Raw genomic sequence first — 286,748 nt, 5'->3', positions numbered from 1 at the left:
TGGAAATGTGGGAAAATGCAGCTCTTCTGAAAATGCTGCAACTGTGTTCTCGTAGAAACAGAAAAACAGCACAACTCTTCTGAAAACGCCATGGTTCTGTCTCCATGGAAACGGGTAGAAATCCAACTTTTGCAAACTACATAATTTTCAAAATGTTTGCAAGGTGAATGCAAAACCTGAGAGCTCGTCTGAACACTGATGCCCCGCCCCCAGCCAGGCTGCCTCGGGGTCGCCCGTCTGTCGTCTGCAGGTAGTTTTTCTACCTTTTCCCTCCAGTTTTTGGAGAAGACATGTCACCCATCCCTAATGGCTGCCCGGCAAATTGTGGTGAATGTGTTGAGCTAACGGACGCAGGAGGCCGCGGTCTGTCCTCTCTATTGGATTTGTCGGTCAGATAATGCGATTGGGCCTAATCAATACCGTCCACAAAGACCTTTAGGGGCAGGAGGAGAGCTCTCCTTTCAGCCGCCTTTCATCACTCTCTCCCCCCGATCGCCGTCTCGTCTGTCCGCCTCGGCTCAGCTGATGGGAAGTTGTGGCTGAAAGCCTCAGAAATGGTTTTGGAAGAGTCCGGTCTCAGCAGGTCCGCTCCCTCTGCTCCTCCGTCAGGCGGCGTGGGAGAAGCAGGTGCAGCAGGAAGGGACGCCGCTCAGCCGGTACTACGCCCAGTGGAAGAAGCTGAGGGAGAAGGAGATCCAGCTGGAGATCTCCGGCAAAGAACGGGTAAATCCATCCTCAGTCGGCACGAAGCACCTTTATTGTTCCCCCACTTGAACCGTGAGCCGGTCCCGGTGGAGGAGGTCAGAGTCCCGGTTCTCACTGCGGCCGCTGTGTCTTCTAAAGATGGAGGATCTGGACCTGCCTGAGATCAAACGCAAGAAGCTCCAGGAGAAGAAGGCCGAGGACAAGAAGGAGTTCAAGGACCTGTTCGAGTCCGACAGCGAGTCGGACGGGGACGACGCGGGACTCAAGGTCAAAGGTGAGACGGCGTTTACCCACAGGTCATCATCTCACTGACCTTTGACCTGGTTGTGCTTCTATAGTTTTGTGTTCTTCTCTTGTATTTTCTATTCTTTATATTTGTTTATATGACACTTTTCATGCTTATAGAGCCCAAAATAATATATCTGTGTGTGTGTGTGTGTGTGTGTGTGTGTGTGTGTGTGTGTGTGTGTGTGTGTGTCCTGGCCTCCTGGCCTCCTCCCATGCTCTGGATGAATCAGTGTAAAGATGGATGCGTGTTGTGCAACAGCCGCCGCCGCGTGCTGTTCCCCCGCTCGGCCTCTAGGGGGCTGTATTTTGTTTCCACAGCGAAGTTGAGAGTGGAGTTGGAGTGTGATTTCTCTGCTGGGATCCGTTTGAGCGCCGCTCACTTATCTTAAAGATTGCAGCCGCGTGACGAGCCGCCGAGCCGCCGGCGCGGCGAAGCGTCGTCAGAGCCCAGAATTAAATCTGGCCGGCGGACCGGCCCCGCTCATCCGTTAACCCCCGCACGTCTGGCCCCGCCGGGGTCGCCCACGGGTCACAGGCAGCTGCAGAAAAGCCTCCCTTTACAGCTTTCCACTCGGACACGCTCCAGGCGGGCCGGGGGGGGTGGGGGGTGGGGGGGACCGGGGCTAGGGGGGCGGCGGCGGCCCTCCGCAAGGTCACAGAGGAAAGGAGTAGGCGGCGGGGGATTTTTTTTTTTAATGCATCTGGACCTCATTGTAGGGAGAGTCCCCACAAACGGACCGGCAGCTGCTGCCGGCAAGCCCCCCCCTCCTCTCCCCCCTCTTCTCGTCACTCTCCCCTCCACCCCTCCCAAACCCTCGTGCGCACACACACGAACTGAAACCCCTCGACAGGAAGTACAGGCTTGGATCCCAGCGGGGGTTCCTAATTCAAACCAGCCCACTGGAACAGCCAGAGGTGGCCGCTCCCCCTCCTCTCCTCCGCTCTACCTCTCTCTCTCTCTCTCTCTCTCTCTCTCTCTCTCTCTCTCTCTCTCCGGCTTCTCCGTCTGTAACCAGCTGCCCCCGCATGTCCTCGCAACACGTGCACACACTCACACATTTATCTCACACACACACACACCGCCTCGTCGTCCAGTCTCGGAGAGCCAGAAGCTCTCGGGCAGCTCACCAAAGATCTCTGTGGTCTCGTACACTCCCGGAAAGAGGGGGAGTTTCAGACCGATGCCTTAGATAGGGAGCGGTGTGTGTGTGCGTGTGTGTGTGTGCGTGTGTGCGCAGGGGGAGGAAGGTCGTCGTCGTCGGTGTGCAATAAGTCATCCAAATCATTCGGGGAGGGGGGGGGGGGCAACCTTTGAGGTCCGACTGAAGCCTGCAGGCTCCATGTGAGCAAGTTTAAGATGAGAGTTATCTTTTTCTGTGTGTGTGTGTGTGTGTGTGTGTGTGTGTGTTGGCAGTGCAGCTCACAGAAGACATACTGTGTTGTGCTCCCCCCGCCGCCGCCGCCGCCTCTCATCACACCTCAACTTCAAAGCCCGTAGACCTCAGTTGTCCCTTTGGCTGCACAACACACACACGCACACGCACGCACACACACACACGCGCAGAGACGCCGCCATCACCGCCGTAGCCGTGGAACCTGCCTGCTATCTCCATTTGCTATATTTAGGCCATGAGCATAAGATGTCTGAAATTGCCGGTAGTAAACTGTCATGGGTGTTTGTGCGGCGGCGGCGGCGGCGCCTGTAATCGACTCTCAGCTCCATCTCAGGAGGAAATAGACACTTCCAGCTGCCTCTGATACCTGGCCCACATATCCACGTCTCCGCGGTCCTCAGACGTCAGCCGCGCACCGGCGCAAACTTAAAAACGTCTGAAGAAAGTTGAAAAAAAAAAAAAGAAAACTCCCTGCAGCTGAGTGTTGTTTTTTCACTCCTACTGTCTTCCCTCAGGTAAAAGCAGCGGCGGCGCGTCAGACGATGAAGACGATGAACTTGAGGATCTGTCTGACGTGAGCGATGACGGAGAGGGGGGAGAGTCAGGTTCGTCCAGGACTTAAAATTCTTCTTCCGCTTTGATTTATGGAGCTCAGCGGTGTCGAACGCATTTTAGCTCAGACTCCAAATCCTGTCAACAAATGGAGCCATAATGACCTTTAAAATGAGATTTTAGAAGTTTGTCTTTGTTGTTACATAGATTATCTATGATGAAGATATCTATATTTTCACAATTATGGCGGGAAATGGCTTCAATCTCAACAGAAATGACTGTTGATGAAGCTGACGACGTAGCAGGCCTCCGTGTTCGTGTCTCACATCCGCCGGTCTTAAGAAATCTGGTAGAAATCAGTGTTTTCTTTGTAGTTTTTTACAATTGGCTCGGTGGTTTTCCTGGATTGGACCTTCTTGTGATCCACGTTTGACACCTCCTGTGTCAACTCTCAAAAATCAACATTAAGTTACATGTTACATTTCACAAGTAACGCTGCTGTATTTACTTTCCTTAAAGCCATCGAGCTCATGGTGGATCTTCAACTAAGAGCTTGCTGATCACTCTAATGGTTTATTTTTTTATTTTTTTTTCTGTACAATTTCCTTGGTGGTTTGGTGGACCGGATCGGAGCCTCCTGGGGCCGGTTTTGGCCTACAGGCCTCATGTTTTACACCCTTCATTTGGTTTAGATGGTTCAGGAACCAATAAAAGACAAGATGCCTTGAAAGAAAAGTCTTTAAAGCAGTCCTATATAATTTATTTTCATGATTAAGTCGTTACAGGTTCAACTGGACTCATACAAATCAGGTTTTAATGTTTAATAAATATATTGAAACGGAAACAAGATTTTCAAGTGGAGAATAATTTAAAATGCTTGATTCTGTTAGAAAAAATTAATAAGAAATTTGAAATCAGAGCTGTTGTGATTTGAGTTGTGATCTGTTGTGGTCTTTGTTCCAGATGAGGACGGAGACGCCGCCGCCCCTCAGCCGCTGTCCTCCGCCGCTCTGATGAAGCTGGCGCAGGGAGACGAGGACGTGGTGGAAGACCTGCAGCTGTCCGACGACGACTGAGCGTTGCTACGTTTTGTTTCTGTTTGTTTTTTGTTTTTGTTTTTTTTGTATGGCTTCACTTCTTCATTTGTACAGAGCAGCAAAAGTTCACGACCTCATTTTAATAAAGAGCTTCAGAATCCAGTCTGAGAACTTCTGAGAGTCGAGCTCGTCGCTGAAAAGAGCCGCCGCCGCTGCCGCCGTGCATGTGCACACCTGTAGGCCGCCCCGGGCTCTGCGAGGGCGCCCGGCCGAGCCGGGCCCGGCCCGGCCAGGAGGGGGGAAGAGGAGGAGGGTGGAGGCGGCGGGAGGGAGGGAGGGAGGGGGGGAGGGGAGGCGGGTGTTGAGCCCCGAGGCTGCAGCGCCGTGCCAGGCTGGCAGGGCGGCGACTGATGCCGTGCCAGAACTCTCTGCCCAGGTGGCGGAGCAGCAACACAGGCTGGTCTGTTTCTGAGCCAAGCCCTCCCCACCCCCACCCGTCACCCCATCACACCCCCCCCCCCCCCCTCCCCCGCCTCCCCCCTCGCCTGCCCACACCCGGACCGCTGTCTGTGCATTCACATGCTCAGACACAACTCGTGTCAAACGGCAGGGTTTTTTTTAAACGCACACACACACACACACACCAACGGAGGAGCGGTCTGTCGTCTGCGGCGGCGGCGAGCCGTGGGGAGGGGAGGGGGGGGGGAGGAGGAGGAGGTGGGTTTGGGGGGGGTTGGGGTGGAGGGTGGTCCCACCAGAGCGAGCTTTGAAGCAGGAGTGCGAGCGGGACCAGGCTCAGGTTTCCCCCCCTGCAGGCAGGGAGCGCCCGGCCCGCGGCTGAACCTCACACCCCGACAGCTGGTGTTGACCTGAACCCAACACACACACACACACACACACACACACACTCCCGTCCTCCTTCACCTGACAGAAAGATGTCGAATGCAAGCACACAGAAGCAGAGAGCGAAGGAGTTTCTGTAGGATTTATTTCACCTGCGTTGGTGAATAGAAAAATAGGATGAAGACAAAACTTTTGAAGGGAAATCTAGAGACCATTTTTAATTCATTGCTTGCGAAGTTAAAAAAAAAAAAAAAAAAAAAACCTTTAACAAATTCAAAACCTTTGCATTACGATCTTTGTGCCTTTCTTTTCCCTGCAAACCAAGAGAAAACAAAGTAAATGTATCTTTGGAATCCATCGTAAGGGCTAATTTCAATACATATCATAATCTGCTTTATCTACTACATCAAAAGTCCTATAAATACTTTGTCCTCATATTTATATGCTGAAGTAGCATTCGAGATTGGAGCTTCTTTTTTTGTCTTCCATATTAGTTTAAAAAAAAAATGGCAACAGAAAAAAAAAATGAACAAAAGTACCACCAAAGTTCAGCAAGTCACATTTTTCAGTAAAGAAAACCTTATTCGTGCAACTACATTTAACGAAAAGAGTTAAAGTACCACGTATGTAACCTTCAGGATATTTTCATCTTAAGCGTGATTCTGTACAATTTTGCATGTTTTCCTACCTCCCACAGTAGTCAACACCAGCACACAATGACATGAAGCCGCGCACGCACGCACGCGCGCACGCACGTCTGAGTGACGGCTCCTACCGCGTGGCCTCGGGCTCGGTTTACACGACAAACATTTCCAAGTGAAGTCGCAGAAAAATAGAACGTTTGTTGCGGTTCTTGGGGGTCCGTCTACACGACAACGGCGCTCGGAGCCCGAGGTGGAATTTTTAGAAATTGCATCTTCGTCAGTCCGCCGCGCACCGCGGCCGGGGGCGAGCAGCTCTTCTGCACATGCTCAGTAGATGGACCGGAGTCCAGATTCTCCTGAACCTGGGAGTTTCAGAGTTAACAGTCGCCGTAACAACAATCCAACATGGCCGCCTGTCCGTACGAACGTCTGCTAGCTCCCTGCTAGCTTACAGCCTGGCATGCTAACCGCGCCGCTTCCGGCCGTTTCTGAAACGAAAACGCCGGAACGTCTGCGCTTTCACTTGAAGCGTGGTCGTGTAAACGGGGCCGGGGTCCGTCCCGCCGCCCCTCCCCCCGCCGGACCGCCTGATAGCAAACACGAAGCGCGGGTCCAATTCCACACATCCAGTCATCTTTGGTATCGGGACAGTGGAATGCATAGTTGCAGTGATAAGAAGAAGCTGCTCGGCATATGTTTCAGCTCCGGCCTGAAGGAGAGACAGCGCCACGCCGCCGTCTGGCCTCGGGGAAACGGGAGACGAGACGAAAGGAGGGAGCGAGGCGAGGGGAGAGGCCTCCTTTTGAATTCCTCTGCGGGCTTGTGGTGGGAGCGGGCGGCGAGATGGAGATGAGGGGAAGAAAAGTGAGCGAGCAGAGCTTCCTCCAGCCCAGGAAGGAAGGAAGAGTTTCCGTCAGCGTCTGACTGTCTGACTTTTGTGGCAGGGCTTTGCTCCTTCTCTTTTTTTTTTCCTTTTTTTGGCAGGCTGTCTGTGACCAGCTGTCTCCTTTTGCTCCTCTTTCTGTCCCTCCGTCGCTCCACGTTTCTTTGGATTCTGCTCAGCTACAGCCGCTGCACAGGAAGTCAGCTGATTGGCCGGCCGGACTCGGTCCGCATTGTCTCGTGTCCTCCAATAAAATTCAACTTAAAGGTCCCGAGGTGAGGGGCGTCCGGTACGCGGGGGCGGGCGGGGCGGGGGGTCGCCGGGGTCTCGTCCCCCTACGAGGGCGTCTTGGCCTCGTAGCGCGCCGCCGCCGTGGAGCCGTTCTCCTGCTTGGGGGAGGAGCAGCCCGGGGTGGGGCCGCTGTACGGCGAGGAGCTGCTGCTGGTGGAGGCGGGCCGGTGCTGCAGGGTCAGGGCCAGGGGCAGGGGGGCGTCGGACGGGGTCGCCAGGGGGTCCCGGTCCCTCTCGGCGGGGCGGAGGGCGGCGGCGGAAGGCGCGAACGGGAACGCCAGCGGGAATCCCGTCATGTAGAAGAGCCTGCCGACGCGGCGCGCCACCTGGGGAGAAGCAGAGCGGAGCGGAGCGGTGAGTGTGACGCCGGGCGGCCGACAGCCGGAGAAACACCGTTCAGAGAGAGAGAGAGAGGACGGGCTGCAGTCTGAGGGGCAGGCTACGCTAGGCTAAACTAGCAGCTGTTCCTTAATCCTACAGACGGAGACACACACAAGCTCACTCGGTCATACACAAAACGCACACACACACACACGCGCTGGTCTGGGGTGTGTGTACCTGCGAGCGGATCTTGAGCGCGGGCCCCAGCTTTAGTCCCATGGTGGTGAGCAGGTGCTCCTCAGTGAGCAGCGGCAGTGTCTCTCCATCAATGGCCTGCTCCCGAAACACCTGGCAGAGACACAGCCGCTTCAGCCACAGCCCCGACGCACACTCACACACACTCACACACACCTACGCCACCTCACACACACACCGCAGAACTGGGGCTCCGTCTCCAATATGGACAATCCTTTGTCTCTTAATGATGAGGTGTAATGTGGAGCAGCGTGAAGCCGTTTGGCCTCACAGTCTGACTGCATGTTCTCCCTGTGTGTTTTCCTCCAGTGACAGTCGGAGGTTGGTGGCTGTTTTCAGGTTCTCGCTCTGTCCACCCCCCCAAGTCAAATCGAGTCCTAACAACCTTTAAATTTTAACCTTACAGATTGTCTTTGCTGTGATGCAGAGCGCATGTCATGAAAATGTCTTTATTTTCACAAAGCCAAACAATTACTCTGGAAATTGACAATAATCTCTACATTAAACCCGTTTCGATAAAACTTTGAGGTGCAAAATACAGTGAAATATCAAAAACTATTGGGTTATGCATGTTTTTATAAACTCATGGCTCTGAGGCTAATGCTAGTTAGCTAGCTTTCATGTTAGCATCCCAGATATTTCAGCTCGGGGCTCAGCGTTCTGTTGATTCTGCTACTGTTAAGGAATTTGTTCTTTAAATTAATATTGTTGACATTTTCCCAATTTTCTTGGTGGTTTGGCGGGCCGGACTGAACCCTCCTGGGGGCCGGTTTTGGCCCACAAACCTTATGCTTGGCACTGCTGAATTAGATAAGTGATGCAGGAATATAAAGACAAGCTGGTATTAAATAGAAATCTTTTAAAAACATTCAAAAATTCTCATCTATATTATTATTTTTATGATTAAGTAATCTTCTATAGGTATCAATCCAACTCATAAAATCTGATTTTCACGTTTATTATGAGGATTAACTTTTTTCTTGGAATTTATTTTCAGGGAGAGAATAATCATAAGTGGAGAAAAGATTGATTATATGACAAAAAAACACTTTTTTTTCCCATTTGCTTGGTAGTTTGTTGTTGGGCCGGATTGAAGCCTCTTATGGGCCGATTGTGGCCCACGGGCCTCATGTTTGACCTCCCTGGTCGAGACAAACATTTGTGTCCGTCACAACTCGGTTGGTTTTCATGAAGAGCAGCCATGGAGACAGAGAGAGGAGCTCAATACATTTTTAAAAGGTGATTCGAAGGAGGTTGACTTCTCCTCAAACGCCGAATGACCACACACACACACACACACACACACACACACACACACACACACACACACAAATACACACACCGCTCACACAGGAAGACGCCTACACACTCCGCTCACACACACACAAAGCCCACGAAAGCAGCTGAAACACGTGAACACTGCCATTCATGCATCCGCACACGTTCGCTCAGACTGGAATATACACACGTTAAGAGCTTTCGCCTAATCATAATGAGACGCCCTTGGAAGTGCCCGGGCGCTTCTGGAGTACGCATTATGTTCTCAGCCTCTATTCTTCTTCTATGCTTGGTAGACAGCCTGCCCCCGGCCTCCATCTTCCCCCCTCCTGCTCTCACCTGTGTGTATTCAGCACATCCAGCCAGGCTGCTTATGAAGCCGCACACATCTTCCACACTCCACTTGCTGATGTCCTCCACAGGATTCGCCGTGGCCGAGTCCTCCCCATCCATGAAAAGACCTCCCAGAGAGCCTGGAAGAGCAGCGGCGGGTGAAAATGATGTGTCAATAACGCGCACGGGGCTCAGAGCCGCTGCGCGTCTGGCAGACGTTGGGAGGAGAAGGAGCCGACCGTCGTGACGACAGCCGTGGTTTGAATAACGGACGACCGGCTGCACTCATTGGACAAAACCAGTTCATCAAAGTCAAGGCCGATCAATTAAGAATCAATTCAATTAGTGAACGTTTGATGCGAAACATTGCTTCCGAGTTTGCATGTTCTCCCCGTGTGTGTGTTTCCTCCAGGTACTCCCGATTTCCTCCCCCAAAACACTAAAATACTGAATGTTCTGGTTGCACAGCTGGTGGTTCTGGAGACGACGGCGCTGATGTTTGTCCTGGTTAAACTCAAGTCTGGTTTTTTTAGGATGTTCAATCAAATCTGACATAAAAATAAACACCAGATTTTAGACGTCTGCCAAATAACGCTCTGAAAACATCCGCTGACTGGTAACCAGAGACACAACATGCAGATCCTCCTGCCGCTTCGAGGACTTTAGTCTCATCTCTGCAGCCCAGATTTCAATCTTCTCTCCTTCAGACACTTTTCCTCTCCAGCTGTGTTATTCCAGGTATGTGTGTGTGTGTGTGTGTGTGTGTGTGTGTGTGTGTGTGAGAGCGAACGGCGCCTCCCTCCCCCGCTCTGCCCACGTGGCCGTGCTGCTGCTGGTGTGCTGGTGGGGTCAGCCCGGGGTCACATCCAGGGCCCCTAACAGGGTGAGGTCTCCTCACTGGAGACACGCACACTGAGAGTGACGCTAATGGCTTTCATATGTCAGCTCTCAGCTCCGTGTGTGTGTGTGTGTGTGTGTGTGTGTGTGTGTGTGTGTGTGTGTGTGTGTGTCGTCTTTCTCACCCGTGTGAAAGTACGGGTTGGCGTAGGGGAAGCCGAAGGGCAGCGTCTGGGCGTGCAGAGCAGGCAGCGGCGGTATGAACCCCGGGGGCAGGTACTTGAGGTCAGTCTTGCCCAGTCCCGGGGTGAAGAGCTGCCGGCTGGGCGACTCGGCGTCGGCCGAGCTGCAGGGGGCGCTCAGCCGGCCCGAGCTCTCTGCCGCCTCCTTGGCACCGTCGCACGCTCGATTGTTGCCAGTGTCCTTGCCCCGCTCGGCGTGCCGGGGTTTACTGCCAGGCGTCGCGGCGACGCCGTCCCGCCGCTCCTCGCACGATTCCTCCTCGCTGTCCGAGTCCTTCATGTCGTCGTCGTGCGGCTCCAGGTCCGCCTCCCGCCCCCGGTCCTCTCTGGGCCCTCTGTGGTCGCCCGGGCGGAGCTGCATCTGCAGAGCCCTGCGGGCCGCCCTCCTGGAGTCGGCGTCCGCCGCCGCGCCGGAGCTCTGGGCCTGGCTCTCCTTGGGCGTGGACGCCGCCGCGGGCTGCTGCTGCTGCTGCTGGTGGTTGAGGGCGAGGAGGGGCGTGGCGGCCCCGTGGCGAAGCACCAGCATGGCGTTGGAGCGGCGGGCCAGCTCCTCCCGGAGAGGATGGCCCTCTGGGATGTCGTGGAGGCTGCGCAGCGCCGGGTGGTCGGGGGGCAGGCCGGGCGGCAGGGCGACCAGAGGGTCCGCACCCAGCAGCCGCTGCTGCTGCTGCTGCTGCTGCTGCTGCCGCTGGTGGAGGTTCTCCAACTCCTTCTGCCTGAGCAGCTCTGCTGACATCTCAAGTCTGAAGCAGCAAAACACAAGAGGCGGAGTTTAACATCCACGTCGGACGGATTCCACAACATCCTCAAAATGTGCCTTCAAGCTACTGCAAACCCCGTTTACTTCAAAACAGTTTCACATTTACATGGAAACGTTTTGAAAACGATGTCCGTTTACACAGAAATGCTGAAAACTGTAGTTTTCACGTTGGACCACTAGCGGGTGCTGTTTGCAGCAGCAGTATTTTCACCGTCCACGGGAGACGGAGCCCGAGCCTCTTCTAAAAGTTGCCTTTTCAGTGACTCTGAGCACCGCTGTCACGTCAAGGGACACCCAGAATGCAACTAAAATTTAACTTTCTTGAAAACGGGGCCCAAAAACGACATGAAAAGCTTCTATATCAGCATCACACACTGCGACACACACCTGGCCAGATTCTGCTTCCTCAGCAGCTCCTGTTGACGAGCAAAGATCTCCGCTTGAGCCGGCTGGAGGAAACTGTAACCTGAGACGGGCAGAAAGTACAGAGGAAAAACTTTGAGCTGATTATTGAAAAGGAGAATTAAATCTCTGTAAAATCAGAGAAATGACTCAGAACCGAGCAGAAGTCCGAGACTGACCGGGAGCCTGGCAGAGCGCGGAGGGCATGCCCAGGAACGGAGGTCGCAGGTGAGGTCCTAAGGCGATGTGTGGAGCGGTTGGAGGCGACAGCAGAGGCGGAGGATGGGACATCTCTCTGTGGAAACACACACAGACACACACACACACACACACAAAGATAACATGAGTTTCAAGCTGAGAAAGTTCAACCGACGACAGAGTGAAGCATGAAGCGACAAACAAAACACAGCGGCCTGCATCAATAGTTCACCGCCCGCTTCTGAAGTTTCTCTCTTCTCAGCACATCTCCGCTCTATCTGTGTGTGTGAGTGTGTGCATGTGTGTGTGTGTGTGTCCTGCCACACCAATGTATGCAGTGTATTTTTATCAGTGGCGCTCCAGAGGCCCCCATGTCGCCCCAGTGCCTCATCAGTCTTGTCACGCCGCAGCAAGCGCCGCTGGCCATCGCTGTACCTTGGACTGCAGCCCTTCCTTCCCCTGCCGCCTCTCTCTCTCTCTCTCTCTCTCTCTCACACACACACACACACACACACACACACACACACACACACACACACACACACACACACAGCTCGAGACCCGCACACATAATGAGGGCTGAATGCACAATGCCAGTGTGTCATGCTCCGACAGCTGGGGCGGCCCCTGCGTCTTGACCGGGACCACGGGCTGAAGGACCTTCTAATTAACACTCATCCCTCCTCTCCTCTCTCCCTTTTTTTTCCACGTCCTTCTCCCCCATTTCCCTCCCCCTCTCTCCCCCTCTCGCTCTCCCTCAGCTGCATTGAAGCCGTTGAAAAGATGGAGCGTCCTGCAACCTCTGCTTCTGAAAGGGCCTCTCCATTATTGGCTTCATCTTTTGTCCTCCTTGAGGGGGAAAGGTGCCTCTCACCTCTCTTGTTCGGCTCTACCCATCTTTTTTTTTTTTACTTATTCCCTTCTTTTCCTATCACCTCTGAAAATCTGATTTTTTTTTTTTCATCCTCTCATCCACTTCCGTTTCTGTATATTTTTCTCATTTGCCTTGTTTCCCTCCGGCCCGTGGGCTCCTCTCGCTCCGCCGGCTTCACATCTCTTAAAGGGGGAACACAGAAACCTGCGATGAGGCCGGGGTCACGTCCACCTTGACCCCCGGAGGTGTCAGAGCGCCTTGCAGCCCGGAGTGCAACTTGTCAAGCCGTTTCCAGGGCCTTCTCGCAAATCACACCTCTCTGCTGCTGCTGCTGCGGCCGCGTGAGGAAAACAACCGACACCGTGGGACGCAGCAGCCGCAAATATTGTTTTGCAGCCGTGTTGAAATTAGCCAGCGCCTGCATGTCTCCCGCCTCGCTAAATGGAAGAGAGAGGGAGGGAGAGAGAGAGAGAGAGAGAGAGCGGAGCTGCAAGATGAGATGGGGGGGTTGGAGCCAGTGAGGGGAGATGGTGCCGCCGCCGCGCGTGCACGTGTGTGAGTTCGGGTGTGGAGATGTGAGTGTGTGTGAGTGTGTGTGTGTGTGTGTGTGTGTGGGGGGGTGAATTCATCGATCGCCTCCGCCGCTGAAATGTTAATGCTAATCGTATAACCGCTCTCTCCGGCGGTGCCTCGCACTCCAGTGGCAGCTCCAATTAATCTTGGGTGAGGGCTGCGGCGCGTGACCCTGCAGCCCGCGAGCCGGGGCCCCGCGAGCCGCTGCTTATGTAATTACACCGCCCAGTGTGTAATCACCTGGCCTAATCCCTCCGGGCTGGCAATTAGCCCCGCGACGCGCACTTCCACCGGGCTGCGGGGGGAAGAAACCCGCCTTCCACCCCCGCCACGGCTCCCGCATGCCAAGCTCCCATCACCCCTCCCTCATCTCCACCCCTCCCTCCATCCCTCCGTCCTCCCCCCTCCATCCCTCCCCTCGCCGCGCAGCGCCTCCCTCTCCGCCTGGCGTTAGCCCGCAGATGAATAACGGTCAATTAAAGCTGCATGACTGGGGCTGCCAGGCGTCTGCGCCACCATAATTAGGCCTAATCACGGAGAGAGAGAGGGAGAGGGGGAGAGAGAGAGGGAGAGAGAGGGAGAGAGAGAGAGACACTCCTCCCTCCGCTCCCTGCCTCCATCTCTGCCTCTCTTCCTTCTTTTATAGGAGGCAATTTTCAGGGGAGGAGTGGCAGACATTAGTCGTTTTGCTCTGGGGTTTGTGTGTGTGTGTGTGTGTGTGTGTGTGTGTGTGTGTGTGTGTGTGTGTGTGTGTGTGTGTGCGTAATCTTGCGCACTGTGTGCGTTTTGTTGGCAAACCACAGAAACACTCACCTAGTTTTTTTTTTTTTTTTTTTCGTTTGGGGTGGGGTGGGGGGTGGGGGGTGGGGGGGTGGTAGGCAGATTCACAGGGTGGACTCATAATCCACCCCGCTAACCCCACCCCACCCCACCCCCCCTCCGGCCCGCCTGCAGTGAGGCCTGGGGTGGGGTGGGGTGGGGTGGGGTGGAGCGGAGGCCGGGGGGGGCTCCCGGGGAATTCACTGGTGTGTGGCGACCTGTCAGAGTGGCGACAGCAGCCCCGGTGTGGTCGTCTGTGTGTGTGTGTGTGTGTGTGTGTGTGTGTGTGTGTGTGTGTGTGTGTGTGTGTGTGTGTGTGTAGGTGCGTCTGTGTAAGTGTGTGTGACAGGGCTGCCCTTAATGACTGGAGCGTGGGGGGATTAGGAGCGCCGCGCGGCCGCCTTCGGCTCCTTCTCCGCAGGAACACATTTACACAGGAAGCTCATTAAAATGGATGAGGCTCGCTCTCTCTCTCTCTCCGTCTCCCTCGCCCTCTCTCTCTCTTTCTTTCTCTCTCCCTCCCTCGCTCTCCCTCTCTCCAGCTCTCTCTCTCTCTCTCTCTCTCCCTCCCTTGGTTCATCTCTCCATCCCGTCCTTCTCTTCCTCCTCCGTCCTCCCTCTCTCTCCTTTAAACCCCATGTCTCTCTCCCTTGGTCTGTCTCTCCTCCTCCTCTTCCCTCCATCCCTCTATTTGCCTTGCAGATGCTTGGTGAGCTTAGTGCCATTTAAGGCCAGACATATGGAGCGCCAGGCTCTAAGCCCATCGAGCGGCCCTAATGATTTGTTTTTAACAATGGGCCCTAATGGGCCCCAGATAATCAATGATGAGGGGTCGATGGAAAGGTGAGCCACGCAGAGAGTTACAGAGGGGGGGGGCTTCTCTCTCCAACTCACTTCCACAGCCTTGCTTTTCATTTTATAGCTGTTTTTTTTTTTATATATATTATTTATTTTCCAGACCAATTATCCTGATTTTAATTTGCCTCTCACTTTGTGTCTTAATCCTCTCCTGCTCTCACTTTCTTTGCCGTTCTGTGTATTATCGCTCAGGTCTCTCTGAACATACATCTAATCGTTAAACGTTTCATTGAGACTCATCTGAACGGGATTTTTTTGAAGGCTCCGTTTGTGACAACACATCTTTTCTGCATTTTCGCTTCAGAAAAGTTTCACATTTGGACCTGAACAGCATGGTAAACTGAAATGATGTAGTTGGTACGCCGGGCCACTAGTGGGTGCTGCTGTTTGATTTTGTAATAAAAGCACACAGAGAACAATTCATTGAAAACATGAATTATTCATTAACGGGGACATCTGTGTGGACAGATGATGGATTACTTTTACAATAAAACTGCCGCCCTGGAGTCAAACGTTCTCATTGTTCGTCTACTGAGCATGTGCAGAACTGTTTACCGCGGCCGCGGTGGGCCGTATACTCTCCGCCATCTCCATGGAGACAAAGCTCCAGTATTTTCAAACGGTGGCATTTTCATCTAGTTACACCACGACAGAGTTTGAGTGTTTCCAAAAAGTTTGTTGTTTCTTGGGAAGTTAGAGTGAACTCTATTTGTTGCTGTTTGTATTCAAATAAGCCGATACTTCAAACAAGAAGTTTGAAGAAATCACTGACGGAGTTTGCAGTAATTTCCATCGATGTCTGGTTTTAATGTGCCTAAAATGAGCAACATCCTGCCAAGCCAGCAGTTTCTCAACTGTTAAAGTTGGATAAACGGGCGGCAGGATGAGAGGCCTTCTTCTAACCGCCGGGACGTTTCTGTAACGACCAATATTATGAGTTTGAGTTTCCCTAAGCAGGGAAACACCAGACGATCCACGCACACAGGTGAAGCTGCAACGATGACTTACACCTTCTTCTCCTCTTATTTTTAATTCAGTCAAAGGCATGGGCTGTGAGGAAGCTAAAGAGGACATACAGGGAGGACGAAGTGAGGAGGATATAGAACGATGGATGGAGGGATGGAGGGATGGAGGGATGGAGGAGGGGAGGGTGAGACCTAGTTAACTCTCCCGGTCCTGTGTGGCTAATTACTGTGTGTGCTGTCGGAGAACAGCCGCGGCTCACTGAGTACATTCACACTGCACCACTGGCCTCTCTCAGACACACACACACACACACACACACACACACACACACAGATTAGCAGACATATTCACACAAACAAACCCAAATTCAGTCTGCCTAGATGAGCACGCACGCAGGCCGCCAGCTTGAAAAATGGAACAAACAAACACACACGAGCACACGGCTCCCCCTCGCCTCAACACACCAAATATATAAATATATATGTATATATAAATATATAAATATACATATATATATATATATATATATATATATATATATACACACACCCCCACAGTCTCCCAGAGCTGCATCACACAGCGCCTGGCCGCTCTGCTTCCTGCTTATTTCCCCTCCTACCCCCCCTCACCATCAGCAGCCCCGCTCTGCCTCACACACACACACACACACACACACACACACACACACACACACACACACACAGCACACAGCACACACACACACCCCCTGCTGCCGCACCGCCGGCCCATTATCGATCTCCCGCCTCTCCCCGCGCCACATAAATAATCGACAAGCAATTACCCGCCCACTCCCGCTGCCCCCGGCTTTGTTTGGGAGGCGCAGGGGCCAGCCGTGGGGGGAGAGGAGGGAGGGGGAGCGCGGGGGGGGGGGGGGGGGGGGGGGGGGGGGAAGAGCCGCCGTGCAGGCGTGCAGCTCCACAGTGGTAGCCAAGAGGTTATTGGATCCTTAGTTTAGCCATGTATGTGGAAATCCACACGCAGAGGTGCACTGCAGCACACTGAACCAGCCTAATATGAGCTGGGATCCTGCTGAAGAGGCTGAGAAGAAGAAAAAAAACAACAGGAGAGCGGCGGCGGACTGATGCAAACTGGCAGCTGATTAACTCCTTCAGCTCCTGTGCGCCGTGCGCCGAGCACGTGGGAGTTTTTAATGATGAATAATACTTTCATGGCGAGCGGCGGCGGGGCTGCGGCGGGGGTCTGGAGCGAGCCTGTTCTCTACCTGTCGGTGTAATGTGCGTCCCGGTGCTGTGGCAGGCCCTGCTTGCGTCTCTGGCTGGATGAAGAGGAGCTGCTGCCTGCTGACGGCAGGTGAGCCTCCAGAGCCTGTGGGTTCCTCACGGCGGCGGCCAGCGCCTCGTGGCGAGCACGAAGCAGATCTGAGGAGGGAGCAGACAGAGCGGATGCCATGAAGAATTAATAAGGCGGAGAACGGGGGAGGACAGAGGGGAGATGACGTTAAGCTTCACAGGCAAGAACTCATGTCTGGAGAGAAACCTGAGGAGAGTCAGAACACAATCGAAGTTCACAGCAGGAATGCTGCGATGCCAGTAACCAGAACCGGGACCGACACCGCACCAGGACTCGATAAAACATCCCCGACGGGACCAGGCCAGCTTTACGTCACGTCACGCGTCAGCGGCGTCGCCCGCAGGTGCACAAGAGCGCGCGAGCGACGTCCGCGGTTAAATAAAGGTTAGCGCTCATAATCCCGCTTTAAAGAAAGGGGCATCGCAGCGTCTCTAGTTCACAGCTTTACCGTTGCTGATTGCTGTAAATGTTACGATTTCAGCTGGATGGAAAACAGTAGATGCGAAACATACTTTTAAAAGTTATTTATGTCCCGCAGTGACGGATGTACGGGGGTAAGTATGCAGACAGCTCATAAAAACACCCAATAAATCATTTTAAAGTCCCAAGTCGCCCCACTTCCACATTAGCAGTGGAAATGATGGGTCATGTGTTCGCTGTAATCCCACATTCAGATACCCACATGTACCTCTACACACACCCCGAGATAAACAAAGCCGACGCTCTGGCAGAGGAGTGGGATATTAGGACGCAGCGCTCAACTCCATCTGTCACGCTTTAGGCCCGAGCTGACCAGAAAATTAACGGGGGGGGCGGTAGGGGGGGGATCTCCAACAAAGAACCAGGAGAAATGATGACTTTTTTTAAAGCAAATCACGTCCGGCGTTGTTTTCCTGAGGAATGAGTAACTTCACACGGCGGGCACACAGCTTGCTTTAACCCCTTCCTGCCCCCTCCCTCCATCTCTGCTGCCCTTGCCCTACACCTCCTGCCCTCACCCATCTTTTCTTCCCCCCCCCCCCCCCCCCCTCTCTCTTCCTCTCTCCCTCTTTTCCTCGCAGGAGAAGAAGACTCATCATTATCAGCCAGGCCAGGCCACACCAGGAGACATGGCTTCTAATGAGAGAAAAATCCATCCCGCTCTCTCTCTCTCTCTCTTCCTCTCTCTCTCTCTCTCCCTCCTCCTCGCTCTCCGCCTCAATCTATCCCTCCCCTCCACCCCCCACCCCCCACCCCCAACCCTCCACCACCCTTTTTTTAATTAGACAGATCCCTCGGGAGCTAGGGGCCATTTCCGCCGCCGGTACGGGTGTGATGTGTGTTTCTGTGTGTCTGCGTGATTTAGGTGCTTGCTGTGTGTGTGTGTGTGTGTGTGTGTGTGTGTGTGTGTGTGTGTGTGTGTGTGTGTGTGTGTGTCGGAGCAGTTGAGCGGGCGCCGGAGTGGGGGGGGTGAAGCGACAGATATTAATGCGGCCTAGCTCCGGTGTATCGATCTGTTTGCTGCGCCAGGCCGCAGGGGACTCGGCTGGCGGCAGACAAGGGTGTGTGTGTCTGTGTGTGTGTGTGTGTGTGTGTGTGTGTGTGTGTGTGTGTATGTGTGTGTGTGTGTTGGTGTGGGCGAGGCGGGTGAGGTGGGGGTTGTGAGAGATAAGGGAAGGATCAGAGGGAACTGAAGCCCCAGAGCGTGCATGAACACGAGCGTGCGCGCACACACACACACACACACACACACACACACACACACACACACACACACGGGTTGACCTCTATGAGTTTCCTGTGGTCACAATCCCACCTCACCAATTATTCTGTATGACTGGCTCAGTTAAAGGGCACTTCAGAAATTTTTGGGCATCACACTTCCATAAAGTCTGGGGGACTTTCAAGGAACAGATTTTAAAAGAGCGGTTAAAATCAATGCTGGAGGGGCAAAGACGTCCTGCAGCTGGAAATGAAAGACACCCTAACTTTGGGCATTCAAAGAGTAATCCGTGAGTCCTGAGAGCTCGACATAGAAAACAGGCACAGTGGGAAAACATCATTTCACAAAACGTGCACGGCATTGAGACGGGATCGAGATAAAAATGAACAGAACTGGCTTGATGACTCACGAGGTTAGAAAAGTCTCCAGCAATGCAGGAAAATGAACCACCGAAGGACCCCCGCATGTTTTCCACTTGGCTGGTCTTCTGCCATTAAAATCTGCATGCGCCTCCTTTCTAGTCAACATGTTAATTCTTGTTTAGTCAGGCTCAGGTCAGTTTTACGTTTTTCTTTCAGAAAAGTTTTGTGTTTATGTGGCAACGTTTCGTCCATTTCTACAGAAACGATGTAGTTAGCATGTTGGGCTACTAGCTGGAGAATGAAACCACACACACACATGCTGCAGAGAACAAAACGCTATAAACATTATAATTGGAGAGAACACAGAAAGGTGACTGTCGACTCTAAAACTACCAAATCCAGGAGATCATGGACTGGGGGCCATGACAGTCGGAGTTGGAGCATTTTTAAAAAGTTGCGTTTTCACCCGTTTCCACAATTACAGAGGGTGAGGTTTCCACCTCGCTCCGTTTTCCAAAAGTTGCGTTTTCAGTGGCTCCGAGCACCGTCGTCATAGAAACAGACCCCCACAACCCATCAGAAGTTTTCTGCTATCACTTGAAAATTCGACTCTGTTGAAACCTCGTGGCGTAAACCATGCCTTAAACTGAGCGTGTGGTCGTCTGAATCCGGACAAAGCCATATTTGCAAGTGTCTTCATTTGTCCTGATCGTGTATCTGATATTTCTTGAATCCCTCTTCGCTCTGAATCCCGTCCATCCTTCAAGCTGCAACAGCGGCTTCGTGTTTTGCTCTCTCCCTCCCTCTGCAATTCTCTTTCATGTGAACTGAGAGGAGCAAGGTCACCTGGGGCTCTACCCTTCCGTGTGTGTGTGTGTGTGTGTGTGTGTGTGTGTGTGTGGAGGAGGTATTTGGATTCAGAGTCCCCCCCCCAAAAAAACTCTTGTCTCGTGCTGCAGCTGCAGGAACACAAGGGGAGAGTCTGCCTGACTACAAATTAGAGTCCTAATTGAGGACACAAAAACAACGCCACGCACACACACACACACACACACGCGCGCGTGCACACACTCGTGCACGTGCGAACAGCTTTTTGCATGAGTTATTTTAGAAAGTCCCAGTTTGCCGCTCGGACCCGTTTCCCCCTGATCCGTCTTTTGTGCCATCCCATTTTTCTCCCCGCCATCGTTCCTGGAGTCGGGCCTAAATCCCCTCTGTTAAGCCGGGCTTTCCTCGGCGCGAGAATGCCGGGGAGCGCCGCGCTGATACGGCTTGGCCAGCCTCGTGATGGATTTGGCGGACTGGCAGGTACACAAAAGCGAACGTCCGTCCGCCGAAACACACCAGAAAATTAAGCATCTTTTCAGGAAGGAGCAGTTAGCCGCTATCGCCAGCTTACTTAGCGGGGAATATACGGCGAATCCGCCACACTGAACGTCTTTGTCCTTCAGCCAATCATGTGCTTGAGTTTTTTCTTTTTTTTGTGTGTGTGTTAAATAGGAGCTGTGTACAGCTCTGTGTTTGAATGCATACTGAACTACAGGAGACAAAACCGAAGAGCAAGCCCTCCATCCTACCCCTCCTCTCACTTTCATCTGGATTTCTACCCCCACCTCTCATTTTCTTTTCTTTCCCTCACTACTCCTTTCATCATAAGACGAGGGAGGGAAAGCCCTCCTGGCCATTTCCACACCCTCCACCTCCACCCCAGCCCCCTGCTCCTTTTCCCCAACTCTTCTTTTGCCCGTCAGGTCCGGAGAGAGCCTCTTAAACAACACCTTGCACCTACACATTCACTCACACACACACACACACACACGCACGCACGCCTGAACGCAGAGTTCCTCTTCACCCCCACCTCTTTCACGCGCACACACACACACACTTTCATTTTCTGTGCCCTGCACTTCAAACACATGAAAGGATGCTCTGCGGGGACCAAGGCTAAAGGGAGAGTTGGCGGTAAGGAAAAGGAGGAGGAAGCCGGGAAGGGGAATAAAAGCGAGATTGAGAGGGAGATGTATAGAAGAGTTGAGGGGCCCTATGAGGGGAGGGGAGGGGGGGGGCGGGGGTCACAGGGGCCCCATCAGAGACCAGGTCAATGTCAAGGGGCTCTCGCTGAAGTGCTTCAGCCTCTCAGGAGACAGAGGAGCCGTCCCTCCGTCCCGCCGGAGACTGAGGGCGTCTGAGTGTCAGTTTCTTAACGAGCTCCACCTGTTAATTGGAGGAAAGGAGGATATGGTGCTGCTGAACCCCCGTCCTGTAAATAAACTTGGAACCAGCTAGCTGATCGAGGAGGGAGGCTGGCAGGCGTCAGGGAGGAAACCCCGGCGGCGGCTCTGAGGCCCGGCTTACACCACGGTCCAAGTCAAAAAGCATCATTTTCTCACTTGCGTTTCAGGAAAGCTTTGCGTTTACACAGCGGTGTTTTGGCGCTGTTGTTTGTTTTAGAAACCACGCATATATCTGAGATGAGCATAGACGCTTAACTTTTCACCGTGGCTGTGGTGCACATGCGTACCAGCAACTTTTCAGAAAACTCTTCCCCCGTTTCCACATAAACGGAGTCAGAGCATCACGAAAAAATTCCATTCGGTGAGCCGTTTTCAAAAAGTTTTTGGTGACTCCGACCGCCGTTCTTGTGTAAACGGACACCCAAAAAGTAACAAAAGTTTGCATTTTCACTTGAAACAGAACCTCAGACCACCCACAGGATCTCACAGACCCCCTCATCTCTGTCCTCTCCCCTCTTTGACCGTTATCCGTCTCTACCGCCGCATCCTCCTTCTGCTCGTGTGCCGAATGAAGGACAGCACCGAAACAATCAAACCATCGGAAAGGTGGACGTGAAGAAACACCAACGGATCTTCTGAGAGCGGCAGCCAGTGATCAGACTGAGCCCCCGGCCATAAAACTCCCACAATGCACCAGCGTTTTGCCTCTAACGCCTTCAAGACACAAGTAAAAGGCAATTAAATGCATTTATAGGCTTCGCCCTCTAGATTTGCAGCCAGCAATTAAAAATCATTACTAATCAAATAAAAATAAAAGAAGCTCAAACTACAATTCAGCCTGAGCATCGATTGGATTTATGCTACTGTGAAAGAGCTCATAAAGATCGGCGGGACTTAATGTGGGATTCTTTAGAAAAATGTGAGAAAAAGGTTAACATTTAATGGCAGGAACAGCGAGCAGGCAACTTATAAAACCCCGACCAGGCAACTTTTCTCATTTTCTCTGTGTGCCGAAAAAGAGCGAGCGAGCGACACACAGCTGGTTTTCCCGGGCGTCGGGAGATTCAGAGGGCTGGCAGGCGGCCAATCACGGCTCCCGGATCAATCACAGCGTTGACGCATGAGACGGTTTGTGGGTGCAGTTAACAGCCAAGTGTCCGGGTGGTCAGGAATCACCCTGAGTGACGCGCCGACGCCGGCCGGGCCAAAACGCCGCAAATGGGAGTGTCAGCTCCCTCCACGGCTGGCGTTTCTACACAGGCAGCGGCGGGGGCACACCTTGAGCGGCGCCGCGCCGCACCTCAGGGTTACAAAGCAGCGCGGCGCCTCAGCGACGCCGAAGGAAGAACGTCTGCAAAGGAAGCTGCTTCAAGTTTGAAGTGAATCTCGAGTTACTTCAAGATAACTCTGAGGTTACTTGAGGAAGAGTGTGTGTAGATTTCTCTTCAGCTGGGAAAGTTAGAATGAAAAAAAAAACTGCAGTTTTTAAGTTGCGGGTGGAAATACCAGAGAGGACACGAAGCTCTGGACCGTTTTGTGCTTTGGTTTACGTGACAACGGTGCTCTGCTGGAATGGTAGCAACAAAATTGTAGAACTTCAACCAAGTGAGAGTGCCCAGGTGAGTGGGACTGCGTGGTCGGGTGGCGGTACTGACCGTGTCCTTGCAGCCCCATGCTGCTGGCCAGCTGGTAGAGGCGCTGCTGCTGCTCCTCGTAGGACCCCGGCTCGCTGAGCGCGGACATCATGCGGCGGTAATGCTCCTCGGGGCTCATGTGGCTGCCGCCCGCCTCCACCTCCGGGCTCTGGGAGTTTTCTGAAGGGACCAGGGTGACATTTATCAGTAACTGTCATCGTCAAGCTCCGCCAGCAATGAATATTTAATACCTCTAAGAACTTCCTATTACCTCAGTGTCGCTGCAATATTTTTAGCATATACTTAGGAAGCTAAAAGTCTGCATCGTGGATACTGGTGGTTAATGGACGTCCGCCGGACAACAAAGTAGATTATTTGGACCACTCTGCGTTCCCTGAGGGATGGCTGTGTTTGTGGCTTTCTGAAGGACGCTGATCCAGCTTTTCCCTCCAAACCATCAAACCCGTCAGCTCCACCTCCTCCTCGCCGCAGAGCAGAGCCCACCACCGTCTGTTCGTCCCCCATTTCCCTCTGCTAATAACACTCATCCCAGCCATGATATACTTTTTAGATGGACTCTTACATGAAGCTTCTAATCAAATTTGCAGTTTGCTGAATAGTCAGACAGGCATCTGAAGATATTAATTGGCAAAACATTAAAACCTTCCACAGCAGTCTATGAACCAAAGAGACACAAATAGAATCCAGTCCAGTATCGCAGTGACTCTGAGGGCCCGTTCAGAGGTCGGTTTCCTCCATGATGATTCCTCAGGTAGAACTTGTGCTGTTGTTGTTGTTGTTTTTTCATGATTATCACTCTTTCTGACATTTCCCTTTTCTTGGAACATCGGCCGGTTGACTGATGGACTGGAAGCATCTACACATACAGCCATGCATTGTTAATGCTGTGAGCCTGACCCCCTCCTGAACTCACCAGCTATCCGACACAAAGCTCAGCAGCATCCGCGCAAACGGCGCAAGGTCACGAGTGGAGATGTTTTCCAGTGTTTTATTTGGACTGTTTATAATGGAGGGTGTTAAATAAGAAAAACAACAACAACAAAAAACAGCTCATAAGTGGAAAAAAAAACTGAAAAACACAGCCTCTGTGTGTGTGTGTGTGTGTGTGTGTGTGTGTGTGTGTGTGTGTGTGTGTGTGTGTGTGTGTGTGCGCAGTCGCCCTCTGAAGACGATGCAGTGTGCGATATCTATCCGGCTGTCAGTCGCCATACTTAATCTCTCTCGCTGACCTCCCTCCTCCCCCTCTCTGTCAATAGTAACATGATCTAAGGTAAAGGTGGCGGGGGAGACGGGGAGGCGGGCCGGGAGTCAGAGGAGGGAGACAGAGGATGAAGAGGAGGAGGAGGAGGGGTGAAGCGGAGGAAAGCAGGGGTTATTTTTACCACCCTCCTCCTCCTCCTCCTCCTTATTGAAACCTGAGTCTGGCCCCGGGCAGGCGAGCAGGAGTGGCGCTGGGGAGCGGAGGTGGGGTGGAGGAGGTGGGGAGGGAGGAAGCCAACGCACAAGCATCTCTGTCTCCACAGCCAAGCTCCAGCTAATCCACCACAGGTCCTCGCGTCTGCGTGTGTGTGTGTGTGTGTGTGTCTGTGTGTGTGTGTGCAACCAGTCTGTGCCTGTCTAAAGTTTTCCTGCTCTCTAAACACAGCAGGGGGTGCCGACTTTGCAACCGAAAGAAAAACAGACATCATTTACACAGCGGCATCCAATCTCTCTGGCTCCATCCAAGCGCCAACCCCTCTCAGCCTCTCTCGCTTCCTCCGCTTCTCCACCTGCATTAGTCATTAAAGGATCGTGTGTGTCGCCAGACGCGGAGGCAAAGAAGATGTGACCCGCTCCGGCGAGCGCGCACACACACACACACACACACACACACACACACATGCAGGTGCCGAGTCAGGCTTTGGGTGTGGACAGAGCTCAAGGTTAAGACGGGGGATCAGCACTGTTTTGAAAAGGCTTAAATGCACTTCTGTGGACAGCGGGCTGTATACACACACACACACACTCACACGCACGGTTTTCTTTTTCTGACTTTCTTGTGTGGATGTACAGCTAGAAAAGAATATGTGTGACACATCGATGAGGTCTGTTTGATTTAAAAAGCTGGAAACCCGATCACACACACTCAGAGAAAACACAACGCCAAAATCAAGACACACAAGCCCCGTTTGCCTTAAAAGGAAGCCGAGCCAGAGTACACAAACACACACACACACACACACACACACACACACACACACACACACACACACACACACACACACACACACACACACACACACACGCTTCTCTCTCCACCAATAACAAACCCATGCATCTTTCAGGAGTGAGACGGTAATGGCTACGAATGAGTGCTTCTATACACACAGAAAGAGGAAGAGGCTCCAGGCAGGGCTGCTCCGGGTTAAAGGTCACAGAGTGGGCAGAGGTCACAAGACAGCTCCACCCAAATAAAGCCCAGCTTACACGACAACTCACAATCTCAACGTTTCAGGCTTTATTCGTCCAATTAACAGTGTGTGTGTGTGTGTGTGTGTGTGTGTGTGTGTGTGTGTGTGTGTGCAGAGCTGGGGCTTTGACGTGTGGTGAGCTGCCCTTGGTTTTCCTGCTGTATAATGCATCAGTCAGGAAGTTTTCCTCAGGAGTCCAGAGGGACAGACTCGCCGGCGGTGCCGGCTCCACGCCGGGCGCCCGGTTTCACACCACACCAGGGAGATATGAATAATAGAGGACAGCGACCGGAATGCAGCTCTTACAGAGGAGCACTGTCTTCCAAGGTGTGTCTGGTCAAGGTCTGTCATCTATACACTTCTAATTTTATTCACACAGCAAGAGGAAAGCTGGAATGATCACAGCATCATAGGCTCTCACACATACAAATATATGTATATATATATATATATATATATATATATATATGTTTGTGTGTGTGTGTGTGTGTGTGTGTGTGTGTGTGTGTGTGTGTGTGTGTGCGTACAGAAAATGGTAGTTTCAGAGTTAATTTACCGTAACAATAACCCTAATTGGTCATCCGTTCATATGAATGTCGGTGTACTCATCATTGTTAATGTTTATCGCGTACTGTTCTCTGCATTTGTGTGTGGTTTTACTACAAAAACCAACAGCGGCTCCCCCTAGTGGCCCAACATAAAAATCGTAACTCTGCCGTTTTCCTGTTTTCCATTGTTTTCAAAACGTTGTCGTGTAAACGTAAAACTTTAAACTTGAAAACAGTTGTGTGATATTCAGCACGGATGGTTTTATTTTGGTCTCGTTTGGCTACTGATTGAACGATTGAGTGTATAAAAATGACGGAACTGGACGTCGCTGTGAGGTGTCCACATCTTACTTCATGTTATTTGTGACTCCAGAGTCATGTGATCAAACTTCCTCGGAAAAAGTCAAGAGGTAAAGAAAACGGAGGCACCACGTCGAATGAAAACAGATCCTAAACTCATATCTATGATGGAGGAGCATAAAAATCCCCGATGTTTGTGTGTACCGCTGAGGGTGAGAGCTGGAATGAAAGTATCTCCTGCAGGATGTGATCCACTGAAACTGTCTCTGATGTGTTTCTGTCGCTCCTCTGCGCTTCCTTTCTGTTTCAAGCTGTTTTCCTTCCCCCATAGGAAGTGTGTGTTGCAGAGATTTGGGCCGTGTGCATCGGCTGCTCGGCGGGAGTCTGCAACCTGCAGTTACCCATAACGCCGCTCTCTGCGTGAGGCTGCACAGACTCCCGCGCACGTCGTTGGAAAATGCATAATTTGGCCGGCAAACCAGAAACAGCGCGGCCTCATTTGTCCTTCTTCTCTGCTCGCGAACTTAAAAAGTGCTTGGTTCTGTCCTCCCTGCGATCAAACGCGCAGATGCGCCGGGCAGTCTTACCTTTGGGGGAAACGCTGCGTGACTTCTTGCTGTCGGAGGGACACTCGCTGCTGCTGTTGGGAGAGAAGCTTCTCCTCTTGCCTAGAAGGTCATCTGTACACACACAGAGAGGGAAGAAGAAGTCAGGCAAGACACCAAAGAGAAGGCCTGGAACTGCTGCTCTGCTCTCCGCGGACGTGTCTACATGGCAGCTGCTTCAGAAAATGTGAGAGAAACAAAGCCAAAGAGGAAAAAAAGTGATAGGTGGGGGGAAAAAAAAAAACAGAGAGAAACAACGAGCAAAGCGAGCCACGGGCATCTGGAGATGTGCCTGTTCTGACGGATGAGAAGGGCCCACACTGCCGGAGATGACAGATCTGCCCAGATTATTCACGTGTGTGTTTGTGTCTTTGAGGCTGAGGAGGAGGGGGGACGTCTCCCACTGTCTTCACCGCTGTCTCCTTCCAGCACTCTGTCCTCAAGTGTTATCACCGCTCCTCCTTCTCCTTTTTCCAGATGTTCGGAGAGCCTCTCAGCTGCTGGAGGAACTCCTCTCATCCCCCATTATGTCTCTATCTCCTCTTTATTTTTAGTCTTTGTGGACCCGTCTTGTGCCGTCCTCCCCTCATAAACACTCATGTCTCATTTCTCCATCTGTTTCCTCCTCGTCCAGGTGTGCTTGGAGTAGGGATGCACCGATAGTGATACCAGTACCGGGTCGGAGACTCGTAAAAGCTCCCCGATACGACCCCGTGAGCATTACATGACGTCAAGCGTCGGTAACGACGCCTGCAGGTACGCAAGCGAGCATGAGTGATGACCGTTCATGGAGACCGTTTCATATTCATGAGAATGACAAAAGTAAGGCAGACTGTAAATTATGTTCTGCCAAAATATAATAAGAGGAGGAGAAAGATATTTGGTACAACACCAGAAACCTAATCACAAGAGACCTCTGGACCGCCAGAGTTAAGTCCTGTCCACATGAGCCAAAATGATCTTTTTTCTCCAACTTAGTATTTCCCGTCCGCATGGCAACAGTCAAAACGATGTTGTACATATGCCAGGCCTATAGGTGGCACTGCAACTCTGCCACAGAATTACAACAGAAATGGAGAAGAAGACAAGGTTGTAAACAAACACAAATATGAAAACAAATAACATCTGCAGCATGGAGTCGGCCATCGCTGTTGTTCAGTGACGTCACGGAGGGTCAGGATCCAGGAGGATCCGTGCTACAGGCCTCACACAGCAGCCATGCTACATGCTAAACACAACTCAAGGCTGACTCATTACCAGCGAGCTCGGTCCCTGGGTCTACAGTACACACAGATCAGTGTGTAAATAGACGCTAATCGTACTGTGGACACAGTTGTGTACTGGAGCCTTGGAGGCTGTTGGAGGCGACGTAGCGGCGATGCGGCGGCTGCGTGGAGGTGCTGCGTGGCAGCGCACCGCCTTTTCTCATTGTTTACATATCGAGTATGAATTAGGCTGTATGGCAGTGAACAGGAACCCCTATCGGTCCTCGGAATCAGGGAGAAGCTAAAGGTTAGAACTCGTACTCTTCCTTTGAAAAAAGTACTATCTGTGCATTGAACCCCATCAGGACACCTTCCTCCTCCTCCTCCTCCTCCTTCCTGTTTACCTCCAACCCCAGCACCAAAGAGGAGCATCCAGTATACGATTACAGCCCCCCCCCCCTCCATCCTCCACCCCCCCCCCCCTCCTCTTCCCCTCCCCTCTCATCTCTCTCTTCCTCTCCCCCCTCCGCCTCCCCCCAAACACACCTCAAATCAATACAGGCCTAATCAGCGAGGGAGGGGATGCAGAGCACATCGCACGCAGCGCCGGCAGGAAGGAAGGAGCCGTTTGTCACCGCTCGCTCGCTCTGTCTCTCTCTCTCTCTCTCTCTCTCTCTCTCTCTCTCTCTCTCTCTATTTCTATCTCATGCACCTCTGATTTTTCTCCGACTCTGTTCCTTCCTCCACATAGACAGCAAAGCCACAGTAGCAACCGCTTCCCTTCTTTTTTACTCACTTCCCCGTGCATATTTTTAGGGATGGAGGGGGGGAGTGTGCTGTTTTATTTTTTTCTCCCTCAAGGAGAAAGGTTCCCTTCTCTCTCTCTGCCTCTCTTTTTCAACCAAGCAATTTTTCATCATTTGCACAGAGCGTGCAAACATCACCAAGAAACAATGTGGAGAATTCTTTTTTTTTTTTTTTTTTTTTTTTTTTTTTTTTTAAGCAGCAACGTGATTTTGTTGCAATCCCCCCCGAGCAGACCGGTGCTTTCTGCCATGTGTCCACCTCTTCTGTTTCCTTCGTGATGATCAGTTATCAACACAGGAGTGCAGTCGAAGAGGAGTCTGACCTTTAACCTTTAACCTACTACCCCAAACTCCTGTCCCTCTCTCTCTCTCTCTCTCTCTCTCTCTCTCCCCGTAACAAGACGGAGAGACGACGACAGGTCTCTGAGGATTCTGCCGCGCTGCCGGAGAGGCCTCAGCGTTGATGAGAGGAGCCGGTACGGAGGGGAGCGAGGGGAGGAGGCTCGCTAATGATCGGCTGTTTGATGTTTCCTCTCAGGTCCTGAGGAGATCCACTCCTTATACCATCCCAAAGAAACAGCAGGGGGGAAGGGAGGAGCGCTAATGGACAAGTGCGTGCTCGCACACCCAAACGCCTTTGACAATTTCTACTTTCTCACTCATTCTGTTTTCCTTCTAATTTCCAAATCACGTTCACCGCATCTCTTTCAAAATAAAACCCGAAGGTCTCCATCTATCCTATTAGTGAAGTATTAACAAAGAGACCGAGAACCCCCATTAGTTAAACCCCCTCTTCTGCCAAACACACACACACACACAGCCTCTCATGATCAAACACACACACTTGAGTCATCTCTTGAGCCGACCTCACTCAAGACGCCGCGTCTCCTGAGCGAGTGCCCGAGGGCCAGAGATTTGAGGGCGGAAAGCTTTTAAAGCCAATTAAATGGGGCTTCTTAAAGCAGCGGCGCTCCCTTTTAATGCCGAACCCTGAGCTCTGCTAGCATCCACACTAACCCTTTTACTCCCACTAACACGGCTCGCAGCGCCGCCTGGAAACCTCGCCACCTGCTTGTTAATATTGCGAGGGAATTAGCGGTCGTGGAGTCTGGAGTTTTTATTTTTGGATAAGCAGCCTGTGATTTTAACTGTCAAAATTAGGTGCAAATAGATGGTACGATGCATGCTACCGGTTAGGATAACTTTTTTTTTTCGTTTTTTTTTTTTATTTTTTTTTTTTTCTGAGAGCCGGAACAAACCAGGCTCTAGTCTCTTCCTGTTTGCTGGTTAACCTCCTGCTTATCTGCCGCTTCTCCCACTGAGAGAAAAGATGGATGAGAACTGAGGGACGGCGAGAGAAAGAGGAAACAGCAGGACTTAAACCACTTCTCTTTCATGTGACACCGCCGGGGCGAAGCATCAGGGAGATGCTAACCACCACCGCCATCACCCCCCCCCCCCCCCCACCCCCCACCTCCTGCTTTCTGATTTCCTGCTCTCCCTCAAACTTCAGTCCTCCTCCTCTCCTCGCTCCATGCCATGGAGCGCGTTGACAGCTCAGACAGCCAGACTCCTTAATTCCTCTCTTACTCCGTTAATCTGTCATCTTTATCAGGCCGGGGAGGGGGTGGGTGGGGGCGCAGCGTGGAGAGCGCGGCCGGGGGGGGGGGAGGCGGTGCTGAGGGGGGAGGGTGGGGTGACAGGCGGGGACGTGGGGTGGGCCGCCAGCCGCAGCCCCCCGATCAATCTCCACATTACAGCTGACAGAATGGTGCTAATAACTTATTGATCCCCCTTCGTGCGCCGGGGCCTCCGCCGGCCCTGAAAGCCCCGCCATTGATTGGCTTACGGGCCGATGCAGCTGGGAGAGGCAGGCGGGGGGGGGAGGCGGCGGCGGCGGCGGCGGCAGCAGGGGGGGGAGTCGGGGCAAGAGGCGCCTCTGATCTCGCTGGGAGGAGGACGTACCGCCGCCGACATGTGCAAAGCTGCATCTGGTGCCACATAAACCACTCCTCTGCACTGCTCTTTTCCACCAGATGGGCCCAAACAGGAAGAACCGGAGAGACTCTGACGCCTCGCTCTAACTGGACGAGAACTGAGCCTCCGAGCAGCTGGCAGGCACGCCTCCTCTGGAGCACAGCCCCTTCTTCCGGTGAAATCACAAGCACAACAACTGACGTCTCCATTTATTTCCCATAAATCCTGGCCTGTGACAGGTAATCACTTTGTCTCGACAGTAATCAGATTACCATCTCTACCTTTAGGTGTCAGTATCTCTGAGCTTTCTGTGAAAACTGAAACCTAGCGGAGCTTTTCCGATCAGCCTGAGGCGCCGTTTTCACCACGTTTCTCATGAAAACAAGAAGCGATTCGCAGGTATTTTTAAAACGATGTTCGTTTATCTGAAACTGGCAGAACTGCTGCAAAACTGTAATTTTCATGTTTGGCCACTAGTGGGTGCTGTTTTTTGTTTTTGTAATGAATTTATAACACATATAAACACAAAACTTTTCTGAAACTTAGCTGGTGTGCGCTTCCTTTTTAATCTGCGGCAGAATTACTCTTTTTAATAATCAGGGTATTTTAAAATATTTATCACTCCCATTTTGCTGCTGCAATAAAAAAAACTAATATCAGCACAAATCCTGGGATGTTTACTTGAATGTTCATATATTATTATAATTCTAATCATGCAGCGACCAGCTGGCGATACTTCGACGGCGATCCTTGCACAAGCGAAGGTCTGGCAGTAACACGTTGGGCTGCACGTTCACACGCGAGCAAACATCTCAGAGCAGGCCCTGAAAACCACACACGGGAAGGTGCGCATGCACAAACACACACAAAAATGTGCTCCAGCCCCAAACCGCCGCTACAGCCCCCCCCCCCCCCCCCCCCCCCCCCCCCCCCCCCCCCCCCCCAGCCCCCCTCCACCCTCCTCCAACCGCACACACGCCGGCAGACTGAGACTGCCTCTGGGAGTCTGAGTGGAGGCAGCGGAGGAGCGGCGGCCCAAAAACACCTTATCTGCCTGTTTGAGTCTCCGGTCTGACCGCAGAGCCACGGTTTACAGTCTCCACAGGCAGCCAGACTCTCAGCGTCGGCGCCCCTGCCCCCCTCGCTCGGCTTCCCCCCCCCCCCCCCTCCTCCGCCTCTCACAGAGCCGCTGAATAGCCAGTGGCTGGGGACTGAGGGAGGGAGGAGGGATGGAGGGAGGGAGGGAGGAGGGAGGGAGGCAGCCCTCCTGTCTGTCCCTCAGATTTAATTAACGGCCCACTCCGGCGCAGAGACGACCAGGCAGGCCTGCTTCCCTTTCCTCCTGACCCACGCACACACATGCACGCCGAGCCGGCCGCCGCCATGGCTGCCGCTCGCCCTCCCCTGATAGCGCCGCCGCGCTCATTCATCTCTCTTCCTTCTGTCTCTGTGCTTTCCAAACGTCTCTCCCATCGCCGCCTCTCCGTTTCTTGTTGTTGCAGACTTTTCCTTCCTCTTTCGCTGAACCTCGCCCCCCCCCTCACCCCCTCCTCATTTCATTGGGGGATGTCAAACACTTTTGGAGGATAAGTCAAATAGAGGAGCTGCCTGACGGAACAGAGTAAACACAATATCATGGCTGCGTTTACCGTCTCATCCATGGCAAAGTCAAATAATCCACTGCTCCAAAACTTCACCCACCTCAGTATTTGGACGCAATTTTCAACCTGTGTTGATTTTGCGTAGGCACGCGGCTGCATAACGACGTGTTATTTGTGTGTAATTGTGTGTTTGTGTGTGTGTGTGTGTGTGTGTGTGTGTGTAATTTCACTGGCAGACAGAATTAAAGCCAGTGGCTGATCGGATTGGACTTGTTTACAGACGCGAAGCGAGCCGCTTAGGCAGCCTGTTAAATCTCCCTTTAATGCTCAAACGGACAGATTTTAGGGTCTCGGACCCCCTATTGCGTAGGCAACACTGCGCCCCCCCCACCCCCCTTCCTCCGTCCCCCTTTTGTCTCCCCCCCATTAGGAAGGCAGTGGAGGCCTCTGGTTTCTCCATTGAGTTTAGCAGCTGATTAGGCCGCTTTACGGGGGGATATCTGTCTCAAACTGGGGTCTAAGACACTGACAGAGCGGGCGGCCGCACAATCTAATACCCTCCACCTTCCGCCCACCCTACCTGATATCACCAGCACCGTATGGACAATTAATCTGGCAGACAGTGGAGATGAGCGCCCGGCAGCGGGGTGTGGAGGTGTCGGGTCTGAGGTGATTATGCCACTCGCTGTGCCTCTGGCTAGCGGGATAAGAAAGGAGAGGGTCGAACTCCGGGCAACAGAGAAGCACAGGTATGGTCTTTACTGATAAAAAGCCTCCTCGCTCTTTAATTAAGGCTAAATGGGTTTATCTATTTATTTATTTATTTACTACAGAGGGTTTGGACTGTCTAATAGATGTTAGGGTGATCAATTAAGAAAAGAAAAAAAAACCTTTATTAATAATCTCTAAGATGTAAAAAGAACTGTGGTTAAATCACGTCAAAACAAAGAGAACCGAAGCTCTCGTTTTCCAGCGAAAAGTTAGAATCAACGCTAGCGTGCCTTGCTGTTATCCAGCAATCTGATCAGTTCTAAGCGGCGGCCGTGTTCCAGCCATATGTCTTTGATGGCTGCGTAATATCCGAACACCGGCGACTTGACAAATGACTGTGATTAAATGCAGTCTGTGTTTTGTGTGTAAGCTGTAAGAAAAGCTCCGAGCTTAGCCACATGCACACCGTGGCTCCTCTGCTCACATGAAATTGGATTAATGGCAAACAAAGCTATTTATTCAGAGGTAATTTAAAACAGGGGGTTTAACAACAAAAAAAAAAAAATCCTGGAGAGCGGCAGAGAAGGTGGGAAGAACATTAAGTAATCATCTAGAGAGCGACCTTTAGGAATGAGTAATAGGCTTAAGGTAAACTCCCCCCAATCACACAAATTAGAGTAAATTAAATGGTTAATGGGACGTTTACGAATGTTGCGGGAGACGTAAAGACGGATACACGATGAGTGGAGAGGAGGGCAGGACGAAGCCTTCATCCAACACTTCCTACCTGAGTGTCCGGAGCCGGTGCTGAGGTCTGAGGCGGACTGGCCCTCGGGCATGCCGTGCTGTCTGGTGTGGTGCAGGTTGGAGATAATTGTAGAGAGGTCACTATCGCGACTGCAACACAAACAGGAAGAGAGAGGACGCTTAACGACAAGGCAGCCACAAACAAACTTAATGCCACCGTGTCAATCTGAACCGGGACGGGCTTCTTCATCCACGCAGGACTCACCGCAGAGATCCTCCGTCCAGACACACATGTCCTCCAGGAAACACACACACCTTCACACACACACACACAGCAGCTCCGAGTGTCCGTCCTGTGGACGGGCGTAATGCACTCTGACAGACTACCCGATCCAGCACTTTTGGGTCTCATCCCCGCTCATCTGCCACACTAAGATGTATTAATCAACATATTCACAACCTGTAAGTAGTTTAGCAGCTTAAAACCCGATTAAGGCTCTTTTTTAACTTTGGATGCGAACACAGGTGAATATGTGATAACACAGATGAAGAATGTCGACGATAGAATCGCTCTGACCTCCAAGACTGATCACTGTAAACAACTGCAGATGAAGATCTGTGGGGAATTTAAATGGGCGTCTATAATACTGTGAATAGGATGGTACACAGGAGCATGAGGGTGTGTGTGTGTGTGTATATATAGATTTTCTTTTGTATATATCTGTATTGTGCATTTTTGTGTTGACATGTCTGGAATTAATTAATAAAAAAATATAAAAAGGTTTTTTTTTAACGTAAGGTTCATATGAAAAAGAAAGGATCAGTTCTGGGCGGTGGAGGGTGAGAAAAGGTGAGCTTCAGGTCGTCTCTTTTCTACCAGGATGTCCTTAACCGAAAGAAAAAAGAAAAAAGAAAAAAACACACAGAAGTCTGTGAAGCAGCCTGTCCTGCCCTTCAGCGCCCAGAGGAGGAGGAGGAGGGCTGACAGATTAGGCCCAGATTTGGACGGAGCCGCTCTGTCCTTCCAAATTCCCGGCTCTGAACTCCCCTCGCGCCAGCGGACCCACACAACTGTGTCAGGGAGGAATTTCATTTGCAATCTGATTACCATCCTGATCGCATTAAATGGCATAATGATGGGAAATAGGTGCTTAGCGTTTGAGCGGAGTGCGGTCGCGGTACGAGCGCAGCCCATGTTCGGGCGTGTGCGTTCGGATTTTTTTTTTTTTTTTTTTTTTCACTTTACGGTCTAATTATCATTTACTGCTCCCGACACGTGACGCGCACGCCGCGCGGGGGTTCAGGAGGCTCCTCGCCTTGGTCCCACATGTCCGCCTCGCTGCGTCTGCATCCTCTCGTGTGAGCCGGGATCTCCTTTATAGGCCTCGCCGGCGTCTTTATTGAAAGCAGAATCATCGACGGCGGGGGTCTGGTGCGACACAGCGAGCGCGGTTTATGGGACGGGAGCGGCGAGCGGCTCTTAGCTGCCACCGCTATGACGAGGCCACACTGTTTGCGGCTGCTGGATTTGGGTTTTTTACAGTCCCATGATTACAGGCTCCCGCCGTAATGTCAGGCTGCCGGTCGCCAGGCTGTTTTCCACACGCTAACAGGAAAGATGAAGGGCAGCGCTGCTGGCCGTGCTGGCCTCGCCAGTCACCTCTCAGTCACAGAGAACCAATGACTCAGAAAACAGTCTCAGACAAAACAGTCGCCATCGGTTGCTAAGCGAGGAGACGCTTGATTGGACTGCGACTGCAAAACTTTTTAGACTAATGATAGACTTCTTTTTTGGAGTGTAACCTGCTAAAATTGGTAGCTATCTGCGTCTGAGAGAGCCGATGGTTTTCTTCAAAAGGAAAATGAGGCGCGTGGGAGGCATTGTTAAAAGTCATATAATAACGTGCTTGGCGTCATCCTGTGACGTAAACAAGACATATAAACTGCAGTTAAAACGCTCCGAGCTGTGAGAAACGGCGGCGGAATCCATCAATCGGCCCGCTGCGTTATACCACCACCCTCCGTCCATCATTTAAAGTGATCACCATAATTCCATCCTGAACTTCTCAGGGAGGTGATGGGGTTATTATCCCCTGGCCGAGCAGCCGCTCTAAGCCAAGAATGGCAAGGACATTGTTCGTTGGGTAATTAGCGCACTTCTCCTGAGCTGTCCCGCCTCGGCTCGGGCTAATGAGGACCTCGGCCTATCCCCACCTAACTCTGCCCCCCCCCCTCCACCCTCCTCCGCCCCTCTGTCTGCCGGAGGGGGGAGGCAAGGTCACATCGGAGCTGTGGGAGATGGAGGGGGGGTGGTGTGGACGCTGTTTAAAACCCAGTCACCTGAGTCAGCGCTCCCTAAGGAGCTCCTGAGGCCAGGGTTAGCCGCGAAGGACGGCGGGCTCGGAGGGGATGGAGGGGGTGGCTGTCGGACCTGACGGCTAAGAAGGACATGAGCCGCCGTCTTATCGCCCAGGTGCACACTGGAGACAATCATCTCGTCCTCAGCTCATCCCTGAACCGGTCAATACTGCCCCTTCATCAGCGGACACAGAACAGACACCCTGACCCAGACGCCGGGGCAACTAACACGGGTTATTACTCAAAATCTGCCACGGGGACGACTGGTGTCCAGCACTGCAGATGATATCAGACTGGAATAACTGCATTTTGACCAGGGCAGGGACCGTGACACATTTTAAACATAAGGTCTGTGGGCCAAAACTGGCCCCTCAAGAAGCTACAATCCGGTCCACCAAAGCACCAAGCAAATGGTAACAACTTCAACATAAAAACTGTGATTTTCTTTTTTCAAACAGAAAGCACCGAGATCCGAGCTGAGATATCGGAGATGGTGTAATGAAAGCTAGCTAACTAGCATGAGCCTCAAAGCCACGCAATCAGGGCGAGTTTGTAAAAACACCCACAATGCAACAGCTACCGATGTTTTTTGCACCAGAACTTTTCCTTAATATTAACTTTATGTTGAAGTCATTTTCAGTCGTAGTTGTTCGATTTTACAAAAATATGGAGATTTTCCAGCTGCATCCTCTGAACCGCAACAAAGAAAAACCGGAAATTTTAAATTTGATGGTTATTAAGGCACTATTCCAGATGAAACTGTGCTGCATGTTTCCCCTGAACTGAAATGGTTTTAACAGCCCTGATTTAAATGGTTCGTCCTGATCAAACATAATAAAAATGGCCTTCATACCTGCGTGAAAGCTGTGCTCCTTTCAGGCAGTCCAGTGGGCGTTACTGCTCAAACAACATGAAAAGACTCCTCTGACTCTGCCAGTCAACAGCGTCTAAATGCGCGGCGCTGCCCTGCTGTGGCGTTGGCACGTGGAGCCGAGGTGGCGGGGCGGGAGGTCACAGTGTGAGCCGGCAGAAGCTGGCAGCCCGGGCGCCCTGACGCCATGTCTCACACCACCGCTGGGAAAGTGCTGACAGACAGACAGCGGGGAAGCGAAGGCGGCGGAGGAGGACGGGAGCGAGACGGAGGCCGAGAGCGCCGCGTAACATCTGCTGCTGCTCGCAGGTTTACTGCCCTCATCTGCTCCAGACAGGAGCCCCAACGCAGCCTGCCCCGACCCGCACCGGCGGCCTTCCAGACGGAACTCTGAACAATGCCAGCGCTGTCAGGATGCACCTGCACTTTAGAGCCCATCGCAAATATAGATCTGCTCCTTTCACATTTTAGGATTCGTGTGATTCTGATGAGCAGCGGAAAGCCGATTGTCATGCTTCTCACAGCAGCCTCCAAGGGGGGAAACGCCGCCAGCGCTGGGGCTAATGAATAAATACAGAAACAGATACATAATAAATAAGAGTAGCCAAGCTTCACATCTCCTCACGGTTTCTCTGATGAACGGGCCGACGCGAGGTCGATAAAGCAGTCGACAGAGGAAAGAAAAGCACAATGGAAAGAGAATATACAGCCAGGCTGACACGATGCATGTAGCTTTTCCAAGAAACGCTGCTTAATTTCTCTTCCTAACAGCTTCACGAGCAGATATTGCTATATGTGATATTGGGATTCTCTAGAATTATGAAGAACATGTGATGTGACTTGGCTTATTGAAGCTCTTACTGTGTAGCGCGCAAAGCGGGAAGGTAGCGGGCCAAAGCGAGCCCGCCACAGGATCGGCAAAGAGGCCAAGCTAGACGTCAAATACTATTTTTGATCAAAGTAATGGCTGACTAGTTTGTTCTTGGTGGTTTGCACTGTTCACATGACAATGTCACAAGGGAAAACGCATCGAAACGCTGAAAATGATGCAGTTAGCATGTAGTTAGCATGCTGATGCTGATTGTTTTTGTAATGAAAGCACACACACACATGCATGTAGGTAACAACACGAATGTCAACAGAAAAACTACCAAATCCCAGGAGAATCATTTCCTCACCACTTCGAGAACCATTTGTCACGTGGAAATGACGACAATCAATCAATCAATCAATCAATCAGTGATGATACGTTTGTTGATATAATGTTTTGTCATGGAGTTAACAGACAAAACACGCGGATATGATGACCACCTCTCTCCGAGCCGGCGTCCGTTTAGCTCTTAAAAAGCTGTGACTCTACTGCCAGGGTAAATTTGCGTAAACAAGGCCGAAAAATTCTTGAAGCGGAAAGCTCTTCTAAAAAGCTATAAAATCTCCAAACTTGCTAATTAGTGCTGTAGGGGAGAGCCATTTTCAGTAATTTCACACTGTCCGTGACCCCTAACTGGCATAAGGCAATGACACAGTTGTTCAATAAAGCCAGAGGACAGAATGTCAAATGCAATAGACATACGGCGGCTAACCCAGCATCAGCGTCTTTCTGTCTCTGTGTGGCTTTCTGAGCAGAATGAGTGCAGCATGCCCTTTAACAAGAGCGGCGCGACGCTGCCGCTGCGGTGGAGAAGAAAAGTTCTCATGCAGAGATCGAGGCGGCGAAAGAGAAAATGAAAAAAAAGTGAAACGTTTGGAGATGTTCATGAATATGAGCATCTTCTCCTCTCTAATTTCAGTCAAGAGCCTTTGTAATCAGCGTGAACCAGCGAAAAACACGACGAGAGCACAGCGCAAGGTGTTTTTTTTTTTTTTTTCTAAATGACCGATCAATCTCACGCTGGCTTTATATTTCACTGGAGTTGGAAAAGAAGGAAACAAAAGCACCAAAGTTACACCTTCAACGACTTTGGGCGAGTTTACGGAGCTGAGAGTCACCGGAGAAGCAAAGCAGCTTGGTCGCCTGTCCATACGAGTATCTGTGTTCTCCTATTGGTCGTGTTTACAGCGTATTGCTGTCGGCGTGTTTCATTAGAAAAACAACCAATAGCGCCCACTAGTGGCCCGACATGCCAACCACATCACTATCAGCTACTAACTATTCACAACGGAGCCCAAGGAGAGTGTTTTCAAAATGTTTTAATAGCTTCCAGTAGCTTCGAAAACCCAAAACGCAACGGAAGTTGTGCGTTAGTTTTGGTGAAGGTTATTGATGGGTATGGTGGGTTTTGTTTATGTTTCCAAGAGGATGCAGGCTGGAAGGCAGCAGTCAGCAGGTATAACTTATAAAATCCGCGGCGGTTGCCAGGTAATTATCCAGACCCTCCGTCAGCACTTTTCAATCAAAGCCTTGTTATCTTCGGCCGACTGCAACAAACTCTTAGGTCGGCTTTGTTTTGCCCTTGAGTAAGACACTAAAATCTTGAAACTGCCCTCCCATTAAAAAACAACCCACAGGTACGTTTCATCGTGACAGTGGCCAAAGTAATTATGATGGAAGCAAAGCAGGAAGAGGGATGGTGTAATTATGAAGCCGCAGAGTCTGTGTGGGGTGGAGGTCGTGGAGGAGGAATGCTTCACCAGAATCATGGGCGGTTCAACAGAGGAGACCACCGGTCTCTTATCTGATTATCAAACCAACACGGGGACATTTCTTTTCACCAGGCCACATCAGGAGCTCATGAAATCCAAGTGACCAAGCAAGACCTCTGTATCCTGAGCACCACAGCAAACCCAAACCTGTTTTTATTTCTTCTGTTATAGATCCTGATACTACGAGAAGCTTGTATATTATTCATCTGATTGTTGTAATGTTCCTTCGTTATCTTATAATGGATATTAGAAATGTCTGAATGAGCGCCATCAGCCCACACACAGGGTCGTTTTAACGCCCACGGACTGTACGATACGTCTGAAAGGTTTACTACGTACACCGTGTGATGTGGATTTTTATAAACTTGGTTACTCGGGATGCACCAACACCATTTTTTAAACGTTGAGTACAAGTACTAAATTTGGCTTCTTGCTAATGCCGTGTACCAACATGAGTACTGAGGCCTTGCCTAGACGCTCTGGTACATACATGGCAGTAGGTAAAGTGCAGTGTGTTAATAATAAGGCAATAGTTTCAACATTTTATTTTCTACTCAAGGCACTGCAAAAGAAAAGATAAATATTTATAATAATTCAATCAAAATCATGAAAAATGCATCCTAACACCCCAATATTATACAAATGAGGTGAACCGAGAATCATGGGAGATTCATGACATCATTCAAAATGGCCGCCCCCGTGACTCTCCGATGAATCACTATTCACCTCAGTTATTTTTGGTTTAAACAGAGATTTAAACACTGCTCGTCCAGATATATTCTTTTGGGAGGAGTCATGGCAGCTTTTAGCTCATCCAGAGGTCATGTTACTCGTTAAAACAAACAAAGGAGACTGAATTTCCAGCGCTGAGATATTCGATACTAGTGTCCGTGCATCCCTATTGGGTCGAAGATAAGTTTGTCTGCATGATGTTTGAATCCACTGAATCAGAGGTGACAACCAATTTAATCCACAACAACAGAAAAGTTTTCATCATTTCGCCTCCTGCTGCACTTCTTCGGTTGTTAGCAGCCGTGGCTCGTGGTCGCGTTCGCGCTGTGCGGCGTAGCGAGGGATGTTGAGATTTCTGAAACTGTCAGAAGATTCTCCCAGGCTGTCTGTAGCTGCACAACCGTGACAACGGCCGCCTTTAAGCGCCCTCCAAGATGTCACCAAAGTCGTTCGTCACCGGCGTGGGACGGCCGAAACCGCACAGCGTGCAGCGGCTTTAAGCCAACTGAACTCTTCACCTCAATCACTGCCTTTCGGGATACGACCGTGTTTATTTATCCGCTTTATGCCGTGAGTTGTTGTTTTTTTTTCTCTCCATGAAGTAAGAAGAAAGAAAAAAAGTACAGTTACAGTATCCAGGCTGCACCGATGGGGCGGGTGTGACGGTGCGACTGCCATCCTCGATGATGTGAGGATGAGACAGCACAGACACACTCACACATGTGTACAGAAGGCCCGTATTTTTCACATCCATCGGCCAAATCCAATTTGTTAAGACCCTTCTACGACTCACTTACGAAGCTGCGGTCAATGGAAATCACATTTCCATGATTGGACATCCCATTACCCCGTTCGTCCAGGCCCACATTGGGGGATAAAGCAGGACTGAGACGGATGCCCACGACAGACCGGAGCTGCGGCTCCAGCGAGTCCGTCGCCTTTCAAAGGGTAAAAGCCTGACATATTACTCATAAGTGTTCTTTAAATTCATTATCATCTTAACACGCCAGCGGCACAAGTGTCAGGGGGAGGGGAAGCCCTCTTAAATGAGGTTAGTGGATCCATTTAAAGCTTCACAGTTGCCGTGCTGTCCGCCGTGTCACACGCGAGTCTCGAGACATGAAAAACATCCCCTCCTGTAATGAGGTTGAACAAGCTGCTTATAACGCAGCCGGGGACTTTCTGAGGTTAATCAATGAACAGATTCTGCGTTATATCTGTCTATACGCTCTCCCACTCCCAAATGATACAAATCAGTTTATGTACACACCAAGTAATCGCATAATCCATGTGATAATCATTCAGTTGACTTTACTGTCTCCACCAACGGCAATGACAGCAGAGGGAAAAAAAAAAAAAAATTATAATCTCATTTGGGCTTAGGTCGTATTCCCACAGCTTCAGAGAGAGACGGCGCTCCCCGGAGCCCGCTTGAGTGGACTTAATGAGATGACCTTACTGTAACCTGGCGCGTGAGCGAACGTGATTATTCACTTCTCACAGCGACGTCAACGAAGACGTCAGAATGTGTTGGCGTCTCCGCATCAGTGCTAACGACTTCCAGGCATTTATTGATTCAAACACAAGAAAACAAAGTTTGAATACTTGTGTAAACTGCATCATTTAGCTCGTATGAGGCCCTGTTTACACAGCAACGCTCCATGTGAAGGCGCCTCATTCTTGCGTTTTCGGTCATTCCTCAGAAATGTTATGAAAACAATGTCAGTTCAGACAGCGGTGGCAGAAATGCTGAAGAAGTAGCAGAAGCGGCGGTAGTCGTGGTGTTATTATTGTTGCATAAACATTAATAGAAAGAGGATGCAGACACTGATTGTTTCTGAATGCATGTCAGACGCTGCGTTTTCACTGTTCAAGTGTTTTTGAGGAAGCAAGTGCCACTTCCTCTTATTACTTTTACTTTTTTAATAGGCTGTTTTGTTTTCTTTTTTTTTCTAGTCTTAGTCGCAGCTCGATACTGCAGTTAATTGGGCATGAAAAATAGAGGCTCGTCGACATAAAAGGAGATTCTAAAGATTGTTGTTTCATGACTTCAATTGAGAAACTGCAATAATGCAACATAAAGACTCGGCCGTAAATGATAACAGTAAATGTTTTATATTCAACGCTGGATGATCAAACCGCCGCACTGGAGGGAACAATGCAGGCAGCGGTGACTCAGGTGACTCAGTCTTTCAATATCGAGCCGAGACGGATACGCCAAGACTTGGCACGAGAAACAAAACACAAACCAACAAACCAATTAACACTTCCAAAGCTCAACAGCTTCCTTCAGACAACCCAAAGCAAAAAGTCCCACGTATATTTTAGAAACAGGGCTTTTTTTTCCCCCGTCTGTTCGTCTAAAACTGAGCCTCTAACACTTCAAATTTATCTTGAAATCACTTCTGATGGAACACACGTCTGAGGTGATATTACTTTTTCAGGATGCAAAGAGAAGCAGAGTCGGTAAAAAGATACAGAAATTAATCAGTATGATCCAAAACTGACAATTTTTCACTACACTCATTATAATCCAGTATTTCAGAGTCAGAGCTCGACCAGGACACCCAAATGTTTCTCCACGGCTCTCGCAGGTGCCTCACCTCTTTCTCATGATACTGTAATGCAGCTCGTCCTCCTGTTTGATGTGGGCATGATCTCCACTGGCCCGCTCGCTGCCTTCGCTGTCGTCGCTGCTGAAGATGGAGGCCAGCTCCTTCTTGGGCACTCGGTTGGGTGGAAGAGGGATGGTGCGTTTCTCTGCCAAGCGCCCGCGGTTCTGCGAAAACATGTCACGCAGAAAAGAAGACACTTTAGCAACGGCGTTTACAGGTCCAAGAAATGGAGGTACGAGGCATTCACTGCCCACAGTTTTCTCAGAGATCTCTCAGGATGTACAGATGGTACGAAACTCAAGCTGAAGCTTACATTCTGACTGACGACCAGATTCATGGGACTTTACTTTTTGGGTGTTTTCACCACTTCTAGAAGTGTCAAAGCACTTTACATGTCACATTCACACATTCACACACACAAAACCAATAGTGAGCTGCCACTAACGATGGTTAAAGAACAGCACTGGAAATAAATTGTGTTCCTGCTCCTGTTCACCAGGAGCCGGGGACTGAACTCACAATCATGAGACTGGAGGACAAGTCAAACCATCCCCAAAATATTTAGTCGAGAAAAGATTTTTTAGAAAAGACCAAAACAAAGGTTCATGTGACAGATAGATTCTACATTTTTGTGCAGCTAAACACCTGCTTCAATAAAAATTCAGAAAATCATTGAGATTAAAGGAAGCAAACTAGTAACCACAGAGATTCCACTTTGTTCATTACAACAATGACTCTTCAGCTCAGACTGATGTTACACATGGAGTTCCACAGGGTTCTGTCCTAAGACCGTTACTTTTCATAATATACATGCTTCCTGGAGGGAATATCATCAGGAAACACTCAGTTAACTTCAATTTTTATACAGATGACACACAAATCTATTCAAATCTGATAAAATGTGTTTTTGCCCGCTCCCCTGCTTGCTAAAGTGGAATTGTTCATGTTGTTCTCTGTAAAAGTGCATTGAAATTGAAACGTGTATTTCACACTATATAAATAACACTGAATTAAATTCAAACATATGTGGCGATAAGCTTGAGCCGTACCTACAAACGATGAGTATTTGTTCAACTTCACAGAGAAATCCTTGAAGAAAAGAAACCATTTACACTTTGATGGGAGGAGCCATTGAAGGAGTACAGCCAAGATCCAACAAACACATTCAACTAATCCAGCAAACAAATATTTGGTTAAATGTGAACATCTCCAGCTTCCGAACAGCCTCCTACCAACGGCACCAAACCAGCAGTCACCGTTGTTATTATTATTATTATTATTATTATTATTATTATTATTATTATTATTATTATTTGCCTGTAAATCAGACTGATGGGGAAAACAAGTTGGTCGGTGCGCTGAGTGTTTATTTTGTCCCAAAGCTGCCAAGAGTTTCCAGAGAAAAGTAGAGATTAAGCGGAGAGTATGGCCTCAGGGACGTTCGGAAGTGAAGCTGGGCGACCTTTAATGTGACCTGAAGAGGTCACTGCAGATTAACACGGTCCTATCACAGAGAGACGGGAGGCAGGGAGGAAAGAGGAGCAGAGGAGGAACCTCGACGGGAGGGGTGAGAGACGGAGAGCGTGAAAGAGACTGAGTCAGGGAAGGAAATCGGAGAAGAGCAAGGAATGACGGGCCGAGAGAAAAGTTTGCAGGGGAGAGCGAGAGTGGGTTTGAAGAGGAGAAAAGGTGAGAGAACACGCAGGAATGAAAGAGAATGTGGTGAGTCAAAAGATGAAGGAGAGACCTACCTCCACGGAAGGAAAGGTATGTCCAGTGTGGGAGAGTGGACTCGGATTTAAAACTGTCTTCCCCCTTCCTCTCTCTCTCTCTCTCTCTCTCTCTCTCTCTCTCTCTCTCTCTCTCTGCCTACATCTCTGCTTTTACTCCTTCAAGCCCTCCAGCTATCCCTTCCACCACACGCAACCCCACACTCCACCACTCCTCCCCGTCCCCTCCTCCCCTCGCTCCATCCATCCCAGGAGGAGCAGGAGCATGAGTGGCAGGCGGGGGCAGGAGGAGGGATTTGGGGGCTCCTAGCCAAGAGGCAAACAGGTGCAGCCCCTCTGGAGTCTCTCAAATGGCAGACATTAAAAAGAGTTGGGAGGGGGGGAGGGGGGAGGGGGGGTGGAGGGGGGGGGCAGAAAAGATGAAAACATCCCCCAGGACGAGCAGGCCAGAGTTCTGCACATTTCTCTTTTTCTGTGCCTCGCTAGAAAAGAGATTTTCCTCCCCTTTTTTTTTTATTTTTTCGTTCCTCTTAAAGCTTTCTGAGCAAGTTCTGCAGCAGCATTTGAGGACAGTGGATCACTTCATGATTCTTCCACAGCATGTGTGGCAGTGGGTATGAAGAGCTCCCACATCAGCGGGGGGGTTGGGGTGGGGGGGGGGGGGGGGGGCAGAAACAGGAGCAGAACAATATGTCGGGACGACGGGACGACGCTCCTTTATGGACGCAGCCGCGGCTCCATCTGTCGCGCCGCACATCTGCTAAATACTAATTCTCCACCTCCGAGTCTATTTATTGCTGTCTTCACGTTGTCGGGGCAGGCGCACGCACGCACGCACGCACATGCGCACTACCGGCTCCATCCCCACACACACACACAAAAACACATGCATGCTCTCTCACACACACACATACACACACACACCTGTTCGTCTTCCTTAGAATTCCCCTCTAAAGCGAGCCAGCGTCGGAGTGTGTACAAGAATAGTTTGTCGGCGAGCAGTCGTGACCGTGGCAGGGTGTGTGTGTGTGTGTGTGTGTGTTTGTGTGTGTGTGTGTGCGCAGACAACCACCCACATGGCCGTGACATACCCAGGCTGACAGCAGCCCCCCAAACCCCCCCCCCCCCCCTCCCGGAAAGCCCCAGTCCTTTCTTTAGTGGCACTGACGCAGAACTGGGGGTGAGCTCCCACTGCTTCCGGCAACACTTCCGCAGCACGAGGGAGGGCTCTCTGAAACAAAACATGAAGCAAAACACACCCCTGGCGGCCCACGGAGGAGCGCCGAGAGGAAGGGCGCCTGGCGCTCCGGCTCGTACACCGCGTGTGTGTGTGTGAGTGTGTGTGTGTGGTGCTGAGGCAACCTTACTGTGTGTGGTCAACCTCCTTTCAGCCATGGAAAAAAGTCTCTCATAAAAGTCCCACTAAAAGCACCTCTATGAATATCACCTCCCACGCTTTCTGTCTGACAGTCAGGCAGCCAAGAAATATATCTGGGCTTCACATTTACAAGCAGAACGAGAGAAAAAAAATCAGTCACATATAGCGGCAGATGCATGTACGTCAGGACACGCTGACCAGCTGAGAACTGGAGATACTGTAACGACGCGTTATGTCAACTTCAAACACTCATTCAGATTCGTGGAGAGGCTTAAATTCGGACCGTGAGAAAAGGGGAAACTTTACTTCACAAATGAAAATCAAGTGTCGATAAAACTGTAGATAATCTAATGAAATCCAGAGATGTGCTCCACATTAAGCAGCCACGTCACACTTCCAGTTTCTATCAAGACCACTGTTTCGTTTGGGAGATAGTCCCACACGCACACACACACACACACACACACACACACACACACACGCTAATGAGTTACATGTTGCACCTTCTTTTGGACTGCGTTGCAGGAAGCCAGCCTGTTATTAGAAATGCCGCGCTGGTCGGCCGGCCTCGGCTTGGTCTGGGCTCTGCGTGGGCGAGCGGGGAACTCCTCACAGAGGATCCACAGCCAGGTGACCCGGATCTTCAGGCTGAAACTCTGATCTGCACTGTTGTAAAAAATTTAGGAGGCAGAATTTGTGTGGAGTTTTGCTTTTTTACAGATTGAAGGAACCACTGATTAAAAGAAATGAGTCCTGAAAAACAGCGAGACGCTGAAAAAGCTCTTGGTTTAGACCTACAGTGGAGAACAATTTGACAAAGCTACAGTTAAAATCAGATAATTTCATATTATTGTTCTTATTATTATGATGGTTTGAGCTTTCAACTCAGGCGGAAGGGATAAGACGTTAAATGCGTCGTTTTTGCATATTTATTTTGGAATAGTTTGGCGTTCACACGGCAACACTTTGAAAACGATGCAGGTTTATGTGAAAAAGGCAAATGTGGACTGGGAGTCTTGACACTCTGGAGGAAAACACTGTTCATTGTCCAGAACTAACCATTTTCCACTGTTTACATGGACTCGGACCTTTTTCCTCTGAGCGCCGCTGTTGTGTTGATGAACCCCCAAATGACAGTTTTCCATTTTCATCGAGTAAACAGAGGCCAGACGGTGTTCCCATGTTCTTCGTCCAGTTTGGGTCTGTTTTGCTGACCTACATTCGAGAAGCTCCAGAAGCCTTAAGTTAGCCGTCAATACAACAGAGAGGAAGGATCAGCTTTAAAAGATAAAGCATATATTGGAGCTTAATCTGATTTTCAGAGTACAGTTTACTGAAGCCTCATTCAAGCATCGCACATGTAACTGGAGGCAGGAACAGCTGTTTGGTTTTTTTTTTTAAGCAGTGGGCTGACACTTTTATATTCTCACTATAGAGTTCTGTTATGTTTCCTAAAACAAATGAAGACTATAAAACACTGAATATTCCACTCAACTGGAACGGTGAGGATAAACTACATTCAGAAGGAGGCAGGATCACATTAAACCACATTTCCACTCGCAAAGTGTCGTCAGGGTTACGAAGAACTGTAGTCATGTTCAGAGCTCACTAAATGAAATGAACATCTTCAGATACAGTATGTAGAAAACATCTCCGTGATTGTTCACGTTTGTTCGTTGGTTACACGGCGAGCTTCGAGCAGATTTGGATCCATCTGCTCTGCGACTTACGGACGCTGACTTCGATCAGAAATTCACAGGAAGTTTACGTTATCATTCGGAACTGGTGAAAAAGTGCATGGATTGAAGTCACTGCTACAGTAAGGCCAACGAGATGGCTGACCGGACGTTTAAATTGAAGCAGAATTCATGATGTTTTCTCCCTAAATTCATCTCAGACTTTTAAATGAGCTCCTGGTGGAAAAAGACGACTAATAAGTCTGTTTTTTTTTTCTTCTTCTTCTTTTTTCTCCTTGCGTTATTTCCTGAAAGGTGCAGTACCCTGCTGCTGGCTCCAACTAGTATTAGTACGCACACGCACACGCACACAAACACACACACACACACACACACACACACACACACACACACACACACACACACACACACACAGCAGTAGCTGCCCGTGACATTCCTGCAGCTGCAGTGCTCTCTCTCCCTCACACGCGCCCCCCCAGCGATCTCCCTGGGGGACGAATGCCTAATGAGTCACGCGCCTGTCTGCCGTTACCTCGCAGCGTGTGTGTGTGTGTGTGTGTGTGTGTGTGTGTGTGTCTGTGTGGAGGCGGGATGGCGGGCCGACTTGGCGCGAGCACTCGGGGCGGAGGGGGGAAGGGGAACGAGGAGACGACAGAGGAAGGAGGGAGAAGAAAAACGAGTGCGAGGCGGCGGCGGCGGCGGCGGCGGCAGCGGATGAGGGGGTGGAGGGGAGCAGGGGGAGGGGTGTGGGGGAGCAGGGGGAGGGGTGGGGCGGGGGGCACCACGGTCATTACCGTACTAACATAGGAGCTCTGAAACAAGGCCAAAACAAACGCTTGGTCTGCTGCGTGTTTACGGGAGCCTGAAATTCAGAGTGACTCAGACGCTCGTGGCGACGTCCTGACATGTTCACAGGTGCATCGATTAAAGGTGATTAGACACAAATTCAGCCAAACCGAGAGGATTCACTCATGACCCGGATAACCTGACTGCTGTGAATAATCAGATTAGGGCCATGGTTTGATTAAGGTGTTTACATGGTTCACAGTAATCAGATTTGCCCACTAACCCAGGTTTACATGATGTCTTTGATATTCTAGATTAAGGATTTGGAGTCATCTGCATAAAAAAAATGCTTTACTGGAGTCTTTTTCTCCATCGCAAGCCATGACACTGCCAATAGAAACTCCCATCTGCAATTACTGTACTGTTCAGAGACAAAACTGTGAAAGAAATCATACAAAGACACGACCAGACTGGACAGGGCCCAGAAAAAAAGGTAGATCTTATAATTGAGTCATCTGCATATAGTGGAATTATCAGTGTATAGACAAACACACTCACAGCAGTGTAAAAAAAAACAGAAGAAATTCAAAACTACAGCACAAAACCCATTTATCTACACAACAGAACAGGAATAAGTGCATTCCTCCACCAAACATGCAAACACAACCGTGGTAAATGTATTATTTTCCCGTCACTTGTGTTACTTTTTCTGCTCTTATCCTGACATTTGAGAGTGATAAGTTGCATTTTCTCTGTCACCCATATGCAGCATGTTCCTGGATGACAGGAAAACACCCAGCACATCAAGACTCGCTCACACACTGACAGACATCCACGTCTTCCCCAGGAAATAAACACAAATCCATATATTTCCCCACCAAAAAAAACTTTGAAAAACCATGTGACAACACGTGTGACGGGGAGATCCTCGTTTCCAGGTTGTGAGACGAACTTCAGCAGCTTCATTTGATGTTTTAACACTTCTTCCAACGGCGGGTTTTCGGGTTTTTCTCAGTAGTGAACTGTTGAGAATTTAACAAACGCAACTATAAATCAACCTGTAGTAACTTTTAATTCCATGTGTCTATGTGTGTGTGTGTGTGTGTGTGTGTGTGTGTGTGTGTGTGTGTGTGTGTGTGTGTGTGTGTGTGTGTGTGTATACATGCTTTTGGCAACACTTTGGTTGTCGAAGGCCATGTGAGAGAAAGAGAAAAAAAAAGTGAGAAAGCTCTGTAGGGCAGACAGGCATGCGACCAAGACCTACGCCTCACCAACGAACACAGACAGACACACACACACACACACACACACACACACACACACACACACACACACACACACACACACACGCGCATGCTCTCCTGCACTCGGCCCCCACGCGCTGAGCCGAGCGGGCAGTTTCAGCCCACTGGAGCGGCACAAGGCAAAAGGGGGGGGTGGAGAGGCGGGATGGAGGGGGGGTGGAGGAGGGGTGGAGCGCGGTGCACGGAGGGCGAGAGGCGGCGGAGGTAGAGGGGAGGCTGCCGGCTCGGCGCTGGGAGGTCAGCGCCGGTGCAGTCAGGCGTGCAAGCGCGCCTCCCGCTCTCCCCTTTGCCTCTTGTTTCTTGGCTCCCACCTCCCTGGTTCCCTCCCGCCCTCCGCCGCCGCCCCCCCTCCCCTCTCAGTGTTTGTACAGGCCCACTGAGGTCGCCACAGGGGAGCTTTACAGACAGGTAACGACTGTGCCTTTCTTCCTCTTGACAAACACAGGGGAAGTGGAGGCGCGAATGAAGCTGTGGTTGGTAAATTCAACTGTTATTTTCTGGTCGCTCTGGCCCTCACAAGAGTTTAATACAATCCGGGTAATGACCAGACTCTCATTTAAAGTTCAGCAAATTTCAAACAGGCCCATTAAAAGCAAGAGGAGGACAATTAACCAGATAGGTGGCTTAGTGAACTCTTAAAATTCATCAAAACTACGCTCCTTTGTCTAAATGATGAGGGAAGTCTTGGCGTAATTTCTTGATGTTTGAAGTGAAAACGTATCGTTTGACAAAAGTTCACACGGCAAACAATGTCTATTTAGAGGGAACAGGCAGGAATGATGAAAGCAATGTAGTTAGCCTGCCAGGCCACTAGTTGGTGCTGTTATTTATTTGTGTAATGAAACCATACACGTACGGACATACTATGGACAGAAGGCAATATTGGATTGTTATTGTCCATCAGCTGCTGTGCGTCGCAGCGTTTCTACATGGTGACGGAGCATTTTCCAAAAAGTCCCACCTTGGAAGCCGTTTTTAAAAAAAGCCGCATTCTCACTTTCAGAAGACAACCTAAATTCCCTCTTTTAGATATTTTAGTGTGTTTTTAACATTACAGAGGGACATGAACCTGGTTTGAGGACTATATGATCACCGGATTCATATAAATATAAATACAGCGGTATCTCTTGCTCACGTGTGAATTGTTGACCTTTGCATCAACAGAAGTATAGAAATCTGTCATACAGCTCCTGTCTCCAAAGGCCTGAAGTGGCAGAACGAGGCTGCTCCCATCACAGGAAATCACATGGACAAAAACACACACACACACACACACACACACACACACACACACACACACACACACACACACACACACGCACAGTCTCGTATTTCTATCCTTGTGGGGACCTTCCATTGATTCCCATTCATGTCTAGCCCCTAACCCTGACCCTTACCCTAACCCTAACCCACACCACAATAAAGCCTAACCCTAAAGAAATGTTTTTGCACTTTTACTTTTTTCAGTAACAACAACATGGTCAAGAAAACACTGTTTCTCCTACTTAGGACCGGAAAAGGTCCCCACAAGGCACGTCGTTTCACGTTTTGCTATCCTTGTGGGGACATTTGGCCCCAACAAGGATAGAAATACGAGAACGCACACACACACACACACACACATACAGATGTTTGGGAGGAGGAGGGCCTTCAAGAAGCATCGCCGCTGGCCTCGTCGTGATAAACCACACTCGGCTGATAGACAGATGTTCCTACTTATTTTCGCCCCATCTTCTCAGGATCCCCATACACACACACACACACACACACACACACACACACACACACACACACACTACAAAAGCAGATTGAAATGGGCACTAGCAGAAGCTAATAGCTAATTTTCTAACTTCAATAGGTTAATTTAACTGAATTATTGATAGGGAGACAATGAGAGGCAGCGGTCTGCTCACGTGCGCGGCTCACGCCGCGATTCGAATCGATCGCCCGCCGGAGAGACGCCGAGGGCTCGTCTGACTGGAGACTCGCCTAATATCTAACCTGTCTCGCTGACAGAGACGTGCACAAACACATCCGGCCACGGGCTCGGCTCCGCACTTCCGGGCCAGTGACCAATCCAGCCGTCGCCATGGCAACATGGCATCGGCAACATGTGTGTGAGCGTGTACACAAAACAGCCGCGCCGTGATCCGCCGCTCGGTGAAGCACGGCGGATCACGTCCTCCACTCCTCATCATGCTTTTAGTCTACGTTTGAATATCTTTCCCCATTAGCTCGACTGGATGTGGGATTATGAAAATCTAATGAGGTACACCATAAGTTATAAGAGAGACGGGTGCGTGTGTGCGTGCGTGCGTGTGTGTGTGTGTGTGTGTGTGTGTGTGCAGATACGTGATGGTGTGTGTTTAATTCCACATTGCGAGAGAAGCCCTTGATTGGAGGAGGTCTTTACGAGCCGGAGGAGGGGAGTGTAATTTCCTCCCGGCCTCCGCCAGTTCCGCTGAAATAACAGAGCAGAGGAAGCCCAGCTCTCCCGGGAGGAGACACACACACACAAGCAGGAACGAACACACACACACACACACACACACACACACACACACACACACACACACACACACACACACACACAGCCAGAATGGAGCAGACAAACAATCGCAGACATGCACGCACAAAGACACAAACTAACCCAAACATATGTGCAGACAAAAACACAAATACACAGAGCTAAGAATAAACTTCCACAGCACACACACACACACACACACACACACACACACACAAGCTTCTGGTATTGTATTGATCGCACGCAAAAAAGATCAGACGGCTCAGGAAGCGTCTAACAACTTCAAGCGGCAACCAAAAGTTAAAGGTGGCATCAAAGAGGCCTCATTTAAGCAGCTGATAATCACATAATTACAGGCCTGACGGAGACGTCATGCGTCCTGACAGCAGCGTCTCGGATCCCCCTCGCACCACCATTCAAGGCAAAACGCTTCGTTTGAGAAGAGCACGGCGTTGACAATGGAACGGCAGGAAGACTGACGACGGTGCAGTGAGCATGTCGGGCCACTAGTGGGAGCCGTTGGCTGTTTTTGTAATGAAACTACACACACAAGCAGCAGAGAACAAAACGCTGCGAACGAGAGCAGAAGAACGACTGACAGTTTTTTCTCAAGCCTTTTCCAGAAGTTACATTTTCAGCGTCTGCGAGCATCGTCGTCGTGTAAACGTACGAAGAAGGTTATCAGCACATCTGAACCCTCGGCTGCGCCGCGGCGACGCGCTGCGCCGAACAGCCACGGCAAATTAACCCGGGCGAGTCGAGTGCAGGCAGGTGGAACGTCTTCCCACCAGCTGCTGCTCTTTTTACGATCGCTCGCCTCACGCCGATAGCGAAGCAAGATCACTCAAAGTTCAGCCGTCAAACTTTGAAAATAAATGTCGGCATGAGGTAATTTGTGTCAGGAGGGAGATGGTGTGTGTGTGTGTGTGTGTGTGTGTATGTGAGAGAGAGAGAGAGAGAGAGAGAGAGAGAGAGAGCTCATCAGCGAGGGAGTGCTGGCTGCCATGCCCTGAGGGGAGTCAGTGGGGAGAACGGGAGACGCCAGTACAGGCCATACAAGTCCCGCCGCCTTCCCCGCTCCGCCGAACCGTCGCCGCCTCGCATGGAACTGCCAACACACTCAGCCTCTGTGTCAGTGTGTGTGTGTGTCACGGCCGTAGTCAGACATTAGGCTTTAGCGGCAGACGAGGAGGAGAGGCGAAGGCTACGACAGCGGCGGCCCTAAAGCCCTCGTATCGCCGCTGACGTCAGGCGCTAAGTTTTCTCCGTCACGGCTGTAATTGAAGCGGAGCCCGACGAGCCGCGGCGAGCCGCGAGCCAATCGCTCCCATATCTGCGAGCGGCCCACGCCAAAGCCGACGGGGCTCGCGTCTCCCAATCCCGAAATAAACAGCTGCCCCCGGTGATGTGCTGTGGCGGCGCCGGGGCTTCCTCCGTGGCTGAAGGAAATGTCACCAGTTTACCTGTATCACTCAGACACCTCCGGCTTATCAAACCCGCCCTCGCCTTGCGTGCCTCGCACACAATAATCAGCAGTAGCCACGCTCAGTAGCTCGCTAAGCCTCTTACACCCTTCCCTCAAGATTAGTGCTTGGGAGCGACGACAGATGCGCTCTGTGGTGATAAAAACACACACACACACACACACACACACACACACACACACACACACACACACGCGCACAGACACACACACTCTCACACTCCCAGCCCGCTGCACCTGTGTGAACAGATTTGGCGGCAGTGAGCCGGCAGCGTGCTTGCTCAAAGCTGACACACACACGCACACACACACACACACACACACACACACACATATACACACACTAAAACACAGAGCGGTGATGCCATAATCGTGACACACCTGCAAGGCCTGGAGGTTTTGGCACCGAGCCTCCGGCCGAGCCCCGGGAAGGGGGGGGGGGGGGGGGGGCAGCAGGGCAAACAAAAGTTCAACAGCCAGGTGAGACGTGGGGGGGGGGGGGTTGACCAACGGCGTCTCGGCGCCTCTGTTTGGCACGCCGCGCCCGCCACGGGCCCAGAGTGGATCGGATATGCAAGCCCAGGAAATCAGTGTCAACGCCGGCGCCGGGCGCCGCAGCCGGAGGGTCTTCACCGCCAAGGTCACAGAGACAGCGCCTCAATATGCACACGCTCACTCAGCAGCAGAGCAGGGGAGGCTTCTATCACGAAAACCGGCAGAACACACACACACAGGTGTGTTTCCACTGGATCTCAGTCTTCAGGAATGAACTTGATGAAGAGCACGACTTCTCACAAATCAACCGTCAGTCTGAGGCTTCTTGAAGTAACACCGCTCATTCTGCGTCCTATCAGTTAACCTCTCACCTCTCCCCCACTAATCACACTTGAATACTTTCACACGTCTATCAAATGAAACCCACAATGAGATCTCTCTCACACACACACACACACACACAGAAATGTGAGGAAAAGAATAAAAGCAGCGTGACAGAAAATGAAGTGTTCTCACCACTGGAGACGAGATACGACACCCGGGACAGTCGCAGATCGGAGGGTGCACCTGTAAGATTCCCTTGGACATAAGAGTCTTGAGACTTTTCCCTGCAAACAGAGAGACACTTTCAGTGAATGTGTAATATTCTGGAGACAGTAAACACGCCGAGAGGCGTCCGTCCGGCTCATCGTCCCACAAATCCTTTAGGAAATATTGTTAAAAAGCCATTTGATGGACGCAGTACGGGACTAAATGGATTTCTACCTGCAGCAGGACTTCCATCATTCACATGAAGTCTAATTAAAGCCAGAGTTCACCGCGGTGACCCAGAGAGACAGCGGCCGACTGTCATCTGTCCATAGGAATCGCTGTATTAAACTATCAGGCTATCATTTTTGACCTGGGGGCGACAGCCCTCCCCCACCCATCTGAACGCCTGTCAGTTCTGCCTCACTGACTCTGAGTGTGTGTGTGTGTGTGTGTGTGTGTGTGTGTGTGTGTGTGTGTGTGTGTGTGTGTGTGTGTGATGGGGCGAGCACGCACCATGCGTAATTACAGCATATAAATAGTTCGCCACAAATATCCGCATTAAAAAACACACACCGGAACCAAAGTCACTGCTGATTAAAAAAATAATAAAATAATAATAATCACATAAAGATCTCAGAGATAAATGTGTCTCAAACCGGACAGACACTTTGTAGGATGAAGGAAGAAATAAGAAATATTAGACACCATCACTTTATAAAGTGTCTCCAAGCTCAACATGCAATGCGTAAAAGTGATTCCACCCATGCACGAGCGCAGCTGCACTTAACGGAACGACTCACTCCATAAATACTGGAGGAAAATAACACACACGCGCGGAAAAAGAGGACCGGAGCAGCCACGCGTTTAACTTTTCACCTCGGTCATCCGGCTCCAGGTGGCTCCGGGCTCGGCGTGCGTGTGATCGCAGCCCAAACTCCGTGTCAGAGACTCGGAGGCTGCGTGCCACCGGATCTGCGCCTTTTTCCTCATCTGTCTCCTTTACGCACTGGCTGCTGTAACCCTTTCACTCCAAAACTCAGTACCGAGCCGGCACCCACACCCCGCTCCGTCCACGCCGGCTCCCGGTTCGCGGCGGAGCGGGGGAAACGAGACGCGGGGGCCGATCGCCGCTTACCTTTGTGTCTAATACTCCGTTTCCAGTCCTTGGCCGTCTCCCGTCCGCTGACGAACTGGAACTCGTTGGGGGTGAGCCACTCGCCCCGGTATTTAATGGAGGGTCCCTTACTGCCCTGGCACAGTTTATTGATATAAAGCAGAGCCTTGTTCTCCCCGCACTCCACCTCGATGCACGGCTCCCCGTTGTCGAAGAAGGGCTGGAAGTCCGGGATGGAGGAGAACCTCTCCAGCATCAAGTCGTCCGTGTGGTGGTGGAGGTGCTGGTGGTGCAGCGCCGCCGAGTCGTGGAGCCCCAAGTACGCGCGGTGATGGGCGAAAATGTGGTCGTAGGGCGGCGGATGCGGGGTCACCACGGGGATGGCGGTGGCATTTAAAGGGGCCAGGTATTCGGACTGGTTGAAGGCGGTCAGTGCCATGTCGTCCCCGTCCAGCCGCTCCTTCTTGATGGCAGGCATGTTCGCGGGAGAACAAGTGAAAAGCCGCTCGCGCGATCCAACTTGAGCGTCCCGCTCGTCTGATCCGCACTTGGAGACGCGCCGCTCGGTTTTACGCAGAGTCCCCGCGTCGCCCGGGAAGCTGAAGTTGCCGGATAGATTCCCATTCAGTAGTTTCCAGCTCGCAGCGGCGGCAGCAGCGCTCTCCGCCAGCCTCGCAGCTCCTACCTCCCACATTTAATCACACGCGCTCTGTTAATACCTGACATGCTGGGCAGCCCTGAGCCACTGACATTATGTTACCCACGGTGATCATCACCCGCACACACTCACACACACACACACACACACACACACACACAGACTCACACTCACGCGCGCGCGCGCACACACCGCCGGATATCTGATTTCTCTGCTCTTTTAATCCGTTTATTTTTAATATTAACAGAATGCTGCATAAAATCTTATAAACAACAATAACAAGAAACTCCTATACTGAGGCGAAGGAGTAGATGTGGCAAAAAAATCACAGCCAAAAAAATAAGATTTAAAAAAAAAAAGCCCTAATATTATAATTCTCTTGCTCATAACGTGACATGTGCCATTAATCAGAAACATGAGCCAAAAACTGGAGGCGCTCCTTCGTATTTGCGCAGCATTAATGAGGCACAGTGTAAAGTTTGGAAGGAGTTGTTAGTTTTTAAGCTGTGTGCACGTCGCTGAAGTCACGCTGAAGTTCACAGACACAGACCAAACAAGATTTGCACTCTCCGCCGCTTCTCAACTTGGCCCATTTAAACAGCGGAGGCGGGGCGCCGAGGGGGGCCCGCGAGGGACGGCGCCGAGGCGCGCGGAGCGCAGCGACCGGCATCTGCCAGCACGAGGAGAGTCAGCGGCACCCGGATCAGGACGGTTTTCAGCTCTTTCTTCAGTCTGAATAGGGATAAGTCTTCACTCGGAGTGCGGAGGGACTCGAGTTCGAATCCCAGTTAAAGGAATTCAGGCCAGGCATGCCACTGTGCGGCACTGGAGGCTGTCAGGCTCCGTTTCCAGTGGAAATATATCATTTCTGTCATTTTGACTCACAAACGATCACAGCATGAGTTGATACTGTTGGTTGTTTTGTAATGAAAGCACACAGAGAGAGAGAGAACACACTACACACACTGACAGTGTGAGCAAACTGATGAGTTGTAAGGTTATTATGTTAACTCTCAACTGTAAAACTATCTAGTCCAGGAGAAAATGAACAGTGAGTCATGGTTTGACTCCCAGAGTGTTTCTTGAGGGGCCACGTTTTTAACCACTATAACGAACCAACTAAAATAACCAGCCTTCATTAATCCCCTCGGGGAAATTCATGGTCCCAGCACTGACCCTTCCTATTTCCAGGATGCGGAGGTGAAGCCACATTACGGCGCTCCGGGGAGCCGATGGGGGTCAAGGGTCATGATGAGCAGCTGTGGGATTCAAACCTGCGAGATCCTGATCTCAAGTCTGCCTTTGTGACCTTGTGGCCTCCGCTGCCCGACGCCCCATCTCGCCCTGTAGCGTCAGAACACAAAATATAAAGGAATCACAACACAGAAATCCAGTGTTTTTTGGTCTGGATTCTTCAGTTCTTGACCAAAAAAGATGCATTCAGTGTGAATTAAGAGACTCCCGGATTGTGAGTGGTGTCTCTCTCTCTCTCTCCTCTGAGATCCTCTGCCCCCGGCCCTGACCCGGCCCCTGCCAACACTTCTGCTTAACGACCACATGAAGCCGCTCCACGGCTTCAGCTCTGACCTTCAGCCGCTCGGCAGACAGAGGGAGACGGTCAGACGTCACCGGCCGCCGGATCCGCCCGTGGCAGGTGGCCGCAGGTCCACACTCTGCTGGCGCTACGTCCTCTCCGTGTGTCTATATTCAGCCCTCTATTTGTTATAGCTGCTCCACCTGCGGTGACTCCGCCGTGACCTCTCACCCTGCCGCTCACCTGCTGCGGCGGCCCGGACTGGAAACACTCCAGGACGTCGGAGCTTCGGCGTTTTGAGGAGACGAGTAGAAAAACAGAAAACTTGTATTTAAACTAAATATTTATGCTGATGAGACTGTTGACTGTGAAGCAAACAGTGTAAACCTGAATTAGTCTTTTTGATGGCAGTGAAAGCTCTGAAGTTTGTCTTAATCACACTAGGATCCATAAAAACAACCGGGCACTAATGCATTTCTGTGGTTAAACAGTTTCACTGTGAATGTAATCCTTATTAAAGATAGTTTATTCACCAAAGCCAGTTTTTTTTTTAAATCAGCTAAAACCCGATATTCAGGTTTGTTAGTCGGTATTTGAGTGGAAACAGATGTAGAAATAAAACAAAAGATCATATGTGTGACTGCTGCTGCAAACTTGTTGCTTTAACTGGAGCGAGAGCTGAGAGCTCAGGACGAGAGCTTCCTCCCCGGCTGGCGGCGGCGGCGGCGGCGCAGGTTCCCCCGAGCTTCTGGGGCTTTGAGAGCGAGACCACATCTGACCCCCATCAGTGGAGAACCACCCAGGTGGATCCGCCGCCGACACATGGAATAGCCATTCCGGCAGCAGAGGCGGGTCCCGGGGCCGCCGTGTGCCGAGGGCTTATAAATCAGGCCAAACTGCTCCTGACACACACAGGAAGGAGGCTCGCCACGCCGCGCCTCGCCGCGCCGCGGGCGGAAGCGGTGCGGCGAGGAGGCCAGGAGCCCGAGCCAGGCCGCTGCTGGTAACGCGCCTCCGAGCAGGGACCCGGCCAACGCACAAACACACTGCAGACATGTGCAAAAACACACGCCAGCGGACTTCGCCAGAGACCGGGACGGACTGGAGGCTGACATTTTCCCTCCTGGACGAGGGGAGCCGTGACGGCCGAGCCCACGGTCGAGAAGCGGGACGGCCGGATCCTGAGAGTTTAAAGGAAAGAAGGTCTGGATGCAGATCTTCAAACCAGCGTTTCAGAAAAGATGAATTTTCACAAAATTTCCATGGAGATGGAGTCAGTCGGCTTTCTGCTCTACATGTAATGTGGACGGTTTACAGTCATGGTTCAACACATAAACATCTTATATTTAAGTTTATCATCTGCATATAATCTTATCTCTATATAAAATCTCAGATTCTTATCTTTTTTAAATTGTATGTCTCCTTTTCTTGGTGGCTGCCGGTCTGTATCGGCTGAGTGGAAGATAAAATAACCACACTGTGTTTTAAGGAACCTGAGCAAATGTCAGTAAACTGCTGCTTTCTCTCCTAACGCTCCTGAAGAGAAGCAACATTTTTCTACACAACAATATTGTCACTTCCCGCGTGCTCGCGAGCGCACGGAGCAGTAGCTCTGACATAAATCATGAACTGCTGACATTTACGGCGTCTGTTTACGAAGCCGTTTCCAGGAAGTGGAGGACCGCGTTTCAAAGGAGGAGGCTTTCTCTTCATCGCACCACATCGAAATGTCTCAGTGGAAACCTCGCCGACTGTGCGTCGGCGCCGGAGATCGCCCCAGCAGGAGATCCCTGCTGAAACTCGTCATAAAGGGGACACCCGTGCCCCCGCTCGCCACCCGCCCCGGCGTGACTCACCCAGGGCGCCTCGTGTCGAAGGGGTTCCCCAAAACCCCGGCAGTGACGGCACGCCCACTTTACCGTCCTCAGCCGCTCGACTGCAGATAAATGAGCTTTATTTTCCATCAGCAGGCTGCTTATCTGTCATGAGGGGGGAAACTCTTTAACCTTTCTACCTCATTTAACCTTTTCTTACTTTCTTTTCTGCAATGTGGAACAGCCTGAAAGAGAAAGAGAGTAAAAAAAAAACAAAAAAAAAAAACAACAAAGAGCAGAGAAAAACCCACACAAACTTACAACGAAATCCCAACGTCAACCCACGACTGTGTCACAGCGAGCAAGAATCGAGACCAGAGGTGTCAAACGTCTCAGTTCAGAGGTCACATTCATCCCAAATTCATCCACAGAGGGCCGGATCATTTTAATAGCCTGAACGTCAGCAGAGAGAAACTTAACTCGACATTCTCTGCTTTTTGTCAGTTCCTGTGTGACATGAAGATTCCCTGAATGTCAAAACACACAAGCTGAAGGAGAGTTCCTGTTTGCTACAGAAAGGTCGACCTGAAAGTTTTCAACAGGCTTTACATTGAGGAGATGTTGTTCTAACACTATTGGTTGATTGACTTTCCAGATGTGTGAATGACCACAGATTTTTCAGGAATACTGGATTCTGTGTCGTTTCTGAGCAGCCTGAAGAGGATCCTTCAGTCTGCTGTGGTTTTTCAAGAGAATTCAAAGATTTTAATTCATCTGCCCACAGAAGCGTTTTCCATTGAGGCTCGGATCATTAGAAACGAGTTCTGGCCTGCAGTGTCGCTGGATCCTGTTCACATTTGGCTGCTTCAACTTCCACTGACATACTTTCTATGAAGGGTGTCCACAGACATTGATTAATAGAAGTGCTCTTGAGCCCATGCAGTGGTTTTGAGGGCCTGAAGATCACCAACACACACCTCAGTCGTCCATGTGATCAGATCTTATCGAACGCCACACATGGCCACAGGCTGCTGAAGCTTTGATCATTTGATAATGTTTTTGGACCTTTGGTTGTACGTCAATGTTAAAGACAAAAAATTCAAACGCAGAACATCTGGTGAAGGATTAAAGTCCCAAAACCATCACAGCAACTTTGGGTGTTTCGACCCAGGGTCGAACCAAAAAGTATTTTCAGGTTTTTCTCAACAAACCTTTGAAATGTCTTCATTCTGGGGATGTTTTTCACCTCCGAAAAATATGCTTTTCAAATTTTTGGCAATATTGTCTGCAGTTTTTCACCTGGTATCTAAATAATAATAAAAGAAAAATAGTTTTTCTTCACAGAGCTTCAGTCAAATGAAGGATTTTGCCACTTCTGATCCCTCCAGCAGCTCTTTTTCCAATAAACATGCTCACAAAACAACAAAGAATCGCCTCCTTTGTTCGTCCGGTCAGAACAGATTTCCCCTTCTGTAGTTACCTTCTAAACACTATGCTCGATTAAATGCCATAGCTCAATCAAAAATATAATTTGAATCACATGGTTCAGAACTGATAGGGTTGTTTAAGACCACATTTTCCAGGTCTTGGTCTCAGACCCTTGAGTCCTTGTCCCTGACTTGGTCTGGACACTTTAAAGTGTTGATGATAGGATGCTCTTCCTGGAGCTTAACTTGTTCTGAGTCCGTTGAAGTCTTGGTCTAGTATTGTTCTGGTCTTGGCCTTGGTCTTGACCCGGTCTCGGGTTTAGTGGTCTTGACTACAACACTTTCCGAGGCTGTGACTGCTCTGTGGCCTCACAGTCGGAGCTGACTGCAGCGCCGGGTGGTCGTCTTCAGGGCTTCGAACGGAAGGAAGGAGGTGAGACTGCTCACAGAATCCAGTCTGAGCTCATCCGCAAGGCTGTTTACTGTAAATGTTACTTATGTAACGCAGCACCACTCGTTTCCCGGCCGTCCCCGGCCCCGGGCCTGCGGAGCCGGCCGGGCGGCCGTCCGGCGGGAGCCCCCCTGCCGCGGCCCCGCCGCCCCGCCGCCGCCGCCGCCGCCGCCGCCGCCCCGCCGCTGTTGGCAGCGGCCCCGCAGCCGCAGCGCTGCCGGCGGGGGAGAGAGGTAATAAATAACCCGGGGAGAGGAGCGGAGACCGCCGGGCGGTGCACAGTCTGACCTGACAAATACTCACTGGAAAACCATCAGAGAGCGAGAGCCCACCCCCAGCGCCTGGAGCCAGCCTTTCAGACATGAGCTGCACAATATATAGGCCTGGAAAAAAAAAAGAAAGAAAGAAAGAGAGAGAGAGAGGGAGAGGGAGAGAAAAGAAAAAAGAGAAAGAGCCAGAGAGACAGACAGAAGCGTCTCCGGCTCCCCATCACATCCGGACACACAGGCGAGAGTAATTAACTATTTAAAGCAGAGCGAAGCATGCCGGGTCCACTCCCACTACACAAACACAAGTCCAGAAACACTTCAAGAATCCAGCTCAAAGAACCGAGTGTTTTCCTCTCCTCCTCATCATTTACTGACAAATACTGAGAGCTCGCTTTGGAAATCTTATTCCTAAAAACTAACTTCTCCCAGTTCACACTTTCTCCTCTGTTACGAAGTGATTTGTAAATAATCTTAATCTCCAAAACTTGTTTTATTTTTTGTTTTTTTTCACCTTATTGAGGCAGAATCACACTTCAGACCTTCCACATCGATATGTTGAAGAAGTAGCGCCCACACCCAGATCCAGGACTTCCTGAAAGTCCCTCCCTGTTTATTCAAGCGGTCCGGGAGCGGGGCAAAAGAATGGCCATGACGCTGTGGAGGCCGCCGCTGTTACTGTCCATCTACTGAGCATGTGCAGGATGTGGAAGCAGCAGCGACTCCTCCACCTCCACCAAGACGCCCCAGAGTTTTCAGAAAGTTGTGTTTTCAGTGGCTCTGAGCACCGTTGCCATGTAAACCGGTGTATCTTCTGGTCAAACCAAGTTGCTGCTGTTGTGTTTCACTCTTCGTCCTCTCCTTCAGCACCAGTTCCTCCAAAATAATCTGATTTACATAAGTAACCAGGCTGAGGAAGATCTAATCTGATTCCTGCCACCACGCAGACACACTGACGACCCAGTGTAATCTCCGTTATGCTTCTGGCAGTGAAGAAAAGTTCCCCAACACGGTCGAATCTCTACAGTTCTCTTCCCATCAATCATCCCTTCGTGGAGAATCCAGCACAGATGAAAAGTCAAGCGTTTATTGGTAAGCTGCGGCGGGGTGTGCGTCATATTAAACCATGATGATCATTAAACCCTGTAGTGATCGCAGCTTTAAAAACTCACAGGAATCCAGGCAGCAGCAGCTGCAGCTGCAGAAAACGGGCCTGAATTTCCTGCATGACTCTACAATGGGAGGAAATATAAGGTATAAGAAGAGTTAATGTTAAATATGTTGGACACTTTAATTTAACTGATATTATCACTATCTTCATGAAGGTTGAAAAGCAAAAATAGATTATTGAGAGAAATCAGAATGTTAATGAGACATTGCCAGTATTCTTTGTTTTGGTTTTCAGTATACGGAGCAACTAAAACAACATTAAACCAACAAAGGAAATAATGTTGTGAAACTTCATCGTTTCATTAAGATAAAAAAAAAGTAATAGAAAATTGTGTTTCTGTTGAATCCAGCACTGTGTTAAGTGACGAGTCATTTAAATTTTTGTGATTTTGAGACACTTATTACGACCAGGATCCTCCGGTCTTTTATATTCTCGGAAATGCTTTCATTAAATGAAACTGCCAGAGAGCCGTTTATGCAAATTTCCACAAAGAACAAGAAAATATGGTGTTTTTCAGAAATTGAAAATTAAAAAAATGCTAACGCCAAACATGCAATCTGTGAATTAATGTAAATTCACATGTATGTATTCTTAGACATTTGAAACATTTAAAAAATACTGTATTGAAAATAATTAAAAATGCACATTTGTTTGAATTTTAAGTCAAAAAAAAAAAAAAAAAAAAAAAAAAAACCAGGACCATTCATGCGTAAAAGCTTGCTCCAGAAAAAAAAAAAAAAAAACATCATTATTCATGCTTCATCTCCTGCATATAATTTAATGTTCAGCAGGGTAAATGCTTGTTTGACAGCGATTTGGGAGTCAGGCTGGACGGAGACTTGTTGGATCGTGGAGACCCTGGAGGAGAAAGCGGCTCCTGGCTGAGCCGGACCGGCTGCTCTCCTCCTCCCTCGCCATGTTTGTTCCTTTTCATCGACGCTTCGTCACTTTGTCTCCGCATGAAACTCCTCAAAAGTCCACAAGCCTCCGGTGGAACTTTTGGAGAAAGCCTCTCGTCTCCATGGAAACGGGGGGGGAAACCTCAACAATGGCAGCCTCCAGAGTGTCCCGACTCCCAGCCAACAGCGCCAACTAGTGGCCTGGCAGGTTAAATACATCGCTTTCTGAAGAAATAATGTGACTGATGAAATAATAAGATCAACTCTTCAGCTTATGAACGAGATTCAACACCTGAAATACAGGTCGAAGTTTAAAGTTTGGCACAGATTGTTATCGTCATCGACAGCCTGTCAGAAGTGATTTCAGAGACTAGAGGAGAAGACAGAGTTCAGATTATCAACAGATTATGTTTAGAGTCCAACTGGAAGTGCCGAATTTCTGCTGTGAACCAGATTTTGATGGCATCCATCTGCCGGTAATGCGCAGCCGCTTTTTTTTTCCCCCTCTCCAAACGTGTTTCTAATTGCTCTCCAGGAAGTGTTTTTGCTCGACTCCGAACCGTCCTCTGAACGTGAGCAGCACACACATTTGTATATATTTTTTTTTATTTTCTTGAGGTTTACTTCAGGCCTTCAGCTAAATCTTCACCTGAATTCTCTCCCGAAATAAGTTTTCGGACTGGACTGGTGTGGCTCCGACACAGTCCTGCATCTCCAGAATTTCAGAGTTGGCAAGCAGGCAGAGTAACATTAAACCCGCGGGGAGGGGGAGGGGAGGGGAGGGAGGGGGTTGTTGAGGTGTGTGTGTGTGTGTGTGTGTGTGTGTGTGTGTGTGTGTGTGTGTGTGTGTGTGTGTGTGGTGGGAGGGAGGGGGGCTGTGCTGTCGTGCCGGCGCCCTTGGCCTCCCCCGGCGGATCTGGGGGGTCAGGCGGCTGTCTGTGATCCCACACAGCGGCTCTTCCACATGGGATTTATTTTCTTGCTGGATGGGCAGGCAGGCGGCCCAGGAGGATTCTCATTTTAGACCAGCGTCTGTAGCTGTCAACGCCAGCCGACAGAGGCGAGCGGACACCCGACCCCGAGTATCCTCCCTCAACACTCCCCTTTGGACTGCCTCCCCCTCCCCGCCTCCCCCCCCGCCGTCGATTCCCTGTCCACACACACACACACACACACACAGAAAAGTGATTTCACAGCCTCACATCGAGTTTAAATGAAACTTTAACTGCTATTCAGGCGCGGCCGGAAAATTTGAAATTAAAAATTCAACATGATTGTTTAGCGAGTTTTTCCATTTAAAGCCATTTTGGCGGTTTTTAGGGCTCCTTATCTTTGATTATAAACCTCTGTGGTGAACTCCGGGCTTCAACGAGCAACGGACCAGGTCTATCTAGCAAAAAAAAAAAAAAAAAAAAAAAAAAAAAAAAAAATGCAGCGCGTCTCCCCTTCCTCCCAAGCGCCGTTAATAATTTGTGCAGTAAAAGATAGCGTGCCTCTCTGAGTTTGTGGGAGTTATTGGCACAGTATTCCCCACCATATTTGTGCGAGGCAGTGATAGGAACATAAATTATTTCTTATCTCTTCCGCAATCCATTTTTCAAAGGGCTCACTCTGTGTTTGAAGGGTAGCAGCGCCGGCAGCCAAAGCCCAGATAGTCGGCTACATTAGCCTTCAAGAGATCCGACTTAGTGATTTCAAACAATGCAATAAGAACAGAACTCATTGATATGGGCAGTGCCATACACCACCATAATTTACTACCAAATTAGGCCGCTGGAATCCTGCGGGGGATCAAAACCACGTCCAGAATTACCGCCGCTACAGAGTCAGACATTGTTGTGAGATTACTGAGTTAAAAATGCACAATAATGACGATACAAAAACCTTGAGTGCTGGGAAATGACCAAGAGAGTCCAGAGGATTTATAGAAAGACGGACCGGACGCTGCAGATCTGGAGCTGAGAGAAAGCTTGTTCATATCTTAAAAAATAAATAAATAAATGAATGTGAAATAAGCCACACTCTGTTTAAAGAGGAAAAAAACAAGGACTGACGCAGGCTGGTGGCTTCAGGAAACATTCAGGCGTTTCCCAGAGAAAACAGAAAACTGTTGTTTACACGACGACGGTGCTCGAAGCAACTTTTTGAAAACGGCTCCCAAGATTAAACTTTAAGAAAACATCTCCCTGGAAACGGGGAAAAATTTTGCTTTTCTGATGTGTTGCCAGTGTTCATGGACACGACGGTGAAAATAATGTCTGTTTATACGACTGTCCATCATTAGTGCGTTCTTTTCTGCAGCGTGTGTGTCTGTGTGTGTGTGTGTGTGTGTGTGTGTGTGTGTGTGTACATCACAAAAAAACAACAGCTGCATGAAAACTACAATCTGCAGCGTTTCTGCCATTTCCATGTAAATGGACGCTGTTTTCAAAACGTTTCCATGTAAACACGAAACTTTCCTGAAACAGAAACGTAACCGTTGTTATCAGAGATCCATCCCTCCATCCTCGCATCTTTCCTTTCCCTCAGTTAGAACTCATGAAGATGGGAGCAGAGAAGGCTTTCGGTCAGAGTGAAGAGTGAAGTCTCCCGATCATCCTGAGAACCCTTCAGGATCCGGACGTTGTGTTTGTGGAGAACTCCTGACGAGCCGCGTCGACTATCAGTCTCAACAATTTAGACGTTCTCTACGGCTCGGGCCGATCTGCCGAGACAAAATGACAAATGATAAATATCAAGCCCTCCTCTGCAAAGCATTAATGTCTGCTCGCAAAGAATAAACCCTCGCTCTCCCAGCTACTATTGATTTTTTTTTTTCCTCCCTGTGTGATGTGAAACCAGCAATCAGCACTGCGGTTCGAAATAGCCCTGAAACTGGAGCCGAGACGTCAATGAGTCGCCAACACATTTCAATTAGCGAGCCGTCCCGGCCGATCTCTCCCCCGGGGGCGGCAGAGCGCGGCGCGGCGCGGCGGCCCGGGTCCAGCCGGCCCCCCCGGCCCCATGCGGTCCTCACACGGTCCAGTTCTGGCTCCGGCGGATCTGGTAAAGCACGCGGGGAGAGTCTCTACGCGCCGCGGCCGCCTGTCGTCTGCGCCTCCCTGCCTCCGTCACACACAAACATTTTGGAGGTCAGGCGGCATCTGAAGAGCGCGGCGGCTCTGACGGCAGCCGCGTCCTGTGGGACGAGACGACGCTGCGGCGGAACGGCGGCGCCGCCAGACGCACAGTCGGCGTCCGTCAACGCTTCAACTCCCATTTATATGAAGGACTCGGTGTGCAGCGTTCAGAGGAGGAGCTGCTTTCACAAAAACTGCGCTTTCGATTCTCCTCATCAGGGCCTCCAAGGACATCTCACATCTGCAGAACTGAATTTACCTTCACTGACGACCCGAGCGGGACCGAATCCCATCAGACGATTTAACTTTGGTCCGATGCAAGTCTGGAGAGAACCAGCTAGAAATCCTTAGATTAAAATTATAAAAAGAAAAACTGAAAACTAATAATTATGACATGATTTATATCTTAATTGGACACTATTTGCTGAACATGAAGTTATGGTACTGCAGGCCCCATTTACTAGGCTGTCTGGAGGTCCGTTTACATGACAACGGCTCTCGGAGCCTCTGAAAACTCAATGTTTTCAAAACACTCCGACTCCATCCCCATGTAAACAGCGGAAACCACAACTTTTTGATGATGCTGATACTGGCCTGATAACTACATGGTTTTCAGCATTTCTGCTGTTTCATGGAAACAACCATTGTTTTCAAAATGCCGACCCGAAAACGCAGCACCGTGAGAACACAGAACACACAAAAATGGTGCGTTTGCAAACGCTGTGGTGAGAACGGAGCAAGCTCGCCGGTCCAGGTTGAACCTGGAAACTGGACGAAGCGACAGAGGATGATCTGTAACAGAGCAGTCCGAGTCAACCTCATGGTAACACAGCCGGAGTCGAATCACATGCGCCCACCACGTCAAGGGTGTTTATATTAGCGCTCTGTAAAAGGCTATACATGTAGAATAGTGGAAGTTAAGCTATGATCAGCTCTCAGCGCTCGGGCTGAAGCAGGACCGCCGCTCTGTGAGCGTCGGCTGGCCTGCTTTCTCTCGCTCAGAGTCGGATTTGTTCCGTCCTCAGACAGCTCTCATCAACAACAGCAGTGTGTGTGTGTGTGTGTGTGTGTGTGTGTGTGTGTGTGTGCTGTACATTCTCCACCGAGGGGCCAGGGGGTTACGGTGGAGCCGCAGGGCCACCACGACAACTCCTGCTCCACCCCTCCCTGCAAGTACCCCTCTGGCCTTTTGCTCCTCGCCTGGCTGGCAGCCCCAGACACACACACACACACACACACACACACACACACACACACACACACACACACACACACACAGACACACACACACACACACACACACAAACACACACACACTGCCTCCCACCCGCCCCCCCAACCCGACCAGAACACACACCCCCTCCCCCTCCCCCTCCAGCCCCCCGCTCTGGGCCGATCGATACGGCTCTTTGCCTTTCATCTGACCAGAGCTTTGGAGGAGCTGCGCTTCCTGAAGAAAACCCAATACAGCCCTGGCTCTCCGGGTGTGTGTGTGTGTGTGTGTGTGTGTGTGTGTGTGTGTGTGTGTGTGTGTGTGTGTGTGTGTGCCTGTCTACATGTGTTTTTGAATGAGTGTGAAAGGTTCTGTGTGTGTACTGGTCCACAGTTTGATAAATTAACTAAAAGCGACGGACATATGATTGGTTATCGAATGTTTTTTTTTTCTTCTTCTTCTTCTTCTTCTTCTCTGGTGTTTAAAAGACATCTGACCAGTGACCAACATGAATGAACGGTTCCAGAGTGACTGAGGAAGTGTTGATCATGTGCTTGTTTTGCCCATTTGACCCGCATGTCCCGAATGAGAGAAAACCCTCTGCGATCCTGTTACGGGTCAATATCCCGGCTCACCTGAATGTTGTTGAGCTGTGAATACCTTAAGGCTGCAGCAGGTGGAATGAGTTCTGCCTGCGCCGACACTCAACTCTGGGAGAGAAAAGTTCAGACGTAGTTGAGAATCCTCATAAATACTTCAAAAAGAGGCGAAGCAGCACCGGCTCGTCTCCCCGCTCTGCTGCCGGAGAGCCGGGAGTCGGAGCGATCACTCTCTGCTCTCTGCTTATCCCACAGATTCCTGCATTGTTTGTAGACGGGGGGGAAACATGGCTTCCTGTGTGGCTGAGGGGAGCGGCTGCGCCTCCTCGCTCGGCGTCCAGGTGCTCGACAGGGGAGGCGGCCGAGGTCAAGCAGAGGTCCGCAGAAAACACCTCCTCTGGGGACGGGAGGCGCAGCACGTGTGGAGCGCCGAGGACGACAAGCACATCACAGCAGTACAGCTGCAGGGAGGTCAGGAAGTGAAGGGCGGCGGACAAGAGCTGAACTTTAATGACGGAATGCCGGAGCAGTCAGGGGAGGATTTCCACCGCTCTTAGTGTGTTGAGCCCTGTTTACAACGCAACGTTTTCGAATGAAAAGAATTGTGTTGTGTTTTCTGGCATCCATTTACACGACGATGACGCTCAGAGTCACTGAAGGTGGAACTTCTTAAAAATGTTTCGACTCCGTCTAAGTGGAAAATGCAACCGTTTCGAAAACACGGCTACTGCACACCTCAGTGGAAGTAAAGAGTTCTTCTACAGTTTTATAGTTGAGAATCATCTGTAATGATAATCCAACTCCAGTAGGGGAGTAACGAAACTGTCAACTCACAAAACGATCCGAAATACAAAACAGGACTTACGATACGAAATACTCACGATACGAAATAAAGATTAAGGAAAATCCCCAACGGTAGGAAGTTAAGCAAAAATCTCATATTATTTATTTTATTCTTTATGCAGACATTCAAAAAAATAATGCTGCATCAATACAAAATAAATTCTCTTTGAAAAAAATACAAAAACTGTGCAAACACAAACATAAAATCTCAAAAAGTGCTTTATTGCTATAACAAACAGGATAACTACAGCATAATTACATTATTGCTGCCTGTCTTCAGTTCAAAACAAAATGCTTTTTTAAAAAGGAAAAATTGTTTATCATGGCAGTTGTACTCCCCGCAGTATACGGCGAACTGTAGCGGCATATTTTGCACACGGTTCTTGTTTTATCCGCAATCTTCTCACCGTCCTCTCGTCGTTCACATGGGAAGCCAAAACAGGTCCACACGACCGATTTATTTGACGAAGGAGCGATAGCCTAGCAGCTAATTCAACTTCGTCTTCCTCCATATTGAAACGAGTGTTTTGCTAAGCGGAGGGTCAAAAATCATCATTCTCAGTGGTGCGCGGCACCCTTTCGCGTTTTTTTATTTCGTGCGTCTTTGAATTTTATTTAATCATTTTTCATTTCGCGGCACGAAACTTAAACTCCAGCGTTTGTCCATATGAACGTCTGTGTTCATGTTAACGAAACCTCACACACATCTCTGTGCGCAGCAACCAGCAGCTCCCACTAGTGGTCCATCATGAAAACTACATCACTTTCAGTGTTTCTGTGGTGTCTGTGTAAACACCGTTTTTCAAAACGTTGCCGTGTAAACGCGAACATTCTCTGAAAAAAACGATAGGTTTTCACAAGGAACGTTGTCGCATAAATATCACTGCATTGACTCCAATACTGTGTCTTGTTTATTATCTTATTGTCTTTCCAGTCATGTTTATGGTTAAAAACACAGCGAACTGGAATATAGCGCTTGTGTGTCCTGTTTCATATGAAGAGACGAGGAGTGTTTTACCGTATTCGGTCGCTTTATGAACTTTGCTGATTGTGACGGCCGTACAGCTTTATCCTCACTCCTTTCACAGGACCGCGATGCGACCGGGCTCCGCCACCGTGGAGATAAAGGCTCATTAAATCAAAACAATTAACTGTATTTGTCCATCTCCAGTTCATTAATCAGCAGCCACCATTTAATATTTTCTACCCTGAAATTAAGTTTGTGACGCAGCGTTTAAAGAGTGATTAAAATTGATATCTGGTTCAAAACTGATTAAAATCACCTTCCTCTTCCACCAATGTGTGAAATCGTCTTTTTTTTTCCTCTAATTTTTGCAAATTGGCCAGCAGACCGCCCATGGGCTGTCTAGATATGAGTGCTTGTTTTATTTTTCTATTTCTGGCTTTAATCAGAAGAGATTCTCCCATAAGAAGAAGCTCCGGAGCATCTGGGCAGACCATAATTTATTAAAAAGTATTAACATTCATAACATTGAGCTTGATGGACTGTCGTAAAGCAAGACAACCACACAAATATTAATTACTCAGAAAATGTCTTTTTTTATGAAGCCATCAAACACGAGGCTGATGAATGAGAGTTTGTCATTAATAAAAGGGGTTAGAGGTCAGAGATCCAAACAAATGAGGCGATCTGTGCCAACAGATGAAAGTCACACTGCAGCAGAAGGTTAAAAACTACCAGAAGAATCTTAGAATCGGTTCATTTTGCTGAAAAACCCCATCTTTTCCTATTCTGCTGGAAAAAAAAGGTGCATGGGAGAAGCTGGGGTCAGGATGTTGCGTGAACAGATGTTTAGTCTGAACAGAGCGGCTCACTGTCCTCTGTTTTTACTGGCTTTCCACCGGAGCGCCGCTGCCTCGGTCACTACCGCCACTTCCAACCTGACCCGCACAGACCGGCGCCAAGCCTTTGAGGTGCCGCGTCAAAGGGTGAGGGAGCGGAGAAGGAAACACCGGCTGCGGCGGCAGGCCGGCGAGCCGCTGCCAGGTCCACGGAGCTGCGGCCGGCGCAGTATAAACAAGCCCGAGCGCGGCCACCGGGGACCGGCGCATCGCCCCAGTGGAAAACGTCTGGCCCCGGATGAGTCAGCCTCCGACACGGCACAAAAGGACTGGAGGGAAACTGCTGTGCACCAAACAGTTTCCAGACGATCCAAAATAGGGCCTATTAATCCCAACATGATGGCAACCAAATGTTAAGCGAAGGCAGAGACTGTGTAGGTCGCAGTTTAAGCAGCCGGGACAGAAAACTTCCACATGTGCGCTCCCTCGGCCTACAGTAAAGAGGCCTGAAATGTGCCGCCAGCGCTCACTGCTATACACTGAAATATGTATTAATACCGTGAGGCACACAACTCTGGATTCCTCTGCAGCGCAGGAGTGTTGAAAATACGGTGAAACTCTCCATGACGGCCCGTTCAAAGTGAGAACGCAAAAGATTCACAGTGTTTTGGGCGTCTGTTTACATGACAACAGCAATCAGAGCTTCTGAAAACACAACCTTTTCCAAAGGTTCTGTCTCTGTCTCCATATAAATGGATAAAAACACGACTTTTTGAAAATGCTGTCTGCCTCCTGGGTGTCACGCTGACACAAAAACCGAGCGTTTTCGCCAGAAATGTTGTATCACGCCGTCTCTCAGGAACATCTGCACAGGAGACACGATTGATGACCGGCAATCAGAGCTCCCGGCTCCCGGCTAAGTGCCGCGCCGCCGCCTGGTCTGCGTCAGCCGCCGTTCCCCACAGTCAGAGGAAAGGAGGACGGGCCATCAAGAGCCGGGGAAGGATCCAGGAATGCGCGGCGAGGCGGCTGCCTTGGCAGGTAGATGAAGTGAGGATCGCATCGGCCGGCGAGGGAGTGATTAATGTGCGGGGGAACGCACGGGAAGGAAAACAAGGCCATAAATCAGCTGCCGGGCCTCCATGCTAATTGTAATTGAAATGAATTTGTCTGGCCGGAACCGTACGGAGGTGCTTTCCTGATTGACCAATCGGACTCCGACGGTCAGAGGGAAATGAAACACGGAGCTCGGCGCGTCTGCGCCAAGATCAATGCATGACCCGCTGCCGGTGTAAATAAAGCGGGTTTGGGGTTTGGGGCGGGGGGGGGGGGGGGACATGTAACAGGTGAGTTATTGTGTCGACTCCTGTGGTAACTTTGGTCTGTGTGGCCGTGCAGCCGTTACTCAGGGTGTAGGGTTCTCTGACTTTTTGGCCACAATTCACATGTGAGGTGGAGTTGTTCAAATATTAATACTGAATTCACAGAGGTGAGGCCTTTGATTTCTTTTTTCTTTCTTTTCTTTTTTTTTTTTGTTTTTTACCGCCTCAAGACAGAAAGTGTGCAACATTGCGCAGCGAGTGCAAGAAAAACTTTGTATTGGATGCTACATAGCCTGAATGAATGTAGCCTACTATATTCTTGGACCACAAAGCTGCAGAAACTCATGCATAAAAATGTGTCGGAGTCTGCCTCCGAGCCTGTTTTTTTAACCCCAACCCCCCCCCCCTCCAGTCCACTCCCACAGCAAGCAGGTAGTCCTCCATTTATTAACCCAGCTGCTCAGCAGCTAATTGGGACATGCACAGGCCTGTCAGCCGGCGTGCGTGTGTGTTTGTGTGTGTTTTAAATGAATGTGAGGATATAGAACGATCGCCCTGAAGAGAGGACACGAGGATCAGCGACGGCCGTGATTTAACTGATTTTGTGAATCAGTACGACGCCGTCCCATCAAGAGACTCTCGATGAGGCCGTCAGAGAAACTCCCTGATCCTGCTTTCAGCTCATTATGAAGCTCGGCCTCGTGGAATAGTCCACTGGTTTTTCACCGAATCTCGCTGAAACAGATTGAATAATTGTGATGCGATGAAACTCCAAATGAACAGCCCGGCTTGGAGCGAGAAGCAGGAGTCGCCGCGGACGGGAGGGACGGCGTGTTGTGCACCCAGCAGAGTTTTCCCCCGCTCCCGTCTCTCTGGGATTTGGTCTCCATGTTGTGATCCAATAACTTTCCCCCATGAGACTGCGGATAGCATCCTAGCCTCGCTACAGGAAAATAACATCCTCTCCCATACGCACACAGAGGAATACAGCGTTTCATAACATACCCTCATCAGGACCGGCTCTAACCGCGCCGCCGCCACGAGCACGAGGGGCAGCTTTAGCGCGGTTAGCGCCGCGCTACCTATGGGGCAATTGCCTGCAATATGTTTGAGATTACTTAGAGGATTTCACATGCTCTGCAACAAACACCACAACGAGCGTTCGCCCACGCAATCCCGAGCTCTTTGAACCCGGCGGCCGCATCGAACAATAGGAACAAAGCGTTGTCTTTCAATTGTGTGTGACAGCGAGGGCCGCTCGGCGCCGAGGCCTTCGCCCGAACTATCGGGGCTGCGTTTGCTAAATGAGCCGGAGCAGCGCGGCGGAGCCCACTAGGCTCCAGTCTCTGATACGACCAGGGGCTTTTCTCTGCCTGCGCTCCCTCCGCCGCCTCGCCGCCCCCCTCCCCCTCCCCCTCCCCCTCCCCCTCCTCCCCCTCCCCCCGCTCCCCCCATCCTTCCCCTCCGTCAGGAATCTATATTTCATAAGCGAGCTGTGGAGCTCCAGTGCCCAATTATCAGCAGATAAGGCACAGGAAGCCCTGGAGCGCCGGCACGGCTATTTAGACGGGGAGGGGGGAAGGAGCCGGAGAAGGGAAGGCAGGCAGGCAGGCAGGCAGGCAGGCAGGCAGGGACCCAACCCCCCAGGGGCAGTTCGCCCTCACTACGCTATTTTTTTCCTCCCTCTTTTTTCCTTTTCTCTCCCTCGCTGACAGCCTCCTCCTCCTCTCCCCCCCCCCCCCCCCCCCCCACCTCCCCCGCTCCCCCCCTTACCTTAGCGGCAGGGTTCAATTAGTGCCGACGGCGGCGAGCACCCGCAGCCCCGCTTCGCCCGGGAGCCCAGGCCTCTATCAGCACACGGCAACAACACGCAAGGCTGAGCCCAACTAGCAAGCCGGCGTGGAGGCGAGTCCCGCGCCGGCCTCGCACGTACGTGCGCACACACACACACACACACACACACACACACACACAATCTGAGAGGCTTTTAGTGTCTCAGCCAGGAGCACAACAGGGTCATCCATATGAAATTTTAAATAAAAACACCACTTTTTCTTTCAGTTTTTCTACCGTCTTCTTCAAACCAGCCCGTGGACGAAGGGAGGACGGTACTGAAGCCGCCAGCGGAGATTCAGATGACCAGAATCGGGTCTGGATGATTACCGCCAAATTATACCAGAGGCCTTATTTACACGACGGCGTTTTGAAATGTGAATGAACGAAAACACAAGACGTTCAACTGTGTTTGGGGTGTTCAATTATCACGACGATGGCGCCCGGAGTCTCTGAAAACGGCTCCAGAGGTGAAACTTAGAGAAATCACACAGACTCTGTGGAAACAGGCGAAAACGCAACTTTCTGAGAACGCAGGCGCTCCGTCTCCATATAGACGCTCACACGCCCGCATGCACAGCTGATGGAGAACAAGAACGACGTTGTCCTCCAGAGTGTCAGAGAGTCCAGACTCTCCTGGTCCCGGTCGTGTTTTAGTTGACAGTCACCACGATAACAGTCCAACCTCGTGCGTCTGTGTTTAAAGACCCATATCATGCTTTTCTGAGCCTGCTGAAAAACGAGCCTGACAAACACGGAAGTCCAAAACAACTGGATTTCACTAAACCAGCCTCTCCCCATATGAGCAGCTTGTTACCCCAGAACCTGCATAACAGCATGTTCATGATGCAAAACACAGAACCACGTTTCTGGATCTAGTTCATGAAGATCTATGCTACCATGCTGCTCACATGTTTTTAGGCTTCATGATTGGTGGCGCTAGACGGAGATCAGTGATAAGTCAGTGTTTAAAGGGAACTAGAACATTTACATAGATTACTCAAAAATGCATGAGTGAAAGAACGATTTCAGTGAAGACGTAATCACACAAATACATTATTAAAAGCTCATAAAAGTCAATTTTTTATTGACAGGGGTTCCTTCATGATTGTTCTCTGGATGCTTTTCTTACATTACAAAAACGAATAACAGCACCCACTAGTGGTCCAACATGAAAACTAAATCGCTTTCAGAACATCGTCGTGTAAACGCAAGATTTTTCTCAAATGAAAACTTGAAGCGCTTTCTCTTCCGGGCCGGACATATTCCTCTTTCTCCCATGATTCTCCCACACACGTGGTTGCTGCCTTCTCAGACACATTTATGTCGGGACTTTTGACACTTCTCTGCAGCCCCGGACCTTTATTAGCGACGGGGTAAAACTCAATGTGCCTCTCACGTTTTCAAACCCCGACAAAAAAAACCAACTCCAACTGCCAAAGCCGAGCAAGGTCGGCCAGGGGTCAGGCACAGCTCACGGATACGAGACGGATATCGATTCGCTGGGACAGGCCACGGGCGCGCGCGCGCGCACACACACACACACAGACACACACACACACAGACACACACACACACACACACACATACACACACACACTTTCCCCTCCTCTTTTCCTCTTTCTCTCTACAGTCACAGGGCAGGCATCAGCCAATAGATCAGCCAGGGGCAGGAAACGGCCGGGGTCAGAGGGGACACAGCGTGAGTGTGTGTGTGTGTGTGTGTGTGTGTGTGTGTGTGTGTGTGTGTGTGTGTGTGTGTGTGTGTGCGTGCGTGTGTGTTGATAAGACTAACAGCCTGCTGAAAGCTGCTCTCACCCAGAGCTGTGCGGGACCTTCAGGCTGTGCCGATTCACCTCCGAGCAGCAAAGCAAACAGCTCGGACCAAACAGTGATGGAGTGTTTATCTCGCCCTCACTGATGGACGTGCACGCACGCGCACGAGGGTCCGCCATCCGCCATCCGCCGCCGCTGTCGTCCCGTTTCAGGGCGCCACGCTTTGCCGTCTCCATCATTCGGAGGCCGGTCGCTCAGAACACTTGTCACCGCGGGTCGGCGTGCGGCTCGCTGTTTGTGCCGCTGTCGCCTCGTGGCGCCTTTTCAGGGGATCCACCAATGGCGAGCGCAGCGGGGTAAAACGGAGGCGAGGAGCCCCGGGTGGACCGAAGGCTCAGCTGGAGAGCACATACAGCGTCGGCGGAGGATGGGTCATCATGTGTGTGCACGTGCCATGTGTGATTGCTGTGCATGAGTGAATAAGTTAAGTGTATGTCTCAGAGTGTGTGTTCAAAAGCACGCGTGTGTGTTTGAGTGTGTGTGTGTGTGTGTGTGTGTGTGTGTGTGTGTACGCTACATGTGAGAGAAAGTCGGGGGGCAGTGAAGCGGAGGAGGGCAGGCGATGCTCCCAGGCACAGAAAGCAGGCCAGCTCCTCTCCCACCGAGGAGACGGCGCCGCGTAGCAAGACCTCGTCGAGCGAGTTGCATCAGTGAAGTTGAGCTAAATCTGCCGTCACCTCCAAATTAAAGCAACGGCTCCAGCATGCGGCGCGCCGGTTCACACCGCTCGAACCGTGCACGTCACAGGCTCGGCCATCTTTCTTGATTTTTTTTTTTTTCTGTATTTTTGTTTGGCTGTTGCTGTGGCTTTCAGCCGTCCGAACTATAAACTACTGAAGTATCAGACAGAAACAGAGGAGCAGAGCGGAGACAAAGGACTGGGAGGCACAGACAGACGGAACAGACAGAGAGACGGCCGAGGGGGAAGCGAACTTCCCCGCTGACGCTCTTGTTCCACAGTGAGAATCCCCGGTCGGTAGCCTCAGACATCTGGTTCCAGTTAGCTCTCAGCGCCTTGACGCGTTTCCTGTGCTGCTGCTGCTGCTGCTCCACGCAGCCGCGGCCACGACGCAGCCCTCCCAACGCCATGACAGCTCAGCCCTCGCTCAGGATGATGATATACTGCAACACACACACACACACACACACACACACACACACTCTCTCAAACGGACCAGGAAGAGGTGCGGGCTGGAGCGAGACGTTCGTTTGTGTTGCAGTTTGCTCCAGAAAGAGCTTTTGCAGATCCAAAATAAAACGACGACGACGCCGAGCTGCGACAGAAGAGTCAGGCTCACATAAATAACCTCACGCTTCCAAAGAATTTACTGTTCTGGTGCCGTCACACACTTTTTATAAGATATAAGTGACAGTCAGTCAATAAAACCTAAAAGTAGTGACAGTATATTTCAAATATGAAAAGAAAAAAAAGCTGAATATTTTCACAATAAGACATAAAAACTGTCAATGTGTGAAATTAATATGAGCAGCTTTCATTTCGCACTATAAAATTAAGTTTTATTTAATTTGTATGTTTAAAATGATTTGTGGATTTTGGCTGCCTTCCATCTGTACGTCCGTCTGTAGCAGGGGTGTCAAACATGAGGCCCGTGGGCCTGAAACGGCTCGCAAGAGGCTGCAATGCAGCCCACCAAACCGCCAAGGAAATAGGAAAAATTTGAAAGAAAAGACAGAGTTTTTCTTAACAAAGGTGGTGACACAGCACAACACCGGGACCGAGCTGAGATATCAGAGAAACGCCACTAAACTACCTCACTGCTATCAAACTAGCAGTAGCCTCAAAGTCATGCTGTCAGGGTGTAAAAATGCAAATTATGTGAACGTTTTGGGATATTTCACTGTATTTTACACCAGAAGGTTTCATTAAAATGGACTTTATGTTGAGATTCTGTTCATCGTCTATTGTAATTTTCGAGAACTCCGGAGCCTCATGTGTCTCCTGAGTCCTCGTGTGACGGCTGACTGAATCTATGAGATCCATACAGACTATATGCAAACCCTTATATGAGCCCTTATATATATCATATATGAGAACCCTTCAGTCTTCGGGCCAGGAACTCCCGAGTGTCCCAAAGATACGGTCTAAAACCCGGGGAGAACAATCCTTTCTGTCTGCGGCTCTCAGACTCTGGAACCACCTGGCCTTGTTGCTCCGTATGGCCGAGTCTGTGGAGTCGTCCAAACAGGACTTCAAGACATTTTTATATAGGGAAACGTTTGCTTGAATACTTCATGACTTGTTCAGATTTTTATCTGTGAAAAGCACTTTATGAATAAACTTTACTTACAATATGCTATAAACATTAACAAAGGGAGAACATGGACATATGTATGGACAGTTAGATTACAGTGACTGTCAACTGTTAAACTACTAACTCTAGGAGAACCTGGACTGGGACCAGGACCGGGACCAGGACCAGGACCAGGACCAGGACCAGGACCAGGACCAGGACCAGGGGGAGAATCTCATGTCATGACACACTCTTTGTTCGAGCATAGAGAGGAACTATTTGCTACAGCTGTGGTGTTTCAGAAAAGTTCCTTTTTCCTCGTTTCCTCAGAAACGGAGTCAAAACATTTTTCAAAAGTTTCCAAAAGTTCCACCTTGGGAGTTGTTTTTCAAAAAGTAGTGTGTTTAGTGACTCGGATCACGGCTGCAGTGTAAACGGATCCCCCACAACTGAACAAGAGTTTTGCGTCTTCACTTTAAAACACTGAGTAAGCGGGGCGTAATAATAAGATAACAGCAGCGGTTACAAGATTAAAATCACAATAAACACTTCTATCAGATTAGACTGTCATTGACTGAAACTGAAATGCTGTTGGAGGAGGCGATAACATCCTGTTTAACGATCACATCAGACGCAGACGCCTCGTCGGACGCTTCCTTCAGCCTGTTTCTGCAGCAAAGCTCAACCTGTGGATGAGGGAAGCAACACCTCCAGCTGGGAAAAGGCCTTCATGCTCGTCTTATTCTGGTCCAGATAAAAGCAAAAACACAAATCAAGGTTTATTTTTCTTTAAGAACACATAAACTTGTGTTTTTCATCCAAAAACACTCTCATTGATTGTCGCTGCTCTTTCAGCGGAGTCTGCAGACAATCTCCCGCCGGCCGCAGCGACGCTGCCGAACGTGAAGCGGTAACGGGGAAGCTCTGAGGCGAACGCCGCACTGTGGCCTGTCAGATTTGGGAAGTCGCGGCGCTACACGCTGCGCCGGCGTTCGGAGCAGCTGCCCACTAAATCAACCACAACGCCTCTCAGCCAGGTGATCCCCCGTGGGGAGGAGTGGAAACGTCCCGCCAGAGAACGGAGAAATTTCCTCCCCACCCAAGAAGCCCACACAACCCTCGCCGCCGCGCAGAGACAACCTCGCAGGCTCCCGCCGCGCCGGGGATTCTGGGTAGTGAAAGTGAGAACGAGGGGGTGAAAGAAGCCAAAGAAACTAAAGTGCAACGAGGAGGAGGCACAGAGACAGGAAGGAGCTTCTCAAAGGCTTTCCTGCGTTGGAGGGACTCCCTGCACCACGCAATTTCTCTCCAAACACAGAGCAGAGGTAATTCTCTGAAACGGCGGCGTTACTGGAAATTTACTGATCTCATAATCGGCTCCTCGAACACGAAAGGCCAGACGGGTTCCTCCAGAACGGAGAGGTTACACAACTCAAGCGCACACGTTGAGTTTTCACTCGAATTCCACACTTAGATACGAATTTATTTCACCTGAAAACAGCAGGATGTCCCACTGAGAGCAAAGCGCCCGGGCCAACCCGACAGAACAGGCCAACGTGGGTTTGATCACTTCAGCTTTGCGTCACCGTGTTTCTGTCTCCACGCTTATATAATACTTGATTACTGTTTCCAAATAGAAAATGTCATCTAGATCCACTGATCTACTTTAAAATAAAAAATACAAAAATACAGCAGAATAAAACAATGTCCCAATGACAGTGAAGTAAAATGGACAAAACCTGCATTTATTCAGTTCTAAGTTTCCTCTTCTAGTTGTCCTATACGAACCCTAACCGATAAGAGGCAACTGGTGTCTGCTGCTGTCTGTACTTTCGGAGCGAAGTACTTCTTACTTTACTCAGGAAGTATTTGTACTCTTGGGTGAGGAGTGTGTACTTTTGCCACCTCCGCTCTGGGTGTGCTGTAAAAACAAATTAAATCCATACAGCCCGATGTCCTCTGAGGGTTTTCAAGCACAAATGTTTATTTATTTTTTTTTTTTTTGTAAATTTACAGGCATATAGCGATTGCTATGCAGAGCTTCAGACGGGGGAGCAATAACGCATAAACAGCTCTCCATCCAAATTCTGCTCCAGCTAAACAGGGTTGCTTTTTTTTTTTTTTTTTCACACTCAAAAAGCCCCACTTTAATTGCTCCCAATTGGGGGTGAGTGTGAGCAAACGAGGACAAATGAAAGTTTAAGGAGGCAGTATTGATTTGTGTAGAGGTCAGGGGTAGGTCGTCCCTATCAGAGAATCAACAAACAGCCGCCAGCGCCCTCCTCGGCTCAGCCAATCGCCTCCTGACCTGCTCCGCGGTTACCATGGCGAATGACCCTGAACCGCTCAGACTGTACGCTCCGCTCCGCGCCCGGAGAGAGACGGCGGAGCTACATCCAACCCCTGACCTGCGGCCTCTCCGCTCCGTCCTCTGGAGCCTGATTCGGAACGATTCCTCCCATTATCCAATTGTCTTAATAATTCTCAAACATCCTAATTTTTTGCTTTCTTTCCTTCTCTTTGACCGGTGATCAAAATCCAGAGAGAGGCTCGTCTCCAGGATATTGATTCTTCCTCTCGCTGTTTTGCCAGCGGTGTGTTTGAACGCGGCGTCCCACCCATCACGTCTTTCCCATGATCCTCTTTTTCTCTCCATGTTGGAGGAACGAATCTGGGATTCTTGTCAGAACCCTCTCTTTCTAATTCCTCCCCCCCCACTGCTCCTCCTCCCTTCATCCCCCGCTCCTCCTCGCTCCCCTCCCTCCCTCCGAGGCAGGCAGGCGGTGGTGGTAACCGAGCCTCTGGCAGTGTGTTCCTATCCTGCAGGAGCCCTCAGGTTCCAACCTGTCAATATCCCAGGCAGCGTCTCGGCTCCGCTGCGGCTCAGTTAACCTCCTCACCCGCCGCCGCCGCCGCCGCCGCCGCCGCCGCACAGGGGCTCCTGTCCCTCTGCCAGCCCCCACCCCCACCCCCGACCCCCACCCCCTCCAACCAGTTCCCAAAACACACATCTGCAAAGGGCAACTCTCTGGCAACGGCGCCGCGCAATATGGCCGCCGAGGGTCGTTTTCTGCCCGCTGACGTCTCGGATGTTTGGGATGACGGTCACGGCGGAGGCCGGCGGAGGGAGGAGACGTCGGAGAAGACGGAGAGGTCCGGTGACTCAACGGCGAAGGCCTCGTCTCTTCGTCATGTGTCTCGGTTTCAGGGTGAGGAAGGGTCATCGGAGGAAAAAACACCCAAACAGGAAGGGCTCAGCTCGTCGTGGAGGCGGACCGAGCAGCGGATTTATCGGATTTACCAGAAAAGTTGGGAGGAAAACACAAAGTCAAAGGGCGGCCTGAGCGCCGCGGTGTGTCTGTAATCCACACATGCGCGGAGGCCTGATCCCCACTGCGGTAACAAGCGTGTGGCAGCATGTCACCCTTCGCATCTCCCAACACACACACACACACACACACACACACATACACACACACACACACACACACGCGCGCGCGCGCACACACGCACACACACGCACGGCGGGCCGTGCCTGGCTGCGAGGCACCGCGGCTGTCTGCGGGGAGCTCAGGTTACGGCCGACCAGACTTTATGGAAGCCTCGCTCCCACACCCACTCCCCCCTCCGCACGGCTCCGGAGGAGGTATCCAGTTGCCGGTTCAGCGCCGGCCAGCCTTGGCGCTGGCGGCAGCTTGTGATCTCGGCTGCCTCTGTGTGTGTGTGTGTGTGTGTGTGTGTGTGTTTTATCTACCGCTCTTTGAGGGTATCGACACACAGTGCAGCTGTCTCTCCAGGTATGTAGGTGTGATTTACAGTGAGGACCGCTCACGTGCACAAGCGCGCACAAACACACACACACACACACACACACACACACACAATAATCTGAACTTTTCCTGAGCCCCAAAGCGCCTCAGTGCTAAAAAAAAAAATCTGCATTTAATAAGCCCGAAGAAGGACTTTTAAAACTAAATCATGTAAAAATATCTTAACCTTAAAGTGTTTCCTTCCAGAACATTACTATTCTCTCAAGTCAGGACAAAGATGCGTTTTTATATTCTATAGATACAATCAAATATCTTGCAAAGTGGTGTAAAGCTCACCAAATACACGTTTAAATTCTTTGATAAGGCTTTGATTCAACTAAAGGTCCGTTTTCAAGTGAAACAGAAAACTTTCGTTGTGCTTTGAGGGTCTGTTTTCACGACAACGAAGCTCAGAGCCACTGAGAACACAACTGTTTGAAAAAGACTTCCAAGGTTTGACGTCTGGAATAATTGTATAAATGTGAAAATAAATAACACAGCTCCTGGTAGCACGTCGGAGACTCCAGCAGTTTTCTTCCAGTTCAGCTGGAGGCAGCAGATGTATGGGTTTCCTCAAAATCTGGACAAATAAAATGTAAAGAATCCGCACGGATTGTTGCCACAACAGCTGAGTGAAAATACAGAAATGTCCCGCCTCGGAAAAGTGTCAGAACCTGGACCGACTCTTTGCTTCCTGCCAGTCGACTGAGTGTCGCTGAGAGGAAAAGCAACACGAGGAGGCAGCGGAGAGGCTTCTCACACTGTGTGTAGTGAAGTCTTAAATATGAGTTCTGTATTCATCACAACACCAAAAAAAGCTTTATTGACCACGAGACACGTTTGAATGATCAAATAAATCACAGAGTGCTTAAAATGAGCCTCAGATTTATGAAAAAAGTGCCCTGACAAGACTGAACTGGCACAGAAAAGCTTCAGACTCTCTGAAAAATGGATTCGGACACCCAGTTCGCTACAGAGAGGCAATGATGTAGTTCTCATGTGGGACCACTAGTGGGTGCTGTTGAGTGTTTTCATAATGAAATCACATCGACACAGAGAACATTAGGCTGTAAACACTGAGAATGGGAGAACACGGACATACAGATGGACAAACAACCATGTTGAAAGACGGTCGACTCTAAATACCAAGTCCAGGAGGAGATGTTCTGGTTTTGCGTTTTCACTTGACGTTGCGTAAATGTAGCCTCAATTACACTTTCAAAAAACAAATTTGACCATCAAGGCAACATTGGGTTCTGTTTTGCGTCCCGTGGTCTTCCTGTCCTCCATCTGCAGAAGGCGGAGAGGCGGAGAGGCGCTCTCGCAGGTCAGCGTGGAACAGACCCTCGATATGCGAGGACCTTGTGACGGTTCTACCACGGGCTCGCTTACGAGCCCGGCATGGAACGGCACTCATGAATAATGCACGGGGACATCTGCCACCTCTGAATTATAGATCTGTGGAGGCCCAGCATATGGGAACAGCCCAGCAAGTGCTAATGGCTAACTCCCCATGACAAAATATGGGTTAGAGGCACGTGAATGATAGTTGGGTCATGCAACCCTTCAGTCATGTGAGTGTGAGGTGAATTGCAAATGTGATTATTTACATGTGTGCATATGTGTGTGCGTGCATGCTCGCTGGCCCGCGTGCGCCGAGGGGAGGCTCCGGCGGATATACATGTGGGATTTTCTTATTTGACCACAAACAAGCGTTCAAATTAGCAGACTTCCACCTTGCTCGTGTGCGTCTGAGCGAGCCGGTAAATCACAACACGTGTCGGAGACGTGGACGCACGGCGATCGCCGTCCCCACAGACGCAGAACGTGACGGGAAAATATGCATAATGAAATCAAAAGGGACGGCCCGGCGCTCCCGCATCCGTCTCCTCAGCCGAGCGCGGCTCAACCTGTGGATGTGGAAATAAAAAAAAAAAAAAAAACAGCAGAAGAAACCCTCAGCCTAACAAGCGACGGCTAATGTCTTTGAGCCTTTATGTAGGCTGGCTTCCTCCCGCTGAAGTGCTGCCTGCTTGAATATTCTATACTCCGGCTGCAAGGCCCGCTCTTTAAAGAAGCAGGGAGGGGGAGGACGGGGGGTTGGCAGGGATGGGGGGGTGTATTTTCTTCCGGCCCAGGCGAGCAGGAGGCCTGGTCTACCCGGGACCACTTCGATCTCCGCCTTTCTCTCCAGGATTATCCTCTTATCAGCGCCGCAAAAGCCAGCCTAAGAAGCGCCAGTAATTAGCCTATCTTTAATTAACGAGCACTCCGCTTCAAAACCACCCACGGTCCGCGTAGGCTCCCACTTGGAAGGCAGTCAGCGCGGCGTAAGGATGAGCAGACTTAATCTTGTTTTTGTCTGAGCAAGAGAGAGGCGAACGTGTAGGAAAGGGCAAAGTTCAGCTCCAAGTAGTCGAGGAGTCGCACCATGCAGAACGTCCCTCGTGCACGCTCCTTCGCAAACAAGCCTTTCTCCACCGCAGGTTTCAAAGGGAATCCTACCACCCACCACTGTTCCACTTTGTTATGCCTGTGTGTGTGTGTGTGTGTGTGTGCGTGCACGTGCCCACTTGAGTGTGTATGCTCATGCGTGGAAGGACTGCTGCACTCAAATTATGTTACCACTCACCATCATTCAGACTTAAATTTCCAGGTTTGCCGACGCCTCCTTCGACGCTCCGCTGGAAACGTACGTGGGAGAAGATGAAGGACAGAAGTCACTTCGAGCAGCTCCAGGTCGGCGCCGTCTCGCTGAAACAATAATGATCGTTTTTATTCTGCTCAACGCAGCTCAAATTGATCTACAGTGGAATGTTAAATGATAACAACGCGTGTGTTTCCTTTTCTGAGAGTTTTTTTTTTAAAGCTAACCTTCAATTAAATATTTTATTTAAGAAGAATAGGTGCAATTTCCATAATATACTATTTTAATTGAATTATTTGATAACATTTTCACCCTCTACAAGCTGGATGAGATCTTTCAGTGAACTAATTGTATATTAATAGTTCAACATATTTCAACCCCACTGGTTAACTGTGGTAATTCTGGGACTATTTTTTAGCTGTTCAGCTCTTTATGCCACTTATAAACCAAAATATAGAGGTACAAACCTTCTGTGACCACTAAATATCACCACGTAACAATGAAACTCTACTACTTTTTAGGAAGAAAAGCAGAGAAACTGTTACTGCAATGAAAAAGACGATTAATCGTGAGCTAACTACACAAGGAAGGGCCAGAGCTGAGGAACAATCTTAATGTGAAAATAAAGACTGATCCATGTGTTTTTAACCACTTTAAGATAGACTTTTTTGGTAGGAGCGAATATTCCAGAAAATACGGTGAGAGCTGCTGTCATCAGGAACAAACAGGATATTGTTGAAACTGCTTCAGTTTGATTCATGCAGCATGACCGTGAAGCCAGTCGTCACGTTGCTGCTGCTAATCAAATCACTGCGTTGCTTCTCTGAACGCGTCTTTACGGGCTCTCACATCTCACACTCCAGCTCTCATCACTGAACCTCACAGAGAAATCCAGTTTTGGTTCAGTGTTGAAGAGAATCAATGGATCAAAGAACAAAAACAAAAAAGTGGAGCATTTACTCTTTTACACTTTTCTTTCCTAAAATAAATATTTCACAGGCTGTAGAAGGTATTATGATCCACAGAGAGCAACTAAAACCTCATTTTTATCAGGTTTCAACTGAAAACCTTCACATTTATACAGAAAACTGTTGAAAACGATGTAGTTCTCAGGTTGGACCGCTAGAGGGTGGTGTTGTTTGTTTTTGAGTGACACAATACAGACATACTGCAGAGAACAAAACACTAGAACCATTAACATTATGGAGAGACCAGGACAATCTGGATCAGGACCAGGAGAATCTGGATCAGGTTCAGGACCAGGTCCAAGAGAATCTGGACCGGGAGTCCTGACACTCTGGATTAAAACACTGATCTCATTGTTCCTGTAATGAACACATTATTTGCTCCAGTCTTACATGCACAGTCACTGCCTTTCAGAAAAGTTGCGTTTTCCCTCGTTTACACGCAGATGGAGTGGGAGGCGGGGGGGGGTTTAAAAAAGTTGCATTTTCAGTGTCTGGCAGCACCGTTGTCATGTAAACAGAAAACCAAACCTTTTCCCTTGAAAACATATAAATGGTGCCTGAGAAAAAGAAGGAGGCTGCTTCTCGAGAACTAATCAGAACCGTGGCGTTCCAGCCGTGGGAGCAGGGGGGTCATGTGAAGGAGAGACGGCGACGGCTCCAGATGAGAAGAGTAACGAGGAGGCCGGCCGAGCGAGACGCCGGCGCGGCCCCGGCCGTGGCACCGCCAGGCAGGAGGGGCGGCGGCGGCCCCAGCATGCATACATTAGCGGTGCTTAGGCGCACTAATTGCTTCTCACTTAGACAAATCTCCTGCAAATCACGGCTGCGCCGCCAGCACTGCCCGAGCCCCCCGGGAAGGAGAGACGGCAGGCAGGCGGGCGGACGGAGCGAGAGGCGGGAGGGGGAGGGGGAGGGGGAGGGGGAGGCAAGTGGAGCGTGTGTACCAGAGGCGCCTTGGAGCAGGATGGAGGAGGATGGAGGAGGAGGAGGAGGAGGAGGGAGGAAGGGTGGGGGGGGCTGCTCCCAGGAGAATAGAGAGAAACGAAGAGAGAGAGAGAGAGAGAGAGAGAGAAAGAGAGAGAAAAGCATCAACACTTCAAGAGTGTCTCTCTCTCTCTCTCTCTCTCTCTGCTCATCCATAGTCCAGGCTGAGTGCCCCACAACCTCTTACACCCCGACGCTCAGAAGCCCCGCTGCCCCCCCCCCCCACACTACCCCCCCCCCCCAACAAGCTCTCAGATCTCCCGCTCGCCCCTCCTCCCTCGCTCGCACTCCCTCCCTCTCTCCATCGCTGTACAGAAAAGTGGAGGAAAGATGAAACTCTACAAAGAGGGAAAAAAATCAATAACACAGATGGATAGCTGGATAACAGGGTCCGGCATGCTCCGGCGGTGAGGCAATCCAGAGGGTGCCCACACAACTTCCACACAGGCGGAGAGAGACGGGCAGAAAACAAGACGCCGGGAAGAAGGTGGTGATCAGCCTCAGGAAGTCAACAACGCCTGCAACACACACACACACACACACACAACAGCGGAAGGCTGCCTCAACACACACACACAGTCGAAATGCACGCATGCAAAGTATAAATAACAACAATTAGGCCTGTATAGAGAAAGACCCGCAGCAGCACAGTGCTAATTGGAGAAAGACTACGGCGTAATGAGAGTTATCAGGTAACCTGAGGTGAGAGTGAATCGCTTTCTGGAACAATAACATAGATAGCATACAAAAGATCAATATTATTGCAGGTTGTATTGCTCTGCCGGGGTGATTTCAGATATTGGGTGGCTGCGGGCAACATTTCTCTTGTTAGCGTTGGGTTAAGGAAGCAGGCCTCCATCAGCGGGACCGGACCTGCAGTCCCGGATCACTCCTCTCACTTCCTCCTGAAGCTTCTCAGCTGCTCGGGACGGTCCGCTCATCTCCACCACCACGGCTTCACAGGAGGAACATGCAAACTCCACACTGAAAGGCCCAGCTGGGCTCTGAACACGGAGCTTCCTGGTGTGAGGCGACAGTGCTAAACACTGCTGCTGATTCGAACTGACAGGAGCCAGGAGCCAAATAACAAAACGTATCGTTGATGTAAAGGTGGTGAAAATATGCCGTGTTTTAACACCAGACTGATGTAAACTCTGCTGTGAGTTTTTTAACTCATGGATTACAGCGTCAGGGCGGCACAGGCCCCGTCCACACCATGACATTATGAAGTGAAATGCATTTTGGGAGTCCGTTTCCAAGACAACGGCGCTCTGATCCACTGAAAACACAACTTCTTGAAAATGAGTGAGCATGTCTTTTTTTAAACAATGATAAAAAAAACAAATAATGGAGGCTCACGACCTCTGACCCTGGCCTGTTTGGAAGTCATTAAAATATGTCAAATGGAGGCGAAACGCTCCTGATCCGGTCTGGTTATCTCATAATCTGGAGCGCAGACAGAGAACAGTGTATCAGAGTGTACCTGGCGGAGCGTCTCGGCGACGCCGGCGTGTTTCAGGCTCTTATTTCCTCCCAATAAAACCAGTGTGGCTCCGCGGCGATGCTCAGCCGCTGTGGGAGAGGTGAAAAGGTGAAGGCGTTGTTATAATGAGCGCCGCCGATGACCCCAATCCCCCATACACACATAAACACGCACGCACGCACGCACACACACACACACACATATATATATATATATATATATATATATATATATACACTTACATACGCACCACCCCACTCCTCCTCCTGCACTCTAATCTTTGTGGAAATTACTATAATCTGCATAGCGGTGAGATTTTAAAATTCAGGAAAAGGAAAACCTATACAACTCTTATTAGTCTCAACTAAACACACTGCTTTAGTAGCGGTCGAGTTTAAAAACCCTTCATTTGTAATAAAGGAGAATTAGAAGCTCCTAAAGAGTCTCAATGGAACCGAACGGCTGAAATTAATCTAATCTGAACTCCATCAGATTGAATTATCTTAGAGATAAACAGAAAAACTGACAGTAGAGCTCAATGTCACCACAGATGAGCAACTGCAACACATTACAAAGTGAAGTGAGAACAATGAGGATTATGAAAACAATCTAAAATACAAAATTAATCCTAAATGGGCTTGAAAATAAAAAAAAAAATCAGCACATTCCAGCTCAAACCTCCAGCTCCAGAAGGTTTCTGTGGAACAGGTCTCCAGCACCTCCTACTGCCTCCTGAACTTTCTCCTCATGATGGAGCATCAACAAGTCAACACAAAGCTAATGGTTATAGCACCACCCTGTGGCCGGAGCGGGGGTTACATCTCAGGAGACAAAACTAACAATAGATGAATGGCCTGAACAACAAGACAGGAGGGAGGCAGAAAATTAGAGAAAAACAGAAGAATACAGAGTAAAATAACGCAAAGAAGGCAAATAAATCAGAGGTGAGAAAGAAATCAAAACTATATAGAAATAAAAGTTTAATCTCCAGCCATCAATCCATCTGTTGTCTCCAGAACTGACACACACTAACAAAAACACACCAAATAGAAAACAAAAGGGCTATGATGTCCTGCTGCACTGGAGTGTGTGTGTGTGTGTGTGTGTGTGTGTGTGTGTGTGTGTGTGTGTGTGTGTGTGTGTGTGTGTACGAGAGAGAAACAGAGGGAGAGGAAGAGAGAAAGAAAGCAGACTTTATTCCCTCGGGGGAAATTCTTCAGCCCATCCTCTTTCCTCTCCGTCGTTAACCTGAACGATAGATGCTTGAAGCTGTTATGCCGTGGCGCCCAGGGAGCGGCTGGGGGTCAAAGGTCATGCTCAGGGTGACCTGTCGGCAATGAGACTCGAACTTCCGCCTCCCTAACCTGCAGACCACCAGGGCTCATAAACTCTCCGGCGGTGTTTTTCAGGGCCAGCTGTGGTTCATCTTCACTGCAAACGATCGCGCTTCCTGTTTTCTGCCTTTCTGACTGATTCACCTCCAAAATCAGCACCGCTGAAAACGCCTCACTCAATGAAAACAGGTTCCCCATCCACAAATTAGTCAGTTTGGGTTGTTTTTCTCACCTGGATCTTGCTCCAATAAGACGAGAGACGATCGATCGATCCCTCTTCACGTCACATCCGTATGTGATCCATCGGATCACAAACAGGAGTTCAAACAGCTGATCAGGTTCATGTCTCGACATCTCGTCAATATGCAGGAGGAAAAGGTTGCTTCACAAAACTGCCCTGAGTGGAAGCAAGGCGAACATTTTAAAAAAGAGTGGACTCTCCTGCACTTCAGTTGATTAAAATCAAACTGATTTTGAACTGAGATCCCTGTAAAAATCAATGACGGAATAATTTTGGCCTTTTCAAATGTGATGAAGCCCACAAGTGACATCAATCAGTATTAGTGTGAAAATATATCTTAATGAAGGGACCACAAATAGATCCATAATAACCTTTAAATTTAAAGTTTGTCTGCTGTGAAGCCAGATTGGAGCGTTTGTGGGCCAGTCCGACCTTGGACCTTATGTTGGACACCCTTGCTTTATTGACTTTATCATATTCTGAAGGGACAAAACTATAACAGAGCATGCAATCTAAGAAATATGAGCTGTTTTACTAAAAACAACCTAAAATTTCAACACACATTTTGAACAGTTGAACAGACCGAAGGGTTAAATGTGTGTTTTCCTCCTGCAGTCTCCCACTAACCCTAAATCTACAACGCTAATCCTAACCCTATAACCCCAACCCTAACCCTACAACCCAATAACCTTGACCCTAACCCTACAACACTAACTCTAACCCGACCTAACCTTAACCCAACCCTAACCCTGACCTCCACACTGGGTTCTGTGTCCATGAAGGAGGAACAGCAAACAGAAGTCTGTACTGTGGCGCCCTCTGGTGGCCAGTTTACACTGAGCGTTTCATAAACATACTGACATGATACTTTTTTAGCTTTTCGCAGCAACAAATCTGAGTTTCTGTGCAAGTTTTAATCATTCCTTTCTTTCACCTGTGGACATTTTCACTGTAATAAATCCCAGAGTGCAACAACTCACCAATAGTGTAAAAGCATGTTTGATCCAATACCATAATAACATTTTACCTCTAATGTAAAAAAAAAAAAAAAAAAAACTAATAAATGCAAAAAAATTTATAATTTCTTTAAAATGAAGTCTTCTTTCTTGCAGTTTGCTCGTGAAAAAAACATTTATATATGATGAGATGTTCATTCAATGAGGAAACTATTCTTTACTGGGGTACATTATTGGGCAGTTATTATCGTATTAAAGCATCGTATTATTTGTTACTTTAACATATGAAATTCAGACTATTGTTTAATTTGACTCATTTTATAAAGCAACAATAATTTAATAATTCAATCTCAGCATAAAGCCAGTTTTAATGAAGGTTTGTGGGGAAAACCCTTTTTGATTTTCTTCCTCCCCTCTTCTAAAACTGAAAACTGAAACGTTCAAACAGGTCAGGGTAGCAGCTACACAGTTTCCTTCACAAACATCAACAAACTTTCCAAAAGTTGTCAACAGAAAAACATTTGCATTAAATCTTACAAACCGTTCAGGAGAGAGCTGCTGTGGAGACAAGCGGCTCCGGGGGGCGCACGCTGATGATGTCATCAGCGGAAGACCACTTTGTGCCAAAGAAACATTAAACTTACTGACAACAGAATTCATTATTTATTTATTTATATTTGAATATTCACACTCTATAACTGTATTTACGGACAGGAAACAACTGAAAATTAATAAATGAAAATTGTAAATATTTTTTTCTTCTCTGTACTCAACAAACAACATGCAGCTTTTAAACTCAGAGGAAATTTACTTTGTCTTTGTCTTTCTTGCTGATGAACAGCTGAGGAAATTCTGTGAGCAGCGGCCATGAAAAGTTAACCAAACTTTAAAACCGTTTTTCTTTGCTCCTGACTGTTTTTGTCATTTGGTGAATTGAAAGAATATGATCCAGAAAAGAGCTGTCAAACACACTTTAGTTCAAGTCCAGGTTCGTCTTGGGTGGAGAAAAATAGAGCAATAATAATCTTAACGTTCAAACTGTAAGAGTTTTCTTTTTTTTCTTCTTCTTCTTTTTTTTTCTTTTGTGGCACAGAATATAAGACATGAAAATGTCAGTATTTTCACAAAAAAAATCCCATCAATACCAAAAATGATAACAATATCAGCATAAAGTCATTTTTAATGGAAGCCTTGATGCAAAATACAGTGGAATGTGTGGAAAAAAAACAATATTTTCTTTGAATCTTCACTACATTCTTGGTGGTTTGGCTGGCTGGATTGTGTGACACTCCTCATTTAGAGGGAGAAAAAAAACCACATGTTCTTCAAAACATGTTTAACCAGCGAGAGCATCAGAAATGTGTGGAAATGAAAACCATGCAGGGACGTTTCAGTGCTTCTGGTGGGAGGAGTTCATCTGGATAACTTATCTGTGTGTATTGAGAGGTGCTGATCACACTCCTGCATGTCGACATGTGGACGAACCAGAAGCTCCAAACACAGAGCCGACAGCAGGCGAGGTCTGGATGTGGTTTTCTCTGCAGATCATTCCATGAAGGCATGTGTCTCCCAGGAGAAGAAATCATCAGCCTTTCCAATGATCTCAGCTTGTTGAAACATTGCACAATGAAGAAATAATCCCACACAAGCTCTTTTTATGTGACCGTGAGGGCATTTTACCAACGTTTGACCAAATATTCAGTTTCTGTGGTGTTCCAGGTTTTTGAATAGGAAGATAATACATTTTGTTTGAGTTTAACTCATTAAATTGAGAAGGGTCCGTCTGATTGAGTGACCTCGGTGTTGTTTGGGTCTCCTGAAGTGATGGTGGGGTCACACTCACACCACAGCTCCAGACGGGGTCCGCCCTCTCGGCCTCCGTCACCCCTCACCCTGCCCTCCTGTGAGCCGCTCACCTCGTCACACAGTCAAGTGTTTGGTTTGGTTTGTTTGAACAGTGGAGGCTCCCTGCAGCGCCGCCGCAGCAAAGACATGTCTGCTTTAACGAGAGGGGGCAGGCAATGCAAGAGACTGCTTTTACTGTCTGCTTTTTCATGCACACACACACACACACACACACCAGCAGCAGTTACCTGAGTTAGATGCTTCATGTTGTAGATTGTTAGCAAACCTGCCACACTTCACTCCCACACAGTCACTGAGCTGTTTCTGTCAGCGGCGGCGTGTGGGAGAGCACGGCTGTTAGGAAACCCAGCAAAACACACACACACACAGTCATGTTTTTTTTATTAAAATGTTTTCAGCTCTGAAATGCACAAACATGTCTTGTTCAGAGTAAAATTCAACCCAACAAGTTAAATCTACCAAAACACAGGAAAACACCAAACACATGAAAATCAGGTCTTAATGAGGCAGTGCTGTCTGCCCCCCCATACACACACACACACACACACACACACACACACACACACACACAGAGCCGTATCACTGTTTACACATCTTGCAGCTCATGTATGCTCAGACTAACTGTGCAAACTGCAATAAAACCAGCATCAGTTGGTGTGTGTCCACAGCAGCTGGTGATTTTATGAGTATTCAGGCAGCGTGGAGATAGTGTGTGTGTGTGTGTGTGTGTGTGTGTGTGTGTGTGTGTGTGTGTGTGTGTGTGTGTATGTACCCACAACATAGGAAAACCAGGCACAATGTCATTTGTGGGGACATTTCTTGGGTCCCCATGAGGGGAAACAGTGTTTTCTTGGCCATGTTGTTGTTACTGAAAAAAGTGAAAGTGCAAAAACATTTCTTTAGGGCTACGCTTTGTTTTGTTGTGGGTTAGGGTAAGGGTCAGGGTTAGGAGTTAGACATGAATGGGAGTCAATGGAAGGTCCCCACAAGAGTGGGAAACCCAACAAGTGCGCATGCGTGCGTGCGTGCGTGTGTGTGTGTGTGTGTGTGTGTGTGTGTGCAAAGGATCACATGTTTGCCAGAGTTAATTAGTTTTGGGTTAATAATCTGATCATATTCGCAGGCAGCAGTCGAGCACTTTGCCAAATCAAATAAAAAACGCTCCCGGCAGAAAATTTCAAATTAGTTCACTTATCATTCGCCTGGGAGGGGAAAATGAAAATCTACACTTTTATTTCTCATTTTTATGTATATATGTATATATATGTGTGTGTGTATATATATATATATATATATATATATATATATATATATATATATATATATATATATATATATATATATATATATATATATTTAAGTGAATGGAACTTTTGTTGTTGTTAATTTTCTGCAGCTGCCTTGGAGTTTTCATTTATTTTTTATTTGATTTTTCAGGAGGCGTGATGCACGTGAGGCTCCAGCAGAGGGCGCTGTGCTCCACTGTGTGTCTGCAGCCAAACACACTGGCAGCAGATGTGGCGGGGCTGCAGAGCCCCCTGCAGAGGGCGGCCTTCTCAAGCACCTTCAGCAGAAAAAGCCTTTGTAATTCACCATTTTCTGAGTTCACAGCTCACACACAGAAATATCACTAACAACCAGCGTGACACACACACACACACACACACACACACACACACACACACACACACACACCAATAAGACAATCAAATATAAGAGTGAGAACAGACAGTGGAGGTTTAGAGCGGTGAAGCGGTTTGCTGCAGCCGGTCGGAGCTGCTCGCTGCTCTTTGTTCTAACCAGAGCATATGCCACAAGCCCTCACTGCTTTTCCTCAACAGCTGCTAAACCCATTAACTCTGCAGCCAGCCGCCGGAGTGGAGGGGGGGGGGGGGGGGGGGGGGGGGGGGGGGGATTAACTCTGCACAGTTCCTCCATAACCCTCCAGAGAAATGTTCAACACGAGCACAGATCATCGGGACGACACGTTTCTCCAAATCACTGCATGTTTGGATCACATGAGGGGAAACGACCCCCTCCACCACCACCGCCGCTACACTGTCACACACACACTGTACAGCTGATGTTGCTGTTGTCGTCGTAACAAAGTCTTTTAGTCGATGATCTCTTCCTGTGTTTTCTCTTTTACATTTTCTCATATTTAGATGTGTTTGTGTGTTTTGAACAAAAATCTAATCTGAAAACAACAAACAGCTCTTATTTATATTTTGACCTTTGACCTGTTGAAACGTTCAGCCAGGTTAAGTCGCTCGGCGTCACCTTGACAGACACAGATGACACACACCTGAGTGTGTGAGCAGCTTGAGGAGGAGGTATAATCTGGAAAACACCATTTTCCTCTCTCTGGGCTCAGATTATATTCTCGATATCAGCATGACGTTACGCAACACATCGGCCTTAGTTACGATTACGGAGGGGCAAACAATGTGGAAAATTCAGACCATAAGGGCTTCTCAGTAGATATTTATACAGTTATTAAAACTTTTAGCATGTTGCTGTCTTGTAGAACAAGTTTAGTGTTGGTCACTGGTGCCGGGTATGGCCTACCAGTATCAGGATGGGCTGAAGCCTGAAGCTTTATCAAGATATCAGGCAAAGCTTAACATGTAGGGCTGGATTTGTGTGAAGCACACAGCTGATTCCTGGCTAAATAATCCAAAACAATGGCCTAGTTTGGGATATCCAGATGTGTACCACTACCTCATCAAAACTCCTGGTAAGTACAAATGTTGCTATAAAAAGTGTCTATTTAAAAAAATCTCATTTGACCAATGCAGTTTGATTAAAATGAGGACGCTAACAAGCTAGCGTTAGCTCGCCTGCTAGCGCTTGCTTGTTACCGCTGGGGTCTAAGATTAGACTCCAGACCATCCAGACCTAGTACATTTTAAGAAATATGCTTGGATAGATCTATAAAGTTATAAACAGCTGATAAATTACAGTATAAACACAAAACTGTTGACAGACCTACAGACCCCAGAATAATCTGGGAATTGGATGTTATGAAACAAACTAGATTTCTTACCTGCTACAAAGTGTGCAGAACAAACCTGTGTAGTCCGATTTCGGTAGCCACAGTTTTCCCGGTGTTCTGCTGGTATTGTCGGCGGTTCTGTTTGTAGCCAGCAGCCATTGTCTCCTCCTCTCTGGTTCAGTAGCTTCGCTTGGTATCATATAAAAGGACAAGTGAAACTGCCGAGCTACAATGTTGGTGCAGTTGGACACACAACAATTCTTCGCCATCTTTTATATATCTATATCTCTCAATCTACAACAAATATTTAGCGAGAACAAACTCCACACAAAAAATACTTCGCGTCGCTAGCAGCAGTGTGTGTGATTGTTTGCCCCTTTGCACTGGTTGCTAAGGCCCGCGCATACCCGGATGTGTTTAGTGGCCTGGATGTCCGTGTTCGAGAATTCTCTGTTCTGGTTCATGTTTAATCTGAGAGCAGCCGGACTGTTTTCCTTCTCATATTGATGTTTTCAAACGTAGTGCAGAGGAAGCAGCTCAGATCAGTGTGTTTTGACCTCATGAACTGAGCTCCGGAGCGGCGGCGTGCATTTAAACGCCCTTTTTCCGCCGTCTCAGCAGGTTTTGTCCTCTGCCCGCGGCCAGCGACAAACCGGTCAACCGACTCGCCATCGGTCTCACTCCAGAGACGGCGGACAGGCCAGGAAACAGGTGAGGAGCCGTTTACTGCTGAGATTATTCAGTTCTGGTGCTGCTGCCACCGCCAGACCAGGAGGCTCTCGTGAAGCAGTCGGCGTGACGGGCCAGGTTGATATGGGTCGAACCGGGTTGATCTGGGTCAATCCGGGTCGATCCAGGCTTGATGGGGAGTTTGAGCCTTCAGGAGTTTTCCAGTGTCCCGCAGCCACTGAGACTCCAGCCATAATAAGAGACAATTTTCCTTCTGACATGTAAACCATTGGTCCTTTATCTCCCAGTAAACACAGCAAAGCCCTCCAGCACACAATCAACAACCCCCCAGAAACGCTGGACTGCTGGACATTCCCACAGTGTATCAGAGGTCCGTTATCATTCTGACATTTCCAATACAATGAGTCATTCATATAATCTCTTCGGTCTCACAGGAGTCCAGTAATATCTTTCTTTTATCTCATTTTGTGTAAATTTGCCTCTACATTCAATCATGCATTTTCCACATTGTGAAATCATTTTCGTCCATTCCTCATTCCCCAAAACATCCCCAAAGTCCATTTCCAATCAAACCTTCAGATTTTTTAGCACAGTACTGAGTGCAGAGTGCATTCTTCTGTAGAATATTCAGGCTCTGTGAAGGCGAGGTGGCAAAACCAAAACCAGCCAAATACTCCAGAATATGGTTCTATCCTGTTTTTCAGTCTGGTGATTAAACACAATTCCTTATCTGTAGATATTTCCTCAGAATTATTCCACTTTTCCAAATCAACAAGTTTTTTGTTAGAGTAAAGTTTCATTGTACCATCAAGTGAGTTTTTGAGTGATTTGGGTCTTTCAATAAAACCAGTATGTCGTCTGCATTAAAGCAGCGTATTGTCTGTCGATGATCCAGTCTTCCTAAACTCAACCTGATCTGTATGAATGAAGTCTGGAAAAAGTTTTTCTAAACCAGTTGCTGGAATTTTATGCTTCACCTGATTTTCTTTTTAGAATAATTTAATTAAAATAATAATCCTGGGAAACTATTGTAGGTTGCTGAATCACACTGCCCCCTACAGGAGACCAGAGGTATGCGGCCTGACGACCAGCAGAAAAGTTAGTAATTTCCTACCAAACAAAGTTTTTCTGGAGTCACAGAACTTCTTTGATACTTGTTTAAGCTGCAGTGGAGAAACTGGCCAAAGTATCCATCAGGTGTCTTAATCTGTTTGGATTAAATAAACATCCATATATCTGTGACTGAAACTGAAGACAGGAACTCATTTTTAAAAGGTTTGAATGGTACGAATATGGAAGCACTGGGAGAATAAAACACGTGTGTGAATCAGAGATCAATGTGAACGTGTGTGTGTGTGTGTGTGTGTGTGTGTGTGTGTGTGTGTGTGTGTGTGTGTGTTTTCTTTTCTTTCCGCCTCTGGAGCTGAAACATAAACTGTGACAGTGAGAGCAGAATAACATGCTGCTGACTCCCAGCTCAGCCGTCACTTCATGGAAAATGCATGAAGCTCCTGCACACCGACTCCAGCTCACATCTGAGACACACTGTCTGTTTACAGGCTGACAGGCTGTCACGACTCCCAGTCCAGATTCTCCTGGTCCAGGTCCAGGTCCGGGTCCAGATTCTCCTGGACTTGGTAGTTTTGGAGTTGACAGTCACAATAACAACATCTGTCCATGTTATTGTCTCCAACATGAAAACTACAGCTCTTTCAGTGTTTCCATGTAAACGGACATTGTTTTCAAAACGTGTCTGTGTAAAAGCAAAACTTTCCTGACATAAAAACACAGAAACAACAAGTTTTGACTTGAAACAGGGCTTTAATCTGCAGTCTGAGGAGCAGCCTGGACAGAATGCAGGAGTGTGTGTGAGAGTGTGTGTGACTCTGACAGAGCGCAGACACGTCGCAGGGCCCGAACCAGGACTCGGCGAGCGGCGAGCGGCGAGCAGCTCTGCCAGCTGCGTGCTTTATGACAACACATTAAAGAGGAGCCGGGAAGTCTGGCGTGCGAGCTTTGCATTGTCTCCTCTCTGCCAACACGGAACCCAACCTGGCACGCCGTCCTGAACAAAGCGTTCCCACCACGGCCACGGCGGGCTGGAAATCCAACCCCACACAATGGAGACGCAGCCAGACGCTGTGTGTGTGTGTGTGGGGTTTGTGGCGGGCGTCAGCAGAGGCCTCCTCAGGGCGTTTATGTGTGTGTGTGTGTGTGTGTGTGTGCAGGGAGAGGGTGAGGAATGCACAGACCGGGCCAGTGGCCGAGCTGCTGCTGCAGAAAGGGGAGAATCCAGATCGGCTATGACAGGAATGTGAGCAGGATATCATTAGAAGCATGGGAGCTGCAGACCGAGCCTCAAACACTCAGCAGGCCCAAACAGATAAACACACACACACACACACACACACAGATGGGGTTTAAAGTCAATGGCTGCAGCCTGCACAGAGGACAGCAGGTATGCGGCGCTGCAGGATTCCTCTCTAATCCCGAGAAAGCGAGAGCAGGAGTCACAGGACGGCTGCAGAAAGTGCACAAAGTAATCAGATTACAGCAGGGAGAGCTGCAGGGGCGGGCGGAGGGAAGCAGGCATGCTCCGCCTGAGGGTGCATGGGAAAAGTGTGAAGATCACAAATTATTCTCAATACAATAAATCAATAGGTGTGAGTGATGTAAGATCGTGGAATAATTTAGCATGAAGGTTATACAACATATTAAAAAAAAAAAAGAAAAGCAGATTGGAAGCTCCAGAAATCCTGCAGCCAACGGCGTGACAAGTTTCTGCCAACAACTTTCTGGAGAGAAAAACTGCAGCAGATCAGATTTCCAACCACATTTATACTTCTCTAAAAGTGAGCTAAAACTCAGGGAAAAATTTGGATTGTCGTCATTCAGAAGGTTTTTATTTGTTTCCTTAAATCCTCTGCAGGCGTTTTGAGCTCACACTGGATTAATGTGTTGACTGTTGCTCCATCGCTTCCCTCATCCAGCAGCACGCCTCATTCTTTTGTTTTTAACTTCTCTGGTTCTGTAAATACACAGTTATCTGCATAGAGGGGAGACCTGCAGCTGTGCAGCCAGATGTGAACAAAGGTCATGCAAATAAAATTAGTTTCAGTTTTCCTGCCATCAACCGATTTTCTTTTATTTTTACATTCTATGAGGAAAAAGGAGATAAAAAAAAAGGTAAAATAATAAAATTAAAGCTAAAAAGGCTAAAAAGCTAAATAGAGTGAGAGGCTGTAATACTTCAAAATAAATTTTCAAAAATTTTTGAAATCAACCAAAGCTTGAAAAAAAAAAAAAACAAACAAACAAAAACAAAATGAAGGTAAACCGAGATGGTAAAAAAATCCCAAAAAATTCTTCGACCGCATTTATATAATGGTATTTTCTGGTGGAAACAAAACTTAACACGTTGTGTGCCTGTTTCTATGACGACGGCGCTCGGAGGAACTGAAAACACTCCGTGTAAAACAGGGAAAACACAACTTTTCTGAAACTCTGCCGCTGCTCATGCTCACCGCAGCCTTAGTAGATGGAAATCATGTCGTTTTCAGTGTTTCTGCCGTTTCCGTGGAAACAGGCATCTCTTTCAGAACGTTTGTGGAAACATGAAAACTTAAAAATGCAGGTAAAAAGACGACACATGTAAGTTTGGTTTACTAAATACAGAAAATCTATGAACTATCATCATCGGCTGTTATTCTTTGTGGAGTTTGCATGTTCTTCCTCGCAGTTCTCAGCTGTGTGACTTGTTGTCCTTCCTGGTGTAGCAGGTGTGTTCGTTGCGTCGACTCCGACCTCGGGTGGAAATAAAAAAAGTCTCCCCGCCGCACAGGCAGCAGGACCTTGGTTTAACCTTTAACCTTTCCTGGGAACACGACGGCTGTCTCCCCGACATAAATATTCAGCGAGACGCCGACGTGAGGAGAGCTGGAAACAAACTGAACCGGGGAAATTCAGATCATCTGCATGTCGGCTTAATTGCCTTTTTATGAGATTGGTACAGCTGAGCTCCATTTAGGGTTTGAAAACTACAGTTTGTTCTGGAAACGAGAGGCTGCAGGTCCAGATGTGAGGAAGAGGAGGAGAGAGGAAAAGGAAGATGGAGGGAGAGGACCAGGAGAGAGAAAGAGGAGGAAGAAAAGGGACAAGGGAGGGAGGAGACGAAGAGGAGGTGGAAGAGGAGAGAGAGGATTAAAAAGAGGAAGAGGATGGAGAAAAGGAGGAGGAAGAGGAAAAGAGAGGAAGAGGAAGAGGAGGAGCGCCCTGCCTCCATGTCGGAGACCTGCTGAAACAAACGGAGCAGCTGAAGATGTTTTGCTGTAGAGAGAAAAACAGATTTGCGGATTCAGCCGGAGGGAAACACGGAGTGTGATGAGAAGGATTTGAGTTGACACGAGTCGCAGTCGCTCCGTCTCCTCCGCTGAGGAGGAGGAGGAGGAGGAGGAGGAAGAGGAGGAGATGAATTATTCAAGCGGCTCTGCCTCCGACGTCTGCCGGAGCTTTACGAGGAGGTGAAGGCGAGTCGGCAACAACAAGCTGCGCCTCCTCCCGAGGAGCCGTCACATGACAGCACCCACCGCCAGCCCGGAGCGGCGCCGGAATAATGGCTCCTCTCAAAATGACAGCCGCCGCCACCGCCACGGCGCAGCATCACACACACAGAGAGACACACACTCACACACACACTCAGCCTGAGGAGGTGTTTCCTTCTGCCTCAGCTCAGCTTTGATGTTATTATACCACAGCGGTGCAATATTCACTACCTGCTGCAGCGGCGTCTCTTCAAGCCGCCGGGCGGAGGAAATGAGAGGCTGGAGGGGGAAATAAGAAAGGCGTTCTTCAGGAGCGCCGCCGCCGCCGCCGAAGCAAAAACCAGAAACAGAGGCAGGTTACACGGACGAGGAGAGGAATGGAGACGGAGGCGCTGCTCTGTGGTGTAACTTAGTCATTTATTTTAATTCCACAAATTTTTCAAAAAAATTACAAAATACTCAAATGGAGAGAACACAGGACTCACAATTCTTCTTATTATTCTACTTTTTGTTTACATTGTGTCATCCCATGGCGACTACTCATATATACAATAAGCTTCGAGATACCAGTATATATATAAATCTTAGCAGTCAGAATGTACATTCTGCTATTGCCGCTTTGAAACAAGAAGCTAAACCATTGACAACACTTAACATCAAAGGTTCCGGAGACACGAAAAGAGGGGGTCAGAGGCGAGGGCGGGGGGGGGGGTCGTCAAGGGGGATGATGATGACGATGACGATGAAGGATGGGGGCGGCTGAGAGGAGGCGGGGCCTCGAGTGTGCCGAAGCGGTTTTGTTTATTCAAACGTGGGGGTGTCAGTGCTGCGGGGCGATATGGTCGCTTTCTCTCCCTCCAACGGTGGAAATTAAACTTAAACAGTTTTCCTGGGCGTCCACGACAGTCAAACAGTCTTGCGGGAGTCGTGTCATGGCTACGGGACGAGTGGCAGGGGGGGGGGGGGGCGAGGGGGCCGGCGTGCCTGGCGGCGCCCTCTCGAGCCTCACAGTGAACAGTATTACAGCCGGGGCGATGGAGGGGGGGTGGAGGGAGGAGGAGACTCACGAATATTCACAGAACGATCTGAAGGTTCTGCACGGGCGCGAACGTCCAGGTCCTGACGCTTCAAAACAACCTCCAGGCGCCCAGACGACTCAAAAAAATAAAAAAAAAAACAAAAAAACATAAGAAGTCCTTAAAAGCAGTATAAACAACAGAAAGTTGGCTTTGAAAACTCATTTCTAAAAGCTCGAGGATTCTCCTTCAGTGCAAAGTTGGTTCTTCTCGATACTCGGCACTCCACAGAAGTGTCAGCGACTACCGAGTCACTTCAAGTGTCTTCGGACTCAACGCGCGGAGTTTTACACATTCTGACGAACGGATGAGGCGGGCGTGACGTGACGCGACGCGACGTGTGTGTGTGTGTGAGGGACAGACTGGCGGACACCGGTAATGCCATGGCGGCTCCCCTCTGAAACAAGGGATAATGCTTCAAAACTATTGGAGGCTGAAACGACTTGAGTCCACACCGAGGAATAATAATAATAATTATAATAATAATTATATGTTTATATATACTATGTACAGACTGGAAAACGCCATGCGGTAGCTTCTCTTAAAATTATGAAAAACCTCCAACAATGTATTAAAATAAATGTTGAATTTAAGATAGCACTTGTTATTTCTGACCGGTCGGTTGGTTTTTTATTTTTCTCGTTTTTTTTCTCTGGGTAAGCACAGTGTCTCGTTCTAGCACCTACAAAAGAACGTCGGGAAGCGTTTCATGCGGGAGTCGAGTAACGACGTCGTCACTACCGGCTAGATACCAAAGGAAGTCCTGGAAAGTAAGAACAGTAATAATATATAAAAAAACAAAACAAAAATAAAAACAAAAAGCAAAAGAAGTCCTGGACAGGAACTAAAAGAACATCAGGAGGATTCTCAGACGATCCACTTGGCCTTTTCCTGTTCTTCGAAGCTGGGTGTGTTCGCAGGACAGCTCTGTATCCGCCGCCGCCGGGCGCCGCCTCCCTCACAGCTGCTTGTCGCTCTCCTTTTTCAGCCGGCTGGAGGACAGAGAGAAAATCTGGGGTTAGTGTGTGTGTGTGTGTGTGTGTGTGTGTGTGTGTGTGTGTGTGTGTGTGTGTGTGTGGGGGGGGGGGGCCCGGACCTGTAGTAGTCCTCCTGTCCGGGCAGCGGGCCGCCGTGCATGTGGTGGTGGCCGTGCAGCCACTGCTGCTCCATGGCGAGCCGCTGCAGCTCCGCCGACTGGGCGTGCATGGCCTGCAGCTGGTGGGCGGCCGACATGGGCGGGGGCAGGCCGCCGGGCAGCTCCCGCGGGTACGGGGTACCTGGAGGGGGGGGGGGGGACACGCAGAGGGTGAGAGCTCCGCCCGGCGAGCCGGGCCGGACGGGGGCGGGGCGGCGGGCCGAGGCTTACCGAACACCGGGTGGCGCAGCATCTCGTGCTCGTGCGGCGGCTGGCCCAGCAGCGGGTTGGGGATGGCGCCGGGCGGGTAGGGGAAGCGGGCGAGGTGCGGTCCGGCTGCCAGGGGGTCCACGGCCAGCGGGTGGGCCCCGGACCCTGGAGGACACACAAGACATTCACCACCACCTTCTGGGTGTCAGAGTCGTAGGGTCAAAGGGCACTCATAGCAACACTGTGTCACGGTCAGTGACACACACTCTGATGTTACTCCTCTCAGAGCTCACCGCAAGAGTGACTTTAACTTCCAATCTCGGCTCACGGCGCCGATTTAAATCAATTTAGAGTCTCTTTATTCACTCTTTACAGCAATGAGGGAAGTGAAACATTCAGCAGATTCAGTTCATCAAGACATTTCATCAAACATGCAGCGTTTCTGGTTACAGAAACAAAATCTCAATGACAAATAGCTCAAAGTTTAAATGACTAAAACAACTATACAGACAGTTTTTAAGGTTTTACTTAACAGTCAAAGCAGAATAGAATAATATTCACACAAAGAGATCTTACATTATTAAAAATATCAAACATTAAACATATTATTAACATGTTAAACATTCATATGATGTGTGTGTGACATTAAAAAACAAGTAAACTCAATGTGATAAACTGTAGTTTGGTTAAAGTGTGAAACCTAAAGTCACAGTTCGAATAAAAGACATTTTAGCTCCAAAAACAACATTTTGTCTCAGGAACCGTTAAAGCGACGTTTTTAGTGACAACGTATCGCTATTTTGGTTCAGTTTGAGAAAAATTTCATGCGTGGAGCTTGTCTGTTTCCATGGAAACAGAAAAAAAAAAATCGCTGAAAGCGACATTATGTTCATGCGGGGCCACTAGTGGACGCCGTTTGTTTTTGTAATGAAATCAAACAAAGAACAATATAAACATTAACAATGTGAGTACGGAGAGTTTTCATAAAGTTGCGTTTTCTCCCATTTACATGGAGACAGTCGGCATCTGCAATGATTTTTACAGGGAGGATGTCAGGGGTTTCAAAACATTGCTCCTTCCCCCGTTTCCATGGAGACAGAGTGTTTTCAATAAGTCCCACTTCGGGAACCATTAACCAAAATGTTGCCAAACGTTGGTCGTGTAAAGCGGGACTCGACGCGGCAGTACATTATTTGGGTCTTTTACGTTTTAGTGAGACGCAGCTGACAATGAGTCTGCTGTGTTCTAATGTAGCAACTAATTCTTAAAGTACCAATAAATTATAACAGTGTCTCTAACACACTTTAAATGTTTGGTTCTGTAGTGTGTGTGTGTGTGTGTGTGTGTGTGTGTGTGTGTGTGTGTGTGTGTGTGTGTGTGTGTGTGTGTGTGTGCAGGGCTTTCGTTCACCTTGGTGGAGCGGGTCTTGCTGGTGCAGGTGGAGGTGGGAGTGGATGTGCGAGTGCTGGTGGTGGTGCGGCGTCACGTTGAACATCTGCAGCCGGGCGATGGGGTCGTTGGCCACGGTGGCCATGCGCTCGGCGTGCAGCCGCTCGGCCGCCAGCCGCTCCGGGTAGCTCATCTCGGGCCGCAGCTGCGGCCCCGCCAGCGCCAGCCGCTCGCGCTCCAGCGGGTTGAGGCCCGGGTGGAAGGAGGCGAAGGGGTGGGGGCCGGCCATGGGGGGCAGCGTGATGGCGCCGTGCCGGGCGAAGTGCTCCATGGGGTTGGTGGAGGGGTGCAGCGCGTCCATCTCCGGCGGCTTCACCTCGAAGCCCGGCTTCATCCGCTCCCGCAGCTCGCGCTCCCGGATCTCCCGCTCGCGCATCTCGCGCTCCCGCAGCTCGCGCTCCCGCATGGCGGGGTCGGCGTTGTACAGGCTGGGCATGTGGTAGGCCAGCAGGGGGTCGGCGGGGTTCAGCGACATGAAGAAGGGGTGGTTCCGGTTGGTGGGCGACATGACGTGCGGCCGCGCGTACTCGCTGAGCGTGCGCAGCGCCGGCGTGTCGGGGCCGATGTACGGAGGCACGGCGGCTATCGTGGTGGGCGGGCCGTCGAACGGCGGCCGCATGTGGGCGGGGCCGGTCATCTGCGGCTCGCCCATCCGGCCCTCGTGGGAGGAGCTGGAAGCTTTCTGCGGGCGGAAGAGAAGACGTGTTGAGGAACAGAGAAAACCCTGAAGCAGAGAAAGAGAAGACAGACGGCCGCTCACCGCCGCTCGCTCCGCCTCCTTCTCCCGCTCACGCTCTCGTTCTCGCTCCTTCTCTCGCTCCCGCTCGCGCTCCTTCTCCTCCCGCGCCTTCTGCTCCGCTTCTCTCTTGGCTTTCTCCAGAGCTTCCTCCCGCTTCTTGGCCAGTTTGGACGAGGCGAGCGGCGTGAAGTAGAAGTCTGTGCGGGCGCAGGAGTTGTAGCCGCGGTCCAGGTGCTTGTAGAACCTGCAGGACGAAACACAAACAGTGAGTGAAGAGTGCGAGCGTTGAGTGGCGCTCAGCGGTTCACAGCTCAGGCGGCTCACACTCACCGTGCCGACTGGCTGGCGTGGCTGGGCGTGTTGACCACGGTGGGCTCGGGGGAGGGGCTCCTCTGCGGGGGAGGGGGGCTCTCCGGCTCCTCCGTCTCGTCCAGCGGCTCCTCTTTGATGTGCACGGGCGGCAGCGCCTGGCCCGGCCCGGCGCACGGCACCGAGGCGGGCAGCGGCATGGAGATGGACGAGGACGCGGCGGAGGACGGCGGCGGCGGCGGCTGCAGGCCGGGCATGGGGGCCGACGAGGAGGGAGGGGGGCCGGTCGGAGGTAGAACTGTGTTGAAGGGGTGCGAGGAGAACGGCGGCTGAGGCGGTCCGTTGGGGTGCGGCGCCGCCGCCGAGGGCGGCAGGGGAGGGGCCGGGGGAGGCTGGTGGCCGGCCGACGGCGGCAGCGTCTGCGACTGCGTGAGGACCGGCGGCTGCGCCGGCGGCGGCTGCAGCTGCTGCCCCTGGGGCATCAGCTGCAGGGGGGGCGGGTGCGCCGAGGGCGGGTGGTGATTGGATAAGGAGCTGAGGGGCTTGAGGGCCGGCGGCGGAGGCAGGTTTGAAGGCATCTGAGGAAATGGCGGCGCGGACACGTGGGCGGGGTGCTTGTGGGACTGGGGCGTGGGCATCTGAGGGATGGGCGTGGTGGGCGGGGGCTTGATGTGAGGCATGGACATGGGGGCGGGGGGTAACGGCTGCTCCCGGGGAGGCTGGCCTCCGCTCTGAGAGGACGACTGCGACTGGGGGGAAGGCGAGTGAGGCCTCTGCTGCGATTGGCCGGAGACCGGCGGGGGCGGGACCTGAGGCGGGCCCACGGGGAATCCCTGAGGGGTGATGGCGAGCGGGTGGGGCGTGTGCGAGGGGCCGGGCTGCAGGGGGTGTGGCATGGGAGGCATGGGTCCGTGGTGCGGGCTGGGTAAGGACTGAGGAGGGACCGGCGGGCCGGGGGGCGGAGCCTGAGTGAGGGGCGAGTGCGGCGAGGGAAGCCTCTGAGGGTGGAGCGACGCTCCGGACTGGATCAGAGACAGGGGGCTCGCCTGGGGCAGCGGCTGGGGAGGTAGAGAGGCGGAGGCCGCGGTCGGTGAGACCTGCGGGGGCAGCGAGGGGGCCGACGTCGTGGGCGGGGGCGGGGCCAAGGAGGCGGCGCCGCCGCCCGGCTGGCACTGGATGACGGGCGGGTGCTGGCTCTGCAGCAGCTGCTGCTGCTGCGCCGACGAGTCCGAGTCGCTCTCGTTGTCGCGCGGGCTGGGGATGCTGGGCGAGGAGCTGCGGTTGTCCTGGTCGATGTCCTTCGGGTCGCTGCTCAGCTCCTCGTTGATGCTGCGTCCGTCAGAGCTCTCGCCCTCGCCTTCGCCCTCGCACTCCGACGGCGAGTCCGGCCGGCTCAGCTCCTGCCGGACGGAGGAGAGATTCGGCTGAGCGGCGACGCGCCGGAACGCGGGTCAACGAGTCAGACGCCGAGCGTAAACTCACCTGTGTCTTGGTCTTCTTGGCGCCGGTTCTCTCCGGCTCCTCCGTGTCCGACGCCCCCTTCTCCCGCTGCCGCTTGGCGCTCTTCATCGGTGAAGGAGCTTCTTCTTTAATCTTCTGCGGGGCAGAAGCAGCAGAGGAGTCAGTCAGGCTCACGGCTCGGTGTCTGTGTGTCTCAGTGACGGCGTGACGTCTACCTTGCTCGGCTTCTTCATGGAGTCCGTCTTGCTGTCGGTGCTGTCCGTGCTGGCGGCGCTGGGCGACGTGCGCCCGCTGGAGCGCAGGTCCTCGTTGGTTGGCGAGGCTCGGCCATCCGGACTGGCTGTCTGCTTCTTACGACCACTACGTAGCGTCGACATCTGTGGCGAGAGTCCAGACGACTGGGTTAACGTCAGAGGAACTGCTTCTGGAGGGTCAGGGTTCCCTGTACAGAATTCCACTGGCTTCTTTTGGATATATTCAATCGATTAGTCAATTTGTTGCGACCTCGAGAGAGGCTGAAAAATGCTAGAAATCATGAACCTGATGTGAAGGTAGATTTTATCCTGTTTTTAACGCTTTGTTATCAAACTTGGTGAGAGTCATGCAAAACTGATGTTTGCGGTAAATGAAACATGAAATCGCTCCTTCAAGTTTCAATCTAAAACCTCTTTTACACAATTTCACATTTCAAGAGAAAGGGCGAGACAATGCCTTTAAATTTTAGAAAACTGAAGCTCAAAACTGAAGTGTTGCTTTCATTAAAAAGGTGCAAACGGGGCCTAAACTGCAAAACATCCCAAAGATTTCAGGGGTTTTTGAGGACATGTTCAAGGAGAAGAGTTTATTACTGAATCATCTTTTTTGTTTTTTTTTTTGACTATTTGTCCTGCTCTGTGTCGCTGCGAGGACGAGCCTCCTGAGGCTGAGGACAGATGAGGAGCTGTGGCTCACCGAGCCTCGGTTCCGTCGGGTCCTCATGCTATGCTTCCCGCTGAGTCCATCCTCTTCCTCTTTGACAGGTTTGAACATAAATGGCGGCGGGTCCACGGGCTTCTCGATGGGGGGCAGCTCGCCGTACTTCTTGAAGTGGATGCGGCAGTCGGTGCACAGCAAGATGTTCTCGCGGCCCCCGTGGTGCCAGTCCTTGGAGGCTGAGGAAAGCCATTTACAGTTGTGAAATAACACACCAGACGCACAAACAACACGTAGAAATGATGTGACGGCCGGACGGCTCAAAAAAGATTACATATCAAAAAAGGGAGGACGATATATCCCCCGTCTCGGGACTATAGTCTCTGCCGATGTGCTAATGAGGCCTACACGGGTTAACACCACCGGGCCGGGGTTTATTAGCCACCCTTGTTGTGACGGCAGCAGCCGAAGTGTGATCAGATGGGAACCAGCTGTGTGGAGAGACGGGGAGGATAACGAGGCGGAGGGACGATGTGGGCTCACGTCCGATTTGATCAAATTAGTCCCGACATCTTCTGATGCCCATCTGTCACGCCGAGCCGGCGCGCGCCGATCCCGGGACGGGCCGAGAATAGCCCGACGAGCCCGAACGGCGGCGGAGAGGGAGGCGCGTGCGAGGCTTACTGGTGGTGAAGCAGTGGCGGCAGGCGTAGCCCTTCAGCTCCTGTTCGCTGTCTTCGCTGTCAAAGTCATCTTCGCTGGCCGAGCTGAGGTCCACTGCGGGGAGCACACACAAGACACACACACACTTCACACACCGCTCGGCGCAGCGCGGCGCGGTTCTCTTCACGGGAGAGGTCAGGTACGCACAGAACTCGCTGGAGGGCGGTCGGGAGGGGGTGTTGACGGGCGTGGAGGCGGTCCGCGTCTTGATGCGGCGGAAGACGGGCTGGCGGCGGTGTCGGCGGTGGGCTCGGCAGCTGGCCGCCTCGGGGGTCTTCTTCCAGTAGTAGTAGAACGTAATGAGCTCTCCCTGGAAGACGACCACGACAGAGAGAGAGAGAGAGAGAGAAGCGTGACATTAACTCCGAGTTCCCAGGTTTGATTCCCTTTGACTCCCCATCAGCTATAAGGATATTTTATCAGATTTGGTGAAAAAAAAAAAAAAAAAAAAATCCTTATCAAATCTTGAGTGGAAGAATATTAAGCATTAACAATGCGAGACTCAACGTGACACACTGCAGGAAAACACTGATATTGATCTCCTCGACATGACCAGCAGCAGCGCTTCAGATCAGCTGGTTTCCCCCGACTGACATGGAGATGAAGCGTTTTCAAAAAGCTGTGCCTTCAGTGGCTCTGAGCACCGCTGTCAAGTAAACCGACACCTGAAATGTAACCAAAGTTCTGCATTTTCACTTTCAACCGTTATTGTGTAAACATGAAGGAACTGAACTGAGCTGCCTTGTTGCAGACTGGATTCTCTACCTTTACTGTAGTTTGTCGTAAAAACTGCATTAAATGTAAAACCAGGAGAAAATGTTTTCTCTCATTTCACTGATTCAGCTGAGCTGCGATGAATCGTGGCTGCGGACCAAGTCGAGCTGCTTCGGCTGCTACCTTCAGAACCAGAACACGTGTTTGCACTGGGAAGAAATCCTCGCGTCGGCTTGCAGAGAGAAAACTGAATTAAAAGGATTTGAGGTCAATCTGTTGAAGTTGTTGAAAAATCGAAAAGCTGCTTCTGTGAAATATCTGCAGTCTGGTGGGAATGAATACGTGGAAAGCCCCCCCCCCCCACCCCCCCCATTAGCAGGCGGCGCGGCGTCTGGCGGCGGAGCGGGTCGGTCCACGCCAGGATTTGCAGTTGACTGGGCATGTTTGTGCTGCGGCCTGTCTGTCCCGGGATTAGGCAGGAGGCTGGCTGAATGCAGGGATATTAGGATCAGTGCAGCGGTGGCTGCCTGGGTGGCAGGAGGTTGAATGGGAACAAAAGAACATGTCAGGCGGAGCTTTGGCGCTACAAATAGGGAGTGAAATGGCTCCTCGCCCCTTCGCTGGAAGAGTCAATTGAACTTTAATCAAACATTCGGAGGGGCGCGCTCGCCGGCGAGCCGGGCGGATAAATCCAGTGTACAAAAGGCCGCCAGGAAATCAATACCCAGCTGAAACATTAACACATGCAATCGTGGAGCAGAAAGCACTTTGCTGAGGCAGCCTGTGCATATTAACCGCTGCTTCCCGGCCGCGCTCCCAACATGCAACTGCTGCAGACCGGCGGCAGGAGTCGTGGACGATTACGGCGTTTCCTGTGGGGCTCGGCCTCTCTCTCCTCCGCCGTGAGGCGTGACTCACTCCCCTCCGCCGGCCCCGCAGAGCCGTAGAGGCGCGGCGCGATCGGCCGTAAGTCACCTGTAATCTTTAAAGCCCAGAGGGCGCCCGGCCACCGCGCGGGTCGGTTAAACCGCCGTTCGACAGCTCGCCGGGTTTAATGACTATCGATTGTTTTCCCTTCCTCGCTTCGGCTGAGAAAGTCGACGGAAATTATTCACTCCGCTGGTCCCTGAAACGCATTAACAGCTTTTCGCTAATGTCGTCTATCAAACGGCGGTGAAAGTAACAACAGGGATTGATCTGATGAGGGATCAGGAAAGTTGTCTACAGGCTGATATTATTGGAAACGGCGAGCTAACTGCAGACCAGCCGCCCATTATCCCGTTATCACTCACACAAGTCGAGCCGGTATCTGACATTAAGGAGAAGTTAAGTCTTTTTCAATCACTGCTTTGATTGGCAGAAAGTGTTTGACTCAGTGGGCTCAGGCCATTTTAATAAGATCTGCCTTCATGTGGCTCTTAGGGGAAATTCATATCTCCTCCAGCCTGCAGGACTCCATCTTATCAGCTCAAACAGCGCTGCCAACATTTACTGAGGAGCTCAATGAAACTTTCTCACATTACAGGCTGAATTAACGTGCAGCGCCGGCAAAGCCCGTCGCTCGGATGTGGAGCGGCGCTCCGGCTCGCGGCTTCTGCATGAGCAGGGTGGATTCTCTACGCGCCGGAGCTTTCAAAACGCCAGAAACCAAGGCCCACTGACAGGAGGCTTCCAGTGAAAACGAAGCATTGATGCCTTCTCTTTTCAGAAAAGTTTCACGTTTACATCACGTTTTAAAAAAGATGAAATACTGTATTGAAATAGTGATAATGTAGTGTGTGTGTGTGTGTGTGTGTGTGTGTGTGTATTTGGGTGATCATCAGAACTTTGTCTTGGTTCTGTGAACGCCGCTCGCTCCCAGACTAGCCGGGAAGCTGCAGGTGCTCACAGAGAGTCGGCCGGCCTCCTGATGTGCGATCTAATTGAAATGTGCAGATTTGAAGTGCGGAGTGGCGCCGAGCGCCGGCTCCACTCCACGCCTAATGACTGTTCTCAGCAGCGCCGCTCTGCCTCCCCGCCGCACGCCGACGACGGCTGCACGGCCTCGACAGCAGCTTGGCAGGCGCGAGGAAAGGTCACCCTGCCTCTCCATCACTTACACTGTGTCAAGTACTATTACATTACGCCCGGGGTAATGAAAACATTAACTCAGGCCTTTGGATGGGAATTAACAGGTGCAACGATGAGCTGCTGCAGCCGGCCGAGGATGAAGAGAGGGAGACAAAAGGAGGCAGATCCACACTCTGACTGTACATCTGGGGCGCTGCGAGTGTCGAAGGAGCCAAAAAAAACTAAATTAAAAGAACCTGATAGTCTTAGAGTTGACAGTCACAGTGATAACAGCCCAACTGGACCATCTGTTTTACGCATGTTGTATTGTCGTACTGTTTCTATTACAAAAACAAACAGCAGCACCCTCTAGTGGCCCAGCATGAAAACTACACTGCTTTCAGTGTTGGCCGTTTCCATGTGTATGGACATCATTTCCAAAACGCTGCTGTGTAAACGCAAAACTTTTCTGAAATGACGACTTTTCACTTGAAGCGTTTGTTTAAACCATGTCTTCCGTACGAGCTGGGAAAAAGCCAGACGGACGGCGGCCCTCCGCCCGCCTGCTCGTCACGTCGGCTCCATCTCTCACACCGACGGCGGACTCTTCTCCGTCATGCTGCCATATGCCCACAGCGACGCTTTAACTTTCATTACCTTCTGCTTCGTGTTTGAGCAAAAGCGGCCGCTTCCTCCTGGAACGGCGGCGACGGGAAAGACAAACAGTTCGGTGAACCTGCGTCGGAAACAGTCCCGACAGTATCTTGTAGAAAGAAATTTTATGGAAAGGCTTGAAATAGAAATCTCGACAGGGCCCTGGCTTCCCGCGCCATAATTTTCTCCCCAGTGCAGTAAATCAGCGGCGAGCGGCACAGAGTGTGCTGCAGCTCCACAGAACATGAGATAGTGACAACATAAGCTCAGCATTATAAGGCCTTTTAGACTGCTTCCATCTGCAGGAGCTTTCTGGCCCGTGGATTATCCGACAAGGAAAGGGCTTACCCTGCTATCGCCACACTCAGGGCTTCCATTCCTGCTTTTTCCACTTAAAATGGTCGCCTGCATACGTGCGAGGCAGATGAAGAGTTCAAGATTATGTGCAGCAACGCTTCCTTCAAGTTCAAGGCTGGAAAACATGTCGGGAGCGTCATCCGCCGGCTTCCACAACACCACAACTGGCGTTTGTCGCTTCTTTCACAATCCCAGGGAAAAAAAAAAATTACATTTATGCTCCATTTTTTCCACCTCTGACCTGAAGTTACACGTTTGAGCTTCGTGATGTGAAAATGTAACGTTGGTCCATCAAACCGAGGTGAGCGAGCAACAGAGGGAAACGCCCGCCGACGATGGTTAACCGTCAAAACCGCTGCGGGGTGACTGCGGGTGGGACCGCCGGTCCAGGATCCTCCGCTGGGCTCGGTGGTCCGGCGTGCGCGGGCAGGGCCGAGGGCGAGCGGCTAAACTCCTGTATTTACACCCTCGGCCCCTCTCAGGCCCGGGCCTGAACAGATGGTTTCTGTTTTTCCTGGCAGATTTGTGACAGAGCCACAAAAGGCCCCTGCTTTGACATGAAGCCAAACGGTTAAGGCCGTTACTGGCAGGAGCAGGGGAAGGAGGAGAGAGCAGGGGAGAGCAGGGGAGGAGGGCCGGGAGGGCCGGGAGGGGAGGAAGAGAGGGCCGGCAGCCCGGAACAATGGACAATCAGCACTCCATCCAACCACAACACACACAAATAATGAAAAACTAGAAATCCGAGGTGGTTCAGCAGCCGTGGAGAGCAGCGGGTGTGTGTTTACAGCGAGTGTGTGAACATCCGACAGAGCGGCGAGAAGCTGGAGGAGACATGGCTTCCTCATTCATTCCACTGAGGTGGAACCAGAAGCAGAACTAGAGGCGCTGGACTCCCGGACTCATCAGGACCGCCGGGGTCCGGGATGAGGAGTCCTGCTTCTTCTTATGAACGACCTGAGAAGAATGAACACTACTGACGACCCTGAAATCTCCGGATGAAAGTGTTACGCAACTTTCTGTAAACACTTGGACTTTGTCTTCAGGTGGACGGGGAACACGCTGCTGCTGCCCGTGAGCACTAAGGCTGGAGTAAATCACTCTTCTGCACATGCTCAGTAGACGGACAATCAGGACCATGTTTTCCTACAGAGTGTCAGGACTCCCAGTCCAGATTCTCCTGGTCCTGGTTCCAGTCCAGATTTTCCCGGTCCTGGTCCTGGTTCCAGTCCAGATTCTCCTGGACTTGGCCGTATTAGAGTTTGACAGCCACCATAATAACAATCCAACTTGTTCGTCTGTTAATGAGAATGTCGCTGGACTCTCTTTGTTGATGTTTAAATCGTTTTGTTTTCAATACAAAAACAACCAACAGCACCCACTAGTGGCCCAACATGAGAACTGCATTGTTTTCAGCGTTTCTGCCGTGAAAACTGACGTTTTCTGGACTGTTCCCAGCAGGTTTGATGTAAAAACAAAAACAATTTTGGGCAGTATGGCCAAATTAAACTGAAACATTCAGTGTTTTGCAGCATGTCTATTTTGTAAATGTTGATATCACCGTTTAGGACGTTATATATAAGAAACAGGATTAAACATGCTTGGTTTTCCCCTGCAGGACGTCCTCAGGTGTAGATGTAAAAACCACCTTCGTCCCGGCGAAGCCTCAGAGGCGATGCGGCGAACAGTGAGTGATGGCGGCTGGTGCAGCAGCGCATGTGAGAGGCGGTTAAATAGACAGCGCTGCTTTTCTGCTGGAGAATGACTGAATAAGCTCTGCTTTCACAGGTCGGGGATGCACACGCTGAAGAATCAGCACTCGCGTTTTCACCGCTGTAAGCGCTTTTGCCGGTGAAAGCAGATTGGATGGCAACGGAGCCGATTTTTTTCCCCTTCTTTTTCTCCGCTGGAGGGTCGATGTTGCTCGCGCTGCTGATAAGCTAGTCCCCCGAAAAACCACAACATGAAGCCGACTAAAGAACTCAATTACACAGGGAGCCGGCGCTCTCCGGGCGGCGCCTATTAAGCTGAAAAAAAGATTTTGCCTACACTCAGCTGTGCGAAATTGCCCGTGGTCGGCTAAAAGAACATCAATGCGCGCCGGTCGAGCCTCTCCGTCAGCCGGCGGCTGTTTCCCTGCCGAAACAAGTTCCATCATTTAGCGAGCGGGGAAGCTGTCCTGTCACTCCGCTGACAGCTGCTGCCAGCCGGACCAGGCCCCCTCGTTTGCAGCTGGTTTAATTAGCGTTTGAACCCGGGTATTTATAATCGCGCTCATCCCCAAGGTTCTGGCTGCGGCGCTGAGGACATGGCAATGAATTCAATTTGACGTCTGTACAGATTGTACCGGGGCAAACATCTGCTGTGAGAGCGCCGTTCTCCTGTCGGCCATGCTGTCGATGACTGGGGGGGGGGGGGGGGGGGCGGCAGAGCGCTCAGCACATCACCTCCATTTCTCTGTTATTTTTTTTAAATGAAGCAATCCAGACATGCAAGTGACACCGAAAGAAACCCTGAGAAAAACAACCACGAACGACAACGAGGCGCTGAACCCGGAGAGCGAACGCAAACAGTCCGGCTCCGGAGGCCGGCTGCGTCCCTGAAATCGCTCCGATGTCGGCGGGGAGGGAGGGGGCTGGGCTGTTTGCTGTCTGACAGCGCCTGTTTAATCTGTGACGTGAGCACGAGCCGCCGCACGCTGGTTTCTCACCTGTGTTAGCTCTTCTGCCGCAGCACCTTTCTGCCCAAACAAAGCACAGAAATGTCTCTGTGGATCACTTCATGGTTTATTCCTTCTGCACGGGGCTTCAGTCGGTGTTTTAAATCTCAATAGCTTTATTATTCCACCAAATCGATAGCAGTGTCTCCCTGAAATCCTCCTGGTGCTAATAGACTTCATTATTTGAATTAGTGAAGGGATGAAAACCTCACGGTCGTGTCGTACTGGAGGATGTTTTGCTGTATAAATAAGCAGTAGGAAGAACTTTTATGTGAGCAAGAAGTAAATAAATTACGTGTGTGTGTGTGTTTTGTGTGCAATTTGAACTCCCTCATCGGACAAACACACAAACAGAGCTGAATACAATTTCAGGCATGAGTTGCCTTTGCAGAAATGTTTTTTGCTCAGTGATGCATATTTTACTTTGTGACTGGAGCACAGTGAAAAGAAACCGGTGGCTGGAAATAGTCGGGGATGATAGAACGAGCTCTCGTTTGAGCACTAATAAGTCAAGCGGCTGTGTTTGTGCGGCCTGTGCTCGCTCCTGTGTGGAAACACAGCTTCGCTTTCCAAAGCCCGTGTGCTGATACCCTCTGGAACAACAGTTTTAAGGAGATCCCTGAGAGAATATCGCCGTTATCTGCGATCTGCCTTTTCAGCATGTTTGGTTGTCGGGCGGCCGGCTCATGTTCCATGACGTCGTCTCCGCGCCGAGGGAAATGGTGGCAGCGAGAGCCCAGTTGCAGACGGTCAGAGGACACGCCCACTTCCCCCCTCCGGGCCTTTATGTGACTTTATATAAGGCATTCCTGAGTGCTAGTCAGGCCTGGTGTGTTTACACAGCGCTGGGTGCTTAGCCCTGGCACCGGCGCTTCCAGGGCTAATAGAGCTAGCGAGGAGGGAGGGGTGAACCTCTGGAGCCGTGGATATCTGCCCCGGGTGGGGGTTGGGGGGGGGCTCAGGGAAGGAGCAGAGCGGTTCTGCAGCTCGAGCCGTATTCTGATCGCTTGGCATGCAAGTGGGATGACTGTGAAACACTTGTGTGTGTGTGTGTGTGTGTGTGTGTGACTGGAGATAATGGGAAAAATCTGAAATATCTGGAGGTATTGTTGCGCTCCTGTTCCACAGATAGGATTTGAGAATGAGCAGGTAGGAAATAAATGGAGCTTTCCTCGGGGTATTGACTGGCACTCGCTCAGCCTTACAGCAAGAAAGCAAGTTCAATCACAAGCAAAGATTTTTCCTTTCCCCCCCCCCCTCATGCTTTTCAGTGTCTATCTCCAGCTAACGCCCATTCCTACCCCTTCTCCTCAGGTTGCTGCTTCCCTCCCCTCGCCTATCCCAGTCATCTTTTCATATGTTTAAAGGGCAGTTTATTTTCCATTTGCAGGGGGAAAATTAATCTTCCCCTGCTCTGTGGCGGTGGCAGGCCCAGATCCTGGAGGAGGTCTATTACCTCTCCTGCCAAGTCGACTCCCCCTCCAGGTTGAATCGCATTAATACCTTCTTTATGGCCAATCAGCCGGACGGCTCGTATATCTCAAAAAACCAGTAAAAATAATTGAAGAAACCTCTGCGAGGAAACGGCATTCACACACTTTAATGTCTTATTCAAGAAGTTCAAATTGGTTCTGAGGAATAAAACATGCAGCACAAAGGAGGCGACACTGAAGACTTCTTGAGTAAAAACATTGTGTGGCGTTTCAGGATTTTTTTTTTTTTTTTTTTTAAAGAGAGAAAGAGAGAACTGGGCCGGCCCGCTCTCACCTCGCGGCAGACGGCGAACACGACAAACACCTTTGATTTCTCTTTGATGGCTGTGTCAGCGCTGGATCGGCACACTTCCAGCAGGAACAGCAAGGTCTGCACTCTTTTATGAATCGCAAATGTATATCTGAGAATAATTTAGCAGCGGAGTCCAAGGTGCAAAAAGGGCTTTGAAATCACACTTTACAGAAGATCACAGAAAAAAAAACCTGAAATAAAAACCCTTCGGTATGGGAACAGGAGCGCCAAAGCGCCGCTGCTGTGTTTTGGTGTCAGTGTGGAGGTCGCACCCAATAAGGTCGACGGTGGTTAATCATTGTTCGGCCTGGATTTGACCCAATTTGTAGAAGACACGGGTCACAGTCGTTCAGCGGTGATTTAGAGAGGAAGCCTCGCTCCCCGACTCCAACGCCGCTGCAGAGTGTGAATGGGATTAACCAACTTCAATCAAACTCCTGTTCTGCACTGTCAAAACCCCGCTCGTCTGCCAGGAAGCTGTCTGAGAGACAGACGCCGCCGTGTCAGCGCCAGAAGGTTTGTTTACATCAGAGCGCGCTCGTCCAGTCCTGATTTTTACGATCCGAAAAGCCGAAATTGCTCCTGTCATCACGGACAGTCGGCACTCCTGGTTTTGTCGGAGGCTTCGTGTTTGTTTTAACGTGAGTGATAGAAGCAGGCTCCGCTCTGAAAACCCTCAGACAAATCACAACAACTTGTTTACAGCTGGCTAATTAATGTTCCGCAAGTAACTCCACCGAAGTACAGTTCGTCTTTTGCCTCCTCTGAAACCTGAATGAAGATCTGAGGATCCTGGCAGCGCTCCTTATCAATGAGGCCTCTGGACAAAAACCAGAATACGGCGCTCCAAACATTTTCTAACAGTCACAAACACACTTCAGCAAAAACAAGCACAACATGCAGAAAGAAGTGGCGGCGTGCCATTTCAAAGGCTCTTACCGTTTCTTTGTTGGGCAGCAGCTCTTTCCGGATCCTGAAGAAGTTTTTGCCGAACTGTCTCAACCCTTTAATGAAGCGCTTCTGCAATTTTTCACCGAGGAGAAAGAGAGAGAGAGAGAAAGAGAGAGAGAGAAGAGAGCAGTTAGTTTGTGTGAAGTCGACTAAAACTGCAACAGCAGGGCGATACGGCTCAGCAACTCCACAAAAAAGACAAAACATTGCTTTCAATCGGCTCTGAAGGGTAATTTAAAGGAAGAAAGAAGAAATAAAAAGAAGCTCTGTAAGCTGTTTAAACTCCGGGGCAAACGCACCGTGTCAGGGCAAAAACCGGGGAGGAAATGACAAGTGAGGCAGACGGAGACGCCGAGATCAGAAAACACAGCGATCTATTAGGAAAAACAAAACAAAAACCAGCCACAGCAGCACCGCGGCTCAATGCGCCGTTCATCTCCAGTGAAAGTTCAAAGTTAAAACCTAAACTTGGGAGCCGAAAAGCAAGAAGATGCCTCGGTGCGATTGTCAGGCAGCTTTAAAGCTGCAGTCTGCGAATCCTGACCTTTCAGAAACTACAGAAAACAAGTCGAAATGTGGAATTCAGACGTTCACTTCCACAAACAGTGATGTGACCTGAATATCACAGAAATCGCTACTTCCTAACAGTGAATTTAATCCGACATGAAAACCGAGCGTGTCGTCTCACCTCGACGGGAGCACAAACAGCCAGTCAAAAGCAAAAAAAAAAAAAAAAAAAATCTCAACAATCCCAGTACAGAGCCGCGGACGGCGAGCCGTAAAAAGCGGCGGCTGAAAACACTCACGAGCCGCCGAGCAGCAGATTTACTTTCTTGCTCCAGAGGCGAGCCCGTTCCACAGTGGTCTCAGCCGAGCGTTTCCACCAAGTAACTCCAGCTAAAAGCAGGGAAAAGTCCGGCGGGAGCTCGGCCCCGAGGTCCACATCCAGCCACAGGTAAAGGCTAAATCAGGGGGCAAATCCACCGCGGCTCCGACCGTACGTCGTCCTGTTTCTTTTTTTTTTTTTTTTTTTTAACAAGAAAGAAATAGCTTGTCACTCTCTGCTCTTCCACTACAAAGGGGAAGGCTTTACATGTGATCTTTCTGCAAGAGAGCCTCTGGTTCTCAGCAGGCTGGAAAACCTGAAGTGGAGTCCCGCGCTGCATGCTGGAGCTCATTCCAGCCTGTTCCCGGCCGTCCAGCACTGAGCCGGCGAGCATCGCCGCTCCAAACATCACACACACACACATACACACACACACACACACACACACACACACACACACAGCGGTTTCTCAAATCTGCATCTGAGCTCTGCGTTTCCTGGCGGTGGGGGGAGGGAGGGAGGGAAACGGCGGCGGTCCTTTAAGCGCTGCCGGAGCGGGGAATAAGCATGCAGCCAGGCGGAGAGGGGAGGCGAGCTGACACAGTTTGTGTGGAGAAAAGGTCTCGGACATGGTGGCAGGAGACAAGCGGCAGGGAAAACCCGACACGGAGCCTCCCCGCGCCGGCTCCCTCTTCCAGGCCGGGTACAGTCGGTTATGTAACCGCAGATTGTTTACATGCTCGGCTTCGGCGGGGAACAAAAGCCAAATTTACAAAAGTCACACAGCCGGCTGCAAAAACAAAACCTTTTCTCAGAGGCTGGCGGGGGGATTACAGGGAGTACGGATCTACCAGAGAGCGGCTGGACTCATCCTCACCCTGCAAACAAACTGCGGCTTTCAACATGCAGAAGACGAAGCACGCGGAGTGCACATCTACGTTCACCCGCACTGAATAATCCAACAGGTGAGGCCCGATCCGACGCTGAACCCCGGCTCGCCTGCAGCGGCTGATTAGCCAGTAGATGGAGCCGTCTGGAGCGTGAACGCCGGGCCTCATGTGAAAGAAATCTCCCACCACTGCAGGGGTGAAGGCCAGATTACCATGTGGACTGTCACTCAAACAGAACATGGGGACTGCTGCCGCCACACACACACACACACACACACACACACACACTCAAACTCACAGAATCAACATTACAGGGCCCGTTTGACAGGCGATGACAAAACTCTGTAAATAAGCGTCTCAAATGTGAGCTTTGTGGGGGAAGAAAGTGCAGGTTTTCCCAGGACATGTATAAAGTTAAGACCAAACCTAAAATAAAGGTGTGTTTTTAGGAGCTGCCAGGTTGACATGGAGCGTTTTCTCTCCAGCTTTTAGACCTGCAGCCTCAAAAATTAATGCTATGTGCCGGTATAAGTCCACATCTGTCCTATTTATGTCATGTTAATTATGTTTCCTGAACTGTACTCTGAGCCGTGTGTTCTCCCCTCCCTCTCTCTCTCCCCCCTCCCCTCCGTTTTCTTTCTCTCGCTGGCTCGCTCGCTCGCCCTCCCCTCCTCCCTCTCTACATGTCGGCTCCAGTTTAAGGCTCCATTTCAGCTGCCTGGGCTCGCTGCTCTCCAGCCCAGCTAATAAATCATCCGCCAATCTGCTCCCTGAATCGCTCTGCCCCTGCTCCGGCTGCTCCAGCCCCGGGTTGCTAGGCAACACGGCGGTAGAGGAGGGGCCGAGAGAGCGGCGGGCTGGGGGTGGGGGTAGGGGGGGGGGGAAGGCGGCTGGGTGGAAGCGCTACCAAATGGCCATCCGCTGTGCAGAAACAACAGGCTTCTCTCTGCGAGTGTGTTCAGAGAGCCGCCCCGAGTTTCCCCTCGGAGCCCGACAGAGAAGTATTGTGAGGCTGGAGAGGAGCGGCGGCAGCGGCGGCACACCAGCCACTCAATAGGCCATTGTTGTGCGTGCGCACTTCCTGCTTGGGAGCTGATGGTGGGGAGTTGTAAAACTGGTTAAGATCATGCAGACGGCGCGGGCACAGAGATGGCATCGCGATGACACACACACACACACACACACACACACACACACACACACACACACACACACACACACACACACACACAGCTAAATGTCAGTCCGTGAAAATACTGACGCGAGGCCGTCCGGCAGCAAAACAAAGGCACTCTCACTCAATGCGGAGTCATTATAGTGGCGTTGTTGTTAAAAGCTGACCTTTCCGAGCCGGCTGTGTACAAACCCAGAGGGCCGGGGATAATCAGTCGGCTAACCCGGCGCGGAGGGGGAAACGCCGCTGTCTGTTACCAAACGGCGGCTCGTAATGAGGCTGCGTGCAGCGGAGAGGAAATCACACCGCAGCTCCAGAGGAAGAATCACAGACAGACACAAGACGGTCGACAGACACGGCCACGTAAACCCGCTGACAAACACCTGGTTCCCTGTTCGAACACGTCCAGATACGTGTTACAGCAACTCGACTACAAACTCTCAAAGCTCAGGGAATGGGCTCTCAGCAGCCGGGACGTTCATATTTACTTCATAAAGACGCGTGACGGCGGTCTGCTGGCAGGCAGTGGAACATGCACCGCTTCCTACGGACACAAAAGGTGACGGGAAATTCCAGCACACACCCATCCTGCCTGCTGTTTGGTTACCAAACACCCCTCCTGGAAACACTGCTGCCACTGTGGCATCGGGGTGATAAAACACACTGTTGACGCTCGGCGTTGTGCAGCCCGCGGGCCGAGACGTCGCGGTTTTGTCTGCCTGTGGTGTTTCTGCTCAGGCTGTGTGTCTCCGGTCTGCCGCCGCGGCGCTGCTCGCTCCCCCGCCTGCTCCAGTCATCCATCAGCTGAGGACGCAGCCGGAGATAAGCCGGGGAATAGACCTCCCGCCCTGCAGCAGTCATAGATCAGCCTCTCCGGCTCTGACACGGCGACACGCAGCAGCAGCAGCGCCGCCGCCGCCGCCACAGCAGCAGCAGCCTCTCCTTGCTTATATGGCACCTCCTGTTGGCCGATGTATTATTAGCAGCGCTTATTTACAAGTGAGCATGACAGCAGCGCCGGAGGTGAGCAGACCGAGTCCGGGAATACTCTGACGACCTTCGGGGTGCCGAGGAATTAAACACACCAGGAAAAAAACGATCAGTCACCGCGGCCAGACCGCGGGTTAACCTTTAAATATCGACTGGTCTGATCCACGCCGGCTCAAAACAAACACACGTCCGGCACTAAAACCGTGATGGAGAGGAGTGATGGACGCTGCGGTGACGTCTGTGGCTGACGCTGTTTTATTACTGCAGCAGAAGCAGCGTCTGCAGCTCTTCAGGCTGTGGCGGATGTTTACCTGCTTCACTGGATTTACTACTTTAAATCTTCACTTTTCAAAACCTCTTTCACATTTTATTTCATTTTGATTTTACTTTCTGAAAGATATTTTTTATTGCTGTCAATTGTTATATATTTAGAGGTAGAATACCATCAAACCAGAGGTGGAAAGGGGCGATATTTGTATTTATTTACAGTGACTAAAAGTAAATCTTTCCTCTGTCGTTAAGGCTTTTGCAACTTCAGAACATCGAGCCTGGACGGAGGTTATTATTACAGCAATCAACGCAGCAAGCGATACAGAAACTAATTTAACTTCACGTCGGTCCTCAAAATCATCAATGGTTTAAGGACTAAATAAATAAGTTGTTACGCTGACAGATACACGTGGCTTTGTGCAATCACTGACTTAAAAAATTAAAAAAACAAAAAACAAGTGCTGGATGTAACACTGGAGCTCATTTTTAAGAGTCAGCGGGGAAAAAAACATTGCAGTGAATCAACCTGAGAGTTTTTCACGTGCTGGGCTTCGTCTTGCCTGCTCCGGAGAGCTGTCTGCTGATCTGACGTGTGATGAAACGCTGAAGTGCTGCAGAGAGTGCGCCTCTGCTCTCTCTCCACGTTTCCAGGGTCTGAAAAAGGTTTTCCGCCAGCGCCGGAATAACAGATTACGCTTCCCCGCACGTCCTGGTGGGTAAATCAAGCGCTCCTCTCAGCTACGGGGGGAGGCAGGACTGAGCAGTGGGTGTCTCTGATGAATGATTCATCGCTTTAGATTTCATGGACTTCATAATGCATGAGCTCTTCCTGTGGTGTAATCTATAGTTATCACCTTGGCTCTGAGTGGCGTTCACTCCGAGCTGACGGATCCTCGCCGTCGCTGCGTTGTGCTCGAGAGATAATTCAGGGCTCGACTCTCGCAGATCCGTCTGGAGTGAAATAATGTTTTGTTTGTGTGGAAAATAAAAAAAAAAATGAAAAACAACACCGGAGATTTGAAAATGCCGGAATGAAATGATCTTGACGTGCGCGGGGAGGAATTAGGAATATTTTTTTGTGAGATTGCGAGGTTGGATGATGGCTGCAGGGGGGGGGGGGGTGACGAGTGACCCTGCAGACAGGCGGATTCTGTCATTTCAGCGGCTCCCGCTGTCACTTTTATTCACGTCTGGGAGAGAGCGGGCGGGGCGGAGGAAGAGGAGGCAGGAATAATGAAGGCGGTCCTGGAGGGGACGAGGCGGGGGAGGGGGAGGGGGGGGGGGGGATAAATAAATGAAGAGCAGCGGGGCTGCATCAAGGTTGGAGCTACATTTACACCTGTCGCTCAAGGCTGCCGCGCTGGAGAAAAGGCACAGGCGGGGATCGGGTCGCTGCGCCTGGCGTCCTTGGACCAGCCGGAGACGAGACGCCGCTTCCGGTGGCTGCAGGGCGGTAGGCGGACGGACGACGCCCGCAGACGCCCCGCCGTCAGCACGCCACTGACTGCCGTTACATAACGCCGATCAGACGTCTGATGGACGGTTTTAAATCCGGTGTGTAAACCTGAAACTCCTCACTTGAGGTGCTGTCATGTAAACGGCGCCTGAATCGTTTAAAACTCATCGTAAAGGAAGAATTTCAGGTTTATTAAATTAAGAACACTAATGACAAACTGTAATAACGGTGTGTTGAGCTCATGAGTCACTCAGAGGTGGAATCCAAAAGAATTGCTTCAAAACAAGAGAACTGAGTTTGGCAGGGCTCGTTTCTCTCAGCTGACATCCGGTTTAGTTTTAACATCCCAGAACCTTCACCTCCTCCTCCTCCCGCCTCTCAGCAGGTTCTAATACTTCACCTACAAAGTTAATGGCTCAGGTTTTACTGATCGTCACTCCAGCTGTGAGCGTCCCGACACTGACTTTCACAGCTGAATAAATACAGGTTAGATTTAATACTTTTTTTTTTAAAGTTTTTTTTGTCCGTTTATAAAAATCGCTCTCAAACTGACGGATAACAATATTTAGGAGTGTGTGACTCACTGTGATTTTTGAGCTGAGAAAGAGGAAAGATGATTATTAATGCTCAATCCCTAAAATATCACTTGATCAGTTGATATTTAATCATGAAAGATGCCTAGTATTGACATATTTATAGAACTACAGAGTGGTCAGAACAGCTACAATAATATGATATAAATCAGATATTGACAAATACACAATACAACTGAACTAAATGTACATCTTATACATATTTACGTTTTGGTCTAATTCTACAGCTTCAACATGTCGTATTTTTCTAGATTAATGTCATTAAATTCAATGGGATTATATTAAAACGACGGCACCAGGTATTCATTCTCTCCTGAGGTTCCTGACATGCTCAGTCCAAAGTTTCTCCGGTGATTTCCAGCCTTCAGCAGTGAGGAGATGCCGGGTGTCTCTGAGCGATCAGCGGCGGAGGTGTGGAGGTGAAGACTGGTGAAAGAGGCGTCCATCGCCTCAGTGCAGCTGCTCGGCCACAGGAAACCTCGAAGTGGTGCACACGCACACGCACACACAGCTGGCTCCGTGTTGTGATTCTGGAGCAGCTCGATCCGAACGTGGCCACGGCGCTCGATCACCAGACGGATCGAAAACAAACGGCTGCCAAGCTTCAGGATTATGAAATGAGATCGGAGGGAAAACCAACAGGCGGAGGAGTCGGGTGTTTTTCTAAGATCTGCGGCGTTATCTCTGAACGGGGGTGTCGTCAGGCGTCCGGGCCGGAGCCGCGGCGCTCGCTCCTCTTGACACGCTGTAATTCAGCGCTCTCACTCCCCTCCTGCCCACTCGCCGTTTGATCAGACGGAGCTGCCATTTTCTGATTCCAGCCCTTCCACACAGCTGCGCCGAAATTCACATCTAAATTCAAATGGAGGCCTGGATCCCTCTCCCTCTCCCAGACCCGGTCCCAGGCCGAAGATTTATACTGCGGCTGATAAACAGGATGCAGCTGCTCTCCAGCCTCGGAGGAGCTGGAAACTGACGAGTGTTTTTACTGATGTCTTGTGAGACGGGGCCAAGAGCGCCGTGTTAACTCTTTCTCAACAGCTCCCTCTAAAGACACACCGACGGCCGTGACACACACACACACACGCACAGCATCAGCACAAAGAGAGACATGGCTCTCGCTTCAGTCACGAGTGTCTGATCAGCTCTTACCACTTCGTCCTCCGACCAGCACTTCTCGATCAGCTTGGGGACGGGCTTCTTCACCAGGCGCTGCAGGGCCTTGCCTGCGTCGTAGCTGCTCTCGTGTAGCTGCGAACGACAACATTCGGTCATGAAACAAGGCCCTGATCGATTCACGTTTCCTCCGTGCAAAGTGACGTCTGGGCTGCAACAAGCAGCGTGGAAGCACAAAGGGCGGCTGGCGAGCGGCTCTGAGCTTTGTGTCATAGTCAATTGGGTGAAACGGGCAGCCGCCGCCGCCGCCGCGCTCCCTCAGAGAATAAACAAGCATCAACTCATTGGAATTGCAAATAGAGACGAAGGTCAAGAGACGGTGACCTGCTCGCCATGTTAATTTCTCGGTTTATAGAGTGGGAATATAAATGCCTGTTTATGATGATTGTAATCTCTTTCTTGTGCTCGATTCCCTCGGTATTCATTGTCAGTGTGATGGATAAATCTCTCATTATGCCTAATGTATTGTTAGCTTTTGAGGCTGGGCTTACTGAAGGGGGCTGGGCCACACACTTGGGGTGGGGGAGTGTGTGTATACGTGTGTGTGTGTTATCACTGCCCGGTGCCGCACAGCTAAACAAACAGTCAAATCCCTGCAATGCAGACGTTCCTCGGTGAAGCTCGGGCAGCAGGATCTCAGTGTTCAGAGCAGCGTTTCTGTTGAGCGGCGACTCTCTCCCAGGTACTCACAGTGTTAAGTGCGTTTAATGTAGTGTCGTCTCTCGAGGCTGCGAGACACCCGTCTTCTGTGGAGCCTCCGTCGCACATGCCTGCGAAGGCAGCCATGCTCCTGGAACACAGCGAGAAGCACGTCAACACGACGGCAAAAAATAGCCGGCGAATCCATCGTCACGATGAAGGAAGCGATTATCTCAGGCTTCCCAAACCAAAATAAAGACAGGATGGAGCATCTACAGTCCGGATGGTTTATTAATGTTAAATATTTCAGCCTTTTCAGCGAATGAATTAACGTTTCTGGCCGATGTAAGACAAGCCTGGGTGAGGATAAAAACAAATGTGATGAATGAAAACAGACTTGGGAGGAATCTGACAGCAGCGTGCCGCCGTGAAGGCAGATTGTGATTAATTATCCTGACGACAACAGAGAAATCTGTTCCTACATATCGCCTGGCGTGGAGCAACATGTGAGGGCGGCTCGTCGCGCCCAGACCCGACGGGGCGAAACATTAAACGGAGGCAGAAAAGCACGGACGGGGTTGGGTTGCTGCCGTCCCGGTGTCGGCGCTCACCTTGCGGCTCTGAGGTACATGAGAAGGTCACAGTCGTTGACCCCGGGCATCCAGACCAGCTCCTCGTTCTCGGTCACGGCCTGGCCGCCAGGGGAGGGGAAGGGCTGCAGCTCGGGGAGCTTGGCCTAATGAGGGAGAAGGAGAGGGACAGATGGAGTCACACTGCAAATAGCACCCAGCTCCAGGAAAATATCAGCTTTCAAGTCGCTGTCATCAACTTTTCACCGAGCGGCTGAGTGGCGGCGGCTGCGATAGGGGGACAAGTTCCACTGAGGATGACAGAATCTTCACACTGCACTGAGTGTGTGTGTGTGTGTGTGTGTGTGTGTGTGTGTGTGTGTGTGTGTGTGTGTGTGTGTGTGTGTGTGTGTGTGTGAGAGAGAGAATGAGAGGTGCAGAACTGTCTGCCGATAATCACATGTGTCAAAGCAACTTAAAGGTGAGTTTAGTTTAGTTGAAGCGTTTCCAAAAGTTGTTTTCGGTGACTCATCTTCGCGTTAACAGACTCCAGAAACGCTACAGAAGTTTTGTGTTTTTACTTGAAAAAATGTAAATGGAGCCCAAAACGTTCACATCTGATTGAAAGTGTTTAATTCTATAATATTTAACACATAAATGCAGCACGCCTCCATCACAGTTTGGGCAAACGATACCAAAAACCAACACCTACGTTTTTATTTAGAGTGTCCAAGCAGCATTTAGACACAACTGAAAAACATTAAAATCAACTAATGGAGGAACAAAAGTTGGACTGTTTGTGTTTGGCGGATTAATTTCTTTGTTGCAACAAGGTTTCTGAACATACACCCTATACTGAATATATAAAGCCAGTTTATTTCATGTTTGAAAGGTGCCACATTTGTATGCATTTGGAGGATGAGCAGCAAAGTGAACTGTTTATATTTAACATAGAAGCAAAAGGAATAAAACTAAATCTGCTGTGACAAATCTGAGTGTCAGCAGGATAAATTATTTCCATGTTAAGATGTTTTTTTTTTTAAGTGAAGGCTGAAAATTGTGGTTATTATTTTAAAAACTTGTTTTTATGGCTGGATTTGTTAAAATTTAGATTGAATAATTGAAATTATAAAATGAGCTTTAGCGTGACAAAAGCTGCAGACTGATTTCAGAATGAAAATCTCCAACCGGCAGAAAGGATTTAAACTTCTGCATTCAGAGCTGGGGTCTGGAAGGTGCAATGTGATTAACAATCTGTGACGTTCCCCAATGAGAACTCGCTCAGTACAATGTGAATGAACTAAAAGGAAAACCTGTTGCACTAAAAACTAACTTCTTGTTCTTGATAGAAGTTCATCTTCCTTCAAAATTATATTTAGCACGGTGACTTACTTGGTGACTGGGTCCCACTCGGATCTCCCCTTGTGTGCTGTTTAGTCGCCTGCGGGGAGACAAAGAGAGCCGTCTGAAAACTGAGATCCGCTGCTCAACATTTCATGGATGAGGTAAAGAATTCTGCGAGGACGGCTCGGCTGCAGCAGCCGCCTGTAAAGCTGCTACTGTCGTAATCACAAGCCCAACACGCCACTTTGGGTTCAGGGCACAATCACAGGTGATGGATGGAGATGTGATCAAGAGCTTTATAGAGGAATTCTTTCTGGAATATTCAGTGTTTTTTGTTTTTCAGGGGAATATATTCCAGGTGGAGCGCCCGTCGCAGCCAGCTGAGCAGAGCACATTCGCAGGCCTCATATTGTGGATGCAGCAATAGAATCCCCTAAAAGGAGGAGCGTGTGTGTGTGTGTGTGCGTGTGTGTGTGTGTGTGTGTGGCTGGCAGGGTGAGAGCCTCTGAAGCGGCTGCCGGTACAAATGTTGGTCGCCATAGCAACTGCAATTTAATAATAGTGTACCGAATCTCCAGCTGCAGTGGATTAAAGAAAATGACAAGATGTTCCTTTTGAAAAGCCTTTCCCTCTGTTGCCTAGGCAACAGTGCCGATTTTCATACAGGCGAGCGCGGGGCGGCCCAGAATCTGTCAGCGTGATTTGCACCCGGAGAAGCCTCGCACTCCATCACGGAGACCGTGGTGGAGGCGGAGTGGGGGTGGGGGTGGGGGGGGGGGGGGGGGGGGGGGGGGGTACTTGAGAGGCCGCGAGCCTCCGGTCCCTTTACAGTCTGCAAACCGCACAAACGCAGCGACGGCTGCAGGAGCCTCCTGCTGCTGCTCCTGCTGCTGCTCCCAGGGAGAACCACGGCTGCAGGAGCTTCCTCCTCCTCCCAGGGAGAACCCAGCGCGGTACCAACCCCTCCTCCACCACTAAAAGTGCATTTCAGCTCCAGAACACGTCGAAACACTTCATTTCCTCCCGCTGCAGACGCTCGGCCGGACCGAGCGTAAAACACTGGGAGAACTGGCAGGCTGCAGGCAGCCCCGAGTGATGAACGGCGCTGATAAAGAGGAAAAAAAGATGGTTTCCTGCGTCATCGGCGCTCCAGATTAGATTTCATAACCATTCCACAGCACTTGGCAGGCGACTTCAAGCAGCTTTTCACTCGCTGTGATTGACTGAAACTTTTTAGAAAGTTATTAGGACTGAATAATGTGGAAGCAGCTCGCCACAGCCTGAAAACAAACCCTGTCCTCGCAGTCTGCCGTCCGTACATGACAAACTAATGACACATGAGGTCTGAGTGTAAACGACAGTGTGCGTGCGTGTGTGTGCGTGTGTGTGTGTGTGTGTGTGTGTGTGTGTGTGTGTGTGTGTGTGTGTGTGTGTGTGTGTGAGAGAGAGAGTGGTTCTGGAAATCGTGTTCCTGACGGTGTGCAGTCGGCCGGGTCGGCGCTGCGTTTGGCAGCAGCCTGTAAGGATGACAAACGAGAACCTGAGCGCCAGAATAAGAGCCGACGGCCATGTTTGAACGCTGCACGGGTTCTGAGAGGAGACAGGATCCAAAGGAACCAGGATCCAGAGGATCCAGGATCCAGATGCTTCTCATCACCGGTGCTGTCGATGCTTTCTCTCAAACAATCCCTTTGTTTGTCGTTTGTGTTTGCAAATCCTAAAAGAACTCAGATTATATTTTATTTTTTGACTATTAATGCAGATTAAAAGAGGCATTATCTAGGCTGGTACGCTCAGAGTATTAGCTATTCCACTTTATCTGGCAATATTGTTGATTATTTCCTCTAATAATGAGGCCAGAGCTGCCGGAACAATAAACACTGAGAAACGAGGCGAGCTGGAACTCAGCATTAGCAGCAATCTTGTCAAGTAATTACAGGATTACTTATCAAACCCAAAGAACAACGTGACAGTCTGCTTCACTTTGTGTGTGTGTGTGTGTGTGTGTGTGTGTGTGTGTGTGTGTGTGTGTGTGTGTGTGTGTGTGTGTGTGCAATCAAGGCAAACCCCGCCCCCTCCATCAATTTCAGCCAATCGCAGCGCGCAGACGGTGGCACACTGACATAATTGCTGCACAGCAAAAACAAGACCCAACTTTCAGGTTCTGGGTACCGTGACGAGGCTCCGCGGCGGAACCGGGACCGGCGGCCCAGGCCGGTCCCGGTACCGGACCCGGGCTCGCTCCGGCCGCGGCCGGTAACGCGCTTTGTAAACAGGAGCGGCGGGACGGGAGCCGGGGAAGCCTCTCCGGGTCTCGGCACCGTCACGAGCCCACGCTGGGTGCACGGACCTCGGCCCCGTGCACACGCCGATGCGGGCTCGTGCTCCGCCGTGGTGGGAATGCACGAACAAAGGCGTGATGTTTCCATTGTGCCGGCGCAAAAGAAAGGAAAAAAAGGAAAAGGGAAAAACGCGCAGCGGTGCGAGAGCTGCAGTCTCCCCGCAAGCTCGGCTCGGCTCGGCTCTCCGGACACCGACACACACACACACACACACACACACGCAGCGTGCACGCTCGTTTGCATCCTCCGCGACACTAAAGCGAGCCGGTCCGCACAATGACAGCGACACCGGGGAGCGCGCGGCTCCGCCGGAGAAACAGCGCGACAGGCGGCGCGCGGCGCCCGGAGCGCGGCACCTACCTCCGGGGGCTGAACAGGTCGTCCATTTCTGACATCGAGCCGCGGGGTCGCGCGCTTGACACGGTGCGTGAGGCGGCTCGGCGCCGTTCAAACTCTCCCTCTCACACCTTTCTGGAGGTGCTCGGCTCAAAATGGAGAAGCACGCATCCGCTCCGGAGAGGTGCGCACTGAGCTTGTGCTGTGACCTCAGCAGGCACGTACAGCGTCGCGAGCGGGGCTCGCGCCTCCACAGACGAGACTGAGCATGTGCTGCGACCTCACACACACACACAGACACACACACACACACACACACGAGTACAGGCAGACAGACACACACTCACTCACACACACACACACACACAGGATACAGACTTCATCTCCCCTCGTATATCTGCGCCATAATAAACAGGAGCGAAATTGCAATGCTGCTGCAGACATGACGCTCAGAATACCAAACAGAGGAGGGGGAGGAGGGGGAGGGGGGGGGGGGGGGGGGAGGGGGGCTGAGTGGGACCCCCGAGACAGGGGGTTCCCTACTGGCAGCCCACAGTGCCGATCAGAAGGACTGCTGTCAGAGCAACACGTGAGCTTTTTTTTCCCAAACAGCATCACAGCAGAGAGGAGTGGCCTCACTGTAACCCAGCAGGTCAGAGGTCACTCCATCTGCTTCATCCAAAGCATCCAGCTCACCCGACATGATTCAGAGATACTAGCTAGACTAGAAACTGCAACTACATTCAATCCAGAGCTTTAAAGGCACTTGTAAAGAGGAAAACACCAACAATTTCACTGAGAAAGCATATGACACTGTGAAATATGATCCTTGCAGTCTTAATAACAATCTTCCACCACCTCAGTTTCATCCTGACTGACCCGGCCGACGCTGCGGCTCACTCCGGCCCAGCGCCGGCCGGACCCAGGGCGGGAAATCCATCACTTCCCGTCATATTCCCGCCCGCGTTTCACCTGCTGCGGCGCGTCAAAACGCTCCCGGGGAACTCCTCATCAGCTCCCCGTTCGGAGGCGAGGATGTGTATTTAAAAGCTGACGTGTCGTTTGACAAACAATGCCCGGACGATTAAGAGGCGGCGGGGGGCTTTCAGAGGCTGTAATTACCCCACATTAGGACTGTTCTCCGCACTCAGATAACGCTGTCAGCAGTAATGAGCAGACGGCTTCCTTACAGAGCAGCGCTGGAAATACAGCCCGGGTGGAATAAATGACTCTTTTTAAAAGAAATGTGCACATTGTATGACTGGAGCTGCTATATGACACTGAAGGAATAAAAACAACAAAGAAATTATCTGCATAGTGGGCCGGTTCTATTAAATCCTCACAAAAAGTACACGATAAAAGAAATATGAATATCACATTATGGCATGAAAAATCACCCGACGGCAAAGCAACTGGAAGCATCTGCTGAATCGTTCCAATTACTTTCAGCAAACATGACATGTTTTAGTTTGAATATTTGAGGGTTTTAAACCAGAGGTGTCAAACTTCAGGGGCCAAAAACAGCCTAATTTCATCTGGAGAGGGGCAAATAGCGGCAGACTCGAACTTTCAACCTTTTCTTTGTTGTGACGCAGAGTAAACATGATGAAAGTGTCGATACTTTCACAATACTATCATCTCAACAAGAAGCCGTTTGTGACGAAAACATTTGACGTTAAATATTATATTTATTGATACTTTCTGGCGCAAAATAGAGTGAAATGTCTGCATGTTTTTACACACTCACCCTCTCAGCTCAGGTCTCAGTGTGGCTTTGCGTGTACTTTTTAATTTTGTTTTAAAAAAAAAAACTGAATGCTGCTTGATGGTTTGTTTGGCCGAACTGGAGCCTCTTGCGCAGCTGCTTTTGGCCCACGGGCTTTATGTTTGACACCTCTGCTATAGACTACTGGGGAGGAAGATGTCTGAAATGGTGGAGGGTGTGTTTACTCCTGTTGGGGACAGCTTGGACGGCGTCTCCTCACCTGGTCTCTGGATTATATCCCAGGATGTAGAAAAAGGAGTCGATGCGGGCTTTGAACTCCCTGGCAGCAAAAATGTCGGAGAAATGGGAAATGTTGCATTTCCCCCTGCAGGAGAGAAGACAGGCTTTATTAGAACAAAAAAAAAAAAAAACAAACATGGCACATGTCAGAGCGAGCGGCTGGCAGCAGCGGAGCAGCTTTAATGAGGCGCTGCCTGGAGGTGGATTCACTGGGGGAGACGAACGCAGCGCAGCGCCAGGGACCTGGTGCCTGTCGCTGCTGAGAGACGTGGAGCCGGGCCCGCCGCCGCCGCCGCCGTAAACACCGGCGTGGCCTGGCGAACGGCGACTCGACCCGCCCTGTTCGCCCCTCGGCTCTCGCTCCCTGACCACATCTTGAGACCATTTCCTGTTTGCAGCACCCTGCTGTCTGGCTCTGTGGAAACGAGAGCGCCGGGAGGAACGGTATCTTCCTCCCCGGATAAGATTAAAGGGTGCCGAGGAGAGCCGTCTTCAGAGGGCTGCGGCGTTACGGCATCCCGCTGGAATTCCCTCCCGTTTATCTAAAGCCTGCAGAATGAAGCCGAATCAAAGCGGGCTCTGTGTCGGGAGAAGTCGCAGCTAATTTTCCCTGAAATCGGCGGTCTGTGGAGGACGTGGCTCTGCTGCTCACACATGGTTCTGCTTAGAGGGGAGGAGGGGAGGTCAGCCCACAAACCGGGGAAGAGAAAGAACCAACACGGAGGGAAATGAGGCAGGCTGCACTGTGTGTGTGTGTGTGTGTGTGTGTGAGTGTGTGTCACAGGGCCATTTAAATCAGTGCTGTGACAGTCTCATCTGGAGCTTCGCAGTAAAACCCAAACTCTGTATCTGGTCTGATACTGATCCCTCGTAAAAGCTCCCTGATTCACCCCAGTGAGCGTTACGTAACGGCGTCCATCACAAACTTCAGCAGCAGGAACAGAAGAGAGCCACGTCCAAAACGTTAACTGGTGCAGCCCGAATTTCAATGCTGCATCAGCATCAGATTTTAGCGTTGTTCATGCAGGAAGAGCTGACAAATCTACAGGAATGATGTATTCTCATAAAAACATCAGGATAATACAGTAAACATATCTCTCAGCTGCCAGCTGCTGCTTTATATGTTTATTAAACCTCTATAGGAAACATTTCATCTTCAGAGAGCAAAGACAGTGTTACCGACAATCCTGTGTTTCTTATATTTAATCAATTTACTAAAGATCCTACATATTTTATCATTTTTAGCTTGATTATCATCACAATGCCTAAAGTACACGCACACTTTACAAATGTATCATACTAAGAGCAATTTTAAATCATATTCTTCAATCACGCTTCATTTTTTCCCCCAGTTTCCTTAAACTCTCCTGGTACCTTTGAAATAAACGGCACTTTTTTCACATGAACAACATTAACAGATGTCTCACTCTGACCAATATTTCCAAATTTAAATCACAGGAGAACGCAGCATTAATTACAGTGATGAAAAAAAGCAGTAAATTTAGACTTTTCATGGCTACATCAATAAAAATGTTTCCAGTGACGAGTGACTGCGAGTAAAATGTGTGTGTGTGTGTGTGTGTGTGTGTGTGTGTGTGTGTGTGTGTGTGTGTGTGTGTGTACCTGAGAGCAGCAGCATGGTAAGTGTCCACGTAGTCGGAGATGAAGAGCTCTCGACTCCGGACCACCGGGTCTGTGATGACCAGGTCCCGGCCCGAGTCTGTGGGACAGAAAACACACGTGTGATCAATAAATACCCAACTCTCAACAGGCCGAGGGGGAGGAGTCGCGGCAGCATCTCAAATATTTACAATATCACTATGAAGTTGAACGTTTAGTCGGTTATTTTTAGACTCAAAAATAAGAAAATAATCTAATCCCAACAAATCTGACAATACTCAGAGGTGGGATTCTGCAGCTTTGGTTTTAAGACCTTAGTGCTGTCAAATGTGTGTAACAACTAAAGTAATGAGAACTTGTGATCAGCTCCACATTTACTATGCAATTGTTTGGTCCTGCAGGGGTTGAGCTGGAGCCGGGACTCATCTCTGACAAACGGCCCGAGCCGTGGCTTTGCCATGTCTATTCTCATAATCCCGACTCCCTGCTGACAAATGTCCGACAGCGTCCATGAGAACGGTGGAGAGGCTCGTCACCTCGGTGGATCGCAGCAGGTCGGTTCTCCTGTGATCTCCTGTTTCAGGGCCGTTTTTAGACACTTTATATTTAGAGTGGTTTGTATTGGACGAGGCGACGTGAGAAAAGCTCAGTCACTCGGGGAACGCTGGCTAACGGGAGCTGCTAAATGCTAATGGGACGTGACAACAGGTGTGTGTCTGTGTGTGTGTGTGGTTTCAGATCAAAACACTGCATCGTTTTCAGCGTCTCTTCCACTTCTGCGTTTTCACTTTAACTGTGAATGTAGACTGAAAATGTTCAGTTTTGTTCTCATGTGCTTGTTTTTTTAAAAAACCGGCGGCGGATTGAAGAAGGAGCCTCCCTGTTAACCGAGCTCAATGTGAGCATATGGAGAGCTAAACAGGTTGCTGCTAACTGGCAGTTCCAGATAATGACTTTCAGGAATTAATGTAGAGTGGAGTCATTCAGAGGAGGAACGCACCAGAGTAACTAATGTGCAAGGCAGGATGTTTCCCCGCCTTTCAAGACGATTAATACAGAATGGAGAAAATATCACTGAATAGTCAGCAGTTCAAACATTTACTAGATCAGTGCAGTTAATATTATTTAGTTAGAAAGAGGGTTTTCTGCTTGAAATTAATATTATTTTTTTAATTCTAAAGTCAAATCTGTTTCCAGGTCAGCTTTCCTCCCTCGCTCGCTCGCTCGTCCTTCCAGTCAAGGCGATCTGACTCCTCAGCTGCCGAGACGTCCTGACAGCGTGTTCCTGTAGATGTGTATGTGTCAGGGTGTGATGACGGCGTGGGCAGCGTATGTGTGTTAGTGTGTGTTTGAGGGTCACATGACACAGCGGGTTATTAACACTCCACAGCGCTGCTGTCTGGCCTGAAGGAGTGTTACCCGGGGAACGGCACGGAGCCGCCGGATTGGCTCGGCTCGCCCGGGACGCCGTCTTCTGCCTTTTTTTTTTTTTTGTTTGAAATGCAATTCACAGCTCGGCTCACACATCACCGAGGCAGGTGTGTGTGTGTGTGTATGATGTCCGTGCAGGCGTCTTCTTCTCACCGTTCTCATTGTTGCGGTCCTGGACCAGGTGCTGGTAGACGGAGTCAGGCACCTCTGACTGGCGGTAGTACCATTTCACATTCATCAGCAGATGGTCCCGTTTACTCTGTAACACAGAGACACACAGAGCCAGTGTGAACAAACACACAAACGCACACTAGAATAAACAGACATCATTTTGTTTGATTACGACGTCACAAACTGGCCTCTTGGCAGCGAGCGGCGCTGTGCAGATGCACTGTTTATGACTCACGCTGGCGGATGCCAGGAAGCATGCAGAGCGACCAAGTCAATTAAAAAGGGATTGTCGAGCATTTAGAGCTTTAATAAAGTAAACAGTGGGATGGCTGCTGCTGCTGCTGCTGCTGGAGGGGGAAGGACGGGGAAGGAGGAGGAGGAATCTGCAAATCAATCTCCTGCTTTTAGTTTCTCTTCAATTAATCACAACACTCAAATGAGCTGCTCCATATTTAACGAGCTGCTCTAAAGGTTATACACGCACAGGTACAGTAACCCTGCCTCACTGAGGACAGGGACAAGTGCTGCCACCTACTGGAGTTTTACAGGAGTGCAACGACAGGAGAGGGTTGTAATCGCTGCAGTGGCCAGCAGGTGGCAGCACTGAGTCGAGAACAGAATCCAGGGAGAGGAGGAGAGGGAAGGGAGGGAGAAGAAAAGGGAGGGGAGGGAGAAAAATGGTTGAAACCGAGGCCAGCGCTGAGGTGAGGGATGGAAAAGGGCAAAATACTGTTTTCATTTCACGTTGTAAAATATTTATTGCGCCTTCAAATAAGCCCAACTGCCCGTCGCAGCGTTTTGAGTGAACATTACAGCTACTGCCGGCCTGCGATGGCGTCTTATCGGCCATCTTTAGTAGGGGCTCGGCCGTGGTGAGAGGAACTAACGGGGGGGGGGGGGGGGGGGGGGGGGGGGGGGGGGGCAACACCTGCAGCCCCGCCGACACCGACACCGGCACCGGACCACAGGAAAGACACGCATATGGAACAGAACGGGAAGGGGAAAAGAGACAGAGTAATGCAAGACAGACAGCCTGACATCCGCCCTGTGTGTGTGTGTGTGTGTGTGTGTGTGTGTGTGTGTGTGTGTGTGTGTGTGTGTGTGTGTGTAGGAACATGAGGTCAGAGTAAAGATATTTAAAGCCTTTAGAGTACATTGTTCTGTTATGTCACTGGGGAGGAGACTGAGCACACGCAGCCAAGCAAATCACAGCCTCCCTGAAACCTCCACTGCTCGCCCCCCCCCTCCCTCTCCACTCCTCCACTCTCTCATTTTTCCTTCCCCTTTCTCCAACCTTTAGAAGAGGGGGATGAGGAACAAGTGAGTAAGTGAGGCTGGACGTGTTAAAAGGCGGCTGGCGCGCATGCCGCATCACGCAACCGCACTTTTATTGTGATTCGATGGAGATCTGCACGGCGTACAGTGTGTGTGTGTGTGTGTGTGTGTGTGGATGACGTCATGTCCCCCCACCCATCCTAACCTCCGGTCCACACCAACAGACCGCCGTTATCTGGAGCTTGTGCATAATTAATACGTTAAGGAGACGGCGAGCGCCGGCGGTCTGCTACCTCAACGTTCCATTTTCTGCTCCTGAAACCACAAAATCCGAGGGATCTCGGAGAGCGAGACGCAAACTGCACAAGATTCACACCTCCTTCATTAGGCTGCGTTAGCTCCAGCCGAGCAGAGCGCGGACCAAATGTTACTTCCACTATCATCAGTATCCCGGCCGTTTACGAGTGGCTGCTGCTCGCCGCGGCAGACTGGCGCTCTGAAGCTCACAGCGGCGTTAAAGCCTCTCAGGCAAACGAGGGAGAGGAGAAAAAAAAAACGGAGGGAGCAACATATGGAGCACGTAGTGGGAGTGGAGCACAGCTTTCAATTATCGCAATTCTATAAACACGCGGGGTGGAGGGAATGAGTAGATAACGTGAGGAGAAAATGAAGGCGGATGATGGACAGCCCGGACTCGCCACGCCGCCGACGGCCGGCGGTATTGTCTGCTCCGAGCCCGCCGCGGAAAATGACAGAGAGAACATATAAGAACCACAATGCTGAATTGATTAGAGACATTCCTCGGAGCCTGGAGAGAGTGGAGCCGAGCCGAGCCGAGCACAATGTCAGCCATCTTTGTCTGTCCTGCCAGAGGCTAAACATGGCCCTGCCCTCCCTCCTCCTGGGCCCGAAACCCTGGGAATACCGCTCGCCGCAGAGAGGCCAGCAGACTGACTCACCCACTGCCCAGACCGGCAGGGGAAAGAGAAAGTGTAAAAAGGAGGAACAATGCAGTTGGATTAAGGTGGGGAGGAGGGGAGGAGGGGGGGGGGTAAAGAAAGTCCGTCTCATTTCCTCAGACTTAAAATTACAACTATCCTCCTCCTGCTTTCCAGAAAACCCCCCCCCGGGGGAAGAAGGCTGCCCCTTTATTCACTGAGGTGATATAAATCTGAGAGTCATGCTTTGGGGCTGAACACAATAGCTCCCCCTCCGCCCCCTCCCTGCCGGCTCAGCCCGGCCTGTGGCATTCTTCAACAAGCTCATCATATGGGGGTGGGGGGGCTGCTGCTTCCCAAAAGGTTATGTACTGTTGGAACCATTACAAGACTTTAAAGGTGCACTTGCTTGTTGAATAAATATAAAAATGCATCGCCATTCTTACGGGCACAGAGCGGCGTGCTGAGCGCCGGCTCTGAAAGCCGGCGAAACAAGGCGGGCATTGTGGGAGTCAGTTAATTCTCCCTCTGACGAGCTAAAGGTGGCCGGCCCCTTGGGTCCATAATGGCTGTGCAGCGCTCTTTGTGCTGCTGCATGTGTGTGCAGTCAACTCTGCAGCCGGGGCCTCTGTGCACCGCCACAGAGCGACAAAGAGGGGGGGGGGGTACGGAGGGCAGGCGTTTTACAGCCAGGGAGAAGAAAACAGGGCTTTAAATGTGAAAAGAAACCAGCTTTGTTGTTTTGAGAAAGAAATCTGTGAAGGTAATCGCTCGCGGAGGCTGAATTAATTAATTTTTTTTTGGCTTTTAAGTGCGAGGAAATCAATGCGAGAGCCGATTGAAATCAGAAAGCCAAGTGTTTCTACAGTGTGTCTCCATACTGGCATTTACAATACGGTCAGTGCCTTACAGCCTGTTACAACCTGTAACCCCCAAACCTAATGCCCCGTTCCTCCCCCTCCCCTCCTCCCCTCCTCGCATGGTAACACTAGAGCTCTGCTTTAAACAATACCAGATCCTCCTGCTCCCACCCGACAGCCCCCCCGGTGCACCTCGTTAACAGGAAACCTCTGTTTATTTTCTCTGCTTCTCAAACACTCTCCTCTTCCTCTGCCAACTCCGTAAGTGACCCTCTCCCTCCTCCTCCTCCTCCTCCTCCTGCTGCCGCTGCTCCTTTGCTCACTGGTGACAACAGCAGCCAGGATCTATGACTTCCTTCAGCACACGCAGGGAGGAAAGACAGATCCGCGACACAAAGGAGACGGCGGCGGCGGAGGAGGTCAAATGGGAAAGGCATCGGCCGGGAGCGCCGGGCACTTCAGCTCCAACAGCTGAGTTAGGTAATGCCCGAGGGGCCGGGCAGGTTCTGGGGTTGGTAGTTCGAGGTTGTCAGTGGTGTGACATTGACACGGAGGCTCCGAACGGAAGCGCGGAGGGGGGGGGGGGACGGTGGGAGGGCTCGTCGAGCCCGTCGCACAGGGAGAGTAAGCACCAAGCAAAGAACAAAAGGCTGATTGTGGCATTTGGAGGCAGAGATGAGATCTGGGAGGACTAATCTGCTGCTCCGACATGATAAGATTAGAGGAGGAAGGCAGGAAGAGCTGGCTGGGAAGATCACACACACTCACACTCACACAAACACACACACACACACACACACAGAAAGATGATGGATCTGATTGGAAGGGTTTTCCACTCTGCTCTCTCTCTCTTTGCAGTCCTCTCTCATTCACTCCCTGACTTTCTCACTCTTAGACAGAGAGATATGCCAGCACACCAGCACCCAATAAGCACTTCCATCTGGACGACAGAACACACACATACACATACACACACACACACTCAAAAAACGAAGTGTGAACACACTGGCGAGGTACAAGAGATCTGCTGTGCTCATGCAATCTTGGACATCTCAGTGACTGACAAAGGGGGTTGTTAAAAAGAAATGCCAGAATGCTGTGTGAAAACACACGCGCGCACGCACGCACGCACACACACACACAGACACACACACAAATAACAGGCTTTCAGCATAAGCACCACTATTCCTCTGGCGGCCAGCAGTGCAGCGGGGACTGTGTGTCAGAGGCGGGAGAAAGCCCCTCCACATCTCCACATCAGACTGTCAGAGCGAGCGGGTTCCTCTCCTCGCACGCCGAGCACTCGGACACTTTGCAGGAAGGCTCTTGGCGTCGAGCCTCCTCTTCTCGGCGCACGTATCATAACACTAAGCAAATGCTGATTACGGTGTTTGTGAGGAGCGAGTGTGCAACGGTGCGTCCCTGCCTGGCAACAGGAGCTGATGGAGAGAGAGTGTGGGGGAGGCGGAGGCGGGGAGGGGAGTCCCAGCTGTGGTGGCGGTGCTGGCAGGACCTCTGCGCCGTGCTGACACAGGGGTGTCTCTCTCGCTGCCTCGCTTTGGCTTGACCTGTTTGGATATTAAATCGGCGCCTCTGCTTTGAACACACTGGGCCCATCTGTCAGCCCGGCTCCATATTGGATTGGATGAGCATTAGCCCATTCAAAGTGGGCAGATTTGCTGTTCGTTTCTTTGTGCGTCTGTGTGTGTGTGTATGTGTGTGTGTGTGTGGCTTTGAACCGGAGCACCCATGCCTGCCCTTAATTCAAACCCCCTGTAATGCAGATGTGCACAAATCACTGGGTGGCAGAGTCACACGTCGTACAGGAAGGCTGATGCACGGCGGCACGTCAGAGGACGCGAGCGGGTCCCCGTCATCCGGGCCAGAGAGCGAGGGAAGAGGAGAACAGTCGGGTCACGTGGAGCCTCACAGATGATACTAATTAGGACTTCAAGGCTGACGGCCACTACTGCAAACCACGGGCGCCGTTCACACACTGGAGAGTCGCAAGCGCCACACATGACTTCTCCAACGCAGCCGCCGCCAACTGAGCATCCCACTTCAGTCAAATGGTTCACACTCCTCACATCTAAGGTCCGATTCCAGCCCATATATATTAAAACGGTTTGTAAACAGTCAAAGTCGTAGTCAGCATGGCCGCCCGGCCTCGCGTTGGCTCTGCTGGTTGGTTTTGTGATGAAGCCACAGTCACATGCTCGCACAGAACAAAACGCTACAAACTATTTACTGCAGCCGTGGTGCGGATTTTCTCCAGTTTCCATGGAAACGGAGTTGGTGCGTTTTCCAAAAGTTGCGTTTTCAGTGGCTCTGAGCACCGTTGTCATGCAAACACACTCCCAAACCACAACATGACCTTGGTTTTATCGCCGGAAAACGCTGCCTTGTAAACACGGGAAATCGGGGTACTAATGTAAAGCAATTAGGATGGATAAGAAAAAAAATTCAGATTAAAAAAAAAAGTATTCGAATTCATCATGCACGATCATTTTGATGCAGCATGCTTTCACAACAACACATCTCCACCGGGTCGATCCGTTTCACCTCATTTCAAACTGCAACCTCCCGAAAAAACGCTTTTTAAGGCAGAAATAACAAAAGATGCATCACGTTGTCAACATTGCACTCCTCCTGCATCGACGAGGTCAGCGGGAACGCCAGCGCCGGCTGGCTCGCTCCATAAAGCGGCCAAGCTGTTGTCCAACTTAAATATTTGCCTTTGCCTCCAATGCTGCTCGCGCCGCGCGGCAGTTTCAGCCAAGAGATTTAAGAAGAGCTAAGTGACGGTGCAGAGAGCAGCGCTGCACGAGTCAAAGGGAAAGAGGACATAAAGAACACGCTCAGTAATGATCATCATTAACTGCACAACACAGACAAAGAGCCCAGAGGACCTGACAAATGGTGTTGGGCGATTTAAGCTAAATGCAAATACACAGACGGAGCGATCCCTGCAGCACTCGCAGGGTGTAGACGAGAACGGAGATCCAAGTGAGACTTCAAACGCAGGCTGCAGGAGGACAGATGGAGGCGGTTAGGAGAACTCATATCTGGGTGTTCAGATCATAATACTGACTTTATTTCCCAAGCTCTCCCTCTCAGCCAGACACACAGTTAAAGCCTGCCAGAAAACATTGTCATTCCTGCCTTCAGTCTTTCATTTAGCCGCTTCAAAGCCTTCTCGCTTTGATACCTGGCTTCCGGTGCGTGTTACTGTATTTGCCAGTCTGTGTGTGTGTGTGTGTGTAGCCAGGGATGTTCTCAAGAGAGCAGAGACTTGTCTGGTCTCAAGGTAATACCCATGAGTCAGGATTCAGAGTGAGACAAACAAGGGGAAGGAAAGAAAAAAAAATGTTGGAATGCTGACACGTTCTGGAAGAAGCAGACTTCCTTTGTGTTGCAGACCAGTCTTTAACCGGCCCGCTGTTTCTCTCCGCCTGTAATCCACGGTGCTGTTAGCTTTGCCTTGTTAGCATAGCCTGGTGAGGTAATGAGACGTCCTCCTGATGCTGACTGGACTACAGCTGTGGACGAACAGAGCAGGAACGCTCACAGAAAGGAAATGAATATCAAGCTGTGTGTGTGTGTGTGTTTATGTGTGTGTATGTGTGGATTTGTCATTTTGGACGTCTGCCCAGTCCACTAATCCAAACCCTGGGTGTGTGTGTCTCCTGAGCAGAGGGAAGGCTGAGATGGAGCTGTGGGCTGATTGAGTGCTGTAATGGAAGACAGGAAATGAGAAGGCTAGTTTAAGCCAATGCTAATCGATGCACCCCCCCCCCCTCCCCCATCCTGCTATTCACACACATGCACATGTTTAACTTTCCGTGCTAAAGTGCAGGTTAATGGAGTATGAGTGTGAAAGGGTGGAACGGGTTGTGTGTGCGCGCGCGCGCGCTGTGTGTCCGCTCAACAACACACTGGGGACTCACAAAGGTGTGTGCCACTTCAAATCCCGCGCTGTGAGGGAGAAAGGAACAGTGTCCCTGGGCTTATGCGAGTGTGTCAAGTCGAGTTAATGTAGGAGCAGCTGTCAGGTCGAACGGCAGAGTGTGTGAGTGTGTGTGTCAGAGAGAGTGATAAAGACACAGAATAACTTGGATGGCGTGTTTGCTTCAGAGAAGTTTAGCGTAAAAGACAAATGGTGCAGTTTTAATGTAGACCACTAGTGGGTGCTGTTTGTATTTGTATTGAAACCACACACACGCATGCGGAGAACAACATGCTGTTAACATTAGCAATGGGAGTGCACGGACATTTGTATTGTTCTGTCCATCTTCACAGGTCTTATGATTCGATTCGAATCCAATTATTTTGTCAACGACTCGATTCAATATCACCATGCATCACTCTGTTACTCCCCAATTTGTTTTCACTACTGCACTAGGCTTCTTCTTCCAATCATTAAAACAAGCAGTCAAGTTGATTTGTGAAAATCACAAACATGACAAGTGTTTTGTACCAGTAAAAAACTAAACTGGAACCGATACAGTGCAGTGCATTTAAAATCAAGAAACAGCCTTCCTGCATTATAAGCCATTGTTTTGTCAACACATCGCGATGCAATACATTCAACACCCCTGCCATGTACTGAGCATGTGCCTTATGACAATTTATTTTGGCCGTGGTGTGCAGTATGTTTTCAAAAAGTTGTTTTTTCAGTGGCAACAAAGGTTTTGCATTTTCACTTCAAAACGTTGCTCATATAAACTGGTTTCTTGATCGTGTCGCTCTTTGAGGTCAGCACGGACTGACAGTTGCAGCTCATGAGAATATTTATGATCCTTGTAATGCAACACAGCAGAGCTCATTTCTGCTAAAGAACACACAGCAGAGAGAGAGAGAGAGAGAGAGAGAGAGAGGTGTGGTGAAAGACAGCTGGAGGTTCATGCAAAACAAAGGAGGGATAATCTCAGGATCATGCAAACACGGGGTGTTAACGGTGAGCGTGAAACCCATCAGCGGCGAAGACCTCGCATCGCCACCAGCTCCACCGCTTGTGATTGTATTGTTTTATCTGTGGTCACCGCCTCACTCGATATCCATCTTTGCTGCAACCCCCCTCCGACTCCTCCCCGCTCCGTTTCCGTCTGAAGGTGACCTTGTCTGTCTGTCAGTCTGCGGTGATGACACCGGCCTTATCAGTGGTACATCATGTAAACGGTGTATCAGCCAGATGCCGCACATGCCGAGCAGTGGGTGGTCCGTCAGGCGTGCTTGCTTTGTACAATATGCAAATAATCGCATGCAAATTACCTGCCTGTGTGTGAGTGTGTGTGAGACAATATATCCGTGTAGATGCAAATGCGGCAGGCGAGATGCGTGTTAAGAGATTTAAAGGGGTTACGAGCCTTTCCAACACAAACACAGTTACAGCCCACAAAATTCAAAAAGGCTCCTCGTGGCAACTGGAGTCTGAATGCTGGGGAGGAATGTGATCATAACACATGTGTGAGCGCACACACACACACACACACACACGCACGTCCAGAGGCCAGAAGCGTTGAGCAGCCTCCTGCTGTGCTGCAACAAGAGATGTATTGTAGACAACACAGCTGCAATAACAAGACCGGCCCAGTGCTGGAAGGAGCCGTGCTGCAGGACGCTGCAGCCGCCATATTGTACCGCGATTACAGACGGGGGTTTCTGCACGGGCTGGAAAAATACACCTTAATGCACAGTAAATGCCTAATTCACTTGGAAATGAATTTATAGACACAGTGAGAGACTTATTCATAGGATTTCACTTCCTTCATTGAGTGGAGAGGCATTATAACAAGGCTGTTCTTTAAACAGTGAGGCTAAAAGATGGTTTTAAATAGAAAGGGCATCATTGTTCAGCGTCAGTCAGCTCCACAGACTCAATACTTCACACATTCCCTCATAAAACACAGAAAAACATCAACTTATTAATCCTGAACTGTTCAAAAATGATGATATTTGAATAAAAAAATAAATGTGCAGATTCATTTGAATGTGATTCTAATTAGATAGAAGTGATTGAAGTTGTGCGAATAAAAACACTGGATGTGAAAGACAGAAGAGAGAAAGGTGTAAGAACGTTTGAGTGATTCAAGTGAGACATTAACTGAGTGCACATGCTGAGAGTACAACTGCAAAAAAAAAAAAAAAAAAGGAGGAAAATTACACCTAAAGACATTTGTGTTCACACGCTGCCAGCTCTGAGGAGATGTTACACGTTCTCCATACAGTAATGATATATTTTGATGTGTCATTACATCCTTGAGTGGGAAAGGTGCTGGGAATTTAAAACATTTCGCCGGGCACTGTCGCAAGAGAACGAGGCCGCGGATCAATGGACAGCGACAGGAAATAAGAAACAGTGATTCTAGCAGCCCACGGTGCCGACTCCTCATACGCAGAACAATAAAACAGACGGGTAGGTAAACAACCGCTCTCTAATGCAGGACATGGAAGAAAAAAACAAATAACACTGGAGTCATGATGAGCTTAGTGTGTCAAACACACACACATGCACACACACAGAGCAGCCAACGAAAGAGAGCGAGCGAGACAAAGAGGCTGAACAACACACCAACATCCCCACTCTGCAACCCGGGCACATCAAAGCCTCCTCCGCCCATTTATCTGTGTGAGCCTGTAAATCAAAAAGCATACTCTGAACACACACGCAGCCGTAGCAGCAACGGCGGCGGCGGTGTGCAGAACCTGGTGGAGAAGGTAGAGGATTCTGCTGTAGACGAGGGAATTACTTGCCTCAGCTCTCTGTGTCGAGAGAGGAGAGGACGACTGTTTATCAGGAGGGAAGAGAGAGGACGGGGAAGGCTGCAGGCTGTGCCTGACGCGGCGCTTCCTCCTCGCTTCACTCCCACCCCTCTCTTTGCCCCCTGTCATCGTCGCTGAAAGGTGACACCGGCAAACATCTTTAGAAATGTCTGGAAGGTGTGTTGGATGAGAAGCCGGGTCAGTGCAATTAGTAGTAACAGCATGTTGGGGGGTGAGATACAGTACAGCGGGACCGGAAGAGAACAAACTACAAACACTCGCAGAAACACACAGAGAAGACAACAGGAATGCAAACACACACACACACTCAATGAGTGCATCCCGGTGTGACCATATGGTTTGATGGGGACTTCCTTCCACCACAGAGGAAGTGTCCGTTTACAGTGCGCAGTTCAGTTTTCCGCCATCGCATCCTGTCTCCCGGCTGTAAACGGCCATGCGGCGTGTAGCCGGCCGGGATCGGCTCGGCCCGGATCGTCACGCCCCTCCAGTGAAATCAAGCAGCTCACCACACCGTGCAATCAGCATCGGCATGAGATCCGGTCGAGCGCGCGCAACCTTCAAGGAGAGAGCGCTTCTCCCGGCGGCGTGAGCAGCTCTCTGTCCGTGTGGCTGACATCCACCTGTCCTTGGGTGGAGGCTGGTCAGGCTGCCTCTTTATAACTGAGCGGACGCAGCTAACAGATTGTGTGTGGAGCGATATGATAGGCCGATGATGGAGTGATCCCACGGACGTTGACGAGCAGTCGGCGTGATTACTGACGGCCCTCCTAAACGGCGGGCAGCGCCGTACGTGATCGCGACGCGGCCACGCCCCGCGCCGAGCCATCGCTCCCCGGCAGTGCTGGAACGGTAGCGGCAGAGAGGAGAATGCTAAATGTGCCACTTGGCGCGGTGATTGACACCGAGTCTCTTGTTTACCGGCGCCGTGGAGATTTGCATCTTTTTACCACAGCCCCCCCCCCCCCCCCCCCCCCCCCCCCCCCCTCTCATTTCTCTTCTTCTCCTGCGTGTCCTGTGCCTCGCTCACACAATCCTCCCCGTTTGTGGCGGCTCTGCATGAAGTGGATATTACCCCACCCTGCTGCTATGATATTGATCAGCCTCCTCCTTTCTCTCCCTCTATTCACAGCCCACTGCATTGATTCCACCTCTCCCTTTGAGCCCGCCAGCTAGGAGTGATTACACACGCTGCTCACATACAGCGATGCAAACACACACACACACACACACACACACACTAGAGCCTTTGCAGCCTTGCTTTACTTTAAAGGCTATAAAGCTTGGTGGCTGCTGCACCAGCTCAGTGAAAACAGGGCTTTATTTCATTCAAGGAAAGCCAATGACTACAAGCTTAGCGTGACGTATTACCATAATAAATATCGTTGTTATAGCATGTAAGCATAGCACATCAACCATCTGGCGTGGAACCGCCTGCTCTGTGGCTTTTATTTCTTCTCTCTCTCTTTTTTTGTTGTCAGGTTGGTGCTAAAGATGGCTGTGGTGAGGCTTGACAGGTGGGCTCCAGACACCTTGTGATGCTGTGCAGAAGCACACAGCGCTGATACGCTCTCCTTTTATGGGCCTGTGGCCGCTCTCAGGGGCCAAACACTTACGAGCCGAGTCAAAACAGTCGCCTGGGCGTGAGAGCAGCGCAGACCGACGAGCCAAAATCATCTGTGCACGGCTAAAGGAGTTTTTAAGGCTTCGGGTTTCACATTCACAAAGTGAGTGAGAACCGAGTCCGAGCATTGTCAAAAAAGTTCCACCTTGGAAGCCATTTTCAGAAATGTGCACCACCATTGCCGTGTTAACAAAACTCCAAAACGCATTTCCACTTTAAAAACATAATTCCATGAATGAAAAGCTCCGGTGGATCAGAGCGTTTCTACACCGAATCCCGCCGGCGGCGGCAGGAGCCGTTGCCTCATCAGTGCACAGCTGTACATTAATTAGTCAACCAACCCTCCTCCATTGAGCAGATAGCATCTCTGCTAACAATAGCGCATGGAGTGCGGGAGGTTTTTTTTTTGAAAAGGGGGGGGGGGGTCCTCGCTGTTGGGATAACAAGGGCAGTGTGGGCCGATGCAGCAAGCGCAGCCACTTATCTCCAAGTAACCTCTGTCTGGCAGCTGCAACAATCCAGCAGAGAGGCTCCAGCAACAGGCCAGAGATCCCACATATTATACACACCCTCGCTGCCACTTGGCATTTAAATGGCATTTTAGCATGGCAGCAAACAGTTTGCTCCTAATTATGGCGAGTTGCCGCCGTGTAATGAGTTGAGCTTCTCCAACAGCCAGACCGCTGAATCCGGCCTTTTTAAGGATTAAGGAAAATGTAGGTTTATCACACGTTAAACCCTCACAGGTTAGCACAGGCGAAAACAAAGATGAAGACAAAAGGGGGAAGAGAAAAGAACAGCCCAGCTGTGATCAATAGTAGTGATCAATAGTCTCCCTCTGTACCTTACATGATTTGATATAACCTTTTCCAGAATCGCAAAGTGACTTCAGATTAGGTTTCTCAAAATTAAACACTCAATTACCAAACTCAGAAGCGCTAAAGCAGAGCCTTGACAAATAAATAACATTATGTCTCATTATCTCTCAAAGCAGGCAGATCTAAAAATCCCACTAATGATCCGGTGAGGCGTCTTCAGAGATGATGTTTTGGGCCAAAAGTGACTCGGGGAGACAGTCAGCCATCTGTTAGCAGCAAGCTTCATCGGTTCCCTACAGGTCCTGTCACCAGTCTGCAGCCAGCGCGGCGTAAGCAGCAGCAACGAGGTGTGCGCTTTGTGGGAATGTGTGGTTCTCGGCTCAGCGGGGAGGAGAGGACGAGAGGTCACACCGAGACAGACGGGGGGTCTCAATCACCTCCATCACCCCCCCCCCTCCCCTCAACTTCACAACATCCACTCAGCCACCACTTCCATTACCCGGGCCCACATTAAATCTTTCCGTCTCGGCTGGTTGGAGGATAAGGAAGTCGGTCCTCTCTTGCTGGTGTGTGTGAACTCATCGAAGACGTGCTGCCATCAGATCGGCGCCGCATCCCAAAAAAATGCCCGGAGGCGCGAGATTCATCACAAGGCCCAGACAGCAGAGGAGAGCCGGGCGGGGGGAGGACGAGAGGAGTAATGTGGAGTGAGGTGAGGGATAGAAGACATGAAAAGGTGTCAATGATTGGATCTTATAAAGAGTTATTCAGCCACAAATGGAGAGAAGGCATTACAGCAAACTATAAAAGGGCTGTTAAACTCTACAATCCAAGGTTATCTTGCAGCGAAAGCTGCAGTGCTGGTCAAACTGAAACACGCTGCCAGATCCATCTGAATATATGTGTAAAAAAGTGTAGTGAAAATGATCTGATTCAATTAAGCTTCAGATCAAGTTGAAACATCATTTACACAACGTTTATGTCCACATGTAGACAGATTAACAGTTAGACAGAAGCGTCATTAGTATCATCAGCACTGTGAATGCTGAACAGACCCCCAAATAAGTAATCAATTTGCTCAATCTGTGAAACTGAAATCAACAGAATTCTCTTCATTAATCATCAGCCAGGCATGACGTGTAAACATATGATTAGCATTGCTAACGGTACTACCATATTATAGCGAGCTTCCCCACATGTGTGACCAGTGTTGTGTTTTTCCAGCATTCTGACTGGCTAGCAGGGTTTTATGCTTCTCGCCACACTGCCACCTACAGGTCTGGCAGGCTCACAACAGCTCTTAACCAGGCTTGTGTAAATTAAGATTTTTTTTTAAATACATGGCTGTGTGTAAACAAGAGGAGAGAAGAATCACGCAGGATGCCAGATAAAGCTTCCAATGCAGGGCAGAAGCTCGCCTTTACAACTGAAGGGCTGAAGAGAAGCCAATAGATAAAAGACGAGGGGGATTTGACAACAGAATAAAAAAAAAAAAAAAAAAAAGAGACTTATGGGAGGTCTGTATGTTTTTTTAATCATTTCATTAAGATAGTGCTTAGGCTAATTTAACAGTAGGCTTAATAACGCAGGCTCTCCCCTCTCTGCTCTGTACACAAGTGTTAACTGCCTGCTGGAACAAAGGCAGCTCTGTTCACAAACACAACACTGCCAAACTGTTAAGTACATTCCTATAAAGAGAGGAACAAAGAGCATTTGAGCGTGGCGGGAGGAGAAACGAATACAGCTACTGAGGGGATAGCACAGCTCGGCCCTTTGATGGCAGGAAATGTCTTTACCATCGCGGCCAGTGTTTACGCTGCCTCGCAGCATACTCTTTAAGATTGAGGCAACAATAAAATAAACCGGCAGAACCATGAAATCTCAGAAGAGATGATGCTTGGGAGAGATTACGGCTGAGAGGGAGAGAGAGGGGGGGCGCGCGGGGCATCGTTTGAGATATGTACTGACAAACAGCAGGCGGACGTGGTGCAGAATTGAGAGGTTTGGGCTGTGCAGAGTGTTTATGGTTACACGAGGCAGGAATAATGAAGTGTGTGATATTTTTGTGTGCGGATGCAAGTTGCCAAAAAAAAAAAAAGAAAAGAAGAAAGAAGGGAGGCACAAACACCTATCTGCAAGAATAAAATGTGGAGTGTGCGCGAGTGTGTGGCGAAGCGTCTCGGAGCCTTTCGCAGCTGTGGTTCCCTCGCCCCATGTGATCCATTGGCAGTGACAGACGGGAAAACACAATTTAGACTGGCTCCTCGGAGCACATGCAACAGCAGCCGCAGCAGGCGGAAACGTGACGCACTGCGTGGAAAACACACAGCCCGCTTCGGTCTGTCTGAAAACAAGACCGGTGGATGTTTGTCATTACATAAAATGTCCTGTCTGGCCTTCCTCACTCTGTGCCGGAGACTAGCACGGCTGGACTGTCTCAGTGTGGAGAAAGCTGAAGACCATCACGTCTTGCTGTTTAAGCAAGTGGAAGTGAGCTCAGGCGCAACGATTCCAGTCCAGGATTCAAATCGTGTCAAGAGTTGAAGGTATCCTTCCATCTCTGACTGGGAATTGTGTCTCTCGAGAATAGTGGTGCTTTCTCATTCAAATAATGCCAACAACATGCTAACTAAAAATGATTTATCTGAATGCACGAGCCTTCCAAGCACTGGTGTCCAATCAGGCAGGATCGGCTTCGCAGGAACAGAAGAGCGTTTGTTGCTATTGAAGAGTTCCTTAACAGAGCGATCTTCCTCTTTTCATGATCAAAGGCCGGGCATGTGCGAGCCAGTTGTGCTGCATTAGATCAACATGCGTTCAGAGGTGGAGATAAGAGGGGAGCTGCAGCACATGCAGAGAGCGTCGGAGGGCCGGTGGCGGCCTGCGCCGCTGCTGCGGGAGATGGCAGCCGCTGCTGATGTTGCTGTTCTTGTAAAGGCTGTGTGAGGTTCAAAGTGGAGACATTCCTCAGACCTCACAGCAATCCCAGAAATTTCCTCCCCTCATGTCTTCTTCTCCTCGCTCTCTTCCCTCCTTTCCTCCCTCGCTCTGCTCTCTCTGCTGGCAAGAGTTAATTTGCACCATGTGTTATTTAATGTAGGAACGGGGGGGAAAATAGGGCCCTGGTGGAGGCGTGTGAACCTGATACCACTGTAAATCTCCACTTCCCCAGCGTTACACCCTCTCGCGCCTCCTCCTCATCCTCCTCCCCTCCTGTTCTCTCTCATTCTTTTTTTTATTGGCATGTCACACATCGGACAAGCTGGAAATTACACCGAGCCGAGCTGAGAACCAGCGGTGAAACACGCCAGATTCCCATTTAAGCTGGGCGAGAGGGGAGAAGTTGAGATGTGGGAGCGGACCAGGAGGTGGCGGTAAAATTGGCTGTCCGTTTTCGAGCGGAGGCCAACCGTTGATGAAATGCGTTTAGCGTCTGGTTACTACGATCAGCGCCGGGTGGCCCTGAGGACACGAGACGTACCCGCTCTGAGTACGAATCATCATTCGACGACGACGGCTACCGTGGAACGCCATCGCGCCCCTGCAAAACACTGAACACTAGTCGACATCAAAGCGCCGTACAGCCTCTAATTTAGCGTGCAACCCCCTATGGAGGGGGAGACTGCTTTCATTTGGACAGGAAGACCTGGCTGGGTAATTAAATGGACCTCGTCATTATTCCCGTACGCAACAACCAGCCCTGGAAAGCAGCGCCGGCTCTACCTGCCTTTGTTGGAGGATGGCTACATTTGTTTTCATCACAAGACAGCGGTGTCTGTTTGCCCGCACGCTTTAAGATAAAGTGTAGTGCTCCAATTTACTTCAGATGTCAGTGAAGACATCAGAGAGGATACTTTCACTTCTGATGTGCAGGGGGGGAAAAAAAAAAAATAAAACAAAGAAGTGTCTGCTGAATATTTCAGCGCTTGGATTTCAGAGCGAGGCCCAAAAGTCATCAGTCACCGAGAAATGATGTGACAAATCTGCATGCGGCAACGTGTGAAAGATAGAGCCGGGCTGGAGGAAGTAAACTAATGAAACTCCAAAGCCGGGGAGGAGTGGACAAAAGGCTCCTTTGGCTGAATAATTTAGCAGTGGAGGGTCAAAGAGGTGGCTATTGATTGAGCTTTTAAAGAGCCTTATGAAAATGCTGAGGGCCGGCGGCTGAGCACCACCAACCCCCACTGTCCGGAGGCTGCACCCACTCCCCATCTGGGAAAGTAATCACCTCTCATAAAACACACACTCACACACACACACGCACACAAACCCCATTTTGATTTCAGTCTGTCTACTTCTCTCCCCTCCTGTCTTCTATCCTGGAGAAAGAGACGATCCTATTGGTGGAACAACTAGTTTCCATAGCAGCATTTAGCTAATGCACAGGGAGGGCAGTGAGGGTGAGAGAAAGAAGTGTTATCTGTCCAAAAAGATGAAAAGAGAGAGAGAGAGAGGGAGAGGGAGAGGAGAGAGGAGAGACGTGGAGCCATGGAGAGGATTTGTTTTATACCCACAAGGAGAGCTGAATGCAGCTTGCTCGACTCCCTGGGCCTGAAATGTGTGGTTATCGCAACCTTGCCATTTGTATTGCTTTATTTATTCATCACTGTGCTTCTGTGGACAATCAATCTAACCTGCCTCCCCAAAGAGACAAAGCTCTGTAGCTGTCTGAGAGTCTCTGTCTGATTTGAAAAATACACCAAGCATACAAAGCGACACCAGAGTAGCACAAGCTCTTGTCTGTCTTGCAGGGTTTTTTTTTTTTTTCTTTTTGTGTGTGTGTGTGTGTGTTTAACGACAGAAAGCGGCGGCCGCTGCAGCTAGCGACCCCGACGCCGCGGCTAAATGACCTAATGTTATTACAAAGAATGGCATTAATGGCTTCACCTCGGTGAAATTTCAAGTGTGCGGAGAGGGAGCAGGGGAAAGAGGGAGGGAGGGACTGGCGGGGAGCCTCGTACCTCACAGAGGGGCATTAATCAAAACGGCCATAATGGGTAAAGTCACCTGATACTGCCAAAGCAGCAGTAAAAATTCTTTGCTCCTGGGGTCTACTCACAGCCAACTGCAGGGGGAAGAAGGGAGGGGGCGATTTGTCAAATAAAGCCCGGTAATCTGAGCAGAATTTATTTGTCCAAATCGCGGGGTAAAAAAAACAGATTTCACTTATCCTGCTGCAGTCCACCCCAGTGAAGGATAGTGTCAGCAACTATTTCTGCTCTGTTTTCTTTTGTGGGCGAGTGACAATGAGCGGCCATTCAGCGCTCGGCGGCTGCTGCGCTGGGCTGCTATTGCTTTAAGGCTGCTGCTCAATGGGGAACATTACAGGCAGAATGCTTCAATCAAACAGCTTGCAGCGGGCTCGCCTGGCCGGCCATGTCTATAGACGGCGAGATGCCCTTGTCAAAGCTGCTTCCTCGCAGAGAGCGCCGAGACAAGCAGACACTTAAGACAGCCCCACACACACACACACACACACACACAATTGTGAAAGGCTGCACCTCCACATGCTCGCGCCTGTGAAATGTACCAGCTCGCTTACAGCAGCTGAGTGGACTGTGGAGTGAAAAGGGAGAGCTGAGCAGCACACACACGCACACACACACACACACACACACACACACACACACACAAAATTGTCCCTAATGACTGTAGCGCCCCACTCTCAAGAGATGGCAGCGGCTGCTGCTCTCCTCGATAAATATTAACAAGAAGTGCGACTGATGGCGGTGCTCACTGATCCATAATTGCATTTCAAAATGTTGGAGGGGGGGCGGGGTGGTCGCAGGGGGTGGGGGGGGGGGGTGGAGATAAAAGGAGGAAACTCAAGCCTTGGAGGCAGTGACAAGAGACAAGTGATGGCTGTCTAGTCAACCTCCTCGCACCACATCCATGGCTCAGCAGCAGCAGCAGGGAGGGAGGCTTCAGACACACACACACACACGCACACACACACACACACACACGGACACACACAAACAGGTTCATCCACTGTCTGAGGCTCTCACTTTCATCACAGGCCACTTTGACAATCGCAACTTTACATAAAATCTGAGGCGGGATCAGGGGATCGGCGGGGAGCGCCATTATGTACATTAATGATTTTATTTCAAAATATGCGCAGACAGGGAAGCTGCAAGCTAATTAGCTTGAGGATCTCATTGTTAAGCTAATTCTCAGCACTTTGGATTCCATTAGGGCTGTAGTCAAGGTCCGCGGCAAACTAATAACCGCTCATGTTAAGCATGCGTATTTATGCACATATATTTGCATCTTTATCCAAAAAAAAATTTTTTTTTTTTTTTTTTTTAATTATGGGCTTCAAATGGGTGGCATTTTCCAAAAGCAGCAGGATAAGCACTGGCTGAAACCATCAGGAAGCAGTCGTGGGAGATACAATTAGCATTTGGTGTGTGTGTGTGTGTGTGTGTGTGTGTGTGTGTGTGGTGGAGGTATACACATGCTGTTTACGTGACGGCGGTGCTGTTGCACATGGACGGCGCATATGTACCGTTTCCGCGCGCAGGTCTGAGCGTCGGAAACGATCAATAAATAATAGCTCGCGCATTATCTCAAAGAGAGGAGCGTTTCAAATGAGCGCCGCGGCTGGAAGTCTGGAACGCACTTGCAGCAGGGATAATTTCTCCGGCACTAAAAAAATTAGGGTGGTATTTTGTGCATCATTAAAATCTAACAGCACATTCGCCGGCCTGCTTTTTGGGCTGATTCACACAAACAATAGTTTCACACTGGGAAAATGCACAACACTATAAATAGCCGCTTTCCCTCATTATTGCTCATGCTATCTGCTAATTAAATGTTTTGGTTCTTCAATCAATTATTTCCACCAGTTTGAGGAAATAAACAATATCGTTTTGCAAACAGCAGACGAGAGCGAGTCAAATAGTTTTTAAATGTCGCTGAAACACTATATTACTGTGCTGTCTGGAGAACAGCCAAGCCTCTCAGATAGCAGAGATGCAGTTAACGGCAGACACAGACACAGCCGACACGAGTTCTGAAAGATGATTTGAGAAATGTATCTGAGTTATTTGGCAGGTCGGTTAGAAGAGAGCATCAATGTGTGGAGAGAAAAAAAAGAAGAAAAACAATAAAGAACCGTGATTATCTGAGTAAATGACAGGGAGAGCTGAACGGTGATAAAAGCTTGACCCTCACGGATTAGAGACGACGTGGAAATTCACACACACACTTTGATCAATAGGAGCTACGGCTCGGATGCAGGACACACATCCCATCAATTAGACTGACACGCATCAAGCGTCGGCCGTGTTTTCCTGGCGGCGCCGGGATCCTGGGCAAACACGGCGGCGTTGCCGCCGCCGCCGCCGCGCTGCCACTGGACAAACACGCGAGGATGTCGCGCAAATCTGCCGGTACACATCTGACGGCGGGAAAACACGGCACGCTCCGGCTCTGGGAGGATGTGGCCTCAACCCGCCGCCAAGCGAGGGGCACAAAATGAAAATCTGTGAATACGACACACACACACACACACACACACACACGCGCTGTGTACTGGTTACATGACAAAGAAAATCCTTCATCCTTTTTAAGCTGATCATCCCTGCTGCAACGTATGAGCCGGACTCCTGGCAGGATAATTGCATTGTACGTGGCATCTAATTAAATGTCCATAAGCAGGCAGATACAGGCGAGAGATGTGTGTTAGTGTGTGTGTGTGTGTGTGGGTGTGTGTTGGGCTCCTCAATCCCTTGTTCCCAGAGGGAGAAATGCTGCAATCACTCCATTAGAGAGGGAGAGGGAGGGAGGGAGACGGGGATGCTGGAGGGAGGGGGGGTGGGGGGGGGGGGGGGGGGGGGGCTGAGCTGACTCGGCCAATAACAGCAAATGAGGTTAGATACAAGCAGAGTGAGGGAGGTAGGAGGGTCAATGAGCGTCGAGGACATGGACACAATGACTTGAACATGGCTGGGAGGGGGAGGGGGAGGGGGGCTGGGGGGGGGGAGTGACAGCAGATAAAGAGGGGATGGGACGGAGGGGGAATGAAGTACAGAAACCGACAGAGGAGAGTGACAGAGTGAGAAGCAGAGACGGAGAAGACAGTCGGGTGTAAGGGAGGCAGGACGGATCAGTGGAGGCGGGGTCAACGGGCGCGTCTGGTTTACAGCCTCATGTCGGACCTGCGTGTGTGTGTGTGTGTGTGTGTGTGTGTGTGAAGCAGTGCAAACGGGAGATCAAAGCACGTGATTGAGATGCGAGTGGCTCGACTGGAATGTAAACGAGACGAGTAAACATGGCGTGTTCATAAACACACACACACACACACACACACACACACATTTATATATACATACAGGTCAAAACACACAGGTGTGCGTCTGGCGGCTTCGCTGCGTTTCTCTCATCAAATATAGATCGTAAACACATTACAAGGTCGTGGCACGGGGTGTAAACTGAAACCGGCCCGAGTGGGGAAACACACACACACACGGGACATTTACTGGCCTAACTAATCACACACCATCATCATCATCATCATCATCATCATCATCATCAGTCTTTAACACGACGAGACCACATAGCGTTTTCATGTGAAGCATTTTTCATCTCCGTCAATTACATCTGCTTCCTTCTTTAAGAATGATTGAGTCGGCGGTTAGATTCCCACAGTTTCCCGTGCGTTCGCCCCTCCGTTTCCTTTAAAATGGCCTCCTCCTGGTCATCGTCGTGTCTGGGCAGACATTTTAGGAGGAAGGTAGGAGGCTGAAATCTATACGGCTGGATCGATGTGTCAGAGAGGTTGCAGCGGGCACCGCAGCCGCCACTGTTGAGTAAACAAGAGGGGGAAAATGATTGTCCTCTGAGCCTAGAATGACCCCAATAATGCTGTAAAATGGATTTTTTTTTAAAACGTGTGTGTGCGTGCGCATGTGTTATTGCTGAATGACTGTTCGCTGAAACAACAAGGACGTACGGCCAACGAGCCGAGACTCCCGCTCGCTGAGGAGAGATGGAGAAGATGAGAGGAGACGGAGAGGCGAGCTTCAATCTTTGTTCTTCTCCACGCAGGAGAGATTGATGGCGGCATTCAGGATTTCTACACGCCGCTAATTGGATTCACAGGTCATTAGATAAAGTACACAAGTGAGACTGTTACAGCCTGAAGACCGAGGGAGGAGAGAGTGAGACGGGGAGGACGGCACAAAAAAGAAGAAGAAGAAGAAGAAGAAGAAGAAGAGGGGTGCAAGAGGGGCAATATTGATGAGGCTGTTCGGTTAAGGACCAATAAAATTTCCTCCCTCTCCGCTGCGCCGTTCCAGCGCTCGGAGGGGGGTCGATCGATAAGCGTGGGGGCAGGAGGGAGTAAAGAGAATGATGCCTGATGGTTCCCTCACAAAACGTCCCTCCTTTCTTTTTTTTGTTTTTTCATCGTGCAGCAAGTTGAGCTTGTGAGATTATACAAAAGAGCAGAATGACTGAACACGGACACACACACGCGCGCGCCTTTTTTTGTCGACTACACCGGCGTGAGCAATCAGCCATCATCCTCAAAGAGGATTTGGTCAGACTGCTAAACAGAGATTATGAGTTCTGAGTGAAAAACAGTTGTTACTAGAGAGGTTAACTACCGCGGCCGCTTCCCCCTCCCAGCACAGCCGCCTCTGTCTGAGGGGGGGGGAATCTTAATGGAGAGTCTTCATGGCGGTCCGCGCATGTGCCTGAGCCCATAAGAAGGACTTCCTGCCATCCTCAGCACTCTCTCACAGCAATCCGATTAAAGCCCCGCTGCTGCGGGCCGCCGGCTCGCCCGAAACCTCATCACCGAACCGCACACTCAACACGCACGGTTAGCGTCCTCACAAGGTTATTACAGTCGCTTTACAGGAGTGTGTTGTTTACCTTGCTTTAAAAAAAGAAAAAGGAAAAAAAAAACCCTCATGCTAATTCCAGACCAGCATCAAGCAGAGTTAGCAGCAGACGACGGCGGAGCGCAGGTGCAGCGAGCAACACGGGTTTGTTTCAGGTCAGTGAGAATCCGGCAGACGGGTTCTGTCTTCTCTGAGCGCTAATTATGAAGCAAACATGGATTGTTTTTAATAAGAGATCTGAGTGAGTTTCTGCGACATGACGGGAAGGAATTGGAAAACAAAAAAAAAAAAAAAAAAAAAAAACAAGAAGCGAGCTGCTCACGTTTTGGAGTTTCAGAAAGAAAAAGCCTTCCAGCATCTCGCATGCCGTCGAGGCATTCATTAGCTTTTGACCTTGTGGAGTTTTTCCAAGACCACCGAGGACACGGCTTCATCTTTCACCAGCATTTGGCATCTTCAATTCATTCCACTTTGTGATGTATTTATTCACCGATTTTAATGAACTGACATAAAACTCTATTAACCCTGAAGGAGACTGCTGTGGCAGGGATAATATTAGTTATATAAAAGCTACACGGAGCACAGAACATCACCAATAAATCAATTCTGGATTTAGTAGAAGTGGCTCTGCTTATGTCTTTTCAAACTTTTTAAACATTTCTTTTCACTACATATAAATCTAAAAACCAAAAACCAGGCTTCACATTTTTCCATACAGGCACTGTTGATGTGACGATGCTTCAAGTGGAAACTTTCAGAAAAGTTTTGTCTTAACGGCAGAGACAGAAAAAGTAGTTTTCATGTCTGGCCACCAGCAGGTACTGCTGGTTGTTGTTCTAATGAAACGGCACACACGCTGCAGAGAACACACTAGAAACTACAACGGGATCAACGCCATGGAAGTTTTCCACGATCGCTTGCAACAAGCGCAGAAGCCACAGCCTCTGGCAGCCGTCGGCCCGCCCTGGCCGGCCCTCTCCAGGTGGTCTTTGTTCTTCTGGAGACCACCGGTCTGACAGAAAGCAGGCGATCCTCCCCTCAGCAGACCGAAACACGGCTTTGTTTGGTCGCACAAACCCCATCAATCACACATTTCGCTGGTTTCAGCTCATTAAGTGGCGGTTACATTACTGCAAACTCGGACCTGGATGCGTTCCACTCTCGTTCCTGGCGGTTGGAAACTTGACAAAAGACCAATTAGAGACAATCACATCCTGTTGTGTAATCAATTTCAGGCCTCGCCGGCAGGTTTCTATTGGTGCGACTTTAACCTGAAAATCCTGGCGAGCAGGAGCAGCACTTGTTGAGGTGCGCTGACCTTCTGGACGCGACCCAACACGGACAGAGCCGGTGGCGTTAAAACACAGCCGTCCAAAAAGGGGGGAATCTCCGTCTGACCCGCAGTCAAAACCATCACGAAAACCATTAGGGTCAATTACAGTGGAGCTACGTCTCTCGCAACACTGCGCCGCTCTCTTTTCATCTGCATGAACAAAGACAAAGCTGTTGATGGTGAACTCGAAGGCAGCCAGCGCAGAGAATACAGTGGGAGAAAATCAATCCTGTGTATGTGTGTGTGCGTGTGTGTGTGATACACTTTCAGTGTCCTGTTGCCCAGAAAACAAGCGGCACCTCCGAGCCTGATGAATCAGCCCTTCTCGGTGGCAAATTAAAAACTAATTCCTTTCTTTATTCAGCAAAAGAGGCAATTTGGCCACATTAGGTTGTGAGGAAAATCAATTGGAAACTGGTGAAGGTCTCCTTCATTAAATCAATTAAGAGCATCGACAAACATCTATATTTCCATTACAAGCATTATTACACTGCCGCTGGATCACAGAGGTGGACGGTTATTCAAGGCCGAGTCTCAAAGGGGCTTTTATTTGTCCACACAACAAACTCCAGCTCAAGAAACCACTTAAACTCTCTCGTGAGAACCTCAGCTGGTCACATCTCAGCAGCGCCGACCATTCCACTGGACGTCTGGCTCCATTCACGCGACATCCGAAGTCACAACGCACCGTTTTCACGTTTCACTTTTACACAGCGGAGTTTTGGAAAAGCTGCTCATTTACACCACAACAGCAGAAACGCTGGGAAACGATGTCGGTGTTATGTGGGGCCACTAGTAGGCGCTGTTGGACTGAAACCACAGAGTGTAAGAGCAAGCGTGACACTCGGGAGGACTCGGGAACATTACAACCGACCAACAGGAAGTTAGAAAAAAACAATTACTCACCAGTTTGAAATCCTGAATGCTACAAATGAAGTAAGGAGTGTTGGGCCGCCGACTCTCAATGTACACACAATCTGCAAGAGAAAAGTGGGGGAGGGGAAAAAAAAGGTTTTAAAGAAGATGTTCACACAACTCGGAGCTTTCATGTTTCCAAGAAGCCAGGCTCAGTAATATTTTATTTTGTGTGCTGTTACCTCTGCAGAAAAGACATTTTTCTCCTTGAGTCAAATTCAATTGGAATGCGAGTAATAGGATTAAGGACTTTTGGAGCGCTACAAGGTTGCCTTTCCAAAGCAAACATTACGCCCTAGGGGAATTATGTTATTGTTCCACTCCATTTATACACCAGTGAGCAATGCTGGCTTTAACCTCATCCCACTCTGGAGCCATCACGGCAACGTGCTGCTACAAATGACGACGACACGTCGCGGCTGCGTGTCTCGTTAGCCTGAAATCCACTTTCTGTCCTCTCTCTTTCTCTCTCTCTCCAAATGCTGCTTAATTACATAACCCTGACAAGCATCAAAAGCCGTCGCCGGGCAGTGTGTGTGTGTGAGGAGGTGGCCCTGGCCGGCTGTGTTGTTAAATTGAATGTGACTGGTGGTATGGCCAGGTCGTGAACTCTCATCTCCTTAACAAAAACATTCACGCTGCAGAGGACAAAAAACACAGAGAAGAAAAGAAGGAAGGGGGGAGGAGGAGGGGGGGGGGGGGGAGGAGGAGGAGGACGTGGCTAATGGTTACCGCTAAGCCCGGCACGGCGCTTTCCAGAAACAGCCAGGTGTCAGAATTATTAAAGAAAGGGGAGATTTGAATTCACAAAAGTCAAATTAGCATAATAGTCACCTCTGCCTCTGAGCCGAAACACAAAGGCGAAGGTGCGATCAAACTGAGCCAGAAAAAAATAATGTTTATTTTGGTTCATAGAATATCCTGTAAAACAGAAGCTCCGACTTGCTCAACAGGCAGAGCAATCAAACGCCATTGACCTAATTGATCGAAAGGAGAAGAAGAAGAAGGAAAAAAAAAAAAAGATCACTCACGGAATGACCTTCTATTGAGACGGAAGCAGAATAACAAGCATCGTGTGTGTGTGTGTGTGTCTGTGTGAGTGTGTGTGTGTGTGTGCGCTGCTGCGGGGCGGCTGGCGCTACCACCGCCACGCACACACCGACGGTAAATAAGACAATATGGTACGGTTCTATTAGCCCGGATTCACACCGACAACAACACTGTCTCCACGCTGAGCAGCCGGGTGAACACACACACACACACACACACGTGCACACACACACAAAAGACGAGTGGGGAGGGGGGCTACCTTTTTATTCCTGATGACTGACACTGGCCATCATCTGTTATTTATTTGTTTGTGTCAACAGAGCTATCGATCTGGCTGAGCTTTATCTTACCGCTTCAGGGAGGGGGGGGGGGAGAAAAGAGAGAGAGGTGGCAAAGATATTAAATGGCTCTGACACCCGAGATACCATTTGTAGAGGGACTTGTGTGTACAAGTGCGCCTCTGACATCATGGGCTTTGTTTTTTTTTTTTAAGGCTGAGTGTGTGTGAGAGAGACAGAGAGTGTGTTTTTATGTGTAACCCCAGGGTGGGCTTGTTATCTGCTGTGGGCTGAATGAGCTGTTCTGGGGAAGAGGTGGGGGGGGGGGGGGGGGGGGGGTATTGTCCTGGCTGGGTCTGAGTGACGCATTATATCTCTCTCTCTCTCTCTCCCCTCCCCCCCTCCTCCCTCCTCTACACCGTCCCTGGAAGTCATTTACAAGATAACATGAATGAAAATATCCATCAGAGCTATTGTGTGATCTGTGTGAGTGTGTGTGTGTGTGTGTGTGTGTGTGTGTGTGTGTGTGTGTGAGAGAGAGAGAGGGGGGGGGCTGCAGAGAACAAAAGACACTAAACTGAATGAGATGACATGTTTTCGGAGGAGTCAAATGGGGGGAATTAGGGTTCAGTGTCCCCCCTCACCTCGGCGGAGGCCTGATCTGTGGGTTTCCACCTCTGAGCACATCGACTGGCGTTTGGAACAGACAGGCAGAGCGAGGGGTGGAGAGTGTGTGTAGGAGAGGGAGAGAGGGGGGAAAGGGGGGGGGGCAGGGATCTAGTTTAATCATTCACAGACAGCCAGCGAGTCTATTCTTCGAACGTCAAAAGCACATTTGGAATTCATCCTGGGCACTAAAAGTCTACTACCTCAAGGGCATTTCTGTGAAAGCGACTAGAACACGAATCTCAATGAATGTGAAAGTTAAATCCAAGTTAACACTTCAGACTCGGCTATGTGAACGGCGAAGGGGGCAGCGAGGGGTAAGTGTGTGTGTGTGTGTGTGTGTGTGTGTGTGTGTGTGTGTGTGTGTGTGTGTGCGTGTGTGTTGGGGGGTCTGCATGGCTTGTTAAACATTCCTGCCATTTTGTGCATTTGGAAGTGGGTCTCCTCACTGTGGTGAAGGAGTGGAAAGGGGCGGGACCGGGGGGGGTTTAAGGGTGGTGAGGGTTCATGTGGGGGGATGGGCAGGTTGTATTATTTTTTTTTTTTTTAAGACTGAAGTGTGTGTGTGTGTTGGCTGGATGGATGGCTCAGTGTGTGCTCCTCTCATATCTTCTCCTGACTCAGGTTCTTGCACCCCCCCCGCCCCCCCGCCCCCAGACAGAGTGCGGGAGTTCAATATTTCGACGAGAGGGAGATAATCATGAAGCTACTGAGAGCAGCTCCTCGGGCCGAGCACTCCACTGAAACCTGATACCCGCCGGTCATTGTTTCTCCCATTACACTGTCGCTGCCGAGCGCCGGCAAGCGAGGATTCGATGCCGTCACCTCGTGACACACAAACACACACACACACGCACAAACACACTCTTCTTCTTTTTTTTTTTTTTTCTTCAGCTGCAGTTCATTGTTCAGCCAGCCATTCTCTTATGGCTGCCAAGCATGTCTAATCTAAAACACACCTCACCTCAGCAAAAGAGCCATGTCCTACACTCTCTCTATCTAGCAAATAAAACGCTCTTTAATTTGCTGCAGCATTCCAGCGCGGAGGAGGAGGAGGAGGAGGAGGAGTTCTCCCATCATATCAGATTGGCTTTCTTTCACCCGCCAGTAACAATGGGGAAAGTCACATTGTGCACGCCGTGGTGTCTGCCAGTGTTTGGTAAACAGCGAAGGAGCTGCATGTTTTCGGGATGCAGGCTGGGTAATAGAAAGAGGAGCGTTTGGCGAAGCTGCGCTTTGAAGGTGGGATGAGTTAACCATGAAGCAGGGCGCGCCTGCATTGTTTAAAGTGGTGCAGAGCACACACACACACACACACACATACACACACACGCTCACACAAAGCTACACTACTCTGGAATCCAGTCATCCTAAAAATAAAGGCCTTGTTTACAAGCATCAAGTAGAAAAAAATGCAGTTTTTGCATTTTAGTTTCAGAAAAACTTTGCCTTTACGCAGCAAACGTTTTGAAAATGGAAGCGCTGAGAGTGATGCAGTTTGCCCAAAACGCAAAGAAACATTTACATGCCGACTCGAAAGCGCTGGTCAGACGGGGCCTTGAGTGGCAGCAGGTCTTGTGGAGGCCTGCGGGGCAGGACACCCGCTCGCTGCCCGTCACTTCCTGCTGGGGGTGGCGCTGACCGTCGGGCCGGCCCTGAAGCCACACTGTCACTTGATTCTTCCCCAGTTTTTTCCTTCCTCTCTCCTCTTCCTCCAGCCCAACAAGTCTCCATTCTTCTCCGAGCAGGAAAAGCAGTGGGAAATACCTGGCAAGCGATACCATCAGCTCTCCACAATAGGGCAGGCCTACAGCTGACTGAGCTCCTCGGGGAGAACAGAGGCTCTTTGACAACTCCCCCCCACCCCCTTCCTGCCCCTCTACCCCTCTCGGCCAGCCCACGCTTTCTCATTTAGCGGTCGGCAGGTGGTTGGATTTCACTAAAAAGCCCTTTTCCCAGTGTCTCCAGCGAGGGGAGAGACGGGAGAGCAGAGGGGGCTTTTTAAAAATAGATCTGTTCAGTTAGCGACAGTCTACAGATTCACGCCGCCACGTTCTGAGAGGAGATCACTCCAAAGACTCCTTCCTGCTGTTAGCCTGACTGGGACCACGAAAGTTAAGAGAGTGAAGGATGGGCGACACTAATGTGTCTTTTGTTTTGGCTGCTCTTGAATAGCTTCAACATTTACTGAATCACTATAAACTGCAACAAGAAAATGAAGGCACGGTGATGACCTTACAAAGGAAGCCAATCCTGAATCAGAGGTACTTAATACTTAACACTGATAAGCATGACATGTCCAGCATTCCAAATATTCATTCAGGAGCCACATAAAGTCCAATTTCATTTTAAGTGGGCCGTAACAGTAAGCTAGTGCCATCGTAACCATTAAATCTAAACTTTAAATTTTTTCCTTTGTTGTGGCACCAAGTATATGTGATGAAAATTTCTCTATCTTTACAAAAGATAAACAATTGCTATGAAAAATTAATCTCAACATAAAGCCAATTTTAATGAAACCTTTTGGTGCAAAATACAGTGAAATGTCTATAAACCGCCTCCTATAGCGTTACATTACGCATGTTTTTACAAACTCACCCTGACGCCAACGAGGTAGCAACCTGATAAACATCATGTGGTCCATGTGAATACTCCCTATATAATATTTTGCAGTTAATTTCAGGCCTAATTTGAATTAATCATCAAACTATCTTCAACATTCTTGGTCTTCAGTGTCACAACATCGATGTTAATTGTAATCAAGCACAATTTTAGCAATATAACAAAAGACGATGTATTTTTAGAAGGTTGGGGACCCTTTTCTGTCATACATTCAGATTTGAGAGAAAACTGTGAATGCTCCATGAGTCTAAACATACCCTGGTTTTGTCTTGATTTAACTAGTTTTTTTGAAAGATTCTATTTTTTTGGAATTCATCATCATTTTAATGATTGAAAAAAAAAAAAAATCACTGGACTTCAAAATTCCACCCTGCTACATCTGTCCAACACACAGAGTTGTTTAACATTTTTTCTCTTATACAAATACAATGTCAACATTAATAAGAATGTACTGCGTCACGAAAATGTGACTAAAATGTGTGAGCAGTGAGCACGCAGAACATGACAGGTTTGTGCAGCTGCCAAACAGTCGGTCCAAACTTTGGATGAAGGGGGAGGTCTGGTTATCCACTTGTGTGTGTGTGTGTGTGTGTGTGTGTGTGTGTGTGTGTGTGTGTGTCAGATACAGTGTCGCTGCACGGCTCGCTGTGTATGCAGATGACACATACAGTGACACACACAAACACCCTCCCCCAGGGTTCTGTGGCGGCTGCAGCAAGAAGCGCCAGCTGTCTACATCAACAACTCCCTCAACGCTCATACACACACACTCACACACACACGCTGGGTTTTTGTTTTGTTTTTTTTTTTGTTTTTTTTTTTAAGTCTAGCCTCCAATCTTTTTGTGCTTCACTCTGCCCTCACTACAGCGGATCCACGGCGTTCCGAGACGGCGTTGCTGAAATGAATGGATCCTCGGCGGCGGCGATGCGGTGGCAGGTGGTTTCCATTAGCACGCTCCATTTTAAAGCTCGGCGGACGGAGGGAGGGGAGCGAGCTGCAGAGTCCTGCTGCAGAGGAGCTCACTGTGATGGTGTGTGACTGTCAGAGATAGGAAGCGTGTCCATGACTGTTAAGAGTGTGTCTAGTGTATATATACGTGTGTGTGTGTGTGTGTGTGTGTGTGTGTGTGTGTGTGTGTGTGTTACAGTCCTTGACTGCTGGTTTCGTGTGGGTTCTGGTGGGTTTTTGTGTCTCCATGCTTCTAGGTGTCTGCTATTGATCCCCCATGGCAGTGTGTATAATCTCTGGAGAGAGGATCTATAATCTAGGCTGGGGGAGGCGGGGGAGTGCGAAGAACGGGCTCTGGAGGTGTCTGGCCGGGCCCGGGGAATTGGGGGAGAGCTCAGCCCACAGGGCACAGATCGATTCGGCATGTCTGCTCGCCCTTTGCATTGGACCGTTCACCCCATCAGCCGACCATACAAATGGACCAGGACACACTCCCCTGGCCAACAGTGAACACACACACACACACACACACACACACACACACACACAGACACACACAGACACACACAGACACACACAGACACGCTCCATCCAGCCCTCTTTAAACAGCAGCGAAGCCAGAGCTAGCTGCAGGCACACCTAGTGGCCGGCTGCACTTCCCCGTCTACCCTTCCCCATCAAATCGATGTGCGCTAAGCCGCCTGAACGCATCTTCGAGGGATAGAAAGGCTAAGCAGAGAGATTGGAAGGTAGCTAAAGACAGAGTGGAGATGCTTTCAATACTGGCTTACCTGATATTTCTTATGTGGGGACACGGGGAACGAGCGTTTCTAAAGCTCGCTGTGACAAAAAGCAATCAGAGCGGCATTGTGGCCGACGGTCTCCTCCGACTACCGCCCCGCTCTCCGTCACAATCTGGCTCTCCTCATGTCTGGGGCGGCACAAATCCCCTCTCTGAGGGTGGTCAGTTTTACATATTGTGTGTCACTAGACGGCTATAAAGGGATTTAACATTTAGTAAAGCATAATCCATCGCAGGCTTTGTGCCTGCCTAAGCTGCACACATCAAATCTGATTGCAAGAAGGCTGCTCCCGATGACCACGCAGGAGAAGGAACACACACACACACACTCACACACACAAACACACACAGACAAGGAGCTTATTACTTGCACAATAAGCAAAGGAGACAGCAGGAAGTCAGTTGCTGAGGAGGAGGATCCTCCATGCTGACAATAGGAGGTAAATTACTAAAGAGCGTGCAGATGCCGCGGCCGCCACAACGCAGCCGCCGCTCATTCCTAATCTGAGCCCATCCGACCATCCGGACCCACTCTGCTCAGTGGAGGCAGCCTGTGACATTCAGGCCACTCCAGACCTGTCAAACTAATTGAAAGCGAAGACAGGAAACATAAATATTCCCCCGTCGCCCAGACACCGGCTGCGCCGTTCGCCCGGATGTGGAAATATAAATATTCGGCAGGGCTAATCCGCCGAGACGGTCGACTTTGTTTATGTGCCTTTTGAATGTTTCATCGATGTAACTGACTGCTTCCAGCTTCTGAGCCCCGCTCGGCCCTCGCCCGGCGCGGCACCGGCGCTCGCTCTCTCTATTAAACATGAAATGCCAAGTTAAAAAAGGCCTCGATGGAGTCCGCCGCAGAGTGTTAGCGACGAAAATAGAGAGAGCAGCAGCGCCGGGGCTCAGGTCCAGCGGCTCTGCTGAGGATCTCCGCTGACATCTGATAGTGTGAAGCGACTCGTCCGGTCGTTTCACGCCACCTCCTCAAAGCGCATCTATTTAGTGCTTTGAAATAAAACGGGAGCCCTGTGTGTGGATAAATATGTGTAGCGAGCCCGAACACAGTGTGTATAATTTCCAACCTCTTCCCATTAAATACCCCAGCAATGTGGGCCACCCTCCCTCCGCTACTTGACCTTTCGCTAGCTCCTAGATAAATGAAAAGACATGGCGGCGATGATTTAGTGGCGAGGGCGGGCAGCAGAGAGCAGCGGGAGAGCGGGAGAGAGAGAGAGAGAAAGAGAGAGAGAGTAGACGACACACACACGGCTCGCTGGCCTGGCTTCCTTCCGCCAGCGAGTGTTGACATTCCTTCCTCTAATACAAGCAATTTATAAACAGTAGGTGAAAGAGAGGCCATGTTTACAGCGGCGGAAAAGGTTGGTCCTCTTTTTCTCCTCATTCGTCTGACATAATCAAGACAATGTGCCGCGGCTCGGAAAGCTCTCCAGGAAACCCGAGTGCCTGGCGGCCCCCGGAGGAGGCGGCATATTTTCAGACAGTCAGATGGTGTCGGGATGAAATCATTATTGTGGCTGTTGTCACTATCACATCATCTCGTCAAGTACCACTTTACGTTATTGACTTAGCTCAAGACAAAGCTCAGAGTGGGTCAACTTGGAATTGATCGGGAGATGTATCGGCCTGGAGCCTCAGGGAGCACTTCTGCTACTTTGGAAGACCTGCGATACTCCAGCGGCTTACTGAGATTTTTTTTTTCTCCCTTTTTCTTCACCAGCACACAAATCAATCACTGATCAGCAAAATCTAGGAATCTGAAATTTAGGAAAAGTCGATCCATCAATCCATGTTCTATCCTGTTCAGGGTTGCTGGAGCCGCTATCAAAGCAACGGGTGAAGGCAGGGAAAAATACATTTCAATAAAAGAAGGCTGCATGTTTCAGAGCCCATGTACACGACAACGCTTTGAGTGTTAACACGGAAACGGCAGAAACAACATAGTAATGGGTGCCGTTTGCTTTAGTAATGGAAGCACACACACACACGTGTGTACGCACAGAACAATCCGCTGTAAACATTAACAATGGGCGAACACGGACACTCGCATAGACGGTGACTCTCAACTCTAAAGGGACTCATGACACTGGAGGCCGCCATTGTTACTACTGTGCACCTACTGAGCATGTGCAGAACAACTGTTTAATAAAGGCTACGGGGTCCCAGACCAGTAAGCAGCGTTTCCCCTTCGAACAAAGAGACAGAAAGTTGAAATTTTCAAAGTAGCATTTTCGTCATGTAAACTGACACCCAAAATGGAAAAAAACAGCAGATTTTGGCAGTATGCTCAGCGGGTGGAGCTACACCCTTCTAACCATCGTCCAATCTTTATTCATAACCTTCTCTCCTCTTCAGCGATCTCTGTGACCACAAGAGGAACCTTTTCCTTTGATAAATGCTAACATCAGTATCAGCGTTCTATGGAATTACATAATGCCAACGCAAAAAGACGAGGACTCACCTCCGGGTCTGTAAACAACATCATCTTCTGTGATGAACGACGTGATTTCTCCGTTCTCCGTCCGCTCGTAGCGGGACTTCTTCTTGGGCATCTTCTTCTTGCCCTTCTTGCCGGCTTCTTCGGCCGTGCCGCTGCCTCCGCCGGTGCTACCATTGTCGTTGTCCTCGTCCTCGCTGTGCTCGCTCTCTGCATAGTTCTTGGCCCCGCCCTCGAGCGTGCAACTGCGCCGGGGCCTGGAGCTCTCGCTCTCCCGGTCCCCCCGGTCCCCGTCCTGCCGGCGGGACTTACCGGCCTCTCGTTTGTCCCGGTCCCTGTCTCTGTCCCTGTCCCGCTCTTTCTCCCGTTCCTTCTCTTTGTCGGCCGTCATGATCCGCCACGTGCCTTCCTCAGTCCTCTCACGGCTGGGCCTCCGTGAAAGGTAGACTGTGAGCCTGGGCTTCAGTCTTCTGAATTTACCAGTCAAATCCAGGGAAAATTTGGCCACACCAACAACCCCAGTGTTTCAGAAAAGCTGTGAAAAGAAAAAAAACAGAAAAAGAAAACAATTAGCAGAAGCCTGTGGATAAGTCTTTTTCCTTTACTACAGAGACACTACATTTCCTAAACAACAAGCCTTGTTTTCTTTTTTTCTTTTTTTTTCCACTGCAGTGCGAGATAAGTTCCTGGGGAAGAGGCAGCTGTGCTCACTCTTCTCAACATCACAGTAATTGTTGGCACTCCCCTCCACAAGCGAGTATCCTCTGGAGACCACTGAGCAGCTTTATCAAAGAACTGAGCACTCCAGCTTCCTGTTGAAACATATTTCCATTCTTTCAGAGAGGTGCTGAAACAGAGTTATTAAAGGCTAAAGCAGAAAAACCGACGGCTACATGTGCAGCGTTTGTAACGCGAGAGGCTCAAGAAAAACAGTCATGACTGAATAAAGCAGCGCTGTATTAAAGATGGGGATCGCTGCCAATGCAGATCCCGAGACGGTGTGAGCAGGGTTTTTTTACATTGTTTTTCAGCTGTTTGGCGGTTTGTAAGGCCACGGGAAAGATGGAGCATGGAGCTCAATGACAGAGTTAACAGACTCGCTTCTCTGCAGACCATTTAAGATGACACCAAGTTCAATTCTGCTCATCTAAGAGTGTGTTTGTGTGTGTGTGTGTGTGTGTGTGTGTGTGTGTGTGTGTGTGTGTGTGTGTGTGTGTGTGTGTGTGCGCTGTATCTCACTGGGCTGTGCCCTCGCCCAGTCCTCTGCCCTGGCTGACAGTCAGTGGTGTGTTAATGTGAAGTGACAGCTCTGGGGGGGAAGAATATAGCAGTCCAGTGGGTTAGGAGAGGGGAGAGGACAGAGCGGAGTCAGTCATTTGCTTTGCTTGGTTCACTGCCACTTTTTAGCAAGCTTCTCCCGGCTACCACCATCTCGTGAAATCCTCCAGAAACACTGGAGCGGGCAGAGCTGGAGCAGCACGCCTGCCTCTGCACTGACACTGCCTACAAAGGAGGCTACTCATTTACTAACAGCTCCCGCCGCGCTCCCCCAACCCCCCACTGCAACAAATTAGCTAGAAATAGTTATTATGGCCCCCAGAGAGATCAGGCCAGGATCAGACCAGGCAATCAGTACCGCGTTACCATGGCCGTGATAGCAGGGGCAGCGGAGGGAGAAATGAGGGAGGGACCGAGCCAGAATCAGGTGCTGTGAAACCAACTTCGGGTAAAAATTGACACAATCTGCGAGCATTTATTGACACGGCCAGCGGGAGTACGGGGGGGAAGAGAATAGCAGGCAGGCGGAAGGTAGAAAAACCACACGCGCGTTTGACAACGGCGCTGCTCAGCAGCGGGTGCTGTCATCTCGTGAGCAGACACCAACTGACAGGGCAGCTGCTCTTGTCGTCGGCTTCAACACAAACACCGGGCCTGATTAAACTGCAGCCTCGTCACAGCCCCATTAATCACCTAATGATGAGTTACCACGGCGACCGCTGGGCCGCCGGCATATACACACACACACACCGGAGCGCATTAGTGTGTGCAAGGAGACGCAAAAGGGCTCCGGAGAGTTAAAACGGGCAAGGACACACACCCAATACACACCTTAGCTTGAATGCTAAAATGGATGAAGTGTGCCCCCCCCCCCCCAATCCGACTCCCCCGGTCATGTGTCTGAACCCAGCAACACGACTGGGAGGCGCGAGCTACATGAAACCATTCATGAAGGTACCATTTGATAGCAGCGCTGTAATCCTGCGGGCTGCCAGAATCTGTGTATGAGCTAAGCACCTCTTCTCTGCTCTAATCAGGAACATAAGCCTCTTCCACTGAAACCAACCAGGTCTCTAAACTGTTGCAAATGGAGAGCCGGCCCGTTCTGCTTTCATGTCCGGGGCAGTTATAAGCCCCTATAAGTATCTTTACAATCTAGGCGCCATTAGTTTACATCTGGAGACGCTTTACGCAACTGCCTCATTACAAATTCTATATCGCCGCTCGACTTTGCTGGGGTAGGCTCCGTTCACACGGCGACGAGTGAAAACGGATTGTTTTCGTGCTTTAATCAGAACAATTTATGCGACAATGTTTTGAAGAGGATGTAGTCTCCCCGCAAGGCCACTAGTGGGTGCTGTTTGTTTTTGGAATATAATAGAAAACTCTACGCTATAAACACAGTTCATAAAAGAATATGAACTGGAGGTCGTGACAAAAGAAAGCCTCGTTTCCCCCTGTTCGAGCTGCATTTTCAGTGCCTCCGAGTAGCAGCCTAAGCTTTGCATTTAAAAACATAACTGTAAACTCCTGGCATGGATGCGCACTTGTTTAGGTTCAAATGTATGAGGACCCGGAGTGACTGATCAGCGGTCCGTTAAGTTGCCTGTGTTTAATGCGTTGCTGCCTGGTCGAGCCTTTTGCAGCAGATAATTGAAGTCGAACAAATTGAGTGAGCAAAAGAAGCAGTGAGTCAATTTGGAGTAGTGACGCCGTGGCAATGAAAAGTCATAATGCATTGATGGCCGAGAGGGAAAAGAAAGAGAAAGTGAGACGGGGGGGGGGGGGGGGGGGGGGGTGAGGGAGATGGCTCTCCACCCACTACTCGGGAAACAAAGTGCTCAGTAGAAAGCAGCGCCGGCTGCCTGGCCGATGAATAACGCTGTGAGGGGGCAGGTGAGGCTTGAAGCTATTACACATCAATCACTGGGCCAGGACCCTTTGAAAGATACCAGCTGTCTTAATGGAAAAGAGAGGGTGGGGGCAGTGGCTGGAGAGGGGTTGAGGGGGTCCCGGCTAACGGCACCTAATCCACCATTTACATTACTGCGATGGAGTCGAGGGCCGGCAGCCAGTGGGGCCCCGCTCAAATACATTTCTCTTTTCCGAGCCTGTTTAAATGAGACCTCTGGCCTGAAAAAAACCACACAGTTTGTGGCTCGATTAACACATCATCCCCCCACAATGGCCACACAGCAGGTTTCTGTTACTAAACACAGATTTTTTTTTTCTCCCCATCTTGCTCACTGTCTGCAGAACAGCCTTTTAAAAAGCCATGTTTTATTCATTCCCATCTCTCCCACATTTACCCAAATCCATGCTCATCTCTGTAGTTTTTAATCAAAACCTGTCGAAGGATAAACATCCAAATTACCACGCTTTGACTGGAGTATCTATACAGCGTAATAAAGCTCAAGGGTTTCTTCTTTTAAGCCTGCCAATTCTCCACTAATTGATTACATTGGATTACAAATAAACAACAAAAAAAATGTATATGTCTTATACAACATCCAGAGCAAGCCATACAGGAAGCAGACATGTTTGCATTGAGATGTAAAGAAACCCAACGCTATGATCAAAACCGTGATACATTCCGTTTTGGGAAGAGGAAAAAAAAAAAAAAATCATTCATGCCATATTCAATTGGAGAACTATGAAGTAGCAAAATGTGATTGGCAAGGATTTAGGGCCGGCTTTGCGGAGGGATTGAATGAAATACTCGCATGAATACAGATTAGAGGGGAACAATGTTAGCATGAATATACACAGGGTTATTAACAACGAGGGCAACTCGAATTGATCCGAGTAAACCAGCCAGATCCCGGGCGGTGCGGGGATGCTAGCCGCGGCGGGTTTTCGCCGGCTCCAATCCATTACTCAGTGCGATCTAATCTGAGCTGCCATCCAAGCCCCCTGGAAAACAACAGCACAATGAAAGGCTCAGCTGGAGGCGAGGGGTAGGCCACTTCATAAGGGATTCTCAGTGGTCTCTGCACCCAGCCTGCTTTGTCTTACCTGGTGCAATCATGGCGCGCTTTATTCTCCGAGGCCCTCTCTGTTTTAGTTCACATTGGCAGGGCAAAGACACTTGTCTGCTCCACTTGTTTTTCAATTCGCTGATGAGTAACCACATCGGGGCTTTTTTTTTTTTTCTCCCTCTGCTAAAGCTGTGCTCACAAAGGCTCTATTTTTAGCCAGCATCCGGGGTTAGTTTAGTAGGTAAAAGCTGCGTTTGAGGGAGGGGGAAAAAAACAAAAAAACAAAAACAAACCAAAACAGATAGCTTGGGGCTTTCCAACATCAACATTTAAACCTGCCTGGAGACTCCCGCGGTTTACAAAAAAAAAAAAAAACAAAGCAATGCTGCACGAGAGCAGATTCTTATGCACGGTGACACTGTGTGCAATAAAGTGTAAAAACATTAAACAAGCCAATTTAAAAAACCTCCCTGGGCTCACAATGACATCTTTTCCTCGGCAATAAAAGCCAATCAGACAGACTCTCTGTCCGGCGGTCCAAAGGTACTCGCTCCCACAGACATAAGGATCATTCTGTGAGCTCCACAGGGTTTAAGCCTCTACTCCATCTCTAAAAGAAGAATAAATCCCCCCCTCCCAGTCCCTGTTTGTGAGCTCTCTGTGAGGGCTCCGAATGGCCCTGAGGGGGCCGCTCCACAACCCAAGATGTCCATTATGTGCAGAGTGTGTGAGCAGGGCTTCATTTTGCAGCCTAATACCAGCTACTTGAAGACACACTGCCTCTCGGTGCGGCTGGAGCTGAGCTGAAGGCCATTTCGGCAGCTCGGACCGCTTCATGAGGTATCATGTTTTGACACGGCTCCCCGGGGAAATGCCAGGGCTGCCTATTGTCACCTCTCGAGAAATGCGCTCGTGAGCCGGCCGCTAAAGCAGCTCTCCCAGAGTGTCGTTGATAAGAGAAGCAGGAGAATGGGAACTATGTCGCGGTAGCCACAGCTCCCATGATTGACTTTCTCCAAAGATCTGTGGACATTTTTTTTTCTTCCTTCCTCCTGCCAGATTGAAAAGGGTTTCTTGTCTTTCACCTCTCTTAACAGAGTGACAATTCAGTTTTGTAATGGAAATGTATCCAAAGGTAAAGCTGAGGTCAGGAGAGGAATAAATCCCCACGAGGGACATACTGAAAGCTGATTTGTACATTAAATGTGTACGCTTTCCTTCAGAGCTGGGAGAGAGGAGCGGGAACGAGAAACATCACATTTCCACATATGTACACAATAAAAAAGCAAAAGCGGTGATTTTGTCTACAGCTAAAAATGACTCCGGAGACTTTAATACGCGAGCACTCAATCACAGACTACTTCCACTGATATTCAGCAATCAAATCTCCTCACTTTCCTTCACGATCTGCCTATCAGCCTAACGATCCCATCCATCAGTTCAACCCCGGCTTGGAGTCTAAATGAGTGTGTGAGAGTGGAGGAAATGTATTCATACGGCTGCCCTACATCCTCCAGCTACTCTAATCACTATGCCACACAGAGTGACGAGCCAACACCGAGGAAAAACTAACATAAATAGATTAGAGTGGCAGATAAGACAGCTCGGAGGTTTCAGACTGACAGCGTGGGCCGGCAGGAGCACTGAAGGACGTCTTCAAGAACAGCTCTCCCAAAACAAAGCCATTAGGTCAGCACACAAAACAATTTTTTCCGCCTAAATTATTAAGCTTGGTGGTGGCGAAGCCCCGCTCTGCCGCGGAGCAGATGGTCGGAGGGTGGAGGACAATCCCTCCTTTCAAAGTCTTATAATGATTCCAGCCAAAAAAACACCTCCACCTCTCGAAACCACAGGATGGTATTACCTCTAATTAGGAAGGGCTATTATTTCATATGCAAACGCCTCTCTTCCAACCACCAACCGCCACTGCGGCCAAACAGCTTGACTGATTGCCATTGCAAAAAATAAATAAAACAAAGGACTCCTCTTCGCAACACAGCATCCCCCTTTTGTTTGCGCCCAGCACATGCTAATCTCGCCAAACCAGAGCCATAACTCACGCGCGCTGCAAACACACGTTCGGAGATGTGTTTGTTTAAGGAAGAGGACGGGGTTTAGAGAGCAGTCGGCGGGGGGGGGGAGGCGCCGCAATATTCAGTGTAGCATTCAACCTTGTCATCCGCCATCTCTGCCGTGCAGGCCAGTGATCCTCGGCCGAGGGGAAAGCACCCTCGGCGGTGCGCATGAGGGGAATAATATGAATGATGAATCTGTGAAGCCTGCGCGCCGTTAAGCCACGCTTCTTAAACTGTAGCCACAGACGGGCTGTGCTGTAAATATTGCCTGATCCTGGATGCGTTTCCTCACCCTCATCATCAAAAAAGAAAAAAAAAAAAAAAAAGGAGAAGAAAAGAAAGACAGAAAGAAAGAGGAGGGGGAGGGAAGTGGCGAGGAGTGATGAAAACACTGCTGGAACAAGCAGGATCTGAGCACAGAGCTCCCATATCCTCTGTGGACAGCTCATAAAACATGCAGTGACTGGGACTGGGCCTCTTACAGCACTGGCATTTTACTGCACACTGCCACACACACACACACACACACCCACCAAATACACACAATTAATTTTAAAGAGTCTGAATCTATCCGACCTGCAATGCTTTACTACTTGGACCACAAACAAATGCTCCAGTCTTTCTCTAAATGTAGGCATTAGCTATAACTATTTTCCACAAATATTAACAGCAAGGGGAAAATAACAATGGGCACCTGGACAAAGCAGAGAATAGAGGCCGGGTATTACGCAGCATACAGTAGTGATCCACAGATTAACTCTGCCTGTTCATGTGTGAAATGGAGACTTGATCCCCAACTGATAGTCTGTTACGCCTCCAGCAAACACAAGCCGCATATTTGCAGCCCTCCCAACGCCTAAAAACAGCAATACATTGGATTACACATTGCATCCGTCACCGTGCAACAGCAGTGGCACGCTGAAAACACTGGGCAGCAGCACGGAACTGTGGCTGACTGTCGTCTTTTTTAAACTGAAGGTGAACCGAGCCGGCTGCGTGTCTGCGTTGCTGCGAATAAGCCTCAGATATTCTTGGAATGTTAATGTTAGGCTCTGACCATGGCGGTCTAACTCACTTCTCCCCTCGTCAACGGGCCATTAATGACAATGAGAATAACTGCTCGGCTCCGTGTGCACACAGGATTCCTTTTTCTTTTCTTTTTTTTTCTCTTCCAAGGATGTCACCTAAACAATTTGCTTTGCTAATTTATAACCAAACTACCATATGGAGAAAAGCCTAGCGCTGGAGTAACTGTTCATACCGCACTAAATTACCACAATGTTATGAGACACAAATTGTTAACTAATCCCATGCTCGCATTGTGTTTAAGCACACCATATGTCGTGTTCATGCATAGGAAATCAGCTCCGACGCGTCTGCGGGGCTCGTGTCTCGGTGCCATTGCTCTTGTTAAAATAGTTTCCCCACTGCATCTGCGCAGCTTGCGTTTTTTTTTTTTTTTTTCCCGCGACAGTGCGGCATTCATCCACGTATATACACACACACGTCAGTCTGAAATGTGTAGGGCACCGACACACACGGCGGAGGTATATAAACAAAATAAATAAATAAGTAAGTAAATGCTGCGGCTGCTGAGCAACTGTATTTGCAGTGCAGGTCAGACTATGTGCTCAGCCAATAAATGGCTGGAGTGTAATGTGCCTTGACCTTCTATCTTTCTTTCAGCAGCTCCTTACATATATTGCTGTCTCTCCTCATATATCACTCGGGCAAATGGCGTCCTTCACCCCGCTCCCTCCTGTCCCCTCCTTAAAAGGCTGAGGGGACATCTTTGCCTGCTGCACTCAATTGACAGCCCGAGCAGCTTCCTCTCTGAGGACGGGGGAAAGCTGGGGGGCGAGGGGGGGGGGGGGGGGCTGGAGGGGAAATGCTGCATTGAATAATTACGTTTCATAACATGCCCCACCCCCCACCCGTCCCGACCCCGGTTATTAGCATCAAACGATAATTAATGGGGAACAGAGGGCCATGGAGAGTCTGCTTTTCGTTTTCCGGAACAAGGGGGTCAATCCGCCCTTCAACCCTTCCCTCGCCGCTCGCCGCCGAAGCTGGAGACACCTCATCCCTCCAGAAACATGCTCTTACCTTATTTATGATGCCAGTTGCTCTGCTAGAGAAAAGGCATTCCTGCTACACTCAGCAGAAAGCGGCCGGATCGCTTTACGCAGCAGCTCGCCACCTCCATCTCCGACGCCGCCTATCAGCACGCCAGCCATTCAACAACGAATATGACAAGGCTCCCAATTCGCCGGAATGCGAGGATGCCGGACACGGACCTGACAATGTTTTTTCCGTTTATGTAGTTTGGCGTTAAAATAAATAAATAAATAATAATCTGCGATCAGCAGTAGCAAAGCCAGTCCTGATCGAATTAGCTTTGCACTAAGAGCTTCATTGATCTTGGCGCTCGTCTGTGCAGATGAGGCCTGGAAAGGCAGCTGGTAATCCAATAGTGGCGATGGGAAGTGCTTCAAGGACTCTGCTGTGCTTCCTACACAGAAAGGCAAGATGTTAGTGCACGCCACTCACCGGACTGATTGGAAGCCTCGGGGCCTTGGGAGCACCACTGCAATGAATAAGAGCCGCACTGTGACCAAAAAGCAAGGTACTTGAAAGCTGAAAGTAATTGCTTTCACCACAGCTATCATGTAATGAGTAAACAGGATGAATCAAGCAGAGCCTCAATCAGCTCTCAAATGAGCTGCGCGGCAACATTCGGGCCTTAATGCAGGCTTCACTTCATAATCCCAGCCAAAGAAAAAAAAAAAAGAAGAAGAAGAAATCTAAAAAGCAAGACTGATACCAATTTACAGGTTCTATTCAGCCAGGGTTTAAAGCGTCAGGTTAGAGAACAGACAAAGGCAAATCTGTCTTTACACAGTGATAACTTCATTGCAGCCAGCACTGATGCAAACCTTTGCAATCAATTTTGCATGACGTGAACGACATCCAACAAGTACCCAGAGGGCAGGGATCATGTGGAATGAAACACAGCAAAACTCAGCGAGTAGAAACGGAAAACACACAGCTGGGCTTTTTTTTTTTTTTTTTATTCTCTTTCTTTTCTTCAGAAATAGTTCGTGTCAAGTGCTGCCTGAATGGCATTGCTATTGTGCATTAGCGATAGTGCTGCTGCCACGACATACACAGACGTGTGTACATACACACACACAGGTACACAATCCATCAAGGATTCATGAGTGAATGCTCAATAACAGACCGAGTGCTTTGCTCTCCTTCATATCACTGCAGCAAGAAAAGAGTGAGAACTCTTCAGCAGCCCTCAGACACACCGCAAACACACACTACTCTCATACCACACTAATAACCTTGGGCTGTCGACCAACGCCGTGACTTTATGGAACAGTATGGGCTCTAAATAGAAGCTCAATTTCTCACCAGCAGTCTGTAACGGCTCTATTTCAGCCGCCCCTGCCATTAAATATTTATCTTAGCGGAGTGGCAGATAACCAAGGTGATAACCGTTTTAAAAAAACCCAAATTGGGGGGCTCTTTCTGCCCCGGCTGACTCCGGCGCTGCCACAACAAAGACCTATATTTAAAAAGGATTATCTACAAGTGTTCCTTTAATCAGAAAGTGTAGCGGTCCCGGAGGAATACCTTCCTGTGAAGCCCTATCAGGCAGAGGATCTCCTTCACCCACAGCAGACTGACTGAGTGGGAGTGAGTGTGTTTGAGGATGAAAAGATGTGCTGCTACCTTGCTATGATGTCCTCTCCAACAATCTGAGAACAAAGGCCTCCATTTTGAAGGGGGGAGTTATGATGGGCACGGGGGCTCTTAAGGTCCTCTGTTGCCGTGCGTCCTATTGCTTTCTATCCTCTTTGTTTAGCCTGCTGTTTGTTATGCTTGCGAGATAAGCCGGTGTTGTGGGTGGCTGGGTGTGCTGCAGCAACCGGTGTGCCGCTCCGGTGCCAAAGCCGACAGTCTGTGGGAGGGATTGTGGGCGTTATAGATCACCCAGAGACAGATGTCCAGTCTTGCCCCTTCGCTGACTCAAGCCCTAACCCCGAAAACTGTGTGTTTGCACACTGGAGCGCTTCCCGGTGGGTCTGAAGTCGATCCTTATCAAACTTCATGGTGGAAACATTTTCTTTTATTTTCTTTTTTTTTTTTTCCCGACTGGCACAGAGCTGAGCAGTCTTTATGAAACCAAAGGGGCGGAAGTCTCCTCTGCCACAGCCCGATAAACCGCAGATCTGCCTTCGCGTGAAGAAAGTGACACCGAAATGCCAGTTTGGATAAATACATAAGCATTAAATTAATACAGTGAGTGCTCCCGCTGAAGGAGACGGCTGGTAGCTGCGGTCTGCCGCCGACACAATGAGATTCTCTGCCGCACTAAAAAGTGTCACGCTCCAGCGAGCATAATCAAACCCTTTGAGCATCTGTTGTCTTTACCTCGCCCTCGCCCCGCGTTTTATTGTGCGCTGTCACAGTTAATGATTTCCTCAAGATCTCCATTTTCCACATGTGATTTACATGTTTTGAAATGCTCAGCTGAGCAGACGCAGGTTTGTGAAACAACTATTACTGCCAAGACGCAACCAAAGTGTTTGGGCAGAGCTTAGAAAAAAAAAAAAAAAAAAAAGAGAGAGAAAAAAATCATTTCAGAAGCTAGGCTGATCAAGAGAAAAACAGACAAGGTATCAGCATATTGCCTTTTCAGTTTCTTCTTGTTTACATATCTGGATTGTGCAGTCATCCCTTCCACAGAGAAACACCGCCAGCAAAAACAATTATACCCCCTCCCCTCCCCCACCCGAGCACAAGCCTCTCACTGGCTGCCTCGGCTCAGCCTGACAATCAAGCCCATTAGATCTTTCTGTGAATTAACGCTAGTTAACTTAAAGCACTGGCACACATCAAGAATAGTCATTAGCCTGTCCCTTTAGCACAAAAAACAGAAATGATTTGCCGGTTCAGAGAGATCATCTCCCTACATGCAGCCCGGGGCAGCCCTGACTGTCTACCTCATTATTTTTGGGAAGAACAAGGCCGCTGATGAATCCCGCCGGATTAAGTGCGAGGTGCTCTTGTTATGACCTGGCTTACACACAACAGCCGACTGCTTTAAGCTGCTCTTCTCGCAGACAAAAGAAAAATGAAGTAACCGACCCGGCACTGTAAATATACGGATAAATCTCACTCAGCTGAGCTGCGGAATCAAAGTGGAATTGCTGGAGTACATCACTCCCACACAGCTGCACATTCTGCAGCGAGGAAAAGCTGTCAAACGTTTGCTTTCTGTGGATACTGGCTGAGCTGACAAGTGCCAATGATACACCATGAGCGATAAAGACATTCATTCCTGCTTAGAGAGACTTTTCCAGATGTGATCGTCTGCAGTGCTTCATTACAGGGAGAGGAGGAGGAGGAGGAGGAGGAGGCTGTTGCTGTGTTTTCCCATTTACGTTGCCAGGGTGACAAATGAAAAGCAGAATCAGCCGCACAACTAATCAAATGAATGAGTGACAACAAGTCAATATTTTCTCATTGTGTGGACAAGCAATATATCTGCTCCGCTGCAGCCTGTGCTCCGAGGCTTAGGCAATACTAGACTCGCAGCATTATAAGGATAATGTGCCAATAATCTGGCTCAGCGCGGCTGTTAAGACCAGCGCCAATAAAGACACAGTATCAAAAGAGAACCTTTACCAAGTATGAGGCTGAATTACAGACTCGTCAGACATTGTCTAGACTCGCTCTTCCAGCAAAGCAACACTTTGTGGCGTAATGGCCACAAGTAGACAAAGACGGGAATGTAATGGGACATTGATCTGGGGAGGGTTAAGGATAAACAACTCATCCTAAGAGCCGCCATAAAGAGAACAGTGTGAAAAAGCTAACCTCGCTCTGATGTTACGACAATAAAGGAGAAAACACGCCGACTGTTCTCTGTGGAGAAAATATTCCAGCTGAACCGCATTTTGTGTTAATTCCTTCGGGTTTGCTTGTCATTTTGAAAAGATGTCGTGTTATTTAAAAAAAAAAAAAAAAAAAAAAAAACCCAAGACAATTAGCTTGCTTTTGATTACATCCTTAAAACACAAAATGGAGTAAACATCATCTCTACAAGCCTGGTTAAACACAAGCAAGATCAATGGGTAAATTTATCAGCAAATATTACCATTCGCTGCCTGGCAAGTAATCATTAAGGAATGGCACTGATGCATTATTCATGGGCTAATGTATAATTCAGACTTAACAGCAGATTCTATGCATAAATAAAGCCGTGGTACATTTAAACACATTAAATGTTTACTTGCTAAAATAGGATATGAATGCTTCCCCGCTGCTGTCATCTGATTATTTGCTACTATTCCTGCAGATGCAGTGATCTCAGGCGAGTACCTGAACACACACTTCACTCGTCACAACACACACGCTTAATGGATACAGACTCGTATCCAACCTACGATCTGGACAAAAATAGCTGCGGACGTGCAGCCGCTCGTAAAAACACTCCCAGCGTCTTGTTTCCAGAGAGATACAAATGAGGTTTGGTTGATATGACAAGAATATAAATGGATTACATTTTCTGGACGGAGATTTATGTACCGTCGCCTTATCGCCATCGGACATCGGCGGCGTTTTAGCTCTCCGTGTGCCGACGGAAGTGTCCGAGGTGGTGTCAGGAGGTGGAGGGCGGCCCCTGTGGGGAACGCCATTCTACTTTATGACCCTGCACTGAAATGATGAGACCAGATGCCCCCCCTACCTCTACTTAACACGTGTGTAAAGTGTCCTCTGATGGGCTCAGCTGCTTTAAGGATGTTCAGACATACAGCGGGGGGGAGGAGATAGGACCTATTTTCAATTACCCCAATTCCTCCCTCACTGCTGGCTCCAGAGGTTCATGTTAATTAAAGATATGGACTCGTCCTCGGCGAACACAACAAACTGGGTGGGGATTTTTTTTTTCCTCTCTCTCTCTGTGAACAATTAACGCACCTCTCCGCTCCTTCGTCGCTCTCCATTTCAGCCGTCACCCACCAGAGGGTACTGCCTCCTTAGCAGTGTTTCTGGAGTACTATGTCAATCCGGGCTAATGTATTCTCAATGGGTTCGGTGGTCCGCCGCTATCTGCAAGGACCACCGGTCGTCAAACGCCGAGCGAGCCCGATTCCATTTAGTAATGAAACCTGTCCACAGATTTATCATCGGCACAACCCCAGCCTCCGAGCATGGAGGTGAAAATGGGAGCAACAATGGTCTGGGAGCCGTGACTCTCCATTGATTTTTCCACCTGGCTTCTCAGCAGGGCACTGCTTGTATTCCTATATAGCTGGGGTCAAAAATGGAAAAGTGGGGAGGACAAAGAATTTGCACGACCATCCCACGGCTATGCGTTTCATTGTGTCACATCTGTTTTCATTCAGGTAACGTACCGTAAAAACAACCGGATCGCTTCTTTGTAATTACAGTGGAATACAGTCGAGCCATTCGCACCATTATCCAAATGGAAAAAGATACCAAGACCCCAGCAGACTTTCTCATTAGAGGGAAAATGAGAGGCCCGCCAATACTGCATCAATTACACCTCGCCTTTCTCTCAATCTTTATGCATTACATCATGTTGGTCCCAAAGAAAAAGCACACAGACACACTCAGTGTTATTCTACCAGTCAGAAACTGCTATCATCCTGACATGAGGAAAAAACTAAACAAAAAAAAAAAAAAGGCCAGAGACGCAGCATGGTGCAATTCCAGAGAGGGCCATCATGCGAGCAGATTAAATAACGTTTTTCCAATGCCCTGTCAAACATTCAGCCGCCTCTGAGCAGCTCGACAGCCGTTGCGGCCTCACTCTATGAAGCATCTCCCCCTCTGTATGGTCAGAAACGGCCTCTTTGATCCGGATATCGCCCCTCAGATTGCTCAGAGGTGACACTCACACACGCCTGGATGTGAGCTGAATGTTTACTAGCTCTCTGTACCTTGTCAGCGGTGAGACTCGTGTGGTGACTCACGCCACTACTACGCTTCCCCTGGTTTACATGAATCAACAACACAGACTGCGGACTGGGATCAAATTGCACATCAGATTTGATTTCCTACCAACGCTGGGATGAAACGCTCCAAACAGAGACGGTGGAAATAATAGTATGGCAGTGTGTACATAATTAAGATTGAGCCAACTCGCTGCGAGTCTGCTCGAGTTGCCGTGCAGCCTCTTCTCGTACGGATCCCACGCTGCAGAGCAACTCGGTCTCGTGCACACAACTCCATTAAGACAGCCAACCACTTCCTCTTTCATTCAGTCCGCAAGCAGTGGGGCTAAATGGATCTGCTAACCTCTGGGGAGGGGAAGAGAATGCAGGTTCCAAATGTGCTCAGAAAGACAAGACATGCTAGTTTTTCCCCACGTGACGCCGGAGACTTGAGATCGTAATCACACGCTACCCACATCAAAAAATGTCTCTGTTATTATCGCTTCTGTCAAACTGCTGGTCTATCGCTCCAATAAAGGACTCAGTGTAACCAAGCTTCATCACCACTTTAAACAAAAGAGCGAAAGTCTCACTGTCACGCCATGATTTCTTGCCTAAACATGCTTTCTAATCATTCCGGGGACGCAAATACACTTAAGACATGACGTTAAGTCTTTAATAAAGCTTCAAGAGAGGCTGACATCTGTAAAAATCCTCCAGAGATCCAAATAAATACTCAACCCCATGATTACAGAATGAAGTGGAGCTACAGTGACACAAAGAAGGACAGACAACTGTTAAATATTTCACTAAAATTTCACCTCATGACTTCTGCTGTCACATATTCATTCACATGACTTTGAAAGCTGGCCGAGCCTCAAACAATGTTTGGGTGAAGCGAATTATACTGTGTTCATGCTATATACACATGAGCCAACGCAGCCTGGATTAATCACATCTGAATCATTAAGCTAGAGGTCAATTCTTCAGCTAGTGAAGGGACAAAAAAAAAAAAAAAAAGAGGGAAAAAACCACCACAGGAAGCTTGGCGAGTTTGAGATTAGCTGCTGGCAATTAGTGATGCAACAACTGAGTCAGTGTAACAGTTGAGTGAGAAACGCAGCAGTGAAGATTTCAGGAAGGGATTGTTATTATATGGCAATTACGGTTTCTCTTGTGGACTGACTGAAAAGCTTTCTGGGCTGCAGGTTTCTTTGTTTCCTCGTGGATCGAGTCTGTGACATGAAGAAACTTCAACAACCAATTTACAGTGGCTTAAAGTAAACAGACCCTCCTCCTGCTGATTCCACCACTCAAAAACAGCAGATAAGCTGCCTTTCAGACAAATAACTGTAGTCCGCTTTCAAATCTTAAGCTGCCACCTCCTAAACACACACACCAGAAACTCCCCCCACAACACACACACTCTTTTCAACAACAGGCACAGACACCCCCCCCCCCCTTCCCACAGTGAGAGCTGCATGTGCTCAGGCCAGAGTTCATAGCCTCTGGGGTTCTGGGGGGGGGTCAAGTCAATTTGGTGGTCCTTCAACAGTTTGCAACGGGCATCTCACTTTTACACACACACACACACTATCAAAGACAAACAATGCATGTATGACAAGAGATCCAGCAGCAGTTTTTTGGGGGGGTTTCTAACTTTTTGCCAGAGCTCGTGCAGCAGTGTTGAGGAGGGTTTCCTGTCACAGCCTGGCTCTGGGTCACCGAGGTTGCCAGCCAAGTTTGTACAACAATGCAAGCCAACTTTCAGCTCAACCAGAGCCCAGAAAGCAACATCTGAGGCACGCGCACGCGCGCACACACACACTTCTCCTCCAGGCATCAACAGAAAGGAGGTGAAACCTTTTCTTCTTCTTTTTTTTTTAATTTCTATTCAACTACTCACCCGCCAGTCTGCTGATTCTTGGAGTCCCGCAGACTGCTGCAAACAAGTTGGTGGGGGTAAAAAAAAAAACCTAAAAAAAAGCCCAAACCCCGGAGATCCTTCGCCCGAGATGACCCACCGAACCGCGGCTGGACCGGATCCAGGACCCGGGTCACTCCGAGGCGAGCGGCGACGGTTCGGGCAGGCGGGGAAACGCGGCCGGCCCCACGGAGCGGCTCGGCCGAGCAGCACTTGCCTCAACAAAAGACCGCTTCACTTCACCGAGCGCCCCAAATAAAGCCATGAAACGGCGGAGGGAGACCCGGAGCGCCGTCCCGGTGTGAGCGGCTGTCCTCCCCGGCGTGGAAGAAGGAGAAGAGAAAAAAAAAAAAAAAAGAAGGGGGGGGGGGGAAAAAAAGAAAAAGAAAGTCCCACGGAGCGCGTTTCTCGATCCGATCCGGAGGAAAAGCAGAGTTTCACCGTTAACAGGCTCCGCTTCCTTTTTTTTCCCCACACACACACACGCACACACACACACACACATACACACACGCGCGCGCTCTCTCTCACACACACTCACACTCCTCTTTCCGATGGCTCTCTCACACACACACACAGGCGCACACACACACTCCAGCTCTCCCTATCGCTCCCTCCGTCTCTGCGAAGCCCTCCACTCCTCCTCCTCCTCCTCCTCCTCCTCTTCAGCTGTTACACAGACGCATCCACATGGCTGACCCAGTCTTTCTTTATCCAGACACTAGTGAAGGAGAATTACACCGAGCAACACTCGAAAAGAGACAGAGGGAAAAAAAAACCCAGAGCGAAACAAAAACATGGACTGGATTCAAATAATCAGGGACAAAGAGGAAGAGGAGGAGGAGGAGGGGGTGATTGATGGCAGCCCTGCAGGGGTGTGTGTGAGAGAGTGTATGTGTGTGTGTGTATCCACCATGATGAACCGATCAGCGATAATGCTCCAGGGAATGTGACTGAAACACTGAAGCCAACACAATGAAAGCCTCCAGTAATAACTAATAAGTGGCAGTAATGGCTGCAGTCGACATGTTCGACACGATTTCCTTACATCCAGTTTGCTGATTTCTGTCAAAGATGCACAGGAAGTGTGTGTCGACCACGATGAACCAATCAAGACTAATGTTTCTGAAAACGTTACTGAGACAATGAAGCCATACTACACACAAAGTAACAAATAGGAGCAATGGCATCTTTATAAAGAACAGTCTAAATGTTTTTTTTCTTACACACAGGCTGCTGATTTCTATCTGGAAACATTAGTAGACAGAAAGAAAAAAAAAACATACAAGAGGAGGCTGCTCAGGCTTGTGGAGCTCATTTGCATTTCTGGATAATGAATTAATTAGTCACCCCACCCATTAAAAAGGCAGAAACAAGCAGGGATGATAATGCGACTCGTCCATTAGCCATATTTGGGAGGCTGATTTTTTAATGCTTACCCCCGCACGTCCTGTCAAATGTGATCCCTGGTCGGGTTCCAAGGTCTGGTTTTGTTGCAGTTTGACTGGAGGAGAGCACAACAGTAATCCTCTCTCCGCTACACATGTAGGACAACAGCCACGGACCGCATCAACTTGGAAATTAATAAGATGATTTCCATTTCTCCCTGAGCAAGTAGCCTGACACATTTTCATTGTCTTAAACATGATATTGGATCACTGTCAGAATCCAATTAACTAAAGCAAATAGTGTGTGCATCGGGCTCTTTCTGCACCGGAGCCAAACACGAGCAGCAGGAGAGAGCGGCAGGAAGGATCAATAGAAACTCAGTTGAGGGTGGTGTGCAGGGAGGAGGGGGGCGGGGGGGCATTCATTGTGCTGTAAACCACGTTGGTCGTCTTCGTTTCAATGGCGGTGTGTGTGTGTGTGTGTGTGTGTGTGGTGTGTGTAGTGCAACAAAGTGGTGGTAAAAAAAAAAAAAGCCCTCCTCCGCACAGTAACCTAACACCACAGGCAGCTCCTCCCTTATCACAGTATGTATACGTTTCACAAGGTCAATGTTGATGATATTTACACACAGTCTGCCTCTTTTCCTGAGCTACAAACACTCAGCGGATCAAGGATTTGATAAGGGGGGGGGGGGGTTAATGTATGTCTGTCTAATTTTCAGTCCACAGGGGGGGGGGGGGGGGGGGGGGGGGGGGGGAACGAGGAGCGGGCAGATTTTTCACATTCCACGGAGGAGAGAGTCAAACGCCACCATTTTAGTACAGTGCGAGGCTTAAGTTGGCCCGAGACGGCAGTGAAGGGTGAGCGGAGTGAATCCGCTCTGAAGGCGGCGAGGAGCTGAGCTGGATTGGCTGGCGGGGCGGGCTCCCCTCCCCGGCAGATGAGATCCCATTATCGGGCGGACGAGAACTCCACCTCCAGGATTTCACAGCTCCTCTGTTTATCACATGGCTCTGTCAAGTTGGGCACCATTAACCGATAATGAAAGGAGACAACCGGTGCAGTTACAAGCAAAGCACTCCACATTCTACAGGCCTAAGCATGTATCTGGGAAGCTGACTGTGTCTATTCAATTCTGCTCAGCATTCAAACGGCCCATCACAATACCTTTTCCCTCAGCTCCCCCCTTTCTCTCTCCAGCTATAGTGCCTTCGATCCCCTCGGCAGAACAAAAAGCCGGTTACTTGTTCCTGAATTCAGAGGAAATCAAATCTGAGGAAGCGGCACACTGCTCCAAAGAGACACTCTTCTGGAACACTTCCACACGGTTCCTTGTATAAGGTGACCGTCTTTCCGAAACACGTTTCCTTAATCTGCATCAATTAGTACGTGTTACCAAAAAAAAAATAAATAAATAAAAAAGAAGACTGTTAGAGCACCAGTGAATCAAAGCCCAGCACGCCCTGCCCCTCTGTCTCCTCCATTTACGGTTTATATGGCTCTGCAGCCACTTACGCTCATTAAAAATGAATACTTAACAAAAGCTGTGGCTGACACAAACTGTTTGCTTTAGCCTGATTTCTCCACGGTGGAGGAAAACAAGCTACTGAGAGGCGGCAAACAGAGCGCGCACAACCGAGAGAGAGAGAGAGGGCGAGCGAGCGAAAGTGCTCAGCAATACAAATAAGTCAGCCAGTAGCTGAAACAACAGAAAAAGTGACATGGATGACTGAGCCAAGCCTGCGAGAGACTTGGCAAGCCTCAGAGGCCTTGGCCTCTTAAGCACTCATATCTAGTAACTTCATTTAATACATTCACCAGGGATGAGCAGACAAGTTGAAGGGGGAAAAAAAAAAAAAAGGGAACGGGAGAAGAAAACAGACTTGTAAACCAAGAGGAGGGGTGAGGCTGCGGCGGCGGTGGGGGCGTACTTCAGAAGCTCGACTTTAACACATGACTAAATCTCCACAGTGTAACAAGCGAACTTCCCTGGTGCCAACACAGTAAAAAAAAAAAAAAAAGAAAGAAAGAAAGAAAAAAGGAAATGGATGTGCTAGATTGAACTGAGAGAGTATTCTTCTAGGCAGGTATTATCTAAAAGAGCCTTTCTTCCTGTATTAGAAATTCGAACAGTGCTTTTCCAGATGGAGCTTTAAAGCGGCGACTGTCTTCGCCACACTTACTATACCCATAAAGAACAAAGGCTCTGTGTGACTGCTGCTTGAAGTTACTGTTCCTCATACTGAGGCCGAGCGCTGATAGCCCCTCCTCTGCCTCTGCCGGCAGGCAAACCGACAAAAAAAGAACCCTGACTTCAAATCATTCATTGGCCCTTTTAGCCTTCATGGATTCTGAGGAGAGAACACTTTACAAGTTGGGGGAATCCAAAGGGAAAATAGGGTCTTACACGACTAATTAAAACACAGAGTCAGCCCGGAGGGGGTTTGAGAGAAGGGGGGGAAAGCAATAAAACAATCCTCTTCAATCTCCCAACAAAGTAACTCAAGGAAATTACTCAACTAAATATGGTTAACTGCACACTTGTGGATAGTGAGATTCAAGGTTTTCAGAGGCGGCCCTCTTTAGTTCAAAATAATAGCACTTGACAGAGTGAAGATTCAGAGAAGAAAAACTTAAAGACCGGAGCTGAATAAAGTTATCGAGGCAACGCGAGACTAACTGAAAATCAAGATGTCCTTTGGAGACAATCCAAACAGACAGCTAGTAATTAAACCGCTACCTAGAAAGCCTTTATTTGCCGTCATTAACACAGTTGTAAAAAAATGTGAGCAAAGCCGAGGAATGGTATTTCACTTTAGGCAATCAGTGCAAGGTCTCGCCTCACATAGCTATCTTGTTTACATAGCTATTCACAGTCACATTTGGCAGCTTCGCAACACTCCCAAAACCAAGACACTTGTAGGGTACATATGTCTAATCTCTCTGCCAAGCTACACAAGATACTCAAGAGACGGAATCTTGCTTGCAGCTGCCGTTCGGTGAAAAGTATTGCATATTTTAAAAAAAATGAATGTAAGTAAACCTGACTCCAGCTGGAGGTAGGAGCCACCTGGCAGATAAATTGATCAAATGTTATTGGTGAGAAAGCAGTGTGTTTCCTCTTGCTTTTAAAAAAAGAAATAAAGAAAAAAATAACTCAAAGTGTCTCGTTCATTTGCAGACTTTTTGAGAAATATGTGAGCATAAAACCTGCTTTTAATAGACGCTCGCGCTGCGTCTGGATTCACACAGAGCGCTCTGCAGTTTCCATTAGATCACAGCTTGCTGAAAAGGAAAAAGAGAAGCCAAGCTAGAGTAAACCCGGGTGTGAAATGCTCATAAAACTGTAAAATAATCGACCGAGTGTGTGTACTACGCCTGTAAAACTCACGTCTATGAGCAAACAAACGCACACGTGTAATGCCTCAGATGCTATTTTACCGAGCAACCCCCCCCCCCCACCACCACCACCACCACCACCACCACCACCACCACCACCACCACCCTGGTTCTGCTCAGACATTCTTGGAGCTCTCACATGGACTGTCTGTGTCTGTCTGATTCTCCGGGCGCGAACAGGGCCTCATTCATGTGAATAAAAGAGCAGTTCAGGCCGGCGCGGTGCGGCGCGGCGCGGCTGCACCCAGAACAGCCTCCGAGGAATGGGGCTGGATTTCCAAGAGGTTCCAGAGCGGAAGTTTACATTTCAGGAAAAAAAATCCTCCCCCCGTGAACAAAGGACACACGGCGGCATAAACAAACAGGATCTGACTCAAAGTGGCGTTCCAGAGGAGCCCGACGAGGCGGCCGTCAGGGCGAGCAGGACGCACAGCCAGCTGGGGATGTGATTATTGTGTGGTTACTGTCTCCCAGCTAATGTGCTCAGATAACCAGTGACTGCTCCATTTCACACAGGGTGCTGGACGCCTCACCTCCGCACACTGCCACCTGCTGCACACACAGAGGAACTGCACGCTGCTCAGGTGGGGGAACAGAGAGAGAGAGAGAGAGAGTGAGAGAGAGAGAGCCACTCACTAGAATTTATGGCATCTGTTTGCTCAATCTGCTGCTGAGGGCCTCTATGTATAAATACACACAAAATCAATTCTCCTCCTCTGGTCGCACGTGGCTGCTCTCAGCGAGGAAGATAATGATTCAACCACTTATTTTACAGATCGATGACTACATGGCAATCGTCTCAAAGGAAAACACAAAACTTTAGTTGTGTTTTTTTTTTTTGGTGTCTGTTTACACGACAACGCTGCACGGAGTCACTGGAAACGCAACGTGCTGAAAACGGGTCCCAAGGTGGAAGAGTGTCAGGTAAACACAAATCGTTTACAGAACGTTGCCATGAAAAAGTGCAAATCGTCTGAGACAAAAAAATGATCTCAGTTCCGCAAGCTCGTTTTCACGTCTCAGATTTCTCCCCACCTGACTCGGCGGCTCGCGTTCCTTCTTTTTTTTTTTTCGCCCCATTTAGTATGAAAAATAGCAGAAAGAAGTAATCTCAAAAGCAAATGTGTGGTCAGCGTGTCGGCGCGGGGCGCGCTGAGCCGAGGATGTGTTATTCAAAGAGACAGCGCACAGTCAGGGTGTCGAGGCTGCGTTATGAGATTAGACTGTTTTTTCGCGAGCGAATGGTTAAAAATCGGTCTGTGTGCAGTCGGAGCAGACAGTTTGGAGATCAGTGCTGAGGTCAAGAGGAGCCACTTAGCTGTGCTTTGGCCTTCCAACCCCTGCAGCGTTCAGAATCAACCGTTCCACTGTGGGAGTAGATAAAAAGCTTGGCAGCAGTCTTGCAACAGGAGACAGCTACATTTAGGCTCGGTTTGCTCAAACACGCAGGCTTTATTTGTGCGGTTTTTTTTTTTTTTGTTTTTTTTTTTTCCAGGAGGTACAAAATTGAAATGAATGGGACTGGGAGAGACGGTGTGAAGCCCACTCATTAGCGAGAATATATATTAGGTCAGCCTCACTGGTGCACATCCCCACAGGCATTAAATCCTCCTCCAAACAAACAAGCAAAAAAAAACCCACAGTGCTCTCAGTCACTACTAGACCGTGAAGGTCATCGAAAGAAATGTTTTTTTTTCCTTTATCACTTACTGTCACAATAAGTGAGCTAATGAGATGTACAGCGATGTTACAGGAGAGGAAGCCATCTCTGTTGAAGAAGTAATTGGAAGTGTGTCGTCTGTTGTCACGTGGCAGTCCTCTGCTTTGCGGTCGAGACGTGCGAATCGAGTGGGCAAGGGGAGGAGGCTTTTTCATTACCCGCACAGAATTACTGCTCAGAAGTGGTGAACTGGAAATCCTGCAAATTGCCTGTTTGGATGAGCATATTGTGCGCGGTGCGCGAGGCGTGCGACACGTCGAGAGAGATCGCAACCAGAGATAGAGCGCTGCTGTTGATATTCGATACTTGGCAGAGTGGAAACCTTACATGCGGCATGCTAACGCTGGGTGAATAGACAGAGGAGGCTTGTGGAAGACGGATGGGTGGAGGGGGTGGGGTGTGGGGGCGGGGGGGGGGGGGGGGGAGCGAGGCGCTCTGTTCCTGCACACATCAGCAGCAGGAGGGCAGGGATGCGCGCAGGCCACAGCAAGCCAATTACCAAACTCATTAAGTAACCTGCTAGCTGGCTTTGAACTGCAGCGGCTCTTTATCAGGCTGGATTCTCCACCGCCGGTGTGGACATTCAGATAGGTGCTTGCTGTCACTCCTGCAACAGTTTTTATATATATATATACATACATACATATATATAGCCAGAAAGACAACCCAAAAATGTCAAGACTTTTTTTTCTTAAAAAACCGTTAATTGGAAATAAATGAATAACAGATGAAAGAGGAGAGCAGATTGGCGAGCCTGAAGGTGCGGCGTTGCCAAAAGAGGAAGATCGAGGTAATGTTTACTAAAATAAAGGCAAATAATGAAGACAGACACAAAGTGAAGGATAGATTAGGAGGGATGAATGGGCGCCGACAGGCTGGAGAGGAGGAGATGGGACGGCGATACGGAGGAGGAAGAAGAGGCAGGATGAGGATGATGATGATGATGATGATGGAGATCCAGTGGGTGGGGCAGGAAAGAGGGGGGGGGCTGCGTTAGTCAGCGCTTCGGTGTCACAAAGCATTGTTGACTAACCTTGACTGCATTCACCTCCTAGCTCATTGCCACACAGCCTCTCAACAAGTATTGACACAACGACAGTCTGCAAGAGAAAACTGGAGGGAGGGAGGGAGGGGGGGGGGGGGGGGGGGGGGCAGAGAGGACAGGGGTAAAAATATGTGAATGATGAGTCAATGGAACAAACAGGGTGATAACAGATTGACAGTAGAGGTGTGTTTCTCTGTGTTGAACATATGGGGGATGTAGCCACTGAAAGATGCGAGGCGTCGCACAAATCACTCCACACACACACACACACACAGACACACACACACACACACACACTCTCGTTAACATTTGCGAGCATTAATTCTGAGCCAGTGTTCATAAACCACCGTGCGCACGCAAACACACACACAGAGCGGCATGCTTTTACCTGCAACACACACACACTGACAAAGACACGCTCCCCCACCCGAGAACCTCCCCCATTATCCCGTGAGCCCTCTCCTCTCCTCTCCGCCTCGCTCTACAAGAGCCTGGAAATAAAAACATCACAGCTCTGCCTCGCAGCACCTGTTCAATAACATTGACATTTCACATTCAGCATCTGCACGCCCAGATCCCCTGCATTTACTCTCTTTAACGCGCGCGCACACATAATGTAAGCATTATAATGCTGTCAAAGCCGGGATTGTGTCGACGGTGGAACTGTTTAAATCAGGTCAAGCACACATCCTGATGTGACAACATCTCTCTAAATATGAGAGCGATTCTTTCTTTTTTTTTTTTTTTAACTGTGAGAAAATCCTTTCCTCTGGCTCAGTAGTTTTCTGATCCACACAATGACTCCAACAAGCAACCGGTGATGAGAAGCGATTGTCAGCGCAGTGAGAAAAGGCTGCTTCGGAATATTTCTCTCAGTTCCAGATAAACTGCAGATTTTCTTCTGGCGCGCGACAGCCGAGAGAATAATAACACAAAAATCCGCGTAAATAAAACAGGATCTTTTCGTGTGGGAACTATGTTAAAATAAATCAATAGAAAGTGAAGTTGATGGCGTGAAGGCCTGCTCGCGTGGAACCTGCTTTCAATCAGAGTCAGCTGGGATCGGCTGCAGCGCCTAAAGAGGCATAAAAGATGAATGGATGGACGGATCAGTTGCTTTCTAAAGCTTAAGACGCAGAGGTCTCTCTTTGTCTCTACAAACAGTCCCAAAATCAGTTTCTTTCTTTTTTTTTTTTTTTTTCCCCAGCAGAGATAAAATTTGACAGTTCTGGATTAAAATAAAACACGTAGATAACAGATAATGGGAAAAGATAATGGGTAACCAATTATACAGACAGGACAGCAGAGCGAGTCGGAGGGTTGAAACGATCCCGTTTCTTATTCTCTCTGTGTCTCAGAAGGAATCACCCTCCTGAGTTCAGCTCGCATGAAGTGAAGTGGTCTGCTTGGTTTTTGAATTCCGAGATAACACCCGGTGTGCAGTGAATAAAATCAAAAGTATTCCAATCTGGGCGATCTCAGCGCTGCTCGACAACACGAGCAGCAGAGTTACTGTCGTCCACAGAGCGGCACAAAACACGCGCCTTTGATTTCGACATGTAATATGATGCTGAAAAGCAGGATTTCATACGACAGCGACGCGTCGGTGGGCCCGGCGGTGTCACCAGGTGCACTCCAACCTGAGCGGGGACATCTGTCTGAAAGCATTAGAGCCACCACAAGCCCTGCCATAACCACAGATTAAATGGCAGTAAATCTGAGGATTAGATCCACGTATGAATAGCTCACATCGATTTTGCAATCTCTCCAGTAACTCTGGGATTTTCACTGCGATAGACAATGTGGCTATCAAGCGCACACAAAGGGACTGGACTGGCTGTCTACTTCTTTAAAACCCTCTCAAACAGAGCTCTTCTAGCCACAAACACGTCGTAATCTGCTCATATCTCCATCTGAAGGCTGTGACCAAACAGCACAAGGCATGCAGCATCGTTCCTTTAACAAAGTGCCCATCTATCTATTCAGCCTCTCCCACTAGTCACAACACGGCAACTAAAACAAGCTCAAGAGGCCTAGAAACGTCCGCTCCTATCTGCTAGTGTGTGTGCTCATGTGAGAGTAAGATCACTTCTGCGCTCCGCCGGTTGAGGGTTATTATTTGTGAGCACCACGGGGCGATGCGAGCGATGACAAAGACGGACTGGCCTTTCCGTCTCCGTCTTCCCGGGCTCACGCAAATGCTCCCAAATTGTCACAGCAACCAATGTGACCTTCTTGACACCGCAATCCCAAAATCCTGTGCTGAAACCCCCCCTCCAACCCGACCGGCCGTGGCCCTTCGGAAGCTGGCTGACATCAAAGAGGAAAGCCGAGCTCTCATGACTTGAGTCCCCCTCTCAGTCTGTCCACTGTTCCACCATCAGGCTCAGTCGTCAAAAGTTGGGGGGGGGGGGGGGGGGGGGGGGGGGGGGGGCGTTCTCAAAAATGTAAACGGACCCCAAAATGTATTTTCACCAGGCCTCAAAGCCAAGCCGCCTGATTACAGCTGATAGGTCAAATAAACATCCTTCACAAGCCGTTACGAGCTAAAAAAGCAATTTTTAACAGTTTGTGCTGAAACGTTACATCACACAGTCCAAATCCCCCAGTTCAAGAGAAACTCCTCGAGGTCAGACGAAGGGGAAAGAATTCTCTAGAAGAAGTAATCGCACTAAATCAAATTACAATTAGCAGGCTCGGTGGCTGGTAAAGGAGTCATGCGACCGTCTTGTAGCTGGTTTCCAGTGTGATATAACGTTATAGTTGTGAGGATTGTAAAAATGTCTGCGCATGGGGCTTGTTGCTAACTAAATGCCTCAACGGACATTGTTATCACATGCTTTTCTGTCTTATCAAGATGACTAGATAAATAAAATTAAAGTGCTGTGTGAAGATTATGCTACTGAGCCACCCATGTGAGAAAAGAGATGTTATCTTCTGCAGCCATCAGCTGATCGCGAGGCTTGAGATGCAGCATGAAATGTCCCCAGCCAAAGGATATACAGTTCACTTCATAAATGACCTGAGGAAACTGAAAAAAAAAAAAAACGATAGAGTGGAATCAATTAATCTGCTACAGACAAGGATTGATCTTTAAACTACCATTCTGCAAAATCTCAAGCGAGCACGCGTCAATAGATGGACGACAGCATCAGCGCCCACTAGTGGCCCCCAACACTAAAACGATGTTTCCTCATGAAACGTGGCGTAAACGGCGCCTTGGTGAGACACTCCTGCCGACAGTGTTGGAAACAGACGTGAGTGAAAGAGAAGTGGAGAAACTCGGTGTGACAGTAGAGCTGCTCCAATTAGGTAAGCACATTGAGCCGTCAGGGCAGCACATTCATCAACACACAGAGTGCCAGTCAGCAGCAGCAGCTCGCCTCTCCACCACGCTACTGTTGCTGTGGTTTGGAGGGGTGGGGTGGGGGTGTGGGTGGGGGTAAGGGGGGGGGGGGGGGGGGAGAGATTTGGACCATTCTCCTCAGCATTTTGGCAGGGGAAATGTTTCTATGCATGGTTTGGGTGGTTTTTACTAGCATTTCGCTGCCCTAATAGATTGACCACAGGCTGCTAATGATATCATTATCATACATGCGGCGTAATTATGGAGACCAGCAGTGTGCCAAAATCAATGGACGGCAAAATCTGGATCAATTGATTAGTCTGCCGCTGTTAAGCTACTAAAACATATTTTGCACGCAGCCGATGTGTTGTTGGATGGGCTGCGAATGAATTGGGTCCCTGCCTGTTTTCGGGAGAGGAGCATCCAGACGTGGGGTTAGGCGGTGGATCTGTGCCACGCAAGAAGTGAAGTGAGTTGGCAGGGCCGAGGAGCTTCCTCCTGCTCATCACGATATCAAGCCCCAGCCACTGCCATTACCACAAAGCAGCAAATTAGGGCTCAGATCGCAGTGTTTAACATTCCTGACAAAGTGAAAACAAATGAGCGCAAATATCATGTTGCTGTTGTCCCGTCGCCATTGTTATTTCCACCCTTCCCCACAACATCACGGTGGTTTTTATTCTCCGAACCGCATTTTCTGCAATGAGCCTTCAACTCGGGCAGGGGACAAAAAAAAAAAGCGGATGAACTTCGTCACTGTGAAAAACAACAGACTGGTTTTGTTTAAGATCCGGACTTGAAACGTTTGAGGACACAACATGTGGAGGAAACTATAATCAAATGAAATGAGACTCTTCCAGCACAGCAGTGGGAACCACTTAGTAACATTTCCTCTTTCCTTCAGCAGCACAGTGGGGGTGATGCCGGCGAACGTGCTCGGAGTTATGCGATTAGTGGAAATGAACGCTGACATTTTAAAGAGCAGGTACTGCAAGTCGGTGGGCTTGATCGGGATTCGCGAACTAAAACTTGTAGAAACAAACAGGGCTGGCACCATTTGAACACATGGACCGTGACATACTGCTTTTAAGAGGTTTTAATACTGAGTTTAAAAAGATATTCAGCCAATTTTTTAAAAAAAAGACTGTTGGCAGAAAAACAAAAAAGCTAATCTGGAACATGTTTCTATCAGATTTCATTGCTGACTGTTGAGAATAATAAATGCAACTCTTCTTCTTAAGTACTAATATAACTAGGAGACTGATCAATAAGGAAAAAGTGTTTTTCTTGGCAGATATAGATTCATTTAGCTAAAAAAAATATCAAAATCAATCATACACCACTGGAACAACACACTCCTCTAATAAAGTCACATATTCCAGGCATCACAGAGCAGGTATTTATGCTATTGCACTGCTTTAGGTATTCGTCTCTGAGGTCCACCTCCTGAGTGTGTCGTGAAGCCTTCCTCGCCCTCTTCCTGCCACTGACTGGGTCTCAATCATGACTGTAATTTGCGAGCAGCCTGATTGTGTTAGGAGGAAGCTGATTGCCCTGATGAGCAGAGAGCTGCTGAAGGGAAGAAAGTGGGCCATCCACACCGAGCAAATAATGATAATAATGTGACTCCAATAACAACCGGGGGGTGATGCAAGGTTTCCACCAAGAACAAAACGTTTCTCCAGGATTGCCCCGCTCCCGCTAAACACACACACACGGAAACAAATCCAACACGAGTTCATCTCCAGTCAACTTTGGGCTCAGGGCCTTGCCAAGAGTAAATAGTTTAGCAATGCAGCGGCACCATGTAAATCACATTTTAGCGAGCCCAATATATCCACGGGGTTAACTCTATCCTCGGGTTTGCCTGTCGTCGTGCTTGAGGCAGCATGATGCAACCTATTTCAGCTTGCAAAGGCTAATGCAGCTAAATCATAGCGAGTGGACTTGAATGCTTGACACCGAGCTTACCGGCACACTAGCTAGCTCGAGTGGGCGAGAAATGAACCTTGTTATGTGTCCTGACACTGGGCCCTGCTCCCCGGCAAATAAAAACATGCCTCTCACTTACTGGCTGCCTGCGCTCGCAGCCCCATACATCAGCATTATAAAGGAGCCCGGCAGCCTCAAGGTCAGCTCAATTTCCTCCCGCCGTTATGAAGTATCAGAATCACAGCAAGAGGGGGCACCCACACACATGTAAAGAAATGATTTAGGGAGCGAGGGAGGGGAGGGAGAGCGAGAAAGAAAGGAAGAAGGGGGGGATTTGGAGTGTGAAGGAGAGGAGGATGTGTAATACAATAGGGAACTGTGACAAATCACCAGGAGAGAAGCAGCCTCTCCTACAGTAAGGATGTCTGAGTGTGGACATTTGTGAGGAAATGGGAGAGAATATTAAGCCTACTTGCACATTCCCTGCACTAAGAATACATGTAGTCTGCGGCATCGGTAATGGGATCGAACAGGTTCTGTTTAACAAGCCCATCTGACTTGTGGAGAAGTGTAGTCTATGAAACTACAAAGCAATTAGGCCGCCTGAATTATTGTCTCAGAAAATGTGAATACGATGTTTACCACCGACTGTAATTAAATTCTGAGCTGTTACATCGGAATAACAGCAACCTAATGCAAACCTAATGCCTCCTTTCCTTTTGAGATCTGGGCCCATTCATCACATGCCCAAGCAATTTGATAAATTACAGAGAAGCATGAAAGCTGATCATGTGCGTAGCGGAGAGCACTGCCGTGTGTGTGTGTGTGTGTGTGTGTGTGCGCGTGTGTGTTCTGCCTCTGCCTCAGTCGGCAGCCATCCTTGGCTGCCTCGCTGGCTGAGGTTTGACATCTTCAGCTAAGAGCCTGGGGAAATAACAGCAAATTCACTTAATGGCACCACCTCATCTATTCCGCGTACGGAGAGAGCGCGCACAGAAGAGGGAGAGTTCCTTGAGGTGTTACAAAATGGCTGTGCGGCTGCTGTCTCCCGCTTGTGGTGGTGATGGTGGTGCTGGGGAGGGAGGGAGGGAGGGAGGGAGGGAGTGCAGGCAGGTGTGTGTGTGTGTGTGTGTGTGTGTGTGTGTGTGTGTGTGTGTGTGAGAATAAACACACACTGTATTGAGATCCATCACGGGTCCCGGTCAGCCACCAGCTGTAATTTGCAGTCAACTCTGACCCTTTGAGAAAAAGGCAGCCACCACATGCTGCCATTGCAAAGCTTTTTGTGGTGACAGCACAATCTGCTACGGTGTGTGTGTGAGTGAGTGTGCGTGCGTGTGTGTGTGTGTGTGTGCGGCGCGTACTATCATCTGTACGTGCAAAAGACAAACATATGCAGGCCGAGACCCGGCGACACTGAGAATACCTGCAGGTATGTGCATGCCTGTTGGTGCAGGTGTAAGTTTGCTGTGTGTGTGTGTGTTAGAGTGTGTGTTTGTGTATGTGTGTCTCTGCAGGGAGCGCTACAGAGCCAGAGGTATAATGGCCCCACTCCATCTTTGTGTGAGGTATTGCAGAGCAATCCGGAGCAGAGCCCGGCGGCTGGGGGGGAGCCTGGGCCGGCTTTGCAGTGGGATAACGTCTCAGGGTAAAAGCGGGTTTTGCTATCGGTGCAGGCCGAATCCCCTCAGGGCTATTTTCAGAGCCCGTGACCCCGGCACGACCGGCTGGATGACGTCCCAGCGCCGGCAACACGGGAGGAGCAAGACCCCAAGCCACGCCGCTGCACGCCTCCTCACTGAAGCACAACATTTCATCCAGCGGTCCTCAACAGCTCAGCTATCGTTCAGACGTTTTACTTAAAGACTCGACGGCTCAATGACTACATTTACATTTACATTTACAAGGACTGCAGTTTATCAATAATTCACCCCATGGAGACTGTACTCTGAATAATAAATCGCCATGTAAACATTCCTATCCAATTACCTGGAATTGAATGCAGTCATACTGGGCGAGAGCGTGATCACATTAAGACGTGTTCTTCACAGCACCTCAGATATGTGCACACCTTAATGGAAGGATGAATCACGATCGAATCTGTCGGTGTAGTGCAGCAGTCAAACGGCTTGATAAAAGAGGCTCTACGGTCTGACTCAGCTTTCATGTAGCTGAGATGAATCGTACCAACGGCCGTGTTATTGCAGAGTGTGTGTTAAGCCGGTAACACGGCGGCAGCGGCTGCAGGGAGGCGAGGCAAGGAGAAACTCTGGGAACAAATGGACACTGCAGCCTAATGTGGAGGAGGAGCCGCTCTCCAGATATTAATTGGGCTGTTGTGCTGCGCAGCATATAAATGTGAACTGGTAATCCATTTAAACAGCTAATAAAGTCCTTTGGTAGAACACTTTTATTTATGAGAAGGTGTCGGTGCGACGACAAGCTGCTAATAACACAAATCACACCTACAGCAGCTTTCATCAACTTAAGACCAGCGTCTACAGCTCACACCAGGAGAGCATTTTTCATTATCTAAATCTATACATTTTCCTACTACTTTTTTTATTTCATTGTCTTCAATTCAGCTTTAATGAAACTGTAATGTTTTTGTCCAATCAGCTCCAGTCTTCAAGATCACATGAAAGAAGAAGGAAACTTACTTTGTTTTGAGATTCAAGTTAAAATGTCAAAAATAAAAGTCAAATTAAGAATGAAACTCAACATTAAAAATTAGCTGCACCATGTGTTCCTTTTAAATACGCTTTGATACAATCTTAAAATAAAGAATATTTTGATTTTACTCTCCTCAAAATGCACTTTAATCTCATTTTGTTATTATTTCAACACCTTTTACACAACATTTTCAATCAAACCGCACAACTTTCAGCTGTGTTTTGGATGTTGGAGCCACTGAAAACACAACATTTTGGATACTGGCTCCCAAGGTGGATCTTATGGAAAACTCTCCTACGGCTCTATGGAAATTGGGGTGAATGTAACTTTTCTGAAACGCTGCTGCTGTGCATGCATGCTAGGGATGCACATTTTCAATTTTTTTTTTATTACCGATAACTGACGCCCTTTAACCGGTTAATAACCGTTAACCAACAAGATTTAAGGTCCGTCCATGCTTCACATGTCCGCGTGGGTATGCGTTGCGCACGCGTGACGTAAAAATCGTTATGAATTCCTGTTCGCTAGGGTCCACTCGGACCGATCCGCGGACGTCCGCGCAGCAGCCAGAATTTGTGACCGCGTTGCGCACAGGTATACATGCGCCAGAGCGTCACGGCAAACAAAACATGATGGTAAAAGTGACGGTAGACGGAGCTACAGCCTGATGGCGCCACACAAAGACACCCAGAGAGGGAAAAACTCTTGGACAGAGAGCGCAGACTGTCGGCAGGGATGAGAAGGTCTGCCGACAGAAGTGAAAGTATCTAATCGCTTCGGCGGCACCCCTGCGATTCAGAAACAGAAAAAAAAAGGCTAAATAAACTTTAGTGAGTGACTGACTCGGCCCTGTCCGGTGCTTAACTGCAGATTGACAATGACAGCAAATACTCATCTAAAACGTAAAAAAAGCTACAAGATTTGGATATAATTAACAGTACTGTAGGCTTCAATCGTCTCCTATTGCTTTTTAAATAATGTCGAGAGTGAGCGCGCTGGTGATTTCTTTGTGTGTTCTGATTAATTTCCAAAATAAAGTTTTAGCTTCTGAAATCCGATTTTTAAACAGTTCTGATGGAGCGTAATGTTCATCTGGATGATGCGGCTTCAAACCGAACCGTTTCACTGTAAATCTGGACGACCTGCGGCGTGTCTGGAGATAAAGAATAATATTCAATGTAACGCTGGTTTTGTGCCACATGCGTAAATGCGCACAAAGATACACACCCTCCCCGATACAACATGAAGGCAACTGGAATTAATCAGTGACTTAAGGTGTCGTCTGCAGCGCCGTCATTGATATCTGCAATATAATGCCAGCGTGCATGAAGACGCATGGGCTCTGCTCCAGCTGGAGCTAAAAAAACAAAAAAACATAACTGATAGTATTAATCGGTCAAAGTTCCTGTTATCAGTTAACGGTTAACCATGTGCATCCCCCATGCACGCCATATTTCTTTTGCTCATGTGAGTCGATGAACCATAACAACGATGGCGGCCTGCAGAGTGTGATGACTCCTGGTCCATATTCTCCTGGGACCACTGCTGATGTTTATAGCATATTGTTCTCTACGTGGCTTCATTACAAAAACAACAAGAACAGATCAGACTTGAATGTCATTTATTCCTTGAAATGCAAAATAGAAATAACTCTAGTTTTCTTTTTGAAGTAGCTATATATCCAGTGTGATCTACAACTTCCAGCAACGCTGGAATCCATAATGGAAGCTCCACCATCTTCAAATTGAAACCCCAGTTGCCAGGTATTCGACGTTGGGCGTTATTAATTCATCATCCTGTCACTCCGTCATTCACTCGCTCACTCATTCACCCAGTCAGTGACAGACAAGCAGCTTTCTGGGGACGGCCTCATCAGCCCGGCCAGAAATGAAAACCGAGCTGTGCCTAAACCGCTGTGATCTTCCACCAGGCATATGTTAGATATCAGGAAGCCACGCTCCGATCCCTCCAGACTAAAGCTCCCATCTGTCTGAATGTGAGGGTTGTGCTGATGCGGCATTAAGGCCACGCCGTGCTCCTTTGTGTTAATAGATGGGCTGATAACAGGTGGATAACCCGTATCGGGAAGATGGATGCCTCCTGCGAGCGCTGCTCTTCTATAAACCCCTCTCCTCTCCCGTCTTGGTGAATGGCTCCCCGCGGTGAGCTTGTCAGCCCCCTCTCCGTCTCTTTTTCTCTACACCTGCAGCTGACACGGCGAGCGTTCTGTCACCCACCTCTCTCCTAGTCCCCCTTGAGAAAATATTCCACCCCGCCCGGCTCGCTCCCAGCAGCCCCTGGGGCCCGGGACAATTAAAAACGAGGCAGGAGCTCAGTGGAGCTGTCACGCTGAGGCTCAGGCGGGACCTCGCCTGACGTAGGGGGGATTCTGCTATGTGAGCCCAAGGAAAATAATATAGTATGTCTGTTGTACTTGAGATCAACATTCACTCTAGTCCAAGGTGATAGCAGCATATCAACACCCTGAAAGCAATGCAGTCTGGCTGGAGCGATATATTTGGCCTTACAGTATTCAGACATTGCCTGACTGCGCACACACACACACACACACACACACACAAATCCACTGCTATATTCCAGTGTCAGCCAATTACAGGCCTGCCCTGACTGCCCTTGACTACACTCCCTAACCTCCCTCTACAATCCATGTCAAACCCCTCTGCACTGATTTTCCTGGCACTCTTGCTCCCTCCGTTGCTTCTTCTTCTTTTACTCGGAGTCTCTGTCTTTAGGGTCTGAAATATTTAGCAGCTCCATCTAAATACCCCTCCAGGCAGCGAGTCGGAGCCGTCTCCCTCAGCCAGGTAAGAGGTAACGAGAGAGCGGGAGTGGCAGACAGTGGAGGAAGGGCTGGTGTAATATCTCATCAGCATTATTAAATCATTTCTTCCCGTGGCAGTCCCTGGGTGGTCTTGGCTTGTGTTATTTCGCAGTCAGGGTTCAGTGGCCTCGGCTCCTAGGGTTTGAGTCTGGCCGCTCTCCTGAGCCCGGTGCTGTGCTAAGCGGGCGTCGGGGGAGTTTCCCCTCAATTAAGCAGAGGTAAAGTAATGCCTCTCACCGTGGCGGCGCCATGAATACATTAGTCTTGCTGTCACCACGGGCTACGGCATCGGGGTGCGTGAAGAAGACAGACAGCTGCTGAAGCGGGTTAAACAAGCCAGTGTGAGGCTGGTAACGCATTCAGCTAAGGCAGAGGGAACGCCTGCAGCACCTCATCGGAAAATATGATCCTATGTGGATGATTCACTGGCGTATCTATTACTATGAAGAGAAACACTTTGTTTGAGAGCTACGGGGCTGAGAAGTTGTTTTTAGCCGTATGAGTCGGAGACTCTGGAGGACACTCGATCCTTGTTGTGCTAATTGAAGCTCATTGCAATGATGCAGATGGGAAAAAAAAATAGTCTGACCCACAGCCTTGGACCATACCGCCAGGACCGTAAATCTCTATGTTGATGTTTTCACGATGAGCTTCACTGAGAACATACTTTTACAGACCCAAGCCAACGTCAAAATATAATGATAACTCTTAGTCTGATGTGCTTAGAAATACAAACAAGTGAGGCGTCGACAACACCCACACAGATGGCCGAGTCTCTCTCATTAACAGTGATCAAATACATAGGATGGCTGCCTCAATTATGCGCTTGCTGTTCTGCACTGTGCTCTTGTTAATTGCGAAATTTGAAAAACCAAAGCCGCACTTAAAGCAGCGATCGAATCAATCCGGGAGCGGAACCCGCACACGAGGATCAGGCCACGGTTTTACTCCGTCAGAAAAGCCCAAGTGAAAAGGGGGTTTATAAAATCACAAATATGTCAACAGAAGCAATAATGCCTTTCTTTGTCTGCCGTTATGTGCCAGTATTACAGTGTGCTGGACAGGCGTATTGAAAAGGGCTGATTGATGGCTTCACTGTGGACCGCCTGTCCACCTCTCTCCCTGATGAGACATGTCAATGTAAAGACACATGAATGCAGCAGTCTGTCCTCCATTTTCTCCTCCTCTCCTCCTCCTCCCTTGTCAGAGGCAGGGAGAATGACGCAGTAAATACAGATGCTGTGCGCGCCGTAATTCAGGGGCCCGGCTTGCCTTTTATCTGCCGTGACAGCTTCTGCTGCTGTCGAAATCAAACACCCGGGCGTGAGGAAAAAGCTAGTATTCCCTTTAATAAACTGCCAGACGGAGCAGAGTGAGAGCAGAAAAGGAGGCACTCAGCTCTGCTCGGCACTGGCCAGGCTTGGCTAAGCAGCAGCTGAGGGGAGCAGCGCGGTAGGAACGGGGAGGAGAGCGCTCCTTCAGGCATTAGTTGGTATTATGCAGCTCACGCAGGCTTCAGGCATCCAGCATCATTGCGCTCACTGAGAGCCGTCTGAGCCAATCGGTCAGCGGGGAGAGTTGGCCACTCGGCGCAGACATGCACACTGAGATAAGGACTGGTGGAGGAGACGGGCGGCCCACTCAGCACCTGCTCCCGACTGCACCGCTGCCCCTGCCACTTGCTCGGGTCAATTAACAACGTCCTTTTTGTTTTTCTCCCCGCATGTTCTCCATTGGGATGAAGCTGAAAAGATGAAGCTGAGTCAACATCTGACTGGCGGTTTCTGACACGGGGAAACGTGTGCTCCGTTATAATTACACAACAAACACTGAAGACGTTTTACTTGTAGCTGCAGAAACATGGGGACTCGATCACTGGTGAATAAAACACACCGATGTCTGATGTGCAGCACTGCCAAAAGGAAACAAGAGATGATACTCGATGATCTACATAATTGACAGGTTATTTAATAAAGAGAGCAAACATTCTCCCCGAATTCACCCTTTTCCCTTTGTGTGTGTGTGTGTGTGTGTGTCTGTGTCTGTGTGTGTGTTGAACAGGAGGATGAAGAGGGCTGCTGCTTTGGAAATAGACAGCTTTTTGTTCTGAACCCACAGCTGTCACCAGCATAAGAGGGCCAGTCAGTGGCTGCACACATTTCACTTATACACACACACACACTCGCCACCGCAGTAGAGGACAGAAGATAGGACGGAGGGTTGCGCTTTAGGTGCGAGCGCCCCTGAGGGATTGTGTGTAATGCACGGCGGCAGCGGACGAGGCGGCAGGAGGGGGAAACCACTAAATACCTGGTCAGTGTTTGGAAGCATGCTCCGCCGCGGCGCCCCTAACACCATTAACGTTCTTCCTTATAATCCAATTATGAGCCATGTGTGTCCACATCAATCAGCCGCCTCCATTTGAGCCCCGGTTCTTCTTTATCACCATTACCACTGCAGTAATTGAGGCGGCGCTATGGAGAGGCTGTGCAGTTTGCCTCCATCTGGGAGGTCAAGAGGAATGCAATTGGTTGACAATGATTATGCTGGGGCTGATTAGGCTATGGGGCTACCGCTGAATATTTAGCGCTGATTAGACTAAGCCCTGTAGAGAGCCATGTGGCTCGCTAACAAAAGGGGCAAGCCACAGGGCAGGAAGAAAAGGCGAGTAATCAGCGCAGGGTCATTCAACAGGGCTATCGTACACTTCCAGTCCCATTCTCACATCTTTATTTCCTGCTAATCACGAGCACCACTATGATGCTGCTAGCTTGGTTCCTTTTTTTGTTTTTTTTGTCAAAACAAGCAGAAACTGTGAATGAGAAAGAAATTAACTGGAGTGTTAATATTCTTTGTTTTCTAAGTGAGATTATTAATTACCGTTTGGACCTTATACGTGTAAATACGTACAGTTTGCGGGGACGTGGTGCTAAACCAAAAAAAAAAAAAAAAAAAAAAAAAAAAGAGGTGCGTTATTAAATCAGGCACAAAATGGCTCCACGAACGCCCAAGTGGAGACGCCGGCGCTTTGTTTCTCTTCGGTAATTGCGATATTTACAGAGAAATTGAAGAGCACTCCTGAGTGAGGCGGGGGGAAAGAGAGCACGGCGATAAAGAGACAAGAGGAGAGAAAATGACCAGGAGAAATGACAGCAGAGCAGAGGAGGGGCAAACAGATGGAGCCAGGCGGGAGAGACACGCACTTATTTGCAGTGACTTCAACCGTCTTGATCTTTGGTAAAGGGGTGAAGCTGATTAGGTTGATATCAAACGGCTGCTTGAAGCAGCAGCACAAACCGCCGGCGAGCCGGGTTCCCTCGCGCTCTCCTTTATTCAACGCCGCACAGCTTGTCAGGGTGACAGATGCAGACACGACCGCTGAACTAAATCACTCTTTTCCAGCACATTAACCTCCGTGTCCCTCCACCTTTTTACGCAGAAAACACACCGACACGGGGGGGGGGGAAACACTCCAGCGCCGTCCCGCACAATGAGAAGAGCCCACAAACCCCACCCAAGTCATATTACCGCCGCTACTCCTCAAACGACTAAACAGGAGGAAACATATCACACCGTCAGGCTAAATAAATCACCGCCTGCTGCTCCCACAGGGACCGCTGCTTCTGTTTTTTTTTTTTTTTTCTAAACCAGTATCGGTGACAAAAATGATCTGGTGTGAAGCAGAAAGCACGAACACATGGAAATGATCAATAATATTTTAATTACTGCAGCCCGTGATTATGAGATGTAGCATTCACTGAATGAAAATGTAGATGGACGCGAGCCGGGCCGGGCCGGGCGTCGGGACGGTGTGCAGCGGCATGGAGGAGGGAGGGGATGGGAGGACTGGCGTAAATGATTCATGGTTTGATATCTCTGCTGTATAATGGGCTCCTCCGGGGAGCTGCCGGGGCTCCGCTGCAGCGACCCACTGCTGCCTGGCTCGCTCCCGACTCTGCTTCTGCCACCGCTGCCCGGGATTCACAGAGAAAAAAACAAAAAAGAAAAGGGGAAGGAAAAAAAAAAAAAAAAAAACAACCTCTGCCTGCCGTGAAAAGTGGCTCAGTGAAAACACGAGAGCGGGGATGTGCACATACCAACATAAAAGGAAGCGACTTGATTCAATATCGTCTGACAAAGTATCTGGGGGCAAACGGGGAGGGGGAGGGGGAGGTGGGGGGGGGGGGGGGGGGGTGAAGGAGGGGAGACAAGAAAATACCAAACTCCTTCTAGGGAGAAAACATTAGGCGGCACAGATTCAGAGGATACTTGTAACATCTAATGGGAATATGCTAGCACTTCTTCAAAGACAGAATTATTCACATCGGACATGAAAAAAAAAGAAGAAGAAGCAATTGTGCATATGTGAGTGAAGCTGTAAGCATGCACACACACACACGCACTATGTCGTCCCACACACACCGCGAGGCTGTGATACATTCAGGAGGAAAAGGCACTCTGAAATGAGTCCGGGGTTCATTCAGTGGCTCACAAAGGTAAATCAAGTCGACATCTTTCAAACTTACAGCCTGTTCAGTGGAAATTTTACCTCCTTTTGTTCCCTGCTGAGCTCAGAGGATTGATACCTTCTATTGGCAGCAACTGACTTATTAATCACAACGATTCAGAGCGGCGGATTTGGCACCCGACTGAAGATTCGGATCTTGAAAAATACCTATGTTCTACAAATATTACAACCTCCCTCAATTACCATATTTATGCACATGAGGGTTACGTAACTGCGAGCTGCGGCACAACTTCCCCTTCGCTCTCACTTTGGCTCAGCTGATGGATAAATGACACAAGCTACGCATTTTCTTTTCTCTGCACTTGATCCTTGTCAGTTGCTGTTAGCTGAAACTGGAGACAGGCAGAGCTTCTCCGTCCTCACAGCACCTCTCCAACACTGCTAATCGGCTCCGCGCAAGTGGAAGTCAAACATCACAAGCACTGGATTAATGTCACATTTATGAAGCTTCTTCTTTTTTTGTCAATGCTCGTTTCAAGCAGGTAGAGAAAATCTCATTTCCGTCCTCTAATACAGCAGAATGATACGAAGAGGTTCTGGAGGTGAAGTGGAGAGGTCACACAGGCAAAGCGAAAGCTTTTTTTTTTTTTTTTTTAATGAAATTAATTACATTTAAGAAGCAATCTTCAACAATATGCATCAAATCTGCAACTCCGTATGCAACCCAGAGGACAGCGAAACAAATAAGATTAAGCAGGGAAGGAAAAAAAAAAAAAAAAATTCACACAACAAGCACAACATTTCCTCCTCCACAGGGAGCCGTCCAGGATAAAACAGAGAGTAACTATAAAAAGAAAGTGGCTAAACTTAGCGCTTTGTTTTAAGACAGGCTTTAAAAATCGCAGCCTTAAGTCCTTCATATCCCCCCCATCAGCCAACCCACCCCCGCGCTGTACCTTCCTCTCAACCATGGAGAGACAGAGGTGGGGGGGGGGAGAAAAAAAAATGAAGAGATTAGGGTTGTAACGTGTTGGGCTAATCATAACATAGACAGTTTAGTGCCATCTCGCATAATTAAATGCTTTGCACTAACCACCTAATGCATACTAATTTGGAACAATCCACTCCTGGAGTTGGCAGACCATGAAGCTCCCTGCAAAGGAGGTGCTCCTCTCTCTCTCTCTCTCACTCACTCCGTGTGTGTGTGTGAGTGTGTGCAGTTATCAAAGACACACACACGCACACATACACACACTGATTTGCAGAGGAGTAAAGGTGCTAAAGGTCAGGCCGTGGACTTGAAAGAAAAGGTCAAGCATTATTACAACATGACTAAATAAACAGGCAGTGGCCCGTCCGCCGAGGATGCTGGGAGCTTCCACCTGCGAGCGGCGCTACCTGGATGTTCGGCTGCGTTTGGGATTCAGCCTCATCCCTCGTCTTTATCCACATATCCGTCCGGCTCTGCGACAGCTGACATGAGGACTGTCATATCCTGCCTGGATTCTTATCCCCCTGCTGGCTTTATTGCTCTCTTCCCTTCCCGAGTCACAAACACACACGTATGCACACAAAGACACGCACGTACACACACATCGAGCGAGAGAGAGAGAGAGAGAATGGAGCGGGGCTGCTGGAGCGTGCTTTAAAGCACATTAATATTAATTGCGGCAGTAGCTGGAGTGATAACATAGACAGTGGAGGGAGAGGGAGGAAGGCAGGCAGCCCCTGCTTTTTGTTGGCGGCGCTCCTCATCTGCTGGATGGCCGTGGTGAGACGGCAGAATGATGAGCATTTCATCTTTGAATTGCTTGTTTTATATTAAAAGGGGTCTACCCCTGCCAGCGAGGGGAATTTGTGTTTGTGAGGAGTTATTGTGTGTGGGCGGGCGTGCACATGCGCGAGCGTGACCGTGATGGGAAAAAAAAAAAAAAAGAGGGAGAGAAAAAAAAAAAACCTAGGATAGATGAATTATTAGAGTAGTGGCTACATCAACAGCAATAGAAATGTGCTTCAAATAACAGAGAGTGCTTAAGCGATCCGGCTTTTATCTCCCCTACTACTCCTGGCTTGGCTACCTTTTATGTCCTCCACGCTGAACTAAGTATTCTGAGAGCAATGAGCTCTGCTAAAGATGTAAATAATCTACCGTTCTGCTGAGAGAAACCGCTTTTTCAAGACAGAGAAAACATAGATTGTGTTGAAGCCCGTCTCCCCCCTCCTTCAGGAATCGCAGGCAGCCAAAGGCATCAACAGAGGACAGCTATATCTTCATTTAATTTTTCTTTTTTTCTTTTTTTCTACCTCACCCCCGCCCCGCTTCTAGTTTTGTCAATTGCTATTGAGAGAGCCGCTGCTGTCTTTACTGCCGCCTCACAGTGGTGGGTTTTTGTTGTACGGTTTTTGTGCTTCTGTTCCGATTTCCCCCAAGACTCATCAATGCCCCATTACCAAGTCAAATCAGGTGGTGCTGCAGATATTTGCTGAGAACCGAGGCTGCAAGGAGAGACACACACACACACACACACACACACACATTAGAGGATTCGCTCAAGAAGCCTGGGAGGTTTTTTTCCTTTTTTTTCCCTCTCTCGAGCGTCGGCTCCGCGGGATCAGGAGCAGGGCGAGGAGGTGAACAGAGGAGAAATCACTGCTGGCTAAATGCTTGCGAGTGGTTTATGGCTCAGAGGGCAGGGAGGGAAACAGAGATGTGGTAATGCATCTCCCTGACACTCTAAGCAGCCCGGCAGATTGTAATCTCCGGGGTCCTTCAGTAGTCACACATTATTGTTTCTCATTTCACGTGTCGCAAACAATTAAAAAAAAAAAAAAAAAAAAGCGCCCGTCGATCCCGCCGCCTCGTGAAGCGCCGTTCGCTTCCAAAACCCAAACTCGCACAACCTCCATTCTGACATGCATACCGTGCACACGTACACCCACATTCCTGAGCTCAAATTCCTGGAGAATGTCACACGTATTTCTCACTTTCATCGTCTTTATCTCACTGAGACAGCAAATACGAGGTGGACCAGCCCCGTGTAATGTAAGCAAGCTGCCTTCGCAAGGTAGCGTGATAAAGAGAAAAGCGAAAAAGAGAAAGAAACGGGGAGGAGGGGTGGGTGTAAAGACAACGTGTCCTTTTAGTTTCCTCTGCCTGTTGTCATCCTCTTCATAGCAGCAGCTACACAGGCAGGGAAAAAAAAAAAACACTCAGACACAAGAAAAGAGAGGAAGAAGAAATAAAGCAGCATTGTTTCATGTAGAGATTTTCACAACCCTGTTGCTGATTAGAGGAAAAAGGCTGAGTGCTAAATACAGAGAAATTAGCGGAAGAAAGGGAGGACTGCTGCTTCCAGGAAAAAAAAAAAGAGGTTTGACGGAGGTGGAGGTGATTCTCCTCACTTTGACAAAGCTCTCACACCGAGGAGGGAAAATTTAAACTCCTGCTGTTATGTGATTTTTTTTTTTTTTTTTTTTTTTTGGGGGGGGGGGGGGGGGGGGGGGGGTGTTGTTTCTGTGCTCTGTGCATGCATGGTGGTGCATGTTCGCCAGCCGCACGCCGCCTTCCTGCTACCTCTGCCTGGCTTTGTGCCGAGCGGATCGTTCGCTTTGTGCCAGGAATAAAAGAGGAGAAGGCTGAAACTCCGACGGCGTCCTCCTCGCACTCAATCACAATCACCAAATGTGAGCGCAAACAAAACATCCCTCCACCTTGATGAGAGATTCGCGGGAATGGCACCGAACCATCTCGCCCGCCAATCACGGCGCTTTAAAATTAACCAGAGCAAATCAAGATGGAGCGCGGCTGACGGGACCCATCCAGTTGGAATTATTTGAGATGTGACAAGCACTTAATCAAGTTGTCATCGGCGGCGTCCCACTGATGTGGAAATCCAGAGGAATATTTCTGGGGAGGCTGGACGGGGCTCATCTGTTTGGTCGGTCACGCCAAATGAAGGCGGTGAAAATGAGGCGGTGGCAGTCCCGCGGATCTTTGCTAGAGGTAAAGTAGGGGTGTGCAACATTAGATTGTGAAGGATTAGAACATTTTCTATGTGTTGCAGTTCTATACTGACACACAGACGCATCACAATCACTGACCTGACCAAACAATCATAGCAAATTACGAGCATGTCCATTTCTGTTGTGTCGCGAGGAACAGAGGTATCTGAAGAGTAGACGCCACATAGACTGCTACTATCTACTGGCGCTGATGAGCAGTGGGGCCGCCATCTTGGTCCAGTCATCCACTCTCCTTAGTCTACATCCGTTTGGCAGGCACAATGAACTGTCAGCGCATTTAATCTATCGTTACTTGCTGAATACTAAACTGATTTTCACCATTTTTTTTTTTAAGTGTGTGTGTGTGTGTAAATGTCATACGTGTGTATTATACAGGACACATGGTTTAGAGTATTCTAATATTGAGAGTAGGCTAAACGGTAATAAAACATTCCAATATGTGACATATAATCATTTATTTTGAAAAATAATATATATAGGTGTGTGTGTAGCTATGTTTTACATCAGAAAATCAATTGGTTACAGTGTTCACAAACTTGGAAATTAATCTCAAAAATAAATGGAAAAAAATCTATTTAATCGTTTAAAAAAAATCATGTTATACGCCTATCTTATCCCCCTATAAAGCTTTTTAAGTCGATCACCGAATCAGATTGGTACGATCAACTGGCACTCAAGGTCAAAGCATCGGGGTCGGTATCGAAAATGAAAAAGCGAAATCAGAGCACACCGCCTTGCTGATGCTCGATCCCGTCAGATCTCAAGGTAGAGCCTGGATAGGAGGCAGTGAGGGAACACCAGGAAGTCTGGGTGAACGCAGTGTGAGAGTGAGAGGTTGGTAGTGGTCAGTTGGGCCAGAATGGAATAAAGATTCTCCTGAATTTGGTGGTTTGACAGTTGACAGTCACCATAATAACAATCCAACTTGGTCATCTGTCAATATGAATGTCCAGGTACTAACATTACGATGCTTTTAGCGTAATGTTCTTTGCTTGTGTATGATTTCATTTAAAAAAAAAGCACCTATTAATAATGATACAAAAAGAAAACTGCATCGTTTTCAGCCTTTCTGCCGTCTTTATGTAAACAGACATCATTTTCAAAACGTTGTCGTGTACATGCGAAACGTTTCCGATACGAAAACACAAAAACGATAAACGGTGCCTAAGTGAGTGAACCCTATGCCGAGTCGATTTGAGTGTCTGGAACTTGTCGGTCAGAGTGTTCACAGGAGAGAAAGATAGAACGACGGAGCGGTTCAGCCTCACCTGGCTACTATTTGTTCTTCCCTGGAGGCCTTCAGGCTGCTCTTGGTACAACAAAGAGGCTTTTTTTTTTTTTTGGAAAGTGAGGGTGGGGGGGGGCAGAGGACAAGCTCCACGACCATGTACAGACAAAGCAAAGGGAAGAGGAGGGAAGGCGGGGGTGACGGGTTTACAGGTAAATAGTGAGGAGCAGCTGGCTGTGAGCTGACGCGAGCTCGGGTTTCAAACAATCAATGATCACTCGCTCCTCCACGACAACAAAGACGCGAAGAACACGGCAGTCACTTCAGCGAGCACATCTTATTCTGCATTACAGCTGCTCCGCGGGCCTTTAAAGTCGAGCGGTTTGGGTTCACTCTAAAGCAACCAGATGATACTGAATGTCAAGTTCAAAGCCTGCGTTGTGAGCACAAACAAATATCAGACGGCACAAAACAAGATTTAACCCGACTTTCAACTCCACAAAACGATGCCACACCGCCGTTTGAATATGGGCGGCTGATGACAGCCGTAATTCGCCACGGCGATGATTTGAAAAAGAGCACTTGAAGATGACACACAAAGACAAGTGTATTGTCGTCATAAAGAGGATCTATGAAATCAATGGGACGAGATCAATGCGGTGTCTCTCTCGCTTCGCTTTACATGAGCGGCAATAACCGTCACGGAGGCCGGCGTGGAGCTCCGGAGTTCCTCCAGGACTTCCAGACACCTCCAGGACACGAAGCTTCTCCCGCCCCATCAGTACCCACATCCACAACTTCACACGCCAGAGGGAGGAGGAGGAGGAGGAGGAGGAGGAGGAGGAGGAGGAGAGGAGCTGAGGGGAATAATACCTGAATAAAGCCAGAGACAGATAGAGAGGGCTGGAAGGCAGAGGGAGGGGGGAGAACCGAGCAGAGCGTCTTCATTAAGAGTACAGCAGCTAGCTCTGGCATCAACCATCCAGGCACCGGAGTAAGAGCTGCTCATCCTCTCAGTTAATTAGGCTTTCTGCTGCTTCATTTTGGTGCGAGGGACAGGATGTTGGAGGCTTGATTGCCTTTTATTTCCCAGCCTAACGCCGGGGCCGCCTCTGCTGCTTTATTAACGGGAGATCTTGCAGATTTACAGCTCCGCAGCAAACATCAATTTCAATAATTACAAGAAAACTGTTAGAGGGGACACAATGAAACACACAGTCTTTTTACCCCCCCCCCCCCCCCCCCCCCCCCCCCCCCCCCTCTCTACCGGCGCCACTCCAGAGCCCCTCCCCTCCCCTCCCTTCACGGGATTTAATTTCCATAGATGTGCCCTTTTCATGATTGCATATTATAAACACGTTAAAACACACACTGATCTGCCTCAGTCACACTTAGCACTTCAAACACTTTACATCCAATCCCTGGCCTGAAGGGCAAAGCAAACACTGTGAATGTCACATTTACATTCAGCATTCAGACCCCGGCGTTGTGCTGTCACAAAACAAAACAGACGGAATAGGATTTCCTCCGCCCGCCCGTTTGGCCGCTGGTCAGAAGGGTTACGTCAAAAGGACAATCGCAGAAAGGAGTCGCAGCTTCACATCCCGCCGTCGGATCAAAAATTACAATTCATGTGAATTCAAACTGAAAGCTACTCTCACACAATAGCTACAACCGGCAGAGGAAATAATAGAAATCAGACTTTAAAAGGGAGCAGACATCAGATTTCGGAACAGAGAGGCAGAGATTCCATTTGAATAAAATCAATAATTGTGTTGACTCGCAGTGTATTGCCTTCCTGTCTTCTCATCTCGCTCGCTAATGTTTCTTTCATGAGCCAGCCCACTGCTGGTGACATTATAGCTACAGCACTTCCACAAGTCCCCGATGGATCTGTGAAAATGGTTGGCGTAAAACACAATTAGTACGGTCCATATGGCTGCTAGTGGAGGAGGAGCAGCGGAGGTCCCATGTGGCCTCCATAGAGGCCTGCTCTTTTGTTACCTTAAAGATCAAACTGTTGTCATCATAATGGGGCCATTTTAATTCTGCCACTTGGTTTCTGTGAAGCGCCGCGTCTTCAGCAGATCCCCGCTTTGTGAAGCGACTCTTGGCAAATAAATTGACCGGCCTGGGCTGATGGCCTAATCAATAGCCGCTTCATCATGATTAATGGCTCATATTGGATAACGGGGAAATTTAATGTGAGGGGAGAGCTACTTCCTGGTGTTGGCGCACGGCCTTATTGATTGGCTATAAGCCCCGTTTCTGACCAATGGAATGCGTGGATGGGCGAGCGGAGCGTCCGACCTATGTAAACTGAGCACAGAGAAAATGATTTACTGTGCTTGGGGCGCGTTTCATTCACTGATAGCTCTGTATGCCCGGCCTGACAAGCATTTTCTTGCCTGAGAAACGCAGACACCTTTTACTGAGTAGAAGCGAACAACAACAGCTTGAGGCAACAGATTTATTACAAATTGATCTATTAGATAGCACTGCTGTGCTTCGCTGTTTTCTCCCTCCCTCTCTCTCTCTCTCTCTCTCTCTCTCTGACAGCCTTCCCCTGATGGTAGCTAGAGTGTATCAGAGTGGAAGTGCTACAGTGGCAAATCTAAACCCAATCCTCAGAACTCATTTTCTCTGCGCCGGCTCCTGGAACTGGGGCGCAGAGACAAGACGTCCATCCTTAAACCCAGTCGATCCAGCCCCAAAGTTCAGCGGGCTCAAAAGGTGTGCCTAACCCGCAAGGGCGAGCAAGGACGCCGTTTACCAGAGGAGCCTGCGGAGAGCCACAATGTCGCCGGGGTCGTTTCCTCACGGCCGCGTGAGCCCTGGAGCTCAGCGTGGACCCGCACGCCGTCTCTATTAAAGCATCAGTCTCAGGTCTCTGTGGACCCCGCCTCGTGTGCACACACACAGCGAGAAGCACAATATCTGGATGAGTCACAGGAGCCACAAACTACTAGCATGTTGCTTTACAACAAAAATAAAACAACGTATGCTTGATCTGCCTCGTCCGCGATGCTGAAAATCAATGTGATGCCAGCCAAATATGGTGGAGAAAAACACAAGGTAACAAGCCATTACAGCCACTTCAATTAATGACAGAGACATGTTTGTCTGGAAAATAGACAGCACTTATTGGCACATCGCTCCATAAAGTAATCAATTCAATCAACTGCCTGCTTTAGACTTGCTAATCAAGGTGGCTCGCAGATATCTCCAATGAAGTGGCCGTTTCCTTTAATCACTGTCACCGAGGAACACGGCGGCTTTTCTACACTTTGGTATCATTTTATCTGCGATGCGGCGCAGTGGAGATCAGCCCGAAGCGCCACTATTATTAGACAAGCTAATGAGTCCAAGCACGGCCAACATTTCGTGTGTAATAGGTTCAACACATGGAGAGAAAACCCCGAACCATGACAAGAGGGAACATAACATGAACCATCATCTCGCTTCCAGCGTCAAATTACGAGGATCTGACGCTGCGCATGGGCAACTCGGCTCTATTGAAAGATCTGTTTTTCTGCTGGTTGTTTGGCTTCAAGGAGAGACGAGCCGAGAAGAAGAGAGACTACAATGAATCTCGTTTACATGACGCGTTCTAAAGAAAACGCTAAACTTGTGTTGCGTTTTGAGGGTCTGCTTACATGACATATCTGTGTATCTGTTCATCACAAAAACAACCAACAGCACCCACTAGTGGCCAGACATGTTAACTACTTTACTTTCAGCATTTCTGCCATGAAAACAGACATTGTTCTTAGAGCATTGCCGTGTAAACGCAAGACTTTTCTCAAAAGAAAACAAAAACAAAAGTGTGTTTTCGCTTCAAAAGATGACGTGTAAATAGACTGTTAAAGCTAAAATCTTAAATTGAGTAAAAAAGAAAGCTCTGGCCACTCATTGCAACACATCCCAAAAACATGTTCACATCAAAATTCTGTAAAGACACAAAAATAAAAGGCAGTTCTTTAATCTGATGTTTTGGATTATATAACACGTCTCTTACACTTACATTAAATATGCAAACGAATGTGCTGCAATCAGACATTTGTTGCCTGCATATGATGAATATATGACTTCTTTTTTTTTTTTTTTTAAATGATAAACTGAACAGGACAAATTGAATTCCAGGTCACTTTCATATGTAGCTAATTGGAAAAATATTCAATATTGTTCAGTGCAGATTCAGGCTGAATGGTGATGTTGCACAGTTTCTGCAGAACAGGTAGCAGCCATGGCTTCACTGAACCGTTAAATTTGAGCTCTTCTGTTTTTTTGTTTTTTTTTTTTGGTCACATCTTTTGTCAGTTACTAACTTGACTCACCACAGCCTGCTTCCTGTGCAGGTCGATCCGGGGCTGTGAACCGCTCACGGTCACATTTAAACTGTAAAGTCAACGGAGACACAGAATAACCCAAACACGCAATCCGAGTTGAGAGCTTTATATTAATGCTGAACATCAATAGTAACTACAGCGCTGATAGAAACCTACACAGGATCCATTGTGCTCTCTTCCCTTTAATCACCTCCATCTTTCATCTGTGTTAGAGAGAAGAGTGCCTGCACAGAGGGGGAGGCTGCTGGCTTCTAAACGTGTGTGTCACCGAGGAAAGGGAAGTATCCGAGGATGTTGAAATATTGGAGGGAGAGCATATACGTCTATATAAACACCTCCAGGCGGGCGGCCGCGGGGCGCGCGCACGCACTAAAACACTGCTATGCATTGTTTGTGTTTCTGCACCGCTAGCGCCATGCCGTGTCATTACATGAGGCAATCTCTTACCTAATCAGCACTGACACACAGACACACACACACACAGCAACGCAGTCCTATTCCTCACCCCCTCCCCCCTTTCTCTCCTCCTCAAGGGGCCAGCCAGCTGATCCTACACCATTTCATTTTCCTCTTTCACTGAGATGGCAAATGGCTGACTGTTTTTTTTTTCCTCCCTGCCTTGAACTCTCAATTCATGCGTTGTGGCACTGTAATTGACTGAGTGCTATTATTAGCATAGCATGCCAAAACACTGAAGAATGACCTGCATCCTGATGATTAGCGAGCGGCACAAAGAAAAAGAAACATGCGGCTCTCCTTCTATATTTCAATTAAAAAAAAAACAAAAAAAAACTAAATTCGGTTCGGCTTTCATCCTCGTCACAAAGGCTTCGTGCATTTACTGCAAACGCTCGCCAAATTGTCTCCTAAGCACAATCAGCATGTGAGTTGAAACACACAATACTCAACAACAGTGCGTGTGTGAGTGTGTGTGTACCCAGACCTGCAGAGACACTGGCCCAAAAAAAATAAATAAATAAAACACAAAAACACAATGAGTCTTGTTAGTTGGGATGCGAGTCCACGCCAAAGCACGCCAACAAGACACGGGCGGCGTTTGCAAGATGAAGTGAGGCCGACTGCACCGCGGCTGAGCAGATCTGATCACATCCAGTACATCAAATACCACCGGCAGCATGGAGCAAGACAGCTCCCGATTGTTAACACGAGCAGCGTTTGCCGATACCATCTCCCTGGCACAATTGCGGAGCTGCAAAGCCAGGCCCGAATCAAACAAAGATGAGATATGATGCAGCATGCTTGGATCTCCTCTTATGAGAGGTGAAGGGAAGCTGTCAGAGAACACAAAACACATCCAGCATCTTTCCTCCTCTGACTTGCTGGGAGAAGCCAAGAGGAGGAGGAGGAGGAGGAGGAGGAGGAGGAAGGAGGGTGTGTTGCCCTGTGTGTGTCAGTCCAATATCTTAAAACAACACATGCAAGGCTTTGCTACAGCCAATTACCCGGCTCTTGGCACGGGAACTGAAAAACATCTTCGGAGAACAATAAAGAGAGCTTGGCTTGTTGTGCGTGCTGTCAGTAAGTGCTGACAGATTGTTATTTTTAATGAATATACAGCACTTGAATGGCCCATCAAGAGGTCTTTGAGTGAACATTGCTCCTTTGTTCAGGGCATTAATTTTCTATGTAACAGCCAGATATCTCACACGGAGCTGATGGAGGGAAGAGGTGCATCGGATGGAGAAACTCGCCCGTTGGAAAACACACTTTCTGGATTGTAAAGGTGACGCTTGATGACTGTTGGAAAGCAGACATGTGAGTGTATTCTCAGACTGTATATGAAATGGCAGAGTGAGCCCGGGCTGAACAAAACAATAAGTCAGCCTAATCACCTCTCTCTAAAAACACAATGGCCTTGCTGAAAGTGAATTGCCTCTTTTAAAACACAGGCTGGCCGCACTGATGACAGCTTACAGCCCCTCCTGTCTGCTGCGGCGCGCACGAGGCAGCAGCGCCAGGGCTTTTATGAAAGGAGAATCATCTTTCATTACAATTCATGGCGGAGGAAAGACGCGGTGACAACGTGGAGGTGGAAAACAGCAAGATGCCGTTTGAGCGCAGCATGTAAACACTGAATTCCAGAGCGAGTGAGTGTGTGTGCGTGTGTGTGTGTGTGTGTGTGTGTGTGTGTTGGCGAATCATCCAACAAAGAGGTGTCAGAGCACAGCAAAGAGGGATTTTCCTCAACATTGTCTGACCTTTGCCACTTATTTCTCACTGGGAGCTGCCATTACTCAAACGCGTATTAGTCATTAAAGGAAAATAGCAGGATTATTACACTTCTCTTATCATTACTCTGCTGCTACTACAGACACCCGGCTAGATTAACATTCGATGGATGGGGTGTGTCACTGGATATGTGACTCAAAGTAATTTTACCCACTGCTGCTCTTGAGATCCCGCACAAATTGAAACACTATAAAACCTCTCCAACACAGAGCGGCTCCGCGGATGGCATGAAAGACACAAACACCGCCGGTGCTCTGCGCTAAGCATTTCTAATTCATCCTCTTGGCTAATTGTAAAGGAGCAAAAAAGAAGGAATCACACCAACCAAACATTAAGGTGCTATTTAGTCAGAGCAGCGCTAAAGTAGTAATCAACATCGAGCCTGTAATGGCAGACCTCTGTACCCGAGCGGAGCGAGTTCACAGGCTGAGTGCTAGTTAAAGGGAAATCTAAATCACAAGCACAGAGCTGCTTGAAGTGCCATTAACACAACACACACACACACTGATCAAGGTCTACTTTTCCTCCTAACGTACTGTACCCATTCGAATCTCATATAAAGCAGTAAATCATGTCTGCACAGATTTCTTGATATCGTTCACATTCACATTATGAGATAAGATTGTTATCAGCTGGGTTCCAAAAGCAGAGAACACGCTTCTTGTTCTGGCTGCAGCATGGGTGTCAAACTCAGGCTCCGTTTACATGACAATGTTTCAAGAGAAAACGCTTCATTCTTTGCATTTTCGTTTCCATGTACTCACAAAAGAATTACTACTATTTAATGATCTCTCCTTTTCCAACACATGACGAATCTCAAATCTGAGCAGAAGAACTGCAGCTTCAGCAGCGTTCTGCCTCAGGTCAGCATGTGCTTTCGCGATTTGCACAGAGTAACTTGTCAAAATCTGGAAACGATCTCTAATCTAGACGCAGATCTACAATAGTAATCCTGATCCGCTCGACTAACTCACCACATGACACAGACTAAAGTGCGCCCCCGGTGGCTGTACTAATATACTGCAGTTAATGTCAGAATTTCTCACAGCTGCAGGAGTGGACTCTGGGTTTGATGCCACGGAGTTGGAGGGTTTCTATTTGACAGCTAGCAGGTTGTTGTGTGTAGTTCATAATGATCACGTCAAGACTAGAGCAAATTCAGCAAGAACTGCTTTGTCGTTTGGTCATGACTCGATGGGAAACAGGATCCTCCAGACCCCTCTGACTCTTGTCCCATTTTCACAGCAGTGATTTCAAGTGAGAATGTAAAACCTTTGCAGCGTTTTGAGGGTTCCCTTACAAGACAACAGTGCTTGGAGCCGCTACGAATGACAGCTCCCAAAAACAAACAGCTTTCAATATGTCGCCTTGTAAACACAAAAATTTTCTGAAACGAAAACACACAAAAACGATGCGTTTTCATTTGAAATGTTGTGTAACGGGGGCCTGAAGATAAATACATGTTTCTGGCATGCATGAGTGATGCTTAAAACACAGACAAACACAATCCACACATAATTAAAACGGGTTCAGATCAGTCAGACATCGGGTTCGTGCCCTCACTGTCATGTTGTGAAAACATGGCAGAGGCTGAAACAGGTGGCAGATCGGACAGACGTCAAAGTACCAAAAGCTGCAGCATTAAAGACATCGTGTAAACCAGAGCTGTCAGGATGAGAGGTAATTTAACAGAAGACGTCCTGATCCACGGTGTGGCACGTCGACGAGCTGAGAAAACGCAGGCTTTGTTGTGAACATTAAACTACAATTCTTTGAGTGCACTGAAAATAGCCTGACATTTAAGAAGTGAAGCAAGCGTTTGATCACTGGGCATTGTGTATGTTCATTAGTTACGGCACCAACAGAGGCAGTGAGGAGTGAGTCATGAGCACTCAATGAAAAGAAGTCACAGCTTTGCCTTTTAAAGTTACACTCATCACAATGGACACAGACCACCTTGGGAATCCTATTTTTAAAGGGCAGATTATGCAACAATCCCTGCTGCCAAATACTGCCACTGAATGCTCTGTTTACTATCCTCAAAACTTGCAATTCATGAAAACTTCATTCTAATCTCGTGGTACATTTTCTCTGGATACAAGTATAAATAAACCCTGCAAACATCCATCATGCAGCCACTTTTTCCACATGATCAGATCTGAAGAGTATTTGTTGACAGATTTCTTCTAGGAACATCTTACAGCACTGCCTCGTTGTTCCCACAAGCAAAGCCCAATAGTAGTCACTTTTTCTGGTTTTAGATCACTCCAGAAAACGTCCATATTCACCCACAAACTGAGATAAGAACAACAACAATCACAGCACAAAGACTGAGAGTTAGCTTCACGGCTAACGTTTCCTGGAGCTAATGACAATAGCTGAGTGGGCTCAGGCTACTTCCTGGAGAGCAAAGACATCGTTGCAAACAGAAGGGGGGGGGTCGTGTCCGTGTGGGGTTCGCGTGAGGCTCCCTGCCTGATCACAAAACAAACCGTTTCGTCAAAATACAGACCACAACAGGAACCCGGTGTTCACCGGCGTCAACGACTGTTCGCGTCCAGGCATTAGACTGCTCCCAATCAGTGCTAGTCAGTGGCGTTAGCCAGCTAACATTCAAACTATCCCGTGGAATAACTGCCACTTCTCCCTCGTCAGAAGGCGAAAAAGAGGAGGAATGGAGGCGGCTTACCTTAAGGAGCTCGGTCTACAACATCTGTGGTGTGTTTGATGAGGGACTGCAACAGCAAACAATAGCAGCAGCAGCAGCAGGGGCAGCAGCAGCAGCAGCAGGGGCAATTAGCCAGCGTTAGTTAGCCGCCAGCAGCAGAGAGCGGAGCGGCTGCAGAGCCACCTGTAAATCTGGACAGAGCCGCTCTTCTGGAGCTACAGCCGCTCATGCAGCCCCGACATGAGTGATGGACTGGAGGATAAGGAGGGAGTAATCGGTGCCGGGATGCTCGGGCCAGTCAGTGTGTGCGCGCGTGTCAGTGTGTGCGTGCGAGAGGCACTCAGCATGACAGCATCCTTCTTCATCTTGGGTGAGAAACAGTTGGGGGGGTTCTCAAAGTTCAACCGGTAAAATATCGTCACCCACTGGCCAGAGCTGGGAACATCAACACACACACACACACACACACACACACACACACACACACACACACACACACACACACACACACACACACACACACACACACATACATGACCCCAGAAGAATTCCAGGGTCAGAAACATTATACACATGTAGAATGGAAATAGTATAAGAAACATAAAATAAAAAAAGAATGAAACAGAATACAGTAGTTTGAATCAAACTAACCCTCTTCCATTCTTTGTTTTATCATAGCAGTTTTACATGTTATTATCTCGGAATGAAAAGTAGATCAATGTGAATTACATTCAGTTAGATATGAAAATGAATAAAAGATTTAGACTAGAATAGAATAGAATAGAATAGAATAGAATAGAATAGAATAGAATATAGTACAATAACATCGAGGGCTACACAGTGGAGTCGTGGTTTACACTTATGGATCACAGTGGGAATATCTGTGGTTCAAGGCATGGCGTGTTCCAGTGTGTGTGACCTGACCCTACATTGGATACAACATCATAAATGATGGACAGAGACTTCGACTATACAAACACATTTTTTAATGGCAGTAGAATAGAATAGAATAGAATAGAATAGAATAGAATAGAATAGAATAGAACAGAATAATCTGGAGAATTTCAAAAGGTGTTTTCTACTGTTAAGAAATCACAGCCAATATATGATTGATTTGGAGCATTTTGCACGTTTGCATCTGGTGTTCTAAACAGTAAATTTAAATTAAATGTACGTTTTTCAATAATAAAGAAAGAGAATGTATACACACACAAAGCGACAGACTTCAGCATTGTGCAACATCTCTGGTGGCAAGTGACACTTAAAATACTTAATGAATTTTTTTGTCATCAATAAAGGAAAATATGTCATTTTTAATCGGATTAAGAATTCAATTCCACATATAATTCATAATCTGCACTGTCTGAATTCATTTACAAAGACAAAGAAAAGAGAGTAAAAAAAAAAAATCCTCGAAGCTGCACTGTACACACCTGACCACTAGATGGCGCAAATCCCACAGAAACAAAGGGAGAGTGATGGACACGGCCTTCTCAGCGTGAAGCGGCCTGCAGTGTGACTGATTCAGAGGATTATTTTCGTCTGGAATAATGTGAAGTGGTGCTGTTTGAGAGCGAGACAGACTGCAGCCGGTGTCATCAACCTGCAGCGGCTGTCACGCTCGGCTCTGTGTGGCGGCTCGCCTCTTTGTCCCACCGATTTGTGATACATCTCCTTGGTGACGGCTAAACAATAGAGGCAGGTTCAGGCAGGGCTCACACTAACTAAATTGGTGTGGCACGAACCCAGCTGGCAATCCCCCGAGGTACCATCCTGCCGCTGAATGGCTCCTCATTTATCCTGGCAGGCCTCGCCGCAGAGAGGGCCCGCCGATCCCGTTACCCAGGGGAGGGACGGGAATGGCGTCCCACGGCTCAGAGCTCCTGTTCCTGCTTCTCAGTGGCTCTCAGATTACATCACACACACACAAACACACACTGTGGCCACTCTCACTCTCTCTGCAAGAGAACTATGAATTGTTAATGGGACATGATCCTTCAGGTGTTTGAAAGCTAGTTTATGATCAAGCAGAGTTATTTGAAAGCGTCTGTGGTGCAGCAGCAGGTCAAATCTGCTGGAATCATGGTAAATATAATACAAGGTGGAGTAGTGGTTAGCACTTTCTTCTCAATATGACAGATGTTGTGGGTTCAACACACCTGTCCAGGTGTATCCCGCTCTTCCTCAAAGTGAGGTGAGATTAACTCTAATGCCTTTTGAGACGCTTGATTTTAAGGGGTACAGTTTTTTGTTTTTAAAATGTCTTTTAACATGAGTCAGCATTTTTGTCTCAAAGCTATACCAAGTGTAAGCATTCACACTGAAACTGTGCCATTTGACTATTTTAAAAGGTGTCTGCAGTATTTAACACAAAGCTAAATTGGCAAAGTCTGCAGAGGGAGAAAAACAATGGCATCAGGCTAGAGAAAGATGAATTTATAAAAAATAAAAGTGGACCAAGAGAGTTACATAGAGAAAGGCTTCAAGGACAAAACTGGAGCTGAATGCATTGTATCCTCAGAGAACAAAGAAACTGGATTTCACTGTTTGTTATGAATTTCCTGGTGAAGGGTCACGTAGGTTCATGGTGAAAATGTGTTTCCCTCAAGGAAAAGGTTTTTATTTAATTCACATTTTTTGGAGTGTCATAATTCTTTTATCAAGAATTAATTTAATTCCAAGCTTTGAATCTCTTCCACTTGAAAGTCTGAAGGTAAAGGCACAGCATTTAAAGGGGAGAAAAAAAAAAAGAAAAAGAGCCACGCAGCATCTCAAACTATAGTATTTATTTCGGCCAACGCTTACAGCAACACAAGACCTTTTCAGATGCGACACATTGCACACGCAGTGCTCTCACCGCTGCCGGAGGCAGGGCCGCACCGAGGTTACAGTAGCTCGAATACTCAGTAGGACCAGAATCACAACAACTCACATGAAGCTGAAAGAAAACCTCTCACACAGACACGAGACACGGGGACCGAGAACAATTCAGGAAGTTAAAGCACGGTTTGAGAATGAGCTGAACTGCGGCCGCGGCCGGACGCGCCGCCGCGTCGACACGTCGACACGCCGCAGAGTTGGACCTTGAAATTCAGCGGAGATCTCTTCAACTTCTCTCCAGACGGGGCGGGCGACCTAGCGTGGCGTATACGTGTGTGTGTGTGGGGTTATTTATGAGCGATGAACACACGGAGGCCCAGGCAGGACACCGGCTTAGATGGGGTGCCTGAAGTTCTGACCGGCGAAGCGGGCTTTGGCCCCGAGCTCCTCTTCAATCCTGAAACACAGACAGGGCGGGGCGGGTCGGGGCGGGTCGGGGCGGGGCGTGAGACCGGAGCGGCCGTGAAGACGTGAGGCGGCGCGGGCGGCGTTTGAAGGGAGGACTCACCTGAGCAGCTGGTTGTACTTGGCCAGACGCTCGGATCGGCAGGGGGCGCCCGTCTTGATCTGGAAGGACAAGGAACTCGGTAAGTCTGGAAGCTCCAGCGGTCACATTCTGGAACTTTTTCAGATTTCCTCTACCTGTCCGGTGCAGAGACCGACCACCAGGTCGGCGATGAAGGTGTCCTCCGTCTCCCCGGAGCGATGGCTGACCATCACGCCCCAGCCGTTGCTCTGGGCCAACTTGCAGCTGTGGAGAGAGAAGCCGGATTAAACCCCGCAAGCTGGTGGGGTTGTTTATCTGCCATTTTGGACCAACACTCACGCCTGCAGGGACTCTGTGACGGAGCCGATCTGGTTGACTTTCAGCAGCAGGCAGTTGCAGGACTTCTCGTCCACGGCCTTGGAGATGCGCTTGGGGTTGGTGACCGTCAGGTCGTCTCCCACCACCTGGATGCTGGTGGTGGCTGTGAATTTGGTCCACGCCTCCCAGTCGTCCTGGTCGAAGGGGTCCTCGATGGACACCACTGCACAGAGGAGGGGCAGGAATGAAGCCGTGTTGAAGTTCAGCTGCATTTCAGGAACATGTACTGCAGCAGATTCACCGTTTGGCCACATGGGGGCAGCATGAGCAAACTAAACAGCTCAACCATAAAGTATGGAATGCATTCAGAGGTTTTTACTGAAGGCTGCACAGCTCAAAGTGAAGACAAAGCCTGAACTTTGCAGAAACCGATACACAATTAATCCTACTGCATGTCATTTGTAATTTTATGATCAATGCAAACACCTGCAGCTTCTATGTTTATTTATTAACCGAGGTAAAACCAACTGTTTAGATTTTTCTCCCAAACTATGTCCATGATTCTAAGAAATCTCTAACCAGAGGCCCGATGGAGTCCGTGTTAAAACCTCACCGGGGTAATCTTTCACGAAGCTCTTGTACAGATCGCCGAGCTTGTCAGAGGAGATGTAGCGGCTGGGGTCGTCGGGGGACTTGAAGTCCAGGTCGTACTTTCCACCCTTGTAGAACTCGGAGGCGGCCACGTCCATGCCGATGACGATCTTGTCGGTGTAGCCGGCCTTGCCGATGGCGTTCTTCAGCAGCTCCAGAGCTGACGAAGACAACATGCAAACAGTGAGAAAAACCTGGACAGAGGAGACTCCACACCGCTGGTGCTTCCGTCATATCAGTACAATGAGCCGACACTGGAGTCACAGCTGGACACACAAGCCTTTTGCTTCCGATCCGTCTCCAGGACGTTTCCTCCTACCTTCCTTGTTCTCCAGGATGTTGGGGGCGAAGCCTCCCTCGTCCCCGACGTTGGTGGCGTCCTTGCCGTACTTCTCCTTGATGACGTTCTTCAGGTTGTGGTACACCTCGGCGCCGATGCGCATGGCCTCCTTGAAGCTGCTGGCGCCGACGGGCAGGATCATGAACTCCTGCATGGCCAGCTTGTTGCCTGCATGGGAGCCGCCGTTGATGACATTGAAGGCCTGACGGTGGGGTGGGAGGGAATCGGACCGTTAGGATGGCCGGATGATGTCCGGAACATCTAAAGAGCTGACGGGAAGCGCACTGCTAATGCTCACCGGGACTGGAAGAATGACTTCAGGGTTTCCAGCCAGGTCAGCAATGTGGCGGTAGAGAGGAACGCCCTTCTCGGCGGCACCGGCCTTGCACACAGCCAGAGAGACACCCAGGATGGCATTGGCACCAAACTTAGCTGAAGGTGGAGACAAAGCAAACTATAAGTTGTCTGCTGTGTGCCTGCATGCCCTCTGCTACATGCCAACATGTTTAGACAGTCATTAACTGGAGCATGTGTGCACAGCGAGCTCGGTCCCTCAGGCTACAGTACGCAGAACACAGTGTTTATAAAAAGAGTAACTTACACTTGTTCTCTGTGCCATCCATGTCCAGCATCAGCTTGTCGATCTTCTCCTGTTCAGTCACGTTCACATCCTGAATCACAAACATGACCAGGTTAATAGAACATTTCAATTAAAAAAAAACAAAGACAAATTCAACATAATTCAATTTTTACTCATCAGTTTGGCTCAATACACTCCATACACTACAATAATGTTAATCACAGCATGTTAGAATCAAACCACAAAGCTCAGTCGAAGCCCAGTAAGAATTATTCTGGTTAACTGATCATTACAACAAATAAAAAACCTATGAAAACCAATCAGGAAAAAGACTGTGTCAACTGTGTGATTACCAGTCTGTTTAAAAATGAACTCCTATGATGTCTCCCGGACAAGTTCAAGAAACTCATCATGTAAATTACATACATGACACTCTGTAATATTAGTCAAACAATAAGTGGTCCTACCTTGTTAACCAGTGCAGGTGCAATTGTTTTATTGATATGATCAACTGCTTTTGAGACACCTGCAAGGGACAAGCAGACCATGACTGACCGGGACAGAGGAGAGCATGCAGATCAGGCCACACAGATGACCACAGAGCACCCGATGGGTCAGTACTTTATCAAGATCAACGAGTAAATCTGTGAACATCTGTTAGCGCCCGACGCGGTTAGTTTCCAAAGGCACGCTCATTCTCCATGCTGCAGTGAGACAGAGACACACTCCATTTACCTGGTTACACAAAGCAGGGGCCAAGAACTCATTTATATATTTAACAGCTCTTTTGACTCCTAACAGCAAGAGAGAAGGAGGAACCGGACATGAAGAAGATGGGAGGGCGTCGAACAGGAGCGAAATGATGAAATGATGGAAGGTGGAGGAGGTGGGGTGTTCTTACCTTTGCCCATGTAGCGTGTCTTGTCATTGTCGCGGAGCTCCAGGGCCTCGTAGATGCCGGTGGAGGCGCCGCTGGGGACTGCAGCTCTGAACAGGCCTGGGACACACACGGGACACGTTGCATTTGTGCCATTTCATATAACAGAGAGGCGACTGCAGTTTGATAAATCAATGCTGCCATATCCATCGATGCAATAACTCTTAGTCTGGTTTTTATGCGAGGTTTATACAACACACATCATGAGTGTGTGTGTGTGTGTGTGTGTGTGAGGACATTATGTACAGGAGGGGCTGCTGGCTGTGTGTGTGATGCTCAGCATGCAGGGATGGAGACAAAGCATGCAGGGAGCCGGTCGTGCTGCAGAAGGCTGTGATATAACGGGAGACGACCGGCTGCCAACTGAGCATGTGCGGAGAATCCGTGGCAGGATGTCAAGCCACGCCCACACATGAGAAAGGAGAGCCATTTTGGATTAAAAAAAAAAATTCATTGAGTTTGCTCGGTGGAGCGGCAGCGATGGTGTGAGTCTGAGGGGATTTAGAGCTTAGGGCAGGAGGACACACACACACACACACACCTAAGCACCGGCTTAACTCATCATCTGCATCAAGACATCACCTGGCACAAACACCGTCTGCCTATTTTCTGGAAAAAATCCAGAGAAACCAGACCTCAGATGGAAATATACTACAAACTGCTCCACACTGTGCTCCTGCTGCAGCAGGAAGAGTCTCCAGATCACTACAGCAGCTAAAATGACATCATTTCTCTGAGCGTAGTGGGTTTTCTAACGTGCCCTTGAAGCCGGTTACGTAACAGGACATGCACACGACACAGTAACCAGGAGAGACGTGCTCTGGCTGCAGCACGCTCGCTCCAGCCTCTGCAGAGGAGACTGTCGCAGCTCAGCTGTGGACTTAAAAGGGAATTGTGTCAAAAAAAAGAACAAGGGTGCCATTTACAGTAAACTGGAGCACCCATCCAAACCCGAGCAAGTGATTTCACGCACTTCCATGTCAGTGCTCATTCAGGTTGCTTCATTAACATTCCTGTGCCGTTTCACTGGGTCGAGCCAGTCTTTTCTTTCAGACTCTCAGAGCAGAAAAGCTCTCCGAAGAGATTCAATCGGTGCCAGGCTCTCAGTTAACTGAATAAACTGATTCTCAGTTGTAAACATGTGTGGAAGAAGTGGATAAATTGTGGAGGAAAGTGGACGTCAGCTCTGCATGGAACCTTCAGGGTTCATTAGAGGAGCCTACTGTATGAGCTCTTTGCATTCCCCAACAGGAATCATTACAGTAACGGGCAGTGTGGCGTTACAGGGGCTATTTTCACACAGCCACCATCCGATATGCATGCAGGGAAGCCAAGTGAGTACAGCAGCTTGACCAGTCCAGTACGCAGGCTATTTTTTAAACCCAATATCCATTACGTTATAAACGGTTTGGCTGAAATATCAAGTTCTGACTGCGGGGCAGCCGACAATGACAGCATGTTTAAAAAGCATGGATGGCTGAAAATGACTTGTTGCACCAACATTCACAACAACGGCATAAAACAAATGCGAAACTGTAGTTTAATCTCAGGAGACTTTACAGGATGTGCATCCTAATCTCATCAAATCCTTGATTCAATGGGGAGAAAAGTGGAGAAACTTCGAGCACCGCAGCTGATCCACTTTCTAGATGGTAAGTATGCAACAGATGAAGACAGGAAGGAGAGAAAGAGAATTCATCAAACGATACCTTTCTTGGTGTACAGGTCGACCTCCACGGTGGGGTTACCACGGGAGTCAAAAATCTCACGAGCGTGGATCTTCAGGATGGACATGGTTCTGGATCTGCAGGTGGAACAGAGACGAGAGGTCAACACGGAGGACCAGCGCTGCCGGGACGCCGGAGTTCAGGAGGCTGAGCAGTTCTGAACCTGGACTAAACTCGCATATAAAGTGGTGGAAGCCACCTGAGGGGAGTGGCGTAGGCTGGCCGGGCCAGCCGAGACGTTGCGTCACAGGAGGGCGTGGCCTCTGCAGCACAATAAAAACCTCTGCAGGTCCACTTGGTTTGCTTAATCTATCAGACTGCACAAAAAAATATGGTTGCAAAACGGTTCAACGAGCAAACAGTGAAGTAACAGCCCCCCCGATAGCAAGAGGAAAAAGTCAACCTGTGTGACAATGTTGCCACATGTTTGGTTTGTTTTTGGACAAACGGCGTAATCTCACGCAGCGTTCGTTTTTATCTGAGCAGTGGAGGTCAGAGACAGTTTAACGCATGACCGACTGGCCATGACGCCCGCAGCGTTATTGATCTGTTTCTGCCCCAAATACGCCATGGTTTAGGCCACTCTCAAGAGGTGGATGAACTCCAGGAACAGCCTGTACATCTACACTGGAGCACAGCAACAGCAAAACTAAAGGATAAAGTATCTACAAGGAGCTTCTGAGAAGAGGTAAGACGACTCCGAAGACTTGACTTCTTCTTCTTTTTCTTTTTTTTTTTTTAGTAAAAACAGTCAAACACTTCCTTGTCTTTTGGTATCTTGGTATGGGCCTTATCAGATTCCTTTTTCAAGGCTGGTTTAACCTGGAAAATGATCTTTTGCCATCAACTGGACTGCTGGCTAAACATTAAATATGTTTTGCTAATAGTTCAGGAGTATTTTCTGTCCCAATTAATTGAGAATATGATCTACAGGTTAAACATGCACACTCATCCCGCCTCCTCGGCGGGCCTGTGGATTTCTGGACTCCTTCTGCTTTTCAGCTCAGTGTCAGATTACTGCAAACACTGGAGAGCATGCAGGCAAAATGGAAGCACAAAATGGCACCCAACAAATGAATAAATTATCCAGGATTGACACTGGATCTGCCCAGGCCGGACTATAGATGTAGGGTGGGATTAAAGCCTGTGTCGGAGTGTGTGGGAGACCACCGGCGAGTCACTGCTGTCAAATCATTTCCACGAAAAGATTAAAATGGATGTAAAGATCTGAAGAGGGGCTGGCCCCAGGAGAAGGCTGCAGTCTGACAGAGGTGAGATGGATATGACTCAAGCAGCTCTCATAGTGGAGCTGCACAGTAATTTTCCTTCATGGTGGACACACCTCCCTGTCTGCTGCAAGCAACTGGTAGCGCACGTACACGCACACGCACACACACACTCGTGTGTGAGCATGAGCAAGCTGCAGCCATGATTCAAAGGACAAAAAGTGCAGTAAGAAAGCAAATGGAAAAGATACTGTCTGCAACTTGACGCCATATTTTCTCTCTCTCTCTCACACACACACACACACGCTCACACACACACCTCTAAATGGACAGACATTTAGACAGCTGACGGTTAAAAATAGACAGAGGGGGGCTCCGAAAAACTCCATCCTTCAAGCCACAAATCCGAAGTGCAGCTGTAACTGTGATTTGGATTTGATTTTTAACTCCATGACAAGACACGGGGTGTTCGTGACGGGTGAAACGCAGCACATTAAACAGGAAATAGACTCAGAATGATTCACCCGGCGACGGAATAAATCTGTCGAATGTCGAATATTCACGTCTGACGCAGGATTAAAGAGTAAAAAAGGGAAAAAGGAGAAATAGGGAGTTGCCGTTACCTTTCCGGTGTGTGTGCAGGCTCGGTGCGTCTCTCTGTCTCTTGCGGGCAGCAGAGTGGGCGCTCGTGACGCTCCGGCTGGGATGATAAGAGGACTGAACCCGGAAGCGGCGCGGCAGCGGAGCGAGCTGATTGGCTGAGGGGAGCGGAGCGAGAGGGGACGCACGTTCGCCATGAGCAGCGCCGACATCCCATAATAAGAGGAAGGAGAGGACGGATCCAAGGGGCATCCATCGCCTCCAAACACAAATCCAAGGAGAAGAACTACAATCATCTTATTGTCACCTGAATTTATTAAAAAAAGACGAAGTATAAAGGACCAGATTGTTCAAGTTCCTAAAGAAGGAAGTTCCTCTTCAAACACTCCATTATTAAATTTACTGCTGATTTTTTATAAACAGATTAAATTTTGATTAATTTTTCTTTCTGTGTCAAAGATATCAAAACAACTGAGTTTAAATTTTTCGAACCATAAATCGTGACCCTGTTTATAAGCCAAATATTTCAAGCGAAAACACAAACTTCCATTTTGGGAGTTAGTTTACACATCAGTGGAGTTCAGAGCCACCAGAAACGCAACTTTTTGAAAATGGTCCGATTCTGCCATCTTATTAATTGTCAAAAACAACACTTTCTGAAAATGCTCTTGCAAACTCTGCTTGTGCCTACTGTGCACCATGGCCATGGTAAGTAGTTCTTCTGCACATGCTCAGTAGATGCACCACAAGAACAATGTTTTCCTCCAGACAGTCATCACTCGTAGTCCATATTCTCCTGGGAATTGGTAATGTTGAGAGTCACCTGGAATAGGAACCCCACTTGCTCGTCGGTAGATGTGAATTTCTGTGCAGTTTACAAGCAACAGTGGCCCAACATACAAACTACACAGTTTTTAGTGTATCTGCCGTTTCCATGTAAACAGACATCAAATGATTGCAGTGTAAACACAAAACTTTGCATGGATGAACACTCAAAGACAGTGTTTTCACTAGAAATATTTCTGTGTAACAGGGCCTTAGAGCTGCTTTTTTGCTTAGCAGGGGTGTTTCGTAAATTTGCTAATTGTTCTGACCTTCAAATTTGACATGTTTTGTTTAATTCCATTCATGATTTGCCCAATTTGGCCATTTTTCAACTTTATTTAGAGAGAAATTGTATATACACAAAAAGAGATACACGTATAAACTAGTGCTGTCAGTTTTAATCACGATTAATCCATTGAGGTCTGCCAATTGGGTCAAAGAAAGGAACTAGAGGATAATAGTGTTTTTCCTGACATTGGGACTGATTTATGAGGATTAGATTCTTCATTGCAATTAAACTCTACTTTAAAAAAGTCAATTGTTGACAGTTTTCCATGAATTAATCACGATTAATTGCAATCAATGCGATTAAATTGCGATCAATGTGATTAAAACTGACAGCACTAGTATAAACTGAACTTTTCATAAGTAACTATGTCACCATCATGTTTGAAATGTATGGAGAAAAAGAAATCCACTGTAGTAGAGGATGTAAACCTTACAAACACAAGACACTATTTTCACAACTGTCTGGTTTTTCTAACCTTTTCTATATTTTCAATGTAAATTATCTTGTAATTTCTTGTATTATGCTATATAGAAAACGTAAGACAACATTACTATGTCATATGTATATTATATGAATTGCAATTCTGTCCAATTAAAAACCCTCCAGCACACAGAGAGAACGCGTCAGTCGTGGAGGATTGTGGGAGTTGTATTTCGGATGGAGGAGGAAGCGTGACGCAGTGACGATGATGATGATGAAGAGGAGGAAGAGGAGGAGGAGAGGACGTGCAGACAGGCATGCAGCACGGAGAGATGCTGATGCTGCAGGATCACGTGCTGATCACATGTTCAGCTCACGTTTTTTTGGCCCTGACATTGATTTCCCACCATGCAACAGAGTAGAAGAGGAACAGAGCTGTGTGGCTTTCATTCATCGCTGCAGTGATTCTTGGAGAGAGAAATAACACATTTCAGCAACAGGGACTTTTTAAATTACACACCTGATCTGGAAAGTAGCCTGGAAATAAATAACTTTACACAAGGGGTGTCAATCATCAGGGGGAAAAAAAAGCTTTAAAAGCTGTGTTTTGAGGGATTTACACAGCAACAGCGCTTTGTGTCCCTGAAAATACACATTTTTGAAAACACTCCAACTCGGTCATGGAAATGGGGGAAGCAACTTTTCTGAAAAGCTGCATGTGCCTGTGCAACATGGACACAGTAGTCCTTATGTACACAGATGAGTGGATACTCCATCCTGTAAAGCTTCCACATTTTCTTTTTTTATTAAAATGCTTGAATATATTTACAATAAAATGTTCTGCCTCTTTCATTAAAAAATTTGAAAAAAAAATGTAAATAATTTTTGTCCATCCAGCCATTCATCCATCCATCATTTCAAAAAGTCATAAAAGTAAAATTAATTGGATGATCCTCCAATAAAACCTGAATTTTTCACACAGAATTTATATTAAATACTGGAAACTTTCAGCATACGGACAATACATCACAACAAAAACATGTCATTCACTACTAATATGTAGAATTTCTCTGCATTTTCTTTCATCAGCTCACAGTTTCATCTTCAGGATTTTGATCATAAACAAAAAAACCTACACCATGTTTCACACAGACTTCCAGAAAGCATCACAGACATATAGTCTGCAAACATGGCAACATGTCTGCCTGTTGTTATGTAATGTACGCAGTGTATACACACACACACACACACACACACACACACACACACACACATTTACAGTGAGTCATATCAATCATTTTAGTAGATCAATACACACCCAAAATAGCACGAATAAGTAAAGCGATTAAAAGGTAAAACAGACGGATAAAAGTAGGACAGGCTGTCCGTAAAGAGTGTGTCAGGAGCACAGCGGGTTCACTGAGCGCAGCCTCCATCCTCCGCTCCATTCATGGCAGATCCCAGCTGCTGCAGTGACCTTGACACAGTCTGCGAATTCACTAAACATCCAAGAGCGCCATCTGCTGTCCGGATGGAGAATGCACCAACCATGCGCCTCAGCTGCTCCATCACAGCTGGAAAGTGATGAACTGATTCACTAAAACGCACAATAGCTGCAATGTTGACTTAAAATAGAGACAACAGAGATTAAAACTAAGTAGTAATCCATGAATACTGCCGACTGTAAATGATTCATAGGGAAAGATTCTGAAAACGGTCATGTTTAATAGACTTTTCATGAATAACCGCAACTTTTGTGGAACTGAAAAAGAAATACCTGCATTAGAGCATTGCAGGAGATGTTTGTTTTAAAATACATCATGTCAGCTGATGATCCTGATGTTTCACTCCACTGATCTCTGGAGCAGAGAGGATATAAATAGACTTCTGCACTGTGAAAGAACTTCAAAAAAATGTGTAAACCCATGCATTGTATCAAAAGAGTCAAAAACACTGCAATCTTTTAATTCAATTTGATGACGTATTCATTCAAATGCTGTTAAAGTTGATAAGTTTGTTGTTGTGTGTTTAATGAGCTGAACTCCAACTTCCAGACTGACAAATGGACACTGATGGCTGACAAAGAACAGAAGAGGGCAGCAGTGACAGATGTGGAAGTACCAAGGGTTGAAGGGACAGCTGGGACAGATGTGCAGGTAAAGCTGACCGCCGCAGTCGCAGATGATGCTTATACGATTATACGATTATTTATACAAATGCTTTTCAAGTTTGCGATGATTTTTTTTTTTACCTTTTTAAATGTGTTGATGACATGGCGCTGGTCGCCCTGTTACAGAGAGGGAACACTGTGACAGATCGTCTGTATTTTAATTGTGTCTTTGATGCAACAGTGGTGCTTGGATAGCTTCTTAGAAATTAGTATCTTAAAGACAAAGGAGCTCATTGTGCATAATGATAAAGAGGTATTAGCTCCTGTTCAAATTTATGGTGAAACAGTCACAGACATTGACACGAAACTTGTTTTTCTTGAAAATACTAACTTTGTTTTTAAGAAGCGTTTGCAGCGTCTGTACCTTCTTCGAAAGTTGAACAGTTTCGAGGTGAGTACACCAATCCTTGAAACTGTATACAAAAGCCGAGTGGAGAGCCTTCTCACCTTCAACATGCTGAGGATTGTGAACTTGAGCTCGAAGATCATTGGGCGGCCACAGAGAGCTCTGAGCAGCCTGTACGAGGAGCAGGTTGGGAAATAAGGCGATGGACATCATACATGATATTTCCCACCCCGTAAACTGTGAGTTTGAGCTACTTCCGTCAGGACGGAGGTCCAGACTGAAAATGGCAAAGAGGAATATTTTCAAGAACTCTTTTGTGCCAAACTCAATCAAAGCAGTTAAGTCTTTACATGGGTGATATTTTTGTTTGAAATGTTGCATGAAATGTAGTGTCGTGTCATGTCGTGCCATGTGCTAATGTAATGTGTTTTAATGTGTCTGGTGAAACCAAAGACAAATTTCCACCTTGGTGGACAATAGAGCATTCATATTCGTATTAACTTCTGACAAAAGGCAAGAAAAAACACACACACAAAAAAAATTGGCTTGAAATTGAAAATGAATCGGAGTGAAAGAAGCAGAAGAGTTATAAAGACTTAAATAAACATGAAAACTGGTTCCTGCTTTATACCCTGAAGCACATTCAGGAAAATTGGGTAACGTGTTTTCTCTTCTAAAAACCTGCCGTGAAGAACAACAACAGCTAATAGAAAAGTCACTGCATTGAAATCAAACATTGGCGACCAAAACACACCAAATCCAACCATAGAAGTCTCTCTCTCTCTCTCTCTCTCTCTCTCTCCCCCTCTCGCTTGTTTTTTTTTTATACGGCGTGTTCTTATAAAAATACTTCCTGGGGATGAGCTGTTCTGAAGACTAACAGCTGCTGACTGAGTCAGACAGTGGTTGGACTGGCCGGGTCTGAGGTGTGACCGCCCGCTCCGGTGTGAGCAGGGCGTTGCTGGGAAAGAGCTTTAATGCTCAGTGCAAGCTTCCTGAAAAAGTAAATAACTGCTGGATTTTCTTAAAGCAACATCCAGTGTGTTGTGTCATGTTGAAAATGACGAGTGTCACGGTAAAACATCAGATATCAGTACATCCGTGCTGTGACCACGAGTTCCCCTTTCAGTGAGCAGGAAGAGGGAAGTTTCTCACTGTCAGTGATTAAAAAAATGATAGAATATCTCTCCATGGAAATGCCTGAAGACAAACTGCATGTCTGAACCTGAAGTTGACACCATTCCTTCTTTTCCTCTTTCTCATGTCCACAATGGATGCTTCCAAAACCCGGCCATCATCCAGGACACTTTCAAACTTGTTTTGTTTGTTGAAAGCAGAAGTGCGGCCTTTCACACCTCCAAAACCTGCCGATACGACTCCAAATTCAAAAATAGGACGTCGTGATTTAAAAAATATTCAGATGCCACTTTGTTTGGTTGAAATGCAAAAAAAACATAAATTCATCATGTATATAAAAAGCTAAAAATGTGATGTGACATTATACGGTAAATCAGGGGTGCCAAACATGAGGCCCGTGGGTCAAAACCAGTCCACAAGAGGCTCACATCTGGCCCAACAAATGGTACAAATTTCACAAGAAAACACTGATTTTCTTTCAAAGAGTTATTCATTATATGATTTTTTTTTAAGAGTAGCTGACACAACACAGCACCGGGAGATGAGCAGAGATATCTGTGATGCCTCATGCCGTCAGGGTGAGTTTGTAAAAACATGCATGATGCAACAGAAGTTTTTTCACTCCATTTCACAACTGAAGGTTTCATTAAAATTGGCTTTATGTAGAGATTTTTGTCATTTTACATATAGTAATTGGGGTTTTTTTTTTGCAAAAACAAACAAAACATTTTCATCATGAAAAACTTTAAATTTTAAGGTTATTGTGGCACTTTCGTTACTAGTTTGTCCATCCATCCATGTGTGGATCACATCCACACGCACACACACGCTACACACCATCAGGATAATCAGGTAACCTGAAATGACTGCTGGAAGGGATCTGGAGTGGACTGGTGAATGGATTACTGTTATATAATGCTTTAGCAGTCCAAAAGAGCCATTTTCCTCCAAACAATTAGTCTGGAGCTGCAAAACTAATTACCTGAAATGAAGGAAAAATAATAATAATCAAAACTGCTGCACAGACAAAGAATTAAAGTTGCATTAATGAAGTGTCACAGGCACAATTTAGATTTAGGTTTTAATGCCATTTTTAATTTCTATAGTTTTTCCCGATCCAGCCATTTTATGCACCTTGGCTGTTTTAGATTTTTAGCTGTTTAGCTGCTCATAGTCACTATACATTTCCCAGTGCTTAGAGCAGTTTTAACTGTGCTAACAATTTGATCTTTTTCTCCCCTTTACTTTATGTTTCCCTTTTTTCTTCTTCTTTCCTTTTATTATTTTCCTCAACTTTATGTCCGACTGAGCTGTTTTACCTTATTTGTATTGTTATTCTGGAGTTTAAACCTGTTTTGAAAATCTGTTTGGAATGCAAATAAGATAAAAATGAAATCATAGTGTTTATTTACACCACATATCCTGAAAGCTTCAGGGAGACTCAACACTCACCCTGTCACCAAGATGCAAAGCACTGAGTTCTTCCATCGGGGGGGCAGTTTAGGGATCCTTGCTCAAGGACACTTTCACATGTGATGATAAATTGAACCTGCAACCTTCCGACTGACCACTCTACCAACCGAGCCACATAAAATCCAAACATGAAATAATAAAGAGCAGAACTTCTCCCAGAATCACAGAGACCAGAGAGTTTAGATTTGTTCTTGAGTCCTGTGAGTAAATAGAAGTCAAGGTGTGTATCCTGGACTGAGTGAGAGATTAAACATTTATATTTAGTCAGTGTGGGAAAACATTCACACACTGCGGGTTTTGGATGGACTAGTTAGGGTTGGTTTAACCTGCTGCCTGTAAAACGTGGCCATGATGGATTACAGTGACAAAAGGTGCTACTTATGTGGAAGTCTGGTGAAGTGACACATGCACAGCCCCCCCGCTGTGAAGTGTGTCATGAAGCGTAGCCTTGTAATAATGACGGGTTTGGAGACCAAAACAATCTGGTCACTTTACTCCACTGAGATTAGATGGTTGGGCTGAGGCGTCAAAGCCACTCGAGATCAAGATCAGAGGAAAGTATCAAAGATTCTGGTCAAAAACAAAGCAGCTTCGGCCTCTACTGGACTTAATGCAGCCCGATGTGTCATCCAGACGATAATCCACGCCGTCCGCAGGGTGAACACAGGACCAGCGGGAGACGACTGACGGCCAGCAAGGAACATTTAGCAACGGATGAAATGAGTTCACATCAAAGCAGTTATATTATGGATGGATGGATGGATGGATGGATGATGGATGATGGCTGGACAGATGGATAATGGATGGGCAGATGAACAGATGGATGGATGGATGGATTTACAGACAGATGGATGGATGGATGGATGGATGGATGGATGACAGATGGATTTACAGACAGATGGATGGGCGGATGAACAGATGGATGAATGGATGGATGGATGGATGATGATGGATTTACAGATGGATGGATGATGGATGGATGACAGATGGGTTTACAGACAGACGGACGGATGGATGATGGATGGATGACAGATGGATTTACAGACGTTTGGATGATGGATGAATGGATGGATGGATGGATGGATGGATGGATGATGGATGGATGATGGATGGATTTACAGACAGACAGATGGATGGATGGATGGATGGATGGATGGATGGATGATGGATGTATGACAGATGCATTTACAGACAGACGGATGGATAGATGGATGATGGCTGGATGGATGGATGATTGATGGATTTACAGACGGATGGATGGATAGATGGATGATTGATGGATTTACAGACGTATGGATGATGGATAGATGGATGACAGATGGATGATGGATGGATGATGGATGGACGATGGATGGATGACAGATGGATTTACAGACATATGGATGATGGATGGATGGATGGATGGATTTACATACAGACGGACGGATGGATGGATAGATGTTAGATGGATGGATTGATGACAGACAGATTTACAGACAGATGGATGATGGATGGATGACAGATGGATTAACAGACAGACAGATGGATGGATGGATGGATGGATGACGCCTCTGGCCACCGGGGCTCAGCAGGATTCCTGCCTGGGCAGAGCTGAGTTGGTCTCATTAGTTTGTGCTGAGCAGCAGTCTGAGTAACTCCATGCCGTCACTACTTTCCACTGCGGACCTTCTGAGTGAGTTACTGAAATGGAGAGTCGGTGAAATCACCCTGCAGCCTACGTCTGAACGCCGCTCCACCATCTGAACCCTTCACCGTGTGTGAAGCTGTCTGACTTCTTCTGTGCTCAAGTTGCGACTTGAATCCCATCTGCAGGTTTTCATTGAAAAGTAAGGACTGTTTAGCGTATCAGTCTTCATGACGGAGTCCACCTGCGCGCTGTCTGCAGCTGAATAATACATACCTGTCTCACCGTATGTGAGCTTTAAATGACAAGCTTGCCCTCGGCTGCTGCAATCACACTATTAAACTCCAAAAGACCTTAAAAGCTATTATTGTCCTCGGGGCAAAGACAAGCCGGGTGATTTAGTGAGGAAGGAGACAGCTTTGGTTAATTTATGTGTGCCGCTGTTTGCTAGCTAAGCGCCAAAAGGCATCATATCTGTGGCTTCTTAATGATGCCGGTCTGGAGGCTCGGCTCTGTGCTGTCGTCCACCTGGGCTTGTTTAACTGCTCCTCTGAAGTCATTGTGGAGGTCTCGGTGGCCAAACACAAAAACAACCGGTGCTAATCAAGAGCAGAGGACGGAAACAATGCCAGTCTTAAAAAAGAGATGAGTCTTTGATCAGCCTGTAATTGAATCAGGTCTCTGTACACAGATGCACTCTGTCCTTCATCAGGACTCCCTTTTACCCATTTCTCTATTTTATTTCTGATTAAATTTGAATACAAAGTTTTGAGGACTGATAAGAATGAAAATAAAGACAAACAGCGGCTTTGAGTTTCAATAATAACAATAAAAATCTTTCACCTCTGACCTTGTAAACTGTCATCAAACCTGAGAGTGAAACCAGAAGCTGTGGCTTTACAGGATCACTGTTTGTGGCCAGTAATGGTGAAGTTTTGGAATTTTCCTGCATTTTTATGACTAATGGAATTTGAAGCATCTTCCTGAGAGAAAGTCCAGAACTTAATGACTCATTAATCTGGCAGATTGTCCTCCAAACGCAGCCTGCTGCTCTCAAGACACCAATTAGCTTCATGTCTCAGACTCTTGGTCAGACCGAAGTGTGTGTTTAAGCACTTTCACAGGTTTGAAAGAAAAGAGAGAGGATGTAAAGCCCCAGAAAACCAAAACTTGGAGTCTTTAAAATACATTTATATCCACATTTTTGTATGTTTCATGTCAGAAGTGTTCTTATATTGGAAGAAACACTTATTTCCAGTAAATGTTCGCTGCATCGCAGGTGAATTTCAACACATTTTAAATTATTTATGACTATTTCTTCAATTTATTGACACAAGTGTCATCAGTGTTACAGTCGTTTATCTTCCGCCTCTGTAAACATCCATGATCCTTCACGAAAACACACACTCCCGAGTTTGATGACACCGCTGACATTCAACGTGTGAACATGCTGCAACCTGTGAGGGTTTACTGGGTTATGCCCGATTTAATGTTTTATTTCTGCTGCTCTCATGGGGATGTTTATTGTGTTGCATTTTGCTCATTTTGTGTGTGTGTTGTGTGTGTGTGTGTGTGTGTGTGTGTGTGTGTGTGTGTGTGTGTGTGTGTGGGGGGGGGGGGGGGGGGGGGGGGGGGGGGCTCCAAAGTGACACAGCATTCAGGTGAAATCAGATAAGACTGTTGAATTTCCCCAAAACTGAATCAGCTTCTCTTCTTGAGTGTGTGTCGAGCTTTAAATGAGAGGAGATGCTTCAGAGCAGAGGAATGTCAGAAATCTGATATTTGATTGATCTTCTTCAGCTCGTGCGGGTCTGGTATTGGAGCTGCCTTCCTGTCACTGTGGGGCTGCTGCTGCTGCGCTCTGGGCGTTTTCAGCAGAGGTTTCAACACCTCCCTTCACACGCAGCTTAAATCCGGAGTGAAACCCTCTGCGAGGTGTCAGTGTCCTGCGTGACTGAGCTGAGACGCAGCGATGGAGCTTTTCTCTGCGTTCGTCTGCGCCGCGGTGGTCTGCGTGGTCTCTGCCGGGGTCCACGACATACACTGGACTTATACAGGTGGGCTTTTTACACTTTTAATATACATATTTTGATTAAAAAAAAAAAAAGGGGAAAAAAAAAGGATTATGTTTTCCGACACTCAGATTAAAGTTCGTGGCTTTCGTGCGTAAAACGTGCGTAATGGCACGGCTTCGTAAACACGCTGAACCTTGTTCTGCTGTTTTTAAAAGAACGTATTTTTCTAAATTCGTCATATTGAGTATAACCTCTGGGTTTTTGGCGACGGAGTTCTGTTGGACCTGTATTGGATGAATATTTCTCGGATGAGCGTGTGAAAACACCCATCGTGATATTTGGTGAATACTACACTGCTGTCATAAATATTTCTGGAATGATTACCTTGGGGGCTCGATCCAGTTGAGCAAGTCTCGCTCTTGGCACTTTAACCAACAACATTCACTTTAATCCGCTGCGCACGGACTCAACTTTCACCCAAACCTTACGGCGTCACGCGTGCGTGCGCATCGTTATTATTATTACCAGTCCCCTTTATTTCTTTCTTTGGTGTCACAACAGAGGGGGCTTTGGACCAAATGCACTGGCCAACCAAGTACCCTGCATGCGGAGGCAAGAAGCAGTCTCCCATTGACATCCAGAGGCGCAGCGTGAGGCACAACCCGGACATGTTACAGCTGGAGCTCAGCGGATACGATGCCCAGAAAGGCAATTTCCTCATGTCCAACAACGGACACTCCGGTAAGACAGAGGCTACTGATCCAGCCAGATGGGGAAAATCTCTGTGACTGGAGGGCTGGGGGCCAAATCAGGTTCAAGTCAGGTTCCTCATCAGGCTGGACAGACGAGGTTCATATGATATGGCTGTATCCTGTGGACAAACAAATAACCTTTTGTGGAGAGAAATCAGGCAAACATAACTCCCCAACACTGTAGAAAACGTCCCTAGAACTGCAAACATAAAGATTATACAAATAGATAATAAAATCTTTAACAATATAGAGCATCAAACACATCAGGGGCAGAAATAAAAGTCCAAAAAGAAGAATCAATAAATAATCTCTCATGTTTCAGCTCCAGTAAGTATAGCCACCGCTTCATATTTCAGTTCGTGACTACAGCTTGCAAGCCTTGACATGAGCTTTTTTTTTTGTCAGTTCTTTTATTTACCTTCCGTCCGTAGGAAAGACAAAACCAGAAAGTCAGGGCTGCTAATTCTCAGGGATTTAGAGTCAGAGCCACACTCTGAGAGGAGATGGTCGATGGAGGACTTTATATTGAATCTGTGATGACTGATAAAAACCAAAGACAGGTATTTTAGAAATATATTCCTCCAACCTCCAACTTTATCTTCAGTGTCCTCCCTGTCATCCGTTTCTTTTATGTCTTTCACTGATGTCCTGTGATCACGGGGCAGTCAAACATAAGGCATGTGGGCCAAAAGTGGCCAACAAGAGGCTCCAATCTGGCCACCAAGAAAATGGTAAACATTTTCAAGGAGAACATCGATTTTATTAATTAAAAAAAAAAAAAAACCTTAAAGAGTAGCAGACACAACGCAACAGTGAGATATCAGCGATGCTGCTCTGAAAGATAGCAATCCTCCCCGTCAGGGTGAGTCTGTAAAAACATGCGTAACGCAACAGCTGCAGAAGCAATGCAACACTTTATTTCGTACCAGAAGATTTCATCAAAACTGACTTCATGTTGAGAGTGTAGTCATATCCGGTAGTTTGTTTTTTGCAAAAAAAAAAATATAAATAAATATATATGTGTGTGTGTAGAGCCTAGGGCGCTGGTATGATGCCTCCCTCAAAGATAAAGAGCAAACAGAGCAGCTCAGGAAGGACATAGCCAGCGGCCTGGAGAGCATTGATAGGACCCTGCTTCCTGGTAAGCTGAAGCTCTGGTGCATGCAGTATGAGCTTCTCCCATGTCTTCTTTGGCCACTGACCCTCTATGAAATCCCGCTGTCAAAGGTGGAGAAGCTGGAGAGGATGGTCAACGCCTATGTCAGAAAGTGGCTTGGCCTCCCCATGTGCCTTAGCAGCATTGGGCTTTATGGAAGAGGGATGCTAGAACTTCCCATCTCCAGCCTGGTAGAGGAGTATAAGTACGCCAAGGTCAGGTTGGAGATGACCCTGCAGGGTACCTGTGATCCACTTGTGGCCCAAGCAGCACCCATCCTGGCCACTGAGAGGAAGTGGACCCCGCTGGCAGCAGCTGAGCAGGCAAAGGCAGCAGTCAGACACAGGGACATCATGGGGCATGTTCAGGAGGGGAGGGGTGGTCTCGGTCTCTCTACTAGCACACCCACCTGGAATAAAGCTAATCCAGCAGAGAGGTGCAAGCTAGTGGTTCAGGAGGTACGCCGGGAAGAAGAAGCTGGAAGGTGATCAAAAGCCGTGGCACAGGCAAAGCAAGGGCAGTGGATGACTTGGGAAGGAGTGGAGAGAAAAAAAACTCTCCTGGAAAGATCTACGGGAGATGGAGGCATTCAGGGCAAGCTTTATAATCAGGGCTGCTTACGATGTTTTACCTTCCCCTGCAAACCTGAGCCAGTGGTATGGTGAAGACCCCACATGCTCTCTATGCCAATGTCCGGCAACACTAAAACACATCTTAGTGGGATGCAAGAGCAGCCTAAGCCAAGGCCGGTACACCTGGCGACACAATCAGGTGCTAAGGTGTCTTGCAGCAGTGCTGGAAAACCAACACACAAGAACGAACGCACTTCCTCAGCCACCATCACATCGGCAGCCAACATTCTTTGTCCGGGAGGGTCAAACAAGCTGCAATATTACCAGTTCAGCTGACAGTGGGCAGCTGGGTGAGGCACGGGACTGGATGTTGCTGGCAGACCTGGACAAAAAATTTTGTTTTCCACCAGAGATTGCGTCCACCAATCTGCGTCCAGACCTCATTCTGTGGTCATCCTCGCATAAGCTCGCTTATATCATTGAGCTTACTGTACCCTGGGAGAATGCAGTGGAGGAGGCCTATGAGCGGAAGATGCTGAGGTATTCTGATCTCGCAGCAGACGCCAAAGAACAAGGCTGGAGTGTGAAAGTACGCCCAGTGGAAGTAGGCTGCAGAGGCTTCGTAGCCACATCAACATTTAGGCGACTTAGGGAGATGGGAGTGCGGGGTAAGGCTCACAGGCAGGCTGTCAGGGACCTCTCCAGGGCTGCTGAGAAGGGGAGTCAGTGGCTATGGAGCAAGAGGAAGGATTTGACCTGGGCCTCCAAATGTCTGATGGCTGATGGGGGTGTACCTGGGACGCTGGGATTCACTGCTGAACCTTCTGGAGGTGTCGTGGGCTTGTCAGCGAAACACCTAAGAAGGAGGTCGCCCACTTGACAACTCAAAGGATGCTGTCACTCATTTGCCTGCCACAGTGTCTCATCGGTGCCATAGGTATCTACTGAGGGATAATAACATCTAGTCTGATGTAACTAATAAACACACACATATATATATATATATATATATATATATATATATATATATATATATATATATATATGTGTGTGTGTGTGTGTGTGTGTGTGTATGTATATATATATATATATATATATATATATATATATATATATATATATATATATATACATATATACACACACACACACACATACATACATACATACATATATATATGTATATGTGTATATATATATATATATATATATATATATATATATATATATATATATATATATATATATATGTATGTATGTATATATGTATATGTATATGTATATATATATATATATATATACACATATATATATATGTATATATGTGTATATCACCACATACTCTTTTAAGGGATATGGCTGGGTGTTCTTAATCTCTGGGAGTGTTTACGATTTCAAGTGAAAGTTCTGGTCGTCCGTTTACCCTTTGTCTATTCCCACCAGTTCAAATCGATCTCCCTCCCACCATGGTGATCACCAAGGGCCTCCCCGGAAAGTACACGGCCGTGCAGATGCACCTGCACTGGGGCGGCTGGGACCTGGAGGCCAGCGGGGCCGAGCACACCATCGACGGCATCCGCTACATGGCAGAGGTCGGCTCAGAAACTGTGAAGCACCTCCGGCGTGAGCTCAGAAAACAGATGATAAAGGCTCAGAGCCATAAATCATTTTAACAGACCATCAGAGTTCAGAGAGTCAGGATTTTGTTAACGATGAAAGCAGAACTGTCAACAACTTTGAATGTGGAAATCGATCTTTTCCGCCTCTGAGCCGCCCACATGCTCATTTTCTCTCTGCTAATGCGTTCTTCTGCTGTCACAAACAAGCCTGATCTGGACTGGAGTTACTGTCGAGACACTGTTATTGACTGACACCTGACCTGTGGCCTGTTTCCGTCTTCTCTTCCAGCTCCACGTCGTCCACTACAACTCTGACAAGTACGCCAGCTTCACCGAGGCCAAAGACAAGCCGGACGGCCTGGCGGTGCTGGCCTTCTTCTATGATGTGAGTTAGTCTCAGACACGCTTTGTTCCACCAGCCCGTTAATCTGATCCACGCCGGATAACAACTGCGAGTCCCATTCAGAGAGTCTTTGTAGTGAAATTTTAGAATTTACCAAACGGCTCGGCGGCCTTTGAAGTACGGGACCCTTTGTTTTGGTCATCCTGCCGTGCTGAAAGCTCTATTGAGTGAGAGCGCGTTTCCTGGACGCTGGCTTTTGGCTGAGAGACACTTCCTTTTCTCGGAGAGGCCGACACCACGACGACCTTTCGTTGCCCCGATGGCAGCCCGGCCTGGAAGAGGAAATCATTCCAGGATGAATCAAAAGCGTGAGCGCTGAAAGCTCCACCGTTTAGTTAAGATATTTCAAGATATTTTATTATTCTCGTATCTCGAGGTGTGTAGCACCGCATTATGTAATAATGTAATACATTTTCACAATGGATTTTGAGATGTTGGATCTCTGATCTGACAGTTCTCCATCAGGTTTGACGACTTCAGGTGGATTTACTCTGTGGGAGTTTTTAACCTTTGTTCAGTGTTTATGCGTGTGTGTGTGTGTGTGTGTGTGTGTGTGTGCGCGTGTGTGTGTGTGTGTGTGTGAGAGAGAGGCTTGATGTCGCTCACTTAAAGTTTCTCTACTGAGTGGATCTTTGTGCCTCAGAATAGTTCTTGAAACGTCTCTTCTTGCACTTCACTATATCATTCACGATTCAGTGTATAAATCTATCAATTTGCTGTCAAAATTTCCTATTTTCAGAAGTTTCTCTTATACTTGCTTCTTATATTCATCGAAGTTTAGAAGTATTCTTCTGAGTTACATGTCACTGAAAAGTGTTTGTTTTCATGTTAGCCTAGCCCTAGCATCTTTAATTTGGGATTAAGCGAATGAACTCGGATTTCCCGTGAAGGAATTGGATTCGTATTAAATCTAGATTTCAAGCCTTTGATGTTAAAGTATTCTGTGGATGTAAAACCACTGAAGGCAATAAATGGAATAATTTCATAAATATCGATAACCCTTAAACTGAGACCTTAAACTGTGTTGTTTTTCAGGATGGTCACTTTGAGAACACCTACTACAGTGATTTCATCTCAAACCTGGACAAAATCAAATACGCCGGTGAGAAACGGCGACCTGCGATCACAAGGCCACCAAACAGGAAGTGACTTCATCTGCACCTTTGACCTCTCGTGTGACCCCGACAGGACAGTCCATGCACATATCGGACGTCAACGTGCGCTCCATGCTCCCGGAGAACCTGAACCACTTCTTCCGGTACCAGGGCTCGCTCACCACGCCGCCCTGCTACGAGAGCATCCTGTGGACGGTGTTCGACACCCCCATCACCCTCTCGCACAACCAGGCACGCCCGGCCCGGCTCCCGTTGGTGACGTACTGTCTGCGACGGTATGCTCGATGAGTGACGCCTTCTCTCGTTTCCGCCGTGTCCAGATTAGGAAACTTGAGAGCACTCTGATGGACATGGACAACAAGACCCTGTGGAACGACTACCGCATTGCTCAGCCGCTCAACGACCGGGTGGTGGAGTCTTCGTTCCTCCCACGCCTCGGAAAAGGAAGTGCGTAAACTTGTGGCGGCAGCGGGGATACCCAAGAGCGTCAGTGTCGACTTTTCCTCAGAACTGATGTCATTTCTCTGTGAATCTGCTGCCTCCGCAGCTTTTTGCCGACAAGACGAAATCGAGTCGAAGCTCCTGAAGATTGAGGGTCTGATCACGTCTCTGGGCAAAAACATCCATTCAGGTGACGTCTTGGTCTTAAAATACATGAATCTGGTCAGATCAAAGTAGTCTTACTAACTCTGTGTGCTGCTCTCTAAAGGAGGTCTTCGCAACACGAAGACCACCAGATACGGTGAGTGTTTTTGGCATTAGGGGGTCATCGGCGGGAGTCGGAGGTTCTCGCTCTGATTCTGGTTTCGCTGTCGTCCTCAGAAGCTCGAGCTCTGTATCCTCTGGTCCTCAACTTCCAAGAGAACGGCGGCAGTTATGCTCTGGCCCGACTCACCCGTCCCATGGACCTGGACGCCTTCACGGTCTGCATGCACGTCCTGCCGCAGGTGGAGGGCGTCCACACCGTCATGTCCTACTCCAGCAACGGCCACGACAACGAGCTGATGATCACCATCGGCCAGGACCGAGGCGGGAACGAGGTGGGCCTCTGGATCGGCAATGAGTTCGTCAACCTGCCGCACAGCTTCAGGCCCCACGACTGGGCCAACTACTGCGTCACGTGGTCGTCCCACACCGGCGGCGCCGACCTCTGGATCAACGGCCTGGTGGGCGAGCAGCGCTACCTGAAGAGCGGCTACACGGTCAGCCCCGGCGGCATCTTCCTCCTGGGCAAGGACCAGGACGGACTGCTGGGCATCTCCAACTCCGACGCCTTCGTGGGTAAGATGACGGACGTGAACGTGTGGGACTACGTGCTGACCGTGGGAGACATCCGGGACCAGATGTCGTGCGAGAGCAACAGCACGGCGGTGGGGAACGTGTTCAGCTGGGGCTCCACCAAGCTGAGTCTGTACGGAGGAGTGCAGCTGGACACTCAGTACAGATGTCAGTGAGATCGTAAAACTCACTTCTTCCGTTTGTTTGTCGCAATAAACCAAAATATCACTGCTCCTGGGTCTGCTGTTGAAACTCCTATGAAATGTACGATAGGAGAAGAAGTTTGGCGAGAACCCGTGACTCTGTATTTAATGTAGTGTGTGTCATTGCTTCAGTCATGTACGCATTCAGATATTTCCATCTTCAATAAAAATTCTAAAGAGACTTGTTGGTTTGTTTAATGATAAACAAAATGCACACACACACACACACACACACACACACACAATGTGCAATAATTATACAGAGAATAAAAATGACATTCTGATTTAAAACGGTATTCAGTCCAATAGAAGACTTCCTTTCATTTTCCTTTAGAAGGTCGTGACCTTCGTCACATCCTCCAGGCTTTCTTTGCTCTTTTTCAGAGAATCGTCGTCGTCATTCAGTTTGAAGTCCACTTTGTTCCTCTTAGCAAACATCTGGCAGACCTCCAGGAAGGTCTTATTCTTGGTCTCCGGCACCACCAGCCAGATATAGATCAGAGTGACCAGGCAGATGACGGCGAAAATGATGAAGGAGTATGCGCCCAGGCCGTTCTGCAGGGGGGAGAGGAAGAAAGGAAACGTGAACCGTGTGTTCTCTGTAAATATGCCAGCCAGCAGCAGGATGAAACGGCAGACCAGGTGAGAAATGTGATTTATATGCAGCTTGGATGAGAATGCTTTAGCTTCCTGTTCCTCAAACACATTCCTCTTTCATTGGGTTGAAAGTGAAGACATGGGAAGGAAGCCAACACAAGACAATCACGATGTTTATACAACATTATCTCATTAGAAAAAAACCTGGTGTTGCTGAAAAACAAAATTCTAGTGGATGCAAGATGTTTTCTACGTCATTCAAATCTCCGTAATCAGCGTCTGTGGGATGAGTTTAAAATTTCCACATCGTCTCACGGCCGCACGCTGAACCACACGGCTTGTAAAATAACAGAAATCCCGCTGCTAGGTGAACATGCTAAAACTCTTATCATGCAAAACCACAATGACGACATCTGTGACGACACACATTCCTCCAAATAACTGCTTTGAAAGAGATGACCTGTTTCTGTTTGACATCCATCGTCCATGTGAAGCTATCTCTAGTCTTCAAAATCACAAAAACCTTGCCAGTTGTGCAAAGATAAAAACTTCTGAAAATTGAATATATTGTTTAGTTTTCTTAATACTTTTAGGTGTTTCAAATGTAATGACATGCTTTGTGATATATTGAGATTTCTACTATTAACACATTAACAAAACATGGCATTTCGTTGTATTTTGCATTGTTAGAATTGCCATCATGTTGAGATTGCAGTCATTTTTTGTAGCAATTGCTTGTTTGTTTTCTTCAAAATATAAACTTCATGTAAACCCTTTGAATTTAAAGATTACTCTGGCGCTATTTCAACCAAGCAGCATGCTCAAGATGAATTTGGGCTATATATGTAAACTCGGCGACTTTTTGAAAAGTATGTTTTTTACATGACAACAGCAGAAACTCAGAGCCTAATGTAGTTTCTGCATTGGGCCACTAGTGGGTGCTGTTGGTAGCTTTTGTAACGAAACCTCACAGAGAGCAAAGTATTGTTTTCACCTATCCACACGACGATGGACAAGTTCCACCTTGGGAGTCTTGCGCCACCGTGTAAACAAACATCCAAAACACAATGAAAGTTTGGTGTTTGTGCTTGAAATCGTTATTCAGCCAATCAGACAAAGCAGTTCCCCGGGTTGTCAGGGGTTCATTATCTTGCTGTCGTTTTCTCTAGTGGGTTCATATTTTTTTTCCTTTTCTGTTGTCGTGTTGATTTTACATTGAAGGAGAGTTCAGTGACTGAAACACTGAAATCTAAACTCATTTGCAAACCTCTGGACAGACGGATGCACAGAAGGGAAAAGAATGAGCGGCACGATGTGGAGCCACTTGTAAACCATCTGTAACAGATTAACATTTTTTGAATCGTGAACTTCACAGCGTAAGGGCTTCGAGAAAGTTGTGCAACCGACCGCAAGGAAGGGGTAGACGAGGCCGATGGTGAAGTTGGAGAGCCAGTGGACGGAGCCGGCGACCATGAAGGCCGCGGGCCTGGCCGACTGCCGGAACATCTCAGTGGCTACCACATAAGGAATGGGACCTGGGGAGTGTGCGCACACACACACACACACACACACACACACACACACACACACACAAACACAGGGTCAACCACAAGCAAAACACTCATCAGAGCCCAGGGTCACAGAAGGGATGCTCACACACTCATTTACTAAATATGTAATGACATGTCTGCTGCACGCCTCGGCTGATGGCCCACCCCACCCACCCCTACCCCCACCCGATTGAGGTAATCGGTGTGTGTGGAGGTGAGCTCAGACTCACTGGGTCCGATGGCGTGTCCTATGATGTAGGCGAAGACGCAGGCGACGCTGAAGGAGGGCATCCACGACACGGTGTGCTGTCAACACAAACAGGCAGCTCAGCTGTTGAGAGCATTTCTCGGTCGAATTGATCGTCAAGAGGAGAGTTTCACAGCTCCTCTCGGTTTGACCGGGCTCCCTCTTGACGCTGGATGGGGGGCGGTCACATGTGGCTTTGGTGGCTCTCTGCGTGTTTTTCTGTCTCAGATTGTTCCTGGTCTTTGCAAAACAGAGACGCCAAGTCATCACTTTACTTTCCAGACTTCGGTTAGACCTGTGTGACGCCGTGACGCAGCGGCTCAGTCCCAGTTTCCTCCCAGCAGCAGTTTCCTCCAAGATATCCCGCCTGTCATTATCATCGGCTTATCACGTCACCTTCATCAGAGGCTACGTCACTCAACAGTTTACATTTTGATCCAGTCGAAAGACTCAACGGTGACTCTGCAGAAACACTGCTTTAGTGTTTCATCAGGGATTTGGTAACAATACAGACAAAACAACATGGATTAGATATATTAGATGATTACAGTAACTATAGTTACTTTATTTCAGATATCCATTTAGTTTCTAACGCATTCTGATTTCTTTTGATGATATAAAACTGAATATAAATGATTCATAATGATAATATGAAGTATAAGAGGGATATGTTATCTTTGGTCCTTTTGTCATAACAGTGCTCATGGACAAATGAATCAAATGTAAAATTTTGTGCATGATTTACTGATTTCACTGGAAGCAGATGTGTGACCCAGCGTGACCCTGTTATTCAGTAAAACTCCTCTTCCTCTAAACGACCGGAGATGATTTCATCTGAGGGGCTTCACTGTTCGGAGAGACTCGGGTTGAATTAATGATACATCTTGAATGCTGCTCTGACATACTGATGCACATCAGCAGTGAAGAAATAAACTTTTCCTTTCAGGGGGGTTGAAAAATCAGCATAATGACAGCAGAGGAGAGGAACAACAAGTTATCTCAATGTTTTTGTCATCCTGGGTTCTATGATAAAAAGTCCTAATGCTTTAAAACCTAAATACATGCAGTTAATTTTACAATCCAGTATAATATTTAAAGTGAATTGAGCAAAAGCAGTGTCACTGTACAGTTTTCTTGAGTGTCATCATACTGAGCTTTGTGTTTTCAGCCTATGGATGTATTGAAATGAATCCAAAAGCTTGGAAAATAGATGAAAAAAAACTGAAAAAGTTTGAGATTTAAAAGATTTAAATATAAAAATGGATCTATTATAAGTAATCATGGGTCAAAAGCAGTATAATTTGTTCGTGTTTCGAGGTTTGTCGGTTATTTTTCAGTGCTCAGGGTGCAGAAACATTAAGTATGACACAATAACTAACAGGAACACCAGTGTGGACAATCACAGCATGAGAGTCACACATGTTCTGCACATGTTCAGGATGATCGATGATTCTGATGTTTTTACATAATCATGTTGTAAAAGACTAATATAATGGTTAACGACTACCCTTTGTGGTGAACTTTATGTGATAACACTTTATCATCTATCTCTCCATCTATCGAACTTGAGGATAACATGATACACGCACTTCATAAGATTCGTAAGATTCAGTTCTGATAACTTTATCCCTGTGCTGATGAACTCTCCCTCCTCCGTTTGTCGTCCTGAAGCAGCAGAGGGCAGCAGAGTCACATTTACCTGCAGCGCCAGAGCCACAGTGAGCAACACACAGGCTATACAGCAGATCCCAAAACCACAGAGGAGCAGCAGGCGTCGGCCAGACGCCTCCACGATGAAGACCTGCCGGAACAAATCCTGCGATCAGCACGGCGAGATGAAACCCAGAGTCTGCAGGCCTCAGGTTTTCTACGTACGGCAGCGATGGTCATGGCGACGTTGACCGCTCCTGTTCCCACCGTCATGTACTGGATGTCGTTCTCCTCCACTCCTGCTGTACCGTAGATGTCGTCTGCATAGTAGTAGATCTGTGGTGGTAGAGAAAAAAAAACGTATTATGTTTCAAATATAAAATAAAACTGAGTGAAATTTGTGAAATTAATGTTTAACTCTCAGCCTACTACAGCCTCGACTGGAACTCGGGTGCAGAACCTTCATACTGGCAAACTAGCTTGGTGGTCTCCATTTTTAAAAGAGAGGGTCGGCGAGTGTGTGGCAATTATCAGAGTGACACACTGGCCAGGATCCAGGGAGAGTCTATGTGGGGTCACTAGAAAAGTGCCTCAGGTACAGGAGGATCAATGCAGACTCTGTCCTGGCTATGGAGCAATTGACCAAGACTTCACAGGACAGAAATATCTGCAACCCCATACACGCTAACACCAGACAGAAAGATGCAGCCTGAAGACTTTCCAAAGACGTCTCACCGCATTGACGCCGGACAGCTGCTGTCCCATGTTCATGATGATGATGGAGATGAGCTGCCAGCGCAGAGAGCGCTGGGCCAGCAGCATGAGGACACTCAGGTGACCTTCGGCCTTCTCCGACTGCTCCTCAAGACGCATCTCAGACAGCTCGGAGTCCACGTCGTCCCAGCCTCGCAGACGCCGCAGCGCTGAAAACACAGACTCACCAAGCTCATCCACTGCTTCCTGCTGTAGTCGGGGAGAAGCAGTGTTGGTGTTTCCTGACCTTTCGTTGCCGTCTTCTCGTCTCCTTTCTGGATGAGCATGTACCTCGGACTCTCCGGGAAGAAGGGCAGCAGCATGAGCTGAATCACAGCGGGAACCGCAGTCAGGCCCAGCATGATGGGCCAGCCTGGACACAGAGGAAGGACAAAGGATGTCAACATGATATCATACATCCAACTTCCACATCAAACTGAGTAGCTAGAGCTACTCCCAGCAGATAATGGTCCAAAGGACACAGAGGCATCAACAGCATGAACTGACATATTGGTGTGAAATGAAAAGAGCTAGAATGAGATCAGCACAATCATCTGAAGAGACGCTTCTCCAACCAAGCTCAGAGCGTGTTCTGACTGAAATTAATGCAGATTCTGGATTCTATGTGGTCCCGAAGCCGTCCGTCGGCATCGACAACAGTGTCAAGGTTTTCGAATGGAAACCAAATTCAGTCATTCTAAAAATGGCAGATCTCCCTTCATCTTCCATTAGATGTTCAAGCCACCCTTTTGATCTACAGGAGTCAAATGTTTTGAGCATTTTTCTGACAACTGGTTGACAGAAGGAGAAATGATTGAGCGCGTGCTTTAAATGCCCGCAACATATATCGGCACAGACTTTCCTTAAAGTATGTCGTTCAGTACCTGAGGCATTGCCCAGTATTTGTTTGATGCCCAGAATTTGGGCACAGAGGATGCCAACGGTGATGAAGAGCTGCGGTACGATGCCAAGAGCACCCCTCAGGTTTTTGGGAGCGATTTCTCCCAGATACATCGGCACCACGTTGGATGAGAGACCTGCAGACCAGTGGAAAGGAGCATGATTGAGATGGGTTTCGACACACACCTACTCCATCCTCAGTGCTGGAGCTGACCTGCACAAATGCCCACGATGACTCTGGCCACGATGATGATCTCATAAGACTTAACAACCTCACTGATCCCCATCATCACAGCGGGGACGATGGAGAAGATGTTGTTGAAGAGGAGCGTGCCCTTCCTATCACAGGGTGGAACAAAGTTAGTCCAGATCACAGAAACAAGCTGCTGGAGAGTAAACAGGGCAGCCTTATTGTCATGTCAGGCATTGCAACGCATCTGAACTTCTCTTATCTTGACTGAATCATTAACCTTAATGGATGAGACAATAACAAACAGGAAAATACAACAGCCCAGTGCACTTCATACACAACAGGAAATTTTTAGAGAGCATTCTTGAAATCTGCCTGACAGGGAAAAAAATTGGATTGCATCAAACGTAACCCCAATGGTAGATTTGGAAAACGTGCTGAAGTTGAATACTCAAGAACAATATTGGTTTACAAAAGAAATCCAAAGTAAATCTGAGCATTTACACTTTGTTCAGGGCGTGAACCAGGCCCCAGGTTTCCACCTGGCTGTTCGATGCAGTCAATGAGGAATTCAACACCGAGGGAATTATCCTTTAATGGGACTAAAATCAGTCCGTCCTTCTTCAACTGCTGACCAATGCAGGGTCACACACTCGATACAGAAAATCCCCCAACTGGACTTGAACTCGCGACAGTCTTCCTTTAACGTTAGAGTGTAACTATGCCAGCTCTGTGAGGAATACAGGACAGTTACCTGCCCAGCCTGTTGACCAGAGGAGCCACCATCAGAGAGCCAAAGAAGCCCCCCAGAGGGTACATGGACACAGACAGTGACCACAGCAGAGTGAGCAGGTTCGAGTCCATCGGGGTGCCATAGCGCTCCATGTAGGTGGCGTTATAAAACAGCTGCATGTGCTGAAAGGAGCAGGACAATGCTGATAGAAACACATCAGGATTTCACTGACCGGATCTCTTCTGCGTGCTCAGGCTACCTGTGACGGAGAGTTGATGACGGCCACATTGTAGCCGTACTGGAAGGAGGAACCGAACGCAGCGATGAGTGTGGCCAGCACCAGGACGGTGGTTAACCTCTGTGGATAAAGAGCACATTTTCACGATACCATCCATCACTGGTGCATTGTTTGGACACTGGCAGATAAAACAGGAGCTGAGCTGTGGAGACAGACCCCCCCAACCCCCCCTCCTCCTCGCCTGTAACTCACCCCTTTCTTCTCTGTCTCGTCCCACGTCTCTTTCTCTGCCATGGCTGTGTTTGGACTAACTGCCTCCAGGGGGAAACACTTTTTTATGACTGGGCCCCACCTGCCCTTTGGACACCAGATCAAAGAAGGTGTGCACTGTTGTGCAGGCGAATGTGTAATTTCAGCTTTGAGCCAGCAGGGGGCAACACTCATGTGGGACCAAGAGTTCAACTTAGGTGCAAATGAGAGGTAGAAAATGAAGGCTGCCACCAATGTCTGTCTTTAATATTTACACATACTGAGAGGAAATGAACTTTTAATTGCTAATTAAAGTGAAAAAGTTTATCTTCTATCCTCCAACTCTAAACATGCAAGCACGCCCAAGTGTGTGTTTCCCCTCATTACATTCAGTTACATTAAATATGGTGATCTGTTTCAGAGCTAGTAGATTTCCAAGATTTGCAAATTCTGCTACTGTAAGCTATTGGCTAAGTAGGCCTGAGGATTTAAACTCAAGACACCTGTCAATCTCATTTTTATCTGGTATTCAGACACTTCACAGTCAAACTGTGGTGTACACACTTTTTGCGGAACTTTATATAACACCTGTTGTCGTGCTGTGCTCGTTTTGCTGACACGTGCTCTCGGGATGCACAGGTGATAATAAATGTTTCCGCAGTTGTTATCTGCTGTGGTTTATTGAGCTGTAATTGCTGTACTCAAGGCTGCGATTAAATAACAAATTAGGATAAGGGTGAGTGCTTTCACAACCTCCCAGTAGCATCACAAAACAGGCTTCGTGCAGAAATGACACGAAAACTGAAAGTGAGAAAAAAAATTCCATTGTTGCTTTTATTGCTTTGAAGGGTTTTTATGCTGATCTCATACTGTTGAACTGGGCTTCATTTTCAGTACAGATACGCTGGTTGTGAAACTCTGTCAGCGGTTTTTAATGTTTGTCTCACGTCCAGTTCATCGTTTACTGTGCTTGGCTTATCTCCACAAAACACTTCTGCCAATGCAATGTCCTTGAGGCCGTTTGCAAACAAAAACAGTCGTTCAGATGACATCGTCCTAAAAACTGATGAATCTGGTCAAGCAAAAGTGGTTTTAATAACTTTATTGTGTATTACTCTCTAAAGAAGGTCTTCACAACATGAAGTCCACCAAATACGGTGAGAGTTTTTGAGAAAATCAGTGGTGAGAAGTGGAGGTTCTCACTCTGATTCTGGCTTCTGTTGGTTATTGACAGATCTCTTCCCTTGTACCAGTTGATTCTAATGCTTTACCTTTTCCCTGGTGTTTCTTGGTTATTAGGTGCATATTGAGGTTGTTTCAATGCAAAGCACTGAGTTTGTCTCCAGCTTTCAGTCTCTCTTTGACCACCCTAACCAATCAGGAACCACTTCTGGAAGTCTCCAAAACTTAAAGCTCGTGTCCGGAGTTTCGAAAGAATGAGTTTTTTTAATCCGACGTCTCAAGGTTCCACCCTCCCACATGGGGGTCTATGAGATGAAGGCGGAGCTCATAAATAGATTTTTATATTGCTTTATGCTAATATTATATCGCAGTATCGAACCAGACTGACACATTTAAGTTCTGTTAAAAAATGATACATACATTGGAAACGAACGGAAACTCTGGACACCAGCTTTTTAAGGTAGGGTGACATCTGTGTGGTGGATAACTCCATGGAATTTTGTGCCCTGGCACCAGATTCTGGATGAAATGAAGCCCTTCAGAGTGCTTTCATTCAGGCTTTGAATGAGTGGACGTGAAGATGGACCCCGAACAGATCAAGACAGTAGCTGAATGGCCAGCCCCGCAGACTTGGAAGCATCTTCAGCAAGTTCTTGTATTTCAAAATTCCTGTGGATGATTCCTTCAACAGTACGGGAAGGTGTAAACCCCTTTAATCAAACTCACATCTCTCTCTCTTGCCCCTTTTGTTTGGTCTCCAGGGGCAGAAAAACTATTGCTTACAGGTACGTGACGTTATTAGGTGACAGTCAGCGTGGAGCTTCACTCCGGCTGTTCTGACCCTTCACTTTCCAGTCATTGCTCCCCAGCAGCACTGCTCAGCCCTCCCAGCGAAGCTGTGAGCCTCCTTTTTCTGTGATGCAGTTTGGAAAACTTTCTCAGTCCGAACAGCACCGTCCAATGTCCTCTTTTCCTGCTATGGAGAGGAGCGTCTGGGCGTCGTCAGGAGACCAGTGCTGTGTTGTGCACTACATCTGGCATGATAAATCCAGAGCCCCCCCTCCAGCTGGTGGTTCAGCATCTGATACAGACGTGGGAGCCATTTCTCAATGGTCCAGTCATGATGAAACTCCACCCTTCTGCCTGTTTCTCTCAGAAACTAAGCTCTGCAGAACGAAAGTACTCTGTGTTGGATAGAAACTGCTGGGTGTCAAGAGGACAGCCTGTTCAAGACCTCTTACCACTCACTTGCTGGCCCCCCTTAAGACCCCTTTGTGTCCCTATCATTGGTCCCACATTATCTTGGACTTTGTCACTGACCTTCATCCATTCTAAGGTGATACTGTCATCACTGATTGTTTTTCTAAGTCTCTAGACTTGTACCTCATCCTAGACTGCCCACAGCCACAGAAACAGCTGATCAACTGATCATCATGTCTTCTGACTTCATGTCATCCCTGCTGACATCAGATCAAGGTCTTTAGTTTATGTCTGAAATCTGGAGAAAATTAATCAAAGTCCTTAGAGGCACTGTGAGTACCTTTCCTGGAATTCACTCTCAAGTTAACGGGCAGAGGGAGAGAGTCAGTCAAGACGTGGAGTCAGCTTTAAAGTGTGTCACTGCTTGTAACCAGTCATCGTAGTCCCAAACATCTCCCTTGGATTGCCCATAATAAAACCCTACTAGCCCGGCGACAGATATGTCTCTATTTGAAATGTCTCTCTCTGGAGAAACTCCCACCTTTGTTTCCTGTCCAACAGAGTGAGTGAAGATGTCTCGGCGGTGTCTTCCCTCTTGTTTCCAGTGATTTTCCTTGTCCCTTGTGTTTCTAGTCTGTTCTTCCTGTACTGCGGGACGCCGCCGGCCACTCTGCCTCTGCTCTATGTGCCACTTTCACTCCCTCCACTGCACACCTGCCATCAGTCAAGCTAATCAAGAACTTACTCGCTCTATGATGACTCCAGGTCGGCTTCCAGTGTTGCTCCAATCGTCCATTTCCCACCGTGGTAACAACTCTGTCCTTGAGGATTCTGAAAAGAGCTTTCACTGCCTTTTTTCCTGCCTTTTCATCGGCTTAGTTAAAGACTGCCGTTACCTGTGCTTTAGGTCTCATCTCCAGTAAGCCAGTCACATGTGCTCGTAAGACACTGATGAGACAGATGTACAACATTTATTGTGATATTATGTGTGCAAATGTTTGAGTCATGTGTGTATTGAAATACACTACATAACAAAACTTCAACTCTTCTCTGTTCCTGGGTTAAAAGTGGCAAAATAGGCTGTCTGGTGTCCCTGAGAGTTCACATCCTTGATGTTCATCTTAATAACTTTAAGAATAACATGGGAGCTTATCTGGAAGAACAAGGAGAGCTTTTCCATTAAGGTATAATGGACTTTGAAAGACGCTTCGATGGGTATTACATCTGGGGTATGATACATGAAAGTGATTTGCATTATAGCTGTAAATCTTTTAAAATAATCCATTTTTGATTTATATGCTGAAGTCCTCGGTATATAGCTACATATATATATATATATATATATATAGTATATATATATATATATATATATATATATATATATATATATATATATATATATATATATATATTGTAATGCTGTCAAAAATTTCAATTTGTATCTGAAAATTCATTATTTTATCACCAAAGATACAAAGCAAAGTTTCAACATCATAATGGCCATATCTTTGATCTACTAAGGTCTTGAAGTGAAGAAAATATACTTTCCACCCGGTAACAAAATGTGTGTTACATAGTAATATTTTCATCTCAATAAAGTTTTTAAAGAGATTTCTTGTTTTGTTTAATGACTCAATACCTCAGCACAGATATACAACAAAATGCACAAAAATTCTACAAGCACAAATAAAGTAAATATAAAATGTGCAGTAAATCGATCAATCGATCAATTTATTTTTGTATAGCCCAGTATCACAACAACAGTTGCCTCAGAGGGCTTCAAGATGTTACATTGATTGGTAAAAATTTCAAAGATTGATAATGACTTTGATAATAACAATGAATCACAGTGTAGTGTCTATATAAACAGTCCACAGACAGAACAGAGTGAGAACGTTGACATCAGACCAATAAACATAGTGGCATGAACAGTCCACAACAGCTCGTCAATGACTGAACTAAGTAATGTTATAATGTTAAAACAATAAAAACAGTGAATAAGCATAATGTTAATATGTCAAATTCACAGTAACGAGACAAAACGAAGCAACCACCGCCCTAGACCCTCACATCCGGCAAGAAAAAACTCCAAAAACCCAGTAGGAAAAGAAGAAATCTTGGGGAGAACCACAGTATGGAGGGATCCTTCTCCCAGGGACGGACAGCTTTGGAAACAGCTAGCATGAGACAATAAGAAGTAAAGCTTAGGACAATAAATACAAGGAGGATAAAAACTGCAGCATGAATTAAAATGTTTCAGTCCAATAAAGCCCTCCCACTCTTCACTGCAGTCGCGACTTCCTCTTATTTCCCCCTCAGAAAGACGTGACATGGATGACATTCTTCACACTTTCTTTGCTCTTTTTCCGAGGAAAGTCGCCGTCGCCCAGTTTGATCACCACTTTGTTCCTCTTAGCGAACATCTGGCAGATCTCCAGGAAGGTCTTGTTCTTGGTCTCCGGCACCACCAGCCAGATATAGATCAGAGAGGCCAGGCAGGTGAAGGAAAAGAGGATGAAGCAGTACGGGCCCAGGCCTTCCTGCAGGGGGAAAGGAAGAAAGGAAACGTGAGTCAGCTGACCCCATGAAACTCTGCAAATATACCAGCCAGTAGGAGGATGAAACAGTAGAACAAATGAGGCGAAATGGGATTTATATGCAACTTGAATTAGTTTTTTTTTCTGTCTCCTGTTACTCAAACACATTCCTCTTTCATCTGTTTTAAAAATAAGACATTAGAGTAAGTAAAATGGTGAAATGTTAAAACTATGTGAGTGTTATTTATCATGCAAAACCACCATGACTCTGGTTAAATTTGCACCATTGAGATGACGAGGATCTGTTTAGCTCGGACCAGTTTACCTCCTCACCTGTCTCCTTTTCTATTGTACTGTTTCCTCATGCTATTAAAACGCTGCTGATTTGACATTGGAGGAGGTTCGTTAACTTGGACTTGCAATCCAAACTCTATATTCCTGTGCCAGGTAAACATCTTCAGAGGGAAAGGTGTGAGCAGTACAAGGCTTTTTTCTAGAAAAAATTGTGAATCCAACCTCTAAGAAGGGGAAGACGAGGCCGACAACGAAGTTGGACAACCAGTGGACGGATCCTGCGACCATGAAGGCCGCGGGCCTGGCCGACTGCCGGAACATCTCAGTGGTCACCACGTAAGGAATGGGACCTGTGGAGCGCGCGCACACACACACACACACACACACACACACACACACACACACACACACACACACACACACACACACACATATACAAAGACGGTCACTCACAAGCAGAAAACACTCATCAGTCCTCTGCTGATAGAGACCCCCCTTGCTGCAGTCGGTGTGTGTGGAGGTGAGCTCGGACTCACTGGGTCCGATGCCGTGTCCCATGACGTAGACGATCACACAGCCGATGCTGAAGTAAGGCATCCACGACACGCTGTCCTGTTAACACACACTCACAGAAATGAATCATGGCAGACTTTGTTTTTATGCATTTACATTTATTTGATTTTATTTAAATACTCATATTTTTCAAGTGTATGTATTAAAATTAATTAGAATCTATATATTTCAATGAAATCTAAAATGTAATTAATGTAATTAGTTACAACACACTTATATGGTTTAAATTCTATAAGCTGTAAAACAAAGAAGATTGTTATTTAAAAAGCATGTGATTGGTTTTAATACATGTAATAAGAAGTGAACCGGAACCAGAAATAATATCATGCTGCAGTACCGCTGGACGCCATCATGCAGGCCGTTGTGCATTGAGCCCTCATGTGTTGGCAAACAATCCGAGTTATCCTATGTCTAATTACACCCAAACATGTCTGAATCATGCAGTGTATGTCCTATTGCATCCAAAATCAACTCACTGATGGTCAAATTTACATAGCGCGTGTTTACTGTAAGCATTATTATCCTGACCGCATGGTGTGTACTGACGCTCACTAACATTCTGGCTAACAAGCTCGCCATCGACGAGCTTGGTAGGCTCGCCTGTGCTTCACATGTCCACGTGTCCGCGTCAAGTGGCAAACATTCGTGACGTCACCCCTTAGTTTCTATTATCATCAAATGAGGCTTCCCTCAGAGGCTGACATGTTGGAATTTAGGTGCCCGAGACAAAAAAAAAAAAACACAGCGAGGGGGTGGGCTGACAGAGCCCAGGACTGTGTGATCATGTGAAGTTCTGCTGTGAACTGCTTCCATAGTGTTTCATATCATTCACTTGTCAATAATAATGTTTACAGTATTTATGCTTTTGACCAGAAACCCAAGCAACACCGGGAACATCCGCCACGGCACCATGCCACCAGCTAGCAGTATCTAGGCTCTCTTCAGGGATTCCCAGGCTGGAGGGTTCATGGAGAGAAGCCCCCGCCGGGCCTCTACTCAGCATTGACAGCAGTCGCAAGCGGGGCTTTGTCTCTGGCCAGCCAGCACGGCCAGCCAGCACTAACGGTGCTTCCTCTCCGGCTGCTGACGTTGCTTTCTCCCCCGTAGCAGTGTTCCCCCGGGCAATCGTGCCGTTTGCTCACTAGTAGCGGCGCTGCCCCCCCCCCCCCCCCCCCCCCGCCTGTTCGCTGTATTTTATTCCCAGGAGTGGCTCTATCTCCCCAGTCGTCCGTGTTGTTTTGTCCTGGGTAGCGGCGTTAGCTCCCAGGCTGTCCATGGTGTTTTGTCCCGGGTAGCGGTGCTAGCTTCCTGGCCGTTAGTGGTGTGTTCCCACGGCCACCCCCCAACGCTCCGCCGCCAGGCATGGCCGGCGGCGGAGCTTCCCTCCATCTGGGTTTCTCTCCGCGACCCCTCATGTGGATTTCTGAACCGAGCAGTGACGCTGTGGCCCGGCTGTGGTTAGCGAGCGAAGCCCCGAGCCCGAGGCTGTATAAAGTTGGACAAGCGTGACCCCTGGGTGACCCAGGAACTGTATAAAGTCGGGATCTTGACCCAGGAACAGCTCCTATGGAATCTTCTCGCATGACACAAGGATTCCGAGTGACAGAGCGCTCTGGCGATCATCCGGGATTCATAGAACCCTAGTTACATTCGTAACTCTCGTTCTATTTCATCCCTACTGACCGCCAGAGGCGGTGCTTAAAGCACTGGAATGACGAATGCCAATCACGAGGAATCCGAGAGACCAACCTCACTGAGAAGCCTCTGCCAGGCCCAGTACCACCCGCAGTGCATGCGGAGGCACAACGGCCAACCTGTAGCACCTGGAAAAGTTGCCAGGCGTCGTCCCGACGGCGACAGCACATAGCTCGTCCAAGGGCCTCCCCGTCAGGGCGACCCAAGACGTGGACACTGCCCCGGCGGAATGGCAATGCACACCCTCGGGCAAAAGCCGGCCTGCAGCCTGGAATGGCGAACAGTGCCCACAACCCAGTGGGCCAAGCGCTGCCTGGAGAGAGCAAAGCCCTTACTAGGGCCCCCGTAGAAGAGCACTGGCTGACCAGATGTCGGCGCATCTGCATAGCAGCCATGCAGCGTCCCAGAGTTCTAGCCGGGCACAAGAGTCCTGGCCGGCCCCCCGGGTCGTCCGATGGGGGGCCACATAGTGAGTCGCATAGGTTGGCTGTCTGCAGCCCCGACTGCACTCTTGGAAGGAAGCGGCAGTCACAGCGTGATGCCCGCCCCAGCCAGATGCCACCGGAGACATACGGGGAGAATAGACAGAGCGTGCAGCTCCCCCACACGCTTCGCCGTGGTAATGGCCAGCAGGAACGTCGTCCTGCGCAACACCCACTGCAGCCCCGCCGCTGCCAGGGGCTCACAGGGAGGCTGACACAAGCTCTCCAGTGCCAGATGCAGATCCCAAGCGGGCGCCCTTGGGGCTCTGGGGGGGCGAGCTTCAAAGCCCCCCGAGGGACCGACACTGGAGTGTGGCCTCAAATTGCGCCACCTGCAACCCATGTATGGCGACCAGATACCACCGCCACATACACCCACAGGGTGAACGGGGACCAGGCTTGGTCCAAAAAGACTGCAAAAGTCCAGGACCACGGGGACCAGACAGAGCACCGGGTCCTCCCCATGACCGCTGCACCACTGTGCAACCAACCTCCACCTACTACCACACAGCCATCTGATAGATGGTGCCCTAGTATTCAAGGTGGTCCACCTGACAGGCTCCGAACAGCTGCTCAGCAGCGAGTCGGGCCCCTCAGACGCCAGGACAAGACAGAGACAGCGAGGGCGGGGGTGCCCCACCGGCCTCCGCACTGAAACAGCAGGACCCTCTCGCTGAGAAAGCGCCATGGCCCACTGTGAAACAACCTGTGGAGCAGAGGAAACCAAGCTCACACCGCAGAAAGTGGGTCGCTTCAGTAAGCCACCGCAAATCCATAGCTCCCCTATGGAGGCACCACACCCCTGGTGGAGGAGTCCAACAGGAGAGGGCGCCCGCCAGCGCCGTGAGGAACGTGCAGGTACACAATCTGCAGGCTGGCCAAACTGGTTGCCGACCACAACAGCCAGGTCTGTAGAAAGCCTGGGGAAGGGTCATCACCAGCTACAGGCTCCGGGCCGACACCAAGAGCGCGGCTTATTTTCTATAAAATAACAGTTACGAAAGAACTTAATCTTAATGTCGGCTCCTTAATGTAAACCTGAAAGCCCTGGAAGTGTCTGTGAATCATTCCAAAGCAGAACTGTAACTGGGGTCAAGTAGCCACGACCCCTCATTATGAAAACTTGAAGGCTCTAAATAAAATTCAGTACTAATATAATTTCAGATGGACCACCTGATCTCTCTTCCAGACGATGAAATGCAATGAAAAAAAGAAAAAAAAAACAACTCTGACGTTGATAAACTCAGCCAATCCAGTTTTACTGACATTTCATTTTGAATAGGAGTCTATGGAGTCACAGCCTTTTTGGAGCCAGCCCCTGGTGGACACTGTGATATTGCAAGTTTTTGGCAGTTCAGGGTAGGCCTCATGTTTTCAGTGACATGTTTTGTCCACTTTTTTTTATGGTCTACAGTCCACGTCCGCTTTAGAGCGTCCACCGATGCGCACACGCTCGCTCCCATGCTACATTTCCGAACTCATGACGGTACGCGTTCCACGCATGCACACTGATGCCTACGCCCTCAGAGAAAACAAGCTGCGCACATGCACATACACACTTGGCTGCTTATTCACATCAATTTTCTAGAGAAGGCTGTCGATAATCTCTTGTATACAAGTAACAAGGACAGATAAAGAAACTTTTCGACTTTTTGTTTTAATTTCCAGGATTTAGGAGGTGATCAAAGGTGTTAAAGGCCATTGTTGCCTTGAATTGCATCCATCTCATTCTCATGAATGCAATATCTACCGTTCCTTAAGAGTATATCATCAAATTAACACTCAGTTGGCCTCAAGGATGAGCTGCATAGATTTTGTTGGTCAAAGTTTGGGGGGCACAGCCTATCATTCTATTCTCTTTATTTTTCAGGACATTGGATCCAGAGAGGCTGAAGCAGACATTGCAGAGAAGACCATGGGCATCGACACAGTCCGAGCGAAGGGACATGGTCTTTATGGTCCATGGTCTTGATGGTCTTGATATTGAGAGGCTTCAATATTGAATATTCAATATTGTTGAACCAACAAGGCTGTCTGATTGTTGCATCATTAAGATTGTTTGTAGTGAATGGAAAATAATTACGTAAGTCTGATGCCTTTTCATTAGATTTATTACCTCATAATAAACAACATATAATTCAAATTTATATTATTCAACTTGAATAGGCAACCTGACTATTATGCAATTCAAACAATACACTTTATGTGTTTTCAATATGTACTTTGATGATTATTCATTTAGATTAATTAGACTTTATTATTAGAGCACATAAATCGGATGATTATGCATTTAAAATAAATAGCCTTTATTACACAAATAAATATTGATCATGTAACATTTATTAGATCAGTTTGGTTTATAATTATCTTAAAATTATGGGGTTAAATATTTCTATGAGTGCAGTCAGACAGCTGTTGTGATCATACGTATAATTGTTGTATTGATCATTTCAAGCCTCCATTGAAGAGTAGGAATGAAGGAATACTTGTTTTATTGTAGTTGTAGCACAATAAAAGATTTTTATGAAGGTGAAAGTTATCTTGTGGACATGTCAGTGACATAACCTGGACACAAGTCGTCCACGCAGCGAGCTGGTGATTTTTCTCTCTATGGCCTTGACTGTCGTCATGGGGACTGATGTGGATCCGTCTCCTTCTGGGACTGATAATGGTGATAACAGTCATCCATTGCAGCTTTTATTGGGGACTGGAGAATTCCTGATCTGGTCAAGGAATCCCTCATACGCCACCTCTGAATATTACCAAAACGCAAAACACTCACTCAACATTGAGTTATGACAATGACCTTTTCCAAGTAAAATGAAGGTTGCTCAAGTTATCCCCTTGTACAAGACAGGAGACAAGCATCAGTTCACCAATTACAGGCCAGTGTCTTTACTTTCCCAGTTTTCCAAAATTCTAGAAAAGCTTTTTGTTGCAAGGCTGGACAATTTCATTGAAAAAATAAGTTGCTAATGGACAGTCAATATGGCTTTAGATCAAACAGATCAACAGCAATGGCATTAATGGATTTAGCAGAGGAAATCGCAAGTGCAATTGACAGTAAGAAATATGCTATCGGGGTGTTCATAGACTTAAAGAAAACATTTGACACAATAGATCACGACATTGTGCTCAGACAGATGGAACAATATGGTATAAGAGGAATTGTTTTAGACTGGTTAAGGAATTATATCAAAAATAGACAGCAGTTTGTGCAGCTGAAAGACTTCAAGTCACCTGAATTAAACATTACTTACGGAGTACCACAGGGGTCAGTATTAGGCCCAAAACTGTTCATTATGTACATAAATGACATTGGTAAAGTATCAGACATATTAAGTCCTGTTGTTTTTGCAGATGACACAAATATTTTCTGTACTGGTGATGATTTGCAGCAAATGATGGATATAGTCAGTCAAGAACTCAGTAAATTGAAATCATGGTTCAACAGAAACAAACTATCATTGAATTCGGAAAAAACAAAATTTATGCTATTTGGTAATCAGAAAAATAATATAAAAGTTAAACTGATGATTGATAATGTACTGGTTGAGAGGGTGTATGATAACAAATTCCTGGGTGTTATACTTGACCATAAACTTTGCTGGAAAAATCACACCACATACATTAGTTCCAAACTGGCAAGAAATGTTGGAATAATGGGTCGGGTTAAGCACATGCTGAATGAGAGAGCATTACTGCTCTTGTACTGTTCACTGGTGCTACCGTATCTAATGTATTGTGTGGCGGTGTGGGGAAACACCTACAAAAGCACCCTACAGAAGATATGCACACTACAAAAAAAAAAAGCTATAAGAATCGTGCATAAAGTGAGCTACAATGATCACACCAATCAGCTTTTTTTAAAGTCAGATATGTTGAAATTTATGGATCTAGTCAAACTACAAACCGTACAGATTGCTTATAAAGCTGAACATAACTTACTACCTGGTAACTTAAATAAATGGTTCATGGAAAGAGAGGGAGGGTATGAATTGGGGGGGGGGGTATAATTTTAAGCAACCGACTGTCCGCACTACCCTAAAAAGTATGTGCATTTCTGTCTGTGGGGTGAAATTGTGGAATGGTCTGGATGAACAAACAAAATTGAGTAAAAATGTCCATCAACTTAAAAAAAATTATAAAAAAGCTATTATTGAAAGGTATAGAATTATGGAAACCGAGTCAAGTAAGAGGCTATCAATTATTCGATTAGATACAGCCTATTCTTGTCATGACTGTCAAAGCATGCATAATACAGGCAAGTTTGTTTATTTGTATATTGTATGTGTGTGTATATGGGTATAATGTGTGAATGCAGGCGTGTATTATGTTCGTATGAATGCGATTTGTTTTGGAAGTGGAACCGCTAATAATCAGTCAGCATATACTCCATAACTGTATGAATGAATGGATGGGTGGATGAGTGAGGGGGTGCGGGAGGGGGGCTTGGGGTACTGAAAAAAAAGTTTCGTTAATATAGAGGGAGAGTAAGTGGGGGTAGGACATGAAAAGCTTTAGCTTCTTCCTACTCCTTTTTGGACATATTAAATGATTTATTTATTTAGTATTTATGAACAAGTGTGGTATTATGTACCCTTAAATTGAGTATTTTCTTATTTTATTTTTATTTTTTAATTGTTTTCGTTGTCCAAATAAACTAAACTGAACTGAAACTGAACTGAACCTTTCAAGGTTTGTTGGTTTTTCAGGATCAGTGCAGAAAAGTTCACCTGACGGCACAGAAACATCAGTGCGACTGATCACAACTTGACAATGTCAAATCTTGTATTTAGATCTCATTTATCTGTTTATATGTGTTCAGAATGATTCATGTTTATGACGTTGTTGTTACATAATTGTCGTGTTGTAAAAGTTTAATATGATTAATCATTACCCTTGTAATTAACTTCAGAGAGCACTTTATATAAACCATCATCGATCCCTACAGCTCTTCAATTCTAGAGTAGAAACTGAAGAATTGCGAAATAAAACCACTTCAAAAGACTGAGTTTTAACAACTTGCTTATAAACTCTCCCTCCTCTGGTTGTTGTCCTGAAGCAGCAGAGGGCAGCAGAGTCACACATACCTGCAGGTTCAGAGCCACAGTGAGCAACACGCAGGCTATACAGCAGATCCCAAAACCACAGAGGAGCAGCAGCCGTCGGCCAGAGGCCTCCACGATGAAGACCTGCCTGAACAAATCCTGCTATCAGCACGGCGAGGTCAAACCCAGAGTCTGCAGGCCTCAGGTTTTCTCCTCCAGCAGGATACGTACGGCACCGACGGTCACGGCGACGTTGACGGCCGCGGTTCCCACTGAGATGTACTGGATGTCGTTGGGCTCCACTCCGGCGAGAGTGAAGAGGCTGTCTGCGTAGTAGTAGATCTGACAGCAGAGAGAAACATGGAAGTGATTTTCTGTGAAGGAAAGAGATTCAACTCACACTGCACAACAGGTTAGAACATGCAAACTCCAGACTGAAAGGTGCAGTCCGAAGACTTCCTGTTATGCTGAACTACCTCACCGCATTGACGCCGGACAGCTGCTGTCCCATGTTCAGGACGATGATGGAGATGAGCTGCCAGCGCAGAGAGCGCTGGGCCAGCAGCATGAGGACACTCAGGTGACCTTCGTCCTTCTCCGACTGCTCCTCAAGACGCATCTCAGACAGCTCGGAGTCCACGTCGTCCCAGCCTCGCAGACGCTGCAGCGCTGAAAAGACAGACTCACCAAGCTCATCCACTGCTTCCTGCTGCAGTCGGGGAGAAGCAGTGTTGGTGTTTCCTGACCTTTCGTTGCCGTCTTCTCGTCTCCTTTCTGGATGAGCATGTACCTCGGACTCTCCGGGAAGAAGGGCAGCAGCAGGAGCTGAATCACAGCGGGAACCGCGGTCAGGCCCAGCATGATGGGCCAGCCTGGTGAATCACAAATACAGCTTAACTGAAGCACCTGAAGAAAAACAGGTAACATGTTTACTCCACACCGGAGCGCCCTGAGCATTGAATGCACCAAACCAAGCTCCAGTGTGTCAGTGAGTACCTGTAGGGTTGCCCAGTATGTTTCTGATGCCCACGATGTTGGCACTGACGATGCCGATGGTGATGAAGACCTCCGGTATGATGCACAGAGCTCCCCTCAGGTTTTTGGGAGAGATTTCTCCCAGATACATTGGCACTGCAGTGGATGAGAGACCTGCAGACCGGTGGAAAGGAGCATCATTGAGATGAGTTCCGACACACACCTGCTCTCCATCCTCAGAGCTGGAGCTGACCTGCACAGATGCCCACGATGAATCTGCCTACGATGATGATCTCATAAGACTTAACAACCTCACTGATCCCCATCATCACAGCGGGGACGATGGAGAAGATGTTGTTGAAGAGGAGCGTGCCTTTCCTGTCACAGGGAAACATGACAGAGTAGTGTCACTTAGATGTTACAATACATGAACGATGGGTGAGGATACAAAACAAATGGGAGGATATCTGCCTGAACTGAAGGAACTGCATCCATCGTTTTTCAAATTTATCCAACTTCTTCAAGCAGAATTTGAGGCAAGTCAAACTGCATGCAGAAAGAGTAGAGTGTGGATGTTCAGGACAGTTACCTGCCCAGCCTGTTGACCAGAGGAGCCACTATCAGAGAGCCAAAGAAGCCCCCCAGAGGGTACATGGACACAGACAGGGACCACAGCAGAGTGAGCAGGTTCGAGTCCATCGGGGTGCCATAGCGCTCCATGTAGGTGGCGTTATAAAACAGCTGCATGTGCTGAAAGGAGCAGGACAATGCTGATAGAAACAATCAGGGCTTCACTGACCGGATCCCGTCTGCGTGCTCAGGCTACCTGTGACGGAGAGTTGATGACGGCCACATTGTAGCCGTACTGGAAGGAGGACCCGAACGCAGCGATGAGTGTGGCCAGCACCAGGACGGTGGTTAACCTCTGTGGATAAAGAGCACATTTTCACAACACCATCCATCACTGGTGCATTGTTTGGACACTGGCAGATAAAACAGGAGCTGAGCTGTGGAGACAGAAGCCCCCCCACCCCCCTCCTCCTGGGCTGTAACTCACCCCTTTCCTCTCTGTCTCGTCCCATGTCTCTTTCTCTGCCATGGCTGTGTTTGGACTAACTGCCCCTGGCGACATACTTTGTGATTATCGGGCATTATTTGACCTTTGGACACCATATCAGAGAGCAGACTCTGCTTTACAGCCAGGTGTGAAGCTCCTGTGTGGCTGCAGGTATCAGAACCCCTCCACTGTTATGAAGGTTAATGTGTAGCTTCTGCATCGATCCAGCAGGGGGCAGCACTCATCTGGACATGTTGGACTTTTGTGGAAGTGGTGGAACCGAGAGTTCAACTTGGTTCACGTGAATGGTGAAAATGAAACGTTAAAATGTCTCCTGTCTTTAATATTTACACAATACTGAAAGGAAATAAGTTCATTTTGTCGTCTTGCTTTTGTCAGCTAAGTTAAAAATATGCTTTATGTGTGTTGAGGGCCTTCAACATCCGCTTAGGCAGCTGTTTAACAGAAGCCAAAGCAGCTGAAGTGGTGTAAGGTAGTATCTCTATGTAAGCTTTGTCACATGATGGGAAATTTATTAATGTTTTTCATGAAGAGAAACATCCAGAAAAGTCCTCAAAGTTTATTTTCACACTTCCTTTTCAACTGCACAGGTTACTTTGCGGTGTGTCCTTTTCATAATGACATTTGGTAACTTTACACAATAAGGAAGACACAGCCACTCCAGGAACATGAAGTCAGTTAAACTGACGGAGTCTTGTCTGGCCTTTCTTTCACTGATTGTTAAGCATGAAATTAAATTCAGGTCAGACATGTAAAAAGGCCAAAAACACTGTAGTTTCACCAAGTCCCCAGTTTCACCCAACACTGACCATGCAAACATTACATATGCACAAAAATTCATTCATAAAGCCTGCCTGCAATGAACTTTGTCTCTTTAAAAGCACCCAAACCGCTCATTATAGGTTCTGATGGTGCCCCAGCTGCTGGGGTGAGAACCAGCTCATGATGCTGCAGCTCCTTTTTCGAGTTTAAGCCACTTGGTGGACGTAGAGCAGGTATTGGTTGTGAAATGTCATGCAGCAGCCTTTGTAAACAGATTGGTGAAGGTGAAGATAATTCAGATAATAATATTCAGAGAAATGTAGCTAAACAGGACTGACTGAACAGTTGCTGAGGCTGAAGATTCTCCGTGCAGGTAAAGCGTCTAAACATACCTCTGACATGTTTCGACGGAGTTCTTCCGTCTTCATCAGAATCGTCATCCGGTGTTGTTGTCCGACGAGTCCCTTTATAAGCCGCTGTCACTGAGGCGTGGTCGACCTGTCACTTCTGACACGAGGGTCACGCCCTCTGCTATCAGGCTGCTCCATCAGGACGCTGCTCCAGGTGCATTCTTCCGTTTGGCATCTGTTCACAGGACGGCGGTGATCGGAGCCACTGAAAATACTGCTCCGTGTGGTTTCAGAAGACAAACAGCGCCAACTTGCTGTGTCCCGGCATGCCAGTGCTACACAGTGTTCCTGCAGTTGCCGTGTAAACATGGATCTTTACTGAAACGGAAATGCAAAGATGTGTTTTCACTTGAAGGTTTGTCTCAACATGGCCTTAAACTCCAGACACCCCTCAGTCTCTCTATTTCTTCCATTCAGACACTTGGTGCACACTGCTTGCAGGACTTTACAGAACAGTTCCAGGCGTTCTTTGTGTTAAATGTTGATATCTGGCCTGGTTTATTCCACTCTATTAATATTCAGTAACAAAGACAAAGGTGAGCGCTTTCACAACTCACCAGCATGACAACACAAGTCTCATGCAGAAGTGACGCTGCGGATTTCAGCTGTCGAGCTGGACAACATCCTGGTTAAAGAACTCTGCAAACTGTTTTACATGTTTGTCTTGACTCCGGTTCATCATGTGCTGCTTGGCCTTTGGCCAACACGATGTTCCTGAGGCGGTTTGCTCTTTCGGCTGGATGACATTTGAAAACATATACGGATAAGTAAATCAAGGGACTGATCACAGTTCAGAAACTGAACCAAAAGATGCTCCCAACAAGGGATTGATTTCATAAACAAAGAAACGCTTTCAGTCACATCATGTTATGATGAATAATCAAGACTGTCGAGGCTTAAAAAAAAGAAATCCCAATAGACAGTCTTCAACTGATGAAGTTGGATTACAGTCACTGCATCCTCCGTTTCAACTGAGACGAAACCCCAGCAGGCTCAAAAAGCTCCACCTCGGGAACCAATACCGTTGTTGTGTAAATGGACACCAGAAACACAATGAAGGTCTCATAGTGCTCCGAGGATCAGCTGGGAAGGAAGCTCTCACTTCAGAACGGGGAAAGTGGAAAGTTTCCAACAGCCTGATATAACTCAACACAACATCCGCTCATTGCAGCAACGATGAACAATAACATAACTTCCACTGATGTGATGATTTTCCAAAGTTTGAATGCGATGAAATTTGCCAGTAATGTAGGAACATTGTAAATAATGATTACAAACACAACTGAAAGAGAGTAAGTGTTCTCAATAAATCAGTATGACGACCATGCCCTCCACTATGCATATTTTTGACAAAAAAACTGGACAAACCTGCAAAATGCAGGCATAGTTATTTATTATCACATTCTCAACTGCAGTTATTACATTTTAAAAATATATTTAATACTCTTTAATTCAGTAACTTTTTGTAGGAATGGATCAAATATCCCGTTACATTGAAAGTGACTTGACGACCAGCCTCTGGAGTTTCCATGTTCTCCCTGAGCATGAGTGGCTTTCTCAGGCTACTCTGGTTTCATTCATCAGTCTCGAAAGGTAAACCTGTACTCCGTGAGCCTGCATCAACCACAGAAGGAAAGTGGAAATGAAATAAAGGTTGTTTTTTCCCCAGATGTTTCACACACATCAATAAACAGAGAACGAGATTGGAGCTCGCTGAAGGTTTTACAGAGTGACAGACGTTTATTTATTGGTGGATTTCAGTCCGTCCCTTTCATTCTGTTCTCCCTGGAGCCTCGAGCGGAATGACAGAAAGAGGAGGACACATCTCACACAGAGTTCAGAGGTCAGCTTCACTGGGCGTTCAGCTTTAACCCAGTGTGGGAGTCTGACTGCAGCTCCGCTGATGGACAGAAGGTGTAGTGAGGATGAAATAAAAAGTGATCCCCATTAAGAGAAGCGAGTCCTGGTGGTCCAGGGCCGCCCTGAGGTGCTCCGCAACTTAATGAATTAAACAGGCAGAGCGCCAGCGGATGAAGAAAAAAAAAAAAAAAGGTAAATCCTGTTTCTTAAGTGGCTGGAAAATTTCAATGTCAGCCAAAAGTTAGTCAATGGATTAATTCCTGGAGGAAATACAGTGAGAGTGGGTCATGCGTGTGTCCTCCGTCGTCCACAAGGACGGAAAACTGCCTGCTGGACGTTTTTCCACTCGCTCACTCCTGTCACTTTCCCAGACCTGCTGACCACGTTACTGATGCTCCGAGAGGCTGAACTCCGCACCGCGCCCCGCCGCTTCAACCTGAATCAGATGGAAGTCACGCCAACCCTTCTGATTTATGCTCTGAAAAATTCATGTACGAACGGTGGAAATGGAAACAGAAGCGTGGGAAGCTGAGCGACCACAGAAACCGGGCTCAGCCAGAGTTCATCAATCAGACGCCAGCGAGGAGAAGTGAAGGCCTGAGAACCGACTGACGGAGCGGCGTCAGGCAGCCTTCACATGTCTCTATGCAACTTTAAACTGGACAGATTGGAGCCTCCAGAGGGCTGCTTTTGGCCCACGAGCTTTATGTTTGACACCCCTGTAGTGTATGTCTGATCTTGTACAGCTTTTTTTTTTTTTTAATCTAAAAGGATATTTACTGTTGGGGGAAAGAAACTTCAATACTGGCCGTTTGGCAGATTCAGTCTAACAGGATCATTAAAGGAGAAGTGAAGCTTTGAAGGAGGAAGGAAGACATGTGATCATCAACTGACACCTCGCTCCGCCGTCACGTCAGACGCTAAACGACCTGAAACGTGTTGCAACCGTCCAAAAAAAGAAGAAGATGAGTCATCAGGCGGAATGGCATCATGAGAGAATGAACTTCGATGAAAGATGACAGAGTTAGAACTTTAATAATTTAACGACAACAAAAAAAATCTGTACGCAAAATATACAAACTTCAGGATTTTCTTGTAACATGACGATATTGTTCTTTCTTCTATGCTGTTCATCTGTCGACGTTTATGCCACAGACTGTAGCTCTCTCCGCTGCATCGGCCTGGTCTACAGTCTGGTCTGCAGAAGACGAGTCAGTAACTACGATCTGTTACAAAAGTGGAATTCCCTCTTCTAGAACAACATGCATGAGGACGGTACATGATGAATGGAGGCGGTGTGTGACCCTGCATGGAGTGCTCCTCTCCTCAGGAGAAACACTACGAGTGATTAGCACCACGTGTGACGTGCTCCAGCTTCATCCCATCACCCGAAGTGCAGACGTGTGACAAACGCCCTCCCCGGCAGCCACTCGCCGTAATGAAGCCTCCCCCTCGGCGTTGACCTCTGTCCACCCTCGCCTCCGGATCATCTGTCCTCCTCTGGCTGGGTGGAGGCGTCCCGGCCCGCCGCCGGCCTGCGGGGGGCGCCGTCCGGCTGCCGCGCCGCCGCCTCCTCCTGTCCGCAGGGGCAGCAGCAGCAGAAGGCGGCGCAGAGGCGAGCGCGAATCGGCCGGGTGAACAAGACGAACATGATGCAGTTGGCCGCTCCCTGCGAGGTGTTGCCGATTCCCTGCGGAGGCAAAAAAACAAAACAAAACAAAACAAAAAAAAACAAAAAAACAGCCTGTCAGGCGAGTGTCTTGGTTTCACGTGACCCGCCGAGGCTCACGCCAGACTCACGTGTAGTGTGACCAGCACCGGGTGCTGCCGGAGCGGCGAGCCGGCCAGCAGCAGCACGAAGCGCACCGTGCTCCACATGCGCAGCGCGATGAAGATGATGGGGATGAGCGTCAGCTTCACGTCGGCCATGGAGGAGAAGGGGTGCGAGGCCGGCCGGCTGGCCAGGATGGGACGGTACTCCGACAGAGCGGCGTGCTGCAGGGAGACAAACGGAGAGGAAGACGCAAGTAACATCAGAACACAAGTGTTTTGATGTGTTCATCGTCTTTCAGAACGATGATATAGATAATCAGCTGTCTCTGTGGAACTGAATGACAGAAGCAAACGTCTCAGAAACACGTTATACGGCATCGATCAACATTAGAGAACAACCTACAATCCCCTTCATTTCAAAGTTACTGCTTCTTCCCGTTTCAGATCATTCATGCATATTTCAGTCACAATCATTTGCATAATTCGCTATAAATCTGCTGAATTGATGAAGCCAGTGGATCTAGCAGTGGATTAAAATTAACTGCTTCAAAGGGTCTCTCAGTGTTTTATAGTGTAGAAACAAGTGCCGCCAGTTTCAATCGATGGAGTTCTAACAACGATTAATTTTTTACAATTGTGATTAATCGCAATTGGCTCGAAGAAAATAGACAATGAAAGTCCTTTCACTGTCACTGGGACGTTATTGCTTTCATCCCTGTGCAGAACAGGTGAATTATGACAATTAGATTCTTCATTTGAAGCTTGACTACAAGTTGACAAATGATGCGATTGATCGCAATTTTTAAAAAGTTCATTGTTGACAGCCCTCCATGATGTGATTAAAACTGACAGTACTGGCAGAAACACATGATGTCCAGCCTGATGGGGTAGCCAACGGTACGTGTGTGTGTGTGTGTGTGTGTGTGTGTGTGTGTGTGTGTTTCTGAGCTCAGAGTGTGTCTCAGGGTCTGGCCCTCACCGCCACGTGGATGTGCCTCTTGATCAGGACGTAGAGGACGGGGAGGGTGACGTACGCCAGGAACTCCCAGATCTTCCCGGTCAGCAGCATCCACAGCACCCGGTCCGGGGCCTGGATCCGGATCCAGCACCAGCCCACCGACACCTCCGAGGCGTTGTAGCCGATCTTGTTGAGGCAGACGGCGGCGACGGTGATGGCCAGAGGAACGCCCCAGCTGAGAGACACGGAGGGATCACGGCGTCGTTACAACCACCTCGCAGAATTTAACTCAGCCAGCAGGTTCTGGAGCTCGCTCAGCGCCGGCGCTCTGAGAGCTGCACCATGTGACGCCATGTGAGGGATTACCCTGCGCCTGCAGCTGGCATCTCGGTGTAAACAGAAGCACATTTCCTCTGGATCTCAGAAAACCACGACATCATTTGCTCAATTTAGGAAGCTTTGTTTTGCCAATTTCGCCTGGAAGCATTTTCACTCCTCCAAAACAAAAGTAAAGATCCCAATTTAAGTGAGCAAAACGGCATTAGATGACCGATCGTCATAAATACCACAGAGCTTAAGGCCTGCTTGTGCATGTGTTCATACACACACACACAGGCCGCCATGAATGGCTCCGTTGTGCTATATCCTCAATTCAACGGCACATTTGAGATTCCACAGAAAGGAATTGAGAATGACAGCAGGAGATGAGGAAAACAAGCAGCTGGGTCCTGAAATGCATCAATGCATGGAGCCTTAACACTGGAGTCTGTTCCAACAAGAGAGTCACAACCCAAACATTCAGCTCACTTTCAGAAAAACTAGTCAAAGTGAGTTTTAAGGCAGTGGTTTGCATGTTCTCCCCATGTATGTGTCAGTTTCTTTCCACAGTCCCAAAACATGCATGCAGGGTCAACTGCTGACCATAAAGTTACCAGTCAGCATGAATGTGAGTGTGTGTGTGTGTGTGTGTGTGTGTGTGTGTCTGTCTCTGTGTGTTTGACCTTTCACCTGTGCAGGCTGTATCCTGCCCTCTCCCACAGTAAGCTGGGACTGAAGATGGATGTGGAACACATGTCTGCAAAACTTATGAGCAAAAGAGTCACTTTTGGGACTTTTGATCAAATGAAATTTAACTAAACATGTTAACACACTCGTAAAGTTTGATATATTGTTAAAAAAAAAAAGTTTCTGTCATACTGCTTTTAGGAAGTTTCAGTTCCAGTTTAGGATAATAAACAATTCATTTCAGGAGTTTTACTGTCTGATATAGTAGTTTTATATCCTTATTTCAAAAATTATTAGACAACTTTGACTTTCTCACCATTTAAACTCTTTTGATTCAGTTTTGCATGATTTTTAAGCCCTTTTCATCCAGTTGTTTTAGGGATTTCTCCTATTATCTTGTGATTAAAGCCATTTTTATCTTTCTATTCTTTCTCTGCACCTTTAAAAAGAAGCCCTGTTTCCCCAAGATATTTCTAGAACACAGTAAAAAAATTAGTTAAACTATTTTTAAGTGGAATTTTGTGAAAACTGGAGGCTGAAGACGCACATCTCTCCAGCTTTGATGCACTTCAGCCGCATAGCAAACAATTATTCTGGGTAATCACTGGAATTTGTAGAAACTCCCTGCAGCAGAATGTACTAAGCTACACTGCACGTGCTGGTGAAGTGACAGTGTGTGTGCGCGCACACACCTGACCAGGTGGAAGGGCAGCACCAGGCTGTCGGCCGCGCGCTGGCTGCACCTGACGATGAAGACGTACAGGTACACGGCGATGGCCACGGTCCAGAAGAAGGAGCTGGTGTTGGAGAAGGTGGACACGGCGCCCTGCGCCACGCACTCCGGCGAGTCCGCGCGGAACGCGCTCCACGCGCCGTACGCGTAGGACACGGCCGACAGCCAGTCCGCCACGGACAGGTAGACCAGCAGCCGCCGGGGGGTCGTCCGGAGGTCCGACCACAGGATGTAGGTGGCGATGATGAGAGTGGAGCCGAGGAAGGACAGCGCGCACGAGCAGAGCACGACCACCTGCTCGGACAGATACACCACGGTGTGGTTCGACATGGCGCGGCTTCCCCCCGCTGCTTCTCCCGCTGAACGGCTGCCCCGGAGCTCCGGTCTGCTAGGGGCGCTTCATGTCCCGGCCCGGAGACTTCTCTCAAACTTCTCCCGTAAACACAACTTCTCGTGCATGCGCCTTCCTCCCCTCTCTCTCTCTCTCCCTCCTCCTCCTCCTCAGCAGAAGTGGGTCAGCTGGTCGGTGGGCGGACGGAGCTCTATTTATGGAGTGTGTTTTTTGCAGTGTGTGACCCCGCTGCGTGTGTGTCTGTGTGTGGGGCACATGACATCCTGATGTTTTTAAAGTGATGTTAAATTTATTTTTTAATTCCCTGAATTTAAATTTGCACCACGTGAGTCAAACATTCCACAAACATTGACGGTCAAATATGTTTACTGCCATATACATTTCCTGTTGGATTTTTTTTTAATGAACAGAATTGCAATTTGAAAATTACTAACTTTGTTTTACATTTTATAAGTAATAGAAATGCGTCGCAAAATAAAAGGCAATTCTAAAGAATAACGACAAAAAAGGAAGAGGCTTAAACAAACAAATTAAGTGCAAAAAATGTAGTTAGTGTTTCTCTGTAAGGTTAAAACAGTGTCATGGTTTCTCTTGACAAGTTTTGTTTCTGTACATCTATTTTAAAATTACATTTTAAAAAATTGATGCTCAATTGTTTCAATGTTTTTTTTCCACAGATATAAAACATCAGCAGAAGGATGTAACCAATGAAGTGTTTGAAAGTGAACTCCCTTCACTTTTGGAGTGGCAGGAAAACTGCATTTAACATTTGGATGTCTCTTGTTATTTAAAAATTGCTAAATTGAGTGTCTATTAGGTGGAAGTGGATTTACTTCATGAATGAAAATGTCTCATAATGTGCAGTTGTGCAGCTCTAAATTAAAATCATCATGTTGAATTCAGGAAGTAAATTAGAATTGTCATGAACATCATGGAGTGCTACAGCTCCATCTGACTGGCCAAACATGAAACATGTGATTGATCACAGTTGTGTCGCCTTTTCCAGCAGTATATTGAGAATATTAGTGTCACACGATCGTGATAAAGCTGTGAACAGCTCTGAGAGAGACTATTCGATCAATGATCAATGATAAAGAAGAGTGAATCAAGCTTACTGGGTGTAATACTGCTTATGGCCTGTGGGGGCAGTGTTGCGCAGCGTATGTCAAGTGCGCCATGTTGAAGAAAAGCGATCCCAAAAGGAAAGTTAATTTGTGAAATTTATCGAGGAAAGACTGTGAATATCTGCGTTTATTCAATCATAGCTACGATTTTTCCCTCATCTGGACAAACGGGACAAAGAAACATAACGCACAGGAACGGTAACATTACGCACGGACCAATTTACGGTACATGCTAAGGGAAGCACGTGTGTTTTTTCCTCACTGTGCTTCTGTTGGGTAAGTTAAATGTCAATCTTTATAAAGATTTTGTTATCGCTGCGCCCCTGATATTTGTTTTTTAGATGTATGTGCTGAAGATTATCATGGAAGTAAACGAATTTTATTTTTTCCCTCAAAATTCTACACATTTCTCCATAATGACAGCTTTTGAATAACTTTATTCAAATATATTACAAATAAAAAACTAAGAAACCACATGTACAGAAGTATCCACAGCGTGTGTAGAATTTTTGAAGGAAAATGTATTTTAATCAATTTTTAAATAAGGCTCATGTGGTTCATGCATGCTGAATGCGCAGAGATTATTTTAATTGCTGAGTAAGAATTTATATCAGAGCTGAAATGACTTTCTGACCACGTTTCTAAAATGCGTTCACATTAATGTATTGAGACATGAAGAGCTAACTCAAATCACTAAATCATTTTTAGAGCAGTGGTTAGTGCTTATTTATAATTAGTAAATCAGTTAAAATAAGTTTACAGTCAACTGGACAGTTTCTCATCAAGCATCACCCCAAAAAAGGATTTATATTATATTAATATCATTATATTGGGCAGTGCGGCACTGCGGCTACGGCAGTTGTAGCCTTCAGGTTGTAAAACTTCACTGCAGACTAGAAGCCACTGTGAGTCCCTGACCATGACCTTTGACCTGCAACTCCTCAGGTTGTGCCTGGAAAGCACTGTAGTGTAAATGGCTCGGTTATCATAAAGAAAGAGTTACTGCACAAATGTTCCAGATTTACTAAAGGAATGCTAAATGAAGTGGAGCAGTGGTTCGTGCTCTCCGCCCTCACATCCTGGAGGTCATAGGTTCACATACTGGTCTTGGAGCTTAGTGTTGGTTCATTGATATTCCCAAGTGTGTGTGTGTGTGTGTGTGTGTGTGTGTGTGTGTGTGTGTGTGTGTTCTCGTATTTCTATCCTTGTTGGGGCCAAATGTCCCCACAAGGATAGCAAAACGTGGAACGACGTGCCTTGTGGGGACCTTTTTCCGGTCCTAAGTAGGAGAAACAGTGTTTTCTTGACCATGTTGTTGTTACTGAAAAAAGTAAAAGTGCAAAAACATTTCTTTAGGGTTAGGCTTTGTTGTGGTGTGGGTTAGGGTTAGGGTAAGGGTCAGGGTTAGGGGCTAGACATGAATGGGAGTCAATGGACGGTCCCCACAAGGATAGAAATACAAGACTGTACGTGTGTGTGTGTGTGTTCTGTGATGGACTGGAGACCTGTCCAGGTGTATTCTGCCCTCACACACAGTTGGCTGGGATCGACTCCAGCGCCCAGCAATCCTGCTCTGGATTAACACAGAAGATGAATGGATGCAAATTTTTAAGTGATTCACTTGGAAATGTATAAAATGTTTAATCTTCCCCGATAAAGAGCCAGATAGTGAATTATATGTTGTTTTTGAAATATTTTTCATGGTTTAAAAAAGCTGAACTCGATATTTTTTCAGACCGCCTCATTCAGATAAATTGAAACTTGCCAGGTGTCAGGAGGAGCGATCGGAGAGAACTCGATGTCTGAAGGCTGATCCACAGAAAACTAAATCTTCTCTAGTGAATGACCAGTTCATCACAGAGCTAAGGCATAAATTCACCCCTACAGCCAATCCAGAGTCACTGGTTAATTTGACATGCCGTCTGCAGGTTGTGCCAGATTACTCAGGAAGACCCACGGAGGGCAAATGTGCACAAGAGAGGTCATAATAAATTGCTTGGCTGCGTTTCAGCCCTGTGAAAATCAATATCGCTATCGCTGTGGTGAGACTGATCTCAGAAATATCATCATATATTCTTTTATGCCATTTCATTACAAGACTACAAGAATATAAAACAACCTGATTAAGGAAGAGATTAGCAGTGACTTTTAGAAAAGTACTTTAATCTTCGTGAGATTAAGAACTGATTAGATTCAGCCTCAAAAACACAATTCTCATAATAGTTCTTTTAACTTCGTCATTCCTTATAGAATTCAAAATCACAGGTTTTGATTCTCTCGGCTTCAGAGTGAAGAAAGCATTGTGATATTTGTGATTAATGCGACGTGTGGCCTTCACTCTGTGTCTGGTTGATTACATGCAGTTTATCAAACAGCTGAATTGTCCAAAGGTTTGAAACTGTGACCTTGAACGAGACGAGCGCTCGACTCTTCTTCTGCACTGCTGCAGCCCAGAAAGCTGCAACCACCTTTTTTTTTTTTCTGTTTGCAGCAGTGCAGTGGGAGATGTTTGCTGCAGTCTGCAGCAAAAAAAAAACAAAAAAAAAAAAAACCCAAAACATCTGCATAATCATCAGAATCACACATGACCGACGGTTTTCAGAAGCAGTTTCTACATCAGTGGGTGGAGGAAATCAAAGCGGCGTCCGCACTCGAAGCTGCAGGAACCTGAGATGAAGGAACACCTGGCCCATCGGCGCTCATCAGCTCCTCTGTATTCACATGGCAACGGCGGGGTTTGGAGTGCTTCTGCAGAGTGGCTCACGCCCGTTTACCGTCATTACAGGATGTGTGAGGTGAAAACAAACCAGGAAAACCCGTCAGTCCGTCTTTATGCAACTTTTATTCTCTCGTGTTTTTCAGAGTTCACATGAAAACAAAAACATTGAGTAGAAAATGGGAGAGGAAAGAAAGAGCAGCGATCCTCAAGCCGGGTTTTGTGAATGAAAAGGATTTAACTGAGTGACAGCAGTTTTGGCAGATTGGTGCAGTGCTGGATGGAGAAGTGCATGCTGGGAGGCGGCTTCGGTCACCAGATGGCAGCAGAGGATCGCGACAGGAAGTTGATGCTTTGCTCCCGACTGTAAATACTGTGGGCGCCGTAAACATAAAGGCCATGCTCTCCAGTCGTCTCCAGGCATCTCTGCTCGAGACTCAGAAACCAAACTTACAGCAGCCGCAGGAGGGATGGCGAGCGCCGCCTCCCTCTCCCCCGCGCTTGGCTGTGATCCCGGGGCTTCTTATTGCGAAGAATTTCTGCGGCAGTATACTTGCTGATTGCTTCGTTCTCACTCCTCACAACAACCAGCTAAGACACTGCCAGAGAAACACCCACAGCAGCCGCCTGCGTCTCCGTCCCGGCAGGCCGCCGTCCCCCGCCGCTCCTCCCCGGCGCCCGCCGCCGCCACCGCTGGAAGGCCTCGCACTGAAAAAGAGCCCGAGGGTGGTGCAGTGCTCTGGCAGCAGCGCTGGAAGAGAAACAGGCAGGAAAAAAAAAGCAAAAAAACTATAATAATCAGTAGGTAACAATTGTTTCATGCAATAAACATAATCAGATTGGATGCATTTTCATTCACATGTATGGAGGTCAAACCCGACGCAGCGCCGCTGCCGAGCACATTCTGGATGTTCTTGCAGCTTTTCGCTCAGCATCACTTTAAGTGCATATAACTTGGGCAAACAAAAACACCCCCAAACTAAGAATAGCCGTACCATGACTCATGATTCTGCAACAAAAAGCTCCGTTTGATTTAGCTCCCGTCTATTTGTGTGCGTCTGTGCGTTCGCTTGAGTGCCATACAGTGTCTGTCTTCCTGTGTGAGTGTGTGTGTGTGTGTGTGTGTGTGTGTCTTCGTGCACCTCGGGGACGACGGCTGAAATCCCCGCGCCATCAGTAGCGTTTGCTACCGCAGTGCTATTTTGGGCCGGGCTGACCATTCCATACCGTCCTCTCCCCGCGGACGCCGCTCTGCTGACAGGACAACATGGATACCAGAGCCCGGCGTGGGGGTGGGGGGGTTACGAAGGAGGCAGCCATGGCTGGAAACACACGGTTTGATGGACGCAGTGCCGTCTGCTGAGCTGTGCCTATTCTTATTTGTCGCCCTCCAGGTTTTTTCTCTGGGGCTTTTTGTGACGGACGTGTGGCTCCGAGACCGAATTTGTGCTGATCTGATGTCAATGTACCTACAAGGAAGCAGGAGAATGTGCACTCCTTGTCCTGCACACACACACACACACACACACACACTGAGCACATGATGACAGGAATGCTCTCCTGCTCGGGTCTTGATGTAATCCATAATACAGGACTGAGGAATGTTAGTGAGATGAAAACCCTGCTGCCCGCTCAATGAATGAAAGGCTTCAGCTCAAACTGCAGCAGGAGCTCCGGCGCTGGAAACCCTGTGTTGACCTCCTGTCAGTTCGATGCCTTTCAGCATATTTCACTGTGTGTAATTAACACGTCGGATATTTTACTTTCACTCTAAAATGTTTAAATATCCTCAGATCCTTTCGGGTTTGGATGAGGAGGGTCGTATTTACATTTAAGGTCAGGATGGAGGTACGGTTTGAGAAGGTCATACACACACACGCACACGCTCACACACGCACACACACACACACACACACACACACACACACACACACACACGTTTGATGATAAATATGCCAGGTGTAGATAAGTGTTTTGAGGGTCTGCTGCAGTGATATTTACCTGAGAAAATGACAAATAACTTCAGAAATAATCTGAAATCGTTTGAATTTTCCTTTTAATAACTATGATTCATGTAGTGTAAAGTTAACAGTGAATACATTGGTAGTAAAACGGTGATCATTTAGTTGTTCACACAGTTTTGTGGTTAAACTCAACATATCGTTGAATATTAGCTGCTGCGAGGCTTATTTATAATCCCGTCACATATTTTGGTTTGTTAATATTATTGCGTAGTGTAGGACAATACTGATACTCCTGAGTGTTAATGATTTTAATACCTCATTGATTTTTCTATTTTTTCAGGCTACATGCAAAACAAGAAGCAGCTCATTTATTGCAGTGTATTTCAATAATGAAAGTTTCTTTCCGTGATTTAATTTTCCTAATCTGACAATTTCCATAAAATTTCATTGAAAAAAAATCCCGTTATCCTACTGTACCTCCATAGATTGAAGCGTGGCGTTTGTGATAC

General features: G+C 48.4%; 8 protein-coding genes and 1 long non-coding RNA gene across 16 annotated transcripts in view; 2 read left to right on the top strand and 7 right to left on the bottom strand.

The window, feature by feature from the left end:
* Positions 1–4,139, top strand: part of noc2l (NOC2-like nucleolar associated transcriptional repressor) — a 14,525-nt gene extending 10,386 nt beyond the window's left edge. The window contains exons 15-18 of the mRNA XM_030118385.1: positions 610–723; positions 844–979; positions 2,903–2,992; positions 3,903–4,139. Of these exons, the coding sequence (XP_029974245.1) occupies positions 610–723; positions 844–979; positions 2,903–2,992; positions 3,903–4,015 (453 nt within the window). The 3' untranslated portion in view covers positions 4,016–4,139. The remainder of the gene's footprint in view (positions 1–609; positions 724–843; positions 980–2,902; positions 2,993–3,902) is intronic.
* A 1,182-nt stretch (positions 4,140–5,321) lies between these two features.
* samd11 (sterile alpha motif domain containing 11) lies at positions 5,322–75,375 on the bottom strand. Of its 2 annotated transcripts, none has more exons than XM_030118384.1 (13): positions 75,363–75,375; positions 55,874–56,637; positions 54,724–54,815; positions 42,796–42,971; positions 33,629–33,738; positions 26,524–26,616; positions 22,639–22,797; positions 16,597–16,753; positions 11,245–11,360; positions 11,051–11,129; positions 9,847–10,646; positions 8,831–8,964; positions 5,322–6,963 (listed from the first exon to the last, which is right to left on the bottom strand). In XM_030118384.1, exons 2-13 carry the CDS (start codon positions 56,544–56,546, stop codon positions 6,682–6,684), a joined length of 2,871 nt encoding a protein of 956 aa, XP_029974244.1. In that variant the 5' UTR covers positions 56,547–56,637; positions 75,363–75,375; the 3' UTR covers positions 5,322–6,681. The 2 variants fall into 2 exon arrangements, with proteins under 2 accessions (XP_029974244.1, XP_029974243.1); XM_030118383.1 differs by lacking the exon at positions 75,363–75,375 and adding an exon at positions 7,196–7,306 and having other exon boundaries at positions 55,874–56,546.
* Positions 75,376–102,650: 27,275 nt separating this feature from the next.
* Positions 102,651–223,606, bottom strand: rerea (arginine-glutamic acid dipeptide (RE) repeats a). Of its 7 annotated transcripts, none has more exons than XM_030118716.1 (22): positions 223,287–223,606; positions 193,475–193,554; positions 169,727–170,237; positions 160,870–160,940; positions 136,461–136,566; positions 134,880–134,976; positions 133,237–133,341; positions 128,622–128,670; positions 127,272–127,396; positions 126,712–126,811; positions 125,998–126,096; positions 118,635–118,715; positions 109,568–109,730; positions 109,382–109,474; positions 108,737–108,936; positions 108,001–108,162; positions 107,807–107,920; positions 106,346–107,724; positions 105,238–106,259; positions 103,849–103,992; positions 103,579–103,759; positions 102,651–103,474 (listed from the first exon to the last, which is right to left on the bottom strand). In XM_030118716.1, the coding sequence occupies exons 3-22, from the start codon at positions 170,091–170,093 to the stop codon at positions 103,441–103,443; spliced, it is 4,692 nt and encodes a 1,563-aa protein (XP_029974576.1). In that variant the 5' UTR covers positions 170,094–170,237; positions 193,475–193,554; positions 223,287–223,606; the 3' UTR covers positions 102,651–103,440. The 7 variants fall into 7 exon arrangements, with proteins under 7 accessions (XP_029974576.1, XP_029974578.1, XP_029974579.1 ...); XM_030118718.1 differs by lacking the exon at positions 193,475–193,554 and having other exon boundaries at positions 103,849–104,022; positions 105,238–105,958; positions 106,037–106,259; XM_030118719.1 differs by lacking the exon at positions 193,475–193,554 and having other exon boundaries at positions 105,238–105,958; positions 106,037–106,259.
* Positions 223,607–226,036: 2,430 nt separating this feature from the next.
* On the bottom strand, positions 226,037–233,169 carry eno1a (enolase 1a, (alpha)). Its single transcript, XM_030118416.1, has 12 exons — positions 233,035–233,169; positions 231,168–231,262; positions 229,423–229,518; positions 228,989–229,047; positions 228,543–228,612; positions 228,240–228,373; positions 227,921–228,143; positions 227,564–227,761; positions 226,972–227,173; positions 226,788–226,896; positions 226,654–226,712; positions 226,037–226,542 (listed from the first exon to the last, which is right to left on the bottom strand). The coding sequence occupies exons 2-12, from the start codon at positions 231,250–231,252 to the stop codon at positions 226,479–226,481; spliced, it is 1,299 nt and encodes a 432-aa protein (XP_029974276.1). The 5' UTR covers positions 231,253–231,262; positions 233,035–233,169; the 3' UTR covers positions 226,037–226,478.
* A 9,894-nt stretch (positions 233,170–243,063) lies between these two features.
* Positions 243,064–250,572, top strand: ca6 (carbonic anhydrase VI). Its single transcript, XM_030119759.1, has 10 exons — positions 243,064–243,352; positions 243,872–244,051; positions 247,234–247,382; positions 247,699–247,794; positions 248,848–248,914; positions 249,001–249,158; positions 249,248–249,374; positions 249,475–249,558; positions 249,637–249,669; positions 249,750–250,572. The coding sequence occupies exons 1-10, from the start codon at positions 243,268–243,270 to the stop codon at positions 250,379–250,381; spliced, it is 1,611 nt and encodes a 536-aa protein (XP_029975619.1). The 5' UTR covers positions 243,064–243,267; the 3' UTR covers positions 250,382–250,572.
* A 166-nt stretch (positions 250,573–250,738) lies between these two features.
* Positions 250,739–260,027, bottom strand: slc2a5 (solute carrier family 2 member 5). The gene is made up of 13 exons (XM_030117803.1): positions 260,018–260,027; positions 257,519–257,577; positions 257,288–257,386; positions 257,050–257,210; positions 256,320–256,444; positions 256,090–256,242; positions 255,453–255,578; positions 255,188–255,375; positions 254,678–254,788; positions 254,502–254,603; positions 252,786–252,861; positions 252,413–252,540; positions 250,739–250,963 (listed from the first exon to the last, which is right to left on the bottom strand). The coding sequence occupies exons 1-13, from the start codon at positions 260,025–260,027 to the stop codon at positions 250,739–250,741; spliced, it is 1,563 nt and encodes a 520-aa protein (XP_029973663.1).
* Positions 260,028–262,031: 2,004 nt separating this feature from the next.
* Positions 262,032–273,873, bottom strand: LOC115408757 (solute carrier family 2, facilitated glucose transporter member 5-like). The gene is made up of 12 exons (XM_030119665.1): positions 273,737–273,873; positions 272,331–272,429; positions 272,094–272,254; positions 271,758–271,882; positions 271,526–271,678; positions 271,276–271,401; positions 271,011–271,198; positions 270,761–270,871; positions 270,572–270,673; positions 263,265–263,340; positions 262,951–263,078; positions 262,032–262,437 (listed from the first exon to the last, which is right to left on the bottom strand). The coding sequence occupies exons 1-12, from the start codon at positions 273,782–273,784 to the stop codon at positions 262,213–262,215; spliced, it is 1,542 nt and encodes a 513-aa protein (XP_029975525.1). The 5' UTR covers positions 273,785–273,873; the 3' UTR covers positions 262,032–262,212.
* Positions 273,874–276,596: 2,723 nt separating this feature from the next.
* On the bottom strand, positions 276,597–280,566 carry gpr157 (G protein-coupled receptor 157). Its single transcript, XM_030118936.1, has 4 exons — positions 280,043–280,566; positions 278,367–278,580; positions 277,415–277,609; positions 276,597–277,304 (listed from the first exon to the last, which is right to left on the bottom strand). The coding sequence occupies exons 1-4, from the start codon at positions 280,411–280,413 to the stop codon at positions 277,101–277,103; spliced, it is 984 nt and encodes a 327-aa protein (XP_029974796.1). The 5' UTR covers positions 280,414–280,566; the 3' UTR covers positions 276,597–277,100.
* Positions 280,567–284,481: 3,915 nt separating this feature from the next.
* The window catches only part of LOC115408142 (uncharacterized), a 7,669-nt gene continuing 5,402 nt past the window's right edge, over positions 284,482–286,748 (bottom strand). Inside the window, exon 3 of the long non-coding RNA XR_003933737.1 lies at positions 284,482–285,026. This is a non-coding gene — a long non-coding RNA (uncharacterized LOC115408142). The remainder of the gene's footprint in view (positions 285,027–286,748) is intronic.

The sequence above is a fragment of the Salarias fasciatus genome, chromosome 20, assembly GCF_902148845.1.
Source record: "Salarias fasciatus chromosome 20, fSalaFa1.1, whole genome shotgun sequence".
Taxonomy (NCBI): domain Eukaryota; kingdom Metazoa; phylum Chordata; class Actinopteri; order Blenniiformes; family Blenniidae; genus Salarias; species Salarias fasciatus.
This window is presented reverse-complemented; position numbering and strand designations above follow the sequence as displayed.

Bases quoted from the DNA above. Each gene is read 5' to 3' on its own strand.
- samd11 (XM_030118383.1), bottom strand. From the start codon at position 56,546: ATGTGGGAGGTAGGAGCTGCGAGGCTGGCGGAGAGCGCTGCTGCCGCC. The intron at 7,307-8,830 runs GTGAGAGCAGGA...TGTCTCTGCCAG, and splicing joins GATGTGCTGAATACACACAG to GTGTTTCGGGAGCAGGCCAT. The intron at 6,964-7,195 runs GTACACACACCC...GCTTCTCCCCAG, and splicing joins CGCTCAAGATCCGCTCGCAG to GTGGCGCGCCGCGTCGGCAG.
- rerea (XM_030118716.1), bottom strand. From the start codon at position 170,093: ATGACGGCCGACAAAGAGAAGGAACGGGAGAAAGAGCGGGACAGGGAC. The intron at 160,941-169,726 runs GTGAGTCCTCGT...TTTCTCTTGCAG, and splicing joins TGTTGTTTACAGACCCGGAG to ATTGTGTGTACATTGAGAGT. The intron at 106,260-106,345 runs GTGAGTGTGAGC...TTCGTCCTGCAG, and splicing joins CACGCCAGCCAGTCGGCACG to GTTCTACAAGCACCTGGACC.
- eno1a (XM_030118416.1), bottom strand. From the start codon at position 231,252: ATGTCCATCCTGAAGATCCACGCTCGTGAGATTTTTGACTCCCGTGGT. The intron at 227,762-227,920 runs GTAGGAGGAAAC...TGTCTTCGTCAG, and splicing joins CATCCTGGAGAACAAGGAAG to CTCTGGAGCTGCTGAAGAAC. The intron at 227,174-227,563 runs GTGAGGTTTTAA...TCCTCTGTGCAG, and splicing joins CTTCGTGAAAGATTACCCCG to TGGTGTCCATCGAGGACCCC.
- ca6 (XM_030119759.1), top strand. From the start codon at position 243,268: ATGGAGCTTTTCTCTGCGTTCGTCTGCGCCGCGGTGGTCTGCGTGGTC. The intron at 247,795-248,847 runs GTGAGTTAGTCT...GTTGTTTTTCAG, and splicing joins TGCTGGCCTTCTTCTATGAT to GATGGTCACTTTGAGAACAC. The intron at 248,915-249,000 runs GTGAGAAACGGC...TGACCCCGACAG, and splicing joins GGACAAAATCAAATACGCCG to GACAGTCCATGCACATATCG.
- slc2a5 (XM_030117803.1), bottom strand. The intron at 256,445-257,049 runs GTAACTGTCCTG...ACCCTGTGATAG, and splicing joins CTGGTCAACAGGCTGGGCAG to GAAGGGCACGCTCCTCTTCA. The intron at 252,862-254,501 runs GTAAATGTGACT...TTGTGTTGACAG, and splicing joins CTGTGGCTCTGGCGCTGCAG to CACACCGTGTCGTGGATGCC.
- LOC115408757 (XM_030119665.1), bottom strand. From the start codon at position 273,784: ATGACGATTCTGATGAAGACGGAAGAACTCCGTCGAAACATGTCAGAG. The intron at 272,430-273,736 runs GTATGTTTAGAC...CTTTATCCACAG, and splicing joins TCCGTCGAAACATGTCAGAG to AGGTTAACCACCGTCCTGGT. The intron at 262,438-262,950 runs GTTGGATTCACA...TTCCCCCTGCAG, and splicing joins TCGTCTTCCCCTTCTTAGAG to GAAGGCCTGGGCCCGTACTG.
- gpr157 (XM_030118936.1), bottom strand. From the start codon at position 280,413: ATGTCGAACCACACCGTGGTGTATCTGTCCGAGCAGGTGGTCGTGCTC. The intron at 278,581-280,042 runs GTGTGTGCGCGC...CGTGTCTCTCAG, and splicing joins CTGCCCTTCCACCTGGTCAG to CTGGGGCGTTCCTCTGGCCA. The intron at 277,305-277,414 runs GTGAGTCTGGCG...TTGCCTCCGCAG, and splicing joins CGGTGCTGGTCACACTACAC to GGAATCGGCAACACCTCGCA.